This window comes from Bos taurus, chromosome 3 (genome assembly GCF_002263795.3).
Source record: "Bos taurus isolate L1 Dominette 01449 registration number 42190680 breed Hereford chromosome 3, ARS-UCD2.0, whole genome shotgun sequence".
Classification (NCBI taxonomy): Eukaryota; Metazoa; Chordata; class Mammalia; order Artiodactyla; family Bovidae; genus Bos; species Bos taurus.
The window spans coordinates 27,135,140-27,423,497 of NC_037330.1; the positions used below are offsets into that span (position 1 = coordinate 27,135,140).

Below are 288,358 nucleotides of genomic sequence, written 5' to 3' on the forward strand. Positions count from 1 at the left end.
CAGCCCTGGAAGTTTCTCTGACACCATCCCATTTCCCTTCTCTCACTTCTCTGCAGCTAGGCTGGCCTCCTAGCAGCTCCTTGAACCCATCAAGCACAGGTTTACCTAACACTTAATGTGACTCTGCCAGGGGCACCCCTCCTGCAGAAATCTCTGAATTTAGCTACTTCACGTTTCTGCTCAGATGTTTCTTGTTCAGAAAGACTTGCCCTGACATCCCTAAGTGAACTAGAACAATTCTTTCTCTCACTTACACCCCAACATTTTCTCTTTCCTAAAAGAGAAAAACTGACCCTAATTTTCTCATAGCACATATTATACCTAACATGTTATGTAGGTTATCTGCTTATATGTCTCCCCACTAAAATGAAGGCAGCATGAGGGCAGGCAATTTGAACTTATAGTGGGCACCCAGTAAAATTTTTGAATTGATTAATGGAAAAGGGAGTTCCCACAGAAAACAACGAATTAGCAACTAAGTTATACTTTGAACTCTTGTGAGTTAGGTTAGTGGTAGTCAGTCCCACAGAGCCCTATCAACTATATTTTCAGTCTGAGCTTCTGATCTGCAAGGCCCAGAAATAGATGCTGGACTACATTATCCCTTGGTAGATGCTATCATCCTCAGAGACATGGCCATCTAGCTTTCATCAGAAGAGCTCCATTTTGAAAAGGGAACACTTGTACATTGTTGAGAATGTAAATTGGTACAGCCAGTGTCAAAAACATTAATGAAAGTTTCTCAAAAAAAAAAAAATATATATATATATCAGTTCAGTTCAGTTCAGTTCAGTCACTCAGTTGTGTCTGACTCTTTGTGACCCCATGAATTGCAGCACGCCAGGCCTCCCTGTCCATCACCAACTCCTAGAATTCATTCAGACTCACGTCCATCAAGTCGGTGATGTCATCCAGCCATCTCATCCTCTGTCATCCCCTTCTCCTCCTGCCCCCAATCCCTCCCAGCATCAGAGTCTTTTCCAATGAGTCAACTCTTCGCATGAGGTGGCCAAAGTACTGGAGTTTCAGCTTTAGCATCATTCCTTCCAAAGAGATCCCAGGGCTGATCTCCTTTAGAATGAACTGGTTGGATCTTCTTGCAGTCCAAGGGACTCTCAAGATTCTTCTCCAACACCACAGTTCAAAAGCATCCATTCTTCGGCACTCAGCTTTCTTCACAGTCCAACTCTCACATCCATACATGACCACTAGAAAAACCATAGCCTTGACTAGATGGACCTTTGTTGGCAAAGCAATGTCTCTGCTTTTCAAGAACTACTATATGACCCAGTAATTCCACTCCTGGGTATATACCCATTAGAAAAGGAAACACTGGACTTCCTGGTGGTGCAGTGGATAAGAATCTGCCTGCCAGAGCAGAGGACATGGCAGGGATCCCTGGCCTGCGAAGATTCCATATGCCTCGGAGCAACTGAGTTCTTGCACCACAATTACCAAAGCCTGCAAGCCCTAGAGCCAACAAGTCTCAACTACTGAGCCCGCATGCTGCAACAACTGAAGCCCATGTGCCTAGAGCCCATGCTCTGTAACAGGAGAGACCTGCTAAACGAGAAGCCTGCACACCACAACTTTAGCGTAGCCACCGTTCTCTGCAAGTAGAGAAAGCCTGTATGTAGCAATGAAGACCCATCACAGCCAACAATTAATAAATAAAGCAGTGTGTACGTATCAAAAAGGATGTGCATATCTTTTTAAAAAAACACAGAAACACTAATTCAAAAAGATCAATGCAATCCAAGGTTCATAGCAGCATTATTTACAATAACCAGGATATGGATGCACCTAAGTGTCCATCAACAGATAAATGGGGACTTATCTGGTGGTCCAGTGGTTAAGAATCCCCCTACCAATGCAGGGGACAAGAGTTCCATCCCTGGTTTGGGAAGATTCCACATGTCATGGGATAACTAAGCCCATGCACCACAACTCCTGAAGCCTGCATGCCCTAAAGCCCGTGCTCTGAAACAAGAGAAGCCACCACAGTGAGAAGCCTGGGCACCACAGCTAGAGAAAGCCCACATGAGGCAATGAAGACAGCATAGCCAAAAGTAAATAAATACTGTTGAAAAACAGGTACATGGATAAAGATATGGCATATATGTGTGTATACATATATATTTGTGTGTATGCATATATAAATATATATATACACACATACAGTGGAATGTTACTTAGCCAGAGTAATTTTAAGAAAGAAATTTTACCATTTACAACAATATGGATGGACTTAGAAGGTATTATGCTAACTGAAATAAGTCTGACAGAGGAAGACAAATACTGCATGATATCACTTGTATGTAGAATTTAAAAAATAAGATAAACTACTGAATATAACAAAACAGAAACATACTCACAGATACAGAGAACAAACTAGTGGTTACCAGTGGGAAAATGGATCAGGGAGGGGCAAGATAGGGGTAGGGAATTAAGAGCTACAAACTACTATGTATAAAGTAAATAAGTTACAAGACTATCTTGTATAGCACAGGGAATATAGCTAGTATTTTATAACTATAAATGGAGTCTAACCTTGAAAAATTGTGAATCACTATTTTGTATACTGGAAATATACACAATATTGTAAACCAACTCTACCTCAATAAAAAAAGCAAATTCTCCAAGTCCTAGTTCCTTTAGTAGTTAATGAAACTGGCGGCAAATTCATTTTACAAGCAGATAATCAATCCCTCCCTGATTGATCAGGTTCACAACCAACTAATTCTTGTACGTTGTTTTTGCTCAAAGCTGAGCACACATGTCTGCTCCCATAAAGAAACTTACCCACCAGAGTTGACCCTCTCCTTTCCTGCCACAAGTTAATACTCAACAAAAACCACCTGATCATTTTGGTGATTCCATTCTGCACAGTATAACCACCTGTGTGAATGTGTGCTGACTCCATGGGCTATAGCCTACTAGGCTCTTCTGTCCATGGAATTTTCCAGGCAAGAACAATGGAGTGTGTTGCCATTTCCTCCTCCAGGGGATTTTTCCGACCCAGAGATTGAACCTACGCCTCTTGCATCTCCTGCATCGGCAGGTAAATTTTTTACCACTGCGCCACCTAAGAAGCTCCTATACCTTGACAAATAAACTGATTATTCTATGAGGAGCCTTTACTTTTTTATCGGCATTGATTTGATTTCTTTCACGTAAGCCAAAATTGTTCTCATCCCCAGACAATGGTGTTCTTTTGTTAGAAACATACAGCATCCTGTGAAAATGGCAAGAACGTCCATGAGGAATTGTCTGGGTTGGAGCCTTGCCAATGTGGCATTTAATACCTGTCTGCACTACAAGGAGACCTGAAATGACCTCCCCAGGTGATTTTTTTCTCTTCTATGGAAGATCGCACTAGAGATTTTGGAACAATTCAACAGACCATGAGACTGGCAAAAAGAGACAGAAGGACTCAATTGGGAATGAGACAGGGTAGCAGCCTGACCCCTCCACTGAAAGGGATTAAATTGAACTAATTGGATTAGAAGTGAAGGCAGGAGGTCTCAGATACTGAGAGGGTACTGGAGGCTTTCAGAATCCTGCCAGTGATAAAGCATAGGTGTCACTGGTTTTAGAGCAAGCCACCTGAAAACAAGGCAAATTCCAAACCCACTGGGTGAAATCTTTGCCAACTGAATCATTAACTCTCCTTGTTGTAAAAAAGGAAAAAAATTCTCCTTAGGCAGGAAACTCAGAGCTTGCTGGGGGCATATTGTTTTGAAAGCAGTATGAAGGGAGTAATCGTCACATGAATTCCAAATAGAAACTTCAGAAAAGAAAAAAATACAAAAACAAAAAAAGAAAGAAAGAAACTTCAACCAGTCTGGAACAGGGCCAAATGCTATGGAAATGGCCTGGGGTCGCCCATTGATAGGTGTGAAGAGAATGTAAAGTTGTAGGTATTCCTGATAAGTTAAGTGATTGGAGTTTGTTTCTCTTTACTTGTGGCTTCCCTAGTGGTTCAGCGTAAAGAATCTGCCTGCAATGCAGGTGATGCAGGTTTGATCCCTGGGTGGGGAAAATCCCCTGGAGGAAGGTAAGGCTACCCACTCCGGTATTCTTGCCTGGAGAATCCCTTGGACAGAGGAGCCTGGAGGCCTATGGTCCACTGGGTCACAAAGAGTCGGATACAACTGAAGTGACTGAGCATGCGCGCACTTGCGCTTGAGCGGAGTATTTCAACATTTTTTTTTGACCATGATGCATGGCATGTGGTATCTTAGTGCCCCAACAAGGGACTGAACCTATGCCCCCTGCCTTGGAATCATGGAGTCTTAACCACTGAAACTCCAGGGAAGCCCCTAAGCATTTTTCATAGATGTAGAACTAGTCATAGGTGAAAGGGCCAAACATAAACCAAAAGGGACTTCCTTGATGGTCCAAGTGTGAAGACTCTGAGCAGCCAAATTCACTGATTAATGAAAATAAACCCCAGACCTGTTGTGTTTGTTATCTAGCTGCTAGTATTCAGATTCAGAGTTTATGTATTAAAAAGCTCAGGTGAGTTTCTATGTTACCATGTCTCTTTGTGCCCATCTCCAGTGAGTCATCACAGCTAGTCTGCCTGGGGACTTCTCCTCATCTTGTAAGGCCATCAGGAGTCACATGTCCAGTAGGAATTAACACTCAGAACTGACCTCAAAAGCACAGCTTGTCAGATTGTGCTGTGCCTTCAAACCAGGTCAATTTTCTAACATACAGATTCTGATTCCCCAGGTCTAGAGTGTGGCTTGAGAGTTGGCACATCCAACAAGCTCCCAGGTGATGCCAATCTGCTGGTCCACCAATTGCACTTTGAATAGCAGGGCTTTGAGCTACATAATCTGCAACTTGGGTTCTCTTTTCAATGATAGGATGTCCAAGGAGGTAGATTCAGATGTAGCTGGTTAGGTCAAACATCTAGAGCAATGGTTCTCAAAAGTGTGGTCTAAGACAAGCAGCATGGGCATCACTTGGGAGTTTGTTCGAGATGCTAATTCTTGGGCCCCCTCCCCAGAGTTTCTAAAACAGAACCTCCTGTGCCGTGGCAGTAATCTGGGTCTTGATAAGCCCTCCATGTGGTTCTGATGCTCACTAATGTTTAAGAACCACCACTTCAGTACATTAAAATCACCTGAAAAGTTAAAAACAAAATCAAGACCTGAGTCCATTCACGAGAATCAAACTCAGTCATTCCAGGGTAGGACCCAGGCATCCATAGAGATTCTATTGTGCAGTCAGTGCTGAGGATAGCTCGGCTGGAACAGAAAGTTGATCCTTCTCATGCAGGAGCATTAAGTTTAAAGCATCTCTGTGACCCACCACAGGCGTGTTGCAGGTCAGAACATCTATCCAAGCAGTGTGCACCCTGGGTCTCCAGTGTAGCTGGGTCAGAGTGGATGATGCGGAATTAAGTCCTCACTCCTCACCCTGACACTCTGCCCTGGCTAACCCATGTCTCTCTTCTTTGCTCACAGTGTGCTCTGGCTGGAGCAGCCTCCTGCTATACCACCAGTCAACAGTCACTCGTCCTTAAAGACCCATATCAAACCCGGGTCTTCATAAATCCCCCCCTAAACTCTTGCTAGATTGGATTTACTCTTCCGTAGGGCTTCACAGCATGCTATTTGCAATTCTTATTTTCCTGTATTACCTTCATGCATTGACTCTTCCTCTCCACTGAATTGTAAACTCTTTGAGATACGAAGAACCGCATATGATTCAACTATGTTATCTCTTACTTCAGTGTAAGTGCCACACTGCAAACCTAGTAGGCATTCAATAAATATCTTCTTGAATCTGGAGTCAGAACTGCTGGGGTTGGGGTTTGTAGAATGACATAGTCATTGAGGATACGACATAAACTAGTTAGAACCAACTAGGTCCAAAATGGCAGAATATTTGACTTTCAGGGGACCTTGGGCCTCATTATATGTTCATTGTAACGTATTACCATGCTAATGACATATCCACTATTGGAGAAGGAAATGGCAACCCACTCCTGTGTTCTTGCCTGGAGAATCCCAGGGACGGCGGAGCCTGGTGGGCTGCTGTCTATGGGGTCACACAGAGTCGGACATGACTGAAGTGACTTAGCAGCAGCAGACATACCCCCTAATGCCATGACAGTTTCCAGGCTGACCATAAAAGGCCAAAAAGTGAGCAGTGGTGCAATTCCTGGAAATCTCCATCCCTTTTCCAAAATAGTTGGAATAATCCTCCCACTCATTAGCCTATGAAATTACCCAGCACAAGAAAACTAAGCGTCCCATATTTTGGGGCCTCTCCCATTCTGAGATGGCCCACATTCTGTCTGTGGACTGTGTTTCTCCAAGGGCCTCTCTCACCTTTTGAGATGGACTGTATTCTGTCTATGCAATGTGTATCCCTCTAAATAAATCCACTTCTTACCTATCATTTTGTCTCACTGAATTCTTTCTGTGATAAGACATAAAGAACTTGAGCTTCAGTAAGTCCCAATCAGAGTTTTGGCTGGGTTTGAATCCCATCTGAGTTCTGTGGTTTTGAAGGAGGAAACAGAAAGAGCCGGACTCCATCTTAGGCCAGGCTGCGAACATTAGGCTACACTCACGGTCACCCTCCCAACGGACTCTGAACTTTGTGTCCGGTGTCTATAGAAATGGCATACCAATGGAAAACCATACCCCCATTAAAAGAGCCTCAGGACTTGTACTTGGACTCTCCGTTGCCTAAAAGAATATGCTAATTACCTCTATAACAGAACAAAGTCGTAAATTCCATTATGTTTATTGGGATATGACCACAGTCCTATTGATAAATATTCACTGTTTATCTAGTCTTATGACACATGAATCATGGGTTAACTTTGATCGTATCTCTCTTTTACCTTGTCCAAACTAGTTTCAAGGAATTTGGGGAGGTAGGTTTGAGCAAGTACACTTAGGGTATATAAGGTTTTCACAAAAACTGGTCGGAGTCCTTGGCTAAGAGGAGACTCTGCCTTGGGCCCACTGGTGTAATAAACTGCACTCCACTATCTGCATTGTCCTTCTGAGTGAGTTTGTTTCCCGGAACATGTGGCTACAACAGTTTCAGCCACATGACTCAGTTTGCCAACTCTCTCTTAGTCTCCCTTACCTTATCTTTAAAATTAGGATGTTGAACAAGATAATCTTTAAGGTCATTTCCAAATCCAAGATTCTATGATTCTGCATAGTCTATTCTTATCCCTATAGACTACACACAAGCCCTACTGATACTCGGTATAGTTGGCTACTGGATTCGAGATGGACACAAATTCTTTGATATTCCTCTCATAGAGGGGCGAGTCTACTTCCCCTCCCCATTATTCTGGGCTGTACTGTAACTGGCTTTGGTCAATAATAGACTTCAATGGACATGATTGTGCCAGTTCTGGGCACAGTAAGTGGCTGTCCTGAGCAGGGTCAGGATGAAGTAGGGGGAGAGAGTGTGAGGAAGAAACTTGGAACTTTGGGACTCCAAAGACAAGCCTCTAATAGGGTATGGCAGTTTCGGCTTTATGCATCCTGGAACACTAGGTGTTAGGGATCTGAACCATAATAGGGAAGAACAAATCTGACTCCATATTGAAACCTGTTTCTTTAACTTTAACCTTTGTATTATATTGCTCTTGCTATAAGAATGCTGCCTGGAGCCTGCAATATATAAGACATTCCATTCTCAAGGCTCTGATGTTTCAAGGTATAATGTCAGAGATACATTTTCCACTCACAAAGAGATAAAAATTGCAGAACAAGAATAACATCTGTCTTGTTGGAGGTTTATAGGAATATTGTGACCAGACCTAGGTGAACAGAAGAAAGGATTCTAGCACCAAGAAGTTCACAGCAACCAACCACACTCCGTCCCCTTTTAGCGTAGGAGAAACCTGAACTCTAACTCAAGTAAGATGGTTTTCGGGGATACTAGTCCACCACCTTCTCAGTCTGCTGGCTTTCTGAATAATGCTGCTATTCCTTGCCCCAACCATTTATCTCTTGATTTACTTGCCTGTTGTGTGGGGAGCAGTATGAGTTGGGACTCAGGAACAGAATTGTTACGTGAAGTCTGGTCAACTTACTGGAGAGACAATGCAGAGAGGCTTTGAGTCTACAGGAAGAGAGAGGGTCTATGAAGTCCAGTCTTCCAGCCATCCCTGCCAAGGTGCCAGACATGTGAGTAGAACTGTTTGGAGCCCTCCAGATCAGCCCCACCACTAGCTAAAGGCCAGCCAGTGATCCGGTTGACAACACCTCGAGCAGGAGAATCACGCAGCTGAGCCCTGCCCTCCTTCCTGAGATATAAAATCACAATACATAATAAAATGGTTGCTGTTTCAGTCACCACATTCAGGGAAGTGCATTATGTAGCCACAGACAACCAGAACACTGTGTTGATGGCATTCTGTGAAATTCTTTGCAGTTTAACATGCAAATATTTGATAGCGGTTGGAGAAAACATAAATGAATACACCCATTCATAAAAGAAACCTGTAGAAGTGGATGACATTTTGCACTCTTTCCACTGACTTTGATTTCTCAAGTCAATTACATGGGCGGTGGACACATTTTTAGAGCAAACTGCACACCCACTAAAAACAAGGGCCTCCTTGAAATCTCTCTCAATGACTAAGACATAGCCCAGGAGCTCGGTGTCAGGACTTGTCCAGCGGATGTAGGAGGAGGCAGGGAATTGTAATGAAGGCTGGAGAAGGTGGGGCCCTCGCTCAAAGAGGGCTTTGTCTGCTCCTGAACACAGTGTGGCCGTTTCCTCGGGCGAAATGTTCAGTTTGGGAGAGATTTGCAATTTGAAAAGACAGATTTTATTTCCTCCTCTTCCCAGCTAATTTAAACCTCCACCGATCCCAGAGGAGATTTTTAGTGCGGTATAATAAGGATGCTTTCAGAATCACAGCCTCTTTTTTTCTGAATGTGTTTCTTATGTAAATGCTGCATCAGAGCCATTTCCCTCTTCTTTACACTTTACTTCTGCTTTTAAAACCTGCAAAATAGAAACACAGAGAAAGACACCTTGAAAATACTTTGGGTTTCATCTCTTTTCCATTTTTACCTCAGGCTCCCCACATTTTTTTAAAAAATCCTTATTCTTCAAGTCAAGCGTATTTTAAAATCATGTCCTGTTGAACTGGAGAAGCAGAAAAAAAGGTGATTCCTGTATATTTAGGTCTAAATATACCAAGAAATGCAAGGCACTTTATAATGATCTAATAATCCTCATAATACAGCAGTGAGGTCAGGTGGCCCTAAGCAAGGGAGTCAAGAGTCATTCAAAGAGGCCCACTCTGAGGCCACTCTGAGGCCCATATCAGTGTTTCTGGAGGCAACACGGGGGGAGGAGGGAAGAAAAGTGCTGGCTGCATAGGTCTCTTTCAAGAAGGTTTTCTTTTTTTCCTGACTCCCTTCCACTTTCCCACGGCCTCCCACTAAGGAGAACTGGCCACTGTGTAGTGTTTGTGGTCCACGCATGTGACTGGATATGGCAGCTATTCTACAACACCCAACTGTACTGATTTGTTCATGTCCAGTCACCTGGGCTCCCAGTCTGACTGTGGCTCAGATCATGAACTCCTTATTGCAAAATTCAGACTTAAATTGAAGAAAGTAGAGAAAACCACTAGACCATTCAGGTAGGACCTAAATCATATCCTTTATGATAATAAGTGAAAGTGACAAATAGATTCAAGGGATTAGATCTGATAGACAAGAGTGCCTGAAGAACTATGGATGGAGGTTTGTGACACTGTACAGGAGGCAGTGATCAAGACCATCTCCGATAAAAAGAAATGCAAAAAGGCAAAATGATTGTCTGAGGAGGCCTTATAAATAGCTGAGAAAAGAGAAGTGAAAGGCAAAGGACAAAAGGAAAGATATGCCTATTTGAATGCAGAGTTCCAAAGAATAGCAAGGAGAGATAAGAAAGCCTTCCTCAGTGATCAGTGCAAAGAAATAGAGGAAAATAATAGAATGGGAAAGACTAGAGACACCTTCAAGAAAATTAGAGATACCAAGGGAATATTTAATGCAAAGATGGGCACAATAAAGGGCAGAACTGGTATGGACCTAACAGAAGCAGAAGATATTAAGAAGAGGTGGCAAGAATACATGGAAGAATTATACAAAAAAGATCTTCATGATCCAGATAACCGTGATGGTGTGATCACTCACCTAGAGCCAGACATCCTGGATAGTGAAGTCAAGTGGGCCTTAGGAAGCATCACTATGAACAAAGCTAGTGGAGGTGGTGGAATTCCAGTTGAGTTATTTCAAACCTAAAAGATGATGCTGTGAAAGTGCTGCATTCAACATGCCAGCAAATTTGGAAAACTCAGCAGTGGCCACAGGACTGGAAAAGGTCACTTTTCATTCAAATCCCAAAGAAAGGCAATGCCAAAGATTGTTCAAACTACTGCACAATTGCACTCATCTCACATGATAGTAAAGTAATGCTCAAAATTCTCCAAGCCAGGTTTCAACAGTACGTGAACCAAGAACTTCCAGATGTTCAAGCTGGCTTTAGAAAAGGCAGAGGAACCAAAGATCAAAATCCAACATCCATTGGATCATGGAAAAAGCAAGAGAGTTCCAGAAAAACATCTATTTCTGCTTTATTGACTACACCAAAGCCTTTGACTGTATGGATCGCAACAAACTTGAAAACTCTTCAAGAGATGGGAATACCAGACCAACTGATCTGTCTCCTGAGAAACCTGTATGCAGGTCAAGAAGCAACAGTTAGAACTAGACATGGAACAACAGACTGGTTCCAAATCAGGAAAGGAGTACGTCAAGGCTGTATACTGTCACTCTGCTTATTTAACTTCTATGCAGAGTACATCATGTGAAATGTCAGGCTGGATGAAGCACAAGCTGGAATCGAGATTGCCAGGAGAAATATCAATAACCTAATATATGCAGATGATATCACCCTAATGGCAGAAAGTGAAGAACTAAAGAGCCTCTTGATGAAAGTGAAAGAGGAGAGTGAAAAAGTTGGCTTAAAACTCAACATTCAGAAGACTAAGAGGATGGCATCTGATCCCATCACTTCATGGGAAATAAATGGGGAAACAATGAAAACAGTGACAGACTTTCTTTTCTTGGGCTCCAAAATCACTGCAGATGGTGATTGCAGCCATGAAATTAAAAGACGGTTGCTCCTTGGAAGGAAAGCTATGACCAAACTAGACAGCATATTGAAAAGCAGAGACATTATTTGCCAACAAAAGTTCGTCTGAGTCAAAGCTATGGTTTTTCCAGTAGTCATGTATGGATGTGAGAGTTGGACTATAAAGAAAGCTGAGCACCAAAGAATTGATGCTTTTGAACTGTGGTGTTGGAGAAGACTCTTGAGAGTCCCTTGGACTGCAAGGAGATCCAACTAGTCCATCCTAAAGGAAATCAGTCCTGAATATTCATTGGAAGGACTGATGCTGAAGCTGAAGCTCTAATACTTTGGCTACCTGATGCGAAGAACTGACTCATTGGAAAAGACTCTGACACTGGGAAAGATTGAAAGCAGGAGGAGAAGGGGACAACAGAGGATGAGATGGTTGGATGGCATCACCGACTCGATGGGTATGAGTTTGAACAAGCTCTGGGAGTTGGTGATGGACAGGGAAGCCCAGCATGCTGCACTCCATGGGGTCGCAAAGAGTCGGACACGACTGAGCGACTGAACTGAACTGAAATGATTCACCTGGGCTCTCAGGTGGCTCAGTGGGTAAAGAATCCACCTGCAATGCAGGAGACCTGAGTTGGATCCCTGGGTCAAGAAGATCCCCGGACAAGGGCATGGCAACCTACTCCAGTATTCTTGCCTGGAGAATTCCATGGACAGAGGAGCCCGGTGGGATGCAGTCCATGGGGTCACAAAGCGTTGGACAGGACTGAGGCAACTGAGCACATTCACCTGCTTTGGAGCAAAGCAGTGAGGGAAAGAAGGATTATTTCCATAATCCCTGCACACAGCAAAAACAATAAAGAATAAAAATACACTTAATGAAAGAACAGATGATTGAACAAATGAGTTTCAATTCCAAATCAGGCACTCACTAGCAGCATTTCCTAGGGCAAGTTCTTCCACCTCCGAGAAGACCCTGGTTTCCTTCTGTGTGAGATGTGGAGAGTAGCAAGCCCCTCCCTCGTGGGTAGCTGTGAGGGATAAAGGAGTAACATTTGTGAAGTGTGTGGCAGAACACGCCAGGACGTGTCAGGCACACAGGAGCTTCTCAGCTAAGGTTCAGCCACTCCTCTTTTCCAGACCCACCTCCTAAAGCAGGGCCTCGGGATGGACTGGGCCTGGCTGCTCTATAAGCCTTGAGCGCTGGTGGGGTGGGGGAGGGGGTCACTGGTGGGGCTTGCTGTGCCCAAACTACTGCTCTGCCTTCCTGGCTGTCACTTATATCAGTTTCCTTAAGACCTGGTCCTTTAAACTGAGGCTTTGCTGTTGTTTAGTTGCTAAGCCATTTCTGACTCTTTTTGATCCCATGGACTGTAGTCTGCCAGGCTCCTCTGTCCATGGGGATTCTCCAGGCAAGAATACTGGAATGGGTTGCCATGCCCTCCTCCAGGGGATCTTCCTCACCCAGAGATTGAATGTGCGATCAATGGGCAGGCAGATACTTTACTACTGAGCCACCAGGGAAGCCCCAATCTGAGATTTAGATTCTTTGGAGGGAGGAGAAGGGGACACTTCAGGCCTGGAACCTCAGTGTGGATGAGATAAGGAGAGAGGGGGATGGAGGAAATTGGGAATGTTGGGATTCCAAAGATAGGTATCAGGAGGGGCTGCCTGGTGTACAGGAGAGATCAGAGATCAGATCTGAGCTTTTCCTGTTGCTGGAAGCAAGTAAATTACTTAACCTCTTCAAATTGTAACTGGTTGTTTCTCAGTCACCCAATCGTATCTGACTCTTTGCAACCCCATGGACTGCAGTACCCCAGGCCTCCCTGTCCCTCACCATCTCCCAGAGTTTGCCCAAGTTCATGTTCATTGCGTCGGTAATGCTGTCCAGCCATCTCATCCTCTGATGCCATCTTCTCCTTCTGCCCTCAATCTTTCCCAGCATTAGGGGCTTTTCCAGTGAGTCCTCTGTTCACATCAGATAACCAAAATACTGGAGCTTCAGCTTCAGCATCAGTCCTTCCAGTGAATATTCAGGGTTGATCTCCCTTAAGTTTAAGCTAAGCTAAGCTAAGTCACTTCAGTCGTGTCCGACTCTGTGCGACCCCATAGATGTCAGCCCACCAGGCTCCCCCGCCCCTGGGATTCTCCAGGCAAGAACACTGGAGTGGGTTGCCATTTCCTTCTCCAATGCATGAAAGTGAAAAGTCAAAGTGAAGTCGCTCAGTAGTGTCCGACTCTTAGCGATCCCATGGACTGCAGCCTACCAGGCTCCTCCATCCATGGGATTTTCCAGGCAAGAGTATTGGAGTGGGGTGCCATTGCCTTCTCCCAAGTTTATTGACCTATAAAAAAGGACTGTAAAAGCGAATGTACGGGGTGACTGTGGGGTTAAATGAGGCGATATAGCAAATGTTTAGTAGTTAGTATTTCTGCGCAGTGGGTGCTGGAGAGAGGCATAGGCAGCGCCTGCGGGCTCCAGTGGGTTAAATAAGGCTCACATTGGGGCTCCATTGGGCCATGGTTACTCTTTCCTTTCCATCACCTCAATTCTCAGGCTCCGCTTTTTGCCTGGGGCCAGCTGTGACCACACTGACAGCTACCTAAATTAATTATGAGAGAATGCACCTTTTCCATCCTCAAATCACAAACCAGAGACAAAAGCAAGAGTACAACAATAATATTTCATACCAGCGGAGACAGTGGGCCTCAACTTCAGCCTCAGGAAGGAAATGGTGGAAACATTCCACCACTGAATTGAAAGCCAGGAGCAAACAGTAGGTGGAAGGCAACCCAGGGGGCGGGCCGGGCGGCTGCGGGACGCGCCTCGGGGCTGAGAGGCGCTAGGGGCGCACTTGGGAGCCGGTCCGCGCCCCACCTCCTTCACCCCACCCCCTAGGGCGTCGGTAAAACCTCCCGGCCTTGGCGCCGAGCTCTCACCCCTTTGTTTTTCTCCCCTGCTCCTTCCTTCTCCCCTCTCAGTCCCGCCCGCGGCTCCTACACCTCCTCTCCAGGTGCCCCTGCGGGAATGAAGGATCCCACCGGGTGCACCGTGGGAAGTTCGAGGCGCGACTTCGTCACCGTCTCCTCGCCCCTCCCCTGGCTCCGCCTTCCCTTCCCTTCCTTTCTCTTTCCATTTACTCTTCTCTCCTCTACTCTTAAACGCTCTTTCCTCCCCACCTTCTTGCTTCTCCCCTCCCTGCCTCGAGCAACCTCCCTCTCCACACACCCCGGTCTGGAACGCCCCAGAAGGCTGATGCCCTGAGACGGATCCCAGCGCCCCGCTGAGCTTTCCTTGCTTTGCTTTGAGGAGGAGATAGCCATCTCCGAGTATGCCCTGGCTGGCTTGTCCCAGTGGGCCCACTGAGCTGCTGGACACCCAAATTTCGATCCTTCTCCTGGGCAGTCCACAACGCCTCCTCACTGTCCTGTGTGCGCACTAGGCTAGCCCCAGACCCGTTAAACCAGTCAGTCTCTGTGGTTCCCAGACACCACGTCTGAGAGCCACATGCCGAGGAAACAGTGACATGTAACAAGGTGTCTACCTGCTCCTCCCCCTGCTGGCTTCTGGTTGCGAAATGCTGCCGCAGGGCTCAGGTTGTTCAGGGAGCCTAGTTAGGAGTGGGGGGCAGGTTGTTCAGGGAGCCTAGCTAGGAGTGGGGGATGCAGGCAGGAGAGCCAGGTATACCCTGGGGTGGGGATGGAAAGGGGCGTCTGGAGGGCCTTCTGGCGAGGCTGGGCCCTAGAGTGGAGCCTTATCCAAATTCAGGATGCAGTGCCACACTCTGAAAGCCTCTGACATTTCCTCCTGGGTGGGGATGGGTTTCACCACAGGTCACATTGCTCCAGGAAAGAAAAAAGAATTGTGATCTGAATTGTCATGGAAAGTGTGTACTTGAAATCTTATGAAGGTTTATTTTTAGATCCCATGTCTGCTGCACTTATCACCAGAGATGAATTCTAGAGAGGTCTCTCTGCTTTACTGACCTTTAAGAAAAGACTTCAAAGATGAGAGAAGAGTAGGAAGAGGTCTTGTCCTGGGAGGGTGTGTTTTTGTGAAGCCTTCACCTGCCTTGACAGGGCAGTAGCCCTAGCCTGGGTCCAACAGGCCTCCTGAATGTACCCAGTAATGCCAGGACTGTGGGAATCCTTTCCTGGGGTGAAGGACATTGCCCCTCTCTTCTTCCAAGCCTTGACACCACAGAAGACAGATCTCCCTACCCACCCTACTCCCCAAGGCAGGGTCAATCAAGGCAGATTGACCTCCGGGATTGTCTTCTAGTAGCAAACAATTGTTGAATGCTTTCTATATGCCAGGTACCTTCTATACAGTAACTCACTTAATTCTCACCATCACCCTATTCCATCCTCTAGTTACAGGTTAGAAAACAGCCCTGCAGGGAGATTCAACTAGTCCATCCTAAAGGAGATCAGTCCTGAGTGTTCATTGGAAGGACTGATGTTGAAGCTGAAACTCCAATACTTGGCCACCTGATGCGAAGAGCTGACTCATTTGAAAAGACCCTGATGCTGGGAAAGATTGAGGGTAGGAGGAAAAGGGGACAACAGAGGATGAGATGGTTGGATGACATCACTGACTGGATGGACGTGAGTCTGAGTGAACTCCGGGAGTTGTGATGGACAGGGAGGCCTGGCGTGCTGTGGTTCATGGGGTCGCAGTCGGACACGACTGAGCGACTGAACTGAAACTGAAATAGAGAGCTTAGGCATTTTGTCTGACATCACAGAGCTTTCCGATCACTTTCCTCATCCTAAAAGTGTCCATACCTGCAGGTACCCTGCCTAAGTCCCACTAGCCAAAGAGCACAGTGCGGGTGGTCATTCACATCCTGCAGCCCTGAGCACAGGTGCTGAGGAGGAGGGAGCCTAGGCAATAACGCAGGAGCACTGCTGCAGACAGAGTGACTCTGCATCAATGCTCTGGCAGCCGGTGCCAAGAGCTGCCTGTCCCTGCCAGGCTGCAGAACTGTCTCCCACATCTGCCTCTTGAACTGGTACTTCTCTCCTAACGGCCCATCAGCAGCTTCGTCTCTCCCTCTCCATCAGAATCTACATAGTCATAGATTGTAACAGCCCCCCACAGTCCCCAGTTCCCCCAGCTTTGAGGGCAATGTGGAAGCACTGAATACATTCCCTAGAAACCTAGAGAGGAGCCTGGAGGCACCTTGAAGGATGAGGCTGCTCCCCACTGGAACCAATCAGAGACGCAATGACTAGAGAGGGGAGGGCTGAGGGAGAGACTCAGGTCAGAAGGGGATGGAGTGTGGGATGCAGAGGTTCATGGACATGGTCCCGCCATGCCTCTGGGCACTCTTGGCACTGTCCTTTCTTTGGCTCAAAAGCTGCCTCTGTACCACATGTTTTGCCAGCTCCCTTCTGATGAGGCTGCGGGGGTGGGAGGTGAGTGGGGAGCAGTCTACAAGAATAGGCCAGAGCAGGAGAGGAGATACCAATGTGAGTAGGGGAAAGCTGGAGTGGCTGCTCCTACAGGAACAGAATCAAGCCAGGCCACCTCCCTCTGCAAGGCAGGGCCCAGATCACCTTGGAACATTGCAGGGGGGTCTTGGGGCAGCAAAGGAGGAATGCCAAAGTGGCTGTAAGCCTCTCAGAGTGTGTTGAGAGTCAGTCCATTCCCACACACATGGACACACAGTTATATACCTCCAGCGTCCCTCTTCCACACACACAGACTTTGACACACTTTATGGGCTCCCAAGATGGTGGTAGTGGTAAAGAACCTGCCTGCCAATGCAGGAGATGAAGGAGACGAGGGTTCCATCCCTGGGTTCGGAAGGTAGGTCCCCTGGAAAAGAAAATGGCAACCCACTCCAGTATTCTTGCCTGGAGAATCCCATGGACAGAAGAGCCTGGTGAGCTACAGTCCATGGGGTCACAAAGAGTTGAGAATAACAGAGCAGATTTCTTTCTTTCTTTATGCTTAGGTTACATACTCGGGCTTCCCGGGTGGCTCAGAGGTAAAGAATCCACCTGCCAATGCAGCAGACACCAGACACATGGGCTCGATCCCTGGGTTGGGAAGATCCCCTGGAGGAGGAAATGGCAACCCACTCCAGTATTCTTGCCTGGAGAACCCCATGGACAGAGGAGCCTGGTACAGTCCATAGGGTCGCGAGAGTCGGATACAAATGAACGACTAAGCACAAGCATAGAGTACATACCCACATTTGACATAAGCGACACACACACACACACACACACACACGTGGGCAAAATAAAGACACAAAGGGACAGCCAGTGAACCACACCACTGCGAGAGACATTTTTGTCCATTTACCCACCAGCCCCAGACCCAAAGGCGCACAGTGACAGACTCAAGATGTGACCACTGGGCATTCCAGACAGCTGGTCCCGGAACCCAGGTGTCCAGCACTGAGTTGTCCAGAGCTCAGCTGCTCTAACGCAGCTTGGTTCTGGGAAGCTCTGAGAATCCCAGGAATGGCTCGGAGGTGCTGGGCTTCCCCCAAGAGTGTAAGGCACACAAACTGGGGTTACCTGAGAAGCTTGTGGAATGCCTGAGGGAGACGGGGGAGCTTTGTCCACTTTGAATGGCCTGAAGCTTCCACAGGGTTCCTCTTCTTATGTGGAGAGGCTCCTGGCCTGGATGCCACCTATGATGTGCCCCCTGATCCACAGAAAAAGCACCAAACCTGGAGGCTGAGGGTGATGTAATGTGTACGCTCAGTTGTATCCAGCTTTTTGGGACCCCATGGAGTGTAGCCCGCCAGACTCCTCTGTCCATGGGATTCTCCAGGCAAGAATATTGGAGTGGGTTGCCATTTCCTTCTCCAGGGGATCTTCCCGACCCAGGGACTGAACCAGAATCCACTGGTGCAGAAAAAGCACCAGACCTGGAGGCTGAATAGCTCGAGGCTAAAAGCACAAATTCTGGAGTCACACAGCCTGGATTTGAATCTGTGCTCTGCCGCTGACTAGCTGTGTGACCCTAGGCATGTTACTTAACCTTCTTAACCTCTCTAGGCCTCAGGTTTTTTCAACTGTGAAATGAGGACAGTAATACTTACCTTCTGGGGCTACTGTAAGAGTTCAGTGGGTACATTTGAACAAATTGCCTAGTGGTGTGCACGGGGAGCACTTTGAAGTGGTGGCTGCCTAAGTGAGGGGGCTGGGGCCCCGGGGCGGGCGACAGAGTGGCTGATAAGGAGAGGAGGGTGGGGCAGAAAGAAATCAATGGTCTGACCATGACCACAGATCTCTGTCTCTGTGCTGTCAACTTTGATATTCTGGTGGGAGAATAAATAACAGCATATTTCCTCACAGACAACAGTGTGCCACAGAAGACAGGAACATTTCCTCATTATTATATAATCATAGCAAAGATAATGCCTCCTTCTCAAAGGAGTCCAGAGCACTTAGAAACTGCATGGTCGGAGCCCAACCTGCATGGGCCCTGTGCTGGAGGATCCAGGCTGCTGGCTGCCAGCTCGGGCTGCTCCTGAGTGGGAACAGCAGATTGTTGACCACAGGCATCCTGAGGACCCCTTCACGCACAGGCGTGTGAGCGCACATGTACACACACACACCAGCAGCACCACCACCACACTCAGCATCAACACTGCATCCTCAGAACTTCCGCGACAGGTCAACTGCCATGTGGCTGACCACACGGCAAGGCCACTGACCCTGGGGGCCACAGAGCAACTTAGAAGCCTTGGAAGGGCTCTGCAGAAGGAGGGGAGCCCTCTCAGCCCACTGTCAACAGGAGAAGTGAGGTGAGGGGTACCGGCCTGACACAAATTGGCATTTCCTCCTTCCCTCTTTTGTAGGCTGAGTTTGTGTCTGAGAGGGTCCTATGAGCAGGGCAGCCAGAGGGATGCTCCACAAAGGAGTGTAGGCAGTGACTCCCCTTCTGTCCAGTGCAAGCCCTCACTGTGGTGTGGACTCCATGGGGGTAAGAAACCCAGGAGGGCACAACTCATGGATGAGGACCTCCCCTCTCTGTCCAAGCTCTGGATTGGACTACATGGAGGGGAGAGAGGTTTTCTCCTTGTACGAAGAAGCAGAGACCCATGGAAGGATTCCATGAGGCCAAAGAAATTTCAGAGTTTGCTGATTTGATAGGGCCGCTGAGGCAAAGGAAGGCTGTCCGGGATCAAGTGTGAGTCTGGTACCACGAAGACTTAACACTTCCCTCCACTATTAAGCATAGTTGGCGTTTTGCTTTTAGGAGAAAGAGGGAAGCGTGTGGCTCTGGACTTGAGAGGTTTTTAAAATTAATTTTTATTGGAGTATAGTTGCTTTACAATGTCATGTTAGTTTCTACTGTACAGCAAAGTGAATCAGATACATATATATACACCCCCACACACACACATATATCCTATTTTTTCTGGATTTCCTTCCCATTTAAGTCACCACAGAGCACTGAGTAGAGTTCCTTGTGCTCTACAGTAGGTTCTCATTAGTTATCTATTTTATATATAGTAGCAATAGTACATACATGTCAATGGCCATCTCCCAGTTCATCCCACTCTCCTCTTTCCCTGCCTTAGTGTCTGTATGTTTGTTCATGTGTACGTCACATGTATGTCCATGTGTCTATTTCTGCCTTGCAAATAAGATCATCTCTACCATTTTTCTAGATTCCACATATATGCCTTAATATACAATATTTGTTTTTTTTCTGACAGTTTCTGGTTCTATCCATGTCTCTACAAATGACCCGATTTCATTCCTTTTTATGCCTGAGTAATATTCTATTGTACATATGTGCCACATCTTATTTTTAAAATTAATTTATTTTTTAATTGGAGGATAATTGCTTTACAATATTGTGTTGGTTTCTGCCATATATCAACATGAATCAGCCATAAGTACACATATGTTCCCCCACCCTGTTGAACTTCCCTCCCACCTCCCACCTCATCCCACCCCTCTAGGTTATCACAGAGTACCAGATTTCAGCTCCCTGTGTCGTACAGTAAATTCTCATTGGCTATCTAATTTTTCATGTGATAATTCATATGATTCAATACTGCTCTCCCTATTTGTCCCGCCCTCTCCTTCCCCAACTGTATCCACAAGTGTGTTCTCTATGTCCACATCTCCATTGCTGCCTGCAGATAAGCTCATCAGTAACACACGACTGGAAAAGGTCAGTTTTCATTCCATCCCAAAGAAAGGCAATGCCAAAGAATGTTCAAACTACTGCACAATTGCACTCATCTCACACACTGGCAAAGTAATGCTCAAAATTCTCCAAGTCAGGCTTCAACAGTACATGAACCAAGAACTTCCAAATGTTCAAGCTGGACTTAGAAAAGGCAGAGGAACCAGAGATCGAATTGCCAACATTTGTTGGATCACTGAAAAAGCAAGAGAGTTCCAGAAAAACATCAACTTCTGCTTTATTGACTAAGCCAAAGCCTTTGGCGGGTAGATTACCACAAACAGTGAAAAATTCTTAAAAGGATGGGAATACCAGACCACTTTACCTGCCTCCTGAGAAATCTGTATGCAGGTCAAGAAGCAACAGTTAGAACAGGACATGGAACAATGGACTGGTTTCAAATTGGGAAAGGAATACATCAAGGCTATATATTGTCACCCTGATTATTTAACTTCTATGCAGAGTACATCATGTGAAATGTCAGGCTGGATGAAGCACAAGCTGGAATCGAGATTGCCAGGAGAAATGTCAATAACCTCAGATATGCAGATGACACCACTCTAATGGCAGAAAGTGAAGAAGAACTAAAGAGCCTCTTGATGAAAGTGAAAGAGGAAAGTGAAAAAGCTGGCTTAAAACTCAACATTCAGAAAACTAAGAGCATGGCATCGAGTCCCATTGCTTCATGGCAGATAGATGGGGCAACAGTAGAAACAGTAAGAGACTTTATTTTCTTGGGTTCCAAAATCATTGCAGATGGTGACTGCAGCCATGAAATTAAAGGATGCTTACTCCCTGGAAGAAAAACTATGACCAACCTAGACAGCATATTAAAAAACAGAGACATTACTTTGCCAACAAAGGTCCATCTAGTCAAAGCTATTGTTTTTCCAGTAGTCATGTGTGGATGTGAGAGTTGGACCATAAAGAAAGCCAAAGAATTGATGCTTTTGAACCATGGTGTTGGAGAAGATTCTTGAGAGTCCCTTGGACTGCAAGGAGATCCAACCAGTCCATCCTAAAGGAAATCAGTCCTGAATATTCATTGGAAAGACTGATACTGAAGCTGATGCTCCAATACTCTGGCCACTTGATGCAAAGAACTGACTCATTGCAAAAGACCCTGATGCTGGGAAAGATTGAAAGCAGAGGAGAAAGGGACAACAGAGGATGAGATGGTTGGATGGCATCACTAACTCGATGGACATGAGTTTGAGCAAGCTCCGGGAGTTGGTCATGGACATGAAAGCCTGGCATGCTGCAGTCCATGCCATTGCAAAGCGTCAGACATGATTGAGTGACTGAACTGAACTGAACCGCCTTTCTAGATTCCATGTATACACATTAATATACAATATTTATCTTTCTCTCTCTTACTTCACTCTGTATTATAGGCTCTAGGTTCATCCACATTATTAGAACTGAGTCAAATGTGTTCATTTTTATGGCTGAGTAATATTCCATTGTGCATATATACTGTAACTTCTTTTTCCATTCATCTGTTGATGGACGTCTAGGTTGCTTCCAATGTCCAAGCTGTAATGTATATAGAGCTGCAATGAACATTGAGGTGAACGTGTCTTTTTCAATTATGGTTTCCTCAGGGTATATGCCGGCTTCCCTGGTGGCTCAGATGGCAAAGAATATGCCTGCTATACAGGAGACCCAGGTTCAATCCCTGAGTGTGGAAGATACCTTGGAGAAGGGAATGGCTGCCCACTCCAACATTCTTACCTGGAGAGTTCCATGAACAGGAGAACTTGGTGTGCTACAGTCCATGGGGTCACAAAGAGTCGGACACAACTGAGTGAGTAACACTTTCACTTTTCAGGGTGTATGCCCAGTAGTGAGATTGTACCACATATTCTTTATCCATTCCCCAACTTGAGGGGTTCTTATTGCCCTTCTTTTGGCCCTCCTGCCTCCCTGCACTCTCAGATATACACGCTTATGCTTGCAGCTGATCCTAAGCACGTTCGTCAAAGGATGGATGGACCATCACCATTTCCTGAGCACTCTGGCACTTGGTATCAGGGAACCCCATAGTCACAGCACTTTTTGCCTAAATTTCTGTGATTTCCAGGTCTCATAGAGATGTCATAAGACAAGGAAGACCACTGTATTTCTGATGCTTCATGTAGAGGCAGACACATAGTAGGTGCCGACAGCTTTTAAAATGCCTTCCTATTATTGATCACACAGTAAGAGTGGTGACGCTGACAGCAACAGCCATCACTGCTGTGTGCCAAGGGCTCGTTATGGGCTGGCACAGTTCTGCATGCTTTGTATGTACTGTCTCATCTAATGCCCTTAGTAGCCCTATGGGACAGGTACTTTTCCCAGCTACATGTTACAGATGAGGAACTGGGGCACAAAAAAGTCAAGTACATTGCTTAAAGTCACATAGGTCCTATGGATGGGACCAGCATCTGTATCTGGAAAGAGTCCAAGCACCACCCAGTTGTGAGGTCAGACTTAAGCACCCTCTCCAGCTTCAGCTCTTGATGCTCTCTACCTTACATCCCACACACAACTTTTGCACCTCTCTGCCTCTCTGTCTATCTGTCTGGACTATTTTTCTACAGCAACCCACTCCATCCAGTTTCTCCTGGCTATTACCTTCCTGTCTTTCCAGATTCATTTTACCTGCCACCTCCTCTTGCAAGGCTCCCCTATGCATCAGCCCACAGTGCCCAGGGCTGAGCTGGGTGACTCTTGCTTTGTTTCCCTAGCATCATGTAGATGACTCCATTGCACTTGCTGTGAAGGCGCATGTATTTTCTCCCACACGGTTCAACAATGATATCCTACCTATCACAGTATCACCACCGCCTGGCAGCATGCTGGGTACTTGGTCATTGCTTGTTGAGTTGTGAACATTACCTATGAAGGATCAGAGAATAAATTAGACTTTGCAGACTACATGCAGGCTCTGTTGCTGCCTCTCCTCTTCCTCCTCCCAGTTCTTGAAAAATATGAAAACCATTCTTATCTTGAGGGCCACACAAAAACAGGCCATGGGGTCAGTTGTACCAGTGGTTCATAGCTGGCCAACTCCCCTGTCATTGGGGAAGATATTTCTAAACAAACAAACAAAAATTACTTGTCAAACTAATTCAATGGGCCATATGGGTATATCAAAATGGCAGGCAGAGGTTGGGTGGATGTCTTTGGTTGTCACGATGACTGGGGAGAGGGGTTAGCCACACTTGGTGCCCAGGCACCCAGGATGCTAAGCATCTGGCAATGCTCAGGGCAGTCCTGGACAGCATGTCAGCGACCCACTGAGGCACACAGGCTGGCTGTTTGATGCTTCTTTCTCACTGCTTCCAGTAACATGCAATCATGTTGGGAATTCACTGAAATAAAAGGCATTAGAGAACCACCAGTTCCTTCTCAGATCCAGTTGTTTAAGTGGTACAAATAGGAGAAATGAGACTGTATGCCTTGAGGCAAAGAAGGGCTCTCTTGGGCTTTCCTTGGGATCCCTGGCACAACTTTAAGACTTGCTGTAGCTTCTTGTGCCTTCTAAGGTCTGCCCCAGAGCAGGGTCGGCCCTGGAAGATCACCTGGGGAGTATGAATGGAAGCAGAGATTCATCAAACTGTCATAATCTGTCCTGAGCTGGCCAGATCCATCCTTGAGGCCCATCCCTTGTTGAACTGGGGGAGACGCAAAGCTGTGTGTGGGTGGCTTCATTGAAAGTGGACAACCAAGCAACAGGAAACATGGAGTGGAGAGGCTTGGTTAGTGGTTGATCCAGGAAGCCCAGAGCAGGCTGCAGAACAGCCACCTGACCCCTCTTTATCCCCCACTTCATCCCATCATGGCTTCCCTGGTGGCTCAGATGGTAAGGAATCAGCCTGCAATGCAGGAGACCTGAGTTTGATTCCTGGGTTGAGAAGATCTGGAGAAGGGAATGGCAACCCACTCCAGTATTCTTGCCTGGACAATCCCAGGGACAGAGGAGCCTGGCAGGTTACAGTCCACGGGGTCAAAAAGAGGTGGACATGACTGAGCGACCAACACTTTCACTTCCATCACATTATGCATCTGTGGTTTGAGCACATGTTTTGATTTAAGTAACACAGGTAAAATCTCTCATGCTGTCACCATGAAAACTAATCAAATATTAGTCTAAACTTTTACTTAGATGCTAGCAGGTACTTTAGAAAAATGCACCAATAAGTACAAAAGGGTCCGTTTTCAACTACCGTTGAAGAGCTTTAATAGTAGTTCTCTAGACCATGCTGCCAAGTCGCTTCAGTCGTGTCCGACTCTGTGCAACCCCAGGGACTGCAGCCTACCAGGCTTCTCTGTCCATGGGATTCTCCAGGCAAGAACACTGGAGTGGGTTGCCATTTCCTTCTCCATCTCTAGACCATAGAGACTTATAATTGGGCATAAGGGTCTAGGTTTGGAGACTACTTCTAGCTCTTATTAGCTCTGGGTGAGTTCTTTTTTTCTTATTTATTTTTGGTTGCTCTGGGTCTTCTTTGGTGTGCCTGAGCTTTCTCTAGTTGTGGCGCGCAAGGGCTACTCTTCCATGCAATGCGTAGGCTTCTCATTGCAGCGGCTTCTCTTGTTGAGAAGCACAGGCTCTAGTCAGGCAGTCTTCAGTAGCTGCAGCCCACGGGCTCAGTAGTTGTGGTGCACAGGCTTAGATTCATGTGGAATCTTTCCAGATCAGGGATGAACCCATGTCCCCTACAATGGCAAGCAGATTCTTATCCACTGTACCACCAGGGAAGTCCATCCGTGGGTGAGTTCTCCACTCTCTCTTGGAGTCTTCATTTCCCCATTTGTAAAGCCAAAATGATTGACCCCTTCCCAGCCTGTTCTCCAGGGGTGATTTTGGTAATGCAAACGAGATGAGGCATGTTAAAGCATTTTTATGAACTATAAAGCATCATAAAAAATAGAAAATCCCTCAGGACATCTTGTTTTTGCATAAATCAGAAACTAATTTTCTATAAAAATTCCTTTTGCCTTAGAATCACCTCTCTTTAGAACAAACTAATTTGCTCAAGAAAACAGGTCATACTGACCTTTCGTTTGGGGGCCAGACACTAAGGTATCAAGATTAGTTCCAATTTAATAGCATTATATGGAAGTTCCAAGATAGGAATTCATAAAGCACTGGGGTGATTTACTCTGTCACTGATTTATTCATGAAGTTCATATCCGTACCTCGCTTCTACACTTGCTCAGCTGTGTAAGATGCTTTTTAGATTGCTGTCTTATTGACCCTGTGTCATGGCAACCCCACGAGGTAGGTTTTATTATTTTTGTTTTACAGATAAGGAGATTGAGACTAACTAACAGAGTAACTTGCCTACAGAAATTCAGTGAGAAATTAACTCTTCTTTAAAAACCTTTTTCTTTTAATAAAATTAAATCTAGTTGTTTTTGGGGGGCTGTGCTGTGCAGTATGTGGGATCTTAGTTCCCCTTCCAGGGATCAAATCTGTGCCCCTCTGCACTGGAAGCATGGAGTCTTAATCACTGAACTTCCAGGGAAGTCCATATCTAGCTATTGTAATCTGTGCTAGAAGATATGAAACAAGTATCCCTTCCTTGTTAAATCATCAACACATGTACAATCATTCTTCAGTTAAAAAAAATATGCAAGTGAAAAAAAAATTGATGGAAAATATGCAAAGACCAAAATTTCGTAAATTCTGTTTTGGTTTTATTTTTATGGGCTGAAAGCAGAAACTTCAAATCAGTTTTTGAAAGAAAAACGGGAAAGGAAGTTGAACATAAGCCTGGAAACTTCAGGAAGAATGAAAAGGACTGCTTTATGAGGACTTTAGGCTGTCAGCTCTCACTTTGGCCAGAAGTCTTTCTTGTTGGTTGACCTCTCAGATGTCTTGAAGGAATAGGAGCTGTTTTCACCTCACATTTCTCCCTCTGCTCCTTCAGACAATGAACTGAAGCCCTCAGGCCTGAAGCAAATGTTTTCTTCCCCACTCCTTGTCATTTTGCTCTTCTGTGGCTTCTGTGGGCCAAGCTAATTTGACTCACAGTTAGAACATGGCAGCATCACTTTATTGTCTTCCTTCCCTTACCTCCACGTTCTTAGCTCAATTTCTGATAAAGCTCAGTGACCAACTCTACCTGTGAGGTTGCAGGATGTGCGGGAAGTAGAATACTCTTTTCATCTTCATTTTATTTCTATAATCCCACCTTCACCTCTGCTGGCCCAGACGCATCAATACCCATTTCTCTAAAAGCATTAGGAACTGCCTCCAAGCTTCAGAAGAGCCTCCGTCTAGTGAGTCTGATGAGTCCACTCCCCACACGTATGTGAACTGAGCAGGTCAACTGTGAGAACCGGCAGTAGGCTTGTCTGGGCACAGGGAGGAGAGGTGTCCACAGGGAAGGAGCTACTGCCACTACCAAGCAAAGTTCTGTCCAGCCAGAAACGGCCTTCACTAAGACCATCACTGGAGAAGGAAATGGCAACCTGCTCCAGTATTCTTGCCTGGGAAGTCCCATGGATAGAGGAGCCTGGTGGGCTACAGTCCATGGGATCGAAAGAGTTGGACATGACTGAGTGACTAAACCAGCACCCACCAAGACCATCACTATAGAAATCCTACCCATTTCCAAGGTCCATCTCTCACTCTTTATAGACGTGGCTTTTCTGAGTCTTCATTGCTGTGGATGGGTTTCCTCTAATTGCGAGGAGCAAGCTTCTCATTGAGGTGACTTCTCTTGTTGTGAGGCATGGCCTCTAGGGTGCACAGGCTCAGTAGTTGTGGCACACACGCTAAGTTGTCCCGACGCGTGTGGAATCTTCCCATACTAGGAATCGAACCTGTGTCCTCTGTATTGACAGGCAGATTCTTAACCACTGGACCATCAGGGAAGTCCCCACCTCACAGTCTTGACCTTGACCATCTCAGCTGGAAGAGACGTCCATCGCAGTGCTGCTCTGTAAAACACAGAAGAAGCATGTATCACTGACCACCAGTGGTGTATCGTTGACCACCACTTACTTGTCAAAGTGATTTGGTTTCCCTCCTAGACAGTCAATTCCCTGAAGGCTAGAATTAAATCTCATGCAGCCTTGGACCCAAAACAGCACCCACCCTAGTGCCTTGCACACAGGAGGTGTTCAATAAGTTATTGAGTTTTAAAACTAATGGCTTTTTTAGATTTCTGCAGTATTCTAGGTGTAATGGTCATAAAAAGCATATGTGAGAAAATCTGTACACCCTTGGAAATTAAATGAAACACTTAAAAAGAATTCATTATTCAGAGAGGATGTCTCTAGGAAAATTAGAAAATATTTTGAACCAAATGAAAATGAAAATCTAACATATCAGAATTTATGGAACTTATAACAGTGCTTAGAGGGAAACTTACAGGATTAAATACTTAGAGTAGAAAAGAAGAAAGGTATGAAATCAATTATCTAAGCTTATACCTTTGGGAAACTAAAACAAGAAGAGCAAATCAATCTAAAGCAAGCAGAAGGAAGGACATAACAAAACAAGAGTCGATATCAGCAAAGTTGAAAAAAAATAGAGAAAAACAGTGAAACCAAATGATTCTTTGAAAAGATCAATAAAATTGATAAACATCTGTCTAACTTAAAAAGGAGAAAAGACACATAATTACAAGCATCAGCGATGTGAGAGAGATATCACTATAGACCCTGTAGACATTAAGGAGATAATAAAGGAATTACTATGAACAATTCAACACACACAAATCTGACGATTTCCATGAAATGGACCAATTTCTCAGAAACCACAACTATCAATTCAGTCATGATAAAACAGATAATCTGAACAGTCATATAAAGATTAAAGACATTGAATTTGTAGTTTTAAAACCATTTGGAAAAGAAATCTTGGGACTTCCCTGTCAGTCCAGTGGTTAGGACCCTGTGCTTCCATTGCAGAAGGCACTGGTTCCATCCCCGGTCGGGGAGGAAGATCCCACATGCTGCATGGCAAGGCCAAAAAGAAAAAGAAAAAAGAAATTTCCAGACCCGGTTGGCTTCCTGGCAAATTCTAAGGGCAAAAAGAAGAGGAAGAAACACTTCCCTACTTAAATTTGATGAGGCCACCATTATTGTGATACTGAGACCAGACAAGGACATTACAAGAAAACCTGAGATCCATATCCCTCGTGAACATGTATGTAAAATTCTCAACAAAATATGAGCAACTTGAATCCAGTGATACAATACAATAAGAGCATGACTAAATGTCGTCCAGTGAGTGGATGAGGCAATGACAGTCTTCTGTATTGTCACTGTGGTGATGGGTGCACAAATCTGTACGTGTATTACAAGTCACAGAAATGTATACACACACACAGACTAGTCAATTTTACCATATGTTAATTTCTACAGTAAAGGTTTAAAACTTGTGTGACGTGTGTATGCTTTGTGATGATAACTGGCATTTGTATTATACTTTCTTATTTAATTTTTTATTGAACATTGTTGAAAATCAACAATGTTGATGGTTCTTTGAAAAGATCAATAAAATTGATAAATGTTGGGCCAATCTCTTCTGTACAGCAAAGTAGCTCAGTTATACACATATAGCCAATCTTTTTTTTTAATATTCTTTTCCACTGTCTTTTGACAAAAAGTGCTTTCAAACACGTTTCACAAAGTCCCCTCAACTACAATCATACGAGGCATGAATTACTGATCTCATTTTTAGAGACAGGGAACCTAAGTCTTAGGTGAAATGTCCTCCTGTGTATTCATCAGGAGAGTCAAGCTACAGGTCCAGACCCTCAGTGGAAGGTCCCATCAGCCCAGATTCCCACTAGCACCTCCTGGCTCTGTGCTTGTAGCCCTGGATGCGGATGGCGTGAATTCCTTGTCCTCTGGATAGAAAGTGAATCCAGGAGCAATGGCTGTGCTCAACAGCAGTGGCTGCAGGGGTTTCTCTGGAGAAGGAGTTGGGCACTCACAGTGCAGAGACGCTCTGGCCGCACTCCTCGCTACGGCAGGTAACTCCACACAACTGAGAATTCAGTTCACTGACAACAGAGGAGCTTTCCACTCTGAATGCCTGCTCTCCGTCTGGTTTCTTTGCATCTCATGATTTTCTTTTCTACAGTGAGGAAAAGGTATTCTACCATGTCCCAAGGAAGTAGTGGGAGGTGCGAGTGGAGGAGTGAGAATGAAGATTGCCAGAGTATTTCATCCTATTTTTTGTAATCCCCTGCAACTTTGTTACACTCCTTCTCTGAGAGACCCTCTACTCTCCACCCCCACCCTCCTCCAAGAAGTACCTGAGTTAAAAGCAGAGGAGACAGCAGGACCTGGGGAAGCACACCCACTGGCCTCTTGTTGATGGAGGTGGTCAAGAAGAGTGGGTGATGTACCGGGAGCACACCTATGAGAAAGGTGCTAATGAGCAACTTTATATATATATCTCCCCTTGTTCAATTCAATTAGTGTATTAGTATGTATCAAATATGGGCTTCCCAGGTGGCTCAGTGGTAAAGAATCCTCCTGCCAAGTAGGAGACATGGGTTCAATCTCTGGGTCAGAAAGTTCCCCTAGAGAAGGAAATGGCAGCCCACTCCAGTATTCTTGCCTGGAAAATTTCATGGACAGAGGAGTCTAACAGGCTACAGTCCATGGGGTCTCAAAGAGTCAGACACAACTTCACGAGGAGGCTCCTCCAAAGGATCTTCCCAAACTAGGGATCAAACCCGAGTCTCCTGTGTCTCTTACATTGCAGGCAGATTCTTTACCTGCTGAGCCATCTAGGGAGGCCCAAACAACAATAATTTATCAAATATCTAGAATATCTTGGTATCTATTTGATACCAAGCAATTGCTTATATTCCTTCTTCATCAGAGAAGTAGATCTTACTGGCCATTTTTAAAGGACTTACATTTAAAACGGAATCACAGCTCAAGGTGCTGCAAGGAACTCTTGCTAAAATGCTAGAACACCTCAGGAAACTTTGGACAAGCAAGGGGCCAGCTTATTTCCCAGCGGTTGCCCTACTGGAATTATATTTTGCTGGAGTGATATTGTGCTTCAGGCTTGATTCTGGCTGCAGCATCCCGAGGCTGACTCATTCCCTACCATTCCAACCTCACGGGAATAAGTCTGGCATAGGGGCTGTAGGGATGAGACAATTCTGCAAGGCACAGATGATGTAAAACTGCATCTGTTGGGAGGGAGCAGTGGGCTAAAGGAGAAGTTTGCAGGGTCTCCGTATCCTGTGCTCGCTGAGCAGGGAGTATAGGGAAGCCAGCTTTCACATACCAGCATGAGCAAATCATAGCAAAGGGCAAAGGATGACTTCATCTTGTTTTTTTCTGGGAGCGTGAGGTACGGGGACATGGTTTTTAGGGAGGCCAATTGTGTGGCTCCTGTGCTTAAAACACAAATCCTAATGGTTGGAAGAGGCACAGCCCTAGAAGGACATATTTTAAGGACAAGTAAGAAAGCATGTGGGCTTCCCTGGTGGCTCAGTGGTAAAGAACTCACCTGCCAATGCAGGAAACACAGGAGATGTGTGTTCAGTCCTGGGGTTGGGAAGATCCCCTGGAGGAGGAAATGACAACCCACTCCAGTATTCTTGTGGGGAAAATTCCATGGACAGAGGAACCATGCGGCAGACTACAGTCCATGAGGGCCACAAGAATCAGACATGACTCAGCAACTAAACAACAGCAACAAGAAACCTGATTGCTCCCCAGGCAGCCCGAGGTTGTCCTGTGAACCCAGGACCCTTTCTTTCTCAAGAATCAAGAACAGTAGACTTGGAAATACTATTTTAAAAATCCCTATATCCAGAAGCTTTCTTCTTTTGGGGGCAGATAGCCTGCCTTAGTGTTCCCCAAACCAAGCCAATACAAGGACCTAGAATAATTCTGAATTGATTTCAACATGGGGAGCTTTATTTTAGTTTAGGAAGCAATTTCTCACATACTGTCTTCCGTGTGAGAAGACACATTATTTGGTTTTACAATTCTGTGAGGCAGGTTTTATGACCCCCTTTAGAGGAAACCAAGACTCAGAGACATTAAGGAACTTGCTCAAAATCTCTCAACAATCCTGTGGCAAGGCAGGGATGAAATCTCAGGTTTACTCAGCACCTGGAGGAGGAAATGGCAGCCCACTCCAGGATTCTTGCCTGGGTAAATCCATGGACAGAGGAGCCTGGTGGGCTACAGTCCACGGGGTCGCAAAGTCATGTCACAAAGTCAGACATGACTGAGCAAATAAGCAGAGCACAGCATGGGAATTGTTCATGTCCCAGACATCAGAAAGAGTGTGGGGCCAAAGAACAACTGGTTGGGTAAGAGACACTGAGTTAGGCTGAAGCACAGGGGGCGTGTGGAGGGGGAATTAGGTTGGGCCTACATGAAGGGATGGACTTCCCTGGTACCTCAGACGATAAAGACCTGCCTGCAATGCAGGAGACCCAGGTTCGATCCCTAGATCAGGAAGATTCCCTGGAGAAGGGCAGCAACCCACTCCAGTATTCTCGCCTGGAGAATTCTATGGACAGAAGAACCTGGTGGATTACAGTCCATGGGGTGGCAAAGAGTCAGACACGACTGAGAGACTGACACTCACCCTACGTCAAGGGAACCCCAGGGGGCAGTGTTTGTTCACCTGGCCACAGGAAACCATTCAAGTGTCTGTAGTGGGGAGAGGCTGTTCAGAGCCAGGGCGTTAGGGCAGTGACCCAGTAGTGACACCTCCTATAGGTCGAATGGAGAGTGACAGCAGAGGGGCTGTTGAGGGTGTGAGGGGAAGGGGTGAGAGCTCCTGTGACAGACAACAAGGGCCCGAACTGGGCGGAAGTCGTGAGACTATGCCGAAACGGAGCACTTCACATAAGACCAGCCTGTTCAGGTCTCAGCAACCAAAGCAATATGGCGGCTGAAGGACAGCAAGCCTGCAAAGATGGTTTGAGGCCCCCAACTCCCAGGCCAGGAAGAGAAAAGAAGTCAGAGGAGTTGGGCTGTGAAGAAAGGCGGAGGGGAGGGGTGATGTGTCTGCCTGGGGTATCTGAAGGTTGAGAGCCCAGTGGGATGTCTAGTGAAAATGTGCAGCTAACTGTCAGAATGTTAGAGATATGGGTGTGGCCGACAAGCCCTCTAATCACTGAGCCAAAAATAGAGCTGGGACAGAACAGAGCTAGGGGAGCCTTTGACAGCAGCCTGCAGGATTATGGACTATAGAGTGCTGGCCTTGATGGGGATCTTGGAGCCTACTCTTCCTAGGTTCAGAAGGGGGATCTGAAGCCTAGAGAGGTTGGGTGACTTGCCCAAGGTCACACCGCCTATTTGCCCTCCCTAATTCTTCCAGGAGGTCAATGAACTTTTAGGTGACTGAAGTGTTCAAATTCAACAGCCCCTAGCCTGCATCTCTTAAAGTGTGAAGCTGATTAGGATACCGTGTGTCCGTGCATGCTTAGTTGCTCAGTCGTGTCCAACTCTTTGTGACCCCACGGACTGTGGCCCACGAGGTTCCTCTGTCCATGGAATTTTCCAGGCAAGAATACAGGAACAGATTGCTGTTTCCTACTCCTAGGGGATCTTCTGGATCTAGGGGGCTCCTGCATTGCAGGCAGATTCTTTACCATCTGAGCCACCAGGGAAGCCCACCTAGAGAATGAACTCTACTGGTAAACTTAGTTGCCACCCAGGTAAGAGCAAGCTCCTAAAAGAATCAGGTGCAGAATGGGTGGTGGCTTGGATTTTATTAGGCTTTTGTTTGTGGCATGCTTTGTCTCCTAAAGTCTCCTACAGCTAGCACCCCTTCCCCCAGAGCCACAGCTATAGATGATCCACTTAGTATTCTGAGTCCTGGATTCATAACCTCTCACTGAGCAAATGTTTCTGGGAGATGGAGGGCAAGGAAGAAAATCACGATTTGCCCTAGACCCCCAATTCCTTTCTCCTTTACGGAAAGGACATTGCTCCAATTACAAACTCCAGGACTTTCAAGAAAAGCAAACAAAAGCCCAACCACATGGCAAAGGTCACCTGGCCTGTGGAGAGAGTGAATGATTAACTCCTGTGAAAGCGAGTTTTGAGGATTTTTTTTTATAGTGTTCAAAGGTGCCACTTAGAAAAATTTAGCCCAGGGCAAATTCTAAGTAGGCCTCCCTCTCACGTCAAGCCCTGTGCTCCACCCATCCCCCCTCCCCGAGGACTTTGACCCTGGCCCATGTGAGGAGTGTCCTTTGTCCAGAGCAGAGGGTGTGGGTCCCTTCCTGCCAGGCTCCTTTCCCCTGGTTCCTGCAGGTTCACTCCGGGGCAGAGCCAGCAGGAGGGGTCAAGGTCTCCACGTGGAACCCAGGTCCTAGTGTGCTTTGCCCCACGTGTCTCTAGTGTCACCTGCACTGTGAGAATTCCTTAGGCCAAATGCAAAAACATATCCCTGTTCATCTCCAGTGGGGCGACCTTGGGGGAGTTCCTTTTTCTCTCTCAGCTTCCAAATGCTCATCAGCAAAATGAGTTGATGATGCCTTCCCTGGTGGCTCAGACGGTAAAGCGTCTGCCTACAATGAGGGAGACCCGGGTTCGATCCCTGGGTCGGGGAGACCCCTGGAGAAGGAAATGGCAATCCACTCCAGTACTCTTGCCTGGAAAATCCCATGGACGGAGGAGCCTGATTGGCTACTGTCCATGGGGTCGCAAAAAGTCAGACACGACTGAGCGACTTCACCTACTTCATAGGGTTGTTGAGAGGATTAAATGAGATAAAGCACTGTGTGCTGTGTTGTTGTGCTTAGTCGTGTCCAACTCTGCAACCCCATGGACTGTAGCCCACCAGGCTCCTCTGTCCATGGGGATTCTCCAGGCAAGAATACTGGAGTGGGTTGCCATGCCCTCCTCCAGGGGATCTTCCCAACCCAGGGACTGAACCCAGGTCTCCCGCATTGCAGGCAGATTCTTTACCGTCTGAGTCACCAGGGAAGCCCGATAAAGCACAAAGCACCCCCCAAACACTGCCCCACACGAAGGACGGCTCAGCACATCTTGGCTTCCTTTCCGGTCCTGGAACGTTCCTCCACCCTCTCCTCAACCCTCCTACCAGGACGCCTCCGGCTTCTACTTTTCCCCTCTCCTTTTCCTTCAGGCATTATCTAAGGAAAAGGGCTCCAGGGAGCGCGGCAGCTGTCTTCCCTCTCCCGAGGCCCCTCCAGCCTCGCGGGGAAGGCGGCTAAGCGCCCTACAGCGGCACCCGATGGGTCTGCAGGAGCTGACGTCTGTCCTGGGGTGACCATGCCTCCCCTTGTGCAGTAAACACTCCCCACTGCAAAGACGAGCCCAGGGAGGACGGTCCGCCTTGCGGATGGGAACTCAGTGCCTTCCTGGGCACTGAGTGAACTGTGGATGCGGGGCCCAGGAGCGGCAGCTGGGAGCGGGTACTGCGCGCTCCCGACAGCTGGCGAGGGCGGAGCGGCGCCGAGGCCCGCAGTGTCCTGGCCTGGCCCCCGCGGCTGGCTGGCTCCGCGCGGGCGGAATTTCCCCAGGGTCCGATCTCCTGCGGCCGGTCTGCGCGAGGAAGCCGCGGGCGCCCCCTGCTGCCCTAAACAATGCAGCGCCACGGCCACCGCACCGCAAATCCCCTCCTTTCCATCCCTCCCAGCCCAGCCTGCCGAGGACTCTACCAGGCCCGCCTTGCGCAGAGCCGGCTTCCACCCTCTTTCTTGCTCCTTCTCACTCCTTCAAGAGACCAAGTCCTGGTTACCAAGGGCACCAGTCACTAACGGTAGCCCCTGGACACAGTCAAGGACAAGGAGCGGTCTTGATGCCCCTCGCATCTCACTCAGTGGGCAAAGAACATCCTGGAAGGAATCAGGAGAGGAGAAGAAAAAGCAAGAGGAGAGCGAGGGGCCCGCTGAGCGGCTGTGATGATGGCGAGAAGCACAGAGTTCAGCTCCCTTTGACCTCCCCCCCAACCCCCAGCTCCCCCACGGCCACCACCAGCGTCCCCAGCTGTGCCTTTTGCTCCCAGGGCAGCCTGGCTTGCTTGGCTGGCTGGTCTCCCAGGCCTGAGAGGACAGGTTGGGGCACTCTCTAGTGAGCACGCACTGTGTTGGGTGCTGGACGCAATACTCTTATATCCCTCTGTGCCCTGAAGAGAGAGGTGACGTATCACGTGACCAGGAGGGTTCCGCACGAGGTTGTCCAGGAGTTTTGGTTCATGTACAACCACATTCTCTCTCACAGGAGCCCTCTCACTGGTCTTTTGTACTCGTGTTCAAGGGTGGGTCCTGACAGGAGAGTCATAGATTACAAGGTCCAAGTGCAGAAGACAGAAGTTCACAAAAGTCCCACAGCCAAAAATAAGCTGGTTGAATGAGCGGAAATGAATGACCTAGACTCCGAGACTCTCTGCCAAGCCCACTACTGTTCGTCCCCATGCTTGGCAGGAAGGGAGGGTGAGGGCCTTTCTGACATGCTTTGTTTAAACGCAAAGTGTATGTGTGTGTGTGTGGCTTACAGTTCACAAAATGCATGTGTTGAATGCCGACTGAGTAGTAGCGTCTGCAATGAATACACACCCGGATCCCCACTGGCGGTGGAGGGAGGCTGAGATGCCCTGATGTGGGCCCACCCCTCTGCAGCATGAGTGAGCATCCTGGCTTTGCTGCACCACTGCTGTGCTCTGCAGCGAGAGAGGAGCCAGGCCCTTCCTGGAAAAAAAAATAATAAGGTTTTTGGAGCCAGAGGTAATTTCTCTTTCTCTAAAGCTAACTATGTCATTCTCCAGCCCCTCAAAATGTTACTTTGTGGGGAAAAGAGCCTGATGGGAGAGTGAGAAGACTTGAGTTCAAGTCCAGGCCTTGCCAGGAAGTAGATGCCTGTCATGGAGCAAAATCAATTCATTCCTTCATTCATTTAACCAATATGCATTGAGTACTTGCTATGCACCAGCATTGTTCTGGGTGCAGGAGATACAGCAGTGGGACCACCTCTGTGTTGGTGCGGAGTTTATGCTCTAATAGGGGACCAGGCAACCCACTATGGGAGAGTGAAGCTGGGCAGGAGCAGAGGGAAAGGGTGCTATCTGTTAGACTGCACAGGGAGGAGTGGGCTGTGACCACAGGTAGGGCAAGGGATTTCTGAGCAGAGAGGCAAACCTTTATACCTGAGCAGAGGTATAAAGGCCCTGGGACAGGAATGAACTTGACAAGAGAACGGGTGCCCTGTTCCTGGCACAGAGTGAAGAAGAGCGGTAGTGGGCAGGGGCAGAGACAAGAGACGCAGATCACGTGGGTCTTGTGAGCTGTGGAAGGGAGTTCCAAGTTTTTTCTGAGTGAAAGGGAGCTGTTGGGAGGATTAGAGCAGGGGAAACACATGGTGTGATGGACACATGGAAAAGACCATTCTGGCTCGTGTGTGGAGGAGACTCTGGTGGGATAGGGTGGTGTGGCAAGAACGAATATAAGGGACAAATTAGGAAATCCCTGCAGAGTTTAGAAAGGAGAGGAGAATGAACTTGCCCAAGGGTGGGGCAGCTTCGGGGGTGTAGGGGAGTCATACTTGAACTACAGTGGAAAGTAGACTGAAAATGATCTGCTGGTGGATTGAAGGTATTGGGTGATTGAAAGAGGATCCAAGGGTGACTCCTGGATTTCTGACTGAAGCAAATATTCAAATAATGATTCTACTTACTGAGGTGAGGGTAGGGTTGAGAGGGGAACTTGAGAATTCCATTTGGGACATAATAAATAACTTTTCCTCCTCTCTTTTGACCTCCGTCTTCTCAACTGTAAAATGAAGGGGATGCCCCCTCCATCCCCAGGATCTCTCTATGGTCATTAGGGTTATTTTCCCACATTCTCATGTTTTTTAAACCCACTAGTAATGGCAACCCACTCCAGTACTCTTGCCTGGAAAATCCCATAGACGGAGGGGCCTGGTGGGCTGCAGTCCATGGGGTCACTAGGAGTCGGACACGACTGAGCGACTTCACTTTCACTTTTCACTTTCATGCATTGGAGAAGGAAATGGCAACCCACTCCAATGTTCTTGCCTGGAGAATCCCAGGGACAGGGGACCCTGGTGGGCTGCCGTCTATGGGGTCGCACAGAGTCGGACACGGCTGAAGCGACTTAGCAGCAGCAGCAGCAGCAGCAGTATATTTTTAATTCAGAGAAAAGAAGTGATAAGAAGATAGAACATATCAAGACTGGGGTGAAAAGGAGATGGAAACCGATGATACTATTTTATGTAAAGAAGTTAGGGAAGGTCTTCAGGCAGAGGATAAGATTCTAATTCTTTGGAGGGTGAGAAATAGAGACAGAGAGAGAGAGAGAGAGAACAAAAGCAAGTCCCAGAAGGGGTCCCACCCATTGCTGATGTTTTGACAACCAGGAAAGGGGAAACAGGGTGGAGGGTGAGGGAGTGAACCACCGCAGAGTGCACAGATGAGGAAGAATCACCGAAAACTCGTGACTGGCCGCAGTCTGACTTAGACTTCATTCCCTGTATTTCTTTGGTTTGCACTTGAGAAGTCTCAAGGGCTCCTGAAAGGAAACGCACTTGAGACTTTCAATTACAAACCACCTTAAAGTTTGTGATTTGAGCCAAAACAGTCATTCAACCTGTATGAAACTCAGTTTCTGTCCTGGAAATGTGAAGACCTCTACTTTCTCTATGAGCTAGAACATTCTGTGATTCTATGGCTTTTAAGGCAAGAAAAACATCCAAATGCATGTCAAAGTCCAAGAAACTTGAGAACTGAATGGTTAATTTTTTTTTTTTTTTTAAGTTTTGCATCTTCAGTCAACACAGTATTTATCGGGCACCTACTTTGTGCCCAGGGTTGTAAAGATAACAACCTTAAGAATGCAGATCAAAAGTTCCTTCCTTATGGAGTTTTCAATCTGGTGGGAGATGATAGACAGATAGGGTAGTACCCATAGAAATAAGGCAGAGAAGGAGGGTAGACTGTGTCAAGACGGGGGTGAAGAAGAGATGGAGACCACTAATACTATTTTATGTAAAGAAATTAGGGAAGGTCTTCAGGCAGAGAAAACAGCAAGGACAAAAGTCCTGAGGTGAAGTCACGATTAGAATATTCTAGGAAGAACAGGGAAGGCAGCTGTATGACTGGAGACAAATGTTACCATCCATCCTGGGATGATGGATGGTATTTGGAGCTACAGGAGTGGTCAAGTTGCCTAGGTTGAATCTGGAAAGTCTGAAGAAGAAGACGGCCCAGGACTGAGCCCTCAAGGGAGGGGTGACAACATTTACAGGTGGACAGAGAAGGGGTCAGAAAGGAGACTGGGAAGGAGCGGGGAGAGAGGAGAGACAGGGGTGTCACAGGAACCCCGAGAAGAATGGCGCAAGGAGGAGCTGGACTGTGCCGAATGCTTCCCAGAGGCTGCGCAGGATGGGAACTGAGAGGCGGTGTTCGATCTGTCACGTAGGGTCAAGCAGAAGCCATGTTTGGGTTGATGTTTTAACTTTCCGCTCCCATCAGTTCACTTCAGTTCAGTTTAGTCGCTCAGTCATGTCCGACTCTTTGCGACCCCGTGAATCCGCAGCACGCCAGGCCTCCCTGTCCTTCACCAACTCCCGGAGTTCACCCAGACTCACGTCCATTGAGTCAGTGATGCCATCCAGCCATCTCATCCTCTGTCGTCCCCTTCTCCTCCTGCCCCCAATCCCTCCCAGCATCAGAGTCTTTTCCAATGAGTCAGCTCTTCGCATGAGGTGGCCGAAGTATTGGAGTTTCAGCTTCAGCATCAGTCCTTCCAATGAACACCCAGGGCTGATCTCCTTCAGAATGGACTGGTTGGATCTCCTTGCAGTCCAAGGGACTCTCAAGAGTCTTCTCCAACACCACAGTTCAAAAGAATCAATTCTTTGGCACTCAGCTTTCTTCTCAGTCCAACTCTCACATCCATACATGACCGCAGGAAAAACCATAGCCTTGACTAGACGGACCTTTTTGGCAAAGTAATGTCTCTGCTTTTGAATATGCTATCTAGGTTGGTCATAACTTTCCTTCCAAGGAGTAAGTATATTTTAATTTCATGGATGCAGTCACCATCTGCAGTGATTTTGGAGCCCGAAAAAATAAAGTCTGCCACTGTTTCCACTGTTTCCCCATCTATTTCCCATGAAGTGATGGGACCAGATGCCATGATCTTCGTTTTCTGAATGTTGAGCTTTAAGCCAACTTTTTCACTCTCCACTTGGGTTGGGCTAAATGGCCAATAGCATAGCAGATTAGGTGTTCTGGATGACCCCTTAACTGAAGGAGCTCAAATGCTGGGTTAACCTTTATAAATGTCTCCCTGAGATAGAATGAAAGCAATAAATCCATAGACCCACAAAATGAAGTAGAACTAGGAACCCTGGCAGGTGAGTGTCAAATCTCACTTTTACCCTGAGGGTTTGCTGATCCCTAGAGATCTGGATCTTTCATTGGCAGCTGTGCAAGTGTAGGGCCTGCCCAAGATGGGAAGTCTTATAGTATTCTCCTGCATAAATCCAGAGCTCAAAAGGCTATATCCTCAGAATAAAGGTGAACAAGAAATAAATCTGCCATGAAGAAGGCAACAAGCTTGCCTTGACCTTGGCACTGGGTGGAGGGAAATGAATCCTCCCAGGATTTGCAACCGTAAGCTAGCCTCAAATATTTCTGTCTGAATTCATCCATCTGTTGGCCTTGAAAAATCTCAAGCATTTAAATTTAATTTAAATGGACTTGGGTTGGTAGTACTCTCAAATAACTGGCAGAATTAAAAAGAAATCCTTTCTGGGTACCCCAAACAACTTCAATCCAGACCTCAAACAATTCTCACAGGTAAAGTTTTAAATGCACAGTTTACCTTAAAAATTTATAAAACACACAAAGAAATAAGCTCTGTGTCTGACAATCAGTTAAAAAAAAAAAAAAAAAGCAAACAACCAAAGATTTCAGATATTTGAATTTCAGATGTGGAATATAAAACAATTACGTTTAGTACACTTAAATGAATAGAAAAGAAGCTTAAAAACATGAGCAAGAATAAGAGATTTTAAAGAATGAACAGGCAGGCTTGAGAAATAACCAAAAAGGCCTAAATGAGAACTGAAAATGAGAACTATAACACTAAAATTTAAGTGGGTAGGTTAAAATTAGATTAGATGCAGCTGAAGAAAGAATTAGTTAACCAGACAACAGACTCACAGAAATGACTGACAATGCAGTTTTGAGTGATAAGAAGACGCAATCTACAAAAGATGAAAGCACAGAGGGTAGAATGATAAACTCTCTTACGCCTTTAAACTGGGTTTCCCTTTCAAGTGCAATCTGGAGAGAATGCGAGGGAGGCAACTAGCATTTAGTATTAAATGCCAGTAATTTTTCAGAAACACTGGAAGTCATTCTTCAGATTCAGGAAGTTTAACAAGTCCAAACAAAAAGCAAGATGGGTGGTGGAACAGAAGGGAAGAGAGAGGGAGAGAGAAAAGAAGGAGGAAGAGGAAGAGGTAGAGGGGGTGGGGGAAGGGGTAGGAGAGGAGAAGAAATTCAAAGCAGCCAGAGAGAAAAAGCAAAGTAACACCGAATAGTCTAGTGATCAACTTGTAAACAGCAACACTGAGGCTAGAGAAGAGAGTGGAAAATATCTTCAATGTGCTGAGAAAAACTGTGAGATCCTAAAACATAACACTCAGAAAAACTGTCTTTCGAGAATGAAGGCAAATAAGGACAGTTTCAGACAAATAAAAACAGAAAGCTTACTCTTGTGGACTCTCGCTATAGCTCATGCCAGAGCATATCATCCAGGCAGCACGAAAGAGATCCTGAACAGGAAGTTTGAAATTCAAGGAGTAGCAAGTACAGATAGTGATAAATATGTCAGTAAAATATAAATGATAATTATTACTTATATTATTTATAAAAGATTATATTATAAAATTATAATATAATAAGATGTGGTACAATATAAATATATGAAAGTATATTATATTTATAAATAATAATAAAATATCCATTGTACATCTGTGTGTATGTGTGTGGAGGGGGGCGCCGTGGCAAACAGGCTAGAACCAAAATCCTGCCTCAGAGCAGCAGGTACCGTGGAAGGGGGACTGCAAGGAGCCAAGTCTTCTAGATTCCTTGTTAAGAGAGGAGAGGAAAGGCACTGGCCAACATTTGACTATAGAGTTTAGTCTTTAAGTATAGATTTGGTAACCCTTAAAAGGACAGAGATAGGGTATGAGCCTTTTAAACTGGTGTGGGGGGGAAGGAATGAAAAAAGCATTAATTTTTTAAAGGCAAGAAGGTGGTGTGGGAAGCAGAGCAAGAAATGGGTCAAATAGACAGACAGAAAGAAAGAAACAAGAGATAATTACATCCACATACATTATTCAACAGAAAAGATGTAAGTGGACTAAGCATTAGAGTTACAGATCTCAACTGTCAGATGGAATTTTTCAGAAAATCAGCCATTTACAGGAGATAGTTATTAACCACATCAGTAGCAAAAACATAACTAGGGAACACAATATATTTTTGAAAATATTACTTTTAAAAAAATTCTAAGCACCTCATGAGTTAAAGCAGAAATCGTGGTAGAAATTGATAAGTAAATAGAACTGAAAGAAGATGAAAATACAATATACCAAAAGAGATACAAACAGAGTGAAAGTTAAAGGATGGGAAATTGTGTACTAGGCATCAGGGAAACAAAATAAAGTGATGTCGGTATATTAGTATCAGACAGAATCAGTGTTTAGGCAAGATATTTACAACAGTTTAAAAAAGATCACTTTCCAATGACAGAATCTTGGATTAACTGAGAAGATGTAAAAATCCTAAATCTGTATGTTCCTAACAATATCATCTCGAAGTATATTAAGTACAAGTTTGACAGATGATAAGGAGAAATGGAAAAATCCAACTTATAGTGGGAGATTTTAAAACAACTGTCTCAGTAAATGTTGGAAAATGCAGCAAAAGGTAGTCTGTGATATACAGAAAATTTGAGCAGTACGTGATCTAGGTGACATTTCTTGAACATTGCCTGTCAACTTGTACCCTGAAGCAGTGCTAGGCTAAAAAAGCTGGACTTGAAGGGTATCAGAGGATTGAGGCCTTTCAGACATCCCTGACTATAATGCAATATAGTTAGAAATCAGTAACAAAAACATAACTAGGGAACACAATATATTTTTGAAAATATTACTTTTTAAAAAATTCTAAGCACCTCATGAGTCAAAGCAGAAATCATGGTAGAAATTGATAAGTAAATAGAACTGAAAGAAGATGAAAATACAACATACCAAAAGACGTAAAATTTCACTAAAATGGTATGGACAGGAAATGTACATAGTTAGAAAAGCAGAAAAGCTGGGGAGCTAAGCATTAGTTTAAGAATTTATAGAAAGAACATCAGGATAAACCTGAGGAAAGTAGAGGGAAATAAAGACATGAGCAGAAATTAATGAAACAGAAAACAAGTATATAATGGATAAGCAATCAAAACTGATTCTTCGATTAGTCTCTAACAGATTGCCAAGAAAAATGTACACAGATGCATCAGAATTCAAATAGATAATAATAAAATATTATGAACAAGTTTGCCAGTAAATTTGAAAACAAATAAAATGGGTAGGTTTCTAATAAAATACAAATTGACAATACCTGCTTAGGAAGACATAGAAAACCTGAATATCCTTTATCCCTTGAGGAAAGAAATTAATAATTTAAAATCTTCTCACCAAAAAAAAAAAACAACAACAAAAAAACAAAAACACACACACACAAGGCCCAGATAGTATCTTAGGGGAGTTTTACCAAACTTTCAATAATAATTTATGCTTGAAATAGAAAAGAATAGAAAAAATAGAGGGCACTTCCTAAATCCAGTAAAAGGAACAACTATAAAATTGTAGAGAACAATATAGGAGCATATGTCTGTGACCTTAAAAAAATGGGAACGATTTCTTAAACAAGACACAAAATGTGCCCCATTATAATGGAGAAAGTCAGTGAAAATTCACATCCGTTAAAATGAAGGATTTAGATTTGTGTTACCACCTCAGAAGATATATTGACATTACCTCATAAATTGAAACATAATTTATATTCCTTTAACCTGAAATTTCACTCTAATGTATGTATGGTTAAGAGACTTGAGAGTATCAGAAAACATGTATAAGACTGTGCATAGAAAGAGTTCTCATCACTGAAACTAGGAACAACCCAGAGGCCCAACTGACATAGATATATAAAATGGCATAATCTCACAGTGGAATATTATATGGCAGCTAAAAGGAACAACCATGCCACATGGGAGTTTCAAGGCACACTGTGGACATAGATGCAAACCACAGAAGACCTCATTCAGGATGGTTCCGTTTACATAAACCTTAAAAACTAAAAAGACAATTGGGATGTACACAGGTCACATTTTCTTGATTCTAAAATATACTTTTTCACATTTTAACCTAAAATTAGGATGCATCTTACAATTTATGGTGTTTTGTCATTACCCTTAGGAGTACATTCTCTTTCTTAGACATGAAATAATGATGCATCTCACAATTGTTGAGGACTTAGGTTCAATGAAATATGGTAAAACTAGAGAAAAGCAATAGAATGATGAATGTAGAATTTGGGAGCACGATGACCTATGTCAAGGAGGGAGGGGCCTGAGGAACAGAAGAGGAACCCAGGACAATTCTAAAGAAGTGGCAAAAAAATTTTTTTTTACCTAGATATTGAGTATATTGGTATTTGTTTTATTATAACTCTTCAAACAGTTTAGACCCTCATATATATGATATTTTTCACAATTTAAAAAGTATGAAGAAGTAAGGAAATGGAGACACATGTATAATTGAGGAAGCTGGAGAGAGAAAGGGGAGAAGAGATGCAGGTGATGATCACGGGAGGTGCAGAGGACGCCACAAGAAAGACATGGGACAATGACCCCAAGATGCTAGGAGGCTTCAGCCCATCACACATGGAGACATCAGGAGAGATCTTTCTTCCTATACTGTAGCAAGAGTAACGAAGGAAAAGATGGGCTTAGGGAACATGTGGAGTGTTATGGGTATGTTTTCCTTGTGATGATTTCTAATTTCTCAATGAAGAATTTATCTGTGGGGTGGCAGCAGTTATCAGGAATGGCAGAGGTGCACAAATAGACTTGAGGAATAGGCATCTAAAATGCTAAACGTTTATTCAATGGTTACATGCCAGCTTTAAACAAACAGCTTTTTACATCCATCGTTCTCTTTATCCCCCCATCAAAGTGGTGAGGTATATGTTCTCTTATGATGTATTAGTTTCCCAGGATCACCATAACAAGACATCACAGACTTACACAGCATAGCTTAAACAACAGAAAACTGTTTTCTCGCAGTCTGGAGGCTATAAGTACAAGATCCAGGTGCCAGCATTGCTGGTTTCTCCTGAGGCTGCTCCTCAATTTTCGGGCGGTCATTTTTTGCACCCCGTCCACTGCGTCTCTTCTTCTAAGAACATCAGTCTTATTGGATTAGGACCCCACCCTAACAGCCCCTAGCTCTAAATACAGTCGCATTCGGATGTATTGGGGGTTAGGGCTCCAACATAGGAATTTTGGGAGGACACAATCCAGCCCATAACATTGCCCATAAAGTAATGGAGATTTAGAGAGGTTGAACAGCTTGCCAAGGGCATGCAGTTAGTTTCAGAAGTGGGATATGAATGCAAGCAAATCAACTGCAATCTCTGAATGCCAACCATTCCACTAAAAAAATAGTTGGGGGACGCCTGAAGAGTGGAGATGAATGAAAAAGGGGTTTGGGAGAATTAAAAAAAAAAAAAATCTGACCTGAATAAAAGAGTAATATTGTGAGATTTCTCAGAGCTGTGTAATCTATCCAAGGAAATGGAATAGATGAACGATCCTCTCATAGAGTCCGTTGCTAAGTTTGAGCTTTAACCAGAAAGATGGTAATTTTTTGGCCAAAATGGCAGGAAAAGAACAATTCAGCATCAGCTGAAGTCCTCGCCCCTTGGTTCCCTTTTTGCAGAGGCCAGTTTAAACTATGGGCTGAGAGGAGCGACACCTGCTGGGCTCTGCGCTGTATGGGTGGGAACCTGGCTCTTTTCATATGCAGTCCCCCACTGCCCTCTGCTGGCCAGTAGTAGGAACTCCCAGGAATGTGCACATAGTTGTACTTTCTTCAAAAAAAACCACAAACTGTAGAGAAAGGTGGGAATTATCTCCTGGAATCAGGCTGTGGAGTATGTCAGTCCCATTCCTTTCCATACACATACATACACTTCAGTTCAATGGTACAATCAACTTTCACTTTTTGGAATTCTGTGACTGTTTTAAAACTTGCCATCAGCTGTTTTCATCATTAGAAAAATATATCTGCCACCTTCTCAAAAATGATGTTTCTCAAGAATATGAGAATTTGAATGCAAAATAACCAACAAAATATTGGTTTGCTCATAATTTCATGTTTTTCAAAACTATAAATTAATGGTATGCTTGTTCAATATTTTAAAACCATGATTTCCAATGTGACAATGCAAGGACCCCATGCTTGCTTACAGCATTTTTGTAAAAATAATTGTACCATTTTCAAACATGACTTTTCTTTTAAAAAAAATCAGCAGTTCATGCTTTTAGAGATTATATATCTGGGGGAAATGTTCTAAGTAATAAGGGATTCCCTTGAATTGAGAAGCATAAATGAGTTTCAGAAGAAACTGAATCCCCCAAGAACTCCTAGAATTCCTTCTCTGTGTGCTTCACAGGACGTGTGGCCTTGATGATCTCAGTGAAATTCAAATACGTGGGCTCAAGTGTCTTCAGGGTCCCCATCCTAGTGTGGGTCCCCAGACCCCCTTTATACAGTTTCTAGAATGAACATTTAAAATGCAAATCAAGTCATGATACCTTTTGCTTCTGGAGAGGTCAAATGTCACACCTCTGATTTTAGAGTAAAAAACAAATTCCTTACCAGCTTTACAAGGCCAAGTGATCTGATTTATGCCAACCCCTGGCCCCCTTTCTTCCCTTTCAGTTGTTCGCAATTTCACCCTCTATTTCATGGCTCTATTTCAGTATTCTGTTTATTTCCTTTGGGGCATTTGCAATAATCATATTTATTTCAGGTGTTCATTTCCTGTCTCTACCATTAGGTGTCATCTGCATCAGGTGAGTCCTTGTCTACCTTGCTTTCACTGCATCCCCAGTACCTAATGAACGTATATTTATCAGTGAACAAGTAAGCAAACCAAGTAAAGCAAAGGAAGAAACTGAGAGAGGGGGTGACACCAAAGTCATTCCATGCAGATCACAGCATTGAGTTCCTTCCATAAGTAGAAGTCCCACCCCTGACCCACAGCATGGGAAGCCAGCACCAGGATCACTGCACTTCCACCTTCGACTCCATTACTCATCAAAACCATGCTCCCTTTCTTAGAGAACACCAGGGGACCAGGGAGACCCACAAGCTCCAGCCAGCATAAGGAGAACTGGAGGGCACAGGGGCCACACAGGCATGCTAACCACCTAGCAGATGTAATCATTCAACCAGTTGTGCTACTGATCCTGAATGCGAACCCCAGCCACTAAAGCAACAATAAACGTTGTGTTGATCCAGCGCCTTCCCCTTGAAAGGGCAGCAGCACAGTCCCGAAGGCTCGCAGCCCTGCCCTGGGGGAGGCAAAGGGATAGTCCCATTTAACAAATGGAAAATCATGAGCCTGTGCTCAGTGGGCTGGAGAACCACTCCTGGGAAGCAGGATGATGCCTGGCCTTTCAGGGGTTCTCATTCTACATCCTCCCTGTCAGACAATCAGAGCCTGAGACAGGGAAAATAAATTCAGAACCATCATCAGTTCAGAATCTATGGCTCAGGGAAGCCCGATGAGAGCCATCCCCAGAAGAGGTAGCTAGTGGGGCAGAAAGGCTTGCTTGGTTGCAGGGAGCGTGGACCAGACATCATGGGGCAGAAGTTCCCCTGCTGAAATGCTGCTGGGTAGATGTAATTTCCACTGCCATCTGTGGCTTCTCTCCCAGACAGGATCCTGGCATTTGACTGAGGAACCATCCACGGAGAGTGAGGTCAAACTTGAATAAAATGTCCAAGAATGTCCTAGGCCAGGCAGCATCAGGGCAGGCTGATCTGGGGGTCCTTCAGGAAGAAGGCCAACGTCTGGGCCAGGGCGTCCAGCTCGCAGGAACTGGCATACTGCAGGAGGTTGCTCTTCCGCACGAAGTAATGCTTGAGGAAGCGCTGACTCACACACTTGTGCAGCTTCCTCACCAGGCGCAGGAACCCCCTGCTGAAGACTTGCCAGTCCTTGGGATAGGGGTACTTCTCACAAGTCCAGAAGAGCACGGTCTGTGGAAGCAAGAGGTGGTGTCTGACATCATCCTGGGCCACTGAGCAGGGTGTCTTCAGGAGCGTTCCTGAGCTCACGTGGCCTTGGGAGGAGGAGACAGGAGCCCCAGGGTTCTAACCGTGGATTCAGGATCCCCAGCCTCCTCCGCCTGGTTTCCCTGCCTCTTTGGTACTTTCTCCTCTGACTTCCTTACCTGGTATCACTTGGCCATCTGAAAGTCATCTCAGTCCATATGAGGATGAGATGATTAGATGGTTATCACCAACTCAATGGACATGAATTTGAGCAAACTCTGAGAGATAGTGGAAGACAGAGGAGCCTGGCATGCTACAGTCCATGGGGTTACAAAGAGCTGGATATGACTTAGCAACTGAACAAAAACAACAACAGGTCCAAACTGAACTCCTGGCCCTGCCGCACGTACCTGGTGTGCTTCCAGGGCTGTTCATTCAGGCTGTTATGCAAGATCCCTTACCACCTCCTATCAAGTCCTGCCAATCCTCCTGCCTGTGTATTTCTCAATCCACCCACTTACCTTCATCACTGATAATATCATCCCCTGACACCCTGTGAGTGTCACACCCCTCATCCCCTGTGAGTCAGCCTGCACCTCTTCTAGGCACCATCCTATCTACTGCCATCCATATCGTAGCCATCGTGATCTTTTTGAAATATCAATCTATGTTTCTTCTTGTCTAAAATACTTCAAAGTCTTCCCATTACTTGTTAATTAAAAAATACAATTGTTAGCATGGTTTGGTGGACAAAGCTTGGCCCCTCCTTTTTTTTCCGGTCTCACCCTGTGTTCTCCCTCTCTCTCTCTCCTTCTATCCACGCTGGCCTCATTTCATGCTCTCGTTTATCACAGGGCCTTGCCCAACCCACGTCTTCCGTATGGAGCATTCTTCCTTCCCGACTTGTCCAGGAAACTCATCCTTCAGCTTAGACTTCCCTATGACACTCTCTTCATCACATTTATTCATTACATTCTCATCATTTCAGCAGCAATGATGACAGTAGTGGTCATTTTCCTGTGTATTTATGTGTATTACTAGATGGCAAGGGCTTCCCAAGTGGCTCAGTGGTAAAGAATCCACCTGCCAATACAGGAGATGCAGGAGACTGCAGGCTTGACCCCAGGGTTGGGAAGAGCTCCTGGAGAAGGAAATGGCAACCCGCTCCAGTGTTCTGGCCTGGAAAATCCCATGGACAGAGGAGCCTGGTGGGCTACAGGCCATGGGGTCACAAAGTGTAGGACATGACTAGTGACTAAACAACAGCTAGACAGCAAACTCCATGTGAGTGGAGAACAAGACCTATTTGTATTCACACTCATGTTACCAGCATTCAGCAGAGGGACTGGCCCATGACAGGTAGTTAGTAAACATTTTTTGATGGAGTGAAATAATGAATTAATGTTTGGGTTTAGATACTGAGTATTTTTAAAATATAGTCTTTACTAAAAAGTAAAAGAGCAGTTTTAGGTTCACAGCAAGATCCTGAGTGTGTTTTGATTTAGAGGACATTGTTTTGAGTAAATGAGTTGGAGATAATTTCATGCTAGTCAAGATAACCTAGATACAAAAACATGTTTTAATTCCTCTTGTAGTTAAGCTTTTATCTCCCTAAGCAAACAGAAGCACTTAAGCCTATTATAAGCAAGCCTCTGTGCCTTTGAGCAGGTTTAAGCATAAATAAGCCAATGAAAGATAAGTTCTTTCTTCACATGAAATTGCTATGGGGGAGGGACTTCTCTGGTGGTCCATTGGTTAAGGCTCCATGCTTCCAATGCAGGGGGCATGTGTTTGATCCCTGGTCAGGGAATTAACATTCTACATGATGTGAGGCAAGACCAAAAAAAAAAAAAAGTTAAAAACCCAATTAAAAAAATATTGTTAGTGGGGGAAGCCTCTTTGGGAAGGATGTAACAACCTTCTACGAGGTGACCGTGACTGGCACATCCTTCCTGATGCTGTTTTGCAACCCAGTCTCTTCCACTTTCCCCGGACTAAAGCCTTGGCAAGAATCCTACACACTCAAGCCATCACCCAGGGTGGTGTTTAATAGCACATTGCCATCAGCCAAGGCCATCCCAGTGTCTGCACATGAGAGAAGTCTGCCCTTGGAGCAAGAGTGAACGACGAGAGGAAAAGGCAGTCAGTACTGTTTTGATTTCTCAACAAACAACCCCGCGCCCTTTTAAATGCCCACTCTTAAGAATGTTCGATTTTATTATGCCATGCAGGTGGGCTAAGGAAGACTAAAACGGAAGACATTTAAGGAGTTTCCCTGAAATCCTCTAGATGAGCTAGAAGTCACTGGAATACAAGTAAACCCTGGCTGGAGTACAGCTTTGAGAGCAGTCAAGGGTAGGAAGACCCGTGGTGGCCCTATTCAATCTTCCTAAAACACTCATGCTACTTAAAGCATTTCTATTCAGCCTGACTGTGGAGCAATGAAGTCAGTGGTTAGTTAAGAGTATGAGATGTGATATGAGATAGCCAAGGGTTTCCTTCTCAGCTCTGACTCTTCCTAGCGTGGTCTGTGGAAAGGTATGTAAGAAAGAAGCTAACCCCCCCAAATGAATTAGACTACCTTCAGAAAATATGCATCCTCGATCCAGGAGAATAGGTGTATGTTTTTAGGGGGACATGCTTGGGGACACTTTAAGAATGCTGAACCAGAAGAGGAAGGCCTCGCTATATGTGCAAATGAGATGTTAACAGATTCTCAGGCAGGACAGGGAGAACAGGTTATCAGAAAAGACAGAAAGCAAAGCAAAAACTAGTGATTCTGCAGGGGGAAAAGAGGGGTGAAATGTAAGGTCATTCATGACCATGATCAGCAAGTATTTACTGTGCAATTACTATGTACGAAGCATTGGGAGAGATAAAAGGGTTTGGTACTAGCTGCCCTTCAATAGCTTGTGTTAGGAGTGAAAGAGTAACATGGGACGAGAAAACAGTCATCCACTGGATGAGACGGGGCACAGACAGGAGCGTGCAGAAGGGCACAGCACACCCCAGCAACCTGCGCTTTCCCGTGCAGAAGGTCAGGGAGAAGGGCTGATGCTCTGAGATGGGTAACAGTGGGGCTGGGGCTGTGCTGTCTGTAAGAGTCAGACACCTCCACCCTCAGTGTGATGCACACGGTATTATAGGAGCGTCCAGTTCACCAAGTATGGTTGGAACTTTGAGAATGAGGAGTTGCGAGTGTGATCAAAAGACCTCTCCCCGGGGTGAGCCCCTGATCCCTGAGTCCAGGTCAGGTTCTGCTGCCCTGCATCCTCCTAGAGCAATGCTCCTCTCCTTCCCAGTATTCCCCACGTGGCACAATTCCACGTGCACCTGTCTCCCTTGCTGGACCACAAGCTACACAAGAGCAAGACCATGTCGTGTTTGCTCAGCTTGCACCTCCGTGTTTAGAGCACACAGCAGGTGCAGGGGCCAGGTGACTGGCCCACAGACATCTCAAGAAACATTTGCTGGGTGAATGAATGAGTGAGTGAATGAGTGAATGCATTCATAGTGGTCTAATGCTAAATCCTTGCCGGGGACCTTCCTGGTGGTCCAGTGGTAAAGAATCTGCCTGCCATTACAGGGGACATGGGTTTGATCCCTGATCTGGGAAGATTCCATATGCCTCACAGTAACTAAGCCCAAGCACCACAACTACTGAGCCCGTGCCCTAGAGCCTCCGCTCCTCAACAAGAGAAGCCACTGCAGTGAGAAGAATAGCTCCGGCTCACCAGAACTAGAGAAAGCCCATGTGCAGCAACAAAAACGCACGACCATCAAAAATAAATAAATAATTAAATAAAATTAAAGTTAAAAAAAAAAATGTGATTTGTAACCTGGAAGTTCAGGTTTGCTGCCATGTTCGTGGGGTAACCCCAGCATTTCCTGGTTTCCTCCTCTGCACAAAGTGTGGGTGTGTGTGTGCATGCACACCTGGGCTAGAGTGCAGACTGAATGCATGATAACATGAGGGAAAATGTGAATCCACCTGAGGTCTGAGCAGCTCACAAGATCTCACCAGACTGTAGACTTCTCCGGAGTAGAGAATGCATGCTGTAATTCATTTCTGAACCTCAGCAGGGTTGCTGGCACGCAGTGGGCACTTGGGTTGGTTTGTTGAGTGAAACAGGGAGAGAGAGAGAGAGACAGAGAAGGCAATACAGAAAGGGAGTAAGAGAAGAGGGGAACCGGAAGAAGGAAGGGAGGAGGCGGAAAGAGGAGAAGACGGGAACCCTGGGCAGGGCTGCTGTGGGCACGCATTGGGGCTGTTTCTACACACACACACACACACACACACACTGCAGAGAGACCCACCCCGCCCCAGCCCCTCTGCGCTGGGGCCGCCCACTCACCTGCAGATGGTAGGACGTGATCACAGGCCGCGTCCCCGGACACCAGACGTCCTCCTTCATCTGCCTCAGGGCCTGAAAGCACTTCCGGCGGCAGCCCCCGTCCTCATCCAGCTGCTCCAGCAGCACCTGCTCTGCCCGCAAGAAGCTCAGCTGCCAGTGATAGCTTGAACAGGCCAGCAAGCTGAACCCGAATGACTGAGGGAGAGAAACACCGCGGGAAGTGAGAAGGGTGGGGCTGGTCCGGGAGAAAGCCATCTCCGAAGCAGCCCACTAGGGTGGGGGCCCTGCCAGTGGGCAGGCAGCTCCGCCCACGTGGGGACACTGAGGGAGCCTCTAGGCCAGCCCCTTGCACGTGGGCAGTTCACGGGGAAGGCTGCGCCCACTTTCTCTCGGGCAGTGGTTCTCCGACTTGAGCCTGCCCCAGAATCACCTGGAGGCCTCCTGAGAACACAGAATTCTGGGCCCTGCCTCGCACGTCTCTTCAGCAGGCCCAGAGCCGGGCTCAGGAATCTGCATTTGTAGCAGGTTCCCAGGTGCCCCTGCAGGTTCTGGGGATCTAGTGAAATCTCAATTATTCTTCCGAAGCTGGATGGCGGCCAATGATGCCCTGGGTGGTTAAGCTGAGAGCGCCTCTAGTGAGCCGGGACCCTGCAGGATGATACCTTGATGCACTGCACTGTCTCTGGAGAAGGCCAGCGCTTCAGACACGAAGGCCACTGGGCTTTCTTGGACCAGGCGGTGGGGATGTCCACTGAGGGGGTCAGCTGTAGTTCCACCTGACCTGCAGAGGTTTCCACGACAACTCGAACTACAAGGTGGTCCATTAGCATGCGGACCCTGTCTGGTGGTAAATGACAGACAATGAGAAGACAAATAATGGTTCGATACCAGCGTTTGAAGAAGGAATTTGTGAGCTGTGGCTTGGGCCAGCCCCTTGTAATTGGTGGAGCGACTTTCAGAATTTCACTAGCACCCCCAAGGTGGCATGTTTAGGTCAAAGTGAAAGTGTTCGTCATTTAGTCGTGTCTGACTCTGCACGACCCCATGGACTGTAGCCCACCAGGCTCCTCTGGGATTCTCCAGGCAAGAATATTGCAGTGGATTGCTGTTCCCTTCTCCGGGCAATCTTCCTGACCCCGGGGTCGAACCCACATCTCCTACATTGCAGGCAGATTCTTTCCCATCTGAGCCACCAGGGAAGCCCACGTTTATGTCAACATGAGACAGTTAGCTAAGTAAATACTGATAGAATATTGCTAGAAAATCTCACTGTTGGTGGGGTTTTCTTTTCTCCTTCATCCTCTCCCCCCAAGGTTTTACTGTACCTTTTCTAAAAAAGCAGTTGACTCTTTCCAGAAGGCTCAACCGAGGCATAGTATACAAGGAAAAGAAATAGTTTTTGCTACTATAAGATGAAACCCAAGCATTTTTCTATAACCCAGGTATCCAACCACATTTAGGATAGCCTCAGACCCCTGACTTATTCATTTGCCTTTGGTGGAGTTCAGCTTAACCTGTCTCTTAACCAAGTTCCAGTCTCAGGGATGGTATTTGTTCCCACCACCCATTAACTAGCCCGCCTTTGGAGGGATTTATCACCGTAAGCCTTGTAATCATAAAATACTTGCAAGTGTGTCATGGCCACTGGCTGAAAGGGTCAAATGAGCAGAAAGAAGCCCTCATTGTCTTTTCCAACCAAGCAAAGAGAGGGAGAGAAAAGGAATGGGTCTGGGGACATTTTCCAGTTGATAGACTAGAATTCATTTCTAATCTGTTTCCCCTTTCTTTCAAAAGATACACCGTAGTTTTTTTTGTTTGTTTGTTTGCTTGCCTTCATTATTGACTCATTGGAAAAGACTCTGATACTGGGAGGGATTGGGGGCAGGAGGAGAAGGGGACGACAGAGGATGAGATGGCTGGGTGGAATCACCAACTCGATGGACGTGAGTTTGAGTGAACTCCGGGAGTTGGTGATGGACAGGGAGGCCTGGCGTGCTGCAATTCATGGGGTCGCAAAGAGTCAGACACGACTGAGCGACTTCACTTTCACTTTTCACTTACATGCATTGGAGAAGGAAATGGCAACCCACTCCAGTGTTCTTGCCTGGAGAATCCCAGGACGGAGGAGCCTGGTGGAGTCTATGGGGTCGCATAGAGTCAGACACAACTGAAGAGACTTAGCAGCAGCAGCAGCAGCAAAGAGTCGGACATGACTGAGCGACTGAACTGAGCTGAACTTGCCTTCATTATAGATAAGGATGAGCCATCCTGAATCGAAATCTATTATTTTGTTTTTCCTTGCTCAAAGAAGGAAATGAAAACTCATTCACTAATTGTGTTAGGTTGTTCAAAAGGAAAACACTCCTCTCCTTGACTGGGGTGTGATAAACAGCTTATTGTCTGTATCTCATCAGAGCCGCCCAGACAGGAACATGACAACGTCTGGCACTTCAGCATTATTTACTGAAAGCACCTCATCAACCTGGCCCAGTTTGAATCTCTTATTTGCACTTTCACTATTAACAGTGTTGAGCGCAGAACGAGGAGGTAAGCAAACCTATTAGCTCCAGCCTGCCTAGCCCACACCTGGCTTCTGCAGCTCTGCTTATTTGGTGTGTGAAATTCGGCCTATTACTTGATCTCTCTAAATCTCAGTTTCTTGTTTGTAGAACAGTTAGAAAAATGATCCTAACTCTAACAGGATTGCCAGTAGTATTAAATTAAATAATCCATGAAAGCATCCTCTACAGTGTAAAAACCATTCAACATTAACTATCTCCATTACAGAATCTTTCAGAACTATTCTGTCTAGACAAGCAAAAGTACATGCAAATCCTTTGCTTTCTACACAAATGGAGTTTCATATTGTTCAGCAGTTTGACTTTTCATTTAACTATGTTGCACAGATGGAAATCAGTCCTGAATATTCATTGGAAGGACTGTTGTTGAAGCTGAAACTCCAATACTTTGGCCACCTGATGCGAAGAGGTGACTCATTTGAAAAGACTCATGCTAGGAAAGATTGAAGGTGGGAGGAGAAGGGGATGACAGAGGATGGGATGGTTGGATGGCATGACCAACTCAATGGATATGAGTTTGGGTAAACTCCAGGAGTTGGTGATGGACAGGGAGGCCTGGTGTGCTGCAGTCCATGGGGTCGCAAAGAGTTGGACATGACTGAGCGACTGAACTGATGTTACACGGGAATTTTTCATAATTCTGTGTGTATACACACACACCACATTCTTTTTTTAATCCTAATTTCTCTCCATTAGTGAGAAATATATGCAAAACACCAAAGTCAATAAAGTATTTTAAAAGGGAAATTAAAAGGAGGGATTTCCATTAAAGTCATATATTGGATTGGAGATTTCCAAACCCATGGCCTCTAAGACATATAAAAGTTTAAAAACATTATTTGCAAGTAAGGAAAGAGACTGCTAGAAAGTAGGAGACTCATATGAAACTAGCAATGAAGCAAGAACATCTGTCTAGGAAAGTACTAAGTGGGAGAACTGCTAAAATACCCTGATGGCATTAACCCTTGATACTTACAGCTTCTGTGTATAGAAACAGCACAGAGAGGCAGAGAGGGGGTCTAATGGGCCAAGGCTAGGTGGTGAGCCTCACAAGCCTGGGGTCAGGAAAAGCTGTATCTTGAGGAAAATTAGGAACTAAGAGAAATAGATTTTTCTTGTGGGCTTTGGGTAGTTGATTCAATATAAAACGCAACAGCAACAAAAAGCAAGATTTTCCCTCCTCCCTAGAATTTCAAAGGCATTAGTCACCCTCCTGTGTTTAGGGCCTGAATGTTTCCAACCCCAAATCATCCAGGTAAGGTGGAACTTCTGGGAGTACCAGGAAAAATCAAACATAATTCTTCTTGGAGAAATATACCCCAGGATACTCATAGAGCGTGAATAATGTTGCCTAGACAGATGTGAGTCCCCAGTCTCATATTGACAAACTTTATTATTTTTAAAAGCTGCTTAAAAGTCCACTAGGCAGATGTAGCATAATTTATGTAGTCAGTGTTCCTTCGGTAGCCATCAGATGGTTTCTGATTACTTACTGTTACCAAGCCTATTTCACTGGATATCTTTGTGCCTATTTCTTTGTGTATCTGTAGGAATGTATTTTAGAACTGGAATTGTTGAATTGCCAAGTAAGCACATTACAAATATAAAAACCCTTTTAAAAAAGGGGGGACACCAATTTACACTTCCTAGAATAATGCATGGGAGAAGGCAATGGCACCCTACTCCAGTACTCTTGCCTGGAAAATCCCATGAACTATAGCTTAGAATTTGGGGGTTGTGAGAAAACTGTAATTCAAAAAGATCCATGCACACCAAAGTTCATTGCAGCATTATTTACAATAGCCAAGACATGGAAGCAACCTAAATGTCCATCAACAGATGAATGGATAATGAAGATGTATATATATGTCTATGTGTCTATATATACAATGAAATATTAGTCATCCATAAAAAAAAAGATTATCATACTAAAGTCAGAAAGGGAAAGATATGATATCACTTGTATGTGAAATCTAAAAAATTAAGTATACAAATCAACTTATTTATAATACAAAAATAAAACTATAGACATAGGAAAGAAACTTACGGTTACCAAAAATGAAAGGGTCAGACAGAGGGATAAATTAGGAGTTTGGGATTAGCATATACACACACTACTATATAAAAAATAGATAACCGGGGGGACACTCTCTGTGCCCCTTCTGATGTCTATGTCAGAAGCTTTCTATGTCCCTTTTCAGACTTTAATAAAACTCTACTACACACACTAAAAAATAAAATGGATAACCAACAAAGACCTACTGCATAGTACAGGGAACTATACTCAATATTTTGTAGTGCCCTATAAGGGAAAGAATCAGGAAGAGAAAAGACACATATGTATCTATAACTGAATCATATTGCTTACACCTGAAACTAACACAACATTGTAAATCAACTCTACTTCAATAAAAAAAGGAAAAAGCAAAGCTTCTGTGGTTGTCAAACATAATCGGCTCCTTATAGCTTCTGGCTTTTGTGTTCTGGTCTAAGTCAGCGTTCCCCAGGGTGCTGCCCCAGAACACCGGAGGGGTACGGCAGTCAGTTGGAGGGTGTTGTGGTGAAAATGTGCTAATAACAAAGATCTGAGCTTTATGAGGAATTTGCTTGTTCATGAGAATACTCAGGTTTTGAAGCTCACGTCTTGGAAAGGGTGCATAACCCCAAGACTGGTTTATCTGTGCCAGAGCAGTAATCCACTTAAGGCCACGAATGTGTGTTGTGAGTTTGAATTCCATTCTGTGTGTCACACCAGGAAAAAAAAAAAAAAAAAGAGCTAATTCATGTAATGAGGATTAGGCAGATGTAAAAAGCACACGATTTTATCCTCCATGTAGGGGCGTGAGCTTCAGGAAACACCCAAGCAGAGGACACTTTTGTTTTTAGAGCAAAACAGAAATGCTAGACACTTTCCTTGTACGCTCCCCGACTGGCTCACCTGACAGGTGACAGGTCTCAATCGCGTTTTCAACCAGTTTCCGGAACACCTGGAGGACCTTGGCGGGCACAATGTCTCCCTCGATGTTCACGTCTGCCTCGTGCCACTGCCCGGGGCTCTTCAGAAACTGCTCCACCCCCAGCCACTGCTGCAGGCCCTCTGGGTCCTGCAGGGGGCGGGGCAGACGGGTGCCCTTCAGGCTGTAGAAGCGCCAGCGCTGCTGCCGGGCCTCCCTGTACCCGGCCAGGCCTCTCATCGGGACTGTGATGAGGAACTGGGTGGGAGCCAAGACCTGGGGTCAGCAAAGGGGAGAGTGGGAGTGTCAGCCCCTAGACTCGGGAGGTGGCGGAAGCCCTGGGGGAGCCGCCCTGCTGACCCAGGCCACTCAGTGAACCACTCAACCCTCAGCAATGTGACAAGGAGGACAGAACCGCGCCCACCTGCCCGCCTGTCGGCAGAGGATTCCATCTCTGTTGTGCCACTAGCCCATTGTAACGCTTCGGGCAAAGAAATTAACTCAGTGAGGCCTGGGTTTCATGGATCTGCAAGAAAAAGAGTGAAGTGGACCCAGAACTCTAGAGGCACCTGCCGTTTGGGGTGGGGTTGGGGTAGGGGAGAAAAAGCAGGGAAGGGAGCTAGTAGTCGCTGCATTCTGCACATACCAAGCACTCCAATGCTTGTGCGTTTGCCTGTCTCGTGTCCACAGTCACACACGAGTTGGGTTTTGCTAACACTGACCAAATGAGGAGCCTGAGGCTCGGAGGGGTTCAAAGTCTCCCCAGGGACACACAGCCAGTCAGTGGTAGGTAGAGCTGGATCCTGACCTTGGATGTTCTGATTGTTCATTCAGTGGTTAATTTTCTCTCCTGAGCTGGTTCTTGGTCAAGAATGAATGACCTGGGGAGACTTCCCTGGTGGTCCTGTGGCTAAGACTCTGTGCTCCCAATGCAGGGGGCCCAGATTCAATCCCTGAACAGGGAACTAGATCCCTCGTGTTGTAACTAAGAGCTTGCCTGCTGCAACTAAAGAACCCACGTGCCACAAATAAGACCTGAGGCAGTCAAATAAAGAAATAATAATAAAAAAAGAATGAATGACCTGGGATGGATGGAAGATCTGATAATAAATTAAGGGTGGGAAGGGGTGGAGAGGAGGTGAGACCATTTTGCCAAATGTAGAATTTTTTTACTTGGACTGATGATCCAGTTTTAATGACTAATCCTTACAGAGTCACAGAAACAAAAACCTTTTTGTTGAGACAAATGTGAGTTACTGAGATGATTCTAAGTTAAATGGGAAAAAAGGTGAACACTAAGAATCTACTTAACTCTATTTTTACAAGAACCAGGTAAGCAGCTGTCACGCCAATAGTCCAAGAGGTAGAACACGATGGTAAATGGTGCGGTACCACCAAAGGGAAATGATAGTTAACCACATCACACAGCAGCCCGCTCCACCCTGTTTGTTTCCCCATCACTCAGTTATACACTGGAGGAGCTACCGCCTTTCCATGGAAAGTTCTGACAATAGAACTGGATAATTTTTGCCCAGGGACCTGTCGGTGAGAATTCAGGGGTGAACACTGAAATCAGCAGCAACCAGATCGTGCTCATTCTCAGGGAACAGTAGTTTGATTCTTGAGATGACGGGTCTGAAATGGAGCAGGAACCTATGGTCCTTGCCCCACCCCCATGTCCTCTGCCTGCCTTTTGTCTGTGGAAAACTTTAGTCAAAGAATAAGTTAATCAGAGAAGTGAGAACACGTGGAAACAAAGGAAAACAGTCAAAGGAGATGAAATAATAATAATGTAGTCATGAAGCATGGTCAAGGACCTTTAGTTCCTCCTCAGGGGCTGTCGTTAATATTCTGAGCCATATCCTTGAGATGTCTTACAGATACTGAAACCCCCACCAGCTGGAGAAGTTAACTACACAATGACCAGACTGTAGCCATGACAAGCTGCCTCAGTTCCGAGAATGGGTCTCAAAGAAACAGAAAGAAACTGACCCTGCAACTGAAGATTAACTGTACCTAAAACAGCCAAGGTGATGCTGGTCAGACCACCGAGGACCAATCTGAAGATGACTATCTGAGATGACTGTGCTGCTTTTGCAAGTAGCCCCCTCCCTGTCTATAAAAGCTCTTGCCCCCGATTGTCAGGTGGGGAGTCGGCCTTTGGACAGACGCCCTCCCTCCCCCACCAGTCACTGAACCTGAAATAAACTTTTCTTTCCACCAATGTGGCCTGTTTATTGCCTTTTGAATGGTGAGCAGCCAGACCCCACGATTCAGTAACAGGTCCACATGACTTCTGGTATCCATTGAAATGTGGTAGGATTAAAACAAGAGGGGGACCTAAACTATGACATTCAAAATCTATACATTTTTTTGAACCCACTTGCATGTGAATCCCAAAACCCAAGTATCATGTTATTAGTCACATAAATGGTGCTTAATACATACTTATTGAATTTGGTCCAAGAGAAAATAAAAGCGTATTTATATGCCCCACTGTAACTATTTTTTTCAAAACTTAATGTATTATATAGGACATGATGTATATAAATGCAAGATGTATTTTAAGTTATGACTTCTAAGTGAGACAACAGCAGGAAATTTCCCCAGATATAGTTCTAGAAAAAGTGATGTATGTTTCTATTCATAGTCACTGGCCTATATTTGTCCTGTTTAGGTTGGCAGGGTGGTAGAGGTGGGAAGATGATGTTCTGACGTCCCAAGATGCAATCTAAGTTTATAATTATCATCCTGGGGTAAATTTCCTAAAATCTGATACTGTCCCCAAATCCACAAGTCGCAGAATCTTGTGGGTGGTCCTCGTACCCACCAAACTTGAAATGTACTGGGCTGACTTCCCACATGGCGCTAGTGGTAAAGAACCCACCTGCCAATGCAGGAGACATAAGAGACTTGGGTTTGATCTATGGGCCAGGAAGATGCCCTGGAGGTGGGCATGGCAACCCACTCCAGTATTCTTGCCTGGAGAATCCCACGGACAGAGGGGCCTGGTTGGCTACAGTCCATGGAGTTGCAAAGAGTCGGACACAACTGAAGCAACTTAGCAGAGCAATGGTTTTTCGTTCAGGTAGTTATTCTTTTGCTTACTTATTCATTCAGCAGAAGCTGAGTGTCTACCATGGGCCACCCACCATGCTGGGTACTAGGAAGGGAACAAGCAAGAGACATGATCCTTATAAACAAGGAACTCACGGTCTTATGTGAGAGCTGGGGCAAGTGTACATATAAGTTTACTACTTATATTAAGGCTTCCCTCGTGGCTCAGCTGGTAAAGAATCCACCTGCAATGTGGGACCTGGGTTTGATCCCAGGGTCGGGAAGATCCCTGGAGAAGGGAATGGCTACCCACTCCAGTATTTTGGCCTGGAGAATTCCATGGACTATATAGTCCATGGGGTTGCAAAGAGTAGGACATGACTGAATGACTTTCACTTTCACTTACGTTAAAGTATAATATAATTCTTTAATTCTAATGTGTTATAAGAAAAACAAAATGTAGGAGCATGGGGGGCTTCCCTGGTGGCTTAGTAGTAAGAATCCATCTGTCAATACAGGAGACACGGGTTTGATTCCTGATCCGGGAAGATCCAAATGCTGTGGAACAACCAAGCTCATTGGCCACAACTATTGAGCCTGTGCTCTAGAGCCCACATGCAGCAACTACTGAAGCCCTCACTCCCTGGAGCCTGTGCTGCACAACAAGAGAAGCCATTGCGATGAGAAGCCCTTGCACTGCACCTAGAGAGTAGCCCCTGCTCGCCGCAAGTAGAGAAGAGCCTGAGCAGCAACAAAGACCCAGCATAGCCAGGAACACATAAAATTTTTAAAAGCGGTGCAGGGGGAGGGGGAAGCACAGGGATTCAGAATGATTCAGAGCCTTGTTTCTCTCATTTCTAAAAGGGAGCCAACCATAATGTCTCTTCTACTAGGCTGTGTGCAGGTTTGGGTGTGATCTCTGTGAGCCTAGCTCTGGGCACACTGCAATGCCTCATGAGTGCTGGTTGTCACACAGGGGGCCTAGGGCCCACAGTTCTGTGGGACTCCTCAGCAGGGACCGGGTTGCCAGGAGGCTCCTGCAATCTCTAAGGGTCACCTCTTCTACTTTCTTTCTTCTCCGACCTGTAGCCTATCGACTATCACTTTCAACTATTTTTCTCATCAATGCCCTGAGTCCTCTCTCTAGGCAGTGCCTAGTCTATTGTGTGGGGGCTTAATAAATGAATGTGTGCTTCACTGAACTTTAATTGGTACACTAGGACTTGCTTTGGGATCAGAAGCCCTGGGTGGAATTCTGGCTTTAATGTCTAAAAGCCTTGATCAAGTCCTTTGACTTCTCCAAGCTTCCATTTTCATCATCTGTTACGTAGGAATGTGGGACCTCAACTGCGGTAACATCTACGCAACGAGTGTGCAGATGGTAAATACTAGGAAGCCTTATTGGTACTCTTAGTGGTGTGAGTGCCTGACACATACTGAGACTACCCACCCATTTCCTGGCTCACCGGGTGGGCACTTGGAGCCAAGTGACCTGCTTACCTTAATGTTCTCATTGTACGTGTCACAGTAAGGGATGGCTTGAAATCGAAAGTCTTGGTAGCTTATTTCTGTGGTCAGGTGATGGACAACTTTCTGCACCTCTTCCACCATCTGGGAAATCCACTGGCGCCTCAAGTCCACCTGCATGTGAAGGGATCAGCAAAGGTGGTTATACCTGGATCAGGCCCTGGGGAAGGGAGGAGACAGGGCTTGGTGGTGGGGACCAAAGCAATCAGCTCAGAAAACCCTGCCTTCCCAAGAACTCCAGGAGACAGGAACTCACTTCTGATGATGCTCGCTGGTGCCTCAGTGTTCTCTTCTGAAATAGGAGAATTTCTCAATATTGATCTAGAACCTGCCACGTGGTAGATGCCTGTCTAGGTCCTTGGCATGACAGTAGACAAAACAACAGCAAACAAGATAGAAATGCTTGCCCTCTAGTTGAAAATACAGGATACATGTATATATGTCTCTCTCTATATATATGTATATAGACACACACAAACACACACATGTATAATGTAAGATCATGTATGATAAGTCCCAAGAAGAGCAATAAAATAGACGAAAGGACTAGAGAATAAAGGGTCTACCATTTTAGGACCCCCTGGAGAAGGAAATGGCAACTCACTCCAGTATTCTTGCCTGGGAAATTCCATGGACAGAGGAGCCTGATGGGCTATAGTCCCATAAGGTCTCAAAAGACTCAGGCAGAACTCTGCGACTGAACAACAGCAACTTTTTTTTAACTTTTTGGCCATGCTGTCTGGCATGTTGGATCTTATTCCCTGATCAGAGATCAAATCTGTGCCCCCTGCCATGGAAGTGTACAGTTTTAACCACTGAATCACAAGGGAAGTCCTGGGGTTGCTATTTTAGACTGGGAGGGCAGAGAAGGCTTCTGGAAGGAGGTGACATTGGAGTGAGCCCTGATGACAGCTTGGGAAAGCAGATTCCAAGACCCCTAAAGCAGGAGTCAGCTTAGCAAGGCTCGAGGGCCAGCAAGGAAGCTGTTGTCATGACAGGAAAAGAAGGAGGGTGAAGGAGATGAACTTGGAAGGTGGTGGGGGACAGGCTATCCCACAGGGTTTTGTGAACTGTGGTGAGACTCGAAAAAGGGATAATAATACCTGCTCTCCAGGTTGGTGAATATGAAACAGTCTAACGCATGTGAACGTGGCACAGCTTGCTTCGTGTATGTCATCAATAAATGATGGTTCCCTTCTCCCCTGTGTTCACTCCCTCCTTTGGCTCCTAGATCCATAAGAAAAGGTGTGCAATGATGTTGCTTCTGACTCTGCACAGAAGCCTCCAAGAACTGGAAGGGGCTGTTTGTTATTTTACATGGGAGGCACCTACAGGCTGGCATATGATAAGCATCTCCCTCACAGATGCTGGGTAGCACGGTTCTTGTCTGACCTTAACTATGATGATCAGGTCTGTGCGCACGTGTGCTCAGTCTTGTCTGACTCTTTGCTGTCCCGTGGACTGTAACCCGCCAGGCTCCTCCAGCCATGGAATTTCCTAGGCAAGAATACTGGAGTGGGTTGCCATTTCCTTCTCTAGGAGATCTTCTTGACTCAGGATCAAACTGGCATCTCTTGCATCTCCTGCATTAGCAGCGTGTTTCTTTACCACTGTGCCACCTAAAAAGCCCCGATCAGGCCTATACTAGCTTCTGATTTCATCTTCTTGCCACAAGCAAGAAGTTGTGTCCGACTCTTTTGCAACCCCATGGACTATAGTCTGCCAGGCTCTGCACATTCCACAACTCTCTGTATGTTCATCTCACGACATTCATCCATAGGAGAAGGGACCAAGGGTAGCTTTCTTGAGCATCTGTAAACGACCAAGATTCTGCATCTTTCAGAGTGTGTAAGTGAAAGAGAGAAGGTAGAGAGGGGAAGGTCATTGGCCATGCCAAGACTACAGGCAAATGTTTGTAGAAGCATAATGAAGGGTCCTTTCCAGTGTAGGACTTCTCTCAATTCTATTAGACCAGTTTTTGCTGAACATCCACTTTAGGCCAAGTTCTGTGCAGCCAATGTTGTCAGGAGGTTGACAGCAGACCAATAAACTGGAAATTAAAATTATAGCCATCTGGTGCTAAATACAGGCTTCCCAGATGGTATAGTGGGAAAAAATCCACCTGCCAATGCAGGAGATCCAAGAGACATTGGTTCAATCCCTGGGTCGGGAAGATCCCAGGAGTAGGAAATGGCAACCCACTCCAGGATTCTTGCCTGGAAATTCCATGGATAGAGGAACCTGGCAGACTATAGTCCACGGGGTTTCAAAAGAGCTGGACACGACAGAGTGACTGAGCACACATGCGTGCACAGTACTAACTATAGGTTTGCACAGGATGGTGTGGGTGCAAAGAAAATGGAAGCTGCCTCTAGTTTGGAGGCCTTCCTGGAAGCCTGGTGTGTCAGAGTTGTAACTTAAAAGGCTAGCAGAAGTTAGCTGGAAAGAGAAGGGCATGAAGATTGTTCTAGAAAGAGAAAACCTAACCTGAAGAGCACAAGCAGAGAGACACAATTATTTCTACTTTGTTGGAGCAGATGTTACCTTAGAGGAGGATGGTGAGGTGGGAGAACAAACAGTGAGAGGTCTTGAAAGAAAAGGAAGAAGAATGTCAAAAACAAGGTCAACAGTTAGTGGCTGAATGAGATAAGGTCCCCAGATGTCCATAGTTTGGTAACTAGAACCAGAGTGACGTGTTTGGGGAAAACAGTGGGCGTTAAGTCAGGCAGCAGTGGGTTTAAAGAGAATGGGAGATGAGCGAGTAAACTCAGACGCAAGCGAGTTCTCTGGGAAGCTTGGCTGGAGAACAAGAACAAGGACAGCAACACATTTATTTCGAAAGGACACACGGATTCAATGCTGAGAGGAAAAAAGCCAGTGGAAAAGGAGGAAGGCAGAGAGCAAAACCCCCCAGGCAAGTGCTTCCCAGCCAGGAGGAGTCGTGGAAATCCAGAAACCTGCTCAGGAGCTGGCCTTGGTGTTTCAGAAGGGACGGAAGATGGGTGCAGATGCAGATAAAGGCGCAGAGTTCCTGCCTGACGCCTGTCTTCTTTCTAGAGCAAGAGACAAGGCAGTGTACTGACGGTGAGGTGAGATGAGGAGGGCAGGGGACTTCCGGGTAACAGACCTTGGCAGAAGCTTCTCTAACAGATGAGGGGCTGTTTGGGTCTCCAGAGGTTTGTGTAAAGGTTCCGGGCTTCCTGAGTGGTGCCAGTGCTAAAGAATCTGCCTGCAAATGCAGAGGATGTAAGCGATGTGGGTTTGTTCTCTGGGTTGGGAAGATCTTCTGGAAAAGGAAATGGCAACCCACTCCAGTATTCTTGAAAATTCCATGGACAGAGGAGCCCGCCCGGTGGGCTACAGTCCATGGGGTCACAAAGAGTTGGACATGCCTGAGCACTCATGCATGCATGGTAGACAGGCAAAGTTTCCAGGCAGTATCAACACTCCACTGTGTGTCCATGAGGCTGTGGATTAACAGTGGGCTGGGTTGTAAGAGGTTGTCTAATACCCCTCAGCTCTCCAGGGGTAACAGTAGAGAGGTTAAGATTAGAGTTTGCTGGGCTTCCCTGGTGGCTCAGTGGTAAAGAATTTGCCTGCCAGTGCAGGAGACTCTAGTTCAATCAATCCCTGATCCAGGAAGATCCTACATGCCAGAGAGCAACTAAGTTCATGCACCACAACTATTGAGCCTACAGTCTAGAGCCTGGAAACCACAGCTACTGACCCCACGTGCCTCAAATACTCAAGTCCATGCACCTAGAGCCTGTGCTCCACAACAAGAGAAGCCACTGCAATGAGAAGCCCACACACCACAATGAAGAGTTGCTGCTGCCGCTAAGTCACTTCAGTCGTGTCCGACTCTGTGCGAGCCCATAGACGGCGACCCACCAGGCTCCCCCGTCCCTGGGATTCTCCAGGCAAGAACACTGGAGTGGCTTGCCATTTCCTTCTCCAATGCATGAAAGGGAAAAGTGAAAGTGAAGTCGCTCAGTCGTGTCCCACTCTTCATGACCCCATGGTCTGCAGCCTACCAGGCTCCTCTGTCCATGGGATTTTCCAGGCAAGAGTACTGGAGTGGGGTGCCATTGCCTTCTCCAATGAAGAGTAACCCCCTGCAACTAGAGAAAAGCCTGCATAGCAGTGAAGACCCAGCACAGTCAAAATAAATAAATAAAAAGAAAAATTAGAGTTTGCTGGCACCATCTGGAGAAGAGAGAGGAAGGGGTCAGTGGTGGGCCATGTTTTCAAGCCTGGGCAGAGAAAGGATGAAGTCAGTTTGGGAGATTAAAGGATATTGCACAAGTTCACCAGCCAGATGTCTGACCAGGAATAGCAGGAAAAAGTAATACAAGGGCTAACTAGATAGAAAACTGCAGTCAGAATGGTTGGGAAATAGTCATTTCAAATAGTTAAGGTCTCAGAATGTGTTAAGGACTAAGGCTAACTTCCCAGATCTTCCAACTCCATTGATGTGAGTCCACAAAACTTGAATGTCAGTGACATAATGGTGACTCAATAGGAAGGCTTCTGCAGGTGGCTCAGAGGGAAAGAATCTGCCTGCAGTGCAGGAGACACAGGAGACGTGGGTTCAATCTGTGGGTCAGAAAGATCCCCTGGAGGAGGAAATAGCTGTCTACTCCAGTATATATCTGCATACATATTTTGTTTCTCATGTTAATAAACTAATGGAAGATTTATGACAATATTGACACTGTTATATAATTTGTAATTGATAAAAACTTGAGAGAAAGTGTGTGTATGTGTGGGGGGAGGTGGTGCCTCTTGGAAACAGTTCTCCATTGGGAATCTCTTCTACAAATTATGCCACCATTTGGTGGTAGAATCTTCTCACTGGTGAGGACAAGTTCAGACACTCCTTAGAAGACACCTATAATTTCTCACTCATTATTCCTCTAAACCAGCAGTCCGCAGCATGGTTGACATGAGGGACCAGTTTCGTGGAAGACAATTTTTCCACAGACTTGGGGTGGAGAGGGGATGGTTTCAGGATAATTCAAGCACACTGCATTTATTGTCCACTTTATTTCTATTATTATTACATCAGCTCCTCCTCAGCTCATCAGGCACTCAGTCCCACAGGTGGCGGACCCCTGGTCTAAACCACAACCCAGAAACCCCAGCTGCTTCCCTTCGCTCGTCCTGACCATGGCTTAGCGAGGTATAACAAGAAGATTCTAATTCAGGGTGCAGAAAAGCAGGGAATGGGGCTGGAAGCAGCTTTACAGGGAGCAATCTTGGTGAAAGAAAGAGGCTCCACCACAAGTAGAGACCAGTCGCTAGCCCAACCTCAGAATCCCTTTGATGGCTCTCAGACTTCAGGAAGCAAGCTAAGACACCAATTGCAACCTCAAAGCAGCCTTGTCATTACATTTATTTCATGGCAAAGCTTTGAAGCAAACTGAAGATGGATCAAAGCTCATTCAGTCCAAGCTTTTTTTTTCCCCTTTGTGTACCACACAGCTTGCGGGATTTCCCTGACCAGGGATTGACCCCCAGCAGTGAAAGCGCCAAGTCCAAACTACTGAACTACCAGGGAATTCCCCCATTCCGTCCAAATTTGACCTCGGATACCTGTTTAAGTTTCATTCACTTTCTCTGCTGATCAGGTCAATGCACGAAGGTGTGTCTCTTTTTCTAAAGAGAAACATTTTGTTTCTAAAGAGATCATTGGTGGATGCGACAGAGCAAAAGCAAAAATGAAGTATAATAATTTAACCAGGCCCAGGATGCTAGGTGTCTGTGGTTGAACTAGATTATCTAGTTCAACCCCTGCATTGTACTGACTGGAAAAGTTATGCCACACTCATTAGCACGCAGATTCAATCACTGTAAGCAGCGTTTACACAGAAGCAGTCATCAGACTTGGCACTTCCAAGGTTTGGCCATCCGTTTGCTGTAGACCTCCTGCCCTCCAGGGTGTGTCTACATGCCCACATGAGTGTCCACCCCCCCAGGTGCAACGTCAGGCGTGTTGTGGGCCCACATCATTTGCTACTATTAATAGCTCAAGTCTGTGAACAGTTTACTGTTTCAAATATAAATTATTGCCAATTCAAGTGTATTCCTTAAAACAACATCAATCTGACTCACTTGTATTCCCGCATACTTTCCTGAAAGAGGCAGGGGGTGTTAGAAATAGCGTGACAGGAATGCCACACAGGGCTGGCCACACCCACGAGCAAGTGGCCCGTGCAAATGTCGTCCACAAGGAGTGCCACTGGGGGAAAAGGCTGAGAATGGCTTTCTAAACAACAGGAAGTCAGACTTTAAATTCTGGAATTGCCTTAACTCCAATAATCAGTTTTAAAAAGTGGTGGTGTGGGACTCCCCTGGTGGTCCAGTGGTTAAGAATCTGCCTTCGGATGCAGTGAATGTGGGTTCAATCCCTGGTCAGGAAACTAAGATCCCATAAGTTACAGGGCGACGAAACTCATGTGCCACAACTGGAGAAGCCTGTGTGCCACAACGAACTCTCAGAATAACCCCTCCCCCTCAAAAAAAAAAGTGGTGGTCATGGGACAGACACTGTTTCTATCTTTCAGCGGTTAACAATTTAAAGGACTGGAAACTTAAATTCAGTGATCCATACAGATAAGACATCACACTCCCTATCTTTTTAGACTAATTCTTCCATGCCCCAAATGCTTGGACCCCACAGGATATCGGCAATTCATATATATAGCAGAAGCTATAGTAACAGCAGCCCTGCAGAGGCAAGGCTGGTGAGGCACTGCAGTGTAAAAGATACTTTATAAGGCTTAGCTCCTTTGAGGCTTCCCTGGTGGCTCAGATGTAAAGAATCCGCCTGCAATGCAAGAGACCCAGGTTCGATCCCTGGGTCAGGAAGGTCCCCTGGAGGAGGAATTGGCAACCTACTCCAGTATTCTTGCCTGGGAAGTCCCACAGACAAAGGAGTCTGGTGGGCCCGAGTCCATGGAGTCACAGAGTTGGACACAACTGAGTGACTAACAAACACGCATACAGATCCCTAGAGCCTCTGGATAATCCTTTAAGGTGGATGCTCTGGTAATCCTCATTTTACAGAGGAGAAAACAAGTTCAGAAAGTGTAAGTAATTTACCCAAGGTCTGGGAGTTGGCAAGTCACAGGAATCCACACCCAGGCAGTGTCCTTGTTCACAACCACTGCACCACTCTGCCTCCCCAAAGACAAGGCGACTGGGAATGAAACCCATGCTGACTGCTTGAATGGGGTTCCCTGCGCTGGAAGTCCTCTCTGCTTGTTAAAACTCGACTCATTTAGCATGTGCTGCTAAGGCTTTGTCTTCACTCTGTGGAAGACCTCTCCCATCAGAGCTCACAGTGCTCTCTTCCCCTCCAGCACCCTGTTCAAATCTCTGTGTAGCACTTGCAATGTTAAACATTTGCCTGTCTGCATGGGGAACTTCCTCCTTTTAGCTTTGGGCTTATGTGCAAAATCTGCAGGTGAGACAGGGCCACCCTTAAAGACACCCAAACACAAAACGTCTCTCGCACTGAGCAGGCCACATCCAGATTTGTGTTTTGGGCTGTGTGTGTTTATGGTGATATAGAGGGTTTAGCAGAGGAAACGTAGTTTGGTGCATAACAGAGTAGGTTGAAACCTCAGCACCTTCATTAACTCTGTGACTTTGGACACGTTGAATTCACATGAGCCTCTGCTCCTTTCTGTGCATGGATCATACGGTTGTTGCTTACATGACACACAGTAGGGCCTCAACCTGCCAGCACCTTTAACACTCATCTCGCATTATCTTCAATGAGGCCTGAAGATACTTCTAACCACATACATGCAATGATCCTATGTGAATGTCAAGAGGGAATAAAGATATCCAAGGCACTGTTCTTCCTTCTGGAAACTTCTACAGAATACAATGATATAGTTAAGTCACGACCAAGATAACAAAAGGAAAGGTGTCAGAAGCTAAGATACAATTGATGGCCAAATAAATATTATCAGTGATGATTATGATGGGAAGTCATAGAAAGGCACAAATGTTTTGTGTTGTAATCTTTCATGAGAAGGTGGACTCAGAGCTGAGTTTGAAGGATGAGTATGAGCCAGAAAAATGAAGAAGAGGGGGATGTCTCCCTGAGTGGTGGAGGGAGAGCTTCAGCCCAAGACCTTTTGGGGCCACAGTTCTTCTAGGACAGGACTGTCAGACCCAACCACCCGTAGGGGCAGAATAGTGGACACACCCGGGAGAGGGAGGGCTGGGGAGGGGGACTGTCAGGCTCAGCAGCGCCACAGCCTCCAGCAGGACAGACGCTCAACTCCAGGCCATGGCTGCCAGGCAAAAAACCAGGACCTGGTTTCAACACCTGCATTGCACTGACTGGAAAAGTGATGCCACAGATAGTTTGATTTATTGTTATTAGTATTCCAGAGAGAAAGGAAGTCTGACTTTGTATGCAAAATCTCACTATTTGGAAATGCTCGTAACAAAATTGAAAAATCTGAAAAATTCTCTGTGGGCCAAAGAAAACGCATGCACATGCTGGAGTCAACATAGAGAGCTTTTGTTTAGAATTTCTGTGATTGAAGATGCAGGGAAGCAGGTAGAAAGATAAGTATTATTTGAATGCCAGGCTAAAATATTTGAACTTTTTTCTTTCAGAACACACAGGACCATGGAGAAATGCCAGGTTACACACTTTCTCCAAAGGGAGAAATCACTTTGTTTGCTATAATTTTTATTATCATAAGTTTTTTCCCTATTTATCTCTCTTAATGGATTTGGCTAAGAAATCAACTTGATTTATCACTATAATAATGAATTCTACTTTGTTAACTTATAAAGGCATGAAAACACTAGACTAATCTCTAACTCTTAATGTTTTAGTTTCAAGGGTGGTGCTGTCTTAGCAGCTTCATCTGTAAACAGAAAGGCTTAAATTAGATAATATTTATGGTTCCTTCAAGTTCTAATATCCTAAGAGCCTATGACCCTACAAAGAAGAAATTAATTGGTTCTTAATCCATGTGTACTAAAAATATAGTCAATTAGTTCAGTCACTCAGTTGTGTCTGACTTTGCGACCCCATGGACTGTAGCATACCAGGTTTCCCTCTCTATCACCTTTATATTTTAATTTAGCAGTTTTACAGTTTTCAAAAAGCTGTCTTATTCACTCTTTTTCAAAGACCCCCACTAAGATCCTGTGATCACTCCCATTTTACAGAGAAAAAACTGAGGCTTAGACAGGTTAAGTGCTTTGCTCATGACCACCCAGACATCAGGCTTCCCAGGTGGCGCTAGTGGTAAAGAACCTGCCTGCCAATACAGGAGACTAAGAGACAAGGGTTCCATCCCTGGATTCGGAAGATCCCCTGGAGGAGGGCTCGGCAACCCACTCCAGTATTCTTGCCTAGAGAATCCCATGGACAGAGGAACCTGGAGGGCTATAGTCCATGGGGTCGCAGAGACCCCACTGAAGTGATTTAGCATACCTGTATGCACCCAGGCATCAGTGGGGAGCCAGAGTTCCAGCCAAGTTGTAACTCTTTGTTCCACATTATATACCCAAGGTACCTCTTGCACTGGAATCTCAAAGACAGGACTGAAATATGGTAAATCCCTGAATACTCTTATGGGTGATGGTCTTGGGGCATTTTCTATGTCTTTGGAATCAGCCTGAAATCCTTTCTGCATCCAGGTTGGTGGGGTAGGAGGAGTGGGAGAGAGCACGTGGAAGAGACTGGTATTTGTCCTTACCTTATTCAGCAGGCAATTTTCTAAGTCTCCTTCCATCCGGGATTTCACGGCTTCCTGGTCAATCCTGAGCAGAACAGCAGCGTCTCAGTTTGTCTGTCATTGGAGACCGTGCTTGTTGTGTGGCTTTCCCAGAGATGTTAATATCTGGGGGCTGAGTTTCTCTGGAAATGTGTGTGTGGACCAGAGACTTACCCTCTCAATTCTTCATTCAAGTTCTTATTTCCAAATTGTGAGCATCCGTCTTTTATCTTTGGGAAATAAAAATCAGAAAAGAATTGAAGACGGAGAGTTGATGAAATTGAACTCGAGTCCAACCTAATTTTACTCTATTCAGCTCTACTGACAGACGCTTTGACCGAAGGGCAATTTTCCAAGTTGTATTTTCCACTCAAATACTCAAAGGTTCCATTCAAGATAGAAATGCCTGTAGGTGGCTTCTTCCCACCTGTTTATGCTCTTATCCTGACACTAGATGCCTCTGTGAGCTCGGTATCTTATATCTCCTTGTTCTAATCCTGTTGACAGTAAATAGTTTCCTTGCTCTCCCACCCAGAAAATCCTGCAAATGAATCTACCTTCCTTACAATAAACAAATAGGAAACTGCCAAACAACCAGCGGCACCATTATTATGTCTAAGACAAGTGATCAGGACACAACAATTCGCACGTGGAAACACACACACACAGGTGTGGACACACGCAGACACAAGCACAGAGACACACACACGCACAAGCATACCCAGGAACGGCAGGACAAGAATCCTCCTGCTCACCTGCTGGCCTTCCCCCCAGAAAGCTAGCAGTAAAAATAAAGTCAGTGCAAACAGGCCCCTCAGGAGTTGAGGAAACACTCACATCTGGTTTTGCCAGCAAATCCGTGTTGGAAAACAGCTCAAGCAGCAAATTCCCAACCTGGCTGGCTGAGGCTAGTTTTATTACAGAAAAAAAAAAAAAAAAGGCTTGATCTCTGAACTTGGTAAACACCAGAGTCAGCTATTGGATGATCTAAAGAAAATACAGTGCTTCGGGGAGCTCAGCTCTATTCGGAGCAATGTTCCAAAGGCGAGTGTCTGCCCAAACCCACCTCTGAGCGCTGTCTCTAAGTGCTCAGCAGCCATGCTGGACGCCTGGGCCACTCTATGTTCTGTAACCACAGCATTTGCATATATTTCCTGAACTTGGCATCATCTGAAAGCCACATCAGAGCTCAGGCTGCTCGCCAGGTGCTCCACCCACCTCACTAATCCCAGTGTTCTGTCCAGCTTCTACAGCTCACCTCTGGGAATCTGTGTGTGTGTGCGTGCATGCTAAGTCAATTCAGTAGGGTCCAACTCTTTGAGACCCCATGGACTGTAGCCCACCAGATTCCTCTGTCCATGGGATTCTCCAGGCATGAATACTGGAGTGGGTTGCCATGCCCTCCTCCAGGGGATCTTCCCAACCCAGGGATGGAACGGTTGTCTCTTAGTCTCCTGTATTGGCAGGTAGGTTCTTTACCATAGGGCCACCTGGGAAGCCCTGAGCAGGAACCTGTACACCGATATATTAATATTAATACATCTGGTAAAGCCAGCACTCCTCAATACTCCCTCGATTTTTCATTTTCTTCTATTTGTAATTTTAAATCTCCTGCTTTTGATAGCAAATGCTCCCAAATATTTCTGAATCTTCTTCCTTTACCTTCTCTTACTGCTGGCTAGTTGTTCCAAACTATCGGTTTTTCATAGGAGGAACAAGAGCCTCTCCCTCTGAGCTGCTTGCGATTCTGAGTTCTCTTTCCAATTCATTTTCAACTTCACCAAGGTTGTCCTGCTTTTCCTGGGTGTTTTTGCTCTTTTCCTTTCTGCTGCTTCACTGTAAGCATTAACATGGGCGTCCCTTTCCTCTGGTGGGGCCTTTCCTTCTAGTCTAAGGTTCCTCCAGATGCCCGTCATCAGATGCACAAACTTTCATTCTTTTGTGCTTGAGGTGGTCCTACCTACTGCGATTGCTCAGTCCTACAGCTGATCAGACAGCTGAAAGTAGCATTCTTCTCTCATGCTAGGGTCCAGTGACACTGGCCTGGAGTGAGCAGTGAAAGCAATGAACAGGGCCAAGTGAGAAGCTAGGAAGTGCCGGGAGCCGGCGTATTGCATATTGAGTGCATATTGCATATTGAGTGCAGCACTTTCACAGCATAATCTTTCAGGATCTGGAATAGCTCAACTGGAATTCTATCACTGCCGGGAGCCAGCGTGAGGAACTCCTCCCGTGGCAAAGGTCATGAGGAAGGAGGCTTGGCATACGCAAAGGCGGGATCAAGCTTCAGGAGTCTCCCTGGAAATTCTCGAGCATCTACCCCCAAAACCAGAGTCTGCCTACTTTCTGCTTTGTGCTTTCACCTACACCTCAGACTTTACAGGGGGCTGTCCCCCACTACCTCTCTCTGAAAAAAGAGTTAGCTTACAGCTCCAGTTAATAATTCCTGCGTGTGACAGTGTTTCAACCTACAAACTCCTTTGGAAATCCTCTAGCCTGCCTGAATAGGTTTTTCCGGCCACATGTGATTGTTCAGAGCCTCCCAACTGTGAGAGGCAGGAGATGTTCTAAACTGTCTAAACACAGATTCCTTTGAGTAGTTAAAAGATTGATTAGAAATTGTATTGGTGAAGGGATTTTCACTTGTCGGGCCAATGTTTGCTGCTAAGTTTCCATATCCCTTACCTGCTGTGTCCCTGGCAGTGTATTGATTAATATAATTGGTGTAAGTAGTAGCTTTAATGTTTGTAACCTGGGACCCTTGAGTTAATTCTTTTTCTTGTTATAGCCCACCACACCTTTGCTCTGTAGGAATGCAACTTTATCTAATGCTTTTGGAGGGTGGCTCCTGACCAATCACCTTTAGAGAAAAATAAGTTTTCTGAAGAAAGGGTCTTAAAATATTAACAGGCCTCCAGGCCAGAAGATGATGCAAATCACCTAAGCTTTTGCATATGATAAGTTTGCAGGAAGAAAGCCTGGCTTGCTGCATGACTCTACCCCTTCCCCCATTATCCTCTATGCATAACTTAAGGTATAAAAACTACTTTGGAAAATAAAGTGCGGGCCTTGTTCACCGAAACTTGGTCTCTCCACGTCGTTCTTTCTCTCACCTTCTGGCTGAATTATTCAGCCTCTTTTCTCCACTGAATTTCCTCACTGAGCTCTCCTTATTTCAGCTTCTTTTCTTCACTGAATTTTCCTACTGAGCTATCCTTATTCTATTACTCTTTATATCCTTAATTAACGTTTAATTAAGCAGTTGTTTCCTGATCCTCGCCGACGCCGTCCCCGTTTCGAATTCCCTGGATCCACTGGGGCTGGACGCCGGCAAGGAAGAAGGAACACGTACAGGGTGACTTATTAGACTGGATGCTGTACCCAGGAAATAGGGCGTTATATAAACACAGCCAGTTCCCTGCTTTGTGATATGGTTCCTTACGGGCAAAGGTTCTGAAATACAGGGCAGATCCCCAAACACAGACACTGAGAGGTTGACAAAGGCAAGCTTTTTTTCGTTGATAGAGATCTCTGGCTAATTGGATATGGGATCAGCAAATATTTATTGAACAACAGACTACCTGAGGCATTGTGCTGTGTCACTGAGAGGGATTCACTGCAGACTCATATTCTCCTCCTTCTTCAGGAAACAAATATCCTCGTTTCCTATGACTCACATCAAATGCAAGAATGAACATGTAGACCAGTGTTGGCTCAATTTCGGGTGTGAGGACCAAGAAGTCATCCTTTACAGGCAGTTTAACAAGGTATTCAAACTCTAAACCATCGATATGAGAAGCCCTGGGAGGATCATGTCACCTGGTTCACCAGCAAAGCTGTTTGCTTACAGATTTAGCCTTAGTGGCCAGAATTTTCATACCCAAAAGTGAAAGGGTTGGCTTGATCCAAATCAATGTTAAATATACAAATTTGTTAAAGTTCACCAAGGTTACAAATTCTGACTTATTCTTTCAAAGAGTTCTTTTAATCCTGGGGTGACTCAAACATGACAGTTCAGAGGACCAAATAGAGATAATTGTTTAAGCTGTTAGGAAGCTCGCAATAATGAACAGCAAGGCAGGGACTCTGTTCTGTGTCATATGGGTAGCCTGGTACCTAAGACATAACTGACCCTTAATACCTAGTGGTGAATATTTTGTTGCATTAAATGCTAAAGTGACCATTCTAATAAATAAAATAACTTTGAGATGCATAAAACAGCAATGATGACCTGTTACAAAATAGTGTATACTCAGTGATCCCAGATTGGGCTAGAGGAAAGAAAAGGAAACTGTCTAGGCCTATGGATGTCATTCTGAATCTTTCTCATTCAAAAGGCCCAGTGTTGAAAGGCAATCCAGAAACTTATTTTGAACAGAGATCAGCTGTCGACATAATAAAACTCTCACTATGACTTGGATGATATTTTATTTTCAAGTTAAATAGTAAGGTATTTCCATGTTCATATTTCTCTACCTGGTAAACAGAGTTATATTTTCACCTGAAACTTTCCCTTAAGTCAGGGAAAGTAATAGTACTTAAGTACTACTCTATTGCCTCTGCTCAAAGTCATACGACGCTGGCTTATTTTTCAGTTGACATGACCGGAAAAACACTGGGAGTGAAGAAAACCTTTCAGGAAGAAGACATTTGGTTTCATCAGTTTGCTATCCCATGAGACTAGCTGGTTGACCTCAGTTTCTGTGATACCTAAGTGAGGAAGTGGCAGGAAATAGACGACGGGAGGAATTAATTATTCACAGTTCTTGGGTACACAGGGAACTGCTTTTCCTCCTACCCTCTTTGCTCATGACACGTGACAAATTTGTCTGTTTTTAGTTAAAGGAAACCCAAACAGAAGATCAAGACATAGAGATCAATAGAACAAAATAGAAAGTCCAGAAACTGACTCACACAAACATAGTCATTTGATCTTTGATAAAAATGTAAACACAGTTCAGTGGAGGGAAGATATTTCCACTAACGTGTGTTGGACCGGTTGGTCATCGACAGGAAAAGAAATAAACCTTGATATAAAGTTCATACCTTACATAAAGATTAACTCAAAATGGATCATAGGTCTAAATGAAAAGCATAAGCTAAATCCTTGTGATCTGGGGTTAGGCCAAGAGTTCTTAGGAATGGCACCAAATAGATGATCTATGTAAAAAAATTGATAAATTAGACTTCATAAATTTAAAACCTTTTGTTCTTCCAAAGATACTGTCATGAGAATGAAGAGACAAGATATGGACTAGGGGGATATATTTGAAAACTACACACCCAACAAATGACTTGTATCCAGAATATGTAAAGCACTCTCAAATTCAATGATAAGAGAACAACACAACTTAAAAAAAAGTAAAGGACTTGAATAGACATTTCACAAAGAGGGTATAAGGATGGCAAATAAAAATGTGAAAAGACAGTATCATAAAACATTAGAGAAATGCAAATTAAAAACACGAATAGATACAATTATTTACATACTTTTTTGAACAATTAAAATGAAAAAGTTCTGTCAATGCCTAGTGCTGACAAGTATTTGAAGCAACTGAAACTCTCATACATTTCTGATGGGAATGGAAAATGGTTTGGTAATTGCTTATGAAGTTACAAATACATATTTGAGCCCCAGCAATTCCACTCCTAGGTACATAGCCTAAAGAAATAAAAACTTGGTTTACACAAAAACATGTACATGAATGTTCACAGCATTTTTACTTGTGATAGTCAAAATTTGGACCCCACTCCAAAGCTTATCAAGGGGTGAATTGATCCATACCATAGAATAATATACAACGATTAAAAGGAACAAACTATTGGTACCCACAACTTGGATCAATCTTAAATACACTGTGCTGAGTGAGAAAACCCAATTTCAAAAGTTACATATTGTATAATTCCATTAATTTAGCTTCTTGCAATGCAGGAGACCCGGGTTCAATCCCTAGGAAGATTCCTTGGAAGATCCCCTGGAGAAGGGAATGGCTACCCACTCCAGTGTTGTTTCCTGGAGAATCCCCATGGACAGAGGAGCCTGGCAGGCTACAGTCCATGGGGTTGCAAAGAGTCAGACACGACTGAGCTACTAATGCTTTCACTTTTCATTAATTTGGAAAAAATTCTTGAAAAGTTTCTTGAAAAAATTCTTGAAAAAAGATCAGGTTATACGGGTAGAAAACAAATTAGTGTTTGCCAGGGGTTTGAGGTGAGGTGAGGGCATGACTATCAACGGATGGTATGAGGGAGCTTTTAGGGATGGTCTGTTTTGTGTTCTGATTTTGGTGGGGTTTTCATATATCTGTATACACATTAAAATCCTAGAACTTTTCAGTAGAAAAAAAGTGTTACTACAGATTATTTTTAAAGTAAAGAAACCCAAGGACATTGATTATAATGAAAACATAATAGAGTTACTAGGTCCTCATAGGTAATATTTTCTGTTATTTTATTGGAAAATATAAGTACTGTGAAATCAAGTAGTGCCCTTAAAAAAATCTTTTTAGAGAAATTTTAGGTTCACAAAAAAACTGAGAGAAAGGTAAAGATTTCCCACATATTCCCTCCCCCGACATATACATAGCCTCCCCCATTATCAACATCTGCCACCAGAGTAGGACATTTGTCACAGCTGATGAACACACACTATCATGTCATTGTCACCCAACTCCTAGTTTACATTATGGTTGACATTGTTGTACATTTATGGGTTTGGACGAATGTATACATCATTGCAATATTGTACAAAGTATTTTCACTATTTTAAAAATAGTCTGTATTCTGTCTCTTCATCCCTCCTCCATCACCCTTACCCCAACTCCTGGCAACTACTCTTCTTTTTTGCTGTCTCCATAGTTTTGCCCGTTCCAGAATGTCCTATCAGTTCAATTCAGTCGCTCAGTTGTGTCTGGCTCTTTGCAACCCCATTGACTGCAGCACGCCAGTCTTCCCTGTCCATCACCAGCTCACGGAGCTTACTCAAACTCATGTCCATCGAGTCAGTGATGCCATCCAACCATCTCATTCTCTGTCGACCCTGCTCCTCCTGCCTTCAATCTTGCCCAGCATTAGGGTTTTTTCTAGCGAGTCAGTTCTCTGCATCAGGTAGCCAAAGTATTGCAGCTTCAGCTTCAGCATCAGTCCTTCCAATGAATATTCAGGACTGATTTCCTTTAGGATAGACTGATTGGATCTCCTTGCAGTCCAAGGGCCTCTCAAGAGTCTTCTCCAACACCACAGTTCAAAAGCATCAGTTCTTCAGTGCTCAGCTTTCTTTATAGTCCAACTCTCACATCTGCACATGACTACTGGAAAAACCGTATCTTTGAATAGATGAACCTTTGTTGGCAAAGTAGTGTCTGCTTTTTAATATGCTGTCTACGTTGATCATAGCTTTTCTTCCAAAGAGCAAGCATCTTTTAATGTCATGGTTGCAGTCACCATCTGCAGCGATTTTGGAGCCCCACCCCCCCAAATAAAGTCTCTTACTGTTTTCATTGTTTCCGCATCTATTTGCCATGAAGTGATGGGACTGGATACCATGATCTTGGTTTTCTGAATGCTGAGTTTTAAGCCAACTTTTTCACTCTCCTCTTTCACTTTCATCAAGAGGCTCCTTAGTTCTCCTTCGCTTTCTGCCATAAGGGTGGTGTCATCTGCATATCTGAGGTTATTGATATTTCTCCCAGCAACCCTGATTCCAGCTTGTGCTTCTTCCAGCCTGGCATTTTGCATGATGCACTCTGCATATAAATTAAATAAGCAAGGTGACAATATACAGCCTTGACAATATGCAAATCTCCTTTCCCAATTTGGAACCAGTCTGTTGTTCCATGTCCACTTCTAACTGTTGCTTCTTGACCTGCATACAGATTTCTCAGGAGGCAGGTCAGGTGGTCTGGTATTCCCATCTCTTGAAGAATTTTCCACAGTTTGTTGTGATCCACACAGTCAAAGGCTTTGGCGTAGTCAATAAAGTAGAAGTAGATGTTTTTCTGGAACTCTCTTGCTTTTTCAATGATCCAACAGATGTTGGCAATTTGATCTCTGGTTCCTCTGCCTTTTCTAAATCCAGCTTGAACATCTTGAAATTCATGGTTCACGTACTGTTGAAGCCTGGCTTGGAGAATTTTGAGCATTATTTTGCTAGCGTGTGACGTGAGAACAATTATGCGGTAGTTTGAACATTCTGAAGACTAGAGATCTCTTCGAAAATGTCATGTAGTTGGAATCGCACAGTGTATAGCCTTTTTAGATTGGCTTCTTCACCTAGTAATTTGCATTTAAGTTCGTTTTCTTGGCTTGATAGCTCATTTCTTTATGCTGCTAAATAATATTCCAGTGTCTATATATGCCACAGTTTATTTATCTGTCACATACTGAAAGATATCTTGGTTGCTTCCGAACTTTGGAAATTATGAATAGAGCTGCCACAAGCATCCAGTTACAGGTTTTTATGTGTATAACTTTTCAACCCCTTTGGGTAAATACCAAGGACAATTGCTAGAGCTGACTCATTGAAAAAGACCCTGATGCTGGGAAAGATTGAATGCTGGAGAAGGGGACGACAGGATGAGATGGTTGGATGGCATCACCGACTCAGTGGACATGAGTTTGAGCAAGCTCTGGGAGACCATGAAGGACAAGGAAGCCTGGCATACCGCAGTTCATTGGGTCGCAAAGAGTTGGACACAACTGGGCGACTAAACAAAACCAACAAATGACAAGGATATATTTAGTTTTGTAAGAGCCCATCAAACTGGCTTCCAAAGTGGTTTTACCATTTTGTATTTCCAGCAGCAATGATTGTGAGTTTGTGCTGGCCAATCCTCTCTAGCATTCTGGGCTGTCAATGTTTCAGATTTTACCCATTCTCATAGCTGTGTAGTGGCATTTCACTGTTTGTTTTTTTCTTCTGCAAATCACATATTTCACTTAATATATTGTGTATGGACAATACTCCATAGGCGCATACATAGAATTTCATCTCTTTCTACTAACTGGACAATACTGTATTGAATAATCACAATTTCATCAATTTGTGTCATAATTAAAACAACTTTGCAATAAACATTATTTATCCTTATATATTGATTCAAGTGGGATGAAACTCCTAGATCTAGAATTGGAACACACGTTTATAGAGTGGACAGGTCATCCCACATTGTCACCTCAAACCAGAGGAGACGCATCTATACATGTAATGATCAACAGCCTCCTGTTTTCCACAGGTATGGCATATTAACCAGGTTAGATTTTAATCCATCTGAGAGTCAAGATGTGTTATAAATTTGTAAATTTTCTGGCTAATGGGGTTAAGAACTTAATATGTTTTCCTTATTCGAGTTCTTTGAGCATGACACACCTGTTGGTATGCACTACCTATTCCCCCAACTGCTTCGTATGTGTCATAGCATTCTGTTCTTAAATGACATATTTATTCATAGGCATAGTGATTTTCTGCCAGTTGTCTATTACATCTTTTTGGCACCTTCTGCCATGCCATAGGTGATTTAAATCTTTGTATGTGCTGGCTTACTGTCTTCATGTCTTCCAGGGCTCCATGTCCTACTCAGTAAAGCCTTTCTCCTTTCTGTGTTTGCCTCTCATATATTTCATAATTAGAGCTGCTAAATACCATTGTCTCATATTTCTTTGTAACGTCTAGGTATGCTTTTTTTTTTTTTTTTTTTTGAGAGAAGATAACTGATTGTTAAAACATCATTTCCCCAATGATGAAAACCTCATCTTACTATATGTCGTTGTTTAGTCACTAAGTCATGTCTGACTCTTTGGGACCCCATGAACTGTAGCAGTTAGGCTCCTCTGTCCATGGAATTCTGCAGGCAAGGATACTGGAGTAGGTTCCCATTTCCTTTTCCAGGCATCATTGTTTTAATTTGCATTTCCCTGATGACTTATAAGGTGGAGCATCTTCTCATATGCTTGTTTGCCATGTGTATGGCAGTGGTGAGGTTAATTGTTAAGGTCTTTGGCACATTTTCTAATTGTGGGTTTTGTTTTCTTTTTCTTAAGTTTTAAGAGTTCTTTGTATATTTTGGGTAATAGTCTTTTATCAGATATGTCTTTGGCAAATATTTTCTCCCAGTCTGTGGACTGTTTTTGTATTCACTTGACATTGTTTATAATAGTACAGAAGTTTTTACTTTTACATGAAGTCCAACTTATTCTTTAATTCTTTCATAAATGGTGCCTTTGGTATTGTATGTAAAAAGTCATTACCACACCCAAAGTTACCCAGGTTTTCTCTTGTTATGTTTTAGGATTTTATAGTGTGTTTATATGTAGGTCTATTATCCATTTTGAGGTAGTTTTTGTATGTTCTAGATTTTTTTTTTTTCCCATGTGCATGCCCAGTTGTCCCAGCATTATTTGTTGAAGAGATTGTATTTCATTGTATTGCCTTTGCTCTTTTGTTAAAGATCAATGACTATATTTATAGGGGTCTATTTCTGGATTCTCCATCATGTTCCACCCACCTATTTGTCTATTCTTTTGCCAATACTACACTGTCTTGATTACTGTCACTCTATAGGAAGTTATGAAGTCAAGTTTTGTCAGTCCTCCAACTTTTCTCTCCTTCAACATTATTAATATGTTCTGCTCACAGAGGTGATTAAATTTGTGGTCATAGAGTTGTTCATAATACTTCTTTATTATCCTTCTAATGTTCATAGGAACTAGAGTGATATACCCTCTTTCATGCTTTTCTTCTCCTCTTTCATTCTGATATTATTAATTTCCATCCTCTCTCTTTTTTTCATAGTCTGGCAAGGAGTTTATCAATTTGTCTTTTCAAAGAATCACTTTTATTTTTGCCAATTTTCTCTACTGATTTCCACTTTTCAATTTTATTTATTTCTGCTCTAATTCTTTTTTTCATTTATTTTTTTATTGAAGGATAATTGCTTTATAGAATTTTGCTGTTTTCTGTCAAACTTCAACATGAATCAGTCATAGGCATACATATATCCCCTCCCTTTAGAACCTCTGTTCCATCTCCCTCCCCACCCCACCCCTCTAGGTTGATACAGAGCCCCTGTTTGAGTTTCCTGAGCCATACAGCAAATTCCCGTTGGCTATCTATTTTACATATGGTAATGTAAGTTTCCATGTCACTCTTTCCATACATCTCACCCTCTCCTCCCCTCTCCCCAAGTCCATGAGTCTATTCTCTTTGTCTATTTCTCCACTGCTGCCCCATAAATAAGTTCTTCAGTACCATTCTTCTAGATTCCATATATATGTGTTAGAATACGATATTTATCTTTCTCTTTCTGACTCACTTCACTCTGTACAATAGGTTCTAGGTTCATCCACCTCATCAGAACTGACTCAAATGTGTTCCTTTTTATGGCTGAGTAATATTCTATTGTGTATATGTACAACTGTATCCATCTGTCTGTTGATGGACATCTAGGTTGCTTCTATGCTCTAGCTACTGTAAATAGTGCTGCAGTGAACAATGGGATACTTGTGTCTGTTTCTATTTTGGTTCCCTCAGGGTATATGCTTTGGAGTGGGATTGCTGGGTCATATGGTGGTTTTATTCCTAGTTTTTAAAGGACTCTGCATACCGTTTTCCATAGTGGCTGTATCAGTTTACATTCCCATCAACAGTGCAACAGTGTTCCCTTTTCTCCACACCCTCTCCAGCATTTACTGCTTGTAGACTTTTTGATGACAGCCATTCTGACTGGTGTGAGATGATCTCTCATTGTAGTTTTGATTTGCATTTCTCTAATAATGAGCAATGTTGAGCATCTTTTCATGTGTTTGTTAGCCATCTATATGTCTTCTTTGAAGAAATGTCTATTTCAGTCTTTTTCCCACTTTTTAATTGGATTGTTTTTCTGCCATTGAGTTGTATGAGCTGCTTGTATATTTTGGAAATTAATCCTTTGTCAGTTGTTTCGTTTGCTATTATTTTCTCCCATTCTGAGGGTTGTCTTTTCACCTTGCTTATAGTTTCCTTTGCTGTGCAAAAGCTTTTAAACTTAATCAGGTCCCATTGTTTACTTTTTTTTTTTTTTAATTTCCATTGCTCTAAGAGGTGGATCATAAAGGATCTTGCTTTAATTTATGTCATCGAGTGTTCTGCCTATGTTTTCCTCTAGGTTTTATAGTTTCTGGTCTTAAATTAAGTTTATCTTTGTGTATGGTATTAGTAACTGTTCTAATTTCATTCTTGTACATGTAGCTGTTCAGTTTTCCCAGCACCATTTACTGAAGAGGCTGTCTTTGCCCCATTGTATATTCTTGCCTCCTTTGTCAAAAATAAGGTACCTATAGGTGCATGGATTTATTTCTGGGCTTTCTCTCTTGTTCCATCAGTCTATATTTCTGTTTTTGTGTCAGTACCATACTGTCTTGATGACTGTAGCTTTGTAGTATAACCTGAAGTCCAGAAGGGTGATTCCTCCAGCTCCATCTTTCTTTCTCAAGGCTGCTTTGGCTGTTTGGGGTTTTTTGGGTTTCCATATGAATTGTGAAATATTTTCTTCTATTTCTGTGGAAAATGCCATTGGTAATTTGATAGGGATCACATTGAATTTGTAGATTGTGTTTGGTAGTATAGTGATTTTCACAATATTGATTCTTCCTACCCAGGAACATGGAATATCTCTCCATTTCTTTCATTAGTTTCTTATAATTTTCTGTGTACAGTTCCTTTGTCTCCTTAGGTAAGTTTATTCCTAGATATTTAATTCGTTTTGTTGCAATGGTGAATGGGATTGATTCCTTAATTTCTCTTTCTGATTTTTCATTGTTGGTATATAGAAATGCAAGTGATTTCTGTGTATTGATTTTGTATCTTGCAACTTTGCTAGATTCACTGATTAGTTCTAGTAATTTTCTGATACTATATTTAGGGTTTTCTATGTACAGTATCATGTCATCTGCAAACAGTGAGAGCTTTACTTCTTTTCCTATCTAGATTCCTTTTATTTCCTTTTCTTCTCTGATTGCTGTAGCTAGGACTTCCAAAACTATGTTGAATAATAGTGGTGAAAGTGGACACCCTTGTCTTGTTCCTGATCTTAGGGGGAATGCTTTCAGTTTTTCACCATTGAGAATAATGTTTTCTGTAGGCTTATGATATATGGCCTTCACTGTGTTGAGGTAGCTGTTGGGAAGCCCAGTACAAAATAGCCAGTTGGAAGAAGTCCTTGGGAAAATGGCGAAGGGCCAGAAATACCCCGGCTTGGTGTGCTCGGGCAGAAAAACATCTCCTGCCTTTGGTTATGCCCGGCGCCAAGATTTAATAATAAATATTAAGGATGTTGCTTGAGAAAATGGGTTATGGGATAAGCACATGGGTCACTTAGAGCGCGCTGTCCTTGAAATATTTTTACTGATTAGGTGTTAACCCCGTACGCGCTCTGCTGGCTGTATACTCTAAGCTTTTTGTTCCTACTTCTATAAAAAGGCTTGACTGCAGAAATAAACTTGTCAGTCCTTGCAAGAGATTGTCCCAGTGTCCTTCTTTCAGGTTCGTCACTTCCAAGTCCCAGGGAGGAAATCCCCAACAAGTGGCGCCTGAACAGGGACTTGAAAGGAAGGCTGAACAAAGCGATGAGCCCCTACAGAAAGAGGTAAGCAGGATGGGACAACATAGCAGTGAAATTCCTTTCATTTCTATAATGCATCATTTTTTGAAACAAAACAGTGTTAATGTTTCAAGAGATCAGTTGAACGACTGCTATCATATTTTACTGGAACAATTCATGGTTCCCAGAAGAGGGGACACTCAATTTAGACATATAGAAAAGGGTTAAAAATAATGTTTTGCAAGCATGTCGGCAAGGGTTACATGGTCACTCAAACGGGCTATCATAGAACAAATTGAAGGGCATAACGTTAATTTGGAAGTAAAAAACTATTCAATCTTTACATGAATATGAGCATAAGGAACAAGACATGCAAGGTGCTTTGAAATATAAGAATGTTATGCTCAATCAGACACAATCCTTAGAAAAACAACTCAGAGACATATATACAGGATGTGTCAAAACTGAAGCCACTTAGAACGGAGGTCATTTCATTCAACGGACAGCCCAAATCTGAAGTTTTTCCTTCTGCTCTGCCTGTAACAGCAATTGCTAACTTTGCTCATACGAATCATTTCACTCCTCCTCGGGAGATGTCTGCTTGCGCTCTCGCTTTCCCAATGCAATTTAATCAACCTGCCCAAGACCTAGATTGGGCTGATCTAGATTTTGGCATGTTGTCTAGCTTTAAGAAAGCATGCACTCTGTATGGACCTACTTCTCCTTACTGTATAGAATTTCTCGGAGGATGGGCTGACCATTGGATGCCATATGATTTTTTTCAAATAGCAAAGATAATTCAAAATCCTCAACAATTACTTCAACGGCAAATATGGGTTAATGATGAGGCCCAACAAATGCTGATTGACCAGCAATCTCATGGTAACCCTGCCAATTTAACCTATGATATACTCACTGGAACAAGAGCCATGGCCGATATGATTGTGCTATTAGCTAATATTACCCCTCAGATGTTACATTTCATTAAAGAAACTGCCTGCAGGGCATAAGCAAAGGTTGATAGCACTAACTCTGATGGTTCATTTGTTAAGATTATTCAAGGACATGAAGAGGAATATTCTCAATTTATAGGAAAATTAAAGGATGCAATTGAGAAATCTATTAAGGATGTGACTTTACAAAATATTATTTTAAAACAACTTGCTTTTGAAAATGCTAATGAGGAATGTCAATCCATTCTTAGACCAATTCAAGAGACTAGCTCTCTTATGGAATATTTGAAAGCTTATAAGGATATCAGATCTAATTCCCATAGAACAAAATTGGCAACATTAGAAACCTTTAATGTACAGAAAGCTACTAATGCCAAATGTTTTAACTGTGGGAAGCCCGGCCATATGAAAAAACAATGTCACATGCCAACACAGGCCAGAAAAAATAATACTACTTCTAATAAGAAGAGACCCCCAGGAGTATGTCCAAGATGTAAAAAGGGGTTCCATTGGCTGAATGAATGTCATTCTAAATTTGATAAGGATGGAAACACTTTGAACCCCAGTGCACAACAAAAACAACAGGGAAACTAATAAAGGGGCTGTCCTCCAGCCCCACTACAAAAGGAGGACCCAGTGTTATGACGCTACAAGCAGCTACATCTAAGAGTGCTTGCATTGATATACCTAGTCCTTATGATATGGAACTAATAGAATTATACAACCCCCGCAAAATTCCCACTGGATATTATGGCCCGATTCCACCTGGGACAGTGGGACTGATTTTGGGATGTAGTAGCTGCACAATGAGAGGTTTAGTGGTATTGACTGGTGTTGTGGATGAAGATTATGAAGGGGAAATACATGTTATGGTAAATGTTTTGAAAATGGGAAATATATACTTATAAATAAGGGAACATTTTGCACAATTATTACTTTTGCCATATGTCAAACCAGTGAAAGCATCTGATAAAGTTCGGCAGGGAGGCTTTGGCAGTACCAACCTTACTGCTGCACTATCCTCCTTATTAAAGGAACATCAGAAACCCATACTTACTTTACGCATATGGGGAAGAAATTTCACAGGCATGTTAGATACTGGAGCTAACATTTCAATCATTAGAGCTGCAGAATGGCCCCTTGATTTGGGTAAGATTATGGCTCCTTCTAGACTATTAAGAGTGAATAAAACTGATGCCACACAAACTTTTGTCAATGTGAAAGGTTGTTGTTGAATCATGCGAATACACCGGGATTCTTGGCCCCCGGAGGAGAAGAATTCAATCCAGGGCCAGAGACAAGGCTTGATCGCTCAGAGCTTTTGTGTAATAAAGTTTTATTAAAGTATAAAGGAGATAGAGAAAGCTTCTGACATAGGCATCAGAAGGGGGTAGAAAGAGTACCCGCCTGCTAGTCTTCAGCTGGATGTTATATAGTCACTAGCAATCTGTTAATGAAAGAAAGGAATGTCTTAAAATTCAGAATGGCACCAGGCCCCTCACCCATAAGATGCATTTTGGGATAGTCTTGGAGCCAAATGGTTTATCCTGGGCCATAAAATGATTAACTTGAATCTTGAAGAAGGGCAGATCACCATACAAATAGTTTCATTTACATAGATTAGGAGAACAATATCCATACTGGTTTGTCAAGTAGGTTCTGGGCCAAGAGGCAGAACCAACTTGGAGACAGAGTTTGGGGTAAAGGCATAGTATATTAGCATATCTTAAGACAAACATTTCCATAAGAAAAAGGCATTGGTTATCTCTAGGCTCAAGAATAGCTAACTTCAGGCGAAACCAGGTGTCATTATGGCAACACAGTATTTTAAGAGAAACCTCCCTTTAAATTTGTATAGAGAGGGAAAAAAATATAGCTAGTTTGTTTCTTCCTGCCGCTTAAGAGAGATAAAAATGTCTGACACTTGCAGGCTATTTCCTCCATTTGGAGACCCCTGGCCTTCCTGCCTGTTAACCCTCTCAAATGCATCCTATTTACAAGTATATGGCCCTGATCAAATTGTAGCTTATCTTAAACCATATATTACTAATATCCCTATCAATTTATGGGGACGGGATTTTCTTGAACAAACGAAAGCCACAATTTCTTTAAATGAACTTAATGGGGGCCATTGAGTTAACACCACTGCCTTTCGACTGGGAATCTGGTACCCCAATATGGACACCTCAATGGCCCCTAACTAAAGAAAAATTGGCAACTCTTACACAATTAGTAAATGAACAATTACAAAAAGCTCTATAGAACCTTCATTTTCCCCGTGGAATTCCCCTGTTTTTGTAATAAAAAAGAAATCAGGAAAATGGCGAATGTTGATAGATTTAAGAAATGTTAATAATACCATGTTACCTATGGGGCCCTTACAACCCGGATTGCCCTCCCCTTCTATGGTACCAAAAGGATGGTCTGTAGTTATTATTGACTTACAAGACTGCTTTTTTACTATACCTTTGCACCCTAAAGATAGAAAACATTTTGCCTTTTCAGTTCCTTCTATAAATCACATGGCTTCTGTTAAAAGATTTCAATGGAAGGTGCTACCTCAGGGAATGATGAACTCTCCTACCATTTGCCAATATCTCATATCTGTTTTATTACAACCCATTAAAGATAAGTATCCTACTGAGTTTATAATTCATTACATGGATGATATACTTCTTTCTATGGAATCTGAACTCTGTTTGCAACAGTTATACAATGAAGTTACTACTACTCTTCAAAATCATGGCCTGCGTGTTGCGCCAGATAAAATTCAGTGGAAAGCACCCTTTAATTATTTAGGACATGTTATGGAAAAATCTAAAATCAAACCTCAAAAAACTCAAATTTCTGTGCAGTCTCTACGCACGCTGAATGATTTTCAAAAATTGCTAGGAGATATTAATTGGCTGTGGCCATCTGTTGGCATCCCCACCTATGCCTTACAAATTCTATTTAAAATTTTAGAGGGATCCCCTGACCCTAATAGCCCTAGGCAGCTAACAAAAGAGGCCAAAGAAGAACTGGCCTTAATGGAGAAATGCATTCAACAATCTTTTTCAACTCGGCTAGATTAGGATCAACCAGTTTCTTTATATATATTCCCCACTGAGCATTCGCCCACTGCAGTTATAGCTCAGCATAGCCCAATAGAATGGGTATATTTACACACTAAACAGTCTAAAAAAAATTGTATCATATATTGAGAAAATAGGGCACTTAATTGTGTCAGGAAGAAGCCGTATACAAACTTCGACTGGATTTGATCCATATGCAATACACGTTCCCTTGATGCCTTACAGTATAACTTGACCATGCAAATGGCATTATGTGATTTTCAAAATGTTATCTCATTTCATTTGCCGAAAGGAAAATTATGGGACTTTCTACAATGTACTAAATTCATTGTAACTAATATCATTGCATCCCAGCTTATTTCCAATGCACCCACCTATTTCATTGATGGCAACAAGAAAGGCATAGCAGGGATTGTTGGCCCTGATATCAAAGAGAAATTACCCACTACCTATTCTTCAGTACAAAGAGTTGAGTTGTATGCTTTATATGCTCTTTTGTCACTTCAACCATTATCCTTCAACGTATATACTGATTCCAAATACCTTGCTTCCCTTTTTCCTGATTTTGTTACCACCTTTTTATACAACCTAGATGAAGAATTATATACTCTCTTTTCACAGACTCAAGCTTTAATTCGCTCACGTACGGAACCTTTCTTTATTGCACATATATGTGCTCATTCAGGTTTACCTGGCCCTCTGGTTGCAGGAAATGTTGCTGTTGACAGGCTCATAGCTCCCATTTTTACGTCTGCCTGTGACGAACATGCTAATCTTCATACCAATGCTAACAGATTGCACTCTAAATACCATATTCCTCTCACTGAAGCACGGCATATTATTGAAACCGGTGATGTCTGTGCCCCTCTGTGCTTACGAACTACGATTTCAGGAGTTAATCCCTGGGAGCAGCAGCCTAACTCCCTTTGGCAATCTGATTTCACTCACTGCTCCTTAGGAAAGTTTTCTTTGCTTTTTGTCTCAGTTGATACATTTTCAGGCTTTATCTGGGCAGTACCTGTCTCTTCAGAATCCAGTAAACATGCCAATTCCGCACTCTTACTCACCTTCCCCATTATGGGGATTCCTTCTGTCTTGAAAACAGACAATGGACCTGCATTCACCTCGCATTCATTTCATTCATTTTTATCAGAATGGAACATAACACACATTACAGGAATACCCTATAATCCTCAGGGTCAAGCCATTATTGAAAGAGCCCACCACACCCTAAAAACTCATTTATTAAAACAGAAAAGGGGAATATGGAAGAGAAGATACACTTCTTATCCCATGAACCCTCAATTACTATTATCTTTAACTCTTTATTCCCTGAATTTTTTAACCTTAACAAAAAATAATCCTGATACTTGTGCAGATAGACATTTTGCAGAAGACAAAAACAGCAAATTAGAAATCAATACACCAATATGGTATAAGCAATTTAATCAGTGGCTGCCAGGAATCTTACGACTCCTAGGCAAGGGTTATGGTCTTATCATTGCAGATGGAGAGGAAATCTGGATTCCCCTTTGCCATGTCCATTACTGAGAGGGACCCCAAGACTGGACTCCCTCGGGAAGTGACGAAGTTGACGCGAAGGGTCTCGTCAATGACCCTGGAGGAGCCAATGAGGAAATGCCATCGTCTGAATCCTTACCCAATATGGGCTCAAGTGAAAAACATGACTCATCAGGCTGAGCAGACACTGAAGAGTACTGGAACTCCTATGACTCCAGATAAGCTGTTTCTGGCAATGTTAGCTGTTCTTTCCTGTTCCTCTGGGGTAAGTGCAGAATATGTTTATTGGGCATACATACCCAACCCACCACTTCTCTCCATAGTGGATTGGGTAGATAAAGCCCCTATGATCTTTATTAATGACAGCATGCATTTTCCAAGTCCCTGGTCCACAAAGCGACCAATTCATGAAGAAGATGAGGGAAAGCCAATCAACATTTCCATGGGATTCAAAACCTTGCCTATCTGTTTCGGATCTCATCCCCTTTGCATGACTATCTTCCCACAGTAGGGCATACTCTGCCAACAATGGGACTGCTTTGTGTCTGGGAATGTTTGCTACGGCATCTTTCTTACTTAATGCCTCCGAGCGACATTATCCAGGCCAGATAGCCAACTATTCCAACTCACTTTTTCAACCAGAGGAACCTTCATGTCATACTGTATCTTGGAGAAGAAAACAGGAGATACAACCATTACATTGGTCTGATTGTCGAGGCCAATTTGAGAAAGTTTCTATAATTCAGCAAAATCATACTAATCATACATTTAAATTTGTTGACTGGGGACCTCACGGGTTGTTTGTAAACTGTTCTGAAGAGCAGGAAGAACATCATAACTGCTCCTGGTTTAATAGATCAAGCACTGGAGGCTTTCATAAGTCTAAGACAAGTTTCTGGACTGATAAGGACATATTGCTGAATTGGTATAATGGGGGCTTATCACCCCCATGACCCAGGATTGTCGTCCCCATTGTGGGGCCAAAGCAATGGCACATTTGGAAAATTCCAGCAGCCTTAGAGCACTTCGCTAGTGTTTATGGGACTGTGGGTGTGTTTTGTCCTTCTAATGATACCTTCCTATACAATAGTACTGGCTATATTCAATCATGTGTTCACCTTCCATATTTGTTTATTATAGGGCATTTTGACTTATTGATATTGACTTATCGACCAAGATTGTCAATTGTACTGCATGTGCATTGTATACCTGCCTTAATCACACCATTTCATATCACAATGCTAGCATTGAGCTAGTTAAACAAAGATCTGAGTTATGGCTTCCCATAAACTTAACTGAGCCTTGGACTGATTCTGTATTTCTTTCTGTATTGTTGAAAACTGGACTTAGGCGATCTAAGTGCATCATTGGGTGGATTATTGCAGGCATCTTAAGCCTTATCTCTATTGTGACTGTAGGAACTTTGTCCAGTATAGCTTTACATAATTCTATACAAAATCATGATTTTATCACTGCTTGGCACAAAGACTCTCATGATCTTTGGAGCTGACAAGCTCAAATAGATCAGCAATTACAAACACGAATTAATGAATTACAAACTGTGGTTATCCACTTAGGAGGTCAAGTGCAGCAACTGACTTTCCAAACACGTATAAGTTGTCACTGGAATTTTACTTCTTTTTGTCTGACTAACATGCCCTATAATAGCACTGAATATCCTTGGGATAAAGTTAAAGCGCATTTGCAGGATCTCACAGATAACTCAAGTTTAGACATCAATTTGTTGAAACAACAAGTTGCTAATTTTCAAGTTAAGGTACCTAAGGAATTGTACAGCACTCAGTTTTATGATACTTTAACCAAAACCCTATTGTCTCTAGACCCTAGAGCTTGGTTTTCAGGAAGAAACACTTTTATATATGTATTAATCACCCTGCTTTTTCTGTCATTGCTTATAAGATATAGATGTCTCTACTCAAGACTCCATGCCTCCCACAATGGAGTCCAACTAGCAGCTGCCGTGCTTAAATTAAAAACAAAAGGAGGATATACTTGGGAAGCCTAGTACAAAATAGCCGGTTGGAGGAAGTCCTCTGGAAAATGGTGAAGGGCCAGAAATACCCCGGCTTGGTGTGCTCGGGCAGAAAAACATCTCCTGCCTTTGGTTATGCCCGGCGCCAAGATTTAATAATAAATATTAAGGATGTTGCCTGAGAAAACGGATTGTGGGATAAGCACATGGGTCACTTAGAGCGCGCTGTCCTTGAAATATTTTTACTGATTAGGTGTTAACCCTGTATGCACTCTGCTGGCTGTATACTCTAAGCTCTTTGTTCCTACTTCTATAAAAAGGCTTGACTGCAGAAATAAACTTGTCAGTCCTTGCAAGAGACTGTCCGAGTGTCCTTCTTTCAGGTTCGTCACTTCCAAGTCCCGGGGAGAAAATCCCCAACAGTAGGTTCCTTCTGTGCCCAAAGTTTGAAGAGTTGTAATCATAAATGGGAGCTGAATTTTGTCAAATGCTTTTTCTACATTTATTGAGATTATCATGTAACTTTTATCTTTCAGTTTGTTAATATGGTGTATCACATTGATTGATTTGTGTAGACTGAAGAATCCGTACATTCCTGGAATAAGCCCAACTAGATCATGGTGTATGAGCTTTTTGATGTGTTGCTGAATTCTGTTTGCTAAAATTTCGTTGAGGATTTTGGATCTATGTTCATCAGTGATATTGGCCTATAGTTTTCTTTTTTTGTGTTGTCTCTAATTCTTATTTCTTTCTTCAGTGGACTTTGGATTTTTTCCCCCTAGCTTCTTAAGATGAAAACTTAGATTACTGATTTTAGATCTTTCTTATTTTTTAATATATCCATTCAATTGCTTTCACTGCATCTCACAAATTTTGATAGATTGTGTTTTTATTTTCGTTTAGTTCAAAATATTTTAAAATTTCTCCTGACATTTCTTTGACCAATGTATTACTTAATCCAATGTGCTATTTAATCTCCATGCATTTGGGGATTTTCCAGTTATCCTTCTGTTATTGATTTTGAGTTTAATTCCATTATGGTTTGACAGCAGATACTGTACAATTTCTGTTCTTTTAAAGTTGCTTTATGATGCAGAATGTGGTCTAGGTGAATGTTCCATCTGAGTTTAAAAATAATGTGTATTCTGCTGCTGTTGTCTATAGATATCAATTATATTAATTAAATAGTTGTTTTTATTGAAATAGTTGATATATAATATTGTTAGTTTCAGGTTTACTATATAATGATTGAACATTTGCACACTTTGTGAAATGATCATCATGAAAAGTCTAGCAACCATCTATCCCCATATAATATAACGTTCACCATATTCTTGATGTTGAATAGTACATCCCTGTTCAGCTCAGTTCGGTTCAGTTGCTCAGTCGTGTCCAACTCTTTGTGATCCCATGGATTGCAGCACGCCAGGCTTCCCTGTCCATCACCAACTCCCAGAGCCTACTCAAACTCATGTCCATTGTGTTGGTGATGCTGTCCAACCATCTCATCCTCTGTTGCTCCCTTCTCCTCCCGCCTTCAATCTTTCCCAGCATCAGGGTCTTTTCTAAGTGAGTCAGTTCTCCGCATCAAGTGGCCAAAGTATTGGAGTTTCAGTTTCAGCATCAGTCCTTCCAAAGAATATTCAGGTCTGATTTCCTTTAGGATGGACTGGTTGGATCTCCTTGCAGTCCAAGGGACTCTCAAGAGTCTTCTCCAACACCACAGTTCAAAAGCATCAATTCTTCGGTGCTCAGCTTTCTTTATAGTCCAACTCTCACATCCACACACGACTACTAGAAAAACCACAGCCTTGACTAGACGGACCTTTGTTGGCAAAGTAATGTCTCTGCTTTTTAATATGCTGTCTAGGTTGGTCATAGCTTTTTTTCCAAGGAGCAAGCATCCTTTAATTTCATGGCTGAAGTCACCATCTGCAGTGATTCGGGAGCCCCCAAAAATAAAGTCTCTCACTGTTTCCATTGTCTCCTCATCTATTTGCCATGAAGTGTTGGGACCGGATGCCATGATCTTAGTTTTCTTAATGTTGAGTTTTAAGCCAACTTTATCACTCTCCTCTTTCACTGTCATCAAGATGTTGTTTAGTTCTTTGCTTTCTGCCATAAGGCTGGTGTCATCTGCGTATCTGAGGTTATTGATATTTCCCTGTAACTTATTATATAACTGGAGGTTTGTAACTCTTAATTCCCTTCATCTATTTTACCCCCTTTGCTTCCCTCTTTTCTGGTAATTATATCTCATATTGATGGTGCGGTTGAGTTTAACTATGTCTTTACTGATGGGTTTGCTGGGTCTGTTCATTTCTGATAGAGGGTTATTGATGTCTTCAACTATGATAATGGTGTCATCTATTTCTCCTTGCAATTCTATTGGTTTTTGCCTCATGTAATTTGATACTATGTTGTTAGGTGCATACATGTTAAAAATTGCTCTGCTTTCTTGGAGTATTGACTCCTTTTCATGATGTTATGTCCTTCTTTATCCTTGATAACTTTCCTTGCTTTGAAGTCTGCCCTGTCTGAAATTTATATAATTACCTCTGCTTTCTTTCTATGAGTTAGCATGGCTTCCCAGTTGATAAAGAATCTGCCTGCAATGCGGGAGACCTGGGTTCAATCTCTGGGTCGGGAAGATCCCCTGGAGAAGGGAAAGGCTACCCACTCCAGTATTCTGGCCTGGAGAAGTCCATGGACTGTATAGTCCATGGGGTCACAAAGAGCCAGACACGACTGAGCAAATTTCACTTTTGCTTTTCATGGAGTATTTTCTCCACTTATTTACCTTTTATTTTTATACTGAAAGTATTTTTCTTATAAATAACATATAGCTGGGCCTTGGGCCTTGGTTTTTGAATCACTCTGACAATCTGTGGCTTTTAATTGGTGAATTTAGACAATTGACATTCAAAATGATTATTGATATAGTTGGATTATATCTATCATGTTTGTGACAGTTTTCTATTTGTTGCTCTCATTCTTTGTGGCTGTTTTGTCTTCCACTCTTCTTTCTGCCTTTGGGGGTTTTAACTGAGCTTTTTATATGATATAATTTTCTATCCTTTCTTAGAGTGTCAGTTAATTAATTAACTTATTATTTTTTTTTAATTTTAGTGGTTGATCTAGAGTTTGCAATATATCACTAACTCGAGTCTATTCTCAAAGAACACTATAGCACTTCACAGATGGTGTGAATACCTTATAATAACAGAATAATCCTAATTCCTTCCTCTTACTCCTTCCATCCCTTGTATCACTGTTATCATTAATTTTATTTATATATAAGCAAACATAAGTGTGTGTGTATATATAAATTTATTATAATTAGATGCACATATATAATATACAGAAATATACATAATCAAATTCATTCTTGCCATTATTATTTTGAACAGTTTTGTTTGATCAATTAATTTAAAAATAATTTTTTATTTTACTTCATATATTCCTTCTACAATGCTCTTCTTTATATAGGTGCAAGTTTCTGACTTATTTTCCTACTCTAGAGAACTTCAACATTTCTTACAAGGCAAATCCAATGGCAACATATTCTCTCAATTTTTATCTGTCCAAGAAAGTCTTTCTCTTTCATTTGTGAAGAATAATTGCATAGGGTACAGAATACTATGTTGGTGGTTTTTATTCTCGCAACACTTTAAATATTTCGCACCACCCTTTTATTATTTGCATCATTTCTAAGAAATCAGCCATAATTCTTTTCTCTTGTTTCCTTATGCACACTTGGTCACTCAGTTGTGTCCGACTCTTTGCAACCCATGAACTGTAGCCCGCCAGGCTCCTCTGTCCATGGGGATTCTCCAGGCAAGAATACTGAAGTGGGTTGCCATGCCCTCCTCCATGTTTCCTTATAGGTAGGTGTATTTTCTTTAGCTATTTTTTCCTTTTCCTTGATTTTCCATAACTTGAATATGATATGCCTCAGTGTGGTTTTTATGGCACTTATTATGCTTGGTATTCTCTGAGCTTCCTGATCTGTGGTGTGGTATCTACAATTTATTGAGGGGTAATTCCCAGTCATTATTGTTTCAAATATTTATTGTTTCTCTCTTTTCCTTCTGATATATTCATTATGTGTACTTTACACCTTTTGTAGTTTTCCCACAGTCCTTAAGTGTTTCTTTTTTACAGCCTTTGTTGTCTTTATTTTTCAGTTTTGGAGGTTTCTATTGAAATAGCCTCTAGCTCAGAGATTTTTTCCCTCAGTCATGTCCAGTCTACTAATAAGTCCATTAAAGGCATTTTCATTCCTGTTTCTGTGTTTTTTTTTTCATCTCTAGCACTTTCTTTTTTAAGGATTTCCATCTTTCTGCTTATATTACCTATCTGTTATTAGATGCTATTTTATCCAATAGAACCTTAGCATATTTTAAAAATATTTATTTATATATTTGGCTGTGTCAGTCTTAGTCGCAGCAAATGGGATCTAGTTCCCTGACCAGCAATCAAGTCCAGGTCCCCTGCATTGGGATCCTGGTGTCTTAGTCACTAGACCACCAGGGAACTCCCTTAGAATATTAATCACTGTTGCTTTAAATTCCCTATCTGAAAATTCCAACACCTCTGCCATGTCTGATTCAAATTGTTTCTTGTCTTTTCTTATGCTTTTTCATATGTCATTTTTTCTTGTCATTCATAATGTACTGGGTGTAAGGAACTGATGTAAACTGAACCCCTGTCTCTTGCCTCTCCTGCATTGGCAGGTGGCTTCTTCACCACTGCACCACGTAATGTGGTGGTGGTGGTGGGGTGGCAATTCTATAGTCCTATGATCGTGCTGTGCTATGCTAAGTCACTTCAGTCATGTCTGACTCTTTGCAACCCTATGGACTGCCAGGTAGTCCGCCAGGCTCCTCTACCCATGGAAATCTCCAGGCAACAATACTGGAGTGGGTTGCCATGCTCTCCTCCAAGAGATCTTCCCAACTCAGGGATGGAACCTGAGTCTCCTACATTGGCAGGTGGGTTCTTAACCACTAGTTCCACCTGAGAAGCCCAGTCCTATGACTAAAAGGTCAATCTTTTAGCAAGCCTGTGCTTTTGGACCATGGACTTCACTAGTGCTTCTCAGCCTTCCTTTTTTTCTCTCTCCTGAATTGGGACAGGATGGCTGAGTGGGCTGGAGTTGGCTATTCTCCTTCTCCCTTGTAGAAGGTTAGAGGTTACTACTAACTAGAGTTGGGTACTTCCTTCTCCGAGGCCTGACAATATAGCAGCAGACTAGGTTTTGGTTGACCAGTTTCTGCTGAGGATAGGCCTTGCTAAGAAGAATACATTGATCTGGTGTATTTAAAAATGGTTCCTTTCTTCTCCCTTGCAGGAAGCACCCAGGCTTTTTTCTCCCTCCTGATATTTACTGTGAGGATCTGGTGGAGAACCTAGAGGTAAATCTCACAAAACTGTGGCGGCCCCCCATCAGCAAGTCCCTGGAGTTTTCTACACTGAGCTTCCAGCAATCCATCAGTTGCAGTGCAGGCTTGTCTACCTTGGTACTGGTTCCCTGGTGGTTTCTACATCCAGATCTCTGCTCTATGTCTCCCTGTACTTGCTTGTCTGTCTCTTCAATTTTGGAGACAGTGGCTACCTTGTGTTACCTCCTCTCTTACAAATCCAAGAAGAGTTGTTGACTTTTCAGTCTGTTCAGCCTTTTGTGTTGTTGTGAGGATCAAATGGCAACTTCCAAGCTCTACATGTGGAACCAGAGACCAGACATCCAGTGGTGTTATTTCGAACTCTCATTATTAGAGCTCAAATACTGCTAATTATTAAAATACTAATAATAACTTAAATTTTAAAAAAAGATGGCTAACAAGTCAGATTTAAATAATTAAATCTAATATTATGAGTGAAAGATCAGGCAGGTCATTCTGGATATGTAAATGTGCTATTACCGCTTTGGATGGTGGTCTTTCTAAAAATATATTTTAGTAAACAGATAACATTTTTAAGAATTTAAAGGAGATCAAACCAGTCAATCCTAAAAAAAATCAACCCTGAATATTCATTGGAAGGACTGATGCTGAAGCTGAAGCTCCAACACTTTGGCCACCTGATGCAAAGAGCCGACCCATTGGAAAAGACCCTGATGCTAAGAAAGATTGAAGGCAAAAGGAGAAGAGGGGAACAGAGATGAGATGGTTAGCTAGCATCAACAACTCAATGGACATGAGTATGAGCAAACTCTGGGAGATAATGGAGGACAGAGGAGCCTGGCCTGCTGCAATCCATGGGGTTGCCAAGAATCGGACACAACTTAGCGACTAAATAGCAACAACAAATTTTTAAGAACATGTCAAAGAAAGAGAAAGTGGAGAAAATATGCAATAAAATTAATGGTTGTCATTTTGGGATGGTGGAACAATTACAAGCTTATTTCTTTTGGTGAATCGGTTTGTATACATTTACTACAATGAGCATATGCTATTTATAATCAGAAAAAAGGTAAAAATAATACAAATGGTATTTAAAAACAAAATGAACTCACTTCTTGGTGCTTCTTTTTATATTTGCTTTCCAGTTTTGCTAACATTGTTTTGCATAATTAGAAAACATCAATCTTATAAATGTTAAAAAGTAGGAAAATACTATCACTAGTATAAAGTATATACTTCTATGTTGGCTTTCTCTATCAGTTGTATCATGCTGAGGCAGGAAATAAATAATCAAAAAAAGAAACAAAAATATATGTAGGTCAGAGGCAGTGAGAGAACTGCCATAATGATCCATAAATCATTTCACAGTACACATCTAACTTTTCAAGGTAGCTACACAATTTCAAGGGCAAACTTATAATATTTGCCAAGTACACTGGGCAATTTTAAAAGAATCTTCGGACGATACGCCCAAACTCAATGCCCTCTTGCTTTGTATAAGTCCTATGCTGGCTGCCCCAAATGCAAAGATCCCATAGATGCCATAGGTTTCTCTCTTAGGTAAAGTTAGAGAATGGAGGCCATAGTATAAAGAGTGGTATCACCAGCCCTGTACTGAAGGGTCAAATCCCAGCTGGCCCAGACAGGAATTGCTGTAGGGAAGCATGGGAAGGAAGGCTTAGTGTACACCGAGGAGGTGAGGGATGAGAGGTAGATGGGAGGGGGCATCCTAAGCCAGGGATAACAGCTGGGAACAGGCATAAAGAAGTAGCCAGAACTGTGGTCAAAGCAGCACACCTGACAGATGCCTGATTAGTTTGAAGAGATTACACAAGATGCTGAATTCAAGCCTAAGGTATTTTGGTTTTTCTTTGTAGGCAATGGAGAGCTTTTGAAGGATTTTGAACATGCACTGATAAGATAGAAACTGTTCTTTAGAGTGATTTATTTTGCACTATAGGGTTATCCATCTCTATCCATCTGTAGCTTTGCAGGCATAGATCGTGTCTGATTCACTGATGTCAACACACTCAGGGCTGATTCTAGCTGCTTCACCACCACTGTGCAAAGCAGAAAGGGTGGCCCCTCTGGGTAGACTCAGTCCTCCAAGCCCAGTGCTTGGTGAGCTGACCATACCTGTGTGAAAAAGTCTTCTGGGAAGAAGCACCCCTCACAAAGTTCCATGGCTTGATGAGTAAATAAGATAATATTATATACACTTCTTCTGCATCTCATTCTCTAACAATACAGAGTGGATATTCCCATTCCCTTACCCTGCCATGTTTACTGTTAAAGACAGAATTAAACAGTTAGACAATCGTGTCATAATTTATTCCACTTCTGTTGGGCATTCCCTTTGTTTTGAGGTTTCTACCTGGAAACAAACAATGTTGAAATTCATTTATATTTTTTTGAGAGTATGGTATGGCTTAAATAATGTAAGAAATGTCTTTTCTTCAAAGCTTAGATACAACTCAGCTGCCAAAGCATTTTGGCTTGATCCTTTTCAAAGTGAGAAATCTATTTTTTAACATCTCCCAAGGCTATTGATATGCTTAATTTTTTTTTACCTCTTCTAGAGTCAATGTTAACAGTTTATGTTTGAGTCAAAAATCATCCATTTCCTCTAAATTTTCAAGTTTATTGCCATGGACTTTTATATAATCATATTTCTTTATGATTATTTTCATTTTTTCACACTAAATTCTTGATATTTCTCCCAAATCTGCTCTTTGTCCAGTTTTATGGAGATCAGAAAAAGAAGCCACCATCATCCTAAATTTAAAGTCATCTTTAAACTTCTGTCCTTCACCTCCCACATTCAATCTTCCATTCAGTCCCGTCTGCCTCTAAAATAACTCTTCAGTCCATCCACCCATTCCTCCTGACTGCCATTTCCATTTCTTCACTACCTTAACCTTGGGAATCTAATCCAAAGAAATAAGTAATCACATATAAGGATGCCAGATACAAGTAATACTAACAATACCATCAATAATAATAGCCAACATATACTAAACACATTTTATATGCCAGATACTGTTTAAAATGTTTTACAAATATTAAGCCATTTTATCAACATGGCAACCCAATAAGGTAAATACTATTACTTTCCTCATTTTACAAGTGTACTAGAAAATATAAAGATGTTTATCACAATATCATTTATAATAAGGACAAAGAGATTGCCTATCATTGCTGGAATAGTTGAATAAAATGTGACCATCCAATGGAAGAAAACTGATTGTCCATTAACAGATGAATGGATAAAGACGATGTGGTGAATATATAAACAGAATACTGCTTAGCCATTAGAAAGAAAAAAATTCGCCATTTGCAACAACATGGATGGATGTGGAGGTATGATGCTAAGTGAAACAAGCCAGAGAAATACAAATGGTGTATAATATTACTTATATGTGGAATATAAAAAATACAACAAATATAACAAAAAGGAAGCAGATTCACAAACACAGCAAACAAACCAGTGGTTACCAGTGGGGAGAGGGTTAGGGGAGTAAGAGATACAAACTATTAGGTATAAACTAAGCTACAAGGATATATTGTACAACATGGAAAAATGGCCAATATTTTATAATAACTGTAAATGGAGTATGACTTTCAAAAATTGTGAATTACTATATTGTATACCTGTAACATATAATATTGTACAGCAACTATACTTCAATAAAAATATTTTAAAAACTAGACCATACATATCATATAATAGTGTGTAACTAAAAGAATGATTTGGATTAGTTCTCAACCCTGGTTACACACGGGATTATCTGAGTAGCTTTTGAAAAATAGCTGCTGGGGTCCCACCCCAAACCAACTAAATCAGTCTCTGGGTGTCGGTTAGGGTGAGAGTCACTGAGTTCTATTTGGTAGTTACCTTGGAGGGATGTCCATAACAAATCACCAAAGACGCCAAGAAGCATACATAACGTAATGCCATTTTTTAAAAACAAGGACAAAGAGCCTCAATATGAGTGTGTGTATCTATATCTTTATACTATATTTATGTTTAGGGTCTATAGATACACTATATAGATATAATATACTTATGTGTCATATATTACATACAGTATATGTAACATAATTTCCCCAGTGGCTCAGCAGTAAAGAATCTGCCTGCAATGCAGGAGACCCAGGTTTGGCTCCTGGGTTGGGAAGATCCCCTGGAGAAGGGCATGGCAGCCCACTCCAGTATTCTTGCTGGGAGAATCCCATGGACAAAGGAGCCTGGTGGGCTACAGTCCATGGGGTCACAAAAAGCACAACATGAATGAGCACACACTGAACGTATATAACATACAGTAACACATGGAAAAGGTGCATATATGTTAACATGAAAAAAATACAGAAATATACACACATTAGCTAAGAAATGGGGTACAAATGGTTCGTAAGTGGGAGACAGAAAGAAGAAGCAGAGGGAAGATAGGAAGAAGATAAAAAAAGGAAAAGAAGCTTATAGCTGCTCTTCACCATATAAAATAGCATATATTCGCATAGCAATTACCTCAAGGAAGTGAAATTTCTGATAAGTTTTTATAAATCCCTGGGTAAAAAAAAAAAAGGCATTTTCTAAAGTAAAAAAACCATTTTCTAAACGTAAAAAACATTTTCATGGGATTTCCCCGGTGGTACAGTGGCTAGAAATCTGCCTGTTAATCAGAGGACACGGGTTGGATCCCTGGTCTGGGAAGCAACCAAGCCCCTATGCCACAACTACTGAGCCTGCACTCTAGAACCCACAAGCCACAAGTGAAGCCCACGTGCACCTAGAGAAGCCACCACAATGAGAAGCCTGCACACCCCAAGGGAGAGTAGCCCCCATTCTCTGCAACGAGAGAAAGCCCATGTACAGCTTGCATTGTACCAGTGCAACCAAAAATAATAAATGGATGAATAAATAAATTATGAAAAATTGTCATTGTTTATATAATCAGAAAAAAACTTTTACATTATCTTTTTTTTTTTTCCAAGCTGTCTTCAGTGTTTCCTGTTCGAAGAATGATCCTCTGATCCTCTGCCTGGCTAACTCTTCCTTATCTTTAAGAGCTCAACTTACATTTCAGTTCCTCAGGACTCCTTCCAGTTGGATCAGAATGCGTTCCCTCTGTCACATTCAATCCTATCCCACTGTCCTTTGCTTTCAGAGCACTTATCAGAGTTTGAGATGAAATGTGTATGTAGAGCACGTACATATGTGGACATAGAGCACGTCTGTTCCCTGCTCTAGAATGGGAGCCACAAGCAGTTGGGAACCAGCTCTGCTTGGCTCTCAGTGAATCCCTAGTTCCTTGCCCAGGGTTGGACACACAGAGATCTCACAAAAACACAAACAAAAACCTTGGTAAGTGCTTGGATCATTTCTCTGAATTTAGGAACTTTCCACATGGCCCTACTTGTACCTTAATGAGATTTTATGCTCTCTGATGTCTGAGACTGTGTCTTCTACCTCTCAGCTGTCTCTTGAGTGCTCTACAGATCTCTGGCTGATTGGATAAGTTGCTAACCCTGGTATCTCCAGGAGAATTAGCATTTTTCCTACCAGGACCACTGTTGCTGTCGCCTTCTCCTGCTGCTCCGGGAGAAAGATAAGTGGGGATAAAGTTCCCAACTACCCCCAGAGGTCTCAGCTCTTTTGACTATACTTGGATGTTTTTTAGTTGCCAAGACAATTACAAGTCTTTTTTTTTTTTTGTAGGCTTTCCCCTTCTTCACTGCCCCCCCAAATGGTAGAGTTTACTGTCTCCTCTTACTATGGACTTCATTACATCCTCCCAAAACTCCTATGCTGAATTCCTAATCCCTAGTATCTCAGAATGTGACTATATTTTGAATGAGGGCCTTTAAAGAGGTAATAAGATTAAAATGAAGCCATTTGAGTGGGTCTTAATCCAATCTGACTAGTGCCCTTATGAAAAGAGGGAGAAACACCAAGGATACACTTGAACAAAGGAAAGGCCATGTGAGGACAGAGTGAGAAAGTGGCCACCTGCAAACCAAGGACAGCCCTCAAGAGAAACCAAACCTGCTGATGCCTTGATCTTGGCCTTCTAACCTCTAGGACCATGAGAAGATAAATTTCATTGTTAAGCGCCCCAGTCTGCAGTATTTTGTCCCAGCAGCCATGGCACAGAAGTATATCTCTGCTGAAGAGCTCAGTGAGTTCCCCAGCGCTATCCAGGCCGCCTAGAGGCACCGCCCTTTGCTCCCTCCATGATGTCAGTCAACTATTTGCTCCAGGAAGGGCAACAACCTTTCAGCCAGTGTCTTCTGAAGGGTGAGTTTCTTACTTTTCTGGGTCATGTTTCTGCCACTCTCTCCACCTCTACTAGAAGCTGGGGACAGCTTTATCTTTTCTCTGTCCTTAGGACTTCTCAATCCTAAGACCACAGAAAGCTCACTCTTTGAGAAAGGTAAAACCTTTCAGAGTGCCTGCCAGAGGTTTTGTCACCAAAAGGAACACTCAGACCCCACTTCTCTGCTTCACTAGTCAGAAACCACAATATTTGTTCTTGAAACATGATTAAGGAAACAAAATGACAAGGAAAACACAGCTTTTTACCATATGTTTATGGCTGTTTATAATCTACAATCAATGTTGAGAAAATAAAAATTGGCCTTTTGGGCATATGTTTCTTCAATAAAAGTGATCAAGGTCAACCCAGTCAGAGAAAACAGTAATAAGAATAGAAAAGAATGAATGAAGTTTGATACCTCAACATCAAGGAGTCTTTATTATTAAACATTTTATTTCAAAAAATGGTAGAACAAAGTGCCAAATGACTGGCACCTCCTGAAATAACTCTTTTACATTTTGCTCTATCATATAAACAGTAACATTTTTCTTACTACCAAGTCTCTGTCTCAGGATATAAACCTCCTTGGGGTCATGGGATAATGGAGTGAATACAGAAACAAGTCTGATTTGCAGAACCACAGGATTCTTTTACTGTCCTCATTTCACACTCCAGCATCAGGAGAGGCAACATGATATTAAAAGCCCTCTTCAGAGGAAGGCTATAACAAAGACCTATTAACAAAGGATATGTAGGTTAAGCCCCCTTCTCCCACACTGCAATGTCTATCCCAGCCACCACCCAGTTCATTCTCTCTCATCACCATGACAACCCCCATCAGTCATAAGCAGCCAGAATACTATCAACCAAGAAGTAAAGCGTAAGCCTTTATCCTCAGCTCATGTGGGTATATTTCAAATAATGATCTTGTTTCTCAGTATAAATTCTTGCCTTATTACAACATCAAGTAGCCAGTCATCAACATTGGAGAGATACAAGGGCTTCTGGGCTCTTGGTGCCAAAAATTGCTTAGATTCTTATTTCCTTTTCAATATCCAATTAAGGGTAAAATTACATAAATCGTCAGCTTCCCAGCTAAATCCAACTATAGCTCAATCATTAAATGAGACTAAAATGATCCCAAATAAAAAGCAATGCTGAATGATACTAGGCAGCAAATTAATCACACACAAGACTTACAAAAAGAAAATGAGAGTAATATCATAGACACCAACTATGTCTGCAGTTGTTTTAACCTCAGCTTGGGTGCCCAGGACAGTACAACTCCTTTTGATGAACTATTTCTAGAAGCTTTCTAAACCAAAATATCTGTTAAAAATATTTCAGTTTATTTGAGATGACTCAGTTAAAGATAGAACAATCCATGGCTGTAATTACGAGGGAATTATAATAGCTTTTCTCCACAAGCTGAGGGCAGAGTAATTATTCGTCATATAGTTTGCAACCCTGAACTGAGTAAAAGCCAACCCTGCTATGTAAAGTGTAGAGAAGAACACATAATTGACAAATATGTCTGCCATTTGGAGGTCTACTGATAAGTTGGTTTTCATCTCTTAATAAGTGAATTTTGTATTGTCTACTTTAAAGGCTTAAGTACAATCTTTGAGGGTAGCTGTGTGCATTTACATTAAACTATAGGACACTGAGGACACTTTTCTTTACACTGAATATGACACCACACTGAAGAGTTCCACTCATGGAAGGGAAACAAAAGGGCCTGTCTTAATGATGAGGGAAACACAGACACTTAATTGTAATACAGGACAGTAGCATGTACAACAGTGATAAGTACGAGCAAGCCCATTAACTGTGCTAAAGTAAATAACATCAATATTGCCTGGCAGGTTAAGGAAAAATTCAATGAAGAAGGAATATTTAGACTGAGACTTGAAAGGTGAAAAAGATTCTATGAGGGAGTTTAAGTAAAATAATCTCTATTTGAAGATGACATAAAAAATTCATGTGGAATCCATACACACACAAATCTGTTGGTGCTAATAAACACGTTCAGCAAAGTTGATGGATGTAAGATCAAAATCAGTTTACTAAACAGGTGGTCAGTTTTATTAACATACACTTGGAAATGAACAATCTGAAAATAAAATTAAGAAAATAATTCAACTTATAATAGCATAAAAAAGAATAAAATATGAACAAATTTAACAAAAAAGCCTAAGACTTGTACACTTAAAATTTAAAAGAAAAACACTGACAGAAATTAAATAATACTTAGGTAGGCAGAAAAATATTTCATGTTCATTAAATGGAAGACTTACTATTCTTAAGATGGAAATACTCCCCAAACCAGTCTAAAAATTTAGTACAGTCCATACAAAAATTCCAGCTACCTTTTGGGGCAGAACTGACAAGCTGATTCTGAAATATATATATGCAAATATAAGGGACAAAGAATAGCCAAAGAAGTCTTGAAAAATAAGAACAAAGTAGGACTTATGTTTTCTGATCTACTTTGAAATAGCAATTATTTCTTGGGCATGATACCTAAAGCACAAGCAATTAAGCAATTGAATATAAATTAGACTTCATAAAAATTACAAACTACTGTGCTTTAAAGATCACTATCTTTAAAAGTGAAAAGATAACTTGCAGAATGGGAGAATATATTTGCAAATTTATATTTCTGATTGTTTGTTATCCAGAATCTACAAAAAGTCTTAAAACCAACAATAAAAAGACAGTTAATTAAGAACTGGGCAAAGGATCTGAATACACATTTCAACAAAACAGACACACAAATAAGTCAATAAGCACACAAAATGATATTCAATACCGTTAGTCATTAGGAAAATGCAAATTAAAACCACAACAATTTATCTACTTAAAACAGACAACTGTAATATATAGTGGAACTATATGCATTTTTGTTCTATATTTTCCAAGCCTCCTGTAAATGTGTTATATTTTCATAATTAGAAGAAAAGACAAAAAGAAAAAAAAAACACAAAGAGATGCCACTTCACTTTCAGTAGGATAGGCTATAATCAAACGATAGACAATAACAAATGTTGGGAGGATGTGGGAAGTCAGAATCTTCAAAACTGCTGGTAGGAATGTAACATGGAGCAGCCACATCGGGAAACAATTTTTCAGGACCTCGAAAAGTTAATTAGAGAGTTATCTTATGACCCAGCACTCCTAGGTATATACCCAAGACAAATGAAAACAAATGTCCATACACAAATCTGTACCTGAATGTTCACAGCAGCATTATTAATAGCTCCAAAGTAGAAACAACCTAATTGTCCACTGACTGATGAATGAATAAATAAAATGTAGTATATGTATACCATGGAATATTATTTGGTAATAAAAAAGGAATGAAATACTAATACATATGTGCTACAACGTGAATAAAGGTTGAAAACATGCTAAATGAAATAAATTGGATGCAAAGAGCCACAAATTATATGAAGTCATTATTGAATATGTGATAAGTAAGTCCATGAAGATAGAAAAGAGATTAGTAATTGCCAGTGGCTGGGGACAAGTAGGAATGAGGAACAACTGCCAATGGGGATAAGATTTCTTTTGGAGTGATAAAAAAATTTTCTGGAATTTGATCGTGGCAATAGTTACATAACCTTGTGAATATGCTTTAAAAAAAGTGAATCATACATTTTAAAAGAGTGGATTTTATGGTATGTGAATTACATCTTAATAAAAAAACATGGAGTCATAACAACTTCCCTAAAGCATTCTCTATATGCTTCCTGCAAACCTGCACAAAAGGAATTCTCAAAACTGGATTGATAATAAAACTGATATAATCTTCTGTCTCCTCATCCAGTCTTATAAGATCCTTAAAATTAGAATTTATTAGAAAGACTTTGTTTTCGCAGAGTCTAGCATAACACTTAGCAGAAAGTAGGCTTAAGGTATTTAAGCAATTGGAATGAATTTGTTGTTGCTAGAGTAAGGTGAAGAAGAGTGGTCTGATCTGAAACCTTAGAGGTCGTCAGTGTCCAGAGAATGGCTGGGCCTAACACCAGGAGACGTCTGAACTTTGTCCTGTAGGTACTGGGGAACCCTTTAGAGTTTGTAAACTGGGGAATAAAATGATAACATTTGCATCTATAAATAAATCCCTCTGATGGCAGAAAGATGGCAACAAAATAGGGATATTAAGTTAGGAGGCTCTAAATGACCATAGATGTACAGTGAAATGCAAAATAAGCCCCTGTATCAAAAATCTTCCCCTACTCTCAGCCTCAAGACAACTGAATTGACCAATGAAAAAGAAAAATATGTTTGTCTTCTAATTCACACTGGAACTAAGGGGTGATATTATCCATTTGTCACAACCTGCAGAGGGATACAAATTGGAAGGCACCAGGAGCTAATTGCTTTTAATAATAGTAAGGATGGGATATATGTTATAGTAGGTAGGTATAAAGAACTTCTGCAACTCAGAAACAACAAAAAAACTCAACTAAAAATGGGCAAAGGACTTGAATTGTCATTTCTCTAAAGAAGATCTACAAATAGCCAAAAGCACATGAAAAGATGTTCAGCATCATTAATCATTAGGAAAATACAAGTCAAAACTATGATAAAGCACCACTTCACACCCTTTAGGACAACAATAATTTAAAAAATCAGAAAATAATAAAAGTTGGTGAGGATGTAGGGAAATTGCTGCTGGACATGTAAAATTGGGCATTGGCTATGAGAAATGGTATCACAAATTTAATTTTAAATTAACTTCTAAATTTTAATTTTAATTTAATTTCCTCCCAAATTAAACTTATAGTAACTACCTGATCCAGTGATTTCACTTGTGGGTACTGTACTCAAAAGAATCAGAGCAGGGACTTGGACAGGTACTGCATGCCCATGTTCACAGCAGTATTATTCACAACAGCCAAAAGGTAGAAACAATCCAAATGTCCATCAACAGATGAATGGATAAACAAAATATAGTCTACATAAACTGTGGAATAGCACACAGCCTTAGAAAGGAAGGAAATTCTGACAACATGCAACAACGTGTGTGAGGCTTGAAGACATTATGAGTGAAGTAAGCCAGTCACAAAAGGACAAATGTTGTGCAAGTCCACTTGTATGCAGTACCTACAGTAGTCAGAGTCACAGAGTCGGGAAATAGAAAAGCGGTTCCCAGGAGCTGAGAACAGAAAGAATGGAGGTTTAGTGTTTATTAAATAGAGTTTCAGTTTTGGAAGATGAAAAATTTCTCAAGATGGATGGAGGTGATGGTTGTACAACAATGTGAATGTACTTATTGCCACAGAACTGTACACTTAGAAGTGATTAAAATGGTAAATTTTGTTATGTATATTTCATCACAATGAAAAATACAACATATAGAAAAAGATAGAAAATTTATAATATAGCAAGAAAACATACAAGCGAGAAAAGATGACAGAAGTCCAAAGTAGCAATTATGACAATAAATATCAGTGGGTTAAACTCCCTATAGACTCTCATATGGAACACATTTATTTCAATTTTCTGCTGTTTTCAATAGGCACTGTGAATATGTAGTAGTCAAGCAAGAATCTTCACGAACCATTGCTAATATTAAGAATAATCACATAAAGCATAAACTACTAGAAGTACAAAAAGAATTTGGCATAAACACAGCTGGGATAGGAAGCTTTAACACACCTCTTTCAGTCCTTGGCAGATCAAGTAGGTAAAAATCAAAGTAGAAACATGAACAGTCTTATCAAATGCTCACAAAAAATATGGGAAAATCATGACAAAGAGAATTTTCAATATTCTAAAAAGAAACTGTACTGACTACATCTTTTGACCAGTGCAAAACAACAACGAAAAATAATGATTATATACAAAATAATTCCAACTACTCAGAAATTTTTTTAAATAACTTAAAACAACAGAAACACAAAGACACTTCAGTTAATCTCATCAAATAAAAAGACAATTACAGTATGAAAAATTGAAATCAGAAAGATACAGTCACAGGTATAAAGAGATTATTCTTCTAAACCATATTCTAATTAATTCAACATCTGAAATAAAGTGGGTGAAGTCCTAGAAGAAAATTAATGAGGAAAATCAACTCAAAAGAAGTAAGAACATTCTAAGGGCAACCACTATAGAAGAAATAATAAAATTGTTAAGAAGATGCCAGGCTCCATTTACTGGGGACTCCAGGATATATACAGTTCCCATAAATTTTTTCAGAGTGCCAGAAAAACATAGAAAATACTTCTAGGTCCAAATATCCAGACTTTACAAATGAAAACATTTGTCACTTTTACTACTGATCTTTTTTTTTAAAAAAGTATAATTGATACAATAATTCTCATAAAATTGAAGTCTCCTCACTGACTGCCTTTCTCAAGCCCCATTTCCTCCCACCCATCTCCCTTCTTCTGCTTTAACAATCCTGACCATGCATGAGTTCTGGATCCTTACAGGCTGTTTTCTTTTTAAAGGTGAAGCTTTTAATCTGTGAGGATAATAGGAACCCCTGAGATGAAAGAAAAATGCTCAGCTATTTAGAAAAAAAAAAAAATAATAAAGCCAGTTCCCTGTATCCCTTCACTGGTGTTTAGTCTCTAAGTCTATCTGACTCTTTGCAACCCCACAGACCATAGACCTCCAGGCTCCTCCCCATGGGATACCCCATGGGGATATCCAGCAAGAATACTGGAGTGGGTTGCCATTTCCTTCTCCAGAAGATCTTCCTCACCTAGGGATCAAATCTGCATTCCTGAGTTGCAGGCAGATTCTTTACCACTGAGCCACTGGTGAAGCCCATATTCCTCATACACCAAAATAAATTCCAAGTAAATGAAAGAGTTACATACAAAAACAAATCACAAAAGGAATCAGAGGGAAAAGGAGGTAGGCGGTCAACATTTACCTAAACTTGTGTATATAAAGAACATATGCTGAAGGTCCTGAAAATGTCAAATAAAAATTCAAAACTTCAAAATTAGAAAACATAATTTCACAATGTAGGAAAAAGCATAGAATCTGAGACGACAATCCATAGAAGAAGAAATACAGACAATTAATAAACAAAAAATTCCCAAACCGTTATTATATCTCTAGTTACAGAAACAGGCAAATTAGATTCTAACAATGAGACAGTCTTTCATCTGGTCCCTCCCCTAATTTGATAGTTTGGCAAAAATTAGAGAAAGATAATAATGCTTAGAAGCCAGTGGGGAATATGGCCCTGATATATTAACAGCGGCAATGTAAACTGACAGGAAAATTTTTATCAAAATTTTAAAAATCATGCCCACTAACTCGATGACTGCATCTTAAAATTTATATGAAAGAAGCTTGAAAGGTATGCCACCTCTCTGTATGCCTCATTTTTAACAGGAAACAAAGGATACAAACTAAATAAAAATTGGACACTGGCTAATAAGTTATAATACATTTATATGATGGAAGACTTTGCAGCCTTTAAAAATTATACAGTAAAGAATATTTAATAACAAGAAAATGCTAATGACATTATTGACAGAAAAAAGTAGGTCACAAAACATTACCCATGAAATAAAAGTGGTCTTCTCTGGGTGGTGGGAGTGCGTCGAATTTTTACTTTCCATATTAGATTTTTTTCCCATTGATTTTTTTTTTTTTACAATTAACATACTGACATTTTTATAATCAGAGAAAAGATATAAATAAAATTCAGTATTTAGAGTAGAGATTGCTCAGGGAGAGTATACAAAGTGAAAAGGGAAAAGGGCAAGGAATAGAACTCATGTGAACAACTGGATACAAATGACTGGAAATATTTGCTTATTCTCAAAACAGTAAGACCTGTTCATCAACCTTAAGTGTGGTCCACATATTGTAACTGAATTTGCTTCCTGTTTGTTCACCTAAGGCTCCCTTGAGTTTCAATGATTTAATCACGGGTGACACTCTGACCAGATCACACTCTTTATGAGTGCACCTATGGACGGAAAGAATCCTCAAGAATCACTCTCCCTATGACCCAGGGAAGGTGCAAGCAGAGTTCCTCTCCCCGGCTCCCTTGTGGAGCTCTAGGTGGGAAACACACAACTGCCTGATTACTTTACTTCCCCAATTACTTTTCTCCCACACTTACCCTTCCAAGCTGCTTCCAAAAGGGAAAGAGAGAAGATCTGGGGTCCAACGTTAGAAGAAATGGATTTTATAGTCCTTCCTCTCCTCCCACAGGGAGGCTACTGCCTCCTCCCCAAACCCGGATTCCTCAGGAAAGTGGGAGGGGAAAAGGGGAAAGGAGCTTCCAGATCTTCAAGGAAGATAGAGAAAAAGGAAGTGGTCTTACAAAAGCCTTATTTCCTCATTTACATGATTAGGTGGCAAATGAACTGGGCCAGATTGAAAATATGTTTTCTTGAAACATTCAATATAAATTTCATTTTGGAAAAAAAAATATATATATGTCATCATGAGAGTTAACTTTCTTTAAAACATTTTTTGGGAATTTGGGGGCAGTCCAGAAGTTCGTTAGGACCTTGTGCTTCTTCTCCAGAGGGTGCAGTTTCCATCCCTGGTCAGGAACTAAGATCCCACAAGCCTCACAGCGTGGCCAAAAAAATAAAATAAAGCATGTTTTAAAAGGTGTGTGTTAAATCCTTGTTTAAAAATCTTTGGCAGTTTCTAGGTAGTAGAACTTACTGAAGCTCTCCTGTTTGGCAGCTGTTTTATATACACATCACTTAATAATCAGCACAGGGACATATGATGTCTTAATATTACATGTTAAAGAAGAGGAAAAGAAAATTTAAAAATCTGATTCTAAAACTGTATTCTTGCAATACTGAGAAGATTTCAGAGGGTCTTTAAAATATCTTTTGGGAGCATGTTGAACTACTCCAAAGTTAAAAGTTATTAAGTTATCAAATAAAGAATTTTAATGAAGAATATGAAAAAAAAAAAAATGATGGCAGTCCTGGTCTTTGCACAGGACTTTGAAATGTGGCTAATCTGATAAAGGGAAAGAGTATTTACAAGAGGAAATGTTTAGGTGTCCCTTTGCTGATAGCAGCAAGCTCACTCTCCTCAGATAACAGGCTTTAGTTAGCCTGTTAGTTGTTGGCATAATTAACCACTATCAAATGAAACCACTATCAAAAGTCCCAGGCTGAGACCTCCCCTCTCAAGAACTTCCTCATTGAAAAAGAAATCCATTTCAGGCACCAGCCAGTTTCCCAAACTTGGATCCCAGAAGGTCTCTCAGTTCCACTAAGTCCTTTTCAACTTGTTGGACTTAAATCCCACCAATTAGACCAAAGACCCTGGGACAGCTCACAGCTTAAAAAACCCACCTCAATGATCTCTGACAGCTCCAAGCTTATGGAAATGCCTGGTACACAGTAGGTACTCAGTGAATTTTTCTTGAATATATTTGATGGAAAGGTAGCTTAATAGCTGCCCTAAAGTGAATAATGAAAGTAACCCCAACAACTACTCAGAAATGGAGAATTCTTCCATCTTCTCTATGAGATCATAACTGCATTTGATCCATTAATGAGCCATATGAATCTTAATGAGCTTCTCAATCCATATTTTTGACTGACAATTATATTCATTTATTGATTTAATTCTGGAAAGGAAAAAAAAAAAAAAAACCTTAATGGTTCTAAAATACAGGGAGAATCATTAACTAATTAGAATCCTTTAAATATTCTGCCTCCTCAAAGAGCCTAATCAAAACGTCTGGGCCTTGCAGAATGCGATGTAGACCTAACACTGCCTCTTACCAGCTGTGATCCTGAGAAAGTTACATAACGCCCCTAAACTTTGTTGCTGTCATCAGCAGAACCAGACATATACACCTACCTAATAGAATTGTTGTGAGAATTTTAAGACATAATCATAGACTGCGTAGACGTGGTGACATGATGACATGATGCATGGCAGTCAATGCATAGTAGTTATAAACACCATTGTCATCAAACAGTACCTGGAAAATACAAGGCCTGCTAACATTTAAGAACCCCGGAAGATCCCTTGGAGAAGGAAATGGCAACCCACTCCAGTACTCTTGCCTGGAAAAGCCCATGGACAGAAGAGCCTGGTGGGCTACAGTCCATGGGGTCGCAAAGAGGTGGACACGACTGAGCGACGTCACTTTGACTTTCGTCACTTTAGAATTGTAGCAGTATAGCTTAGTCACTTAAGAAGTGACTTCTGAAGTCAGATAATCCAGGTTTTGCCAACAATTAGTTGTCTGACCTGGGGGTCCTTAACTAGGGCCTCAGTTTCCTCACCTATGAAATGGGATCTATGGTATACATTTCATAGTTTTCTTCTGAAGATTGTATATACCAAGAAACATAAACTGTTTAGAATAATGCTCAATACATGTTCTCTCCTAACCCAGCACCAAGAATAGGACACAGCACACAGTAGGCACTCTAAATATTTTAGGAATAATTTATTTTCCCCTGTTACTTTTCCTCTTGAATATAAGAAACTAGTTAAGGAAATTTTTTGATATTTTGTGCACATCTTCCTAGGATAATCTTGAAGCTATCTGGGGTGGTTTGAACGCAAACATGCAAAGCCTAGATGTCACTCTTTTCACTGGATGTCATTTTATGACACCTTTGTCAACAAAACTTGTTAATGATTCTATACCTCTGCTTCACTTGGACATTTTGTTCCACAAGACAAAACAACATTACCTTTGTTCTGTTTTTTTTTCCCCCCACATTCTCCAGGTCTTCAACTTTTTACCTAGTCATTCTTAATCAGTTAAATCCTTATCAAGCCTCATCTCTCTCCTGATGGACTGGATTGGGAAGATAATAAATTCTTCTACTGTTGGAAATGCATTTGTTATGTTCTGACTCTGCTTTGATATTGACAAATCAATCATTATAGAATTCTATAACCCAACAACATCTGATTCCATTTTCTGGCCTTGAATTCAAGATAGTTTGGAACCTACTTACCAATAATAAATAGTTTCTGCACATGACAGAATGGAGAAGTAAATACAACTAGCCTACCTATCCCCTTAGGCTTTACTCTGAGATGTTTTCAGGTATTTTTGCATTCCTCTGATAAATTAAGGGAAACATAGTCAACACCTGCGAGCCAGCCTCTGAATCACCTAGCAAACAGGAAAATCAAGACATTGATCCAATTCCTAATAACTTTTTTGTTAATGGGCTGAGCCCTCAAATGCCTGGAATCGAATTGACAGCATTTCTGAAACATTAAATGTTGTTTCCACTAGATGAATTATATTAGGAGAGCTGATTATTATACCATTGATGGTTATACCAAAAACTTCCCCAAAGAATATCCTTTGGGAGAGGCCTCAGTGAGAAGAAAAGAATCACTAGATTGATTTATTCTACAACTCAGTAGGATGAATGGTGTTTTAGTAATAGGTATATAAATACATGGACAGGGGTGGGAGGGAGGCTCAAGAGGGAGAGGGTTATGTATACTTATACAGGATTCATGTTGTAAAGCAGAAACTAATACAATATGGTAAAGCAATTGTATTCCAATAAATACATGGATAAGATCATTATTTAATAATTAATCCTTCTTTGCTTATTTCTATTTTCAGGGTAGACATTTTAGACCTTGTTAAAAGGGATCATTTCTCTCTTGAACATACTCTAATCCCAACTTTAACTTTGCTCACTATGGTGATTTAGGTAATAGGAAGGTTAATGTGGAATGAAGGTTGTTTTTTTTTTTTTAAGTAACCTATAAGTAGCTTTCTCAGAGCTAAACACTCCACAGACCTTCTTTTCAAACTGATCTTGGGGAAGAATATCCTGTTTAAGAATACTAGCTGATAGGTCAGTTAAGCCAATCTTGAATCCCTTGTGTCTGGGTATTCACTCATTTAAAAATTTAATGAATGCCTACCATGTCCCCAATACTGTGCTAGTTCTTAGAGGTACTAAGATGAGTAAGATACAGCCTCTTTGGTAGCTTTTGAGTTCAATGTAGTGACAGAGCTCATAGGAAAGAGTGGTGAGGAATCCATGTATTTCTTCAAAAATGCCTGAATGTTTGGGATGGACATGTACAAATTGCTATTATCAAAATGGATAACCAACAAGGACTTCCTGTATAGCACATGAACTCTGTCCAATGTTATGTGGCAGACCGGTTGGGAGGGGAGTTTGGGGGAGAATGGATACACGTATATATAAGGCTGAGTCCCTCGCTGTTTACCCGACACTATCACAACACTGTTAATCAGCTATGTGTGCTAAGTCGCTTCAGCCATATCCAACTTTGCGACCCTACGGACCATAACCCACCAGCTCCTCTGTCCATGGAATTCTCCAGGCAAGAATACTGGAGAGGGTTGCCATGCCCTCCTCCAGGAGATCTTCCCGACCCAGGGATCAAACCCACATCTCTCATATCTCCTGTGCTGGCAGGCAGGTTCTTTACCACTATGCCACCTGGGCTATAATTGGCTATACTCCAATATAAAAAAAAGTACCTGAATGCCTAATAACACACTGGGTCCAGTGCTATGGGTGGGCATTCAGTAGGAAAAAAGATGGACATGTACCCTGTTTTCATACAGCTCATGGCTTAATAGGGAAGACATAATCATTTATTAGAGTACACAATAAATACTATAATTACGGAAAAGTACAAAATGCTTAAGAATATACAACAAAGGTAGAGAGAACAATTGCTTTTGATAAGAAAACTACTGGAAGTTAAGACACGGCAACAAATAAAACTCAGAGACAAAGTCTTAGTAGGTTTAAATTCTTTTGTAAGCACTTTATTCTTTCAAACAATAACTGGGAGACTTCAGGTTTAGCCAAGTGTGTCTATAAACTCATTAATAAAAGTAGATTTTTGGCTGTTACCCATGGTCTGAGTACAGCTTATCTTGATAATGACTAGGTTTTCCCATAAAACTTCCAAGTATACACTGATGATGTCAGCAGGTCCTGTCCACTTAGAAAACTTCAGTGACACACACTTAAGACACCTGTAATAAGCTGACTGCTGGGCCCCAAAGATATTCACATGCTAATCACCAGAACCTGTGAATGTTACCTTTTACAGCAAAAGGGACTTTGCAGATAAGGATCTTGAAAAGGAGAGATGAGTTGGAATTATCTGGGAGGGCCTGATGTAGCCACAGAGGTACTAATAAGAAGGAGGCAGAAGACTGGCGCAAGTAGAAGGCCATGTCAGACAACAGGAGCAGAGGCTGGGGTGCTGTGGCCAGGCCTGAGGAACGCTGCACTGTCTAGAAGTTGCAGGAGACAAAGGAACGGATTTCCCCTGGAAAACTCAGGGGGGGAAAACAGCCCTGCTGACATCTTCATTTTAACCCCTTAAAATTCACTTTGTTGCCTGACTTCCAAATATGTAATAGAATAAATCCGTGTTGTCTAAAGCTTATGATATTTTGTTACAGCAGAAATAGGAAACGAATACAGCATCCAGTTACTTATGTAAACTAAAAAGGGTCTTGGAGGCTTCCCTGCCGGCTCAGTGGTAAAGAATCTGCTGGCCGATGCAGGAGATATCGGTTCCATCCCTGATTTGGGAAGATTCCACATGCCATGGAGCAGCTAGCCCATGGGCCACAACTACTGAGCCTGTGCTCTAGAGCTGTGTGTGTTAGTTGCTCAGTCGTGTCCGACTCTTTGTGACCCCATGGACTGTACAGCCTGCCAGGCTCTTCTGTCCGTGGGATTTTCCAGGCAAGGATACTGGAGTGGGTTGCCATTTCCTTCTCCAGGGGATCTTCCCAACCCAGGGATCGAACCCAGGTCTCCTGCATTGCAGTCAGATGCTTTACCATCTGAGCTACTAGGGAAGCCCTGGGGAACCATAATTACTGAGCCTATGTGTTGCCACTGCTGAAGCCTGTGTGCCCTAGACCCTCCACTCCCCAACAAGAGAAGCCACTACAGTGAGAGGCTTGGGCATTGCAAATTGAATGTAGCACCTCCTCACCACAACCAGAGAAAAGTCCACGCAGTGACAAAGACCCAATATAGACAAATAAATAAATAAATATTTTTTTTAAAAGAGTCTTGGGAATCTTTATGGAAAAGTTAGTTTGATTGACATTTCTAACCACCAGTGTATTCTGCTGCTATTCTACCTGTAGAAGCAAAATACTCTTTGTCTTCTCTCTTGGTTATAGTACACATTCAGAGAAAACTACAATATAATGTATTAATGATAATACATAGTATGGGAAGAATTTTATTTGAAAGTGAATCGCTGTTGTTACAGTCCCTCTTCTGTTACATTCACACACATATAACTGGATCCTGCTACATAACTGGATGGATGCATGCCACCTGCTATAGCAAATAGGAAAGCAAACACCCTATACATGGTGAAATGTACCTATAGGAAGCAAATGAATTTATTGTATCATCACCAGCAAGCATATTTTGGCTTCTACCATTTAAAAACCCTAATCTGATGTGACAACTATTTACCAACTCTCAAATGCTTCCCCGTGCTGAACAGTTTACCTCTGTGGTTCCCGTCCTCAATTTGTGCTGGGGCTAGGAGGCTGACCTGTGCAGACTGTATCAATGGGCTTCCTTCTGCATACTGCCTTCTCTTCTGTGGTTTCTGGAAGCTCTGCCCACATACTGGTAAATCATTCATTTATTATTAAATTCACCTCCAAGTTGAGTGTGCATCTTTACCTATCTTACACAATCATTTCACCCAGTTATATTTTGAAGCAAAGCAATTCCATCAGAATCTAGTCTATTCAAAATCAATTGTTCTGCAAGGTTCAGACTGAAGTTATTTTATTTTTTTTCTAAATTTTCTGGAGCAAATGTGTCCAGAAGAGGGTCATCTTCATGGTGCTGTCCTATGGGTCCATCCAAGGCCACATGTTCTGTGTAGCCAATGCATTTAAGGAGCGTGGAGAAGAACTGGCTCCCATCTTCTCTACTTTAATTCCCCAAATAATGTCTGTGAATATAGCATCTTCACAACCTCACTTCCTGGCTCTGCCACGCTCCATGCTTCTGCTGATGCACAGCGCCTCTGAAGTTATTTTAATACTCATTTGGCTACATCTGCCCCTGATGTTTTTCAATAAATGACTAATCTCTTCTAAGATTTATATTACAGAGCTCTAGGGTCTCGGTTAAGAAGTGGTCTAAATGTTTTCACAGATGCAAACTCTTTTCCAAGAGAAATTCAGACGTAGAGGGAAGGGGGATAACTCTTCATTTGGGTAGGAAAAATGGTGAGACTTGTATTTCTGCAACAGAATATCAACAGTCTTGACTGTAAAGTATGGCCTAAATAACTGGCAAATATTCCTGTCACTCACTAAAGAAGTTAACCATGAAATAACTTTGATCTAGAAAAGATTAGCTAACATTTGGTTCAACATTGAACATCCATCTACCTGAGTGCATAGAAGTCCCAGATTTAATTCCATTTGCTGAATATAAAATGGTATCTATACATTTCCCTACTGAAGGTATTTCATTGTTTCATTACAACTATAATGGACATCTCTGTACATATCTACTTGCAGACAAGCACACTAGGCAAGTACTAAGGTAAATATGAAAGGTATTATGCCTTACTTCTTGCAACTGCATGCTTTTATTTGCCTATAAATTGTAAAATCACTTTTGTGTGTCTTCACCAATATTCTTTCCATTTTAAAGTAAAATACAATGGCATAGGAAACACAGTGCAATGCATTTAGTGATGGTATTATTTAATGGAAAGTTATTGGTGGCATATATGTACATATGGACGTGTATATGTAGGTTTGTGCACTATGTGTGGCACGGCGTGAAATGGTTTCCTTCAAAATATCTGAAAACTCTTCCATGACATATTAATAGATACAGAAGTAGAATCTCTGTGTCACAGAATGTTTACATTTTTCAACCTCACTGGCTATTGACAATCTAGTTGATAAGTAAATTTATACTTCTATCAGAATGTAGAGAAATGCCTTCTTCTTCGTATTTTCAAAACGTTGTTTTAGAACTCTTCTTTTCTTCCAATCTAATAGATTTTGAATAACTTAACATTGTTTCAATTTGCATTTCTCTGATCCTCTAGTGAGGCTGTAAATTACCTAAAAATATATTTTATAAGCTTCCTCCTTATTTTTCTTTTTAATCAGCACTAATTCTTTCTACATTCTGGATACTGATCTTTGTCTTTTACAGAAGTTGCCAATATTCTTTTCCTAATCTATTGCTTTGCTTTTAATTTTGTGGTGTGTCTAGTCATATAGAAAGAAGTTTTACATTTAGACGTAGTGAAACATATCAACCTATCTTCTTAAAAATGATTTGTGATTTTTACTTTCTGTCTGAAAAATCCATCTATCCCTCAAGGTCATAAGAACATTCTCCTATATCATTTTATAATTTTTTTTTAAGTTTTGCCTTTTTCCATTAAGTTCTTCAATTCATTTGGACTTTTTGTTATGGTGTGTAGAAAGGGTGTAATTTTATTTTATTTTTTGATATGGAAACCCAACAGTTGCTCAACAATAACTGAATAGTTCAGTTTTTTTCCCCACTGAGTTGTCATACCATCTTCAGAAAATGCCAAACTGTTATATATCCTTTGTCTTGTTCTGAGATTTCTATTATGTTTTACTGATCTGCTTATCTATTGCTACACTCATACCATAGCTTTGTTTTAATATCTGGGAAGTCAAGTCTCTTGCTTGTCTTATATTTTTGGGATTGTTGAGTATTTTTGAATCTTTACTTTTCCTTAACTAGAGTTATTTTTCCAGGTTCTGTGTAAAAAAAAAAAAAATCTTATTAAGGTTTTAATATGTATTGCCCCTGACTGTCAACATTTCTGCTGAAACTGCCTCAGCAAAACCAAATGCCTCCATCTTTGTAGACCCCAGTAGGAAAAAATGATCCACCACAAGGACGGCCTCCACCTCACTCCCACATTCTCAATTCCATCTGAATCTGAGTGACGGAAACTTAATTGCACCTAGAAGCCTAGCTGCAAAGGGTGTTTGGGAAATGTACATCTTAGCTTTAAAGCCTCTGCAGTACAACAAGAAGTACAAGAGAAGAACCATGGATTTTCATGTTATAGTAGGTCATGAAATTGGTTTGCTGCTGCTGCTGCTGCTAAGTCGCTTCAGTCGTGTCCGACTCTGTGTGACCCCAGAGACGGCAGCCCACCAGGCTCCCCCGTCCCTGGGATTCTCCAGGCAAGAACACTGGAGTGGGTTGCCATTTCCTTCTCCAATGCATGAAAGTGAAAAGTGAAAGTGAAGTCGCTCAGTCGTGTCCGACTCTTTGCAACCCCATGGACGGCAGCCTACCAGGCTCCTCTGTCCATGGGATTTTCCAGGCAAGAGCACTAGAGTGGGAATTGGTTTAGGGGATCACAAATGGCATTTTAAAAAACAAAGTGGGACAGAATATATGCTATCTTAAGAATAAACATGTTTCATGAAAGTTTTATATACATATTTTAATGCATTTTAAATATTTTCATCTAGTAGGCATTTGTAAGGCAAGAAGAAAGAGCAAAACAGAGACAGAGATTAGAAAGAGGTGGAAGAAGAGGGAAGAGAAAGAATCCATTTGTTATTGTGGTCATTATCAGTAAAGTCTGAAGGCCAAAGTTCTGGGAAGGTGATGAGATCTTATGTCCCAATTAACCTTATGTACTACGATATCCCTTATCCTGAGAAGGAAGTTTCTTTTTATTCCTTATCTGCTAGTAGCTTTTATTTTAAATAGGTGTTGAATTTTGCCAAATAATCTTCATGTATCTATTGAGTTGGGCTTCCTTGGTGGCTCAGATGGTAAAGAATCTGCCTGCAATGTGGGAGACCTGGGTTCAGTCCCTGGGATGGGAAGATTCCCTGGAGGAGGGCATGGCAACCCACTCCAGAATTCTTACCTGGAGAATCCCCATGGACAGAGGAGTCTGGTGGGCTACAGTCCATGGAGTCGCAAAGAGTCGGACACAACTGAGCAACTAAGAACATCTATTGAGATGACTATAAGGTCTAATATACTACACAGATAAATTTTCTAACCATGCCCTATCTTTGCATTTTTCTCCTAGATATATTTTTACAGTTATCTTCTGTTTCCACCAACTCCTTAAACTTGCTATAGCCCCTGTCCCACAAACCACCCATAGTTTCTAGCATATTCTATATTTGTTCCATTTGTCAAAGATGCTACTATATACATCCTGACATATTCTGTAAGAACAAAAGAAAAGCCTATGTTTTACAATTCTCTATCAAATTCACAAGCCAAAAAAACTGCATTTTATTTACTGAAAAAAATCCTTTATAGATGTCCAATTTAAGAATTATCTAATAAAAAATATAGATGTCCAATTTAAGAACTAATGAGCTAATAAAAAATTGTAATGGAGGAGTCAGTTCTATTAGAAAGCTACATTTTAATTCTGGTTTAGTAGAGAGAATTATTGCAATGTTTTGTTAAGAATATAAATCTATTAGAAGTATCTTTATCAATTTGACCTCTATAAAAATACTTGTCTGGATCAAATTTATTTGGGCAGTGTCCCAGGAACATTTATTTGCTTCTTACTTACCGTATTTGTGTTTTTTTCTTTATTTTTAGATACTAAAGAATGTCTGTTATCACTTGAAATCAGCCAAATGACAAATACTGCATTTTCAATGGGCAGTGGTTTTTAACCCACTGATCAGAAAACTATAGTACAGTTTCTTTCAAGACATCTGTGTGGTGCCTAAGTTCTGGACAAGCTGTTGATAAGACCTTAGATGCTGGAAGCCCTGGGATTTCTCATGTGTCTTACATTTTTCTTGTTGCTTTTCTGGAGAAAAGAAATTTAATTTTGAATACAATACAGACATTTGAAAGGAAACCTTTTACAAATCATCTGCACAAACAACATATGTTATCTATAAATTAAGAGTTTTCCAATAATTTAATCAACACAAATGTACTCATGTGCAAAATCTCCACAATCACTATTTTTCAACAGTTAACACCAAAAGGAAAAAAAAATCTGTTTTTATAAAAGGCAAATTATTAAACTTTGCCAAAAGACCATCAAGAAAGAAACACTAAAGAAATTTAGTGGCACATCTGACACGAGCAGCTGGTAGTCCAGCCTTAGCAACATGTGTTCAAACTGTGTTTCCTTCCCTCCCTTCTTCTATCCTAGAGTTGGAAAAAGAGAATACTTAGGGACAGAACTAATGGAATCCTTATTTATCTAGTCAGAGGCAGAGGGAACCCCAGTACCAACAAAAAAGATGGGTTACCAGTTGGTCTTCAAAGAGAACAAAGCCACAACACTGGCTGACTCTGGGTGTTGAGTCTATGAGTAGTACATTTTTTTAACTTCTAGTTTCCACATTTTTTGATAATGGGGTCATTACTCTTATAATGCAAAGAGGCTGACAACCAGCCAAGAACGACCAAATGTTAGCTTGTTGTTTTCCATTTAACGTCACAACAAAGAGCTTCTAAGTGTCCTTTTAAGTTCTTCCTTTCTTCTTCTCTTGATGGTGGGCAGGGTCTCCATCTCCCAGAGAAAGATGCCAAGATTCCACTGTCTGGGGGTTTGGGGCAGATTTGCCTGTGATGGACAAAAGCGATACTGGCAGGAGTTCTACAACTTACTTGATGGCTAGAAACAGCAATACATAGTGTGTTCTGGGCACAGCGGAGAGAAATAAACAGTAGTAAAGATGCTTCCTATTTATAAAGAGCCCAATACATTAAGGGCATGAAGGATATAAAACACTTTAGCAAATACAAAGGTACAGGCTAGTATAGTACAAACCAAGAAGTAAATGGAAGAAGACAGGAGAGGGTTGGAGCCAATTCGAGGTGAGTCCTCCAAGATTTCCAGACACAGACACAGTGATGACTTCTATTTCTAATGAAATTTCTTTTTCTCCAAGAGATTAGCAGAAACGGAAATTCTGAAAACACAGAAACAGTCCCAGTTGGGAAACTGACCTAAAGCAATGCGGTCCAAGCTTGTTGACTCCAAGATAACACTTCTTTTTGAGATAACACTGGAGTTTCACAGGAAACACTTCCAGCACATGATTTGAGGAAACAGAGTATGACTGATTTTATTTGAAAGCCAGTGGTTCTTAACGAAAACCAACATTTCCTAGGAAACTCCTGTGCCTTCCATTCTAGCTAAACTAAACAGGCTGGGGCTGACCTAGGACTAAATGAGTTCCAGTCCTTAAAGGTTGCCCAAGTTCCTCCTTGCACAACACTGAAGACAAAACAAACAGAAAATTGTGAAAGGTAACTTTCTTTTCTTCCTTATTAAAAATGGCATCTTTTTTCTCCCCTTCAAACATCCAAGGGCTCAACAAAAGGGCTCAACATGTCACTTTTTAACTGCCCTTCCCCTCTATAAAACGTCATCATTTACTGGGCATGTTTGGAAGTTTCGCTGGTACTAGAATCTGAGATGGAAATTTGAGTATCAAAGGGAGCTGCTGGGGGTGGGGGGCGGGGGTGCAGCCACACCTTGGACTCTCAACATTACTTTGGTGCAGCTGGATTTTTTCTAGAGGGTCATCTGTCGGATTAACACGAGGAGCTGGAACCAGTCACTGAACCAGGGGCCAAGCTGAGGGCCCAGATTTCATCTCTTGGGGTACAGCTGGAGGGCCTCAGGTCATACAAACGATCTCTCAATGCTTTTCTTCTGGCACAAAAATGAATGGAATGCTAACATCAACTTGCCTCCAAAGATTCCTGATGAGAAGCAATCGAGACAGGCAGATGTCAAAGCTGATACACAGATTCCATCTTAATGGTGAGAAGAAATTTTACATATTTGCCTTTAGGTCACAATGAAGTTGAACGGCAACATAATCAAACTTCTAGAAACAACTGAGTTTATCACTCTGGCATGCAGAATTGAGCAATCTGGCCAAAGGTCATGATTCTGCACTATATCTCAACTGTAGGCAAGTTAATAGCTTTTCACTCAGTGATGTCCTGTTCATGGAAATCTCTTCTCCAACTTCCTTGGTGCCTATAAAACATCAGGCCACACTGAGTACCTTCAGTTTGTTCAAGCCTTTCTTTCCACAGCTCTCTGCAATTTCCCAGGAGCACCTGCCCTTGACAGAGGCACGGAAGATGACCCTCTGCTTCTGAGGAGGAACCTGGGACTCCTCATTTGATCATCTGAGTCTCCTCATCAGCATCGTAAAACTCTTCCTCTTCATCACTCTCGCTCCCTAAAGGGCTCTCCTTGTCCACAGACTAAAGCAGGAGAGAAGAAACGGGTAGGGAAATGGTGTCATGACATCTCTAAAATTAAATTACTGTCTAGCATTCAACTGACAAAGGTACTCTGATGATATTTATTCCCCTAAGGATTAGTCCCTTAAGTGTTCTAAGAAAGCTAAGGAATCATCTTTATTTCCCTGAAAATTAGCTGCAATTGGATCCCACCTTTGTTTTCCAGCATTTTTGCTCAGTTCTATTACTCTAACCAGGTGGCTTTCCAGGTGGCCCAGTGGTAAAGAATTTGCCTGCCAATGTAGGAGATGCAGGTTGGATCCCTGGGTTGGGAAAATCCCCTGGAGAAGGAAATGGCAACCCACTCCAGTATTGTTGCCTGAGAAATCCCAGTATTCTTGCCTGAGAAACAGAGGAGCCTGGCAGGTTACAGCCTGTGGGGCTGCAAAGCCCATGTGACTGAGCACACACACATTACTCTAACCAGACATTCTTTCTTTTTATTACCCCCAAAACTGTCATCATGTAGTAAAGCAGAATGATAAGAACAATTGTGTCATACCTGAGGGGGATCCAAGGTCTGTAAAGATAATGCTTCCTCCCCTAGCCTCCGATATGAGTATACTTGAAGGTCAGAAAATGTCTCCAGCAATGGGCTGTTAAGGGTTTCTGGCAATAATAAACTCAGGAGGCCTGAGGTCAGCCCTGTGGCTCCGAAGACAATGAAGGGTAAAGACCACTGCACATACTTCTGTGGGGACAGGGAGCGGAATGAAAACAAACAGAAGCTCAGCGTTAGTTTCCTGGCAGGTGACATCAGCACTCATGACTAAGGACCTGCCACGCTTACTGTCCAGGTCCTGCTTTCCCACTAGAATACACCACGCAGCCTTCCTTCTCTTCCCATAGAGAATTACCGGGGGAAACCAGAGCCAGTCCTCAGGCACAGTGATGCAACTGAGCAGATAAAAAGGACTGCTGGCTGTGGAGCAGAAGCAGCAGACTGTTTCATGCTCGGGTGGGGGCTGTGGTAGGGGCAGCGTAGACACATGGCCAGGGTGAGCCAGACACTCAGCTCCCACTTGAGGCAAGTGGCCTGGGACACGGTGATCTCCACATGCAGGCAACACTGCAAATGACTTCTAAAGTTCCCAACCCTGCAACTGGCCAAACAGTCTCATACACGTGTGCTGATTCCCTAAGCACCAGAACTGAGAGGCTTGGGGGTTAAAGGTGTAAACACCCTTAAATATTCAGGACTGATTTCCTTTAGGATGGACTGGTTGGATCTCCTTGCTGTTCAATGGACAGGAGTTTGAGTAAACTCCGGGAGTTGGTGATGGACAGGGAAGCCCGGCGTGCTGCAGTCCATGGAGTCGCAAAGAGTCGGACACGACTGAGCATCTGAACTGAACTGAACACCCTGAAAAGGAAGAGAAAAGCCTAGAGAAACCTACACATGTGGTTTTGATATGCTAGCAGGCTGATCCAAAAGACATTCTCAGGAAAATTTAAATACAAACATATCATTTCAAAGATAATACTATGGTCCTTGCAGGACTGGGCTCCAGGAGATTCCTGAACTGATTATCATTCCTAAATTCCTGCATGGGAACCACCTAGTTTTGTCATCTCTGGTTTGGGCTTCTAAATTCTGTGGCTAGTTAGAATGTCTGCTTTGGTCATCTTTTCCTGATTTTTCAAAGGTGATGACATGATGGGGGAGGAGAGGGAGGTGAGGGGAGGAGGAGAGGGGGACTCCGGCCCTCTGCATGCAAACACGTGACCACACTGCAGGTGTGTGATTGAACCAAGGGGAACACTCACCTCTTCTCAACTTAGCCGGACTCAGGGGGAAACACCATGTTGGGTTTTATAACGTTCTAGGACAGCCATCCAAAACAGGGTATCTTTAATGATAAACACCTAATGTTGGACACATTTTGCAGACTGGAACTAGTAAGACCTATACAAAGGGTCTTGTAATCTAAAATTGAGTGTGAAACATGGAGAGATGTCTCAGGGAAGAGTCAATTCTTACTTCATGTTGGATCTGTTTCTTTGACTTGCTTTTCATTGCTTTTGTCATTATAATCATACATAATGGCCTGCCTCAGAGAACCTTGGGCTTCTCAGGCGGCACTAGTGGTAAGGAACCTGCCTGCCAATGCAGGAGACATAAGAGACACAGGTTCGATCCCTGAGTCGGGAAGATCCCCTGGAGAAGGGGATGGCTACTCACTCCAGTGTTCTTGCCTGGAGAAATCCAAGGACAGAGAAGCCTGGTGGGCTATGGTCCATAGGGTGGCAAAGAGTCAGACACGACTGAAGCAACTTAGCACGCACATAGCACACAAAGAACCATGCTTGAGGGTTAAAGTGCCATTCTTCAACTCACAGAAAGATAATCTGACCCTGGCCACCTGTGAACTGCTGCAAGAAAGAAGAGATTATCACATCCCCTCTCCAGGCTGGCCATTCTGGGAGATATTTGCAAGATTAATGGCCTTTTTATTTTATTTCTTCACCTCCTCCGACTCTGTGTTCTATGAAAGAACCTAGCATTCAGACTCTGACAAGATGGTTCTGTTGAGACATTAGTGGTTGACTGGCCTGTCACTCAGCAAACAGAGAAAGCTTGGACTCAGTATCAGAGATACTCAGAAAAAGGAAGTATATCCTGCTTCCTCAAGAAAAGAAAAGGCTACAATGGCACTTCAGAAATATCCTATACTAGGGTGTGGTGAGTCGTAGCCTGAGTGATGAGTGGTTGTCTATAGAACAGGCTCACAGCCTCACATCAAACCTAGTCACGTTTCAATAAGTCTTGGCTGGGAAAGTCCTAGAGAAGACCAACAGAGACGTGCCTGGGGGGCTCCATGGGATCTTTCGCAGAACATGGACACTTGAAGATGGGATGGAATTTACACTATTCATATCTCCCTTTCACACATTTCTCTTGTAACTTTCTTTTCCAAGTGGTGTGCTTTGTTCTCCTCATTATTAATACAGGGTACCAACGCATAGCACATAAGGTTATGGTGAAGACTGCATGAGACGATATATGTAAGAGGCTTAGCACAGAGCCCAGCACACAACAGAAACTTCAGAAATGCTCACTAATCTGCTAACTTACAAATAGGGACAGGAGGGTTCAGGCTGGCATCAGCTGACTGCAGTGAACACAGTCAACCCCTGGGAAGTGTCCATCTGCACTGACAGATCCTTAATCTAAAAGGCACAAGGTTCTCATTTGCATCGGCTCATCTTCAATGGCAGCTGCTTGCTGCCTCTTTCTACTCAAGAGCACAAACATTTACAAAGCAGAGAATCAAGAAAGACAAAACTAGGAGGTACAAACCAACCAGTGAGGGGATGAAGGGAGCAATGATCCCACCAACTCGGGAGAACATGGAGCAAGTTCCAAGCCCAACATTCCTGTAAGGTATGAGAAAAAGCAAAAAACAAACAAAAAAAACCAGTAAGTTCTAGGGGGACAATTTTAAGGCTCTAAGGGATAGTGGGCTCGGAATAACAAATCCCAAAGTGGAAGTACAGGATACTATAAGCAGTACTGCCCATTAGAACTTTCTATGATGCTGAAAATGTTCTGTAAGTTCCCTGTCCAGCATGGAAGCCCCCAGACACATGCAGCTACTCAATGCTCAATGTGAGTAAGAATGAGGAACTGCACTTTTAATTAATTTAAACTTACATAGCTACATGCAAGGTTGGACAGTGCAGCTATAGAGGCTGGTGAAAAAACAAGCATGTGAATATTTCTTGTTAAATGTTCTCATGTTTTAGGTCTCCTATTAGTTCAAATAGTCAAAGAAAAGCCAAGGCTTTATGGTCTGAAAAGTCTGTCCATTCTTTTAAACTCAACTAATTAGCTACAGAAGGATCAGGCATATAAATAGGAACTGGCTGAACATATTTTCTCAGGAAACCAAGAACATTACCTTTCTGGGAGTGTGGGTATTAAGGAGCAGGGAGGAAATGAAAATGATAATGATTATAAGTAGTGTGATCATACAGCACTCTGTTATCCCAGCTGAATTGTTAACAAGTCCACTTTCACTCTGAAAAGTGTCCCAGTTTGGAACCAAATGGCCATCCTAGTTTTATAGGGAATAGCCAGAGAAAGCAGTTTCTGGGAATAACCAGGGAATGATAAGCCAATTGTGGGCAATCTGATCTCTTACTGGGAAAAAGGTAGACAGAACCATTAGTCTTCTTGTATGGAGTCCACTTGGAATGATCCTCAAAAAAGATTGGGAAAATGCTAAATAGGGAACCAAGACCCAGCACACAGAGCCAGTTCTGCAAAGACTAAGCTGCATCTCTGCCCTTCAAATTAGGTTTGGTTTCTTGTTTTCAAATTTATTTTATGAGGGGAAACTTGGAAAGAAATATGTTGAGGCTTTTCTTGGTTTGTTTTTGAATATGTTATTTTTGATATAAGCATGTCCTTGTCATTAAAAACTACTTTTAACATGTAAATATAATATTCACTTATAACTATAAAGGATTATCTCTTTTGAAATATGTGTATTTTGTGCTAAAATACAGATTCTATGATAACAGGGACCTTGTTCTCTGGTCCACTGCGTGCCTGGCACAGGAGGGAGGGGTGTCTGAGTCACTCAAGTGACTGAAATAAAAACAACATACGAGCGCTATTCGGGTGATGGGATACACTTAGTGTAGAGTAATTCTCTCACAAGACGGACAGGGAATTCAGCCAAAGATAAAGCAACATTTTCCTCAGCTAGTAGGGCAAGACTGAGCCTCCACAGGCCCTGGGTTCATGACTGCTTACTGCGTTGCTTCTGGCCCCCACCGGCTGTGCTCTAGAAGTGAGGACCGCACCTCTGTCAATGCAAAAATCTACAGCAAAATGCAGGAAATGTGAAGGCGGAGGCTGAGGGCAAGGCGTACCTGATGACTGTGGGGTAGAGCTCCGAGGTGTAGATGTACACAATGTTGAAGGCAGCGCTGATGGTCAGCTTTCCCAGCAGGGACAAGGAATGGCTGTTCACCACTGCAAACACACCTGTGTCTGAGGAAGACAAGTTGCATACCTGTGAGGTCTTCGGTGGAGAAAAATCCCTCTGAATGACACACTTAATTCTGAAGGAGTAAGAGACATTCATGGTGATCTCAAGTAGCAGAGCGGTCGTATAACTAGACACACATGCAAAAGGTTTAGTCATCTCAAACGGCACAAAAAAATATTTCTCAGCATTTTGGCCAGCCCCAGGAAATCTTTCACAGTGGCTATCATGATGGGTGATTAAACCTACACAACCTAAATGTCCATTGACAGATGAGTGGATAAAGAAGATATATATGTGTGTGTGTGTGTTTACATATACAATGGAATATTACTTTGTCATAAAAAATGCCATTTGCAGCAATAGGGTGGACCTGGAGACGATCATACTAAGTCAGACAAAGACGAATACCCTATGATGTCACTTACATGCGGAATCTAAAATATGACATAAATGAACATACCTACAAAACAGAACCAGGCTCACATAGAGAGAACAGACTTGTGGTTTCCCGGGATGGGGGTGGGGGAGGGAGAACCTGGGAGTTCGGGACTGTGTGTGTGCTCAGTCTTCCAGCGTGTTAGGGATTAGCAGATGCAGACAATTACACAGAGGATGGATACACAACAAGGTCCTACTCTACAGCACAGGACGCTGTATCCAATATCCTGTGATATACCACAACGGAAAAGAATGTGAAGAAGAATATATACGTATAACTGAGTCACTTTGCTATACAGCAGAAATGAACACAACATTGTAAATGAACTATATGTCAATTAGATTAAAAAAAAAAAAAAAAAAAAACCTGCACTCACTCCTGAACGACAGAGCTCCCTGAAAACGTCTGTACTGGAGTCGAGTGAGTGGCACAGAAGTCGTGAGTTCTACCTATACGGGTATTACCTGCCTCTCCTTTCTTCCCAACCTCATTCAACAATCAATGATCAGCACGAGAAGCCCTGATACATGAGAGGAGTAAATTTCCCCAAACTCCAATCTTCAGTTTGTATTCCTTGGCATTCCATTGCAAAGATAAGTAATAACCCCACTAAACTATTACCAGAAGGTATACATTAATGTTCCTTAAAGAACAAGATTCTAAATATGGAACTACTTTTCATCCTTCCTCCTCCCCAACTTCTTACTTGGATTACTAATCAATAATGATACTTGAGTTTCCTAATGTAACCTTTTTCTTTAAACACACAATGCAAAAATACAGTTTATGCCAGTTCATTTCCCTATCTAAAATGCTATCAATTGTCCAGTGGTTCTTTCTTTTTATTAATAACTATCTTCTCTGGGATCTTACAATGTAATTATTCCTCAAAAATATTTAACTTCTTCCCTTCAGCAATCCACTAGCCTCCACCTTCAAAATAACACATTTCTCCTTCTACAAAAATACCCAAAATTCTCATTGGCTCTATTGCACTTTTCCTCACTTCACAATCAAACATCTGCAATGAGTGACTGACCTGAGTGACTGACCCTCCCTTTCCTCAAATGCATCTGCCTTGTGACTCACTACAATGTGGCTTCCAATACCATCCTCTCCTGAAACTCCTATTCTTGAAGGTCAACAGCAATGTCCTGATCACCAAAGTAATTGCTTCTCATTCTCCTTGACATTTCTGTGTAATAGAACATGCCTGTCCCTTCCTTGGGACTGCATACGTGGTTCATCAAAACCACTCTTCCCTTAAATAACTCAAATGCAATATCCTCTCCTGCCCTTGACTTTCATGGCCCCTATTCCCCAGTCCGCGCCACTGGCATGTTTCAGACACTCTCTTGTAGTTGCTTACTTTTCCAGTTTGTCTGCCCCAAATATATTTTGACTTCTCTGAGGCCAAGGCTTTGTTTGTGTCTGTTTCCCTCATGGCACCTCCCATAGTCTGAGGCACAGAGGTGCTCACTAAATATTTAATGAATGGATAAGTGTAAAGACTAGGACCGGGATTAATTTAAGTGAAGACATCTGAAGAGGGAGGCACATAATACACCCCATTCCAAAATACAAGTTTCACATTCCCAGCTTGACTATGAAATAAATCTTCATCTACTTTAAAGATGGCATTCTAAAGATGATGTTCTGAATGCAGTGGCCCAGCACTGCCAAACTCGACCATCTGGGGCCTGCTTCTCTTCTGCCAGGCCATTTGGAAGACTATGTCAGCGATTTTAAGTACTGAATATATTATTTCAAGCCATGAGGTGCTTGCTTCTGGAAAAACAATCATGTTCAAGGTATAGGACTGGGACTTTGATATATAAAAAATTCAAGTAAACCAATAATGAGGGCAAATTAAATTCATCAGTGATTTTTCAGGAAACCGGGGGAGTCAGGAAGTGTCTTGAGTGGCACTGAAGCAAACAGAAATGTGCACATTTGCTTGATTGCAAATGATCTTTGGGACTGTTTTCAACCCACACAGGACGGCATCTTTCAGAACAGAGCTGGAGACACTCTACATCTTTAAACAGGTTAGGGGATTGTCATCCTGAAAATTAAATTCATATAATATGTCACAGAAGGTGACATCTAAACACCCACAAGACCCCAAGCTGAAAGATGTCTCCCTGGCAAGGTTCAGGACACTTCCAGCCACGGTTCATCTGGGGAGCCCGGCTCCAGCCACATACCCACAGAGTGCTCCCATCAGCCCGACACCTCATCTGCTGCTTGAAACTTCCCCTCTATGTTCCTGCCAATGGAGTCTGCAGTGGCCACTTGAACGTGGGGAAGCTCACTTTCCCCAGAGTAGCTCATGTCAATTTGAGACAGCTCTGATTACCACAAAATGATTTCTTAGCCTTTCCCCTGTGGAGCTGCTGGGCTGTTGGTCATCATGAGCCAATGATGAGGCAGGCTTTGCAGCCACTGGGCTGGTTCCCTGGATTTCTGACCTTGGTTCTTTATCCAAAAATGAAATCATATATTATTGGCTATTTATAAATGTTCAAAGTGACTGTTGAGAAAAAAGAGTGTTTTAAAAGGAAAACTTAAGCTCAATTATCTTTGTGAGGGAAAAAACAGAATTTTCAAAACACTTATATCCTTCAAAGTAATGAACTTAAAAGGCTTTAAGTTAATTCCAATGATGTAGCTACTAAGGATGTCATTTTCAGAACTAGTTATCTGAAGTTTTCTCAGAGTCCGTTGGGGTCACCAGAATACATATCTCAGTATATTATAGTCACATTGCACTGACCCAAAGAGTAAAAGTTCAACTTTATCATCCACTTAATTCACTGGGCGATTACAGTAAATTTCTACTATTTGTGAATATGCTAAAAATCTATTTTGTGAATATGTTAAAAATTTATCAGAGAGCTCTAATGCTTCTGAAATTCATCCACGACCCTGTATGTATCAGAAGGTTTTAATGTCTTCCTTTGTTGTTGGTGAGTAATTCTTTGTATGGATATATCACAATTTGTTTATCCATTCCTCAGCTGGGGCGCATTTGGGAACTATTATATACTATGAACATTTTTATCAAAGTCCTTTCGTGGATCTATGCTTCTGCTTCCACTGGGTATTTAGGAAGTCCTATACATTCACTCTTATGCCAATACCATACTTACTGTTTTTTTTTTTTTCTTTTCTTTTTCTTGTTTTTAGGCCACACTCCGTAGTTTGTGGGATCTTAGTTCCCCAATTAGGGGTTGAACCCTGGCTACTGAAGAGAAAGGACTAAAGCTTAACCACTGGACCACCAGGGAACCCCCCCATGTTGTCTTGATTAATACAAATTTATAATAAGTTTCAAAATCAGGTAGGATAAAATCCTCCAACTTAATTTTTCTTGATAAAAAATTGTTTTGGATATAATTTGCATTTCCATAGAAATTTTAGTATTAACTTGTCACTGCTGCTGCTAGTCACTTCAGTCGTGTCTGACTCTGTGCAACCCCATAGACAGCAGGCTCCCCTGTCCCTGGGACTCTCCAGGCAAGAACACTGGAGTGGGTTGCCATTTCCTTCTCCAACACATGAAAGTGAAAAGTGAAAGTAAAGTCGCTCAGTCGTGTCCGACCCTCAGCGACCCAATGGACTGCAGCCCACCAGGTTCCTCCATCCATGGGATTTTCCAGGCAAGGGCACTGGAGTGGGGTGCCATAGCCTTCTCTGAACTTGTTACTATGTATCAACAAAAAGAAGCCTGATAAATATTTCACTGGGATTGTGCTGAAGATAAATTGACGTGGGGAGAACTTGACATCTTACATAGTATTTCCTGATCCTTGAGTATGGTAAACTCTTCATTTATTTTATTATTACCATTACCACCAATTCATTTATTTAGTCTTCTTCAATTTCTCCCAATGTTTTATATTTTATAGTTTTATATAGGTTTTATACATATTTTAAAAATTCTATTCCTAGATATTTAATATTTTTATTTTTTTTTAAATAGCCTTGTTTTGTTTCAATTTTTTGTTTATTGCTGCTGCTGCTGCTAAGTCGCATCAGTCGTGTCCGACTCTATGCAACCCCATAGATGGCAGCCCACCAGGCTCTCCCGTCCCTGGGATTCTCCAGGCAAGAGTTCTGGAGTGGGTTGCCAGTGCCTTCTCTGTGTTTATTGCGAACATACACAAATAAAACCGCACCAAAGACCGCTAAATTCATTTATTTATTCTAAAAGATTTTTTTTTTAGTATTTTCTATGGAGACAATCATGTAGTCTTACGAATAAAGACAATTTTACTTCTTTGTTTTCAGTTTGGATCCCCCTAATTTCTTTTTAATTGCCTCACTGTATTCGCTAGCTATTTCCGTAATTTCAGTAAAATGCTCCAAAGAAGTGGCAATCCTTGCCTTTTCCCCTGATCTTAGGGAACGATAATTTAGCTTTTCACCATTAAATGTGATGTTAGCTATAGGTTTTCTTTTATCAGGCTAAGGAAACTTCTAGTTGCTGTGAGTTTTTTTCCGCTTGCATTTGCACCATACTATTGTCTTTTTATTCATTTTTAAAAATCTTTAATTGGAGGATAGCTGCTTTACAATGCTGTGGTGGTTTCTGTCTTACGTCAACATAAATCAGCCATAGTACACACATGTCCCTTCCCTCCTGAGCCTCTCTCCCACCCCCCACCCCACCCCACCCCACCCTTCTAGGTTGATCGTCACAGAGCACCATGTTGAGCTTCCTGCCTCATATGGCAAATTACCACTCCAGTATTCTTGCCTGGAGAATTCCCAAGGACAGTGGAGCCTGGCAGGCTGCAATCCATGGGGTGGCAAAGAGTCGGACACGACTGAGCAACTGGGCAGAGCACAGCATCTGTTTCACACGTGGAAACGCATGCATTTCAGCGCTACTCTCTGTGTCTCCCTCTTTCCCCGCTGTGTCCACAAGTCTGTTCTCTGTTTGTGTCTCTATTGCTGCCCTCAAATAGGTTCATCAGCACCACTTTTTCCAGATTCCATATATAAGCATTAATATATGATTTTTTTTTTTGTCTTTTTGACTTACTTCATTCTGTATCACAGGATCTAGGTACATCCGTCTCACTAGAGCTGACTCAAATTTGTCCCGTCTTATGGCTGGGTAATATTCTATTGTATATATGTACCACAACTTCTTTATCCATTCATTTGTTGATGGACATCTAGGTTGCTTTCATGTCCTGGCTATTGTAAATAATGCTGTAGTGAACACTGGGGTACATGTGTCTTTTAGAATTGTGGTTTTCTCAGGGTAAATGTCCAGCAGTGGGATTGCTGGGTCATACGGAAGCTTTATTTCTAGTTTTTTAAAGAAATCTCCATACTGTTCTCCATTGTGGGTATATCAATTAACATTCCCATAACTGGTCAAGAGGGTTTCCATTTGTCCACATCCTCTCCAGTATTTATTGTTTATAGATTTTTTTGATGACGGCCATTTTGACCAGTGTGAGGTGGCACCTCATTGTAGTTCTGATTTGCATTTCTCTAATAATAAGTGATATTGAGCATTTTTTTCATGTATTCATGAGCCATCTGTATGACTTCTTTGGAGAAATGTCTGTTTAGGTCTTCTGCCCATTTTTTGGGTTGTTTGTTTTTCTGATATTAAGCTGAATGAGCTATTTGTATCTTTTGAAGATTAATCCTTTGTCAGTTGCTTCATTTGCAATTATTTTTCCCCATTCTGAGTGCTGTCTTTTCATCTTGTTTATGTTTTCCTTTGTTGTGCAAAAGCTTTTATGTTTAAGTAGGTCCCATTTGTTTATTTTTGTTTTTATTTCCATATTGTAAAGAATGGGTGTTGAAGTCTGACAAGTGCTTTTCCTACTTGTATTGAAAGGATCATATGGTTTGTTTTTCCTTTTGGTCTTTTAATATGGTGAATAACACTGATTAGCTTTTGAATGTTAAGCCAACATTGCACTTGTGGGATAAATCCTGCTTGATCATAATGCATTACCCTTTTTATTTATTGCTGAATTGAATTTGCTAATATTTAGGTAATGATTCTTGTATCTATATTAATGAGAGATACTGACCTGTAGTTTTCTTACGTCTTTTTTTGGTTTTAGTATTACGGTAATTGCTGGTCTCACACACTGGGTTGGAAGAGTATTCTTTTTCTTATTTTCTGAAAGAATGTGTAGAATTATATTATCTCTTCCTTATGTGTTTCATAGTTTACCAGTGTTTCTAATTATGTGTTTCATAATTCCAGCCATCTGGGCCAGGAATTCTCTTTGTGGAAATGTTTTAAACTACCAATTAGATATCTTTACTGGATAAAGTGGCTATTCAGCTTATCTTTGTTTCTATACAATTTGGTAGTTTGTATCTTTCAAGGAATTTTTCCATTTTGCCTGTCGAACTTATTGGCATAAAAATGTTTATGCCAATTTATGCCAAAACTATCTCCTTATAAAAGCCTAAAATTTCTATAGTGATGTCCCTCTTTCATTCCTGATATTGGTAATTTGTGTCCTCTTTCTTTTTCCTTTATTAGTTTCAGTTCAGTTCAGTCACTCAGTAGTGTCCAACTCTTTGAGATCCCATGAACCACAGCACGCCAGGCCTCCCTGTCCATCATCAACTCCCAAAGTCCACCCAAACCCATGTCCATTGAGTCAGTGATGCCATCCAACCATCTCATCCTCTGTCGTCCCCTTCTCCTCCTGCCCTCAATCTTTCCCAGCAACAGGGTCTTTTCAAATGAGTCAGCTCTTCGCATCAGGTGGCCAAGGTATTAGAGTTACAGCTTCAGCATCAGTCCCTCCAATGAACACCCAGGACTGATGTCCTTTAGGATGGACTGGTTGGATCTCCTTGCAGTCCAAGGGACTCTCAAGAGTCTTCTCCAATACCACAGTTCAAAAGCACCAATTCTACAGTGCTCAGCTTTCTTCACAGTCCAACTCTCACATCCATACATGAGCACTGGAAAAACCATAGCCTTGACTAGACAGACCTTTGTTGACAAAGCAATGTCTCTGCTTTTTATATGCTGTCTAGGTTGGTCATAACTTTCCTTCCAAGGAGTAAGCATCTTTTAATTTCATGGCTGCAGTCACCATCTGCAGTGATTTTCAGTTCAGTTCAGTTGCTCAATCATGTCTGACTCTTTGTGACCCCATGAACCAGAGCACACCAGGCCTCCCTGTCCATCACCAACTCCTGGAGTCCACACAAACCCATGTCCATCGAGTCGATGACGCCATCCAACCATCTCATCCTCTGTCGTCCCCTTCTCCTCCTGCCCTCAATCTTTCCCAGCATAAGGGCCTTTTCAAATAAGTCAGCTCTTTGCATCAGGTGGCCAAAGTATTGGAGCTTCAGCCTCAACATCAGTCCTTCCAATGAACACCCAGGACTGATCTTTAGGATGGTCTGGTTGGATCTCCTTGCAGTCCAAGGGACTCTCAAGAGTCTTCTCCAACACCACAGTTCAAAAGCATCAATTCTTCGGCACTCAGCTTTCTTTATAGTCCAACTCTCACATCCATATATGACCACTGGAAAAACCATAGCCTTGACGAGGTGGACCTTTGTTGGCAAAGTAATGTCTCTGCTTTTTAATATAATGTGTAGGTTGGTCAAAACTTTCCTTCCAAGGAGTAAGCGTCTTTTAATTTCATGGCTGCAGTCACCATCTGCAGTGATTTTGGAGCCCAGAAAAATAAAGTTAGCCACTGTTTCCACTGTTTCCCCGTCTATCTGCCATGAAGTGATGGGACCGATGCCATGATCTTCGTTTTCTGAATGTTGAGCTTTAAACCAACTTTTTCCACTCTCCTCTTTCACTTTCATCAAGAGGCTCTTTAGTTCTTCACTTTCTGCCATAAAAGGGTGGTGTCATCTGCATATCTGAGGTTATTGATATTTCTCCCAGCAATCTTGATTCCAGCTTGTGCTTCTTCCAGCCCAGCATTTCTCATGATGTATTCTGCATATAAGTTAAATAAGCAGGGTGACAATATACAGCCTTGACGTACTCCTTTTCCTATTTGGAACCAGTCTGTTGTCCCATGTCCAGTTCTAACTCTTGCTTCCTGACCTGCATATAGGTTTCTCAAGAGGCAGGTCAGGTGGTCTGGTATGCCCATCTCTTTCAGAATTTTCCACAGTTTATTGTGATCCACACAGTCAAAGGCTTTGGCATAGTCAACAAAGCAGAAATAAGATGTTTAGCTAGAGGTTTATTGATTTTATTGATCTCAAAAAAACCAGCTTTTGGTTTCATTGGTTTTTCTCTATTATTCTCCTGTTTATATTTTATTGATTTTTACTTTTATACTTATTATTTCTTTCCTTTTGCTTTCTTTGTGTTTAATTTGTCAGTCTTTTTTTTTCTTTTAATTTGCCTTCTAATTTCTTAAGGGGGATGCTTAGATAACTGATTTGAAAACTTCCTTTTAAAAAATGTCTTACTTTTGGCTGTGCTGGGTCTTCGTTGCTGCACATGTGCTTTCCCTAGTTGCGGTAAGCCGGGATAACTCTTGGCTGGAGCATGGGCCCTAGGCACGCCAGGCTTTAGTTAGTTGTGGCACACGGGCTTAGTAGCCCCGTGGCACATGGGATCCTCTCGAACCAGGGATTGATCCCATGACTTCTGCATTGGCAGGCAGATTCTTAACCACTGGACCATGAGGGAAGTCCCCTCTGATGCTTTTTTTAACTACACTAATTTCCCTCCAAACCCTGCTTTACTGTGTCCCACAAACTTGATACATTGTACTTTGTTTATTTTAAAACATTTTCTAATTTCCTTTGTGATTTCTTCTTTGACCCATGTTTTTTTCCGAAGAACGGTTTTTAAAATCCAGGATCTGAGGATTTCCTGATATCTTTCTACTACAGACTTCTAGTTTAATTCACCTTTGGTCAAAGAACTCATTTTTGTAAGAGTTCAATCCTTTTAAATTTATTGAAACTTGTTTCATGGCCCAGAACATAGTCTCTCTTGGTACTTGTTCTGGGCGCACTTTCCAGACAGAATGCATATTCTGCTGTTTTAGGGATGTGTGTTTGATAAATGTCAGTTAGTTCATGTTGGCTGTTTAAGTCTCCATATCCTAATTCTTTTCTGTCTACTTTTTCTATCAGTCATTGAGTCATTATAAATATCTAATTATAATGGTGGATTTGTCTATTTCTCCTCCCACTTCTGTCCATTTTGCTTTCTGAACTTTGATTCTGTTATCAGATGCACACACAATCAGGATGCACACACAATCAGGACTGTAATATCCTTCTGATGAACTGACCACTTTTTCATTAAGCATTTATAGTTATCATCAAATCTGGAAAGTAGTCGCCCATAATTTTTGCAAGTATCTTTTTTTTTTTTAACTTTCTCCTTCTTAGGTTCCAATTGCATACATGTTGGGTTTGGTGTTGTCCTATAACTTTTGTTTGTTTCATTCTGGAGTGTGTTTTGCTATGTCTTCCTCACTGATTTTTAAAAAAAATTTAATTTATTTTTGGCTGCACTGGGTCTTCATTGCTATAGTTGGGCTTTCTCTAGTTGTGGTGAGCAGGCTTCTCACTGTGGTGGCTTCTCTTGCTGCAGAGCACAGGCTCTAGGTGTGCGGGCTTCAGCAGCTGCAGCTCACGGGCTCAGTGGTTGTGGTGCATAGGCTTAGTTGTTCTGCAGCATGTGGGAACTTCCCAGACCAGGGACTGAACCTGTGTCCCCCACACTAGCAGGCGGACTCCTGACTGCTGGACCACCAGGGAAGTCCCCTCCTCATTCGTCTTTTTTTCTGTTTTTCATCTCAGTCACTGCTTTTATTTTCATATACTGTATGTTTCATCCCTAGATGTAACGTGTGCCTCTTTTTCTATCTTCTATTTCTCTGCCCATATAATGCTTCTATCTTCTATTTCTCTGCCCATTATGATCATGCTTTCTTCTGTCTTTGTAAACATATGGCATACACTTAAAATGGCTGTTTTAAGGTTCCTGCCTCCTCATTCTATTATCTGTGTCATTTTTGGTTCTGTTTCTATTGACATTTCCCCTTGTTGTGGGAGATACTTTCCTGCTTATTTGCACACCTGGCAACACTGACTGATGCCATAGGTTATGAATGTTACACTGTTAAGTGCTAGATTATGTCATATTCCTTTACATATTGATGTTCTTCTTCCTAGAATGCAGTTAAGTGACTTGGAATCACCGTATCCTCTGAGTGTTTGAAGCGCTTTTCGAGCAGGCTCTGCTATAGCAGAACAGCCTATCATGTTGGGTTACTTTGGCCCAGGAAGTCTCACCCAACACTCCACATTTGGCTAAAGAGAACACAAACCAGGCGTGGCCCCACGTTCTAAGATTTGTTCTACTTGTTCTTTCTGTTCCAGCCTCAGGAGCTTCCTCAGACACATGCCAGATCCGAAAACAGCCAAGGGCTCAGCGATCTTCTGCAGATCTCTGGGGTTCTCCCTAAATAGATCTTACTCCTCTCCAGGATTTTGTCCCAGAAAATTCCAGCTATATTGGCCTTCCCAAGCTTTACTATCCATCTTCTCAATTAGGCTCCTGCTTGGCAGGCAGATTCTTTACTGTCTGAGCCACCAGGGAAGCCCTTAATCAAGGATAGCGATCAGGTAAAATGTATGACGACCAATCTGTGGAATAAATTAGTGACTACTTTGTAACACTGCCCCCGGGGAGAACATCTACTTAGAGGCCAACCAGGGTGCAAATAGGTACTGAACAGACACACAGGCTAAGGAACGCCAAGCAATCTATTTTCTAGCTTACTGGCTGTCTCTTGTAGAGGCACACCTATGTCTGTGCCTCAGACACTGAGCACCACAATCATACGCAAATGCTAAAAAAGAGCTGGGAGGTAGAGGGCCACTTAAGTTGGCAGAAAGGAAAGAGTGAATGTATGCTTGATAAGGAAAAGTGAGGGCAAATGAGCAGAAAAGCAGTAAGAAAGTGAGTGGTCACCAAACTCACGTACAAGATGTTAACAGAAGTTTTTGAATGGCCAGGACTCTTTCTTCATATACATTTACTGGAATTTTCATAACAGGTAGCCTAAACCTCGGGCCTTTGAAAAAAACTGAGCTTTAAAAGAAAGCCATCAGAATATTTTAAAGAGTAAATATGAAAGGTTCAAAGAAAGTTTAAAGAACAAATATTTTTAGCTCAAAGTAGAGAAGACTCAGGAATAGCTTAGATGACTCCCTGCAAAGACAGAAAGGATTATGCAAAAAAGGGGTGACCATATGTTCACTATCTCTAGTGATGAATAAAATGAAAGGAAATGGGCTCCGTTGTAGTGGAAGAGGCTCATTCTAACACTGTAATGGCTATTAAAAATAGAGACAATTTGCGAAGGAACATTACGGAATGTCTTTCTCTGGAAATCTTCAAAAATAGACAACATCCACTTTTCTAAGTGTGTCAGAGGAATCCTATTCCCAGGGCACATCTGAGACTCTGCTGTGCTGTTTGTTACTCAGCGTCCACCAAGGGCATGATCCATGAGGGGCTCAGCTGCTCTCTTAGGATAGATAGGAAGTGAGCAGACAGTGATGACCAGTCTAGTCCAGAGACCACAAATCTGCATTCCCTTTGGTTCTGTGTAGAAACGGCTGTGTGTCAAAAATAAACTCAAAATGGATTAAAGATCTAAACATAAGACCAGAAACTATAAAACTCCTAGAGGAGAACATAGGCAAAACACTCTCCGACATACATCACAGCAGGATCCTCTATGACCCACCTCCCAGAATATTGGAAATAAAAGCAAAAATAAACAAATGGGACCTAATTAGACTTAAAAGCTTCTGCACAACAAAGGAAACTATAAGTAAGGTGAAAAGACAGCCTTCAGAATGGGAGAAAATAATAGCAAATGAAGCAACTGACAAACAACTAATCTCAAAAATATACAAGCAACTCCTACAGCTCAATTCCAGAAAAATAAATGACCCAATCAAAAAATGGGCCAAAGAACTAAATAGACATTTCTCCAAAGAAGACATACAGATGGCTAACAAACACATGAAAAGATGCTCAACATCACTCATTATCAGAGAAATGCAAATCAAAACCACTATGAGGTACCATTTCACGCCAGTCAGAACGGCTGCGATCCAAAAGTCTACAAGCAATAAATGCTGGAGAGGGTGTGGAGAAAAGGGAACCCTCTTACACTGTTGGTGGGAATGCAAACTAGTACAGCCACTATGGAGAACAGTGTGGAGATTCCTTAAAAAACTGGAAATAGAACTGCCTTATGATCCAGCAATCCCACTGATGGGCATACACACTGAGGAAACCAGAAGGGAAAGAGACACGTGTACCCCAATGTTCATCGCAGCACTGTTTATAATAGCCAGGACATGGAAGCAACCTAGATGTCCGTCAGCAGATGAATGGATAAGAAAGCTGTGGTACATATACACAATGGAGTATTACTCAGCCATTAAAAAGAATACATTTGAATCAGTTCTAATGAGGTGGATGAAACTGGAGCCTATTATACAGAGTGAAGTAAGCCAGAAGGAAAAACACCAATACAGTATACTAATGCATATATATGGAATTTAGAAAGATGGTAACAATAACCCTGTATATGAGACAGCAAAAGAGACACTGATGTATAGAACAGTCTTTTGGACTCTGTGGGAGAGGGAGAGGGTGGGATGATTTGGGAGAATGGCATTGAAATACGTATAATATCATATATGGAACGAGTCGCCAGTCCAGGTTCGATGCATGATACTGGATGCTTGGGGCTGGTGCACTGGGACGACCCGGAGGGATGGTATGGGGAGCGAGGAGGGAGGAGGGTTCAGGATGGGGAACACATGTATACCTGCGGCAGATTCATTTCAATGTTTGGCAAAACCAATACAATATTGTAAAGTTTAAAAATAAAATAAAATTAAAAAAAAAAAGAAAGAAACGGCTGTGTGTAGAGTCCCACCGTGTGGGTTACCTGGAATTCAGATATGTGGGAGAGAGGAAAGACATGAAGAGGCCAGGCTTGCCTAAGGTGTGACAGCTTATAGATGCACTTAGAATGAAAAGGAAAAGTTTCTCTCTGTAAGAGATGATTACAGGTAGAAAACACCTGAATTTCCAGGTTGTCTATGAAAAACAGAATCTGTTGAACTGAAAACTGCAATGATTTGAAGACCATCAGTGCCTCATTGCAGACAAACAGAACAGGGCATGTAGTTCTCCCAGCTCAAGGCAGGGCCACAGTAGAGAAGCTTCTCCTTTTGCTAGCGGAAGCACAGGTGACAACTTTCTTAGAGGTGAGAGAAGCAGGCAAACCTATTGAATTCTCTAGTTTCCAGGATTCCATGAAAATCACTGTAGGGCTGCGCTAAATACTGAGTAAAATCCTAACTAGAACCAACAGCGCTCTGGTCTTAAGGCACAGAGCCTCAGGCAGCAGCCAACAGCACAGCAGGTGTAGGTGGGGCTGCAGAACTAGGGCACGTGGCCTTGGCGTCTTCAGTGACCCCTGAAGAGAAGCCATCACCAAGGCAGCACTTAACACATGATATGCTCCGACAGGAAACGAATTCTTCAGCTGCATTTCTAGCAGTTATCAAAACTTTATGTTAGGGTGAGCCTGGATGGGAGGGGAGTTTGGGGAGAATGGATACATGTATACGTGTGGCTGAGTCCCTTTGCTGTCCACCTGAAACTATCATAACTTTGTTAATTAGTTATACTCCAATATAAAATAGTTAAAAAGAAATAGAATTACTTCCAAGCAACAACCACACAAAAAAGTTTGTTAGAGAGTTCCCTGGCAGTCCAGTGGTTAGGACTCAGAGCTTTCACTGTTGGTGCTTGTATACTAAGTCGCTTTGGTCGTGTCCAACTCTTTGCAACCCTATGGACTGTAGCCCTCCGGGCTCTTCTGTCCATAGGATTCTCCAGGAAAGAATACTGGAGTGGGATGCCATGCCCTTCCTCAGTGGATCTTCCTGACCCAGGGATTGAACCCGTGTCTCCTGTGGCTCCTGCATTGCAGGCAGATTCTTTACTGCTGAACCACCGGGGAGGCCCAACCTGCTGGGCCTGAGTTCAATTCTTGGTTGGGGAACTCAGACCCTATAAGCTGCCCAGCTTAGCACTCCCTTAAAAATATTTGTGTTAAACCATTTCACAATGATTCTCACCTAAAGAACAAGCGCCATGATGGAGCCCTAACAAAATCCAAAAGCCTCTAAAACAGGGTTTGCATTGTACCCTAAGCCCCAGAAGCAGAGAGTTCATTATGACCCATTTCTTATCTTTGAAAATCACTGCTAAAACCACAGTTCTTGATGCAATAGAGGGCATGCCTCAGGTGTGCTACAGCAGAAAAGAAATTGAGAAACAGCATTATCTACAGAATTTCTACAGATGGGCAGGAATCATATTAGAAATGAATGCCAAAGGGACTTTTCTTTAAAGCTGTGTTTACATAGCAACGCGACAAATATAAAAATAGCGGCATTTCCTAAGGATGTTTTATTCACACTTTACAAAAGACTGAGAGAAGGTCAATCATCACCAATATTATTCTTCTTCTGCTCTTGCTATTATCAGGGTGCCTTGGAAGTACTGATGGGGATGCTGAGGGGTGCCAAAACCACCGTGGAGGCCCAGTGCCCCTCATCTCCGGTCTCGTGATTGGCTGGACCAAGGAGGGCAATCTGCAGCCTTGGACAGAGTTTCCTTCTGTGCAGAACTAAATGGCCCTCATCATCATCAAATAAACAACTCTAACAACACCAGTACTGCAGTCCAGACACCCCAGATGGTAGCTTAATCGCCTGAAAGAATTAATAGTGCACCTCTAAGCACATTATTCACCCAGAGAATAGTTTAGGCAATGGAAAGAATCTGGCCCATTATACCCCACACAATTGCTAAATAATATGCAATCACAGAAATGAAGCATGGCATATGGTAATCTCTCCACTATATTGAGATTCATTGTAATAAAAGTGCTGTTCAAAACCCCCATGTAGAAACTGGAAAGGCATACCTTTCTTTTCTGGGAGAAACATGACAATAAGACAAGCCAGTCCTCCGAGGCACAGAAATGCTGCCAACGTCCGCTTCCGACCAAACCTAAATAAAACAGAGAAGTTCACGTCTCTCTAGAGAAACTTACACATTCATTTCCTCCATCCTCCAACCTTCCTTTTTAAATGTCCCCACGTTTATTACATGTTCATCTTTTCTTAAGGAGTGGGTAGCAAATGTGACTGACCAAGACATGACTTAAGTAACCATCACAAAGCAAAGGAAAACCACCTGGATGGCAGGATTAAATGATGTGTGTGGGACAAGAACAGAGAACCATTCCATCTACTTTTGTGAGTGCTTACTATGTTCTAGGCACTATCGGAAATGTTTTCTGTCTCTATCATCTTTCTTAATGCTAATAATCAACCTTTAAGACATGTGCTTAAGGGTTCTCCATCTTCTAGAGAAGAAAAGTGAAACATGGAGAATTTTAGCTCATTTATTCATTTTCTGGTTATTTGTATCTTAAGCAGTTAAAATTTTATACACCTCTTTCTTAAAAAGACAAACAGAAGGAAATTTCTTGTTAGTGTACCAGAATTAAATGAAATTCATTGCACACTTTCTTGGGAGAAATAATTTTCAAATAAGAGCTCTAGACTTGAAAGAAAGATAAGAACAATTACAAGCCTTCCTTTACTAGGCAATATGCTAGGTCCTCTGTGAGGCGCTTCAATGTTATTCGGTACTTTTATGATAATTTTTCCAGGGGACTTTCATAATCCCTGGTTTAAGGATAAATACATCAAGGAACGTAACTTCTCAAAGTCATTAAATTAACACATGGCTAAGATAGGTCTGCCTGACCCCCAATGTGGCGCTCCTTCCCTCTGCCTCAGGTTTTAATCCTGACTCCAGTGGTGGTGGCTGGGGGACAGGGAAGGATGCTAGTCTCCAGGTTATTGTGCTTAATTTAACAGTCAGTATCCAATGTTTTTCAAATGATAGGCATCATTCAAGGCAGGCATTAGGGATTCAAAGACATACAGGACACCCCATGGACTATGTCCTCGTGACACTGTATGTGGTCATCAGAGGGGGGCACAGGAAGCTACAACAGGAAGAACACCTGAGGGGTGTCTGGCCCCCCGAGGATGCTGGGACAGATTTCTGAATAAGTCCCCTGACTCAGCCCTTGGACCATGATGTGAGTACACTCAGGCATGAAGAGAGGGGTCAGCAGAGGCAACTGGGCCCAATCCCCAAAGAAAAGCCCTTCAATTGAATGGAATCTAAAACTGCCCTTTAAAATAAGCTGACCTCAATACCCACAATGACAGCATCCAGTGCATGCTAAAGGAATGCTGTTTGTTTTTTTTTTTTAATAAAAATGATGACTTCTAGAAAATGATAAATGGTATAAGCCAATTGATTTCTAGCTCACAATTTCCAACTGCCCTGGTCAGCGGTTTAGTAATAGAAGGAATCGGAGAAAGCCAAGGAATGAGTGCTCTATAAAAGAACTTTTAAAAAATATTTCAAAACTGTGCTCACTGATTATGATTGGCAAAAGCAGGATCTACTCTTCCCATCAACAAAGTCCGGTGGGACTTAAAAGGAAAGAAAAGTCTTTCTCATTCCTCTAGTTCTTTGTCTTATGTGAGAGCTTCTAAATGACCATGAGTGGGTCATGAAATTCTAATTGGGTCATGGAGTTCTATGTATGTCGAGCTGATATTCCCATTTGGGATGAACGAATTACACACAGCCTGCTCAAAAACAGTCAGGTGGTAACGTCTTTTAATATTGGGTTAAAAATCTATGAAGACCTAAATAGATATTTCTCCAAAGAAGATGTGCGGATGGCCAATCAGCATAGGAAAAGATGCTCAACATTGCTAATTATTAGAGAAATGCAAATAAAAACTACCAGATGTCACCTCCCACCAGCCAGAATGTTCATCATTTAAATTCAACAGATAATAAATGCTGAAGAGGATGTGGAAAAAAGGGAAACTTTTTCTCCATAGCGGCTATACTAATTTACATTCCCACCAGTAGTGTGGAGGGAATGTAAATTGGTATAGCCTCTATGGAGAACAATATAGAGGTTCCTTAAAAAGGTAAAAATAGAGATACCGTATGATCCAGCAATCCCATTCCTGGGCATAAATCCAGAGAAAAACAGAAGATACCCTGCACTCCAATGTTCACAGAAGCACCATTTACAATAGGTAAGACATGGAAGGAACCTAAATGTCCACCAACAGATGAATGGATAAAGATGTGGTACATAAATAAAATGGAATGCTACTCAGGCATAAAAAGGAGTGCAACAATGCCATTTGCAGCAACATGGATGAACCTAGAGATTATCATACTAAGTGAAGTAAAGTCGCTTAGAGAAAGACAAATAGCATGATATCACTTATATGTGCAATCCAAAATATGACACAAATGAACTTATTTATAAAACGTGAACCTAGATATTATCATACTAAGGGAAGCCAGTTACTTCGAGAAAGACAAATATGATACTACTTACATGTGGAATTCAAAAGGTGACACAAATGAACTTATCCACAAAACACAGACATAGAGAACAAACTTACGGTTACCAGAGGGGAAGGGCGGGGAGAGAGACATTAGAGGAGTTTGAGATTGCCAGACACAAACTACTGTATATAAAATAGATCAACAACAAGGTCCTACTGAGAGGGTAACAGGCACGAAAGCTAGGGGTCTCCAATTGGAGGAAATAGGCTGCAAGTGTCAGACGTGTTTTATCGCTCTCTTAAGCGGCAGGAGGAAATAAACTGCAAGTCTCAGATTTTTCCCTTCTCTATACAAAATTAAAAGGAGGTTTCTCTTAAAATTCTGTGTTGCCATGATGACACCTGGTTCCACCTGAACTTAACTTTTCTCAAACCTTGAGCTAACCTGTGCGTTTTTCTTATGTAAATGTTTTTCTTAAGCTATGTTAATGAACTATGAATTTACCCTAGAGTCTGTCTTTCTTCAAGTCCTGCATAAGACTCAGAACCAATAAGGGCTCAACAAACCAGTATGTTTTACTCATACAATTATTCTCCTAATCTATGTTAATGACACTATATATTTGCTTGGAAACCTGCCTTTCTTCAAGATTCATATCAATCATTTTCTGGCACGGGATGATTCACCTTGGCGTAGTCAATAAAGCAGAAGTAGATGTTTTTCTGGAACTCTCTTGCTTTTTCAATGATCCAATGGATGTTGGCAATTGGATCTCTGGTTCCTCTCCCTTTTCTAAATCCAGCTTGAAGTTCATGGTTCACATACTGTTGAAGCCTGGCTTGGAGAATTTTAAACATTACTTTGCTAGCATGTGAGATGAGTACAACTGTGAGGTAGCTTAAACATTCTTTGGCATTGCCCTTCTTTGGAACTGGGATGAAACTGACCTTTTCCAGTTCTGTGACCACTGCTGAGTTTTCCAAATTTCCTGGCATATTGAGTACAGCACTTTCACAGCATCATGTTTTAGGATTTGAAATAGTTTAACTGGAATTTCATCACCTCCACTAGCTTTGTTCATAGTGATGCTTCCTAAGGCCCACTTGACTTCGCATTCCAGGATGTCTGGCTCTAGGTGAGTGATCACACCATCGTGGTTATCTGATTCATGAAGACGTTTTTGGGTAGTTCTTCTGTGTATTGTTGCCACCTCTTCTTAATATCTTCTGCTTCTGTTAGGTCCATACCATTTCTGTCCTTTATTGTGCCCATCTTTGCATGAAATGTTCCCCTGGTATCTCTAATTTTCTTGAAGAGATCTCTAGTCTTTCCCATTCTATTGTTTTCCTCTATTTCTTTGTACTGATCACTGAGGAAAGCTTTCTTATCTTTCCTTGATATTCTTTGGAATTCTGTGTTCAAATGGGTATATCTTTCCTTTTCTCTTTTGCCTTTTGCTTCTCTTCTTTTCTCAGCTATTTGTAAGGCCTCCTCAGACAACCATGTTGCCTTTTGCGTTTCTTTTTCTTGGGGATGGTCTTGATCACTGCCTCCTCTACAATGTCATGAACTTCCATCCATAGTTCTTCAGGCACTCTATCAGATCTAATCCCTTGAATCTATTTGTCACTTTCACTGTATAATCATAAGGGATTTGATTTAGGTCATACCTGAATGGTCTAGTGGTTTTCCCTACTCTCTTCAATTTAAATCTGAATTTGGCAATAAGGAGTTCATGATCTCAGCCACAGTCAGCTCCCAGTATTGCTTTTGCTGACTGTATAGAGCTTCTCCATCTTTGGCTGCAAAGAATATACTCAATCTGATTTCAGTGTCGATCATCTGGTGATGTCCATGTGTAGAGTCTTCTCTTGTGTTGTTGGAAGAGGGTGTTTGCTATGACCAGTGTGTTCTCTTGGCAAAACTCTGTTACCTTTGACCTGCTTTGTTTTGTACTCCAAGGCCAAATTTGCCTGTTACTCCAGGTGTTTCTTGACTTCCTATTTTTGCATTCCAGTCCCCTATAATGAAAAGGACATCTTTTTCGGGTGTTAGTTCTAAAAGGTCTTGTAGGTCTTCATAGAACTGTTCAACTTCAGCTTTTTCAGCGTTACTGGTTGGGGCATAGACTTGGATTACTGTGATATTGAATGGTTTGCCTTGGAAACGAACAGAGATCATTCTGTCATTTTTGAGACTGCATCCAAGTACTGCATTTTGGACTCTTTTGTTGACTATGATGGCTACTCCATTTCTTCCAAGGGATTCTTGCTCACAGTAGTAGATATAACGGTCATCTGAGTTAAATTCTCCCATTCCAGTCCATTTTAGTTCACCAATTCCTAAAATGTCGATGTCCACTCTGCCATCTCCTGTTTGATCACTTAAAATTTGCCTTGATTCATGGACCTAAGATTCCAGGTTCCTATGCAATATTGCTGTTTATAGCATCAGACTTTACTTCCATCACCAGTCACATCCATAACTAGGTATTGTTTTTGCTTTGGCTCTGTCTCTTCTTTCTGGAGTTATTTCTCCACTGATCTCCAGTAGCATACTGGGCATGTACCGACCTGAGGAGTTCATCTTTCAGTGTATCAGAAAAATATCTAAGTGTAAGTAAGTAAGTGTTAGTCGCTCAGTCGTGCCCGACTCTTTGCGACCCCATGGACTGCAGCCCACCAGGCTCCTCTGTACATGAGATTTTCCAGGCAAGGATACTGAAGTGTGTTGCCATTTCCTTCTCCAGGGGATCTTCTCAACCCAGGGATCGAACCAGGGGGTCTCCTGCACTGAAGGCAGATTCTTTACCAACTGAGCTATACTTTATTGACTACTACAATCACAACAAACTGTGGAAAATTCTTGAAGATATGGGAACACCAGACCACCTGACCTGCCTCCTGAGAAATCTGTATGCAGGTCAAGAAGCAACAGTTAGAACTGGACATGGAACAGACTGATTCCAAACCAGGAAAGGAGTACATCAAGGCTGTATATTGTCACCCTACTTATTTAACTCATATGCAGAATACATCATGTGAAATGCCGGGCTAGATGAAGCACAAGCTGGGATCAAGATTTCTCAGATATGCAGATGGCCCCACCCTTATGGCAGAAAGTGAAGAAGAACTAAAGAGCCTCTTGATGAAAGTTAAAGAGGAGAGTGAAAATGCTGGCTTAAAACTCAACATTCAGAAAACTAAGAGCATGGCATCTGGTCCCATTACTTCATGGCTGATAGATGGGGAAACAATGGAAACAGTGACAGACTTTATTTTTCTAGGCTCCAAAACCACTGCAGATGGTGACTGCAGCCATGAAATTAAAAGACACTTGCTCCTTGGAAGAAAAGTTATGACCAACCTAGGCAGCATATTAAAAAGCAGAGACATTACTTTGCCAACAAAGGTCCATCTAGTCAAAGATATGGTTTTTCAATAGTCATGTATGGATGTGAAAGTTGGAGTATAAAGTAAGCTGAGTGCCAAAGAATTGATGCTTTTGAACTGTGGTGTTGGAGAAAACTCTTGAGAGTTCCTTGGACTACAAGGAGATCAAACCAATCAATCCCAAAGTAAATCAGTCCTGAATAGTCATTGGAAGGACTGATGCTGAAGCTGAAACTCCAATACTTTGATCACCTGATGTGAAGAACTGACTCACTGGAAAAGACCCTGACGCTGGGCAAGATTGAAGGCAGGAGAAGGGGACAACAGAGGAAGAGATGGTTGGATGGCATCACCGACTCAATGGACATGAGTGTGAGTAAGCTTTGGACATTGGTGATGGACAGGGAAGCCTGGTGTGCTGCAGTCCATGGGGTCACAAAGAGTTGGACACGACTGAGGGACTGAAGTGAACTGTCTCACCTTGTGCCAATGTTATCTCAAAATGCATGTTGTGGGTGAGGGACCTGGCACCACTCTGAGTTTTGAGACATTTCCTTTCTCTAATTAGCAGCCTGCTGATATAACATACTGCTAAAGGCTAGCAGGTGGGGAACTCTTTCTGCCCTCTTCTGATGTCTATGTCAGAAGCTTTGTCTTATCTCTTTTATACTTTAATAAAACTTTATCACACAAAAGTTCTGAGCGATCAAGCCTCGTCACTGGCCCCAGACTGAATTCCTCTCCTCCAGAGGCCAAGAATCCTGGTGTCTTTCATGGCTCAGCAACAACTTTTCACTATTGTATGGCACATGGAACTATATTCAATATCTTGTAATAAACTATAACGGAAAAAGTTATGAAAAAGAATATATATATATAACTGAGCTGCTTTGCTATACACCAAAAACTAACACAACACTGTAAATCAACTATACTTCAATTGAAAAAAAAATCTACACAATAACTCATAAACTTGAAACCCAAGGAATAACGCACTAAATAATGAATTCTCAATGTGTCTGGTCTGAAAAGAATTCTGATCATCATGGAATACTTAGCAGATACTGCATATGGACAACGACAGGAACATTTGGGTGTTTATGCATGTTAGTGTATGTGTCCTCTACACGGTACATTTCATATCCACCCATACTCACCATCTTTGGTTAATCAAGTAGATGCAGACAGGGTAAGATGGAATCTCTATGAGGCCGGACAGGGCTAAGTTGGCATAAATGTTTCCACCTAGATCACCTGCACTCAGAGTGAGGCCATAATACACCAAGCTGCACACGAACCTGCAATTGGGGGTGAAAGACAAGAAAGACAATGGGAAAGTCCATAAGCATTTGTCAGAAAAAATTAAAACACTGGTTCAAATAATGCCCTCTGTCTCAAAGAGTAAGTTTGACTCCCTCATTAGGCTTTCTATCCTAATATAATTTCTATACTAGGACAAAATAAAAATAAAATAAAGGGGCCTTGGAAATGTTGTGAGCTACATCTAGATGCTCTATAAAGCAAACGAGTGGCCAGGCCCTGACAGAGAAGATGTCATTAGTGCCCTCATTACACACTTCTGCATTTATTAGGAGACAATGACTCTATTTTAAATTTATTTAATTCAACTATTTATAAACACTTGCCCTAAGCAGTCACTGTGATATTATGAAAATGACTCTACAAAAGAACTCCTAAGGACAGGCCAACAGGGGATGGTATTGAGAACACATGCTAATAAGTGCCTGAGTCACCAGTGGGTGGCCTGCTGGCCAGAGTGACAGGGACTCTAACACCTGGCCATAGTCTCAACCCCTCCTGGCATTCAGCAGGTGCATATGCTGCAGACAGCCACAACAGGTAAGAGAAGACGAGGCCATGGCAGAGGCAAGCTCCTCTAGGACTATCAAAGCCCGGCACTGATTTCTGCGCAGCTTTGCCGAAACATCGAGGCAGCACCCCTTGCGTGGCAGATATTGTGCCAGGCATGGAGCCTATGTCTTACAGCCCAGAAGCTACACTGGAGAAAAGGCCATCCTGAAACTCCAAACTGGGGAGTAACAGGAACTTCTTCCAGAGTGAAGGGAATACAGCACTCTCTGCTTATCCACAGGGGATACGTTCTAAGATTCCTGGTGGATGCCTGAAACCATCGATAGGATCAAATCCGTTATGTACTATTTTTTGCCCTAGACAGCCATCCCTATAATAAGGTTTAACTTCTATATTAGGCCTCGTAATAGAACATATGAATTGCTGGCATCGCTACTCTTATGCTTTGGGGTCATTACTAAGTAAAATAAGGGTGATGTGAACACAAGCCCTGGGATACGGATAGTCGATCTGATAAGTAAGACAATGTAAGTGACTAATAAGCAGGATATGCTGGACAAGGAGATGATTCATGTCTTAGGTGGGATGGAGTGGGAGGGAACGAGATTTCATCATACACTTAGAATGCCATGCAATTTAAAAACTTATGAGTTGTTACTTTCTGGAATTTTTCATTTAATATTTTCAGACTGCAGCTGACCTCAGGTAATTGAAAACCACAGAGAGCAAAACCTTTTGTGCCTAGGAAACTGCATTATTAAAAATAAAACAAACTAGAACAGAACGTAAATAAACCCTGAAACTAGGCTTTGTTAAACATGAATGCATTTTGTAAACCAAAAATTTCTATACAACAGTAAAACACTTGGGTTTTGGAAATTCATTAGTTTTTATGTTTATACAGTTCATTTTGACAAGTGTTAATTACGAGGAAACTCCCAGTTGCATCTCTTTTCCTTAGAAAAAGTCCAATAAGCTACAACTATGAAGAGATCAACAGGAAAGGGAAAGCATTCTTTCCATCTCTGCCAAAAAAGCAGAGTGGGCCAAGCGCCCCAGGTTATTATTACGAATGGGCCACAGGAACCAGGGAGAGGGAAGGTTACAAATGGGCCACAGGAACCAGGGAGAGGGAAGGCAGGGAGAGCGGTCCCCGGAGACGGCCTGCTTAGTGACTCATCCCTCTCTGGCAAATGAGCTCCGGCAGCAGCTACTTCCCATTACTTCGTCCTAGGTGGAGCTGTCATTCATAAACTATGGATGACGAGCAGAGTCACAGCTGGGGCATCACGGGTAAGGATGCAAGGCAACAGGGAATTGTCTGGTTTCCCTGCCTGCTAGTACTTTGCTGTGAGCAGCAAGCTGAGCAAACTGAAATATTTTCCTAATTTTTTTTTTCTTCACTCCCCACAGCCTGTGGGATCTCAGTTCCCCAACCAGGGAATGAACCTGTGTCCCCTGCATCGGAAGCACAGGGTTTTAACCACTGGACTGCCAGGGGAATCCCCTTCCTAAAGTATTTTTTAAATCCTTTCCATCTGCAGTAGAGACGAGACCCTCCTCTTACTTAGTGCTATTCCTAATGTATTGTATGTGTTGGTATGTATTTATTCTACATTTAAAACAGAAGTCCTAGTGAAGAATTCCAGACATAGAAATACACATACATATTTAATTCAGGCTGTGAAGGTAGTAAGAAGGGCACAAACAAACAAAGCCAGTTCGAGACACTAGAGGAGCCTAGCTGGTGGTAAGAGAAAATAGGGAGAACATGCAAGGAAGGCCTCTGGTCCCGAGATGGGGACCCTGCCTACAAATTTCCTTGATGGCAGAGTTGGTCGTTTGGATGCATAATTACAGCTATTAAAATCATTTCAATCCTGTTTATGGGACCCAAACAAAAATTTTAAATGCTTGCATAATATTTAACAGTATACTTAGGGCATCATGAAATTATTATCCCACACTACTGTGGGAAACAGCAAAGGAACAGATGTTAAACACAGAGGCATAATTTCACTCCCCAGTTAAGGCTTTCTTCAGTGACAGATCCACAGAAAAGATTTTAGAATTTTATAGCATCTTCAAAAAGAACGGCTCTATGTGGAATGACACTGTCTCTGTTATCATGTGTTTTAACATTCTGAGCCCTGGGGGCAGAAGTTTATTTGAGAAGAGCTCATTTGGCTGTGTAAGACACAAAATAAACAGGAATATTCTCCCTGACTCTGGGTCTAGTTTGTCTATTTTATTTTTTTATCCCCTGAAGTCTAGAACCCAAAAGTTAATATTCCTGGGGAAAAACCTTAAAAACTGTAAGTAACCCCTAAGAAAGCAGATGCTTCCTTCAAGGCAGAGGGTTTGATTGACTGTCTACATGACATGCAAATGCAGTTTTATGGAGCCTTAAAGTACCTGAACATACTTTGTAAGTATTTCCTTTACAATTGATAGAACCTCAAATTAGTAGCTCCCATGGAAGGACATAGAAATTGGCATACTGAGTGAAGTGAGTCAGACAGAGAAAGATAAATATCATGTGATGTTGCTTATATGTGGAATCAAAAAAAAAGGGTACAAATAAACTTATCTACAGAACAGAGAGTTACAGATGTAGAAAACAAACTTATGGTTATCAGGGGTAAGGGGGAGAGACAAACTGAGAGACTGGGATTGGCAGATACACAGTGTGTGTGTGTAGGTGGGGGGCTGCTGTGTGTGCTTGAACTCATTTGCTAAGGCATGTCTGACTCTTTGTGACCCTGTGTACTGCAGCCCTCCAGGCTCCTCTGTCCACAGGATTTTCCAGGCAAGAACACTGGAGTGGGTTGCCATGCCCTCCTTCAGGGGATCTTCCCAACCCAGGGATCGAACTTACGTCTCCTGCATTGGCAGGCAGGTTCTATACCACTACCACCACCTGGAAGCCCCCATACATACCCTACTACATATAAAATAGATAACTAACAGTCCTGCCCTGTGCTACTGTATAGCACAGGGAACTCTGCTCAAAACCCTATAATGGCCTATATGGGAGAAGAATCTTAAAAAAATGGATATACGTATATGCACGACTGATTCACTTTGCTGCACACCTGAGGCTAACACAACAGTGTAGATCAACTGTATGCCAATAAATATTTTAAATTAATTAATCAATTGATTATTTTAAAAACAGGTTCCCTTACTCCCTGAATCCCCATGCCTCCAAGCTTGTGTCCTTCATTCAACATTTCTTATGTATCCATGATATTCCAGCAGCAAGCTGGCTCAGAGAGCTGGTATGACCTGACCCCTAACCATATAGGTGGTAGCCAGGGTTTGATTGGGTGGGAAAAGAGAATCATGCTATAGAAAACTATCTTTGCAGCTTCTTCTTCTCAATCTACTGTTCTTTTTAGCTTTATATATATATGATTAACTTCAAATAAAATGACTTCCCATGTGAAAAATACAAGTTTCTATGTAGCCTTCTTGCCAAATACATGCAAACCACAGCACATCCATCCTTTAGGCCAGTAAATATGATGTTCGTGTCCAATCCTGGACCAAATTACACTTATGGCACTTTAATGGAATGGATAATATTAAAACACATGGGTACTCTACAAATTCTACATATGGATTATCCATTTTTCCCTTTTCCACAATTTTATTCTTTCAATGGAACCATTTGAACCATTCAGTGCAATCTACATTAATGCTAAGAACATTCTGACGGCAGGTCAGAATTAGCCAAACTAGAAAATCAGGTTTGGAGAGTGCTAACCCATTCATTCACTGACTGGCACCGGGGCTTTGAGGCTTTTTTGAGGCTGTCATGTGGCACTCCTAGGACACTCCTAGGATCTCATTGATAGGAGGGATAACAGCTCACTTGTTGAGTCAGTGAGTGGGAATGTTCAATTAGAATGTGCTACCTGCCTGAGGCCAAAACCAAGGGGAGGTGCTTCAAAGTCCTCCTTAGAAACTCTTCTGTCCCTGGTCTGTCTGCTGCTTTCCTTTTTTTTAAGGAGGAGGGTTGGGGGATTTAGATCCAGCTAGTCAAGGCTATGGTTTTTCCAGTAGTCATGTATGGATGTGAGAGTTGGACTGTGAAGAAAGCTGAGGACTGAGAATTGATCCTTTTGAACTGTGGTGTTGGAGAAGACTCTTGAGAGTCCCTTGGACTGCAAGGAGATCCAACCAGTCCATCCTAAAGGAGATCAGTCCTGGGTGTTCATTGGAAGGATTGATGTTGAAGCTGAAACTCCAATACTTTGGCCACCTGATGCAAAGAGCGGACTCATTTGAAAAGACCCTGATGCTGGGAAAGATTGAGGGCAGGAGGAGAAGGGGATGACAGAGGATGAGACGGTTGGATGGCATCACCGACTCGATGGACATGAGTTTGGGTGAACTCCGGGAGTTGGTGATGGACAGGGAAGCCTGGTGTGCTGTCGCAAAGAGTCAGACACGACTGAGCGACTGAACTGAACTGAACTGGGGGATTTAAAATTTACATTAGATACTTCATAAGCAAAGATGTGTTTCTGACATCTATAAGTTCAGTAAACCTCCTGGCAGGCACCATTATTTCCTCCTTGAAAGGGAGGATGCTGAGAAAGCTCAGGTGAGTACAATGCCTAAGGGAGGCAGGGAGGGTTGTTTTTTCTGAAAACAATCTCATGCTGAACGCAAGAGTGAAATTTTCTGTAACCCTGAAGAAAGAAGAGACTATCAGTAACCTGGGTTGCGGACCACAGCAGAGCCCTTAGAGAGAATTACCAGATGAACATCAGGGTCAGCGTGTGCCCCAGGAGCACCCGGCGACGGAAGAGGTCCAGGACGCTGCCGGCCTCCTCGCAGCTCCCGCCTGCTGGGCGCGCCAGCGAGAAGCTGCACCTGAGCTGCCGGTTCCTCTTGGCGATGAGGCGCAGAGCGGCTTCAGCCTCAAGCAGCCGACCCTGGGAGTATAACCAACGAGGGGATTCAGGAATGGATCTGAAAGAGACGTCATCAGAGGCTGTATATTCGTACAGGTACATACGCACCGGAAGGAGACAGATCCCCCACGTAGGACATGGTCCCCAGACCACAAGTCGATTCCATGTTAGGGTTAAAGCTTGACTCTCCCAATGACAAGTGGAAGGGAGAGGGCTACAGAGGGCAGCTGTCAACAGCTGCCAACATTAATAATGGCCTCTTTTATGAATGGAAACCAAAAACATGCTTCCAAAGCTGCAGTGAAAAAAGCAGACTATGTGTTTACTTTTTTTTACTTATTTTTAATTGAAGGAAAATTGCTTTACAGTATTGTGTTGGTTTCTACTAAGCATCAACATGATGCATTTACTTTTCAGCAAATTTTAATATATAAATAGCAATTTATAATTTATAAATCATATAAATAATATATAAACAGTAATACAATACTGAGTAATTCTTCATAAAACATGCATCAGAGATGAGACTCCAAATCATGGTCAAGTGTTGTTAGAATAATATTAATAAACATAATACAGAGTTTTTAAAGTTCTGAAAAAGCCTCACAAAGATTAAAATCTCTATTATACATCAGAAAAGAATTTTTAAAGTGTTTTTAACATAGTGATGCTATTTAAAAGGTAGAGATTATTTGAAGACTACATATAAAAATGAAAAAGAAGTGATCACATTTTAGCAGCTTTAGAGCTTTTAAAGCTTTAATATTTTCCAGTCAGCTGACACACTCACTTTAATATGTCCTGAGGATATTTCCTGATCTCCCAAGTCCTTCAAGAAACAAAGCTTATTTTCTGGTTAACTTTCATTTCCAAAAAATAACAGTTGTTTCTCACTATAGCAATAAAGTATCGAACATTTCTGTTGCCACAGCTCTCTTTCATCAGTTTCAAGACAGGTATTATGCATCTTTTCTCCTCTTCACGGTTCTGCATATTTTTAGGGGACCTTTCAAAACTAACTGGTGGCAGGAACATGGACACCTTGTTTATAAAACACAGCATCAAACCTTTTGATCTAGTTTGATATTATTTGAGTAAAATGAAACCTGTATGCATTTACTTTTCTTTGATGTACTTGTTTTTAATTGAAGGATATTTAAAGTGCCTTTTAGAACTCTCCCTGCCTTTCAGTAAGGAGAGTGAAGGGCAGCAAACACCACACAGTTTGTGACTTCATGGAGAGCCAGTTCCTCAATAACCATGTGAGCGCTTTCATTTTGCATGAGCGATGTAATAGGCGCTGAGAGGAGAGACAATGGAAACAAAAAAAGGCAGGCATTTTCCCAGGAGTTCTGCTAGGGAGAGAGACTATTCAGGCACAACATTTGGTTATCAACAAAAGCAGGAAGAAAGGCTTCTATAACCTCCTGAAAAAATTCCTTTATTCACCTTTTCACTGCTATCTGATTATTGTTACTAATACACAAGTAAATAATCAAGTAAAATGCCATTTGATTGGAAGTTAGGCCAGCCGATGATTATCATCTGATCAACTGGTCCTATCCACAGGGCCATATATGAGGTACAGTGTAAAACTATCTGATCAAGCCTACCACTACTACTACTACTAAGTCGCTTCAGTCGTGTCCGACTCTGTGCGACCCCACAGACAGCAGCCCACCAGGCTCCGCTGTCCCTAGGATTCTCCAGGCAAGAACACTGGAGTGGGTTGCCATTTCCTTCTCCAATGCATGAAAGTGAAAAGTGAAAGTGAAGTCGCTCAGTCGTGTCCGACTCTTCGCAACCCCATGGACGGCAGCCTACCAGGCTCCTCTGTCCATGGGATTTTCCAGGCAAGAGTACTGGAGTGGGTTGCCATTGCCTTCTGGTGATCAAGCCTAAATACAAATAAAAAGAACATAAGACTGGTGGGGTGATATGGAGAGTATACGTGGGATAGAATTATAACTGAAATAACAGAAAATCTATTATAGTAAAAATTAAAACTGAGGAGGACTAGAGGAGTGGAAAAGGACCAACAAGGAGATAGTCAACACATTAGCAGTCACTATTATTATATCTTTGACTAATTTATTTCCCCCCTTCCTATTAAGGTTCTCTGTGTTTTCAGAATTGTTTATAAGCAATAAAGTCACTTTTAAAACTTTGTAAATCATGTTTAAAGATGGTATTTGAGAGATACTCAGGTTTTAGAAATTTGACTCTGTGTTAATAAAATTATTTCTACTTGGATTTATCTGGATGATTTAAACATAGGACCTGATATTTCTCCACATTTTGAGAAGCCGATAAGCTTCTCAATAACAAAGCCCCACCCAGTTGCCAATGGACAGTTTTAGGAATATGAGTTCTAATGTGAGCTCATTATTTCCACAAAACAGCAGGGCATGTTTCTAAAAGGAAAAGGAGGCCCTTGAATATGCTGCCCTCTACACAGTGTCCTGATCACTTTTAGAAGCTATATTGCTAATTTAACACTGAGGCCTCTGCTTGAAAATGTCCTGTGTATTTCTTTCAAGGTGCCCTTTTTAAATTAAGGGGGCACTGATTTCTAAAATAAAACTGTTCTAATTCAAGTATTGTAAAAACGAGGAATTTTCGAGCTAAGTAACAAGGTCTCTAGTAAAACAAAAAAGGTATGTCTCTAAAATGACATGACTGTTTCTGATGTTGCTGATGGTTAATGAAGGCTAATTCTAAAGGTTTTTGTGCCAACATCTGTCCAATGGACAGGAGGCATCTGGTCTATGGAAGGACCCCGGGCTTTGGTGCTGGGAAATGCAGCTGAGCAAAGAGCTGGGGCTGTTCAGAGCTCGTTTTATAGAGGTTAGGCTCCGTGTGAGGCAGAAGTAAGGGACCACTGGAAGGGCGCCAAGTAAGTACTGCAGAATTCAGACAAGAAAGTGAATGATTGGTATCTGACCAGGAAAAGCTTGGAGCGGGTGGCTTTTAAGCAAACTGGGAAGGCTACTAATAAATAAGAGAAATAGCGAGAAGGGCACTGAAGGTGCTGGCCATAGCACTGAGTGGGAGGCACCAGGGCAGACCAGCCTAAGGGGTAAACCGGAACAGTGAGCAGCCTAGTATGCTGATGGGAACACAAGATGGGGTAGGGGATAAACTGGAGGCTGACTGCAGCAAACCTTACTTTCCAGGCTTGATGGTATAGAGTGATTTTACGTCCTTTCTTCCGTTTCCCATTTTTCACGACCAGAATTAATCTCTCATCAAGTCAAAGTCCCCACCGACTACTAAGCGGTAACAAACAGAATATACATTCTGAAAACTCAAAGAATGCCTCGGATCAAGCAGTGAAGTCACTCTACTATTGAAGGAGGGATGAGAACCAGCCTGGATTAAAAAGTATGCCTGCATGCTCAATCACTCAGTCGTGCTTGACTCTTTGAGACCCCATGGTGTTTGCGTCTCCTGCATTGGCAGGCAGATTCTTTACCAACTGTGCCACCTGGAAAGCTCTATGAAGTAGGCAGTTTATTAAATGTTTAAAAATAAATTCATTTATTTACTAATATGAACAAGAATGCTTATTAATTCAAGGAATACATTTTTTCCCCAAAATTTACAATATACAGTGTAATAAAATAAGGCTAGTTGTCCTTTCTAATAAAATTATCTCACTCTAGTTCACATAACTGAATGCATTTCATAAATTTTACCTTTCTAATATAGGTTGGGGGCTTCCCTGGAGGCTCAGTGGTAAAGAATCTGCCTGCTAAGCAGGAGACATGGGTTCGATCCCTGGGTAGGGAAGATTCCCTGGAGAAGGAAATGGCAACCCACTCCAGCATTCTTGCCTGAGAAATCCCATGGACAGAGAAGCCTGCTGGGCTACAGTCCATGAGGTTGCAAAAGAATCAGATATGACTTAGAGACTAAAGAACAACATCAATAAATATAGGTTAACTATTTCTATTATATTCGTTTTTGCACTTAACAATTCTCTTGATTTCAAAGAGAGAATGAAAACAGATTTCAGCTCAATCCCCACCAAATCTCAATTAGTAGAACTTATATAAAGAATTACTAAATCGAATTGCTGCCTCAATGAAAATTCTATTACAGGTATCTCACTTTACAGCACAGAAGAAAGCTGGTGCCGCTGGCTGAAAGTTTTATTTATCCAAAAGATTTTGATGTTTTGGATTAAAGGTCTGATATCTAAAGGGAGAAAACCTTTCATAAGCACAGTCAAACTTCTGGAGAAACAGGCCTAAGTTGGTGGCTCATCTTACAGCCTTAAGAGGAGCATGGTGTGGTATCTTGCCTTGACCAGGGCATCATCCTTGTACTGCTTTGAATCCATGCACTCTAAGGATTTCTCCCATATCTGAGCATCTTCCCATGTCCACCTGTAGAGGCCCTGAGATGACAGTCATCTGTGGAATGAGGAGGTATCACTATACATTCAATATGCATAGACTGGTCTATAATATCATACTTCGGTCACACCCCTAGCACAGGATCTGATCCAGCCTGAAGATTTTTAAGCTTAAGGCATTAGGTTAAAAAAGAAACTAGTACCCTCCCTTGAGAATTTGAAGGTTAAAATGCAGAGGTTGAGAGGTTACTTTAAACAAGGGATACCTGCATTCTGAATTAATTAAGCATCTCTCTTCCCAGGAGCTGCCAAGCATTGGAGCGCTTGCGGAATTTAGTTCTTCACCAAAGTCAGTTCAGGCAAACTCCTGAAAGGGAATAACGCTGCTCATTGACCCGCATCCTCTTAAGACATTCCTTCTGCTTATTAAATTAAAAGTCTAAGAGGAAAAACTACTTACAAAGATAAGAGAAAGACCACGGTTCCCTGCAGGTTAACCAGTATGGCTAGGGTCCTCCAGGAACGGATGAAGTATCCCAACAGGGCATATTGGGCGATGCCAACTGCGAAGAAGAGGCCACCAATTGACCCTAATTCAGGAAAAGAGACTTGTTACTGGAGAAAGAACCATCTGCAACCCCATTCCAACCCAGGTCAAGGAACCAATCCTTTCTTTCTGAGACGTCAGCAGAAAGAAAAACCTACACAGATATCATCAAGGATCAGATGATAAAACCAGAAGAGAGGCCAGGAGATCAGTGGGAAAGAAGGAAGGACAGATGAAAAATACAAACCGCATGTGGTCAAGATAAATTTTAAGGGCTGCCCAAGTGCTTTCTCATTGATGTTGCACTGACATCTGCCTGAACTTGTGGCTGAGGCCTGGAAATACTGCTTGCTGTGTGGTGGGAGGTTTTTAGGTCACGAGACTATGGCAGTGGTGGGCCTGCATCTCCTTCACAGTGGCTGTCCCTGAAATCCTTGAGTCACAGCCTACTCCCCAGTTCTCATATGGTCCTTCCCCATTTATCACCACCAGACACATGACATTTTACATTTGTTTCTTGTCTTTCTCTTCCAAGTAGAATGTAAGTTCCACAAAGCATGAATTTTTGTCAGCACACTGACAGTAAAAACATCAACCACGGGTTGTTAAGATCTTATGATTTTTAAATAAATAACAAATGAGTACAAACCCACCGTGCTGCCCAGTATACTTGCAAACTCTGCGCCTCTGACATGCTTTCTGTAACTGCTACTATTAGTAGTAGAGAGCATCCATCACTATTTATTTATATAACAGCTACTATTGGTTGAGATTTAGACTTTATAAACATTGTCCCATAAAGCCGGTACCACTATCAGCTATCTAGAGACGGAGGAAATAGCTCAGAGAAAGTTAGGTGCTGCGGTCTAAGACATGGGGCTGTAGGGGCCCCACCAGGAGGTGCTGTCCCCCGGTCTGACTGGACAGCCTGCACTCGGTACCGCTCCTGTCCCCTGTCACCCTTCTAGGGAAAGGCCGGCTCCTGTGGGCACCCCACAGCAACACGACTTTGTTACAGGAATTTTCTACAACAATCCTGCAAGACAAACATTTCTCTTATTCTTGTCCACAGATTATCAGCCTACAACAAAACACAATGACTTGTTTGCTGTCTGCCCTAGTGAGGAAAAGGGGATGCAGAAGGGAAGGCTAATGTGACAGTAAGTTCAGCATGAACAGAAAACCAGTCAGGGCATGCGGTCTGCTAAGTAAGGGAATGGGATTTCCATTCCCTGTGATTTCCCTAGAAACTTAGATAATCAATAGCTATTACAGATTCATTACAGGGCACCAAATAGCACCTGGTTTCCAAGAACAAGGCTTTCTGTCACTGCTCAGAACAGTTCCGAGTACTCGGTATCCACTGACAACGTAGCAAAAAGACAAAGGACCACAGGATGAGGCCATTTCAGCGGAACCAAGTTCAGACCCCAGTTCTTCTCTACACTGCCATATGACTTTGGGAAAATCCCTAAATATCTGAGTCTCTGTTTTCTCATAAATGAAAGAGAAATAATAATACAAACCTCAAAAAGTAGAGTCATTAGTTTCAAATGAAATAATGCATGCTGTACAAATGTTAGCTATACGGTCCTACTGTAAAAAGGGCATAGCCCTTTATATCAATTAACGTCCCCAAAAATGCGATCTGGAAGCCTCCTCTGGTGAGTGTCTGTTATAAAGCGTTGCCTACTTAGCACTCCTTTCTAACTCCGAGAATCCTTTCCTTTTTTTTGGAAAGATGACCTCCCTATATTTCATCCCTGTGGTTCAAGGGGGAGACGTCAATCGTGGTTCCACCGTGGTGACCCCAGCTGGGACAATCAGAGTTCCTACCACTATTTCAGGATTTTCAAATACTGAACTTGGCAGTGAAACCAATGACCTGCTGGGCCTCATCCCTGACTGAGCAGGGGAAGTTTCTCAGAGACAACGGAAAACAGAAATGAGATGCACCTAACTTCCTGGTTCTACGCATTGCCAAGGCCTGGCTCTTCTTGGTTTGGGTGTGTTAACCGAAAGATTTCCCTTTGCATCTAAGCTCATCACAGTTGAATCTCTGTCACAGAAAGACCTGGTATCAGCTGGATATGGTATACAGGAGGAAAAGGATTCAAAGGTTCTAGTTTCATGACTTAAATACCATGATGACATGGCTATAGATAGAAGTCCCAGAAAAGGATGTAGATTTTAGGTGAAAGAAAGCAATACCTTTAATTTGAGGGGTCAACAGACATCTGCATGTGATACCCAGCCAGAAGTTGCACACATATGCCCGGAAATGACAACAGGAATAAGGCGAGGAGATAAAGATGTGGTAAGGCTCTAGGCTATTTGAAAAATTTAATTAAAAAAAAATGAACATTTCAAATCACCACTTCTGCATTTTGTAACTCTGGAATGCCATAGGTGGTTTTGTAGCTGTTTATGGGCCTATCCAGGTGGCACAGTGGTAAAGAATCTGCCTGCCAATGCAAGAGACTCAGGAGACTCGGGTTCCATCCCTGTGTCGGGATGGAACCTACTCCTGTTTTCTTGCCTGGGAAATCCCATGGACAGAGAAGCCTGGCAGAGTCCACGGCATCACAAAGAGTCAGACACAACTGAGCACACACACACGCGCCCATGGTCTTTGGTTATTTACATCTATTTTTCAGATTTCTTTTCTGCTTACTTTTAATTAATTTCAAGTCTGCAACCCCTGGTCAGTTTGCACTAGCAAAAGTCAAATTTCAGCAGGTGAGAAGATAATGTACAGTGATGACTTTATTTTTTTAAGCAGCACCAATGATCCATCCAGCTTTCAAGCAGAAGGCCGTGAAGCCCCCTTGGTCCCTTTTTCTCTTGCCTTCTCTGCTGATTCTTTAGCAGGTCACCATGTATGCACTTTCCTCCTCTTTCACTACTCCCACCTGGTACAAAACATCTGCGGATTCCACAGGGGTAACCACACCAGCCTCCTGAATGGCCCCTCAAATTCTACTCTTGCTTCTCTAAGATCCAGCCTGCATACACCTACCAGAGTAATCTTTCTCTATGTAAAATTCTATGGCTCCTCTCTTTAATTCAGTCACTGGCTACTCATTGCATTTTGAGTTAAAAAAAAAAAAAATCCCTAATTTGGCCCATTACGCTACATCACTCAGCCCCTCCAGCCTGATCTCAGCCCAGCCTCCTCCTGCCTTTCCACACTGCATCTTTTCAGGTGCTCTGAGAAGCTCATTCCTGCCCTCAGGGGCCTGGTTCTTGCCACTCCATCTGACTGGAATGTTTGCTCAGAAAATCATACCCCCTAGGTCTTTTGCTTCATTCACATCTTTGATTAAATACCTACATCAAAGTTTCCTCTAACTATCCTATTTAATGTAACTGTCCCCTGCACTTACTGCCTACTCTATTATCCTGTTTAATTTTCTTCACTGCACTTAAAGTTTTCAGAAATTACTTCACATTGATTATGCCTCTCCTGACTAAAACATAAGTTCTGTAAGAGCAAGGACCTTCCCCCACCCAGGCCTGGCGTGTTCACTCTTTTATCCCAAGTGTCTGTCTATAAAAGTAGTATCTGGATAGCATTAACATATATACCTACCACGTGTAAAATAGACAGCTAGTGGGAAGCTGCTGTATAGCACAGGGAGCTCTACTGGGTGCTCTGTGATGACCTAGAGAGCCGGGATGGGGAGCAGTGGGAGGGAGGGGACATATGTATACATACAGCTGACTCAGTTGTATAACAGAAACTAACACAACATCGTAAAGCAATTATATTCCAATAAGAAAATAATAAACGGAAAAGGCCAACTTAAGAGATTGGGATTGACATATACATACTACAATATACAAAACAGATGACCAACAAGGACCTACTGAACAGCACCGGGAACTTTACTCCGTACTCTGTAATGGCCTATATGGGAAAAGAACCTAAAAAAAGAGTGGCCTCATGAGTATATATAACTGCTTGACTTGCTGTCCACCTAAAACTAACACAACGTTGTAAATCAACTATATTCCCATGAAAAGTTTTTTAAAAATCGGTGTGTCTGGTACATGACCAGGTCTGTTTAATAAATGCATGTTGCAGAACAGATATGCAAAGGAGAAGCTCTGGAAGGACACACAGCAATCTGTTTACAATTGTGGTCTTTGGGTGAGCAGGACTATATGTGTTCTTTATGTTTCACTTCTATATGTTTCTTGATTTTTTTTTTTTACAATGAACATCAATAACTTTTGATATAAGGTATTTATATAAGAAAATTAAAAACAAATATACTAATATGACATTTTTCATAGCTTTAGTATTTTACCTTTTCTACTCTCAAAAATTTTCAATCAATTTTACTTATTCTTGTTAAGCACTACACTGCAACTGGTTAAAAGTGGATGTTTTCAGTTTGCACTTATACTTTGTTATATGTACTTTATATAGTATTTTATACATACTGCAAATATTATTTGTAATCATGCACAATTCTTCAAAACAAATTTTTTTTTTTACTGCTAAACAATCAGGGTGCCGAGCCGTGCTAAGACGCTTTAGTAATGTCCGACTCTTTGCAACCCATGGACTGTATAGCCTGCCATGCTCCTCTGTCCATTGGATTCCTCCAATGAATCCCCTATTGCAAATCATTTAGGTTTTTCCCCTCAATTTCTTTCAGTTCTGAGCATATCTGACATTATAGGAGTACATAAAATCATGCTGGAGAGCAGCATGGATGGACCTAGAGAGTGTCATACTGACTGGAGTCAGATAGAGGAGAAATATCACATGACATCCCTTATATGTGGAATCTAAAAAGAAACGATACAAATGTATTTACTTACAAAACATAGACTCATAGACTTACAGAACAAATGTGTGACTGCTGTGGGGGAAGGGATAGTTAGGGAGTTTGGGATGGACAAGTACACACTGCTACATTTAAAACAGAAAACCAACAAGGATGTACTGTATAGCATACGGAAAGCTGCTCAATGCTATGTGGCAGCCTAGATGGGAGGGGAGTTTGGGGGAGAACGGACACATGTATATGTATGGCTGAGACTCTTCCCTGTTCACTTGAAATTATCACAACGTTGTTCATCAGCTATACCTCAAAACAAAATAAAAAGGTGTTTTTTTTTTTAATTGTGCTGGAGAGAACAGCCTGGAAAGAAAGGTGAAGGACAAAACTTTGGGGGAAGACTGCTCATGGGAGAGAGAAGGAGGAAACTCCTCGCAAAAGAGTTTTAGGGGCAGCAGAAACTTATTTCTGTCCTGGGTGCAGGTCAAGTGCACTGGCCTTCTGGGAACTCTCTCAAGCTCCTTCTGAATTTCACATTGAATTTGGCAACCATCTGGTACCACTGTTGCAGTTTTTTCCCCTTTCTTCCTTTTCCCTTTGCTATAAAAATTTTAATAGTCTTACTTTAACTCAGCCTCAAGGACAAGAACGGAAGGTGAAAGCACTTTAACAGAAATCTTTTCACTGGCTTCCGGCAACTGGAAAGGGAGCAAGAGACCAAGAGGTCTTTCTTTTTGCTGAAGGTAGGCAACGGGACAGGAATCATCCTAGAGAACTTGGTAGGGTGGGGGAAGTATACATGTTTTGTAAGAAAGCATCTTCTTCATGGAACAACTAGAGGCAAATGTGAATATTTTAATAGACCAATGTGCCAGGAAGATGAAGAACACGTACTCATGATGCTTTGTATGAGCAAGATTTTGGACTCAGGGAAACGAAAACCCCAGGAGAGGGTGCTTTTGTGTCTTCCCCTGGATAATGTGAGTGGTCATGAACACCATCATCACTCATTTCTGGCAAAGTCCCAGCAAGTCTGAACCCACTACTTGCAAAAATGACTTTAACAGTCTCAATGCAAACTGAAGACTCAAAGGATGTTTTCTCACTGATCCTAACTTAGGACTTGAGCTAGGGGAAAAAAAAAAAAAGCCCACCTCTAATGGCTTTGCTGAAAGCTAATATAGACAAAGTGAATTATGAAGCATGATGTGTAAGAAGCAGGTAAGAAGCCTGTCCTGCGAGGATGGAGCTGGTGTCTCCTCCTCCCCAGTCTAGTTCTAACTTGTTCAACCCTCTGTGTCCTTCAGCTTGGACAGCAGTTCGGTGGACATAATACAGCAGAGCTTATTTTGCCTCTGTCTTCCAATTCAATACATTAGCCTTTACTAACTCCAAAGACACGACCAGTGACAAAAAAGGGCCAAGCCATCAGTATTCATATGAGGTGACCCATGACAACACCCTCATGGCAGAAAGCAAAGAAGAACTAAAGCACCGCTTGATGAAGGTGAAAGAGGAGAGTGGAAAAGCTGGCCTAAAACTAAACATTCAAAAAACTAAGATCCCATCACTTCATGGCAGATAAATGGGGAAACAATGGAAACAGTGACAGCTTTTATTTTTGGGGCTCCAAAATCATTGAGAACGGTGACTGCAGCCATGAAATTAAAAGATGCTTGCTTCTTGGAAGAAAGGCTATGACAAACCAGACAGCATATTAAAAGGCAGAGACATTACTTTGCTGACAAAGATCTATAAAGTCAAAGCTATGATTTTTCTAGTAGTCATGTACGGATGTGAGAGCTGGATCATAAAGAAGGCTGAGTGCTGAAGAACTGATGCTTTTGAACTGTGGTGTTGGAGAAGACTCCTGAGAGTCCCTTGGACTGCAAGGAAATCAAACCAGTCAGTGCTGAAGGAAATCCACCCTGAATATTAATTGGAAGGATTAATGGTGAAGCTAAAGCTCTAATACTTTGGCCACCTGATGTGAAAAGCCAACTCATTAGAAAAGATCCTGATACTGGGAAAGACTGAAGGCAGGAGGAGAAGGCGGTGACAGATGATGAGATGCTTGGATGGCATCACAGACTCAAGGGACACGAGTTTGAGCAAACTCTGGGAGATGGTGAAGGACAGGGAAGCCTGGCATGCTGCATCCATGGGATTGCAAGAGTCGGACGTGACTGAGTGACTGAACAACAATAAATGGAAGATACAAGAGGGGAGTCCTCAGGGAAAAGTGGGATGACATGGGCCTGGCATCATCCTCGCCCTGACAGTCATGAGCTGTGTGAAAACAGGCACACAACCTCTCCTTTTGTTATGTGGAACATATTGACTGAAACCACCCACTCCAGCCAGGCACCAGTAACCATTTGCAGTATTTTATGACAGGAGGTCCTAGTAAGGAACCCGGAACTAACAAGCCACCACCAACCAAAAGAGTTTGGGAAAGGTCAAAAGGAGACACCTTGTGTCCGACGACCTCCCAGAATTCTTCTCACTGGCATCCATCTTGGCTAAGCAACACTTATGCCACTAGGAAGCACCCTGAGTCAGAATGACTGGCCAAAGACTACCCAGAAACTAATCCTATCACCATAAAACCACGTGGTAGAGCCACGTGGTAGAGCAGCTCTCCTGGGTTCCCTTACGTTGCTGCTCTACACCCAGGCGCTCCTTCCCAATAAAGTCTCTTGCTTTGTCAGCATGGGTGTCTCCTCTGACAATTCACTTCTGAGTGTTAGACAAGAGCCCATTCTCAGGTTCTAGAAGGGCTCCCCTTCCTGCAACATTTTCAGCAGTGAAGTGTCCTCATTTGTAAAATGAAGGTAGAAATTCTTAACTTGTAGGTTCTGGGAATATTAGAGGCATTGGCCAGATGCAGAGCTTGGTTCCTGGTATATAACAGATGCTCAGCAAATGACAGCTGGCATTCTATCACCTACATCCTCATGTAGACTCATTTCTACAGTTGCACAATCAACTTGTTCCCATATTAGTATAAGAACATCTATAGTACTCAATAACATTTAAATGAATGGAAAGCAAAACAAAGTTCTCACTGCAAACCTATAGTCCACAAAGTAGAATCTTAGTGCAATCACCCTCCCAAGACATTAAGTCAAGGATGCTTTTAAAATCATTGATAGTTCTTGAGAAGATGATGGGATGGTTAAAAGTAATACAGAACATGGCCTCCATTTGGAAACTTAAACATCACTAAAGAAATACTACAAGAGTACTACCTGCTGATTTGAAGAGAACAGTAAAAAGGCCTATGAGACAAAGATTTAATAAAATACAATACCAAGGCACTGAAACAGGAGTTTCTAGTATTTCCTCTGCACTAGTTTTCACTTTATGGTAAAAAGCAGTTAACAAATATCTTCAGGCAATCTGTGAGTATAGGGAAAAGGTCACCATCTGTAGGCCCCAGGGGAGACTATCAATAGGGGAATAAAATAAAATACTAATGACTCATTCAAGGCCACACAGAACTCAGGAAAGGAAATCTAGGGATTTCCCTGGCAGTCCCATGATGACAACTATGCTTCCAAGGCAGGGAATGCAGGTTGGATCCCTGCTCAGGGAACTAAGAGCCCATATGGTCAAAAAATTAAAAAAAAAAAAAATCCAGAAAGAAAGCAAATCTAGTATCTGGATCAGATCAGATCAGATCAGTCGCTCAGTCGTGTCCGACTCTTTGCGACCCCATGAATCGCAGCACGCCAGGCCTCCCTGTCCATCACCAACTCCTGGAGTTCATTGAGACTCACGTCCATCGAGTCAGTATTTGGATAGAGCACCCCAAATCTAGATGCATTTTTAGACACGAGGGCTAAGCTGGTTCCTACATAGTTCTCTGGAGCCCCTCCCCATCTCCAAGTCGGCCTGGATTGAAGCAGTACCTGCGAGTGCCCAGTAGGCGGTGCCCACACATTCATTCAGCAGGACAAAGGCCACTAGCGACATCCCTCCATTCATCATGCCCACCAGGAAGCGAGTTACTGCAAAGAACTCATATGAGGGGGAAAAGCCATTTGCGATAGCAAACAAGATGTCAAGAGCAAAACCTAGAAAGAGAAGAACAGTATGCAATAATCCAGAGGCAAAACACACTTGATGAATGCAATATATATGTTAATTTGTAAAGATAAATCTTTGTGAATTTAAATTTTCTAAGCTATGGTTTGTATTTAAATCAGTTCCTCTTAAAGATTATCAAGAAAAACTGAGGTTTTCTTTGTTACAAGTTGATTTCTGTCCTCATGTGCAGTTTTCAACTATTCCCAATAATGCTGAAAATTGAAAATTCCTAGCTCATACTCAGCTTGTCAAGTGAACTATGCTGAGTCCTGTGGAGCTCATCTGCATGAATCAACATACAAGATATAAGGAAATGGATATAAGGAAATGGACTAGCAAATCGCCTCAATCTTTGTTCTCTGTAGAAGCATGGCATGAATTGGGACCCACAGCTTGCAGAAGGCACCACTAGGAAATGCTTATAATGCAGATACCTGGCCTTTCTCAGGTGTGCTTTAAAATGCTTGGCCAGAAGCACCTGGCTTCTCACCAGTGAAATAAAAATCAGTTCTGGGTCCACACAGCAATTCCCTGAGAAACTTAAGAAAATGGTCTCCTTACTATTTCTCTGGGAACCTTAGGAAAATAACTTCTCTTATTCAGTTCATGAACACTAACAGATTACCTGTGAGATAGACTTTTTTCCTTCCGAAGCGATCAGAGAGTTGACCAAAAGTGATAACTCCCACAAACACACCACTGAAGAAAAAAGAGCTTGCTGCACTCACTTTGTAAGATCTGTTGGCAATTAAAAACCACTAGAGGAAGAAAAAAAACAAAGGGGAGACGTTTAAGTCACAGAAAAGACAGATGGATGGAGTTAGCTATTTTAAAAAAGCAAATGTACAACAAAAACTTGTATACTAGAATTTCTCCACTGCATTACCACTATTCACCAGAATTCAACAGAACATCCATCCAGGACAACACCCAAGGAGATTCTGTCTTCAGAAACCCCAGAAATTGTCATTGTAATCTGCTCCCACAGTAGTCTATAAACGTGCTGTTACAGCACTGAACACAGTACAGTATGTAATAGCTAATTACTTACCCGTCTGTTGACTATGTCCTCACTCCAAGTCCCTGTATTTTTAGTCCCTGAATACAGGAAGAGCTGTATGCCATTAGTTTCCATTTCTCTGACACCTAACATACTATATGACATATATGAGGCCAAAAACGAAAGGTCCTTTTCTCCAATAAATTAACGGGCTTTAAATCCCTTGAGTATTTTCCTTGAAAAATGATCTATACAATAACAATATGATTGGGCTTCCCAGGTGGCTCACTGCTAAAGAATCCTGCAATGCAGAAGACTTGAGTTTGATCCCTAGGTCAGAAAGATTCCCCAGAGGAGGAACCGGTAACACACTCTAGTATTCTTACCTGGGAAATCCCATGGGCAGAGGAGACTGGTGGAGTCCACAGAGTCGCAAAGAGTTGGACATGACTTGGCAATTAAATAAAAACAAACCATATGATACAGTGATTCCACTTCTGAGTATACAATACAAAAGAACTGAAAGCAGGGATTCAAACAGGTATTTGTGTGCTAAGGTTCATAGCAGCATTAGTTACAACACCCAAAAGGTGGAATGAACCCTAATGTTCATTCACAGATGAACGGATAAACAAAATGTGGTATATACATCCAATGGAATATTATACAGCCTTAAAAAGGAATGAAATTCTAGCAAGCTACAACATGGATGAACTCTGACTTTATGCTAAGTGAAACAAACAGAGAAAAAGAAAAAATATTGTGTGATTACATTTATGAGTGTGACACTGCAATTTATAATAAGAAATATATATTTGGTTTTTAACCATTGTTCCTATAACATAGCTCTTGAAGCCCTTGTAATTTCCTATGTAAGAATTACAGGGCTATCTTTTTTTTTTTTTTTTAAGGAGTCAGTAATTCTTTTTTTACTTCAAACAACTTCAGACAATATTTTAAAGATTTTTATACATAAGCTAACATACAGCTTATTTTTCTTTTATGAGAGAAATGTACGAACAGTACCCTTAATTATACCTCTGCAAATAGGGCATTTTCTTAGAGAAGGGGCACATTCCTGGCATACTACCAGATGACCACAAGGAATGAATACAATAGAAACTTCTTTGTCCATACACACTTTACAAGTTCTTTCTTCTTGCAGCCTTCTCAACTGCTCTTCCAGGGACAGACCTGAAACATCTGTTGGAATATACTTCATATTCTTTTCCACAAACAAGTTCTTATATAATGTAGGGTCAATTTCCTTAAGACAGTTTTTGAAGATGTTGGCAGCACTATTTCCTTTAACTAAAACGGTATCAATCAGTTCTCTTGCTTGTAAAGGTATCTGTGTTTTTTGCTTAATAATATCATGCTCCTGTTTATTAATTACATTGGCCTTTAAAAGATTATCCAGGATAGGAAGCACACACGTCAACTGTTGAAAGAGAGCCATTCTATTCCTCCGAAGTAATGACAAATTATCTGATGCTGTTTCTTCAGTTTGTCTTTCCTTCTCTTCCTCCTTTTCTTCTTCTCTTTTCTCATCTTCAGCATTAAGAAGTGCTGACACAATATCATTAACTGTTTTGTAATTCTCTCCAGTTGTTAGGATTTTACTCTGAACTGTCCGCTTTACCAGGCTTCTACTAAAGCCCATTTCCAAGGCAGCTTTAACCACAGGTGTATTCATCATGACTGCATCATCTGAAGAACTTTCTCCAGGTCCAAAATGAACAATTGGTGGATCAGCATTTTCATCTCCAGAAGTATTTGCAGTTGACAAGAGCTGTTCAAGAAGATGAGGATATCTGGCTTGAACCTCACTAACAAACTCCTGCCCTTTCATTCGTATCAAGAACTCACACCTTGGAAACCATTTGGCGTGTTCTACCCATGGGTCATCTCCAGATTCCCAACACCTTAAGCCACCATCACAACAAAAGCACTTGACATCGTCGTTGCGACCTACATAATAGAAACCAGCACTTGCAAGCTGCTCGGGCTGAACTGATACAGTAGATGGCCAGTACATAAATGTTCTCAGGCGAGCTGCATGTGTCTGCATACTCAAATTTGAAATGCTGAACCTCAGCGTTTCCAGAGAATTTTCCAAAAATGGACAGCTGGGAAAATGTTTCTGGTGTTCTAACATGGCATCATCCTTTGGTTCCCAGTTATTTAGCGTCCCACCACAGGCAAAGCAGGCTACCCTGTCTCCAGGTCCTATATAATAAAAGCCAGCTCTTGCCAATTCTGATGGTGACAGAAAGGTTAATGGCCACATTTGATAAGTAAGAAATCTCGCTTCTTCAGTACTCATGGCATAACTGTAGGGGTTAGTCCTCAATGGGGAAAAGTCTTCGACTGCTCAAGAATTAATAGGGTTTGGTGAAAGGTTGGAATAAGAACCACTGAATGATCTACCATGTTCCAAAGTGGGTGATAATGAGTGCGTAAAACTGTTTCTCATTGGAGAAGAAGCATTCTTAGAAGTAGATTCCAGACTAGTAACAGAAACTAGATTCTGAATAAAGCTACAGCTCGGATACAGTTGTTTATGCTTCTCAATAGGATTGTCTCCTTGTTTCCAGTTATCCAGCATCAGGCCACAACAGAAGCATTTGACCTTGTCATTCACACCAGTGTAATAAAAACCAGCACGAGCAAGACTCCTTTCTGAGACAGGAACACCGGCGGGGAAAGTTGAATATGTAGACATTCGGTAGAGCTCACATGAAAAGTCGTATGTCATTTTTTGTTTGTTGCCAATCGTCCAATTTGACAAGACTGTGCTGTCTTCCATCACACTCTTGATTTTTACTTTTTGACAGCAAAAATCCTTTACATGAAATTTTTCTTCTCTTCACATTAGTTTTTTTTTTTTTTCACCATTAAAAAAGAATCAAATGATAGGCTCCTACTTACATAAAATTCACTACACCTTCTTTACTGGATTTACATCTGAATTTACACTCAGGCAGGATGACTCTATCTCCTATATTATCAAAATACTATTTAATACTCTTTAGGACTATATTAACTCAAGTACTATCTCTGTTCACTATTTGGTATAATACTAAGCAGACTGAAAGAAGTTGAGACACTTTTGAAAATATGTTTAACACTCCTTGATTTTTCAAGGAAGTTTATATTCCCAAAATTCTAAACAAAGACACAATACTTATGCCTTTAATTTGCTTTTGGTTACAAATCACATAGCCTGGATATCAAGCCAATTAATGGCCATCCTATAAGAGAAAAAAAACTATATGCAGACTTTTTTCCCTCCAAGCACTCTTAATATATTTTTTATAAAAAAAATCTTTTATTCTAGTAAACAATAAGTCTTCATATGGTCACATTATCTAAAGGCTAATTTCACATAGCTTATCATCATAGTATTTACTTAAGAAAGTTAAAGTAGCTTCAGTTAACAATTTTGGAGGATGTCAACACCTACAAGCATTGTTGAACCTGTATCTGTTATACTGTGTATGATGTTAAAACTCACAAGCCACTAACTCATCTTTGTTAATACTGTCTATATTTGTTTTCATTTCCTGCAGCATCATTATGTTGTCTTTCTTCCTAACTTTGCATACCACTTTATAATATTTGGTCAACTGAAGGTATTGCCTCCATAAACTAGTTAACCATAAAGTTTCTACAGCAGAACCTTTTTACATAACTTGTCTTTCATTTAAGAATCATGCATCTACAATATCACCCATTTTGTATTTAAAGGTAAATCAAGTTTATCAAGATACAGCTTGACTGTTCTAGTATTATCACAAATGCCTAACAAGATCTTATCACCAACACTGCTTATGCATAATATGCCAGTAATTAAGTCTACTAGCCTTGTTTCTGAAAACCCTTCATATTTTAAAAGTATAAGTCATACACAAAATTACACTCCGCAGAATTCAAACGATATCCCTTTATAAAGTTTCTGGGTGTCCATAATGGGATTTATTACTGCAGGGGAAAAAATGAGGGGAAAAAAGTAGATTCTTCAGGGCTGTAAATCGCGGGGCCGGCGCAGCAGACGCGGAAACTGCTCAGCCGCCCGGAGCCTCCTCAGACCCTTGAACGCGACGCCGGCAGAAGGGGGCGGCCGGGTGGCTGGGCTCCAGCGCGCCACAGGCTCCCCGCCCGCGCGAGGCCCACGCCGACAGGGCTATCTTTAAAAAAAAAAAACTTTTTATATGATTTTGGGGTAGAGCCAATTAACAATGTTGTGTCAATTTCAAGTGAACAGCAAAGGGACTCAGTCACACATGTACACATACCTATTCTCCCCTCCCCTCCAGGCTGTCACGTAACACTGAACAGAGCTCCACATGCTGTACAGTAGGTTCCTGTTGGTTACCCGTTTTAAATATAGCAGTGTGTACACGTCCATTCCAAACTCCCTAACTCTCCCCTCAGGGGGTATATTTTTTTATAAGATTTATTTTTCCAGTTCCTGAAAAAGCTTCAGAGCAATAAAGCTAAAACAGGTGTCTTTTATCATTTGTAACAAGCCCCTTTCAATCACACCGAGCTTATTATGTTAATGAGGTGGCTTTTGGAAAGCCTCATAGATAGGGGCTGGTTGTCAGGGGAGCCAACCATGTAAAGAGGGTTGGAACTTTCAGCCCCTCCCTCCAGGCCTCTGGGCAGGGGAGAGCGATTGGAGGTTGAATCAACTGCCAATGGCCAAAGGCTTAATCAATCATGCCTTCATAATGAAGCTGCCAAAAAATCCAAAAAGATGTGGTTTGGAGAGCTTCCAGGTCACTGAACTTGTGCTGGTACTGGGAGGGCAGTTGAGCTCTGAGGGTGTGGAAGCTCTGTTCTCTTCCATCCGTCTACACCTTGCCCTGTGCACCTCTTCTACCTGGCTGTTCTGGAGTTACAGCTTTTTATAATAAATCAGTAGTCTAGTAAATAAAATGTTTGAGTTCTGGGAAATTCCCTAGCAAATTAATCCAACCAAAGGAGGAGGTAAGAGGACCCTCTGATTTACAATCAGCTTATCAGAAGCACAGGAAATAGCCTGAACTTGTGACTGGTGTCTGAAGGGGGCAGAGGGGGCAGTCCTGTGGGATGGAACCCTGACCTGTGAGACCTGATGTTAACTCAGGTAGATGGTATCAGACCTGAACCAAACTGTAGTACACCCTGCTGGTATGGCAGAACAGCCTGATGTGGGAACCCCACCCTGCCCCCTAACTCCCACCCACACGTATCTGTTGGCAGAAGTGTCTGAAGGGAAGTAGCTGCCAGTAGAGGAGATACTGGAGGAGTGTTTTTCCTTCACCTGGACTAATCAAATCCCCAGAGACAAAGCAGCATAGTGGTTACCAGGGGCTGGGAGAGTGAGGATTACCTGTTAGTTTGGGATAATGACAGAGTTGTTGAGGTGGATAGTGGTGATGTTTGCACAAAGATGTGAATATATTTAATGTCCCTGGACTGTACACTTTAAAATGACATGCTTTATGCTATGTATGTTTTACCACAATAAAAAAGAATCCCTGGAGTACTGTGTGTCTTAGTTGTTCAGTCGTGTCTGACTCTTTGTGACCTATGGACTGTAGCCCCCCAGGCTCCTCTGTCCATGGGATTTCCCAGGCAAGAATACTGGAGTGGGTTGCCATTTCCTTCTCCAAGGGATCTTCCCAACCCAGGGACTGAACCTGGGTCTCCTGCATTGCAGGCAGATTCTTTACCATTAGGGAAACTTACAAGCTCAAAGAGAAAGCAATCACCTTCTACTTAAAATGCCATTATCTTTAGACCTAGCTAGTGACGTGTTACGGTGACCTTTGCTAACAGAGATGAAAGCCAACCTGTGTCTCAGATGTGACCTCAGAGAACCAAGAGACTGCTCATCTCTCCCCTCCACAGCCCCTTTCCTGGGCTCAGCAAAGACAAGTTTAACAAAGCCCCTTCTCAAAAACTTGCATGGAGACACCTCTTACTTGTCCCTTTTCTATCCTTCAAACTGCTCCTGTCCCACGCTTTGACAATCAGTTGTTATGGCCCAAAGCACATCTAACTCCTCTCCTTCTCTTGTATTTCCTGCAGGACCAGATGGATAAAGATCTTGACAAGACATCTTTAGGCAACAACAACACACACAAACATTTAGGCACTGGAAAATAAACAAGGATGAAGCCCCTCACTAATTCTGTGCTTTACTACTTCTGAGTTCTTCTGTCCTTCACATGCAGTTCTTAACAAGATTAATTAACTATTTTCCTAGCCCTTCATGGATTAGAAATAATAATCTAGGCTGCTACTGCCCTTAAAAATAGTAATCAGGCAGTTACTGCTCTTGGTGGCAGTCGTAATTTAAATAAGAGAGTGATGGAAGATCTATGACCAAAAACTGAACTATACTCCAGGTTTTTTTTCATCCCAGTATTTAATAAGTATTTGATTAGTTTTTACTAGAGGTTAATAATGGAGAAGGCAATGGCACCCCACTACAGTACTCTTGCCTGGAAAATCCCATGGACAGAGGAGCCTGATAGACTGAAGTCCATGGGGTTGCTAAGAGTCGGACACGACTGAGCGAATCCACTTTCACTTTTCACTTTCATGCATTGGAGAGGAAATGGCAACCCACTCCAGTGTTCTTGCTTGGAGAATCCCAGGGACAGGGAGCCTGGTGGGCTGCCGTCTATGGGGTCACACAGAGTCGGACACGACTGAAGTGACTTAGCATAGCATAGAGGTTAATAAAACTATACTAAACACTGGGAATACAGATGCAAATGAGCTAGACTTGGTCCCTGCCCTCATGGAGTGCAAGTTCTAGTAGAGTGAGACATTAAACAAGTAAACATATAGGGATAGGCTGGAAGAAAATCTCTTTAAATAAGGTATCCAGGAAGGCTTCTCTGGGGAGGTGACATTTGTGACCTGGATGATGAGGAAGTGATCAACACCAAAAAGCTGTTTGGGGAACATGAGGATAAGTGTAATGGACATAAGGTCCTTGAAGACTTGTCAGAGTGCCTTTTGCAGGGTGGGATGTAATGAGACCAGAGAGCTGTGCAGGCATCAGGTCATGCAGGCCCTTGAGTCACAGTAAAGAGCTGGGATTTTAGTCCAGGGCACAGGGAAGACGTTGCACTCCTGGACTTACATTTCTAAAGCTCAGCATTCACACTTAGAGAATATAATACGACAGGAAAAGTGGGAGCAGGGAACCTCCTACAATAGTCCAGGAGATGATGTGGCTTGGATGAAAGCAAGAATGATGGAATTACATGAATCACGTGAACATGGAGGGATCTTGAAGGCAGAACTAGCAGGACTTGTTGATGAGTGAGATGTGGAGCGGGGAGGAGAGAAAGGGAGAGTGAAGGATTTAACCCAAGTTTTTAACTTTAGCCATGCAGGAGATGGTGGTGACATTTTTTTCATTTTTATTTTTTTATATTGAGGATATATATTTTTTAAATTGGAGGACAACTGCTTTACAATGCTGGGTTAGTTTCTACTGTACAACAATGTGAATCAGCTGTAAGTATGCATATATCCCCTCTCTCTCGAGCCTCCCTCCACTCCCATCCCACCCCTCTAGGTGGTCACGGAGCACGGAGCTGAGCTCCCTGTGTTACACAGAGCTTCTCACTAGATGTGTGTTGCACACCTGGCAGTGGATGCACGTAGGCACTACCCCCTCAGTTCGTCCCACCCTCCCTCCCCGACTATGCCCACAAGTCCGTTGTCTACATCTGTGTCTCTTTCCTGTCCCACAGAGGTTCATCAGTACCAATGTATGTGTTAATATACAATATTTGTTTTTCTCTGACCTACTTCACTCTGTATAACAGGGTCTAGGTTCATCCACATCACTAATAAATGACCCAACTCATTTCTTTTATGGCTGAGTAATATTCCATTGTATGTACGTGGTGGTGACATTTTGAGGTAGAGGAAGCTGCAAAAGGGTTATCAGGTACATAGTGGGAAAGTAAGAGTTCTGTTTAGACACATTTTGAGGATGAGATGGAGACTGAGATGCCTATAAAAACATTCATACTGAAATGCTCATCAAGCATTTGGATGTGTCTTGAGCTCAAGGGAGAGGAAATGAGAGCTTATGAAAATAGAGATGAAGGAGGAGGCTCAGGAGCCCAGTACACATCCACATTTGGTGGCTGAGTAGAAGAGAACTAAAACTCACTACTAGTAGGGGTCAGTGGAGAAGGCAATGGCACCCCACTCCAGTACTCTTGCCTGGAAAATCCCACGGATGGAGGAGCCTGGTCGGCTGCAGTCCATGGGGTCGCTAAGAGTCGGACACGACTGAGCGAATTCACTTTCATTCTTCACTTTCATGCATTGGAGAAGGAAATGGAAACACACTCCAGTATTCTTGCCTGGAGAATCACAGGGACGGGGGAGCGTGGTGGGCTGCCGTCTATGGGGTCACACAGAGTTGGACACGACTGAAGTGACGCAGCAGCAGCAGCAGCAGCAGCAGTAGGGGGTCAGAGAGAGCAAGAAACAGAGGGGACGGTGGTGTCACAATCACTACAAGAAGAGATGTGACTGAAGGAGGAAGGGGGTAATCAAGTATATCCAATGTTGCTTTAGAGGTCAAGTTAAGACGAGGACAGGGGTGTGCAGTTATATTTGGAAACAAAATGGACACTTCAAAAACAGCAATTTCAGTAGAGTGCTAAGGGCAGCTGGGTTGGAGAAGGTTGAAGAACTAGACAAGTTTAAGGAACTGCAGGCAGCAGATGTACACAGAATGGGTTCCATGAGTTTTGCTGTGAAGAAGAGTAAGGAAACAGGACAGTATTTGGACAGGAAGGTGGGGGTCAGAGATAACTGGTGTATTTTTTGACATGTATATGCATTAATGAGAGACAGTAGCGAAGATATCCTTGTAGGAGAAAAGTACTTGGAAAAGCAAGAAAGAAAGGGCTTGAAGGTACAAAGTAGAGAGGGTATGCTCAGTCACATCTGACTCTTTGTGACCGCATGGACTATAGCCCACTAGTCTCCTCTGTCCGTGGGATTCTCCAGGCATGAATACTGGAGTGGGTTGCCATGCCCTCCTCCAGGGATCTTCCAGACTCAGGGACGGAACCCACATCTCTTCATGTCTCCTGCACTGGCAGACAGGTTCTTTACCACTGGCGCCACCTTCAGGAGAAACAAACCAGGAAAAGCAAGAAGGAAGGGTCTTGATGGCACAAAGTAGAGAAGGGAGCCTTTCACAGACGGGAGGAACTTCCAATGCAAATGGGAGGAAGACAGAACGTGGATTCAGAAGCAGGCAGTAAAGGGACCTTGCTGGATTGCTTCAGTTCTTTTTCACTGAAATATCAAGTGAGGTTGACGGCTGAAGGGAGTGTGAGCGGAGGGGGAGCTTAAAGTTTAAGGAGGAAGAAGACAGGCCCTTCTCAGAAGGGGACATGGCCCATTCAAAGGAAATGTCACAGGGCACGGTGAATGCACACTCGAGTTCTAGGCGGGGAGGAGTCAAGGGGTTTCCCAGAAGTATTACACAGGGAACGAGGCACCAGGAAGTTGTGGGGATTTGCAAAGGACTGTTTACTATAATAACAAAATCTATGCTGAGAAAAGGAGAAAAGGAAGACATAGCAGGATGGTGGGTGGTGAAATAATGTCCCACCTTCAGGAAATCCCCTACTTCTTTAATTCCTCTGTACTTTCCATTCTTGCTCTTACTGAACTTTGATTGTCCACAGAGGAAATTCACCCACTGAACCAGGTCCCTCTCAACTGGAGGCTGCTTTTCCTTTTTACCCAAGGACCTGAGAACCTGAGGTGTGAGCAGATAACCAAACTCCAAAATTATCAGCTTGTCTGAAGACCACATCATTAGACTGTGTAACCTACTAGCTTTTTGGGGCACAGAATCTAGCCTGTTTTGAAACAGCCATTCTTCTTTTCTTTCACAGGAAGAGAATGCTTAGCTGGGCATATGGCTCCCCAGAAGAAAGGCTAAATTTCCCAATCTCCCTGACAATCAGGATGGCCACACTATCAAGTTCTGCACAATAAACATAATTGGAAGCATCATGTCGCTGTGTCCAGGAAATGGTCTCAAGAGATGGCTGATCTATCCTCTGTCTCTTCTTTATTTCCACTAATCTACTTAGAATGTCTATTTGAAAGCTAGATCTCTTAAAAAAAAAAAAAAAGGAGAGTTACCATATTATCCCCAGAGAAGGCAATGGCACCCCACTCCAGTACTCTTGCCTGGAATATCCCATGGACGGAGGAGCCTGGTAGGCTGCAGTCCATGCTAAGGGTCGGACACGACTGAGCGACTTCACTTTTCACTTCCATGCATTGGAGAAGGAAATGGCAACCCACTCCAGTGTTCTTGCCTGGAGAATCACAGGGACGGGGGAGCCTGGTGGGCTGCCGTCTATGGGGTCGCACAGAGTCGGACATGACTAAAGTGACTTAGCAGCAGCAGCAACCATATTATCCCACAATCCCACTCGTGGGTATATATCTGGAGAAAACCATAATTTGAAGACACATGTACCCCAGTGTTCACTGCAGCACTATTTACAATAACCAAGACGTGGAAGTAACCTAAATGTCCATTGACAGATGAATAGATAAAGGAGATGTGTTATACAAATACAATGGAATATTACTCAACCATAAGAAAGAATGAAATAATGTCATTTGCAGCAACATGGATGGACCCAGAGATGATCATACCAAGTGAAGTCAAACGGAGAAAGACAAATGCCATATGATGTCACTTATATGTGGAATCTGAAAAAAAAAAAGATACAAATGAACTTATTTACAGAACAGAAATAGATCCACATACATAGAAAACAAACTTATGGTTACCAAAGGGGAAGAAGAAGTGTTAGTCACTCAATCGTATACAACTCTTTGCGACTCCATGGATTGTAGCCCGCCAGGCTCCTCTGTCCATGGGATTTTCCAGGCAAAAATACTGGAGTAGGTTGCCATGACCTTTTCCAGGGGATCTTTCTGACCCAGGGATAAAACCCGGGTCTCCTATATTGCAGGCAGATTCTTTACTGTTTGAGCTGCCAGGGAAGGGGGAGGGATAAATTAGGAAGATGGGATTAACATATATACGCTACTGTATATGAAACAGATAACCAACAAGGACCCACTGTATAACACAGGGAATGCTACTCAACATTTTGTTATAAGGGAAAATAATCTAAAAAAGATCTTCCCAACCTGGAGATCAAACCCATGTCTCTTATGCCTCCTACACTGGCAGGGGGTTCTTTACCACTAGCACCACCTAGAAAGCCCATATATATGTGTGTATATATAAAACTGAATCACTGTGTGGTATTCCTGAAACTAACACAACAGTGTAAATCAACTACAATTAAAAAATTAAAAATTAAAAAGGTAACGTGTGTATGCAAAAAAGAAGAAAAAGAAAAGAAAGCGGGCGCTCTACCTGAGTCCATGATGAAGAGGGTCACATGTTAGTGATGGTGAGGTCAAAAGCTGAACCCTGACAACACTGTGGTAGAGCTGAGGCACTGCATGTTTTTAAGCTTTCCAGATGATTCTCACAGGCAATTGGGTTAAGAATCCCCAACCCACTCATCTGGACCATGTCATCCGCAACAACAGCATCACCTCTATAAACTCTTGGTTATGCACATTCCAGTCTCAGACCACCTTTCCCCAGACTTCCACCCACTTCCTCCAGTGCCCCTACTCCAAGCATTCTTCAACCTCTTCAAGACCTCCAGTTAACCAAGTACTTCAGGAAGCACGGCCTGAGTGATCAAAAAAAATGAAGTGATGTTAAGAAACTCTGATTTAAGGATCTGTAAGGAATGAGTAAATACATTTTAAAGCTTCACACAAAATGACTACAAGTTTTGGAATTTGAAGGAGAAATTCTGTTTTGTGAAAAATTAATTTATTTTGGATGTATGGACAATCGTTCTGTGATAGAATTCTCAACTTACAAGGAATGCATAGGGGGACAATTTTCAGGTTGAAAAATGAATCAAATATTAAATATTAGCTTGGTTTATTAGAGAAGAAAGGGCTGTATGTGTCACAGGCTATATCCCTTCTCTTACAACAGCCAATAAAAAACAAGTGCAACCAGGTCTTGTTAACACCCTGGTGTTCAAACACGTGCTTTTATGTCTTTCAGATGCTTGGTGTTTGTTTTGGTGCTTTCATGCCTTTAAAATCTGGCCTGCAAGTTTAGCTTTGATTATCCTGCACTTCAATTCTGCTGTTCTGTTTATATGGCCAAGAGGTTCAGACTTGCATTGATCAGTTTTGCACTAAATCAATAAGGAAAGACCAACATGACTGCTCCATCACCAACTATTCTGTGAACCATATTTGCAGAACTTCTCAAACTCATCAAAAAGGCTGTAATACTAACCTTCCAGCCACCAGACAGCTATCAGATTGGATGGCAGTTTTAGGAAGACATGGCCCAAGGGATGTTTCACCAGGAAATTTCAAATTCTAATTCTCAGCCTGCTAGTTCTAAGTGTCAAAGTAATTTCTAGTAATTTTTCTTCAGGTTAATGCCAGCTGGACTAATGCATCTTCCTACATCTCTGGAAAACAGTTAGGAACCTATAGAAAAATTGAAAAGCACTGCCCGATTTTTAAAAAGCAAATTAGAGAATGTGACGACTGGAACCTGGAAGACCCACTGACAAATCTAGGTGAACTAGGGATGGCCGACTCGGGAATGCCAAGGCACGTACTTAGGATAGTGTGTTTACAAGTCAGTTTCCCACACTCCCTGTCCCCTGAACTTACGCAATTTTGGTTTGAATGTTTTGTCCTGTTTTCAATATTAAAACCTTTCCAAATATAGTTTACATGCTTATCACATACCTACTATATAATCTAAAGAGTTTTATTTTGTCAAAGCGCAGACAAAATACACTGGGAGAGTGATCCTCACAGCATTTGAGAAAATTTATCAGGAGATGACCTATTTTTCCAGTTTTATTTATTTGTTTATTTATTTTCAGCTGTGCTGGGTCTGTGTTGCTGAGCAGTCTTTCTCTAGCTGTGGAGAGCAGGGGCACCTTTTAGCTGTGATGCTTGCTTTCTCGTTGCACTGGCTTCTCTTGCGGAGCACAGGCTCTGGCATGCTCGGGCTTCAGTAGTTGCAGTAGCGGGCCCAGCAGTTGCTCCTGGGCTCTAGAGCACAGGCTCCGTGGTTGCGGCTCCCGGGCTCTAGAGCACAGGCTCAGTGGTTGCGGCACACGGGCTTACCTGCTCTATGGCAGGCAGGATCTTCCCAGATCAGGGCTTGAACCCATGTTTCCTACACTGGCAGGCAGATTCTTTACCACCGACCAAAGAGGTCACCCACCAAGTTAGACTAAATTACTAGGTTATTTTCTTGCCCTTTGGTCAATACTTAGTACCAAGGCAAAACCCAAACCAGGGTATCAGAAACTAAACTATAAGAAACCTAAATATGATGACTGTGACATTCTTGAAAAATGTGTTCTTTATGAGGCTTTAAATTTTAAAAATCATAAATTTATAAGTCACTCAAACCCTTAATTGGCTAGAGATTATAAGTGATGACTCTCCTCTCATTTTTAATGACAAGCCAAATTCTAAAGCTACAGAATATTCCTTTCTATACTAATTCATTTCAAATTGAAAAATCACTTGCAAATTGAAAAGGCAGGAAATCTACTTTTCTTTTATCATACAGAAAAGGAAGAATGTAAAATTAAGGTATTTTCAGTTCATCAGTTTGACCTATCTATTTTTATTTCATAACCAACATCTGTATTTCTGTTCATATGCTTACCACCATCACTGTATTGAGTTCTTAAGTTAATAACACTGTATTTTCAAAAAGGATTTAAGGGGCCTGGCATTAACAGCACTGGTACAATCATTCACTCATCTAAAGAAAGCAGACCTGAGAGAAAATTGGGCACAATTGGGAATAGGCACCAACAGCAGGTGCCTTGAAAGGAACAAAAATATGGTAAATATGGGTTTGAGTATGGGGCCAGGTGGCATGCAAGGCCTTCCAGCTCTCAAAGAGGGTAAAAAGGCAGGAAAACAGAAGTGAAGAGTTGAGACAGTAACCACTGACTGGGTATTAAGGAAGCATCTGGGAGGTTTTTTGTTTAATATTAGGATTCTTACTGATTAGAGACTGAGAATGGCACCTTTCAAAAAGGGATAAAGTATTAGTGTATGTCAAGAAAAGTTGAACTAATATTTACATACAGAGTGGATAAATGGTGAGGTCCTACTGTATACGGCACAGGGAACTATATTCAATATCCTGTGAAAAACCATAATGGCAAAGAATGTAAAGGAGAATATGTATATTCTCCTTCATATTGAATCACTTTGCTGTACAGCTGAAATTAACACAACTTTGTAAATCAACTATATTTCAAGAAAATAATTTTTTTTAATTGATTTAGCTGCACTTCAAAGAATGGAAGAATGATAGTAAGCACAGGTATGGAAAGACCTGTCAAGGTCATTGCAGTGGTCTAGGCCAGTCTGGACAAGGTGGAGACCTCAGAGAAGAGAACAGATTCAAGCTGGAAATACTTAGGCTGACTCATCCATGAACAAGTATTATCTGATACCATTAGCATGGATGAGATCAACCTCAAATTGAATGGAACTAGAGATAAGTTTTAAAGGTGGTAACAAAATATGTTTTAAGAAATTCCCTTGAAATCATCAAACCTTATGCCTTAAGGGACCATCACAAAGCAAATCAATCGTGTTTTTTTGACATGGCAGAAATATAATTGCAAAAACTAAATTATTGCTTTAAAATGGATTGCATGCTTACATAATTCTAAAAACAAAATTAATATCTGAGTAATAAAAATATATATCAAAGACATGTCACAGACATACAGATAAATGGAACAGAATGACACCCCAGAAATAAATCCACATGTATATGGTCAGGTAATTTACAAAAAAGGAACCAAGAATGTTTTATGGGGAAAGGACAGTCTCTTCCATAAATGATGTTGAGAAAACCAGATACAAAAGAATGAAACTGGACCTCTATCTTACAACATATACAAAGATTAAAAAAAAAATCAAAACAGATTAAAGACTTGAACACAAGACCTGAAACCATAGAACTCTTAGAAGAAAACAGGGTTAATAAGCTCCTGGACATTGATCTTGGTGATGATTTTTTGGATTTGACACCAAAAGCAAAAGTAACCAAAGTAAAAATAAACAAGTTGGACTATATCAAACCAAAAAACTTCTGCATAGCAAAGGAAACAATCAACAAAATGAAAAGCAACGTACTGGACAGGAGAAATTATTTGCAAAGCATATATCTGATAAAGGGTTAATATCCAGAATATATAATAACTCATACAACCTAATAGCAAAACCCCCAAACAATCCAATTAAAAACTGGGCAGACAATCTGCCAAATTTCCAAAGAAGACAGATAGACGGCCAATGGGTATATTAAAAGGTGCTCAGCATCACTAATCATCAGAGAAACGCAAATCAAACCACAATGAGCTATCATCTCATACCTGTTGGAAAGGCTGTTATCAAAAGGACAAGAAACAAGTGCTGGTGAGGATGTGAAGAAAAGGGAGCCCTTATGCACTGTTGGTGGGAATGTAAACTGGTACAGTCACTGTGGAGAACAGTATGGTGGTTCTTCAAAAAATTAAAATCAGAACTGCCATATGACCCAGTAATTCTACTTCTAAGTATTTTTCTGAAGAAAGTGAAAACACTAGCTAGAAATCCCACGGAGAGAGGAGCCTGGCAGGCTACGGTCCACGGGGTCACAAGAGTCAGACACGACTTAGTGACTAAACCACCACCAACTAGAAATGACACAGGCACCCTCATATTCACTGTAGCATTATTATAATAGCTAAGGTATGGAAACAACCTAATATTCATCAATAAAGAAAATCTGAGATATATATATGTGTGTGTGTGTGTGTGTGAATATTATTTAGTTACGAGAAAGAAGGAAATTCTGCTATTTGCAACAACAGGATGGGACCTGAAGGTGTTATGCTAAGTGAAGTAAGTCAGACAGAAAAAGACAGATAGACAAATACTGTATGATCTAATTTATATGAAGACTCTAAAACAGAAAAAAAGCTCATAGGTACAGAGATCAAATTAGTGGTTGCAGAGAGGGCAGAGGAGGGGGGTACAAAATGCGTGAAGGGAGTCAAAAAGCTCAAACTTCCAGTTATAAAATAGGTAAGTCATGGGACTTACTAATATAATATAATCATGTAATATACAGCATGATGTCTATAGTTAATGCTAGACAGCATATTTGAAAGTTGCTGAGAACAGATCTTAAAAATTCTCATCACAAGAAACAAATTTTTTTATAACTATATATGGTGAGGAATGCAAGCTAGACTTATTGTGGTTGTCTTTTCACAATATTATTGCACAAATATTGAATCATTACATTGTACACTTGAAACTACTATAATGTTGAAGGTCAATTATACCTCAATTAAAAAAAGATGTATCAAATAGGGGTATGCTGCTTACAACTAGATAATGAGTAACCATTCAACTTCTATATAATATTCTCCTCTAATCTCAAATAACCACCTTTTAAAATAGGTGTTTGCTATTTCCATTTTATAGATGACCCAACTGCAGCTCAGACACAATCTTATTAGAGAGGGCAATGGATTATGGTCCTAATGCCAAGACATCTGCCTCAAAATCTTCCTTGAGCATTATATGCTCAAATTACTTACAAGTTTTAGAATTCTGGAGCTAACTAGTGATAAAATGGTGTATTTGAGCGTGTTAAACGACAAGCACAGAGATTACAACATGCTGGGTGAAAGCTATTTTTTAGCATGTGTTCCACTCAGGAAACTATGGAAAAAATGAACTGATCATTAGAAGGAATACTAGAAATAAGCAGGTCATTGTGGCTTAGGGTAACAGCACCAGGGGCTGGCAGAAAGGAGAGGGAAAAGGTAGAAGGAAGATGGCATGTCAAATTTGGAGTGGAGGTTCTGTGGCCTGGCTACTTGGGAAATGATAAGAAGGCTGGGAGTGAGGAGATAGGAATAACTCGTTTTAAAATCAACTTCCAAGTTGGTTTTGTTTATTCATTTATTTTTTTAAGAGTAGATTTAGCTCGTTCTATAGTGCATGTTTTAAATACAGATCCTTAATAAAATTTCTAACTTTTAACTGAACTTTTATCCTTTACACACTGTCTGACATCCTGGTATAGCCTCAGGGATACAAACAAACCATCCCCAGGTTGCTTTCTTGTCTTCCCTCCTCTGAATAGTGCTGTGCTGCCTTAACCTTCCTCACTGGCCTAGAATGCGATTATAAGAGAGATTTCTTAAATTGGTTACACACATTAGGAAGACTTTAGAGCAAGAAGGATCTTTAGACACACAACCAGCCTCTGCTCGGAGCGACTTCTCGTTGGCTGTCACTGTCACGAGTTTGTCCGCCTCTGCAGCAGTTTCCTCCTGTGACCTGAGCTGCCCCTTTCCCCCACTAATGTCTGGTGACATTTCATGAAACAAGGGTTGAGAAACGTGCTGTAACCACAGACCACTCTAATGGAAGGGGCGGCGCATGGTAAACAAAAGCCCTTTCTCCTAAGCTTTCTGGAGCGTGGGTCATGTACCTCCCCGAGGAGGCTGTGACCTTCCGGTCCTCCTTGCTTTGGCCATCGGTGGATGAATGACTCTGCATTAGCCACACATGAATAATGCAGGACTGAGAATTGCAGGTGCCCAGGGAGGGCACAGCTCCCCAAAGAAAACAAACATTACTCACTCCACTGTTGCCGAGAAGCCTGCCACCTTAGAGAAACTGACTACCCTTAGAATGGGCTGTGCCCCTGCCTCGTGTACCCACCCCCAACCCCACCTGGTCTCCTGGTGGGCTCCTATTCATCTTTCCTCCTCTCCTGGGAAGTCCTGCCTGACTTGTAGGAACAGGGCTGACCACTCTAGCCCTTCTGCCATCTCCTTCCTATTTTTGCTTCTGTTCCATAGGGTCGCAAAGAGTCAGACATGACTGAAGCAACTCAGCACGTGATGGATGTATGGTGAGTTACCGGTTTACTTGTCTTTCTCCTATGATGCTGTGAGTCTCCTAAGTGCATAGTTATATCATCCCAAGTGCTTAACTGACAGTACCAGCACAAATTAAGTATCTGATGCATTATCTATATAATAGGAGTTTGTATACACTATTTCATAAATGTTATAGTCTTATAGGCATCTTCATATACACTATCTCAAAGTCATGACTTCAAGCATCAAGTTGTAAGTTGATGGACAAGTGGGGAACCACCTAGCTTGTCATCATTTCCTTGGAGCCACTGAATGAATGGCTTTCTTGTACGAGAAAAGATTTGGTGTATGGGACAGATTTGGGATTTGAGGGGTTTTCTTTTCTCCTAGCACCAATCTGACACATGGAACATTCTGGTTTCAGCTTAGCCCTACATCAATGAGAAAGAAAGCTAAGGAGAAATGTAAGTATGGCAGTGTAATGGAAACCTGGCTGAAAAAGCTGTCAAGGCAAAATCTGCCACTGAAACATCTACTTCCCAATGCCCGAGGGACTGAAGCAGTACGGCCCTGAACGCACTTTCCCTGGTCCACAGATACCCCTCTGAGAGGAGCACAAGGATCACACAGGCGTAAGAACAGTGCCATATGTAATACACAGAACATCAACGAGCCAACAAGCCAGGCAGGGGCCTAAGCAGGACAGAGAGAGGGACTCAAGCCCCTCTCCCCACCACCTGGCTGCTGTGTCCCTTTCAAAAGGCACACTCACTCACTAGCCCAGAGGAGATCACTAGTCCAATGTAGCCTTTCCCAGAAAGGAAAATGAACCCATGGCTACTTGGGGACACAGCCTGCCTGACCATAAAGAAAAACTAAGACTAAAGCAGCTTCCATGGGCTGACTGGGTGGCCAAACAAGACTGGGCGGCCAAACAAGACTGGGCACATGTTACTGATTGAGCTCCTGTCACCCAAAGTCCTGCTTTGGTGAAACCAAGTCAGACATCGTATTAAAAAGCAGAGACATCACTTTGCTGACAAAGGTCCATAGAGTCAAAGCTATGTTTTTTCCAGTAATGTATGGATGTGAGAGCTGGACCATAAAGAAGAGCACCGAGGAACTGAGGCTGTGAACTGTGGTGCTGGAGAAGACTCTTGAGAGTCCCTTGGACTGCAAGGAGATCAAACCAGTCAATTCTAAAGGGAATCAACCCTGAATATTCACTGGAAGGACTGATGCTGAAGCTCCAATACTTTGGCCACCTAATGCGAAGAGCTGACTCACTGGAAAAGACTGATGCTCGTAAAGACTGAAGGCAGGAGGAGAAGGGGGCAAAGGATGAGATGATTGGATGGCATTGCTGACTCAATGGACATGAGTTTGAGCAAACTCTGGGAGATAGTGAAGGACAGGGAAGCCTGGTGTGGTGCAGTCCATGGGGTCACAAAGAGTTGGACACAACCTAGCAACTGAACAACAAAGAAGTCAGATTACCAGCACCACAGCCCCACCCAGACTGGCTCCTCACTTGTCAGTATTTCCAGGCTGTGGGGCTGAATCAGACAGTGGCTTCCCCTGCACCACTATAGCACATCCCCCAGGGCTCAGCTGAGAAAAATTCTGAACTGTTCTGGTAACAATTTTAACCAAACTTCAGCACTCCGCTGTCCTGTATATCCCACAAAAATATAATATTTACGGCTCTGTACACAGGAAAATCTCCCTTCAGTAGAAAGTCAGGTCCTCGGGGGCCTCCTGTGATTAGGGAGTGCTTGGACAGGGTAGTTCAGGAACAGTTTCATGGTGATTAACTAACTTGCTTCATTTCAATGTAGTTGTCACTCTGAATTACCACTTAATGGGTGAAGTGTGTAGCCGATAACAATCAGTAGTACAGGCGTAAGGAAGCAAGACATTAAAAAAAAATTAGCCCCTAAAGCAATTATTGCAGTGAATTTTTCCAATAGTTTTAACACTCTGTCTTTTGACCCCAGGGTATGGCTTGGGGAAAATATATTAATCTCCAGATAATAATCAGTCAATTTCAGTTCTTCAATATCTACAATGATATTAAAGATTCCAACCTTACTCTTTTTGGTGGCAAACATTAATTAAGCATGATAATTGTGTGTCTCCGTGATATTTGGTGCTTTCTGAATGAGTCAGAGCTCGGGGAATAATTTGAATACAGCAGACAGCAATTTGCTACATAAATTCACCCCAATGGCTATTAGCTCATTTTAAAGTAGTCAAGACTCCTAGATTAGAGGGGGGTTTTTTTGCATTAATACCAAGTTAATCACATCTACATAACCTTTTATTCACCCTTCCTCAAAATCCTCCATGAATAACTTCTGCAAAGCCTGACCTGAATGTAATAAGGGTAGGAGTCTTCAAGTGCGTGTTTATAAGACAATCTCCTTAAACTCGAGTTCTGCAGACTCTACCTTGGTATTTATTTTCAAGTATTTTATATGAAAAGACAAAAAGACTTTATACTTTTTCACATTTTGATTTACTTATTTATTTGGCTGAGCTATAGGTATCAGTTGAGGCACACGGGATGTTTGTTCTTTGTTGCAGCATGCAGGATCTTTAGTTGCAGCATGTGGGGTCTAGTTCCCTGACCAGGGATTCAACCGCGGGGGACTGCATTGGAAGCCCAGAGTCTTAGCTACTGGACTTAGCCACCAGAGAAGTCCATCTACTTGCTTTTTAAACTCTCATTTTATACCAAATAATTTCAATATGTACTACATATTGTCTACAAACACAGATTGTATACCAAGGATATTTACCAACTTACTGGCAAAGTTTGGGTGCTGCTTTTAATATTATCACTTTGGAGTTTGGGAAGAATAACTGAAAAACTAGAGTAGTAATCAAAACTAAAGTAGTGCTAAAGAGGGAAACTAAGATCCCACATGCCAAGCGGCAGTCAAGGAAAAAAAAGTAATTTTAAGCCTTTATGTGGAGTGCTTGGCTGGGGTTGCACTCCGCCACTGTAACTGTGGATGAACCTCGCGTGAGTGCAGAGAGCAGCAGTTTCTAAAGGATACTGGCTGAAGAGCGGCCGCCACCACCATCCCTCCTGGCATCGCTGCCTCCTGATCATCATCTCATCATCCTGCCCCTGCTGCTGTTGCTCCGCTAACTCTCGTCATGCTGGTAGAGGAGGCAAGAACACTGGACACCACCCATACCACCTGCTCCTGTTCCAAAATTTGTAACACCACCTGACTAGGGCTGCGGTGCCCAAGGCAAAAGTGGAGCATGTGAACCCACAGGGAACTCACACACTCTGAGGGCTGGAGATGAGGGTGCATGGGGGACACTGTCTTTGGACCTCAAAATAAATGACTTCAGGGAAAACAGGAGATTCTGCACTAAAAATATACAGCAGACATGCCTCATCTTGGTACTGCGTGGACACATGCAAAGAGACGGGGTGACCCTATGAACCCCAGGGCAGCAGGCACTGAGTTCTGAGCATCCGGGTGAATGGCAGAGCGGCACAGGAGTTGTTGCTCATTTTATTTGATTCTTCATGATTTTTTGTTAGATCAGGACACCTGTACGTTTACTGGGGCTTGACAATTATGAAAGCTGAATGGAGTCATCACTACTTCTGTAGTGCTTGTGCGATGTTTGTGTGGGACCACTCGCCAGGCTCCTCATGAACTAGATATAAATATCTTGATAGCCACATCACTTTAGAGAAGACCAGACCATGGCAGATTCCTAAGTGGGTGACTCCCTGCCTCTGTCACATGCCACTGGAGAAAGACCACAGAAATCAGTGGCCACACACCTCCACTCACCACTGGACACTAAGTCGTCCTGCTACTCTGAACCTGTGCACTCTTATATTTTTAATTTGCCAGCCACAATACAAACATTACAATTGTTTGCTCTCTCCCCTAGAATTTACTCTGTCAGAGGCAGCTGGGGGAGATGAGAATCTACTTTGCTTTCAGCCCAACCCGTGTGCACCATGTGCGGTCCCCCACGGTCCCCCCGCGAGTCTTCTCTCTCAGCGCCCCACACACCACACTCCTGCCCCTCCTCCCAGACAGAGCCAAGCACTTGCCCTGCTCACCACTGCCTGTGGCACTGGCAGGGCTGGCTGGTGGCGGCTAAGCACTGGGCCCTGGACTCTGCTTCCCTTCAATGCAACAGCACAGCACCCAGCTCTTTCCAATATTGAGATGTCAACTGAGATGCCATTCAAAAACGAAAGGCTTCTGTTTTGTAAGGAAAAAAAAAAAGGAGTCTGAAGATCACTGGTACAATGGGAAGAATATGTGCTGGCTCACTGAGTCCCCAGATGAGTGGCTTATTAAAAAGGGCTAATTTAAAAAACTGTCTTCATGTCAGTTGTTGAATCCACAGGGTGGGGCTGTTGGCAGGAGTAAACAAGCAGCACACAGGGAAGGCTCCTGGGAGAGAGCCTCTCCCACGACACGGCCCTGGAAGGTAGTCAGGGTTATCTGCCTCTTGACTCCCCTCTACCTACTAAACCCTGTAAGACGCATCATCTCACCCACAAACTCCCTGCGAAGTATGAACAGTCTTGCTGCAGCTGAGGAGCCTTGGGGACAGTGGACTTCTGTCTCACTGTGCAGCCAGAGACGCCACCTGTGCTCCATCACCACGGCGGGCAGGCCACAGCCACCCTTGGAAGCATCACAAACTCACACAGGCTGGGAGCATAGGTTGAGCATCTGAGATGCTCTCAGAGAATTCCTCCTAAACCATGACCCCACCGTCTCCACGGAACATCCCCTGGGAATCACACAGAGAGGTATATTCGTACCAACAAGCTATGCAGCTGGCTAGATCTCTGCCTCCCCCCCTCCCCCAATAGTTCTGGAACACCAGGTGGAGACTGAAGGTCACTTTCTGCACAGGGGATGTTTGTGCCTTGAGACACATTTCTGAGGTAGAGAACTGTTCTGACCTTCTGACAGCTTGGCAACAGCATGGGCACAAATATATGCTTCGGTTGGGAAGATCCCCTGGAGAAGGAAATGGCAACCCACTCCAGTACTCTTGCCTGGAAAATTCCGTGGACTGAGGAGCCTGGCAGGCTACAGTCTATGGGGTCGCAAAGAGTCAGACACGATTGAGCAACTTTACTTCACTTCACTTCATACCATGGGGGAAAGTATTGTGTATCTATAAATCTACAATGATATACGTATAAGCAGGATGGATAATGATATATGCTAGTATGTACATCTCCGTGGAGTTACATAGGTGGGAATGGGAAAGAGGGCAGGTGAGTAACCAGGGAGAGGGAGAGAGGGCAGGGAAGAAAGAATGAAAAAGGGAAAGACACATGGAGATACACACAGAAAGACACAGAGACATCAGAGAAAGAGACTGAAAGACAAGTTAGAGACAGCCAGTGAGACAGAGACACAGACAAAGGCAGAGATGAAGAAATGGTATAAATACAGAGAGACAGAAACTGGGATGGGAAAGGTGGGGATAGACAGGGGCTCAGAAAGACAAAATGACAGAGACAGAGGGATACAGGGAACAGGAGAGAGAAAAGGAGAAGGGAGGGAAGGAAAGCAGGAAGCAGACAGAGTTACAGTATGACAAAGACAGATGGCAGGAGAGAGAACGACTCACAGACACAAGCGGTGATAAGAGGGACCTGAGGCTGCTATCACGGGAAGGTAAGGTAAAGGGCCATCCCAGTCAGCTCTTTATCTCCTTTCTCCAAGCTGCTCTAAAGACCTTCAGCACTTTGCTAGGGAAGATATTTAATTCCATTTCTCCTGCATCTACCAACTTTCTGTCTTGGGAATAGTAGCCCTCTGGGGTGCCTTCCCTTCTTATTCAGTCTCTAGTCAAGTTGTGCTATAGGTGAGCTTCCCAAGAGCCAAGGTGCCAGCACAGGAGGCCAGCTGTTGACTAAGTGCCCACTGCTGCTGTCTTAGAGGATACGGTCTAACAGTACTCTCCTTCTTCACATCAAGGCTTCCTCTGGCATCAGGCATGCAGTAGTTGCTCAATGACATTTGCTAAGAATGGTGTCCCTCAAGTGATATCTAAAAGGACTCCTAATTACAGGTTTCCTAGGTATTAATTTAATTTAATTCCACTGAAATTTGTTGCATGTCTACGATGCTGAAGCATGGCGTCACTGTGTCATCTAATTTACTTTAAAGTATTAAGCACATTCAGCGGGATGTTATGCATCAGTATTACTTAGGTCAAGCTTTCACCCTGGTACCACGAGCATTCTCATCAAGGTTGCATTGTCCAGTGGTGGTCAGCTGGCCTTCTCTTCAGAAAGCCCATTCTCCATCATTGTCTCTATCAACAAAGGGTGCTTTGCTTATTCTTGATTAAAATAGTGGCCTGTTGACTAGCAATGATGAGTATAAAAAATGGGCCATCCCTAGTGAAATTAGACAGTGAAGATACACAGATTAGCTCAACATATTTGAAAGATACTCACTAACTTTCCATGAATTTTTCAGATAACCCAGTATGTTTTGTACTCTATAGAGGTGATGCCTAGGTTAAAACCCCTGCTTGGTCCTGAGCCAATATGAGCTCTGGAAAGTTCTCTGTGTTTGAAGCTGTGGGAAGGTGGGTATCTGCACCCTGACTACGGAAAATTGGGGTTTGCCTGTAGTGACCTGCCATGTAAGCAAAGTACAGAACACCTATAAAACCAGAGTTGAGACTTTTAAAGCCTGAAAGAAAGATTATTTTGAACTTCTCTGAGAATAAGAATTGAGTTAATAAGTTAATAAGTACATTTATACCTGTGGTGGAATGTGGTTTGAGATCTACTTTCACTATAATGTGGTTAATGGATTTGTTGGAGAGCAGACTTATGGCTTTCACCCTTTGCAAAATCCTATGGGGGCAATAAATAGAACCAGAGCTTTTTGGAGAAATGCCTAGTCCCACAGTTAGAGTAGGAAGATGCAAGATAAACCCAGACTATCTTGTTATGCCAAAAAATTTTAAAGTGCTCATAAAAGAAAAAAAGTGGGCACATCAAAAGACACAGAATTTTCAGCTCCAGGAAGATGGAGTAAACATAAAGTGATTTTGTAATTTATAGGAAAATATATATATTTGGTCATTCAGATGACCAAATGCAGATATATCTGTCACATATATTCGGTCTTCATTCATAGTTCCTGGTTCACAGCTCCCAACCCCTTGGAATTCCTGAGCTTAGCATAAGAGTACCTCAGATATGCACATGACACCACCCTTATGGCAGAAAGTGAAGAGGAACTAAAAAGCCTCTTGATGAAGGTGAAAGAGGAGCGTGAAAAAGTTGCCTTAAAACTCAACATTCAGAAAACGAAGATCATGGTATCTGGTCCCATCACTTCATGGGAAATAGATGGGGAAACAGTGGAAACAGTGTCAGAATTTATATTTTTGGGCTCCAAAATCACTGCAGATGGTGACTGCAGCCATGAAATTAAAAGACGCTTACTCCTTGGAAGAAAAGTTATAACCAACCTAGATAGCATATTGAAAAGCAGAGACATTACTTTGCCAACAAAGGTCCGTCTAGTCAAGGCTATGGTTTTTCCAGTGGTCATGTATGGATGTGAGAGTTGGACTGTGAAGAAAGCTGAGAGCCGAAGAATTGATGCTTTTAAACTGTGGTGTTGGAGAAGACTCTTGAGAGTCCAAGTGACTGCAAGGATATCCAACCCGTCCATTCTGAAGGAGATCAGCCCTGGGATTTCTTTGGAAGGAATGATGCTAAAGCTGAAACTCCAGTACTTTGGCCACCTCATGTGGAGAGTTGACTCATTGGAAAAGACTCTGATGCTGGGAGGGATTGGGGGCAGGAGGAAAAGGAGACGACAGAGGATGAGATGCCTGGATGGCATCTCTGACTCGATGGACGTGAGTCTGAGTGAACTCCGGGAGTTGGTGATGAACAGGGAGGCCTGGCGTGCTGCGATTCATGGGGTCGCAAAGAGTCGGACTGAGCGACTGAACTGAACTGAATGGAGTAATTGTCTCTTGTCCTTTGTTCCTGAAAAATGCTTCAGGGAAGGTGACTTTTGGGTCCCACCCTGGAGGAGGAAATGGCAACCCACTCCAGTATTCTTGCCTTGGAGATCCCATGGACAGAGGAACCTGGCAGGCTACAGTCCATCGGGTTGCAAAGAGTTGTCCACTTACATGGACATATGAGTGACTAATGCACACAAAAGGGTGGAGGCTGGTTGCTGAGAGAACAAACCCTGTGATTAGAGGGTTAGATCTTTTAGTCTCAACCCCCATCCCTCCCCCTAAACTCCAGGGACAGGAGAGGGGATGAAATTTAAATTAATCACCAATAGCCAATGATTTAATTGATCATGGTAATGAAGCCTCCAAAAATCCAAACTAAACTAGAAGATACAATGAATGGATTCAACAGCAGACTAGAGGAATAGAGGAGATAGAAGAAAGAATCAGTAAACTTGAAAACAGACAGAACAATAGGAAACACTCAATCTGAAAACAAAACAGACTAAAAAAATGAACAAAAATTCAGGGATCTCTAGGGCTAAAACAAAAGAATTAATATTTCTGTCATTGGAGTTCTAGAAGGAAAGGAGAAAGAAGGAAATATTAAAAAAAAGGAAAGAAAGAAAAAGTACATGAATAAATAACAGCAGAAAATGTTCCAAGCTGTCAAGAGATAAAAATCTAAAGATCCAAGAAGCTCAGTAAATCCCAAGTAAGGTAAGTCTGAAGAAATCAATGTCAGGAAACATCACAGTCTAACTTCTACATATTGACTTTCGTGGTGGCTCAGTTGGTAAGGCTCCAAAAATAAACAACCTTAAAAGTATCAAGAGATACTTGCCAACAAAGGTCCATCTAGTCAAGACTATGGTTTTTCTAGTAGTCATGTATGGATGTGAGAGTTGGACTATAAAGAAGGCTGAGTGCTGAAGAATTGATGCTTTTGACCTGTGATGTCGGAGAAGACTCTTGAGAGTCCCTTGGACTGCAAAGAGATCCAACCGGTCCATCCTAAAGGAGATCAGTCCTTGGTGTTCATTGGAAGGACTGATGTTGAAGCTGAAACTCCAATACTTGGGCCACTTGATGCAAAGAGTTGACTCATTTGAAAAGACCCTGATGCTGGGAAAGATTGAGGGCAGGCGGAGAAGGGGATGATAGGGGATGAGATGGTTGGATGGCATCACCGACTCAATGGACATGAGTTTCTGTAAACTCTGGGAGTTGGTGATGGACAGGGAGGCCTGGTGTGCTGTGGTCCATGGAGTTGCAGAGTCAGACATGACTGAACGACTGAACTGAACTGAATACAGGAGGGAAAAAAGACAATTCAAATAATACCATATTTTCCATCACAAACCATAAAGGCTAGAAGGAAATGGCACAGGAAATTTTAAATGCCGAAGAAAAAGATTCTAAACCAAGAGTTTTCTAACCAGTGAAAATAAGAGATGAAGAAGAAATCAAGAAAATCTTGGATAAGAGTAGCATGGAAACATATACAGTAACATACATAAAATACCCAGTAGGAATTTGCTATATGACTCAGGGAACTCAAACCAGGGGTCTGTGACAACACAGAAGGGTAGGATTGGGTGGGAGGGGGGAAGGAGGTTCAAGAGGGGGGTACATATGTATACCCATCGCTGACTCATGCTGATGTGTGGCAGAAACCAACACAATATTGTAAAGCAATTATCCTTCAATTAAAAATAATTTTTTTAAAAGATAGTATTGGATAAAGAAAAAAAAAATCTGTCACCATCAGAACTACACTAAAACAACAGCTAATGGAAATTTTCTAGAAAGTAAAAAAAAACACAAAAGAAGGGATTCTGAAACATCAGGAAGAAAGAAAAATGTAACAAAAAATGAGAATAAATATAATAGACTTTTCTTTTCATCATGAGTTTTCTAAATTATGTTTAATGGTTGAATCAAAAATTATAACACTATAATATGGTTCTACAAGTATATAGAAAAACATTTAAGACAATTATAAACGTGAGGGCAAAGGGATATAAGATGAGGTAAAGTTTCTGTTTGTCACTCATACTGGTGATCTGACATTAGTAGACTGTGGTAAGTTATATATATATATATATATATGTGTGTGTGTGTGTGTGTGTATCCGTCCGACACAACTGAGCGACTGAACTGAACTGATATATACACACATACACACACACACATACACACACACACTATAATGCAAACAGCAATCACTAAAATCGCTGGCCAAAGAGATACAGTCAAAAACACTATAGATAAGTCACCAGAATTCTAAAAAATGTTCACGTAATCTACCAGAAGGCAAGGAAAATAAAAGAGAAAAATAAAAACTCAGAGAACAAAATAATAATAAAGTGAAAGAGGTAAGCCCTAACATACAAAGAATTGCATTAAATGTAAATTATTTAAATACACAAATAAAGACAGAGATTGACAGTCTGGATTTTAAAACTTGATCCAGTTATATGTTATCTATAAGAAACTAATTTTATATATCACAATATAGGCAAACTGAAAGTAAAAGGAGGAAAAAATATATATCATACCAAAATTAATTAAAGAAAGCAGGAGTGGCTATAATAATATCAAATAAACCACATTTCAGAACAAGAAAATGATCAGGGAAATTATAAAATGATAAAAAGGTTAATCTTTCAGGTCAGGATTCAAGAAGACATAGCAATCATAAATCCACATACGTACAACAAACAACAGAACTATAAAATACATGAGGCAAAAGCCGAGAGTAGTGAAAGGAGAACTTGGCATGTCCATAATTATAAGTGAAGACATAAACACTCCTCTCTTGACAGTTTATAGAGAAACAAAACAGAAAATCAGTGGGGATATACAAGAACTCAACAATACCATCAGCCAACAGGATCTCAATAACATTTATAAAGTACTCCATCCCAAAGCAGCAGAATATACATTTGGTTCATGTGCTAATAGAACATACACCCAAGAGAGACCAAATCCCAGGCCATAAAAGAAACCTCAACAAATTTAAAAGAATTGAAATTATCCCGAGAGTGTCCTCTGACTATAAAAGAATCAAACTAGAAATCAAAAAAAGAAAGCTAACAAAAAAATCTCCAAACATTTAGGAAACTAAGGAGCATACTTCTAAATAACATTGGGTCAAACCTCAAGGAGGAAAAAAACCACATTGATCTAAATGAAAATGAAAATACAATATCAAAATTTGTGGGGCATAGCTAAAGCAGTCCTGAGAGGGAAATTTCCATTACTAATTGCCTTTTTTGCAAAGAGAAAGACTCTCATCAACAGACTACCACCTCTAGAACTGAAAAAAGAAAAAAGAGAAAGAAACTCAAAGCGAACACAAGAACATAAATCAATAAAAGTGAAAACAGAAAAAAATATCTATAAAACAAAATGTTAGTTCTTTAAAAAGATCAATAAAATTGACAAAATCCCATCATGACAAGTAATTAAGAAAGGACAGAAATCACCAATACTGATATTTTGTTACCAATACTATAACAAAAGAGGATATCATTTCAGACTCTGCAGACATCAAAAGGATAATAAAGTAATACAATGAACAGCTCTGCATACATAAATTTGAAAACTTAGATGAAATGAATCCATTCTGTGAAAATCACAGACTGCCCCAACTCACAATATGATGCAGATTATTTAATTAGTCTTACATCTTTTGAGGAAACTGAATTCGTAATTTTAAAACTCCCCAAAAAGAAAACTAAAGACTCAGATAATTTCACTGAAGAATTCTTCCAAATGCTTTAAGGACTAACACCAATTCTACACACTCCCTTCCAGAAAACAAAAAAGGAGAGAACGTGTTTCAATTCATTTTATGAAGCTTGTTATCATCCTGATACCAACACCAGACAAAGACAGTACAAAACAAAAGAAAGCTAGAGACCAATCTCCCTAATGAATACAGAAGCAAAAATCCTTAACAAATTACTAGCAGTTAAAATCCAGCAATACACAAAAAGAAGTATCTACCACGCAGAGATATAAGGCTAGTTCAGTATTTGAAAATCAAACAGTGCAACCCACCACATTACAAGGTGAAGAAGGAAAACCACATACATGATCACCGCAACTTATGTAGAAAATTACAAAGCGGTATATTTGACAAAATTCAATACGTGCTCACGATAAAAAATAATATTGGAATGAAGGGGTTTCCTCAACATAATAAAAAATACCTACAAACACCAACGGCTAACATTAAACTTAACGGTAAAAGACTACAGCCTCCCCATAAGACTGGGAATAATGCATGGATGCCATATATACAACAGAGTGCTAGAAATTCTGGCAGAGCAATAAAGCAACAAAACAAAACACAAAAGCCATGCGGTCTGCAAAGGGAAAAATAAAACTGTCCTTATTTTTTATAAAATTATCTAGAAATCTCCAAAGAATCTTCAAAATATTCCTAGAATTAATGAGTTCATAACTACATAGATTAAACATACAAAAATCAACCGTATTTCTACAAACCAGCAATGAACATACGAACACCAAAATTTTAAATACAATACCACTTACAATCGCTCAACAACAACAACAAAAAAAGAAGCATTTAGGATAAATCTAACAAAACGTGTACAGGATTTATAAGCTAAGTCTACGAAACACTAAAATCAAAGAATCCCTAAATAATACATACAGTGTTCATGTACTGGAAGTTTTAACAGAGTGAAGATGCCATTTCTCCTCAAACTGATATACAGGTTTAATGCAGCTCCTATCAAAATTGCAAGATTTTCTGCAGATACAGAAAAAAAGTTATCCTACAATTTACATGGAAAGCCAAAGGAACTAAAATAGCTAAAGCAATCTTTGAAAAAGAATAAAGTGAGAGAAACCAATCTATCTGCATAAAAGACTTATCATATAACTAAAGTAATATAACTAAACCTAGATGAGTCTTCGGAGAAGTAAGCTGAGTGAAAAACAGCCAATCCTAAAAGGCTATCTGCATGATTGCATTTTTATAATATTCTTGAAATGAGAACATTAAAGTATAAGAGAACAGATCAGTGGTTACCAGGGAAACTGGATAGCGTTTGGGGAGGGCGGAAAGTGGGTATGTCTATATATAAATATACATGGCAACAGACCCTTGTGGTGATAGACATGCTCTGTGTCTTAGCCATATCAACATCATTATCCTGGTTGTGATATTATATTATGATTTTAAAAGATGCTACCATTGGGAAAAACTGGGTAAAGCGTTCATGGAATTTCTCCGTATTATTTACTGCAACTTCATGTAAATCTACAATTATCTCAAAACAAAAATTTTAATTACTAAAGAGCCACCTCAAAGAGGTTCCTACTGGTAAACTGGGAATAATTTGAGCAGCAAAATAACTAAAAAGTGAAAGTGAAGTCGCTCAGTCATGTCCGACTCTTTGAGACCCCATGGACAGTAGCCTGCATCAGGCTCCTCCGTCCATGGGATTTTCTAGGCAAGAGTACTGGAGTGGGTTGCCATTTCCTTCTCCAGGGAATCTTCCCGACCCAGGGATTGAACCCAGGTCTCCCGCATTGTAGACAGACGCTTTACTATCTGAGCCACCAGGGAAGTGCTGACGGCTATAATAAATTATAAATAGTTGAAAAGACTTCATGGGGTTGCAAAGAGTTAGACACGACTGAGTGACTAAGACTTTCACTTTCTTTCAGGAAGCCATTAGTACACACTAATGACAGAGAGATAGAAATGGAGATGGACAAGGAAGAAGAAAACGGCTCTTATTTACAGTAGAATCCAAAAAGATGAAAAACAAAAAACAAACCCAAGCTCCTAGATACAGAGAAGAGACTGGTGGTTGCCAGAGGTGGGAGGGGAGGGGAAACATGAAATGAGAGAAGGGGTCAAAAGGTATAAACTTCTGATTATAAAATAACTAAGTCACAATGATGTTACAGATAGCATGGTGATCACAGTTAATACCCTATTGTGCATTTGAAAGTTCCAAAGAGAACAGATCTTAAAAGTTCTCATCACAAGAAAAAAAATTTTTTCTGCAACCATGTATGGTAAGGAATGTTAACTAGATTTATGGTGATCTTCTCACAATAATAGAAATAGTGAATCATTATGTCGTACACCTGAAATTAATATAATGTTAAATATCAACTGTACCTCAATTAAAAAAAAAAAAAAACCCAACTGGCAAAGATGGAAGAAGCATTAGAGTTAAGAATTTATCATTTTGTAACCATCATAGTCTAGCTTGGCTTATGAAGCTAGATCAATAGATGCTAAACTGGAGGGAGGGGGTTCTGATACAGAATAGCAAATTAGCATAATCTTAGTGACTCAACTCCCCATAGATTCCTTACTTCTTGAAATGAAAAAAAAAAAAAAAACAAAAAAACAGTAACTGTACAGGCGAGAAATCAGGTAATATCTGGCATGGATGGTCAAACTTCACATCACCCCAAAAGGGCAGATGAATACTGTGTATCTCTATATGTGATCCCCTGTGGACACAACATTACTTATGTGTTTTTCTAACTGTGGATGAGCACCCTGAATGAGGAATCATCAGAAAGTTTGAAAATGAAGAACACCCTAACTACTTAACAGGGAGGTATCATGTATTCTTCAAAAGTATCGATATCATAAAAATGAAAGGGCTGAAGATACTGAACAGCTATGACAACTAAATGTAGTATGTGATCCTAAACTGAACTCAATGGAAGAGGGGAAATCAGCACTATCAAGGATATCACTGGCTCAAGTGGGAAAGCTGGGCACAGAGAGCAGATTTGATAAAACATCAGCATTTCTTGAAGTTGGTAAGTGTACTATGGCTTTCGAAGAGAATGTCCTTATTTTTAGGAAATACACACTGAAGTTGTCCTTGTTTAGTTGCTAAGTTATATCCAATATCCGACTCCTTTACGACCCCATGGACTGCAGCCCACCAGGCTCCTCTGTCCACAGGATTTTCCAGGCAAGAATACTGGAGAGGGTTGTTATTTCCTTCTCCAGGGATTGAACCTGTGTCTCCTGCACTGGCTGGCAGATTCTTTACCACTGAGCCACCTGGGAAGCCCACATACTGAAGCATTTGGTTGTAAAAAAACACCAATACTTATAGCTTTCAAGTGGCTTTTAAAAATTAAGAAAAACAGGTAGTACCAATGAGGTAAAATGCTAACAACAGATGAAACTAAAGGATATAAGGGTAATCTTTAAACTATTCTTGAAATTTCTGTCAGTTTGAAATTATTTCCAAATAAAATAATTTTAAAGTCCTTCAGCTCTTGTTAACCAATCAAAAAGAAGGAAGATGTGGATACTAATTTAGATTGGATCAGTCAGTTTAGTCGCTCAGTCGTGTCTCGCTCTTTGTGACCCCATGGACTGCAGCATGCCAGGCTTCCCTGTCCATCACCAACTCCCAGAGCTTGCTCAAACCCATGTCCATCGAATCGGTGATGCCATCCAACCATCTCATCCTCTGTCATCCCCTTCTCCTCCCACCTTCAATCTTGCCCAGCATCAGGGTCTTTTCAGATGAGTCAGTTCGTAGCATCAGGTGGCCAAAGTATTGGATTTTCAGCTTCAGTATCAGTCCTTCCAATGAACACCCAGGACTGAGCTCCTTTAGGATGGACTGGTTGGATCTCCTTGCAGTTCAAGGGACTCTCAAGAGTCTTCTCCAACGCCACAGTTCAGAAGCATCAATTCTTCAGTGTTCAGCTTTCTTTATAGTCCAACTCTCACATCCATACTGGAAAAACCATAGCTTTGACTAGATGGACTTTTGTTGGTAAAGTAATGTCTCTGCTTTTAAATACGCTATCTAGGTTGGTGATAACTTTTCTTCCAAGGAGCAAGCGTCTTTTAATTTCATGGCTGCAGTCACCATCTGCAGTGATTTAAATTGGATAGGCCCCTAAAAAGTACAATATTAAGAGCATAGGCTTCTGGGTTAAGAGAAATTTGGGTTGAAATCCTAGCTCTGCCCTTATTAGCTGACCTCAAGATGTCTCAATTTCTTCATCTATAAAATGGGGGAAATAATGCTTACTTCATAACTTATCTTGAGAGTTAAACGAAACAAGGACTGTAAAATATTACAATGCCTGGCTCACTGTTGTCACTAAGTAGCACAAGGCTACTTATTATTGTTATAGGTGAGTAGTGGTGATACGCGTGGTGAGGGTAGTTATTGTGGTGATGGCGAGGAAGCCATGGAGACACAAAGATGACCAAAATAAGGTTTCTGAGCTCAAGGGATTTAAAAATATAGAGTTGAACCATAAACTACAGTGTGTCATGTGAGTGCAAACAAAATGTTACTGGAGCAGAAACAAAAGTGTATTTACTTCTGGGCAGCTGGTAAGAAAAGACTTACCAGGGAAGGCGATGGTCATGTGAGTGGGAGAGGGTAAGTCAAGATGTCACCGGGCAGAGGAGTGGGTGAATGGTGGGGCTGTCCTAACTGAGGTAAGAGGTGCAGTCTGAGAGCTTGTGGCATGTATGTGAAGCAGGGGAGGCGGAGGGAAATACAGAACGTGGCTGGAAAGTATACCAGCACCAAGCTGGGGAGGGTAAGGGCCCTGAATGTAACATACAGGGTTTCACTGTGTGTGATGGGAGAACCACTGGAGGTTTTTGGGTAAGGGGTGCTGGACTGTTGTCATGAAAACCCCACTGGGCCAGGGTGTCAGCAGGCAAATGGATAGCTTGTGGGGACCAGGCAAAGGACACTGAGGATTTCTACTTTTTAACAACCAGCTGTGTCCGGGCCCTGCGGCTCTTATTCCAGAGTTTCTCTGCACCAGACTGTGGGCTCAGTCACTCAGTCATGTCCGACTCTTTGCGCTTCATGGACTGTAGCTCACCAGGCTCCTCTCTCCGTATCTCCTGCATCTCCTGCATTGGCTGGGTGATTCTTTACCACTTAGCGCCACCAGGGGAGCCCTCACCCATCTATGTAGACTCTGCTTATTTACCTCAGGCTGGCCCAGAAGGCGCTTTCCTTATCAGAACCTTCTGGCTACCAAAATCCCCTTGAAGATAAGGCTTCCTGCCCACACTGGGTGGTACCATATGTATTTGATGTTGTACAGTCAAGGAGCCCCCAGGCGGTCCACATGCAGGACTATACTTAAGCATGAACTGTGGATGTTAAAGGTGAGTCATTATACTTCTCTCTTTACTCTGTTGATTTTTGTGGATATAAGAAAAAGACATGAAAGTTTTAATTCATTTTTTTTAAAGGACACACTAGTCAAAATGGGGTTCTTCTAGAGTTCGTGTGTGCGTGTTCAGTCGCTTCAGTCATATCCTACTCTTTGTGACCCTATGGACTGTAGCCTGCCAGGCTCCTCTGTCCACGGGGATTCTCCAGGCAAGCATACTGGGATGGGTTGCCATGCCCTCCTCCAGGGGATCAAACCCACATCTCTTATGTCTCCTGCATTGGCAGGTGGGCTCTTTACCACCAGTAAGTGCCACCTGGGAGGCCCCTTCTGTTCATGTCTTACTTAATCTAACCAGTTTGGTTAGGACTCACGCTTCTCCCATTTGTAGTAAGAAGGAAGAAGAAAGTGTTTTCCAAGGATGTTCTTTAACTCTCAAATTTACTAGAAAACGATCTGAAGATGGGCTGAAATTTAAATCAACCAGACCACACGGTGGCTCCCGGTGGGTCACTCAGTGGTCACGAGGGCCCTCCCACCCCCCGCAGTCACCTCAGAGGCGATGGAGGTGAAGCTGCTACTGAAGTGCACATGCTTGTGCATCTCGCTGCCGTTGGCCGTCAGGAGCCAGGCCCCGAGGGCCTGGTCTTCGCCAGCCGACTGGTTGCTGTGGCTCTGGTTGGGCAGGAGCTCGGCCAGGTCCCAGTGGTACGACGGTGTGGCCCCGACCAGCGCAATGAGGATGGCTTCCGTGGCCACGTAGAGCTGAAAGAGGAAACACACAGAGCCATCGAGGCTGGAAATGCAATTAGCAAGCTTACAAACCTTCAATGAGCAGTCTTGCTTTTGTGTCTGTGCTGCTGCTGTGCTGCTGCTACATCGCGTCAGTCGTGCCCGACTCTGTGCGACAGGAGCTACAGAAATGAGACACTTCAGAAACAAAGGAGAAAATGGAAGGAAGCTTCCTGATCTACTACAAACGGAACCATCAGCTATCGCATCTGTAAAGCACCCTGTAGTTCCTTCAAGGGTTTTTTCTGTATTTGAGATACATCAGATTTGAGGACACAGCATAGAATGGTTCCACACTCGCAGGGAGTAGGGGAGGAGGGATATTACCTGCCCTGACTTAGACTAACATTCTAGTTATTTTCTCCTCAACACCACACATTAGTTCAGATAAGCAGTTACCAGGGCACAGGAGTGTCCTGGTCTTGGACTCATGATCTAAACAAGAAAACATGTTGTGGCATAGTTAATGTTTCCAAAAACAGTATATGTGTGTGTACATATACATAAATCAACAAGACCACACAGTGACTCCAGGCAGATTGTATATACATATATATGAGAGTTAACTCAGGCAGGTTGATAAGAAGTCCAAGCCTAAGGCCCTTTAAGGAGGACATAAACATTAGACAAGTAGGCCTCATGGGCAGCAGTATCTCTTGTTCAAGGACATGCCTTTTTTTGAACTTTGGATGTACACTATGGGAGAAGTGAAATGAAGTCGCTCAGTAGTGTCCGACTCTTTGCAACCCCATGGACTGTAGCCTACCAGGCTTCTCAGTCCATGGCATTTTCTAGGCAAGAGTACTGGAGTGGGGTGCCATTTCCTTCTCCAGGGGATCTTCCCAACCCAGGGATCGAACCCGGGTCTCCCACGTTGTAGGCAGACGCTTTACCCTCTGAGCCACCAGGGAAGCCCACGCTATGGGAGAAGGTCTGGGCAACATTTTCACAGCCTTGAGGTATTTTCTTTTCTATTCTCAGCAGCTAGCAGAAAAGAATAGAAGGCTCTGCTTAAACTAGCGAGGCGGGTGCTCTCCTGCCCACTTCCAGTGCCTCTATCCCTGTTACTTTAATAAAATCTACACAAAGCTCTGAGTGATTGAGACTGCCTTTGGTCCCAGAGTTAAATCTTCTCCTTGGGAGACCACGAATCCGGCAGCACTGATCACCATAAGCTGTTGTCTATGTGTGTGTGTATATACACATACACACACGTCAGGGAGGAAGGACGCATGCTCTGTTAAAGCAGGGAAGCATTATATGCACTTGAGTAGGTACTAAGGTATCCTATACAACCTGCAAGATGTGAACAACTCAAAATCCTAGGTGCTCACCCAGGCTTTTAGCTGTAATTGTTGTTTAATCTAAACGGAACTTCCCTCTAAAGAAAAAATATCTCATTCGTTCAATCAGTGATTATTTATTGAGCATATATGACATTTGTCACTGAATGTTTTGGGCTTTATGGCTATTCACAAAGCCATACTGGGTTTGTAAGCTGTTGAGCCCTGTGCAACCTTTTTATGCTATAGATCCATTTTAATTTTTTTTTTCCATTTAACAACTTTTTATTTTATATTGGAGTATAACTGATTAACAGTGTTGTAATAGTTTCAGGTGGACAGGGATGGGACTCAGTCACACACATTCATCTATCCATTCTCCCCGAAACTTCCCCCCTATCCAGGAGGCCACATAACATGGAGCAGAGTTCCTGTGCCCCACAGTAGGACCTTGTCAGTTACCCATTTTAAATATAACAGCGTGTACATGTCCATCCCGAAGTCCCTAACTATTCCTTCCCCCAATCCTTCCCCCCGCCACCGTAAGTTCATTCTCTCTGTTTCTGTTTTGTAAATAAGCTCATTTGTATCATTTCTTTTCAGATTCTGCTTATAAAGATTGTCTTGTATTTCTCCTTCTCTACCTGACTTACTATAGATCCATTTTATGTTACTCTCATGATGATTGTTTCAAGTTTAAATTTTATTAGGAAAATACAGGAAGTTTGTTCCATTGTGAAACAATCTTACTCTAAGAAATTAACAGTACTTATAAAAAATTTAAGCTAAAAAATTATCACTATTAACTTAGAACTTAAAGTCTAAAAATACCTTTAAACAGATTAAGTGTTTAAAAAACACAAAGTATATGATTTCTGTATAGTACCTAGTAACACCTAACTGGATGGATGAGTTGACCGAGGCATAAAAAGGTGGAGAGACTTGCTCACAGATTTATCTCCACTGCCAGGGAACTCCCAGCTCCTTCCACACCATTCTGGAGGGGCATATTCAGCTGTTAAGTGGATAAGCTGAAGTGCCAAAGGCAGAGTAATTTATCACAAGTAGATGATGAAATTACTGTCAAGGAAAGAGAAAAGAAATCATGACATTGTGTATGTCATAACAGAAAGCTAAAACCCAAGATGTGATTTTTCCCCTGTCTGCCAAGGCTGCAAGGATGTAAGCAGTCCCAACCTATGTGAGTCCAATGACTATGGGCCTCTGGAGATGCACAAAGTCGCCACAGGTCAGTCTGTGTGTGTGATTTACTGTAAAATGCAAAGGAAAACATGTTTCTAGACTTATATTGCTTCTTGGCCCCTATTTGCATATTATTAAGGAAGTTTTCAGAACAGGAGGCAATCAGCTTACAAAAATGAAAACCTTAATAATTGCAAGAGCAGCATTTAGCAGCAGCTATAATTACAAAGCCACTTGCACCCATTTTAGTAACTGCCCTTCCTGATTACAACCTGCTGAAACTTAATTCATGGGTAAAGAAATGAAAAAAATACAGCAAAGGGAACTCAGGAGATGAGGCAGAACACATGTTCTGGTAAATGCACAGCCTGCAATCCAGCAAAGCTAACTAATGGTATTTTCTCTCTAAATATGCTCTTTTCTGCTTTGGTTTGTACCACTGACTTTTCCTGGAAAGCCCTTTCTCCTGCTGTCAATGTCTGACTCTTTCCCCACCTCTGAGATGTAACTCAGATACCCCTCCTTCACCCCACCTACCACCACCTTCCCTCCAACCCCCCAGAAGCCTTCCCCTGCTTCCACTCACTCTGAAAACTCGACTGAGACCTTTCTTAGAACCCATATCATTTTCTTCACTGCACTATACATTTATGTATTTGCTTGCTTTAGTTTTTTCTATTGAAATATACTCTCTGAGGGCAGGATCTACATCAGATTCACCTTTAGGCTCCTGACGCAAAAAAATAAGGGCCCAAATAGATGATATCACATATTCAACAAGTCAATGGATGAATGAATGACCAGAATGGGAATACCAATAATAGCAGCAAGCACTTCTCTAACTATATAAAAGGCGCCATTCTAAGTGCTTATTGAAAATATATTAATGCATCTTATTTTTATCTGGATTATTCTAGGATAAGTAATGTTCTAGGTAAAGGAGGAAATCCTCCAAAGGATCCTCTAATCTGAGGCATATTTCACTGTGGAGGCTATCATTCCTGGAAGAAACTACAATGTGTAGAAAAAGAGTTAAAATACAAAAGAGGTGGAGCTGATACATAACACAGGAATATAACACAGGGAGCAGTAAAACCTAGCTAATTGGTATTATCTGTATCATTCTTATCATTCTGCAGGTTGATTAAATCTTCCTCCTTTCTCACTTTCTCTGCCCTCCTTCCACCACTCCGCAATGTTCTCATTACCCCCATGCGCACACATACACCTCAGGGAACACACAGGGCCATGGCTTTGTCACCAGAGGGGTTGAAGCCTGCAGCTCTTCCCTCAGTGCCACCTCCTGCACCCCACCTCCTTGTCTTCCCTCCAGTTCCTCCGGAAGCCCCTCCTGCTTCTGCTCACCCCCTGAAGATCCATCTAGACCCTTCTTGGAACCCACATCATTTGCTTCACTGCACTATACTTACATATAACACGGTATCAGCCTTTCTGTCTTTGACACAGATGGCCACCTGGCTTTGCTAGAGATAAAAGAGACCGAGTAGCCTGGTAACTATGATACTGCATGACGCATGCTAACTACGAAAGGTGATAGGGATACAGGGATTAGGTAAAAGTGGAGATGCTTAAACTTTGCATACAGATTACTGTTAGGTCCTTCACACCAGAGCCACAGACATGGCACACATGGTGCTAGAAGTCAAAGATGGTTTAGCCCTTAGCTAGTCAGAGGGATGTGCCACCTACACAAGAACACAGAGTGGTTTTCCTCGGTTTGCCTTCTTCAGCTGTGACAGCGTCCCAGAGCACTCATCCTGCTTCTTCCACCAAGGACAAACACTTTCCTGTCTTCCCTCTGCCGTGACACTGTGCACATTCACCATATAGCCTTGTCTAGAGAATCACACCCATCTGCAGATGGGCCTTAAAGCCACGATGAAAAACCACCATCCACTCTCCTTCGGAGTGGGACTAACAACATCTCAAATAAATCATTATCCTCACTCGTGCTACCTCCAGGGAAGGAAAACAAGTGCCACAGATGGCGGGATTGTTGTTTCCCTCTCAGTATAATTATAATTAGAAAGTGACTAAGATGCACTGGGGGATTGAAATTTTAAAAGTTTCAAAAAGTGAACGTTTTAGAAGTAATTTTATACTAACAGCATAAGCTTTTATCATGCTCAGGAAATGAAAAATGTCTCCCATAAACTATCTCATCACAATATCTTGTGCTGTGATGTCATGGTAAATGTGATGTTTATGTTGTAAGTAGGAAAGATGAGCCACAGGGCAATTATGTAACACACTAATGGCAAAACCAGGATGCGACTGGGAGCCACCTAACTTTGGGGCCAGAACTTTTTTCAGAGAAAAGGTTGGGAGAGGGGAGACAAGGTGACTTCATGATGGTCATCACTGTTAATATTTTACGCACTTAGTACTCAGTTATCTAATTGACTCAACCAAAAGCATTATTTGAGCATGACCACATCATGAAGGCAGCACTAAATGCCCATGGCCCAGCACAAAGTAGGTGTTCAATAAATATCTGTGGGGTGATTACTGATATTTTTTTTGGTCACACCACACAGCTTTGTGGGATCTTAGTTCCCCAACCAAGGATCAAAACGGAAGCACAGAGTCATAAACAATGGACCACCAGGGAATTTCCTGATACTATTTTTTTATTATTTTTATTTATTTTACTTTTTGGCAGCACTGGGTCTTCATTGTTGCATGTGCACTTCTCATTACCGGGGCTTCTCTTGTTGCAGAGTATGGGCTCTAGAGCATGGGCTCAGTAGTTGTGGTGGGCCAGTTTACCCTGAGGAATATGGGGTCCTCCCAGGCCAGGGGTTGAACCTGTGTCCCCTACATTAGCAGGCAGATTCTCAACCACTACACCACTAGGGAAGTCCCATTGACACTATTTTTTGTGTTTAAAATTTTTAATTATGCTCTAAATAACTGGTGTCTCTAAGTCCCATTTCCTCCCTGACTCTTATCTACATAATGCCACCAGAGCAGTCTCCTCGATGCAGTCCTCATGAAACTCTTCTGGTTAAATCATATTAATGGATAAATACTAGATGTCCTAGCATCCAAATCTCCACCACTTGGCACAATTGCTACCTTATCCACATTCAAGCTTTCTGAACTAGCCTGTTGAATTCCCCAAACAGGACTTTTCACGGTGTGCTGTGAAAAGCATATGCAATCTGTACACCTGAGTCTGAACTGCAGCTCTAGTAAATTTCCAGCAAATCAAAACTTTTCTAAACTTCATGTTTCCTTCTAGTAAGACTGGACACTGGCAGTACATCTTTATCTAATTCATTCATATCTAGCTAGCCTATTCTGAAGGTCAAAGGGGATATTTCTTTAGCCAACAATGTAGAGTAAATCTTACAGCTCCATCCAAATAGCACCTATCAGAGCCTCCCAAACTCTACCTTGCAGAGACTGATTCTGTAGGCTGGGATGGGACCTGAGATTCTGTTTTTCTAACAAGCTCTGGTGGTGTCAGTGTTGATGGCTTGGGCCACACCTTGTGTAGCAAGGGTCTAGGGTATGCCCTCTTCTATACTTTCTCCAATGCTATGTCTTCCCACCTGAAATGACCTTCCCGCTTCTCTCTAAACCCAACCTTCAAAGTTTAGCTTGAGCTCAGTTCTTCTTCTGAAGTTTCAACAAATCACTCTGGACCACGGTGATGTCTCTTTTTTAATTAATTTATTTTTTAATTGAAGGATAATTGTTTTACAGAATTGTGTTGTTTTCTGCCAAACATCAACATGAATTAGCCACAGGTATATATATGCCTCCTCCTTTTTTAATGTCTAAAGCATTCAATGGTTCTATTACTTACTGCTGCTGCTAAGTCACTTCAGTCGTGTCTGACTCTGTGTGACCCCATAGACAGCAGCCCACCACGCTCCCCCGTCCCTGGGATTCTCCAGGCAAGAACACTAGAGTGGGTTGCCATTTTCTTCTCCAAGGCATTAAAGTGAAAAGTGAAAGTGAAGTCACTCAGTCGTGTCCGACTCTGTGCGACCCCATGGACTGCAGCCTACCAGGCTCCTCTGTCCATGGGATTTTCCAGTCAAGAGTACTGGAGTGGGTTGCCATTGCCTTCTCCATTATTTACTGGGAAAATATTATTTTGCATCATTATTTAACAGTATAGATAGAATTACATTTTCCTTTGCTAATGATTGATCATCTTCTGAAGAGAAGAAACCCTGACTTGTATTTCTATATCCTTTTAAGAAAACCAACACACTACTGTGTGTCTAACAGTCTAAGATACATTTTGTTAATGAATTCCTTGCATAATGTGGCACAGAAAATGACAATGGCTTAAAAACAAGTAATTTTGGGACCAGCCAGTAATTAAGATTTTGGACACATATTTGATATGCATCTGCTTCACTCTCAATCTCCCAAATTAAATGGAAATGCCACCACCTGACCACCTGCCTTCTGTTACTGTAGTTTACTTTTAAAAAAAATTTTAGTGAGCACCAACACTTCACAACACAGTGTATCGTGAGCCTCGGGTGATCACAACGATGAATAAGAAACAGTTGTTTTCTTCTGAGCACATACATTCAGGTAAGGGCAACAAATATGCCCAAAAATATAAATACAAGGCACATTTAACAAATGCTCTATTAGCCAGAGTAGAAATGAAATTAATGAGAGCATAAAAAAAGCAGATGTGAATTCTAACTCAGGGAATAAGAGAAAGGTTGCAACTGTGACATCTGGGCTAGGCAGGGAAAGACTGGGAGGGGTTTAGTCAAAACAAAACTCAAGGAAAGGGGATTCCCTGGTGGCTCAGGGGCAGAGAATCCACCTGCCAATGCAGGAGACATAGGTTCTATCCTTGATCCCAGAAGATCCACATGCCTCAGAGCAGCTAAGACCAAGTGCCCCAACTACTGAGCCTGTGCTCTAGAGCCGGGGAGCCACAACTAATGAGCCCACGTGCCGAAACCAGAGAAGAGCCCGAGCAGCAGTGAAGACCCAGCACAGCCAAAATTAAAATTAAAATTATTTTTTAAAAATCAGGGAAAGAATTCTTAAGCCAAAGAAGTCCAGTCACAGCCAGGAAAATAAAGAACACATTCTTAGTGTTCTTTGAAGAAGTAGTACAGGGCAGGCTCAGCTTTTGCCAAACTCAGTCACCTGAGTAACCCCAGCTGCAAGAGTGCTGCATGCCCATTTCTGTTTTTTATTATTTACTTAATGGTCTGCTTTTAAACTGACTCAAATTTTTTTAACTTAAGTGAACTTACAGAGAAATAAAATTGTATATCAATACAAATATAATCATCCAGATGTAACTATAAACACCCTGTTACAATGTAAGTGTTAGCTGGAGTATTTTTATTTAAGGTAGGACACAAGAGATATTTTGGGGCAAGTTTTGGCCGGGAGGGGTGAAAGCAAGGGAGCATGCTCAGAAGGTTGGGGTCAGTGCTTTTGCTCCTCACAGCCACTGCCTCGTTTGGACCTGCTTCTGATCTATACTCCCCTGGACCCTCCTTCAGCTGCTCTGATTCCTGGGCCAGACGTGTGTTTAGCTCCATGATACCATTTGCTTCATCAAGGTTGCAGGCGGTGAGAATGACACTGATTCCAATCAATTCTGATGGGCTCCAGGCTGCCTTCCCTGCAGACGTCAAGCTCCAGCTTCAAACACCGAGACAACAGCCTTACAGAGACTGCCAAATCAGCTCCCACAATGGTATAAGGTCAAATCCTCAGAACAAATTATTCACTGACACATATATAATCGTATACATATATACAACACAGATACACACACATATACAAACATATATCTCTATCTAGGAGTTCTGTTTCCTCTTTCTCTGGTTGAACTATGACCAACACAACCTTAGACAAACATGGCATAATACAGGCATTTATTAAACCTGGAAGTAAGTATACGTGTGTTTGTGATATTATTCTCTGTATTCCATTTGAAATGTTTCATAATTTTTGAAAGTTTTTTTTTAAAAAATGAGTAATAGGGGAGTTCCCAGGTTGCCTAGTGGCTAAGATCCTAGGCTTTTACTGCTGTGGCCTGGGTTCAATATTCGATGGGAGACTGAGATCCTGCAAGCCACGTGGTATGGCCAAAAAAAAAAAAAAAAGAAATAATAATTGCAATGATAAATGAATGATAAATAATAAATGAATAATAAATGCAATAAAAACAGAATAATATTGTTCAGTCCTAACTAGGTAATGTTTTTATACAAAGTCTGAACCTTCCTTAATTCTGGTTCAGTCCCTTTGTTAAAAGAGGTATTTGCTAATGTTTTGAGAAGTGCTAGCACTTTTTTCTTAAATAAACAAAAGGATTCAAGGATTCAAAAGGGAGTACCCCTCTTATTTTATGCGTTAATGCTATTTAATAACATTTCCATATACCACCTAAATCTACCACGCAGTCCATTCCTTGGGATGTCAGAGAATGCGGAAAGCTGGAAGATCAGAAATAAATGATGTGGTGGTTGCCAGGGCTTAGGAAGGAGAAATGGAAGGCAGAGTGCAAAGGATTTTTAAGGCAGTAGAAAGACTAAATATGATACTATAATAGTAGATACTTGTCATTATAAATTTGTCCAAGCTCATAGAATGTACAACACCAAGAGGGAACCCTAATGTAAACTGGAGACACTGGGTGACGATGTGTCAGCTTAGTTTCATCAGTTGTAACAAATGTACCATTCTGATGGGGGATGTTGACAATGGAGAAGGCTGTATATGTTCAGGTCTTCCCCTGTGGCTCAGACTGTAAAGAATCTGCCCGCAGTGCAAGAGACCTGAGTTCAAACCCTGGGTTGGGAAGGCCCCTAGAGAAGGCAATAGCTATGGCAACTCACTCCAGTATTCTTGCCTGGAGATACAGGGGAAACCTTCGTACCTTCTGCTCAACTTCGCTGTGAACCTAACACTTCTCATTACTTTGCCAACAAAGGTCCATCTAGTCAAGGCTATGGTTTTTCCAGTGGTCATGTACGGATGTGAGAGTTGGACTGTGAAGAAAGCTGAGTGCCGAAGAATTGATGCTTTTGAACTGTGGTGTTGGAGAAGACTCTTGAGAGTCCCTTGGACTGCAAGGAGATCCAACCAGTCTATCCTAAAGGAGATCAGTCCTGGGTGTTCTTTGGAAGGAATGATGCTAAAGCTGAAACTCCAGTACTTTGGCCACCTCATGTGGAGAGTTGACTCATTGGAAAAGACTCTGATGCTGGGAGGGATTGGGGGCAGGAGGAGCAGGGGACGACAGAGGATGAGATGGCTGGATGGCATCACTGACTTGATGGACGTGAGTCTGAGTGAACTCCGGGAGTTGGTGATGGACAGGGAGGCCTGGCGTGCTGCGATTCATGGGGTCGCAAAGAGTCGGACATGACTGAGCGACTGAACTGAACTGAACGCTTCTCTAAAAAATAAAGTCTACATAATACTATGCTAAAAAAAAAAAGAAAAGAAAAGAAAGAGCTGATGTAGAATAATATAGAATCAAGAACAAAAGTGAGAGGATATCCCTGAAAAGAAGGCAGAGGTATGTTTTCCTCTTGGACACTGTGGAGAAACATAGACAAGAATAAAAAATTAATTCTGAAGTTAAAGGAAAGGATGCTTATGAAGTTTACATTCGTAACCTCCATCTCATCCATCAAGCTGAGACAAAGAAGATCTGGGGGAAATGAGAGGAACCAAAACATCAGAAATTTGGGCTTAAAAAGAGTGATAAAACTGACTGGAAGAAGTGAAGGCCTGAGTCAAAGGATGACCAAAAAGTCATGAGTTCCAGAATACGGAAAAAGAGGAACCAACCAATCTACATTTGCAACAAAAGAGAACTGAATAAGCAAATTATGATATGGCCACACATTGGGACACCATGCTGCAGCCATTAAAAAATACGGAGTTGTTAATCTGTGAGTGCAGCAAGATATTTGCAATATTATTGACAGACAAAATCAGGTCAAAATAAAAACTTTTGCACAAAAGACAAATGTACATATTTATATAATACAAAGTTGGGAAGCTCATCTGTATGCCAAAGGGTGAGCATATTTTACTTCTGGGTGGCAGAAGTTCTGATAATTTTTATCCTATATTTTCTCTTTTTTCTACAGCCACCATATACTATTTGTTGAGCCCCATACAATTCCCATTAGTGCAGACGTTAGTTTCTGTTTAAGTGTTTGGTCAAGGAAATGAGAAAGGAGATTTCTGAGCTGTGTGTGTCTTTGGATTTGACGGCTCCTTCTTCTAAGGCAGCCGCCTCTAGCTGCGGGGATGAATCAAGCCAGTATTCTGACAATCCCAAAGTCAACACTAACACAATGCCAACTAATTGATAGGCACAGGGCAACTTCAAGAGATTCTGACCTTGCAAAACAAATGAATTCAACTTTCATGATCCAGTCATTTCCAAGAGCACAAAGAAAACTGAGGGGTCGACGGCATGAGTTGACTCAGCCACCTCTCAGCGGTGTCACAGCCTTCAAGTCTAGTGTTTATACTGTCATAGTCACATTGCCTGGCTTCATATTTTAAATGCTTTTCTGTGCTGTCTTAGAGTGTAACACCTTCTCTCATGGCGTGTATCAATCAGCTGCGAGTAGCCCTGGCCAGCATGCTGCTGGGGGCTTGGGTGCTACAATGATGTCAGTTGCTTCCCAAGGCGCATCCTAGCTCTTGAGACCCTCCAGGCTCTAAGGAGCTCCCTTGGGAAGTTCCCCTGGAGAAGGGACAGGCTACCCACTCCAGTATTCTTGGGCTTCACTTGTGTCTCAGCTGGTAAAGAACCTTCCTGTAATGCAGGAGACCTGGGTTCAATCCATGGATTGAGAAGATACCCTGGAGAAGGGAAAGGCTGCCCACTCCAGTATTCTGGCCTGGAGAATGCCATGGACTGTATAGTCCATGGAGTAGCAAAGAGTCGGACACACGATTGAGCGACTTTCACTTTCACACCTTTTGGAGGCCTCCCGGTATCTCCATATCCTCCCCAAATGGAAACAGGCGAGTCTGATAATCTGCAGCTTCCTCTGCTTTACACCAGGGGGCAGTGTCTGTTTGTAGACAACAGTTTTCCTGAGATCATACTGGGGACAAGAGTAACTATGGTCTCCTTGACCTACCGGCACCCATTCACCTAAACTGATGGAAGGAACACCAGGCAAAGCTCCCCAGATTATCATCCAAGCTCTCAGCCATTGTCTCAAGGCAGACAGAACTAAATTTGAGGGTAAGTGTGGCATAAAACTGGCTCAGACAAGCAGAGATCTCTGGTAGATGGTCCCACGTCTTAGGAGTCCTGACAAAAGCTCTAATGCCACAGGTTCTCATCATGGCTGAACGCCAGGTGGTGGTGAGAATTCCTTGGGGCCTAAGGGACGGTCTTAGTGATTGCAGTCCAATAAGGTCTTCACTAAGGCTTATGATGTGGACTGTATCACTCACTTATGGTTGAGAGGTTAGAACCATAAGCTATCCACCTCCGTGACACCTCATGGAAAGGCAGTCTTCCTATGAATCTCCTGGGGAGAAGGGACATAAAGATAAATACTAGCAGGTAGGAGCCATGAGATGGGATAATGTTCTACACAAAGTTCAATAAAGCATCCCGAACAAAACCCACTCTTCCTCCTGAGTATTTACTTTTTGCTCAGTTGCTTTAGTCACATCAGACTATGTTGTGACCCTATGGACTGTAACCCACCAGGCTCCTCTGTCCATGGGATTCTCTAGGTAAGAATACCGGAGTGGGTTGCCATGCCCTCCCCCAAAGGTTCTTCCTGACTCAGGGATCGAACTCGGGTCTCCTGCACTGCACGCAGACTCTTTTACCACTGAGCCACAGGGGAAGCCCCACTCCTGAGTAGTAAATGACCACAACTCACAGTCATAATGGGTTAAAGGAAGAGCAATAAAAGTGAATTGTTATTCTCATATTGTAGCATCCTCTCTAAGGTATGCAGATCTTCTTTTACCATTTTAATTTTTAAAAAAAATTTTTAACACAGAAAAGTGGAACAAATAAAAATGATTCATGAACCCACCACCACAACAAACTAGTGGCAGTTTATCATATTTGTCTTAGATTCTAATAACACAATATTACAGATACAGAGGAAATCTCCTTTGTATCCATCCCTTCTCACATCCCCTCCCTTCCTTCCCAAGAGGGAAGGAATTGTGTGTCAATCTACTTCATGTTTATGCTTCTACATTGTTCATATACGTTCATAAGCCATATAAGTATTGTTTCCTAATTTTTAAAAATTTGTTATGAGAGTATGTTTCACATTGTATATATCACACTGTTTTTTTTTCATTTCACATTGTGTTTTAATAGATTCATCCATGTGGCCGTGTGTAGACCTAGTGTGTTCATGTTAACTGTTTTATTCTATCAAATTTATATTACATTTTAATTATCCAGTTCCTTTTGGGGAATCATTTAGAAAGAAAAGAAAGAAAGTGAAGTCGTTCAGTCGTGTCCAATTCTTTGCAACCCCTGTAGCCTACCAGGCTCCTCCGTCCATGGGATTCTTCAGGCAAGAATACTGGACTGGGTTGCCATTTCCTTCTCCAGGGGATCTTCCCAACCAAGGGATTGAACCTGGGTCTCATGCATTGCAGGCAGATGCTCTACCCTCTGAGCCACCAATCATTTAGGTGGTTACTAGTTTTTATCATGACAAATAGTGCTGTAATAAACATCCTACACGTATCTGCTTATGTAGAAGCTCAAGAGATATTATCACACACACACCAAGGAGTCCAATGCTGGTTGTAATTTTACTAGACAGTGCCAAATTGTTCTCTAAGTGGGATACTTTCTACTTCTCATTTTCATCACGCTTGTATTGTTAGATTATTAAATGTTTGCTAACCTAATAAGTGTGAAATCATATTTCATAGTTATTTTAATATGCCTGTCCCAGATGACCACTGAAGGTAGACATCTTTTTATGTGTTGACTATTATAGTTTCCTCTTCTGCAAAATATCTGTTCTATCATTCCACTTTCTAAAGCACCATGAAAAGATATTTATTGCATGAACAATATGAAAATACTGGCAGTTTTAGGAGCTGAAAAGTATTGTTGAGGTTATTAAGAGTTTATATAAAAATAATGCACTCCGAAACACCAGAGTACTATATCTCAAGCTGAGGTTCACAGCAGCATCTCAATTCTGCAGGTGAAATGAAGGCTTATTACAGGTTACATGTTCCTGTTAATTAATGGGTGTTTTAAATTCTGTGCAAATTATACCACAACCTATGATTCATAATCCTGAGCAAAATGAGGGAGCTGAAATCTCTGACTCGGAACAAAGGAGTAGGGTCCTTTTCCACTTTATGTCCAAAGGGATCGAGAAGCAAAGATCTGTATTCCAACTTTCCTCCAAACGGTCTGGCAAATAAGCGCACACAAACACAAACACAAAACAGTGATGACAGCATCAATTTTGAATCACGACTAGAAAATAGAAATGGTAATAAATAGAATTATTCATATATTAATATTACAAATATTTACCTCCTGCCCAAAGGAGGGCAAGGCTTCCTACATGGCACAGTGGTAAAGAATCCAGCTGCCAATACAGGAGATGTAAGAGACGCAGCTTGGGGTGGGAAGATCTCCTGGAGTAGGAAACGGCAACCCACTCAAGTACTCTTGCCGGGAAAATCCCGTGCACAGAGGAGCCTGGCGGGTTACAGTCTATGGGGTCACAAGGAGTTGGACACGACTGAGCGTACACAAAGGAGGGTATGTATATTTCGGGGGTGGGTAAGAATTTTTCTAACTAAAAAATTAGAAATCTTATTGCTTGTTTATAACATGACTAGTTTCACAGAAGGCAATTTTTCTCCTCTAGATTTCTGCTAATGAAAATGTGGGCTTCCCCGATGGTTCAGAGGGTAAAGATTCCATCTGCAAGGCAGGAGACACTAAAACCAAGCATCCTTATTATCAGGGCATGTGATCCCATCATGATGATAAGAACTCTACAAAACCTGCATTTATTCTCTATGTATCAGATAGTTGACCACTATGGGGATTCCAAAGATTGTGTTTGCAAAGCAAGGGAAGGTAGGTCTCCTAGTCAAAGGAAATTGGATATTGAGAAAATGTTTGAGGAATTACATGATGGTATCTACAATCTAAGAAAACAGTTAACCTAAAGACCTTTAGATGTGGCTTATAATTTGGTTTTGTCCTCTCAGTTGTAACTTGGATGTGTTTGAAGTACAGGGAGTTGTTTTTTTTTTTAATGATCCTAGAAAGAAGAAAATGCAAAAGGGTCTGTAAGGTTTCCATCTTTGTCCCTCTAGCTTGGTGTTTCTTGGATGAAGCTGGTCATCACCAAACCACAGACACAGAAAAGGCTCCTGCTGAGGCAGTCCCCACCCCGCTCCGCCACAGTCCCTCTCCCTGGCAGTCCACAATGTGCAGTCTTAATGTGCAGGACTCCCCGTCTCGGGCAGGGCTGCTAAACCATTGGTCTGTACCCTCGCTGAGCACTGGGAAGACAAGGGCTTCAGTTTTAAAAGCAGACAAGCCATCAACCTCCTTCCATTAAAGCCAATCAACTCTAAAAATGGCTTTTTCCTTTGGTAGAGAAAGCGACCCCCACATGAATGATGAAAGCATCACATTACAACTGTGTTATGGGGCTCTCCAGTTCTCACACTCTGCAGGCCAGCTCCCCTAGCCCAAATCATGAAGTCTACCAAGTAGACTTGGTAGAATGGGCTCTGGGGAGCTCCACTCTCATATCCAGGATAGCTGTGAGTGACCCTAGGACCATTTGGATGATATAGCTCTATGGGGTAGTTAAGTCCTCACAAACAGGTAACAGCTGTGAATAATTCACTTCTGCTTGGATGGGCATCTAATATCTTTTGGGATCAGCACAGCTACAGGGTACCTTCCCAGCCCATACCCACAAGATAAACAGTTACTCATGCCTAATGCTCTAAGAGCTAGTTCTTCTATGATGAATGCTGACCACATGACAAGTAGGGTTCAATGAACGGTCATGGGCTTAGATCACTCTGGTACTAAACTCTAACCACCTGGGTCAACCATTAAAAAAAGGTTAAAGTGAAGTTGCTCAGTTGTGTCTGACTCTGCAACCCCCATGGACTGTGGCCTGCAAGGCTCCTCTGTCTATGGGTTTTTCCAGGCAAGAATACTGGAGTGGGTTGCTATTTCCTTCTCCAGGCGATCTTCTCGACCCAGGGATCGAATCCAGGTCTCCTGCATTGCAGGCAGACTCTTTACCATCTGAGCCACCAGGGAATCCCCCCAAAAAAGGTAAGTGGTGGAAATTTAACAGGTCCTGAACACAGGAATAGTGGCCTTTTTAGTGCCACACTCCACTCAAGACAAAGTTATTCAAGGTCACTGAATACCTGGCCAGTCAGGTGAGAAGATAATGTCATAGGAGGTAGAGTGCAGGGATGGGGAGGTAAGGTTACTCAGAGAGGGACTCATGTTCCTGAAATTCTTGGTTAGAATAAGAAAAGAATTTTCTCAAAGAGAAAATATACTGGGTTTTCCCGTAAGATGTTATGAAAAACCTGAACAAGCTTTTTGGCCAACCCAATAAGCACCCATCAGGCATCATGCTTACAATTCTGTTTTTGGCATTAAATACTCTTTTATGATTTAGCACAAACACTTTTTCTCCACAGTAAACTGCATTTAAAGCTAAAACAACACACTTAAAGGAACTTCAGAAAATTGCATATTTGTGAACTGAGAACTTGTTTTGCTAGAGAAAGAACTGACTTAATCTATGAGTGCATCATTTAGATGGTTCTACTGCCAGATGATGAAATCAACTGAACTTTCAAACTTTTTAGTGGAAAAGAGAATCACTTAGTCAATCCTCACCTCTAACCCTCCCAATCTTCCTGCTGAGCAGTTGACTTATGCAAGGTTTAAGCAACTGGTGGACTGGTACTTATATCCATGACCACCCTGTCCCTTACCTCAGAATAACTAATTCAATTAACCATCACAGGTTAATTGTAATTATTTAACTTCCTGCCTTCTGTGGGAGACATGAAAGAAGAGGGTTCAATCTCTGGGTAGGGAAGATGCCCTGGAGGAGGCATGGGAACCCACTCCAGTATTCTTGCCAGGAAAATCTCATGGACAGAGGTGTCTGGCGGGCTACAGTTCATGGGGGTCGCAAAGACTGGGACGCGACTGAAGCAACTTAGCACACACTGCTTCACCCCAAGGCCACAAGAATGCAAACTTCACAGGAAAGAGATTTCGGTTTATAAACATTGCAGCCCCTGCTAAGCATACAGTAGGCACTCACTATATGCTGAATAAAGGAAAAACTAAAATGGCCAACTCATAGTAGATACTAAAAAGGATCTATGAATAAAATGCCACTAGAATAAAAGTAGTAATTAATGTCAAAAGGGCCATTTAAAAAAGAAAAGGAAGAGTAACTTTTGCATGGCAAAGTGTATTTGTAGTGACCTTGAGCATACAGAACTCACATTTCTAGGATGGGGTGTGCAGGCAGTTTGGGAGAATTCTGTACCACGAAGAACTGATTCCCTTTTACACCACCCATTGTAGATGGTACTATGGACTTAAAATAGTGTCAAGCCCAAAGTGGCTCTGGGCAGAATGACCCAGCAGAACTTAAACCAGAAAGAAACCCGAAGCATTGAAAGCCCCTGGAACAGGAGTGAGTGAAGTCGCTCAGTCGCGTCCGACTCTTTGTGACCCCATGGACAGTAGCCTACCAGGCTCTACCGTCCATGGGATTTTCCAGGCAGGAACACTGGAGTGGGTTAGCCATTTCCTTTTCCAGGGAATCTTCCCAACCCAGGGATCGAACCCGGGTCTCCTGCATTGCAGACAGACGCTTTACCATCTGAGCCACCAGGGAAGCCGCCTCAAGTCAAGGAAAAGATAGTAAGTCGACACCAGAGCGGATGGGCCCTTTGGTCAGTGGGTGACCAGGGCCCTCTCTGTTTAAGATTTCAAGGGGACAGCGCCACAGGTTAGAGATTCCCTTTCCGTAGTCACAGAGTATTCCAGCTAACAAGGGGATTTTGCATCTCTTACTAACCAGCTCGCCAGATTAAGTATTCATTCTCCACACATTCCTTCCCTGCTCCAGGTGAGGGGACCAGGGCGCCTATGGGGCGAGGATCCGAGGCTTGGGCGGGGACAAAGCTTGACAGGCCGGCCAGCGACCTTGGCTCTCCCTGGCGCAGGCCAAAGCGTGGCGCCTAGCCCAGCGCCGTCCTCGCGCGAGGTGGAGGTGGAGGCGGGGGAGGCTCGCCACACCTGGGGGTTTGCAGAGCCTTGGCATCTGGGCCGGGCTTTGGGAAATCGCGGGGCGGGGGCGGTATGCCTCACCCCAAGCTGGGTGGCCAGGAAGAGGCAGCGGTGGTAGCTGCGGGAGACTCACCTGCAGCAGCACGGCCAGCAGGAAGCACAGGTACATCTGGTAGATGCCCATCTCGCCCACCGCCTGGAACGCCTCCTCCACCTCCATGGCGGGCCGAGCGTTCGGCCCCGGCCCCGCACCCAGCTGGAGCCCGGCCGCGGCCCCGGCCCGCCCTCCGCTACCCCCGCTCCGGCGTGGCCCGGCGTGGCCCTCCCCGGCCGGCCCGGTGCGCCAGGCATCCGCCTGGCCCAGCCAGGGAGGAACGGCGAGAGAGCGCGGGCAGGGCGGGGCGCGCGGGCGGCGCGCTGGCGCGGGCGGGGCCGAGGGCCGCGTGAGCCGGCGAGATGCCGGGTTCCCCGGGCCTCTAGGCTTTCTGTTAAAGATTTCCTTCTGAGAGGGTGGGTTAAAACGGAGCTTAAAGCGGCTTAAAATGAGAGAAAAGAGGAAGTGGGTTCCGGTGTAGGCATCCTCTCTGATGGAGAAATAAGGCGAAGGGCAGCCTCCTCGTCTAAGCCACGGCCTGCCCGCCCCCCGCTTCAGGGGCTGTGGGGCGCAATGACGGTTGGGAGACCCGGTGCCCGCTGGTAAAATTTGTCCTTTTGTACAAATCGTTTAAATACAGGAAGTGGAAATGGGTTCTAGATCCTTCGGAGAAGAGTGCTGTTTAACATTTCTTTCCTCCTGCTCCCTGCTTGCTATGTGGTCAGGCCGCAGGTAACCAAATTCTTGCAAAAGCCTGAGATACATTTGGTTATGTAAATAGGCACGAAGTAAAAAATATGAAAGGTTAATTTGTGGGACAGGAGGTGATGGCTGCTAAAATGTTTGAAGGATAAACAGCAGTTTGAAAGGCTGGCAATGGAGAAAAATGCAGCAGGACCTAGAGACACCGGTCACCTGGTTTAAGTCCCCTCATTTCTCCACCTCCCTAGGTTGGTTTTAACAACTGCATAGCATTCCACTCTGCAGGCCATGCCACCCAATACGATATTGAACAGAAAAGGTGACTAGCAATGCTTTACCTAGAATTTTACACATAAAGAGAGTGACATAGGCCTATAATTTTCTTGTTACTGTTCTTGTCTAGGTTTGGCTGGAAGATTATCGTAGCCTAATAAAATGAGTTGCAGGTGTTTGGTAAAACTTCAAGCCATCTAGGCTTGGCTTGTTTTGCAGGGGGAGCCTCTTTATTACAGAGATGGATAAAGATACATAGAGATTTTTGTCACATATGTTTTGGACTTTTGTTTTTGAATCACTTTTAGTTTATTCTAGAAGTGTTACTGTTTTATCCACTTTTTCTATTGTTTTTGGAATAAACTTGTTCATCTTGTTTTCATAGGGTTTTTAATTATGCTCTAGCTGTTTTTATGCCTTGTTTTTTTATTACTCTTTTTTATTGTCCTTTTCTTATGGGTCTTGCTAGAAGTTTGTCTACTGTATTATTTTCTGAAGAACCAGTTTTTATTTTGTGATTTTTAAAAAATTTGTCTTTGTTTTCTGTTTTATGGGTTATATGAATTATTTTTGTTTCTTATTTTTGCTAGTCTATAATTCTTTTACTACCTATGTGACTTGAAAGTTTAGCTTTTTGCTTTCAATTTTCCTTTTATAGGAATAATTATACATAAGACTTATGCATTTCTCTCTCGGTGCTACTTTGCTCTATCCCATAACTTTGTCGGGTGGTGCTTACATTGTCTTTAGTTTTAAATATTCCATGACATTGTAATGTCCTCTCTAACCAATGAGCTATTTGTTAGTTCATATTTCTTTAGTTTCCAATTAAAGGTTGTTGCTCTTTTTTAACTATCTTTTTATTGTTGATTACTAATTTAAGTGCTTTGTGTATGAAGATGATCTGAAATCTTGGAAATCATTTGAATTTTCTTGTGACCTAGAGATTATCATTTTTGAGTTTTTATCAAGTTGTCTTTTTATTTGTGAAAGTTTGTAAAAGTACCAATGGAATCATTCCTCTTAAATCATGATAAAATACCTCTTTTTACTTTTAATGCTTTTTGTCTTAAGTTTTGTTTTGTTTAGTGTTAATATTGCTGTGTCAGGTTTTTGTTGTTGTTATTTTCCTTGTAATCCTTTTATTTATCTCATATTTTCAGTTTTGTTATATTCTAGACATGTTTATTAAAGGAAAGCTTTTTAAATTTGTTTGTTTATACAATTTTGTAATCTTGGTCTTTTAACAGGTAAATTAAATCAATGTATATTTATTGTGAATGATATATTTGGAGTCATTTCTACTATTTCCTGTTTTATGTTTACCATCTTCTTTCTTTTTACTTCCTGGCCATCTATTGGAGTCTTAAAGACGTTTTTATATGATCCTTCTCTCTTTCTGCTACTTTTGGGAGCTACAGATTGCACAGTTATTATTTTAGTAGTTACTCAACATTTTAACATCTACAGAACTGAAATACTGTTCTACCATGTTGATAGTTACTTAATATATCTATTCTCTTTTTAAACTACCCGAGATTCCAAGAATGCTTTATCTGAGAAAACATAGGAGACATAAAATGTTATATTTTGGAAAACTTTGTTAGGTGACTCAATAAGTGACTATTGTGGTGCCAAAACACTGATAAAGAAGACTAATGTGAAGTGTTTGTGTTTTAATTAAAATTAAAAAAAAAAACAACCCTTCTATTGTTAAGGAAAATTATCCTGCATTTAGAAATAATAAGAAAGCAAGAAAGAGGACTATATGTCCTTTCAATGTAGTAATGAAGCAGTATTCAACAAGTCCACCCCCAGAATTATTTAATTATTTAATTCAGTAGGAAAATTTAACTGTATTTGACCTGGCTATTTGCTATGAATTTGACTCTATGTAACCCCATGGACTGTAGCCCACCAGGCTCCTCTGTCCATGGGATTTACCAGGCAAGAATACTGGAGTGGGTTGCCATTTCCTTCTCCAAGATACTGTGCATTTACATTTAAATTTGTAGATTTTTGTTTGGTAGAGATGTAAATAATTATGTCTAATAGGAAAGATAATAATTATTATTTCATTGCCCTGTAAAACATTCAGTCCAGTTCAGTTCAGTTCAGTCGCTCAGTCGTGTCCAACTCTTTGCGACCCCGTGAATCGCAGCACGCCAGGCCTCCCTGTCCATCACCAACTCCCAGAGTTCACTTAGACTCACGTCCATCGAGTCAGTGATGCCATCCAGCCATCTCATCCTCTGTCGTCCCCTTCTCCTCCTGCCCCCAATCCCTCCCAGCATCAGAGTCTTTTCCAATGAGTCAACTCTCCACATGAGGTGGCCAAAGTATTGGAGTTACAGCTTTAGCATCATTCCCTCCAAAGAAATCCCCAGGGTGATCTCCTTCAGAATGGACTGGTTGGATCTCCTTGCAGTCCAAGGGACTCTCAAGAATCTTCTCCAACACCATAGTTCAAAAGCATAAATTCTTCAGTGCTCAGCTTTCTTCACAGTCCAACTCTCACATCCATACATGATCACTGGAAAAACCATAGCCTTGACTAAACAGACCTTTGTTGGCAAACTAATGTCTCTGCTTTTCAATATGCTATCTAAGTTGGTCATAACTTTTCTTCCAAGGAATAAAACATTAACTTGTTTTATATCTAACCTAGCAATCTTTTTTCCCCCTAGAAATAACCAGTTTTTCAAATGCTCTTGGAACCAGCTTTACCATCCTACCTGTTCTTTCATCAATTAAAATAAAATCATTGACAAGGGTTCATTCTATGTAGGTACAAGAGTCATATTTTTAACTTTTGAAATTTTCCTTTGAGATTATGATGTGTGGGAATGAAAAATTATAAATCAATATTTATGATACATAGCTAAATTAAATTGTTAACTAAAAATTGGGTTATTTCATCTTAATTAAATTTTATATATTTTAAATGAGTCAGAAACTTTTCTATATATTCAGTGTTAATTCACATTATATTGGAACATATATGCTAAAAGCAATTGGTTATTGTGAGGACAGAAGATACAATCTAGGGAGTGTCAGAAATGAGGTCTGTGGGTTGATAGAGACCAGGTATGCAGTACTAAAGAGCTTTATTTAACCTTTTCCTATGGGTAATGGGCACCACTGAAGTGTTTTTTAAGGTTGAGTGGTGTGATTTTTAAAAGATGATTTGGCAGCAGTGGAAAATGCACAGAACACCAGTGGAGACACTGTAGTAATGGCCCAGGGACTTCCCTGGTGGCTCAGCGGTAAAGAATCTTCCTGCAATGCAGGAGACACAGGAGATGTGGGATCGATTCCTGGACTGGGAAGATCTCCTGGAGGAGGGCATGGCAACCCACTCCAGTAGTCTTGCCTGGAGAATCACACGGACAGAGGAGCCTTGTGGGCTACCGTCCGTGGGGTCACAATCAGTCAGACACGACTGAAGCCATTTAACACACATGCAGTAAAGCCCAGGCAGGACCCAGTGATAATAGTGATTGAGAAATGAAGTCAACTTATGGTAAAATCTGCAAAAATTGATAGTCATTCATTTTGCAGACTCGTAAGAGAGGAATCAGCAATGATTCTTATGTTTTTGAAGTCAATAACTGGGGAAATGGAGGTAGTAGTATTAACTGAGGTAGGGAAAACAGAAGGTGGAGTAGGACGGAGGTGATAGGTCTAGAGGCCTCAGACAAATGGTGGGGCCAAGAGGCATTGCTCGTTTAAATGGCCATTGCCCCTTTAAGATCCTGCCCTTCCCCCGCATTAACCCACCAAGGCCCCTGCTGGATTTCCTTGCCCTAATTTACAGTCTGTGCCAGAGCTTCTGAGCATGCGCTGAAGGAAGAGCTGGCCTAATTAAGGCTCTCCTGAGGCTCAAGGTATTGCATCTGTGGCTCTTAGCAAAGAGTTCCATTTTGAGAGCATATTTTCCCCATCTGACCATTCTTTACTCATTTTTCTTTTTCTCAAGTTCTTTTCTACCATAATTTAATATAGTACCTGTATTTCCTTTTATAACTCAGAAGTAATGAACATCTGGGGTTTCTTGAATAATAAAAAATTAAAATAATATTTAAAATACTGTGTGTATCAAATATACACTTGTTGGGATGTGAGGAAGAAAGGTAACTTATCTGGTAAATTACAGAAAGCCTTGAAGCAAATATATCCAGATATTATTATCTTCTTTCTTTTGTTACACTTCACCACTGTGTCATGCCTTTTGCTTCTTTGGTAATTTGATGTCCCAGAAGACTACTAAAATTTGCTTTGCAAGCTAGTAGACTTCAGGTGTGTTAAGTGTTGCTTCAAATCCTTGGAATCAGTGTTGCCAGCCTAATGTTTACCAGCCTAAATGTACCCAAAATGAGTCTTTTTTTTTTAATCTGAAGAACATTTTTCCTTTTACATAAGCCTTCATGCTGGATAACTACTGTTAGTATTGCACAGCAACATTCCTTAATAAAGATAGCCAAAAGGCAAATACCTCTGTCAACATTAAGTTGGTATAAACACAGCGAATGTGATGGGAGTGACCAGATCACAAGGAATCCAGATTTTGAGGGCAGCTGTCTGGGAGGAAGGAGCAAGAAGACAAAGGGAGGAAAAGCAAAAAGAAAACGGAATTAGCAGTGAGATGGACGTATCTCTGTCATCTGGCCTCCCAAACCAACAGCTATCATTCAAAAACCATCTGTAAGTGGATGAAAGCGTATACTAAAATAGATCTAAATTTAATATGGAGGAGTTGGCCATTTCCATGTCTCAAACCTTAGCAATAAAAGAATATGAATAGAGTTAGGACTAAAATTCAGGAGGTTACAGCAGAGAAAGATGAAATATGAGGGAAATTAGTCATTAATTATGTTTGAATTTAGATCGTAGAGTGTTTTGCTTGCTAAGAGTCCAATTTTACATGCTGTCCCAAGAGGCACTGAGCTTAGATAATAGGACATTCATTTAATTCAACAGATTCATTCCTGAGTGCCCAACTCTAATGAAAATGTCAGGGTTGTTGTTGCTGTTATTGTCGCTGTGCTACTTACATAGGAGAGTTCTACAACAACGCAATACAGACTGAAATGATGAATTTGCCGTACTCATGGGGATCGATCAGTTGAGGCTATGATTCAGTAGGAGTGATAAAAATTTGCCAGTTGCCCCAAACTTCCCCAGGCTTGAAATCTGGATGCTATTGGAATTGCCTAAAACACTGCTATGCTAAGTCACTTCAGTCGTGTCCGACTCTGTGCGACCCCATAGACGACAGCCCACCAGGCTCCCCCGACCCTGGGATTCTCCAGGCAAGAACACTGGAGTGGGCTGCCATTTCCTTCTCCAATGCATGAAAGTGAAAAGTGAAAGTGAAGTCGCTCAGTCGTGTCTGACTCTTAGCGACCCCATGGATTGCAGCCTACCAGGCTCCTCCATCCATGGGATTTTCCAAGCAAGAGTACTGGAGTGGGGTCCCATTGCCTTCTCCGGCCTAAAACACTAGAGTTGATTGAATATCAGAAAAACATGATGATAACCTGCAGATTAACAGTCTGAACCTCCAACTGGGCTTTCTAAATTAAAACCAGAAATTTACATTGTTTTCAAAAAGTAGGAAGCCAAAGTAAATTTCAGCGAATCAAGTTTGATCCACTGGGTCTACTCAGTCTCAGAAAGAAGTCACCAATCCTGAAACCATTCTGAAAATTGTTAAGCGTGAGAATTCATTCAACAAATGTGTTCTGAACAACCACTCTGTATTGGGCACATTGTTCAAGGTGTGAGGAATACAGTGTTAAACCAGCAAAACCTCTCCCTCTCCCTAGTGGCCCTTGCCTTCCAGTGAAGACTTTACTCTTGGCTGCCGTACTGGATGGGATGGGTGGGCTGAGAGCAAGGAGGAGGAATTGTAGTCTATGGAAATTGATCCTTGCTTTACTATCTGATCATGAGATGGACTCCAAATCAAAAGATAACAATGTGAACCAAATAGATTATATGAATGATGGCATTCATTATGTTTTCTTCAGTCTAAAGGCTCTTCTCCGTATCTTTATCTGCCTTAGGAAGAATTAGCCAAATCTTATTATCTCCCTACAGTAGTGAAAGTCACTTAGAAAGTTACATTAGTGAATAAATTCACATGATTTTCAGAACCAAGTGAATCCTTAAATTACTGGCATCTAGCTATTTAAGCCAGAAGATCATATTGCATCTTAAATTGTATAAACAACTCTTCATCAGTTTTCATTTGAATGAGATGAGTATATTATTCTCAGCCAAACAGAGCAAATCAAATCCTCCTGTTAATTATCTGTTCCGGCACAAGATTCTGAGTATTGTCAGTTTTATTTGCCCCTCTCACTAGCCCTGGGATTCTTCCTTCACCTTAAAAAAAAAAAAAAAATTATTTATTTGTTTGGCTGAGCTGGGTCTTTGTTGCTGCACGGGCTTTACCTAGTTGTGGAGAGAAGGGGCTACTCTAGTTACAGCGCATGAGTTTCTCATTGCACTGGCTTCTCGTTGCAGAGCACAGTCTCTAGGCACACAGGCTTCGGGGTTGTGGCACATGGGCTGCAGAGCACAGGCTCAGTAGTTGTGGCGAATGGGCTTAGTTGCTCTGCAGCATATGGGATCTTCCTGGATCAGGGATCAAACCTGTGTCTTCTGCATTGGCAGGTGGATTCTTCAACTAAGGAAACCCCTTTCACCTTTCTTTTTTTAATAAAGAAATTTTAAAATTGAATTATAATTTATTTACAACTTTATGTTCGTTTCAGGTGTACAGCAAAATGACTCATATATATATATATATTCTTTTTCAGATTATTTTCCATTATAGGTTATTATATTTTATATTAAATATAGTTCCCTGCTGCTGCTGCTGCTAAGTCGCTTCAGTTGTGTCTGACTCTGTGCAACCCCATAGATGGCAGCCCACCAGGCTCCCCCGTCCCTGGGATTCTCCAGGCAAGAACGCTGGAGTGGGTTGCCATTTCCTTCTGCAATGCATGAAAGTGAAAAGTGAAAGGGAAGTCGCTCAGTCGTGTCCGACTCTTCGCGACCCCATGGACTGCAGCCCACCAGGCTCCTCTGTCCATGGGGTTTTCCAGGCAGGAGTCCTGGAGTGGGTGCCATCGCCTTCTCTGGTAGTTCCCTGTGCTATACAGTAGTCTTTGTTGTGTATCTGTTTTCTATTTAGTGGTATGTAGCTATTAATCTCAAATTCCTAATTGATCTCTCCCCAGCACCTTTTCCACTTTGGTAACCGTATATTTGTTTTCTATGTCTGTGAGTCTGTTTCTGTTCTGTAAATACTTTCATTTATGTCATATTTTTGATTCCACATATAAGCAATATTGCACAGTATTTGTCTTTTTCTGTCTGACTGACTTAGTATGATAATCTCTGAGTCAGTCCACGTTGCTGCAAATAGCATTATTTTATTCTTTTCCCTTTACCTTTTTTTTAGTCACAGCACCTTGTGCAAATCCAATGAAATTAATGGTTTTTCTCAGGAAAATGAGAGTACTGGAGAAGGTACACTCATACACACATTTTGAATGTCATTTTAGAAATCACTGAGCCCACTCCCCACATTATAAAAATGTTAAATTAAGGCTATGGGAGGTTAGATAATAGGTTTAAGATGGTTCAGGGACATACTGAAAGTCACATAGTTGGCACAGCAGGACATGAAGCAAAGTTCTCCAAAGTTAGTGGGTTATTTTTTTGGTTTTGTTTTTTGTTTGTTTTTATTCACAGAAACCGTTCTCTGGTACAGGTCCCATCTCAGAACCACTTTTTTCTTACCTGGAAATGTTAATACAGAACAATATTATCTTTGTTAACACATTTGCACTCTGATTCCTTTGTAAACAGAGTAAATGTGTCCCTGGATCCATGATTTTAAGGTTGGGGCTTTAACTGAATAGGGCCCTCCCTCCCTGTCTCTGAGGCCAGACACTCTAGTTGGGCATAGATAATAACTCAGCAACGTGACTGCAATCTCTAACACATGCAAAAGGAGTTCTCATCTGTTGTGTTTGAAGCCAGAGGATGGAATAGTGCTATAACTTTCCTTGGTGGATTATTCCTTACTCAACAGCCACTTTGCTTTTGACCTGAAAAACTGGGCCACAGAGATCTTACACCATCAGGCGTCTCTCTTATTGGGCTGTGAAAGTCTAGCATATGGCTAATTACAATTTACACCTCCTTAAGTGCTCTAACAATCCGCTAAAGGATGTTTTGTCTCTTTGGTTTACTGTTCGGAGCACTTTTTGCAGACAAAGCAGTAAACAGTTCCTTCGGAGGTACTTTTTAATTTCACTTGACTGTGAAAGATGATGATCTTCTGTCTGGGTTCTTAATGATGTATTCTCGGCCTGGTCTGTTACATGACTGTGTTCCTAATGACGTGGCATTGCCATTTACAGCATCCCAGTGACCAGCTTGCCTTTTCCTCACTATCTTCTTCCCAGGGTAGAGACATGAGTTATGTCCGTTGAAGATAAAATGATGAACTAAAGTAAGTGAAAGAAGAGATTTTAGGAACAAAATGTCTATGGTATAAAATAATGTAATGGACAATAAAGATATTTGATAAAAGATACCTAAGTTGTTTTGTGTTTATGTTTTTGGGGTTTTTTTTGGGGGGGTGTTGTTTTGCTTTTTAATTTTTTGGCTGTGTTGTGCAGCATATGGGATCTTAGTTCCCTGACCACAGATCAAACCTGTGCCTCCTGAATTAGAAGTGCAGAGTCTTAACCACTGACCGCCAGGGAAGTCCCTAAGTTTTTATTTCTTATCATTGCTCTTTTCAGCTGTGTGTGTGTTTGTGATATAAAAACACACTCTGTTGCAAGGAGATGGGTGTCTCTTGAAATAACATATAATGGAAAGTTATTGCACCAGACTGAAAACTTTAGTTTTTAGTTTGTTGGATACCAAAATACAAGCTGATAATGAGACATCACTTAAGCAGAGAAGTTTTCTGTTCAATGAAGTGATTTGCACATAGAGAAGATGAGCTGATGGATATGTTTTATTTGAAGCTGGATATAGAAGGTAAGGATGGATTTAGTCCTGGAGCTTTCTTCTGGCCGTGCCAGCAAGTGACCAGCTGGCTCAGTCACTCAGTCATATCCAACTCTTTGCGACCCCACAGACTGTAGCCCAACAGGCTTCTCTGTCCATGGGATTCTCCAGGCAAGAATACTGGAGTGAATTGCCATTCCCTTCTTCAGGGCATCTTCCTGACCCAGGGATCGAACCTGGGTCTCCTGCATTGGCAGGTGGATTCTTTACCACTGAGTCAATTGTGTATTTTCTCAACCCCAGAATTTTTTCAAGCTCCAGACTCCCCACTACCAATTACTGCTTATCTTGAACATTTCAAACATCATGTTCTAAAGTGACCGTGTGATTCCAGCCCACTGCTCTGCACCTGCTTCTCTTCCAAGGTTCCCGCCTAATTGAAAGGCACCATCTGGTTTCTCATGCAAAAAAAAAAAAAAAATCTAGGAGTCATTCTTGAAGCCTCTTTCTCAACGTATATAAATCATAAAGTACAAACATTTTTCCTTCTAAATATCTTTTGACTCTGTCCCCAATATCTAATAAGAAACTATCGGTCCTGGATACTAAGCATGACTCTAGAGCAGAAGAGAGATACGTGGCATGTTGATGTAGCAGGGCCGAGAGGCCTCCAAGTGTTTTCCACAGCCAGATTGAGAAGAAGCAGAATATTTTCCTTTGGAGAACAGTTTAGACACGGTGTAAGAATCAGTGGATATAAGGAGGTATCAGTATGGGACAAAGATGGGAGGGAGGCCCAAGAGGGAGGGAAATATATATACTTATGGCTAATTCATGTTGTACAGCAGAAACCAACACAACATTGTAAAGTAATATGGACATGGGGGTGCAGCAGAAGCCTGGGTGAACCTCTGACCATAGGTCAGATAAGACCAAGGATATGTCGGTGGATCTCAGGGTAGAACACCATCAAGGGGACAAGATTGTTCACCTGTGCAAGATCTTGTGCAAGATCTCAGCATACCACCCCCCCCCACCACGTTCAGATCCATTCCAAAGAGATGGCAAGACCCCCTAAAGCGACTGAAGTAAAATTTACGAATTCTATAACAATGCAGCTTGAAACTGAAATTCACTTGTATAAAAATATTATGTTACTTCTTTGCAAAGGAATAAAAGTTATACTCAGTATCTGGCTAACTTCATTGATAAAGACTTGATATTTAATGTAAATTATAAATAAGTGTAAATGCAAAGATTAAGTAGGCTCTGCAATTAGGAAATTTTCATCCTCATCCAAGCCACTATCATTTCTTGCCTAAAGGCAAATAATCACCTACTGAATGTTCTGTCATTTTCACTTATTTACTTCCAATCCCACTGTCTACACCAAAACGTGGATGATCTTTTTGAAATGCAAACTTGAGCCTATGATTCCTCTGCTTATGACCCATTAACAGCTTCTCTTTCTTTTTAGGGTAGAGTCCAAATTCATTTACCAGGGCCTCCAAGATTACTACCCTTGTGGTCCTCTCTTCTTTAGCCTCACTTTAAAAAAAATGTGTATATAAGCCTTTGACTGTGTGGATCACAATAAACTGTGGAAAATTCTGAAACAGATGAGAATACCAGACCACCTGATCTGCCTCTTGAGAAATTTGTATGCAGGTCAGGAAGCAACAGTTAGAACTGGACATGGAACAACAGACTGGTTCCAAATAGGAAAAGGAGTACGTCAAGGCTGTATATTGTCACCCTGCTTATTTAACTTATATGCAGAGTACATCATGAGAAACGCTGGACTGGAAGAAACACAAGCTGGAATCAAGATTGCCGGGAGAAATATCAATCACCTCAGATATGCAGATGACATCACCCTTATGGCAGAAAGTGAAGAGGAACTAAAAAGCCTCTTGATGAAAGTGAAAGTGGAGAGTGAAAAAGTTGGCTTAAAGCTCAACATTTAGAAAACAAAGATCATGGCATCCGGTCCCATCACTTCATGGGAAATAGATGGGGAAACAGTGGAAACAGTGTCAGACTTTATTTTTCTGGGCTCCAAAATCACTGCAGATGGTAACTGCAGCCATGAAATTAAAAGACGCTTACTCCTTGGAAGGAAAGTTATGACCAACCTAGATAGCATATTCAAAAGCAGAGACATTACTTTGCCAACAAAGGTTCATCTAGTCAAGGCTATGGTTTTTCCAGTGGTCATGTATGGATGTGAGAGTTGGACTGTGAAGAAAGCTGAGCACTGAAGAATTGATGCTTTTGAATTGTGTTGGAGAAGACTCTTGAGAGTCCCTTGGACTGCAAGGAGATCCAACCAGTCCATTCTGAAGGAGATCAGCCCTGGGATTTCCTTGGAAGGAATGATGCTAAAGCTGAAACTCCAGTACTTTGGCCACCTCATGCGAAGAGTAGACTCATTGGAAAAGACTCTGATGCTGGGAGGGATTGGGGGCAGGAGGAGAAGGGGACGACAGAGGATGAGATGGCTGGATGGCATCACTGACTCAATGGATGTGAGTTTGGGTGAAGTCCAGGAGTTGGTGATGGACAGGGAGGCCTGGCATGCTGCAATTCATGGGGTCGCAAAAGTCGGACATAACTGAGCGACTGATCTGATCTGATCTGATCTGGTGTATATATATATATATATATATATAGCTGCTCCCAGGTCTTAGTTGCAGCATACAGGATCTTTAGTTGCACCTATGAACCCTTTGTTATAACACTATGGGATCTAGTTCCCTGACCAGGGATCAAACCTGAGCCCCCTCCATTCAGAGCTCAGAGTCTTAGCCACTGGACTACCAGGGAAGTTCCCAATTTTCGTTTTCAACCTCTGTGCACTGAACTTCTCTCAGTTCCTCTAGCATGCTAATTCCATAGGACTCTAGGCAGACCTGGAATACACCTTTTCAGTTCCTCCCTATATACACACTAACTGGCCAACTCCTATTGATCCTTCAGTTTCCTGCCTAAGTGCCACCTCCTCCCTAAAGCCTTCTTCTTTTGCCCAGATCATTCTGGGGAATCCTATGAACCACTCTTGTTTGCTCCCTGTGATTTTCTCTCACAGCACTTTATCACTACTGTGCTCCAAGACAGCAGGGAGAGGCTCTCTCCCTTCCTCCACACACGTGTAGCACACTAAGCAGAGCTGTCTGGCACAAGAAGGCATGCAGCAAATGTTGAATGAAAGATACAGGTCCAGAAAACTTATTCCCACTACCAACTCAATGGACATGAATTTGAGTAAACTCTGGGAGAGAGTGAAGGACAGGGAAGCCTGGCATGATGCAGTCTATGGGGTCACAAAGACTCAGACACAACTTAGCGACTGAACAACAACAAAACAACAACTGAAGTATCAATTGATAGTGGTTTAAAAATGCTTCCTGGAGGATGGAAGATATTCAGATAAAATTTCCAAACCGAAAGGAAGGTATCTCTACTGGTAAGGCTTCAATTACTGGCATATTTCTTAGCTAGAAGCTTTCTACCTCCTGATACTTCCTGGCTGTTCACCAGGAGAAAAGGGACCAGTTATGTCTGCCATTACCTTTGAATTCCTAGGTCATCTATCCCCTGCTGACATCACTCTGGTCTCTGCTTCTGCGGTCACATTACTTTCTCTTTTGTGATCAAATCTCCCTCTGTTTTTCTCTTGTAAGGACACTTGAGACTACATTAAGTGCTGTCTGAATAATCCAGAATAATCTCCCTAGCTCAGGAACCTTACTCACTCACACCTGCAAAGTCCCTTTTGCAATAAAAGGCCACGTTTCCAGCTTCCAGGGAATAGGAAGTTTGTGTCTCTGAGGGCCGTTACTCAGTCTACCATGCGTGCTTGTGCTCAGTCGCTTCAGTCGTGTCCAGCTCTTTGTGACCCTGTGGACTGTAGCCTGCCAGGCTCCTCTGTCCATGGGATTCTCCAGGCAAGAATCCTGGAGTGGGCTGTCATGCCCTCTTCCTGGGAATCTTCCTAACCCAGGGATCAAACTCGCGTCTCTCACATCTGCATTGGCAGGCAGGTTGTCTACTACCAGTGCCTCCTGGGAAGCCCAGTCTCTCATGGGTCCACTTCAAATTTGAATTTTTTATCATGTTATCTCTTTAAAAAAAACAAGTGCTTTGTTTGTTTGAGTTGCTTTATTGTTATAACTCTAACAGGCTCTTCATTATTATTCTTTTCTTCATTTCTCATAGACCAAAATTTTGTTTTTCTAAGAAAGAGGAAGTATATCCGAAACCAACAAAACACTTCAGCTTTGTTTTCTGTCAGGCATTTCTTTTGAAAGGCACCTTCAGTGAAACTACACTTAAATAAATATTTATCTGATTAGAGGTTTGTTTTAGATAGGACAAAAAAGAAAACTTCCAGAGATTTCTGTGAGGCAAAGTCCTGAGCAACATAGGTTTTAATGTTTCTGCTCTTAACAGATCTAGGCCCACCTATTTAGAATGGAGACATTTATGGTAGGGAGATTTTTGCTATTCTGTTTTGAAACTTCACAGTTGTGGTGCTTAAAAAGCAACTTAAGTGGAATTTGCCCTTGAGGCTGCTCTCTCATAACCCTGAATACCTGTTCAACCGCATATCCCCCGGTTAAGTTTCTGACGGAAATAGTTTTAATTATAGCTCCCTGAAGGCCATAATTTGAGAGCCTGCGTGCAGAGCCTGGAGCTGCTCTCTGATGGAGACCGTTAGTTTCAGACCTAGATCAGGTAAGGAGGAAGCTATTCCTAGAAAGAACCCCAGACTTCTCAGCTCAGTTGCCATGGACATGAATTAGTTACTTCTAGCCCAGTGCTGTCCAAATAGAAATATAACACAAACATTCTATTTAAATATGTAGTTGACATTTTTCTAGAAGCTATGTTAAAAACAGCACAAAGAATAAGTGAAATTAATTTTAATGATACAGTTTACTTAACCCAATATACCATTGGGTATATCATTTCAATACCAATCAATCAATAATTATTAGAAAATTTTACATTCTTTGAACATTTTTTTTTAAATATTAGGCCTTGATTCTGGTGTATATTTCATACCTCTGGAGCATCACAGTTTGAACCAGCCCCATTTCAAGTGTTCAGTAGTCAATATGCTCAGCAGCTACTTGTGGGTTGGTTAGTCTTTCTGGATAACTAACAAAACTTTGGGTTTCCCAGGTGGCTCATTGCTAAGAATCCACCTACCAATGCAGGTGGCTCCCCTGGTGGCTCAGATGCTAAAGCGTCTGCCTACAATGCGGGAGACCCAGGTTCAATCCCCGGCTGGGGAAAATCCTCTGGAGAAGGAAATGGCAACCCACTGCAGTATTCTTGCCTGGAAAATCCCATGGGAGGAACCTGGTAGGCTACAGTCCATGGGGTCACAAAGAGTTGGACACGACTGAGCGACTTGACTTCACTTCACTTCACCAATCCAGGAGACATGAGCTTGATCCCTGGGTCTGGAAGATCCCCTGGAGAAGGAAATGGCTACCCACTCCAGTATTCTTGCCTGAAAAATCCCATGGACAGAGGAGCTTGGCAGGTTACAGTCCATGCAGTTGCAAAGAGCCAGACACAACTTAGCAAGTAAACAACAAAACTAGTCAATAGTGGCTCTTTGCCATCAAAGACACACTCTTTTACTCCTTTATATATGTCTCTGATTTTGTTGTAGTTTTGCTTATCGGTTTTCTTATTAGCTGTAAATCTTTGTTTTTAAAAAACAAATCTTTGTTTCTAGAGATTACAAAAAAATTTTTTTTTTCCAGTGGGAATCAAGAACTTCTTCTTAATGAAAGTCAGAGGAAAACCCATAGGATAGCCCCTGTGTTGCTCAGGACTTTGCCTAACAGAAATCTCTGGAAGTTTTCTTTTTTTGTCCTGTCTAAAACAAACCTTTAATCAGATAAATATTTATTTAAGTTTGGTTTCACTGGAGGTGCCTTTCAAAAGTAGTAAAAATGAGATAAGATGATTTTTATTTCCCTGGTTAGCTTCACAGATGCTTTCTGAGCCCTTCAAAATATCTCCTCCAAGACTCAGAATGTGACCTTGGTCTGAAAGACGCACATGGAAAATGGTGATGGAGCCATATCACAGCTGCTCTAGCAAAGCCTACATGCTTCCCAGGATGGCAGTAACACCTTCTCAGCACAAGGTCAGAACCAGACTGTGAAATAAACTTGTTATATCTGGGATTCCTCTATCAACTTAAAAAATAGTTGCAACCTGAAAGTTGAAAGTTAAGGTTTTTTCAGTGGAAATTTTCAGGACTTAGCCTGGGAGACAGCATCTCAAGTAGCCTTTAGAGAACTGCTCCAAGGAGCCGAGGGAAGGAGCTAGGTTATATAGCAGTCTTACAACAAAGGGCAAGTAGTCTGAACGTCAAAAGATTATTGTCAGTTAAAGAAAACCAGATATCTCAAGTTAAGGAATTTAGCACTTTTCTATGAGTCCAGTTCAGTCGCTCAGTCAAGTCTGACGCAAGGGCGTCCCCATGGACTGCAGCACTCCAGGGCTCCCTGTCCATCACCAACTCCCGGAGCTTGCTCAGACTCATGTCCATGGAGTCGGTGATGCCGTCCAACCATCTTGTATTCTGTTGTCCCTTCTCCTCCTGCCTTCAATCTTTCCCAGCATCCGGGTCTTTTCCAATGAGTCTGTTCTTTGCATCAGGTGGCCAAAGTATTGGAGTTTCAGCTGCTGAGTTTCTTTGTATGGGAAGATGCAAGAGTCTGGGCTCACTGTAATCATTCCTTTCATATGCATCTCAGCTGCCTGGGGCCAGTATCTCATATTTTTTTCACATTGTAAGTTCCTCTGTTTACCATAGGGAGTGGCTGCAGCCTTGTGGCTGCCAGATGGCAGGTATTGTCCTCTATCCCAGGTGCCCTCAGTGCTCAGAAATTCACATTTGGAGGGCTGGAATCACTGATGACTATGGCATCCTTGTTTACTGATATGGCAGGAAATAACTCCATTTCTCACCTCAATCTCCGCTTAAAGAAAAAGCCCTGAATTGAGGTTGGACATTTCTCTTTCTTAGCTATTGGGAGACCTTGGAAAACTTACTTAAATTCTCTGAGCCACGGGGCACTCATTTGTAAAATGGGGGAGTCAGAATAGATCAGTGGTTTTCTAACACTAAGCAGCGAACTCATTTTCCAAACAAAACTTTGCAAATCCTGATACACTGAACAGATCCAAGTGGAGCTGCTCTGATAGCAGTCAGGGCAGGGAGTTGTAGGAGATGGAGGTTCAAAAACAGGGTGAACCAGAGCCCTACTCTCTCAGCCTTTCTTATGCATCTAAGGCACAGTTTGAAAATCTGAATAGATATTCCCTGGTGGCTCAGATGGTAAAGCATCTGTCTACAATGCAGGAGACCTGGGTTAGATCCCTGGGTTGGGAGGATTCCCTGGAGAAGGAAATGGCAACCCACTCCAGTACTCTTGCCTAGAAAATCCCAGGGATGGAGGAGCCTGGTGCAGGCTACTGTCCATCGGGTGGCAAAGAATCGGACACGACTGAGCGACTTCACTTTCACTTTCTGTAGTTTTCAGCATTAAATATTCTAATTCTCTGTTATTCTCCATTGTGCTCTATCAGCCAGTGGTCTCAATCAACAAGCTGTAAACTAAAACCAAAGTAGGTGGAAGTCCATTTCCAAGAGGTTCAAGACTGACTTAAGACTTGCATGTGTTCTAAGTACTTTTCCTTTGGAGCCCCATTACCCTACTTCACAGCATATCAAGCACACAATTTTCTTTTGGTATTTGAGAGACAATTTTTTTTCAGGTCTCAAACACTTCTGAAAGTCCATAAAAAACTCAGAAGCTGAAGGTAGAATGCCTTCAGTGCTTGATGGATAAGTAGCCCAGAGGAAGGCATCTCAATGTCCTGTCTCCACAGGTCCAGTTTTCTTTATTTCCAATGATGGAATGTGATGGAGCAAAACTGGTTGATGTGCAAAACTTTCAGAAAAAAACTCTTTTTAACCCCAAGTCATCCCTATCGTGGCCTTTCTCAGTAGTAAAGACTCAGTGGTAAAGACTTCACCTGCAAAGCAGAAGATGCAAGAGAGGAGGATTCCTGGGCCAGGAAAATCTCCTGGAAGAGGAAATGGTAACCATTCCAGTATTCTTGCCAGGAAGATCCCAAGGAGAGAGGAGCCTGGTTGGCTACAGTCTATAGGATACAAAGAGTCAGACATGACTGAGTGACTGAACACATACACAATCTGTACCTTGTGGCTAGGATATTAAAACAGCTAGTCTAATGAATGAAGGGAAATGGGAGCTATGGAAAAATTGCAGTAAAACTGAAGCTCAGTACATATTAAAATACCTGATCTGAATCTGAGTATTTCAGGGTAGTGACCATTGACATAATAAATAATGTCTGACTTTGATATTACTAAGAGGAAAAAAGACTTAATAATTTGGTGAAACAACTAGGAGAATAAAAATAGAACGTGTAATTTTTGACTCATTATTATGGTCTCTGATTCAGAGATTCAGAATCTCTGCTGAAATTCTCTCATGCTTCTTGTCCTCTTTTTTTTTTTCCATTAGATTCTTTAGCATGTGAATCATGGTTATTTAAAGTCCCTTTCTGATCATTTGAATATCTGGATCAGATTCTTTGATTGCTTGTGTCTTGACACTGTTTTTTTCCCCTTAATTTTTGTATGCCCTATAATTTTTCCTTTTTAGTTCTATGACTTAAAGTTCTTTAATATAACTTTTTAAAGTTACTTTCCATTTACAGTTATTACAAAATGGAATAACTGTATTCCATTTACAGTTATTTCAAAATATTACCAAACATATATTCTCCATGTTGAACAATACCTCCCTGAGCCTACCGTATATTCAATAGTCTGTCTCTCGAACCCCGCTTCCCCCAGTTCCCTCTCACCCCAATCGTTGGTTCGTTCTCTATGAGTCTGCTTTGTTTATGCTGTTTTCACTAGTTTGTTAGACTTCACATATCAGTGATATCATACAGTATTTGTCTTTCTCTGATGTATATCCTATAATTTTTATCGGATGCTAGACATTGTGTGTAGAAAAACAGTTGAGACTGGAATAGATAGTATTTATGTCAATAGGCCAATAGATATGGAGGGTTAATCAGTCAGGAAGCGGGCTGGGTGTACCACAGGATTTCTGTTCAATAAAGAAAATCTAAACATAGATGATAAAAAGGTGATGAATTGAGGGAAGATAGTTCCAATAACCAACATTAATAAATGCTACATCTCTAAAATATATAAGAAACAACTTCAAATCAACCACAAGAAGATAGGATGCCCAATAGAAAAAGAGTCAAAATGTACCTATAGACAATTCTCAGAAAAGATATGGATTAGCTAATAAGTATGTGCTCAGTCTCACTCTCTTCAGAATTGAAAATTAAAATACCATTTTTGCCAATCAGATTGGTAAAAATTTTCAAAGTCTGATGACACTGGATGTTGACAAAGAAAGCACAAGAGCCCTCATGTGCTGGCAGCAAACGTGTGAACTTGTGAGCAGGTGACCAACGTTCAGTGAATTTAGGTAAGTAACTCATTCCCGGCTATAAGAAGAGTTAGTTTCCCAGAGTTTAGTTTGCATAGGACTGAAGAAAAGCATTGCCTATCATACCTTAGGCACTCAATAAATGTATATTGAGCAGACTTCTGAAGGTGTTCATCACAAGACTGTTTTTGATAAGAGGAGCTGAGGCAACCCAATCATTCATTGTTAGAAGTACGGAAAAGTAAAACATATACCAAAGTTACATTTGACAGGAACCAACACTGGCTAAGTTATTGCAGGTTACCAGGTAGTCTGTCAAGTGCTTTCACATAGTTGTTCTCACAACAGTGCTGTCAGATATTTATTTCACAAAGAACAGCTTAAGTCAGATTAAGCAGGAGGTCATGCAAGCAATAAGAGGGTGACCTGGGTTGGAACCCAGACACCTGGCTCCAGCAGCCAAGCACGGAGCCACCTGTGACCAGGGTCTGCCTGCCTTCAGTCCTGGGCATCTCTACTGGAGACCTGCCCGGGGGCGGGACCATTCCCACCTTCCCAGACAGCCCTTTCTGTCAAGGGTCTTCTTTCCCTCTTTGACTGTTTCCTGTACAGGAGACGGGAGCATATCTTAACTAAGCTCAGAATGATTCTTCCCTTATGTAGTTAGTGAAAGGGTTTCCTCCCAGGATTTTCAAATCTTTTAAGGTCCTGTCATGAGGAGCTGGAACCTCAGGCAGCCTCTTCCCTAGTCTTGTGATTCATTTTCAAATTATCTGAGACAATACAGTGATTCCCTCCTCCATGTCCCTTTCCCCTGGGGTTCAGGCACGTGCAGTCCTAACAGGATATTTCAGAGATATTCTTTGTGTATCTGTGTGTTGCCAAGGGGCTTTAGACATGTCAGTGTTAATCATTGCACGAGACTATGAGACAGTGAATCCGTCAGAGGCAACTTAGGTCTGGAGGGCTATTTTTATGTACAGTAAAAGACCTCAGGCTACTAAACTTCGGCATTTTGTCTTATTTTTGTAAAATGTTTTATTTTGTCCTTCTTTATGTATTTATCATCTCTTTCAGCCCTGTCTCCCTTCTCACTTGTCAGTGAGCTTCCTCCTTTGTAGGTCTGGTGTCCTGGTTTGAATTTTTTCCAAAGAAGAGGTCATTAAGTCCTGAGCCCAGCAGTGAAGGGCTGTGTGTCTGAGCTCAGTGGAAACTATTTTCAAGTTCAAGCGCTGCTTCAGTCAGTATGTGCCACACACTATATCCTGCACTGGGCTGTGTTTCTTACTTCATCCTCACGACCATGCTGTCAGCTGGGGATGAGTATCCCCATTATGTAGACACTGAAGTTAAGCAAGGGGGAGGGTCTTGCCAAGGGTCAAACAGTTAAAAGCTTGCAGCCCAGGTCTTTTGGCAGAACCACCTCAAAGTCCTCCGTTCTTTTTCCCTGTTGCCAACTTCCATGCTCTAAATTGCCAGTTAATTAACCTCTATTTAAATGGTGCATTTCTGTGTTTAATTTCCTTTTTTTTCCCCTAAAAACAAGTTGCCTGTAATTTGAAACACTGTCTTACTTTAAAAATATTCAGTCGTCTAATAGAGATGAATTAGCAAATGGAAATTTCCTGCGAGGAAAAAAAGATCACTTTATAACCTGAAACACAATTCAGTTCTTCTCAACCCAAGCTCTGTTTTCACTAGCCTGGCTGTTGTGTCAGGGAGGAGTCGTCTCCTTTCCTTGGAGCATGTCTGTTTAATGATTTAACAAGCACATGGTGCATCATGTATCAGGGACTATCCTGAACCTTTTATGGATGTTAACTCCCTTAGTCCCACAATGGAAACAAATATCATCATCCACATCTCGCGGATGAGGAGACTGAGGTTCAGAGAGTGCTATCTATTTTTAAGTGGCACAAGCAAGATTGGAGGCCTGGTAGTTCGCGTCTAGAGTCCAGGAGAATAAGCACTGCACCTCAGTCCTTTGCTAACTCCTGCTCTGCCAAGCAAAGCAGAGCAACAGCACGTAGGAGGTGAAAGAACTCGGGGGAGCCTGGGAGACCTTCTCTGTGGATTGCATGACAGCCTAACATGAAACTATCCTTAGTGCCTCTATCAGCTGGGCTGTTCCAGCAGACTATTACTGTGGGGAAGAGGGGGCCCTCAGGCATTGTTAACTGACACGGCTTTGGTCTGAAGCAAATTAGTGTGAAGGAGAAACGTGGTAGTCTTTTATACAACGTAAAGCGAAGTGACTGCCCACTGTGGCTTTTCGTACTAGAACCACCTGCCTGGCAGGGTGGCAGGGTTTTAGAAGGGTCCAGGTGTTTAGAATACCTTAGACATAGTAGAGCAAGTTGTTAAATCAGAAAGAAAGAAAAAAAAAGATATTTTGTAACGAAGTGGATTGATGTGTTTGGTTCATAGTCCTGAAATGGAAGGAGGAAAAAAAGAATGCATTTTGCTTCTGCTTTTACAATTTATAGGATGAAAAATACTCTCAATTCTGCCTTTATCCACAGAGGGGAGCAGAGTGGTTCTAAAAACCCAAGTCTCCGCACAATGTAATCAGGTTCCACCACTCAGAGTCTGAGTCTTCTATGAAATACGCTGACTTCTTGCTTCCCATTTCACTTTCCTCTTGGTTCCAGACTTTGGATTAGTTAGGTCACAAAAAGAAGAACGGGATAAGTGACCCATGGACTATACAGTCCATGGATTTCTCCAAGCTGGGATACTGGAGTGGGTAGCCATTCCCTTCTCCAGGGGATCTTCCCAACCCAGGGACTGAACCCAGGTCTCCTGCATTGCAGGCAGATTCTTTACCAGCTGAGCTACCAAGGAAGCCCCTAAAACCAAAAAGATGAAGGACCAATTCGCTCACAAATTTCCTTTTTTAAAAAAAAAGTATTTATTTTTGGCTGTGTTGGGTCTTCATTGCTGCGCGGGTTTTTCTCCAGTTGCAGTGAGTGGAGGCTTTTCTTAGTTGCAGTGCATGGGCTTCTCATTGCGTTGGCTTCTCTTGTGGAGCATGGGCTCTAGGGCATGCAGGCCTCAGTCGTTGCAGCTTGCTGACTTTAGAGCACAGGCTCAGTATTCGTGGCCCACGGCCTTAGTTGCTCTGTGGCATGTGGGATCCTCCCAGATCAGGGATCAAACCTGTGTCAGTGCCCTGGCAGGCAAATTCTTTGTCACTCAGCCACCAGGGAAGCCCCCCAAAGTTTCCTATTTAAAGACTGATGAGAAAGAGCTTTTCAAACAGGACCTTGTAGTCGTATGGAATAGAGACTCACCAAAGTTTCCTGGGAAATTCAGAAAACCCAGGAAGTCCCAAGCCTGGGTCTCTCTTAGCGTCTCTGCTTCCCTCCCCTCCATCGCTCAGCCCTTCCACTTTCTTTTTCTCTGTCTCTGAGCATCTCTATGTCTTTCTGTCCACTTCTCTCCACCAGCCAGTTCCCATGTCCTCTGTTTTACAGAGCACAGACTTTACCTCCTTTTAACATTAGCTTTATGTGATTTTTAAAATCAGTTTGATATCAGAGCCTCCCTTTCCCTTCAGCTCCGTGACTGCATTGCTCAGTCTCTCAGTTTCCCAGTTTCTGGTTCCCATGAGAGCTGTTTGCATGGCCCATCTTTTTTTTTGGTAGAAAATTCCTTTATTATAGTGCAAATAACTTTCAGCAGTGACATCATAATGAAAGAAAACATTTAGCAACATTTGACATGCAGTAAATAAGGAAGTGTTTCTTTGAAAATATGTCATCATAGAAATATTATTTCTACATTAATAATGTAGCTGGAAAATACCAAGGCTGTTTCTCTCGAGGCAAAAAGGCTCCCTCCCTCTTTTTGGATATTTTCTTTTTAATACAAATGAAAGGATTTGCCATTTTAGCAAATTACCAATTCTAAGAGTGCTGTCTTTGGAGGTTTTGAACTAAGGTTGGCATGATTTGAAATGGGATTTCAAATTAAAAGAAAAAAATTTTAAGACAATTCTGGGATAGCCCAGAAAGTAGAGGTCACTTCTATTAACTTTTAAGTAGAATACATACATTCACTCTGATTTTGATGCAGAAATGAACAGATTGTCTAAAGCCTGCCTATTATTCCCCCAGAGCCTGATTGTTATTTATGTTCCTTGGTTTTGGTCATATTGCAGAATTAGGGCTCTGGTCAGAAATAACACCTTACACATCCAGATGCTTTCCTGTGAAGCTTAGAATTGTACTTTTCATCCTGAATTCCCACCTTAGACCTCCCATGCTGATGAGAGGATGTGAACAGTTTCCGGTTTACAGCTAATAATTAGGACAGCTGGACTAACCACTCCCCCCCCTAACTTAATTATACCTAAATCAGACCATCACATCATTCAGATTAATTTCAATAGGCTTAACCAAGAGGTTCTCACTGACCCCACAGAACAATGAAGGGTTTACAGTGTATCTTTACACAAAGCTGCCTAAGGGCTTGGCTGCCAACCCGTCCCTGATAGGTAGAGAGAACAGTGTCAGTTCCAACAGTTATACTCCCAACTCTAGTTTCTGCTGAATTATGCAGTGGGTGGGAATGGATGCCCCCTCAAAGAAAACATCCTGTTGGGGCTGGGGGTGTCTTCTACCACAAGGAGAATCAAAACCCCTACCAATATATTTCAGGGTGCCCTCTAGGTCTCTCCACAAACACAACAAAATCTAGTGGCTGCACAAGGTTGGTCATGGGCTCCAAATACCCAGAGCCAGAGCACAGACCTTCTGGCTGAACATGGCTGGTTAAGTCAGCTGGGACATAAAGCTTTTCAATGCTCAGCCAGTCTTGTTGGATAAAGCATCTCCTTACATAACACAATGGAACTGTGCTGAACAGTTTCAAAGTTGAGGAGAATCCAAATATATCACCTATTTAAAAAATTCACAATTTTAGTGTGCTTTTTCTTAAACTTTGGTTCTGAAACACTGTCTACATTCTTGACACGTGAAATGACGTGGCCACTTCAGTGCCTCTGCATGTTGTGTAAAAAAACTCAAAAAGTAAAGCAGGACAAGGATGTGTCATAACAGGACGCAGTATGCTGTACAAACAAAACCTAAATTATATATAAATACACACCCACCCCTGGTGGCTCAGATGGTAAAGCATCGGCCTACAATACGGTAGACCTGGGTTCGATCCCTGGGTCAGGAAGATCCCCTAGAGAAGGAAATGGCAACCCACTCCAGTACTCTTGCCTGGAAAACCCCATGGACAGAGGAGCCTGGTAGGCTATAGTCCAGGGGGTTGCAAACAGTCGGACAAGACTGAGTGACTTCACACCCCCACCCCAGCACCCCTTTCCCCTGCCGCCACTAGCTGACCAGAGCAATGCCAAGGGTCCTTCTCTCCAAGGCCAATGCAGTTTATGAAATCCAGCACCTAGGACTCCAGCCATCCCTTGCCTTGCAGTGACATATGTATCACTGCAGGCTTTTCCTGGAGACTCCCTGCAGTCTAATCAGTTCCACAAGTACAGGGAAAATCCCAGAGCTTCACTGGAGCATTCACACTATTGGCTGGACTCAAAGACCTAGAGTCCTGGGAGTTAACTTTTCAGATAAACTAAGTGGATCATTTCCTAGGTTGGATCCTATCTTATCATACTATCTCAGCAGAGCCCACGCAGTAGGAAGCATCTTCTACTCTGAAGCTCCAAAGTCATTGCTTAGGGATGGGTGAGGGTCACATAATAAAAGTCATACAAAGAGCTAACAGCTTAAGTTGATATAAATTCTTTCCAAGTAAGTTCTTTGGGCCCATTTGCTTCTGCTTTCCATTGCATTCCCAAATCATTTTCATACTATACCTTTAAAAATGTATATTAACAGTCCATTTTAAAAACTGTCAATGCAATTACCTGTTACTGTGTTTTCAATTAGATTAATAACAACTCCATGAGCTATTATGTAGATCTAGGGAAAAGTATTTAGTCTTAAGGAAGCCATACTGTGCTAATTCACAGTAAAGATAAAAAGCAATAGAATTTTACATAATCATCAAAAACTTTGAAAAGCAGTCTTACTGAACTGTTGCAAAGTTTTCCCAAAAGCACTTAACAGCAATTTATATCAAGAGATCCTAAGTTTAGGGGTAAGAGGATAAGACTCGACTCTTTAAGGTAGAAAATCACCTTTCTTATGACGGTAATAGGTAATTTCCCTACCCAGACCTAAGATAAGTGTACATTCAAAAGTTCATAACTAACTGTTTCTGAGACATTAATCATTCTCTAACACATACACTTAGTAGAAATAACTACAAGAAAGCTTAAAAAAATCTGAGTTAACATTATGCTGTGCAAAAAGGAAAAAAAAAAAAAAAACCTTGAACAACCTACACTCTATGCTAAATACCCCGACTAAAATGTTGGTTGTGCTACACAATTCCACTTGAGTGCAGAAATGCGGTGATTCCTATGTGCCATCTTTGTTAAGTCTTTGGTACTTTTGTTCTAAATATCACCTTGCTTTGAAAAGATGAATAACTTGTTACCAAATCACAAATCCATTTCAGTTAAGTCTGAATAAAATCCAGCATAAATGTATTACTTTGTTCTGGGAATGATGGCTCCGTGTCTTAGTTCTGACAGCTTCCTAAGGGCAAACCACCACTGAAGTCATTTGGGTTTAAACTGCACAGATAGAAGAAACAGTGAAGTCTGCCTTTTTGTTTTCTTTTTAAGTCTTCAGACCTTGCTAGGACACTTCTTTCAGACCAACAGTCAGACAGTTGTGGCACCTGATGCTCTGAAACAGATGTGGTTTAAACAACATCAGCCAAGCTTAGTGATCTGGAGGTCTCCATTGATCTTTATGGTGTCCATTGCAGATAACGTTTGAATGCGGTGGTAAAAATCAAAAAGTGTTTGTCCATCCACAAACACTCTGAAACCCGGATGCTAACAAAGGATTTCCATCCTGAATGGCTGGTCTGGGATGAATGGGAAGTAAGGGATCGCTGACTGTTCTTCACCTCTTTCCCCAAATATACAAGAATTTCTGAGTCGCTGCCGATCTGTGAACACCGCTTTGAGTTCAATTGCCACCTCTGCGGGAGGATCTTCCAAATCACCACAGGTCAATCTGATGGCAAAGCTCTCTGGGTTGAGGTTTACAATGCCCATCACTAACACTTTCTTGCCTGGTCTCATGCCACCTCTAATGTGCCCACAAAATAGCACTCTCAGTCATGGCAAGTATATGTCGGCTTGAACTGGAGAGCCCAAGGAGTTGTTTAAATGCGCATCATCTAGTTCACCACTGCATCGCTGTCGGCCACAGACCCCACCGTCTTCTTGCACAGCACGATGGGGTGGCAACTGGCGGGGTGGCGGGGCTGCCATGGCCCATCTTTTTAAGACACGTTGCAAAAGCCATAGGCTAGTCTCTAAACCTGTGGCCTTCGAGCAAATCGTCCAAGGCTCATCGGCAGTGGCAATTAATATAACAAGTGTCTGTTTCAGTTACAGGGACTGGATGGAGGTGGGTCTTTCTCTTCAAGGGCTTGTGGGTGGACCAGTTTCATAAATGAGTACATTGCAACACAGGTGAAGCTCAGTTAAAATGAGTACATTGCCTACTTTAAAGGTCATCTCAGCATTTGTACCACTGACCGTACTCTACATTAAAAAGTGATCAATATCTTTATGGTCCGTCCAGAACAAAATCCTTTGGATGAATTCCAAGATGCTTTTGATATTAATGTCAAGTATGGCTGAGTTGTATTATGGAGATTTGGTAGGGTCAAATCTATCACTTTAATTTCTGATAGCATAAGTAGGTGAAAATAATGACCTTGTACACTGAAAAGATATGGTCAGACCTGGGTTATCAGACAAAGAACTGGGTTATTTGTCATTTGTCATGTGTGACCAGTCTTCAAACCAGCTTCCTTATCTGCAAAACATTGGTTCAGAAAATAAACTTTACTTCCTAGAACCACACTGCAATCTCACCTGCTTTTGTTTCTAGTGAGGCTCCATGCTGAGCTTTTGATGGACTGTTCTCCTCTGTCATAGGCAGTGTGCAATGGTGGTTACCAGGACAGTACAGTTTAAGGGTTAAACAAGCTGGCATATGCGCTGTTCTTAGAGTGTGTGTGTGTGTGTGTGTGTGTGTGTGTGTCTGTTAGTCGCTCAGTCATGTCCGACTCTTTGCAACTCCGTGGACTGTAGCTCTCCAGTCTCCTCTGTCCAATACTAGAGTGGATTGCCATTCCCTTCTCCAGGGTATCTTCCTGACCCAGGGGTTGAATCTGGGCCTCCCGCATTGCAGGCAGATTCTTTACCAGCTGAGCATACACACTCATTCATACAAACACTGAATCTGATCTCATAATTTTCATGTCATAAAATCTTCTCAACCATTTAAAAATGTAAAAATCAGCCATAGCTTGCGAGCCATACAGAACAAGCAGAGGGATGTATGGATTTGGCTTGTAAACCAGAGTTTGCCCACCACCAGCATAGAGTATTATGTTTTACAAAACGCTTTTGTACATCCAAATGTGCCTCATTTGTTTCTGAGATCAACTCACTGAAGCAGGTAGGGAAGAAATTACTAGCCCCATTTTACAGAGAAGGAGGAAGTCTCAGAAGGATTAAGTGAGGTACTAAGGATCATAGTCAATAAGAAATAGACATGAGATCTGACCCTAGTCCCCAGGATTCAACTGCTCTTTTACTCTACCATCTTTATGATAAATTTTAGGAAAAGCTATCAGCTCCTGGCTATGTATACCCAAAGAAAGGACTGCTCCCACAGGTGAAGCAAGAGCTCTCATAACCAGGATTTGCTAGTACTTTCTAAAATTTGCTAGTACCGCACTTTGCTAGTTAAGGAATGGTTTGTATGCACTGTGAGGAGGACAGAGAGAGAGAGAAAGAAATATGTCTGCTGACACTCTGCAACCCCAGAAACTTGACCTCAGGAAGAAGGCCCTGAGGGATTTGAGTCTCCTCTGAAATCTCTTATTATGGCAGTTATCATGTATCCAGCATACCCTGTCTCAAAGCCCCATGGCCTCTGTTTGCTTTTCTATCTGTTATGTGTCCCAAAGGTCCAATACAAGGAAGAAAGAAAGAGAGGAAAAAGAAGAGAAAGTGACTGCAAAGTGAGTTTATGTCTTAGCTGTAGTGTAGAAACTAGAATTTCTTCTTTGGTATGCTGCCTACATGTTGGTATTATGCCACCACATTGACTGTAGGGCTCTAGAATTGTTCCTATGATCTGAGTACCAATTTCTTCTTGGACATGGACTTCTGAGTCATAGAAAATACTATGATTCTCATTCAACTGGCAAGTTATTTCACATTCAAATTAACTACTTAATTAAAAAATCATTAAAATGATCAATCTATACATACACATATATATGTGTGTATGTATGTGTGTGTATATATATATACACACACACACACACTATTGTATAACTATACAAGTTACAAGGTGGCTCAGACAGTAAAGAATTTGCTTCTATGCAAGAGACGTGGGTTCAATCCCTGGGTCGGGAAGATCCCTTGGAGAAGTGAATTCCCATTCACTTCTACCCATTCCAGTATTCTTGACTGGAGAATTCCATGGACAGAGGAACCTGGCAGGCTATAGTCCATGGGGTCACAAAGAGTCAAACATGACTGAATGACTAAAACTTCAAGTAGAGTAATATTTAAAGATATATAAGGACTTAGTCTGTTCAGGTTGCCATAACAAATACTACAGACATTTATTTTTAACAGTCTGGAGGCTGAGAAGTCCCAAATCAAGGTGCCAGGCTCTTTGTTTCCTGGGAAGGACTCTTTTCCTGGCTTACAGATGGCTCCCTTCTTCTTGCATTCTCACATAACCTCTTCTTTGTGCAGTGGGGGAGAGAGAGAAGGCCAAACTCTCCAGTGTCTCTTTTTATAAGGGCACTAATCCCATCAGACCAAGGCCCCACACCTATGCTGTTATCTAACCCTAATTACCTCCCAAATGCCAATTCCACCTCTCAATTCCATCATGTTGATGGTGGGTAGAACTTCAACATATGAATTGGAGAGGGACATAAACATTCAATCCATCACAAGTATTCTTTTCAATAATATTTATTAAATTTCCTCTTTTCTGAAACATAGGGGGGAAAGTTATCCATCCATTCATTGATTTGCTAGTTATTTTAATAATTTTTGAGCACCTATTATGTGCTAGATCTCTCTTTCAGGGATTGAAAGCCTCAGAACTCACAAACCTCCCTGCAACTCAGAGTAAACATCCCCCATCTGCCTTTCTCCCTGGCTTTCATTACCATCTATTCCTTTTCATGTAGACTTATTGAATAAATTTCCCAAGGGGTTTGAAATACATTTTTGTTGGATCTTCACCTTTCTTTTCATGTGGCTCAGCCAACAGAAGACGATAACTGCTAAGTGCACCCCATGCTTCACAGTGTGACTGCTCAACAGCTCTGTGTTTGCAATTAGTTTTTACCTCCTCAAAGGAAAGGGCCTCTCTGCCCAGAGGTACTATACTTGGCTTTTAAATATTTAATAATTAATTGCTTGGATTTGCAACTTGTCTCCTTCTTAAATTCTTAGCTGGCATCTAGGTCACTTATAAGATTCAGATTTTTAAATGGTCATACTCTCCCCTCCTGCCTGCAAAAATGTACATTTTAAACACATGTCTACGTAACATTAAAAATAATGTTTAAAACAGAAATAGAAAGTGATCTCCCATAATTACCATCACCTTGATAGAAACAGAGTCAGAAACTCTATAGCTCTGGAAGGATAGTTAAAAGGGTTGTTGACGTCGTCATACACCAGTTTGAGAAGCAGGATGCATGTCCATGGCATAGCACTTCTTGCATGCATAGACCACTTGATCCATTCTTTCTGTGCTCACAAGTCTGTAGGGGTCACCAGTCCTGGTGGTGTCAGAGCACACAGATGAACAGAATCAGTTGTGGGGAGTGCCATGGGTACTTGTTACTTATATGACTTTCAAGTATGCAAACAATTTACATCTTCCATAAATTAAGGCAAAGTCAATATTTTTCCTTCAACCCCATCGATACAGGAAACAGAAGGCCATAAGCTACCAGAGGCCATAAGGCACTGGTTTCACATTGCCTAAGCTCACAGCCCAGCTCCACAAATGATTAGCTGAACCTTTGGTCAAGGCGCTTAAAACCAATAAGATTCCATTTCTTCATCTATAAAATGGAGGTTATAATAGGTTTTAGGTTGTAAATTATGAGAATGAATTGAGAATATGAATAAAAGAGCAGAGTATTTGGCATTTAGGGTAAGTACTCAGTGGGGTTCCCAGGTGGTGCTGGTGGTAAAGAACCTGCCTGCCAATGCAGGAGATGGAAGAGATGGGGGTTCTATCCCTGTCTCGGGAAGATCCCCTGGAGGAGGGCATGGCAACCCACTCCAGTCTTCTTGTCTGGAGAATCCCATGGACAGAGGAGCCTGGTGGGCTACAGTCCATGGGATCACAAAGAGTTGGACACAACTGAAGTGACAGCACACACACACTCAATAAAGGTATTAAATGCTCAATAAAGATAATAAATAAAATATCAGTATTTTCAAAGCTACTACTACTAATTATTATTATTATTATCATGATCACTATTATTATTGAGAGGTCATCTATTGTAGTAGTTAAGAAAGAGACCTTAGGTTCAAATAAACCTAGCCAAGATTTAGCTCTGCCACTTACTAGTTCTATGATCTTGGGCAACTTGCTTTACTTCTCTCAGCCTTAGTTTCATCATATCAAAAAAGTATATAGAGCATTGTAGATGTTAAATGGGCACTAGGTCATGGGCATAAGAAAATACAAAGTACATAATAAATAGTAATTGTTTAATACATGTTACCAATGATGATGACATTGCTTTCTTAAATGTTAAAGGGAGGAAAGAATTATGCTTAAGAGTGTTAGATCCATGATTCACTGGGTCACGACAATGTATTATTATTGATAAGGGGGAGGTGGTCCTAGCTGATTTGAGAAATAACAAGTACTTAAAAACAAATGTTCAACCCTTCTCATGTAATTCCAAACCATTATAGAAACCTGCAACCCTGAGACAAACTGAGATTGCATATGCATAGATCAAATTGAGAGTTAATTTTTTAGTGATATAAAGAACACACAATTTTGAAGCAAAGAAGACAGAAAACTTAGAAATGATATAGTTCAACATTTTCATTTTTTTAAATGAGAAAACTGAGACTCAGGGAGAGAAAATTATTTGTCCAAGTTCAGGATCAGGCGCTTGATCTTAAAATGTAGTCAATAAGGTTTTGCTAAAAGAATGAATAAAACAAGGATGTATTTTGCCTCTCTATATTTCTATGTTTGTGTGTTGGTGTGAATCCAAGTTTTTGATTGAAGATTGTGTCTATAGGTCAACTGAAAACAAAGAGACAGTCATCAGAATCTCAAAACACCTGTTTCATCTGTGATTTTATATATACAAATTATGAGAGAAGAAAATTCTTACTAAATACTCACTAAGAGCCAGTCACTTTTACATAAAATGTTTCATGGAAACTCCATAATAGTCCTGGGAAGAAATCTACCCATCAGGGTTCAGTATAGAAAACAGAAACTATGCTGGTTGTTTTAAAAAGAAAAGGAATTTGATGCCTACAAAACTCCTGAAAGGGCTAGATGGCCAAGGCTTAGACAAGATCTTCAGGAAAAATGGCTCCAAACCTCACCTTGGAAACTGCCTGCCAAGGGAAATGCTCCCTCTGCTACAGTTTACATGCTAAGCGTCTAGAAAATGCCACATCCACTGCAGACTCTGAGATCATACCTTCAAAGCCATGCATCCGGGACATAACTCCACCCAAGACTGCTGTCCCCAGAGCTATGCCACAGCTGCTATTATCCACACCAGCAAAAGTTCAAGCTACTGCCTTTTCCCCCACTTGATCTAGTTTTAAAGTCAGTTTTCACAGTATTCATCTGACTGGTTAAAGCTAAGTCATCAAGAACCTTATGAGGCTTCCCTGATGGCTCAATGGTAAAGAATCTGCCTGCAATGCTGGAGACTGCCTGCCAATGCAGGAGGCACGAGTTCGATCCCTGGGTCGGGAAGATCCCCTGGAGGAGGGCATGGAGACCCACTCTAGTGTTCTTGCCTGGAGAATCCCACGGACAGAGGAGCCTGGCGGGCTACAGTCCATAGGGTCACAGAGAGTCAGACACAACTGAAGCAACTTAGCACATGCACAGTTATCACTGGGATAAGCATTGGACAATATAACAATGAAAAAGACAGAGGCCTTGCTATGGAGAGTTTTCCAGTAAAAAGCATAAATAAATAAATAAGCCTATGATTACAAAACTACAGGATGTGGTCTATTAGAACAGCAAACACTGAAGAACCTAGCAGCGGCACCTAGCTCAGTTTGGGGACAGAGTAGACACTCATTGCACATTTATTTTTGGTTCTTATAGATGAGTGAAATGTTCAGCAATTTGGCCAATGTCACTTGATTGTTGGGACTAATACAATTTCTCATGAATCTCATTTGAGGGCACTGTAATAAAAGGTGTTTCATTTTCACAGGTATTTTTGTTTGTCTCATTGGTTTTGTTTTGTGTACAGTGAAAATAGCAATGTATTCTCAACAATGAGAGCTAGGGATCTGTGACCAAGTCACTAGGCTTTCTGCAAGCATAATTTTCTGAAACAGATTAGCCTACTTCCCCACCCAGTAATTCTTTATTAGAATTCTTAAAAAGTAGTAAAAAGTAGAATAAATTGTAGAGTAGCTAAGGTTCAATATCAAAAAATACTATACTGGAAAGATACATTTATAGAGTAAGACTTTAGGGGCTTCCCTGGTGGCTCAGATGGTAAAGCGTCTGCCTGCAATGCTGGAGACCTGGGTTTGATCCCTAGGTCGGGAAGATCCCCTGGAGCAGGAAATGGCAACCCACTCCAGTACTCTTGCCTGGAAAATCCCATGGATGGAGGAGCCTGGTAGGCTACAGTCCATGGGGTCGCAAAGAGTCAGACACAAATGAACGACTTCACTTTCTTTTTCTTCAGGAAAACAAATATTGAGATACAATGGGACGACTTTCTTACTTATTTTCGATTATTTCAATCATGAATAATCCAACAATTTTCTTCCCATCAAAACCTCAAGGAGCACACAAATCCCAGAACAAAAGTGACCTTTGGGCCAATGAAATGGCTGCTTCGAAATAGTTCTATGACCTCTCAAGGAGTCCTAAGTGTCACAGGTGGGAACGGTACATCAGAAAAGTTCAGACATGATTACTAACCCTTATTTTCATTAAAATACATGCTTGTACATGGAAACAAGACCAGCAGTCTAGAAGTCCTCAAACAGGCAGTGCAGTTTTAATTAGTTGAGTATGGAGACTCATTAATATGCAAATGAGGAGCTTACCAATATTAATCATCTGTTTTACTAGGCAGCTTTTACTAAAGAGTTTCTAACGAGTTTGCAAATTAAGTTTCTTTGACATTAAAAATCAGCTAAACGCCTGTCTGAGAATAATCTCTTTTAACTCCAGGGCAGGAAGAGGGGATTTTTTTTTTTTTGGATGAGAAACAGCCATGTTTAAAACCAGTTCCCATGTTGGCAAGCACTGAGCAAGAGTTCTGCATCAACCCTTTCCAGGCTCTAATTGAAACCATTTCTGCAAGAGAGAACCAGAAAAATAGTTGGAACAAGAGACAAATATGAGTCACGATGATTTAAAGATGCATGACCTAGAAAGCTTCATCACAATATGTGTTTACATAGGTGACTGGCATTGTTAAAACACAAAAGAGGTTATTATATTTTTAAAAGGCCCTGTTATGGCCTTTAGCATATACCTATGGTTCTGTTTTCTTGGAAATGTTGAAGATCGGGTTGGATTCTGATTTATCAAGGATGATTAGAAATATGGGGATGGAATTCAAGGTTCTCCTGCAATCACTTTAATTTCTGAATTTGTTTTCATTACGTTTACAAAAAAGTTTATGGGCTTGGGCTCAATCATGTAAATCATTTTCAATGTCAGCTAACTCCATTATTGTGTCATTCAGGCATCAATACAAAACAATACAAAACACAGTCAGACATTCCTTTAGATTCCCTACTTCCAGAAAGAATGTCAGAAAGGAAATTCTGTAAAGGAGAGAATAGGCTAGATGCATATCACCAAACTTCTTCTGCATCAATTGAAAAACAGTTGACCTTCAAAAATTTTCTCTCTCCTTATAATCCTACGGAAAGTCAAAGGAAGCTTTGAAGTGATACACTTTCAAAAAGCTCTCGATCTGTGTTTCTTCTCAAAATTGGAAACTCTTCCCCATGCCCTCCAACTTCCTACAGCTATTAGCTAAAAGTTACCAGGCAAGACAAATTTGTCACCCATAATCTTCTTATTCATTCATTAGTTTGTTCAGTAAATGAAAACGAATGAATTTTTTTGCCAACGCAATATCTGTTAATGGAATTGAAGCAAGGTTCTGAGAAACTCCTACTGTATCAGGTACTTGTGGGATACAAATATGTATTAGCAGTTTCAAGGGGCTTAGAGTCTACTAAGAATATAAAATATGTTCCCAATAAGCCCACTTTGAAGAAGTGTGTGATTAAAACAATGAGAATTGTCTATCTCATGTGTTTTTTGCAAATGACTGAAAATCTTATAAAAGACATCCCGTCTCAATCTCATTCTTGATATAGTAAAGATAGTCCTCGTATGATACATCAGAGAAAAGGATATGATTGGTGATGTAGTACTTTTAAGTTTTATAAGTTTATACAAGGTTAAGTGGCTAATGCAGCAAACACTGGGGATTATTCCCATTTTGCCATCTTAGAGGAAGAACTTCAGTCTGTGCATAGGTTTACTTGCTGCAATGATGCAGAGTCAGTGAATGGCATTCACTTAACGATGTTAGCCCAGGAACACCAGACTGTACTGTTCAGTCTCTTATAATCCTAGCTTGTCCAAAGCCTTCTTTCTGTTGGACAATGCCTATGTTAAATATCATGACTGGTGGAAAACACTGTTAGGTTTAGACTCATTTAAATTCATGGCAAAAAGAAAGAAAATCCTTAATCAAAGGCACAAGATAGATTTTGCAAAGAAGTAACGGCCAGAAAATTAATCCAAAATGCTCTTTGGTTTGGGCTTCTGTGTGAGCACAACTTGGCGGCCGGTCTTGACTGGAGGTTCTGGGAGTTGCAGGAGTGGAAAATGGAAATGGCTCATCTGCACCTGCCCTTTCTCTAGAGATTAGGCTCATCCTCTCTCATGACACTCACGGCCAGGTCTCACTCTGAGAAAGAAGGCTGCAGGCCACCTCCTCACTGATGCCCAGGCCCTAGCAGCCTGGTCCTACAAGTCACTCTCAGTGGATCTATGCGTGTGTGTGTGCTCAGTCACTTCAATCGTGTCCAACTCTTTGCAACTCTTTGGACTGTAGCCCACCACACTCCTCTGTCCATGGGGTTCTCCAGGCAAAAAGACTGGAGTGGGTCCCATGCCCTCCGCCAGGGGATCTTCTCAACCCAGGGATCAAACTCACTTTTGTTTTGTTCCTGCATTGGCAGGCAGGTTCTTTACCACTAACATCACTTGGGAAGACCCATTGAAACTATATTGTTCTATAAATAGATGTTTGGGTATGGGATGTATTTCTGTAGCCTGTGTGGGTTTCAATCTTTTGATGTAGAACAACTTTGTCCAATAGAACTTTCCATGGTGACAAAACTGTTCTATAAATCTGCACTGTTCAATATAGTAGCCACCAATCACAGGTAGCTACTGAGCACTTAGAATATAAAACTTAATTCTTAATTTTTAATCTTAATTAATTTTAATTTAAACAGCCACATTTGACTAGTAGCTACCCATAATGGACAGTACAGACTTGTAAAATGACTTCATCCATTTGGATTTCCATGAATGGAAAAGAATGATCAAAATGATCACTGTATGATAATGACACAATTCTGGTTTAGAAGTATGAATTAATTCTTTTAATTTTGACATAAATAGAATGAATAAAAGCCTGAAAGTCTCACTCCCCTCCAGGATTTGGGTGACATCTCAGAGTGTGTGTTTTCAATATCCAAATGACAAAATGAAAGGAAAATAATTTATAAAAACCAGGTATTTTACTAGATGATTACCTATGTGTTTTGAATATCAGTAGATGCTTATATTAATAGCATCAAACTCTTTCACATTCTCAGTCAACATTTTTAGGCAAATAATTAATTAATTAATAACTTACTGTTAAATAATAACATCTAGATAATTAATTCAAACTGATGTTTGGATCAGACTCCTGAACAACTGGGTGGTATGTCTACACTGGAGCAAAATTTGCTTGAAGATTATGGGTTCAATATTATAGATGAAGTGTTCTTGTATGAAGTCAATCATTTTTGAGTGGTAATATAGATATGAAACTAAGAACAACTAATACAAACCAACACAGAATCCAAAATTTTTTATTTGAAGAATTTTGTGATATCCTTAAATTTAATGTACAGGTAATATCCAAAAAGAAATGCCCTCAATATTTTCAACAGAGATAGAAGCTACCAGAGACTCACTGGGTCTGATTCTGATGACTGGAATGTAGCTCTCCTAAGATGCTGCCTGCACTTCCGAGCTTCTTCTTCTGATTGACCCATGTTGATCAGCCTGGACACACAACAGACTAGAATTTTGTCACTTTTAAATCTGCCACTTTCTATGAATATGGTTGACTCAGGCTAGAATGAAAACTACAGTTGTTCGGCCAAATTCTAGGCAAGGGTTTCAGAGCACCTGCTTCTCTGGTTGCATTAATATGGCTGCTGGCAAATCGGCTCCCTTGTTTATACAGCCTACCTTACTTCACAGGATTCTTCTGAGAATCAAAGGAGATCCCAAGAGAGTGAGATTCCCGCAGTAGAAAGAGCAGTCAGATGATCGAAAATACCTGAATTCTAATCCCAGGACTTGACTTAGTTTCTCTAGGTTTTTGTTTTCTTATTTGCAGGACAAGGGTAGGAATATCTCCTATATTTGTCTCCTGGAGTAGCGTGCACTACATGAGATCCTCTATGTGAACACATTTTCCAGTTCTGTTTCCATTTTAGACTGAGATTTCTGGTCACTGTCATCTAGATGAGATTCATTTACTTTTATCTAGTCCCCGAGTCACCAGTTGCAAACATACACAGAATGACCGACTGGGATTAGTGGTGTGGTTTGTGAGGGTGAAATTGAGTGAGAAGAACCATAAAAGGCCCTAAATCTGTGGCCTCAACTTCATTAACAGGCGCAATATTCATCAATGTGATCCATCCTCAGTCAAATGCAGCTTTCTGCCCTTTTGCAGCTTAGCCCTGCTGTCAGCAGCTGGGGGCCCTGCCAAAGGGCAGAGGGAGGGAGCCCCAGGTTGCCCACACTGCTGATGATATCTGGAATATTCAAGGACTGCAAAACAAACCCCCAGTCATCATTTTACTTTAAAAAGCAAAAAATCTCCCAGATAATGAGCATTTTGCTCTAATAAGAACTGTAGGATTGATTAGGTTCAAACTGTTAACAGACATCCTTATGGTTAATGAAGCAGCATTGAACATGCCTCTTGATTCTTTGGAAACTTAAATCATACAAAGGCAGCGAGGAAGGAGAACAGAATTGGAGGTGGGGTACAGTTAAACTGTCTGCTAGTTAATGTACTTAAGATAATGAACAAAAAATGTTTGTTCTTTGAGAAGTTAATATTTGTGGAGAGTCATCTCTGCAATGGGCAAACAATACACTTTGATGATTATCGTTAAAGCATTCTTTGGGGTCACATGTTTTCCTGTGAATCTTGAGTGGAGGAGGAAGCCGCTGCCATTTTAATTTCTTTGTTAATGTCTTTATGAATGCAATTAACACTTCATTCACGCTTCTTTGTTTCTGGATCCCATTAGGATGTGGTTTATGCCAGTTTCTCTCTCCCAGGAGACAGCCCACATCACACAACATTTCACTCAGCTGTGTGGCTTAGCACTGACAAACTCAATTTACCAAAGGCAGGAGTGAGTTGACACCATGCTGCGGCAGTCGTCCTGATGGGAAGAAACGACTCATTTCATTCCAAGGGGGAACACACCTCTGAGCAGCACGTTTGTATGCAAGAGTCTGGGAGGCCAGGAAGCAAGTGAAATCTCTGCAGATCAAGAATGCTAAGATCCAAGGCCTTAAAACGGAAAGCCAACTATGGTAGATAAAACAGGTTGCCATCATCTTCATCAAGCCTTCATGAGGGCTAACCAGGTAGAAAGTAAGGGAAGAGCCAGAAGCAAGGGCCCCTTTGGAGCTTAAGAGACCAGAGATATCCATAACAAACACATCAGCAAGACCATAAGGCACCACTGGTCTCTGAGCCATGGGGCCTGGGGGGAGGGCTTTTCTGAGGATGTGGGACTTAAAGTAAAAGCAGTTCCCCTGGCTATCCTACAGAAGTCACCAGGAAAGAGGGGGAGGGTGGGAAGAATTGCAGAGCGGGAAGAGAAGCAGGCATTAGCAAAGACGGGCAGAAGTGTGAAGTGAGTAAGAGGGGTTGTGTTCACAAGAAATTACTTCCCCTTTATATTAAAGTCTCTCCTCCAATTGATGGCATCATTTCTATTTCAAATATCAGTGTGATATTTGCTTAACAGCCAAAGGCACTGCAGATGAATATATCTGAATCTTACTAAGATACTGTACAGAGGAGATGGAGGAGGTCTGAAGTGACATCAGAGACAAAGGGAAGAAACAGGCACTGCCCGTCATTCGAGGTGATATTTTTACTTTAAATGAAGAATAATTACTTATAGGCCTTGGACCTATGTCATAATTTTAAGTTTAGTTTTCTCTGACAAAGATGAAAAAAGAGCAGAATTTCCAATAAGTGTTATGAAGCATAAAATATTACCAGGAGAGGAAGTAAAACAGCCAATAGCCCCAGGTCATCTGTGTCTAGCATTAAAGGTGTGTGAATAAATCAAAGACCGCATTCCAGTTGCAGTTTTAACATTATTTAATGATATGAAGATTGGTTGTTTTCTTCTCTCCCAGATTCTCCAAAAATCTAGCCTTTGTTCAATTAGTTATACATCCTTATTACCCAGACCTTTCTCACATCTCTTTCAACCACACCTGGGCCGTCAATGCCAGCATATTCTATTATAATAAGGCCCGGGTTGGCCAGCCCCTGTGCATTAAAGCGTTACCGACCAGTTATGCCCCGGCACCTTTTTGCATTAAGAAGGGTTATTTCGCCTACATTTCATCATATGTGACAGCTGTTCTTGGGAAGAATGGCTTCCTGCACTACAAATAATTCTTGGCCAAAGAACAAGTCACAACTAATGTCATCACTGATTTTAATCAAAGGTTAGAGTGATGCTGATTTTATAAGTGGCTCTTCCTTTTTCTGAAGCAAATAATTGTCAATTGTCAGTTTTAGAACTACTCTGTGATTTATTGGAAGGGTAACACCTCATTAGAATTAAGAAATTAATGCCCAGACATTACAAAGCAAAAGGAAAAAAGGTGATAATCTGTGTGTGGGGAGTTGGGATGGGGGTATTCTGAGATTCAAAAAAAAATCTTTACTTTCGTCCTTGTGCTTTTTTTTTTTTTTTTTGGATAGAAAAAAGTCACTCTGAATTCCCTGGCCTCAAGCCCCTAGGTAGCTATGTAAAACATAAACAGGGCCTGTGCCCTGCTGCATTTGAGAAAGATGTAAATGTGTAAATATGATGGAAGAGGTTTTATTTTCTTTCTCCCTCTCAGGAATGGTCTGACAGCCCCAGGCTGGAGAATGTGTCTCTCCCAAGTGCTCTGTCACCCTGGTAACCATGGAGACCATGACGATCGATTAGATGCCATCTGATCTCAACCTCATAAAAAAAAAAAAAAAGGGCAGCAGATGGCAACCAGGCCACTAGACCTGTCTCAAGAGAGACACGAAGGAAGAGAGAAAGGGGAGAAAGGAGATACTGTGGTAGACTGATGCCCAGAGAAGAAAGCACAGAAGCAGTTCTGGAAATGAACATCTTGGAAAAGAGTGGAAATAGAAACAGAAAGCAAGGCAGGCAGGAATCAGGGAAAGAGGGGAGACAATGCAAAAAAGAAGCTGCATCCAATTGTGCAATATATCTCCATAGTGAGTGAAGGAGGGAAAGCAAACCACCTCTTTCCCCACTTTTTCCTTGGGTCTGTAGGTCCCAGAACGCTCTGGAATCCGGGCCATAAGGTCTCTGAGGGGCATTCACAAGGCTGTCCTTACGGCTCTCGTATCAGTTGGAATTGGATGCATCCGTAGAAGAACCCTGAGACCTGGCTTTCAGGAGGAATTCCCAATCAGACGGGGTTTTCCAACTGCCTTCAGATGACTGGATGTGTTGATACCTGATCATCTTGCCACCCAATCTCCAGTAGTGTTCTAGTTACTCTTAAAGGGACAAGTCATAATCAGGTCAGCAGACACCCAAGGTGAAAAGAAGAACAGTTAAGCTAGTGCTGATAACAGGAGACTTAGCCATCATCCTAGAGTAACATAATGGTATTTATAAAGTGCTTATGTGCCAGACACTGCTAAACACTGTGTACAGATTTTTTATGTATTTAATTTAATCCAGACAATGATGCTGTAAGATAGGTGCTGTTATTATCCCCATTTTACAGTCAGAAACTGAGTTTAGAGAGCACATCAATAATGTATACATAAAATATACATACTCTATTTGGTTAAAATACATGTGTTTATCTATCTACACACACACATATTTCTACAGAATACAGTAATAATCTTTTGGTTAACTCTCCTGTTTTCAACAATGTTATAAACACCCTTCCATGTTTTGAGCGTACCCCTCCACTCACACCCTTACCAATAGCAGGCAGGCATTCTTATCCTTCATCTTTGCCAACCTGAGAGATGCTGCTGCTGCTGCTGCTGCTAAGTCACTTCAGTCGTGTCCGACTCTGTGTGACCACATAGACGGCAGCCCACCAGGCTCCCCCGTCCCTGTGATTCTCCAGGCAAGAACACTGGAGTGGGTTGCCATTTCCATCTCCAATGCATGAAAGTGAAAAGTGAAAGTGAAGTAGATCAGTCCTGTTGGACTCTTAGCGACCCCATGGACTGCAGCCTACCAGGCTCCTCCATCCATGGGATTCTCCAGGCAAGAGTACTGGAGTGGGTTGCCATTGCCTTCTCCACCTGAGAGATGAAATGGTATCTAATTGTTTACATCATGTTTGATGAGTGGGTATGTTAAACAATTCTTTCTATGTTACCAGACATTCTTATTTCTTTTTTTTTTTAACTGCCCACACATGTCATTGTCCTATTTGGTATTAACTTCAGGATAAGGCAAAAAGGTGAAATATCCATGTAGTCTCTACAAATTCAATGGCACTGTCAGAAAGTGCATTGACATTTATGACCAGAGCAAATTTACATTCTTTGCATAAGTTGACATCCTGCTCTATATATTTAAGAAGAAAGCTAACATTTACAGAACACCTATTACTGAGTGCATTTACTCTTTAGAACAGCCCTATTCATTTAATCCTTATAGCTTCATTTAATTTCAGTAGTAGCATTTAATTTTCACAAAAGCTCTAAAAGGCACTTAATATTCTGCCTGTTTTCACAAATGTAGAAATCAAGGCTCACAGTCACATAACTATTTAAGCAGTAGGACTGGGATTTAAACCCAAGACACTCCAAGTCCAAAGTAAATTTTCTTTCTCTGTTCTCTACATACAATTGCCTAGGGCAATGATCCTCTTTTTTTTTCCCTTCCCTTTATAAACCCTAAGAGGATTCCTGAATTCCAGAACCCTATTAATTTTCTTGCATTCCCAACACACATATACCATCCTACCACTCAAATCCGAAGGAGTGTCAGGATGGTTGTGCTGTTAGGAAAGATTGATATTACGGAAAAATTCATTTTAGTTCATATCATCCATTTTATAAATTTTTCTTTGTGTGTGTGTGTGTGTGTGTGTGTGTGTTGTGTGCCTTAAAATCTGAGTAATGGTTTAATCAATCCAGAGTTGAAATGAATAGAAGCATAGGCGGATCAAGAACTGCTTCCCCTCAACAGATTATTGCTTTGGAGATCTGAAGCTTCTATAATTTAAAAGACCTATTTTTTTTTCCCTTCAAATATTTTTTTTTTTAATGTGTACCATTTTTTAAGGTTTTTATTGAATTTTGTTACAACGTTGTTTCCGTTTTCTGTTTTGGTTTTTTGGTCGAGAGGCCCATGGGATCTTAGCTCTCCAACCAAGGATCCAACCTGCACTCCCTACATTGGACAGAGAAGTCTTAACCACTGGACCACCAGGAAATCCCTAACAGGTCTTTTAAAAGAAAAAGATTTCTAATACAAAATTAAGCTCAAGGCTGAGTATTTATTAAAGTAATAAGAGAAATCACCATAAATTACACATTTTAAAAATATTTAAATGACACAATCATCACACGATTTAAAAAAACACACGATATTTTTGTTCCTTAATGATTTTTTCTTCATTTTGGGGGCTCCATACTCTACTTCTTTATATGATAAAGACCTTATAATATTTTGTCCAGAGAGTATAATGATAAATCATTCTTTCCTATAGCATTGTTGATGATATTTGTTTAGTAATGTTGTAGAAAAGTTTCGGTGTGCATCAGAGCTTATTTTTGGTATCATCACACAGATGTTTAGAATTAGAGTCAAATTTTGGAAACTTCAAGCAAATTTTTGTCATCTATATGATTCCAGAGCATTCCCAGTTTTTTGTTGTTGTTCAGAGCCTAATCTGAGAGGTTTTGAACTGATGGTGCTCACTGTTAACTCTTTTATTGTCTATGTCCTCATTGTACCAGTATATTGTGAACTATATCATCCTTGTCCATATTCCTGTCAAATCATAAAGAAATACAAATACTTTTTTCAAATATGTTCATATAGCTCACTCTTCTTCATTCATCAGACCATTAAATAATTCAAGAAACTACTTACTATTTCTATTAGCAATTGATCTCTTCCTCAATGATGTACTACTTTTAGCGGACTCTTTTTTCATTACAAGTCTCTTTAGATGTCAGAGTAATTTCCGTTGACTTCATATACAGATAGATGAAAAATAACTTTATGTGGTACAAAACCCACAAAAGTAGACATTACATGTTCATATATAGTCCTAATAGGAAAAAACTTCTATTTGAGTAGATGTCAATGAATTCTGAATCCTTTGTTTAAAATTGATTGGAAAGAATTTTCTGGAAAGAATTTCCAGACTGCCCTCTGGCTCCATTTCAAACCTTTATTTTCCTCCACTAAGGTCATAGCACACATTCATATTGTGATACAACATTTAATCTGCCACTTTATGAGAGGACAACCAGATGAGTTTCCACAGTGGGTTGTGGGAATGTTCCTGAAAGGCATTCCTACAACAGAATGGCTAGAAATAATTATACATACAAGAGACTAGGAATCACATAAATATATCCCATTAAACACAAATAAATATATTTCCAACTGAACTTGCCTTATCTGGCCCCCCAAAATGCCTGCCACTACCCTGATGCCACTGGATAACAGGGCAAGTTGGAGAAGAAAGAGATGGCAGTCTGAGCTATTGTGACTAAAATATCTGACTTTAACACATTTTGCAAAAACATATGACAGGTGAATACATTGCTAGGGTTCTTCCTAGAAAATGAGGGGCACCACAGCTTAACCTTCATCAGTTTCATGATAAATCCACCCATGGACTTTGGAAGGGGATTGGAGGGCGTTGATGTTTGGAGAATGGGGACAGGCCTGTGGAAAGTGCAGGGGCAACATGGTTCTGCTACTTGGTTCAGATGCTGTCTCTGATTCCCTAGCCTAAAGGATGTTGGGTTTCCCCACTCCCTGACGTGGGTCTAGCGTGAGAATCTAATCAGGAGTTGTCCTTGACTAAATGAAGCAAGAAAAGATTGCCTTTTCTAGCTTTTGCCCGTTTATTTTTGGCCCTTTTGGTTCTGTATGCTTCATTTTTCCTTTATCTCATTCAGCTATATGCTGCTGCTGCTAAGTCGCTTCAGTCGTGTCTGACTCTGTGCGACCCCATAGATGGCAGCCCGCCAGGCTCCGCCGTCCCGGGGATTCTCCAGGCAAGAACACTGGAGTGGGTTGCCATTTCCTTCTCCAATGCATGAGAGTAAAAACTGAAAATGAAGTCGCTCAGTCGTGTCCGACTCTTCGCGATCCCATGGACTGCAGCCCACCAGGCTCCTCCATCCATGCAACTTTCCAAGCAAGAGTACTGGAGTGGGGTGCCATTGCCTTCTCCGATTCAGCTATATAGCGGCCTCTAAAGATTTCTTCTGTTCTATAAAGATTTGTTCTTGGCAAGGATTCAGCTGTCTCATTTGTTCACTCACAAATGTTTATTCTGCATGTACAATGGGGCTTCCCTGGTGGCTCAGATGGTAAAGCATCTGCCTGCAATGCAGGAGACCCAGGTTCAATCCTGGGTTGGGAAGATCCCCTGGAGAAGGGAATGGCAACCCACTCCAGTATTCTTGCCTTGAGAATTCCATGGACAGAGGAGCCTGGCAGGCTACAGTCCATGGAGTCACAAAGAGCTGGACACAACTGAGGGACTAACACTGTGAATTAGGCACCATTTTAGTTATGAGGGACAAAGCAATGAGCAAGACAAAGATATCCCTGGCCTCACAAAGCTTATATGCTAGAGCTAGTAGGACAGAAAGTAATGTCCACTTTAGAACAGTGAGTTTTTAGTACTATATTCGTGCTCTCATGGAAATTTCCATCTGATGCCTTCTATCTCTTGTTGTTAAGAGACAGTCTTTATTCCTGAATTAACATAATTTCAAACATCAGGGATTTCAGGGAAATATTTCAGATGGGAAGGGAACACTTCAATTCCTTGAAGACTTCCCTTTTATTTATGCACAAAATGGGCCTTGACTTCCATAAATTTGATTGACCCTTCTCTAGCCATTGCCTCATCCACTAGAAACTGTATTCTTGTTTTCCGAGCCTCTAGAATAGTCTCTGGCCTATCGACCAGGGCATTTTGAGGGCTGTTTTAAACTGTACAGTAGGATGTATTCCTTTGTCCTCTTCAACAACTTCTATGCTCAGGTTGAGTATGGCCGTAGTAGATTCCTGTTTCTAAGACTTTGGATCCTTTTATCTGGTCATATTTAAACTGTCGTGAGTGATGACAAGGCTTTAGGTTCAGCGTTAAATTCTTTCATAACAATCCAATCATTTTCACTGTAGAGAAAGCCATCTTGTTATATTACAATGCATGGTCTCTTCTTTGTTAGTCAATATTACACTCTTTATGTAGGCAATTGTTTTGTCTTTTGTCATTAGTTCTACTTGGAAGATATAGTTTGTGATAACTTGTCTTAGTCAAGATTAACTTATAAATCTTGAGAAAATTCAAGCCAGGTTATAAAACAAGTACAGCTCACACAGTTGGTGTCCAGAGGTATCTAAGGGTTTATGGTCTTCGGGCTGATGGGGTCTTATGGCTCTGGCTGATTTCCCTGCAATTTTCTTATCTCTGTTCTCTTCCCACTTGTCACTATCATCCTCAGCCTGGTAGCAAGATAGCTACCAGGTAGCAGTTTGCCTCACATCCAGGAAGAGCGATGTTCTGAGAGACTTCCTATGGCAGTTTCTGAAGTATTGGGTGGGCCAAAAAGTTCGTTTGGGTTTTTCCTTACCATCTTTTGGAAAAATCTGAATGAACTTTTTGGCCTGCCCAGTACAAAGATATTTTCCCCAGAGGCTCTCATAAAGCTTCTCCTTTTGCCTTGTGGGCTTAATCATATGATCATTTCTGAACCAACCCCTGGCAAGGAATTGAGATTAGGCCCTGCCCAGGAGGAAGTGGAAGTGAGAAACTGGGTTTGAATTAACCTCCCCTGAGGCCGGTGGGCTTCCTGGAGAAGGGGAAGTGCCGGACAGAACCTGAGTTCTGACAGGCAGGAGGAGATAGGAACAGTTGCTGGGTAGGCAAAAGGCAATTTCACCCTTTTACTTGGGTATCATTCTAGTTGCCTCAGTGATATTTTGATTTCTGAACTTATTTCTCCAGTTTCTAGGTTATAAGACCAGGCTTATACATGACAGGTGATGTCTGTTTAAAAAGTTAAGATTATGTCCAGTATCTTTTATTAAAAAACAAGGATCTAGAAAACAAGCTTACGGTAAACAAAGGGGAAAGCGGAGTTTGGGATTAACATATAAACACTACTTTATATGGACTTCCCAGGTAGCACTAGTGGTAAAGAACCTGCCTGCCATTTCAGAAGATGTAAGAGATGTGAGTTCAGTCCCTGGGTTGGGGAAAGTTTGGAGAGATTTTACTGGGAAGTCTTGCCACACAGAAAGAAACTCCCCAAATCACACCCTAATGTATACATCGTGGGGTCACTGGCTTCACCCTCACCTTGGCATGTCTTGAGCTACTGAAGGGCTTGGTCATACTCTCTGGTCTCTGCTTTCCTCCTTCAGGGGCATTTTCCTTTTGAATCAAACCTCAGCTGGCTCCTAAAATTTCAAGGAGAGTTCCTGTTCTCCCTCTGTTTTCTTTAAGAGGTAGGACAGAAATGGAATCTGCAGAAATCCTTAATTTTATGTAAATGACTCACCTTTCCTTCTTTCCTTGGGGTGTTATAAAAATTAGTGTTCTAAAAACATTTTTACAAAGAGCTCCCTTGAGATGTGAAGAAAATACTATCGGCCCAGCAGGTTCTCTACAAAAGCTTTTAAGTGGAATGAGGGAGGAAGGAAAAATCATACATGTGCCTCTGGCATTTTTTCATATTTGGGGGAGTTAAAAAATAGACGTCATTATAGAAATTATTTTGGGTTTTCATCGCGAACTAGTTCACAGACCAGACTGTATTCCCTTTTCCCACTTGGCTGGCTGTTGACTTAAATAGGGCACCTCATTGGAAAAGGTTAGGACATCAGAGTGGTGTTTGTTGAAAGTGACAAAGTGATAAACTAGGTTTGTGTTTACTCTATTATTACCAAGGATACTGTTAACATCCTTTTGATGTGCTAATAGTCCTTCCTGAGGAGAATTATGCAAACAAACAAACTATTAATTAAATCAAGAGCAGCCGTCCCACAGACCGACACTATGCAGATTTGCTAATCTGGATGGACTCCGCACAGGCGGTGGCCTTTGCTACAAGGGATGCTTCCAGGGACTAGTGTTCAGTACATGTGTGCACTTCCAGAAAGGACGACAGGGGCCTGGTATCCACTTGGCCCTCAGGGACCTCAGAGTTCCCTCCCCCGGGGACTTTGGACACATTGCTCCAACTCAACTGTGATCAACCGCAGATCCAAGTGACTAAATACGGGGATTCAGGAAGGCAAGGTAGAATCTTCCAGAGAACCCATGAATTCCAAAATTGTTAGAGTTCCTGTATGGCTTACCACTCTGTACAGAGGTGGAAGAAGTTTTATTGCATTAAAATCCAAAAGGCATGTATACGTGGAATCTAAAAAATATGAGACAGGTGAATATAGCATAAAAGAAGCAGACTCACAGAAACAAAAAACGAACTAGCTGTTACTAGTGGGGTGGGGAGGTGTAATATAGGGGTGGGGGTTATGCTGTAAGATAGGCTCAAAGATGTATTACAGAACACAGGAAGCATAGCTAATAATTTGTAATAATTGTAAATGGAAAGCAAACTTTAAACATTGTATAAAAGTAAATTTTAAATGTAGTTTATTTTTTAAAAAAAGGAAAAAAACAACACACAGCAAAAGCCTAAAGGATGATGTACTGTCCTGTACCGTGAGTCTTGGTTGGCTGATGCTTTTCACTTACTGACCATTTGTGGTCATAGGATCTACCGTCTATAAATATTGCATGACTGCTGCTGCTGCTGCTAAGTCACTTCAGTCGTGTCCGACTCTGTGCGACCCCATAGACGGCAGCCCACCAGGCTCCACCGTCCCTGGATTCTCCAGGCAAGAACACTGGAGTGGGTTGCCATTTCCTTCTCCAATGCATGAAAGTGAAAAGTGAAAGTGAAGTCGCTCAGTCCTGTCCAACTCTTCGTGACTCCATGGGCAATTAATGCTAATTCTGACCCACGTTGGTCCTCACAACACGTGTGCCGCAGCCGGGCAACTGCAGAGAGGTGCCCTGCCCTGTCTTGATCCCAGATGTGCTCCAGCTTCATCCACGGCCCAAACCAGCCCTGGTGTTCCTTGATGCATCATTGCCCTGGCAGTTTCCATCTCGCTGGCTGCCTGCTCTTCCTGTTGGGTGACTTTCAGTGGCACAGCTGCTGACAGACAGTGTGTCGCACATGACTTTTCTTTCTCTCTAGCCCTAGGTTTTTGTCTCCCAAGAGTAATCTCAGTTTGCCTTTTTTTCCGCCCAAGCTTTCAGTTGTTTAGGTCGGTCTTTTCCTCCCGTTCCTCCCTAGAATGTCACTCTGTGTTGCAGTTTACCCTTTGCAATGTGCTTTTGGCAAAGTGCTTTTCTGTGCAAAACCTCATGACTCCCACGTCTTAAGCTGGACCCCTGTGAGGTTCCGTGCCCTTGACCCTGCTCCATCCCTGCCACCATCCAGCCCTGAGTAGATGGGAGCACCGAGGGTAATAAGGAGGGAGACATGCAGCCACCCTCCTGAGCCCCAGCTGTCTTATTAGCTTGGGGAGGCCCAAGATGCCACTTGGGCATGAGTGCTCAGTTGTTTTGGTCATGTCTGACTGTTTATGACTGTGTGGACTGTGGCCCACCAGGCGCCTCTGTCCATGGAATCCTCCAGGCAAGAATAATGGAGTGGGTTGCCATGCCCTCCTCCAGGGAATCTTCTCCACCCAGGGACGGAACCCACATCTCCTGCATTGCAAGCGGGTTCTTTACTGCTGCCACTACTGGAGATGTACTCCTTTGGCCTAATGAAGGCATTTTTCCTGGTTAAAATAAATCTTTCTAAGAGGGGTCACTCAGTGTAAGTGAGACGCCTGGGCCTCCTCAGCAAAGGGTCCTGAAGAGGTAAAGGATGTGGGGGGGAACGGTGCGGTTGAAGTGCTGGAGTGGGACTGGTGGGAAAGGGGCTGAGGGAGCCACACGGCATAGGTAGGAAGTAGATGCGCCTCATCTGCCTCCCCACTTCAGTCAAGACCAGTCCAACCTCCGTGCACCAGCTGCCAGGATGAGCAGGGTCTCAAGACTCAGTGCAGGGTGAGCGAGCCCTGGGCCCTGATTGACCTCAACACTGGGCCTCCATAAGATTCCTGGATTCTGCAGAAGAGCCAGTTAACCCAATCAAAGAAAGTGGGTCTCTGGTTTGGGGGCTTGATTTTATTTCCGTTCTCTTTATTGAACCAATCCGTGGTTCTTGGAACTCATTACGTGTGTCACTGAGCAGCCTGGCTGCTTTGCTGAAAAATCACAAATGAATGACATGACTGGTTCTTTTGTTCCTGTGTAACCTCAGGCTTTAAAAACCAATCTCTCTTCATGCACAAGCAAGGCCTCTGGAAACATGGCCTAGGAGCTAAAAATGTAGGTGCTGGGGTCACAGAGGCCTGGTTTCAATTCCTAAAGCCATCTTCCATTAGCTATGGGGCCGCTCCATGCTCCATCTTTTCATCTGCAAATATGGATAATAGTCCCACTGATCTTGTGGGTTTCTTTAAGGACGAATGATACTGTACACCAAGGACTGTCACAGCTAATACTAAGCACTCTATAGACACAAGCCACTAGTTTTTTTCCAGAGTTTTAGACATCTTTTTTCATATACTATGCAGATTTACCACCCAGACTAAATCATCTCTTTTTTTTCTCACCTTCCCCCCGAATATTCCAACTCGAATCACTTCTATTTGTTTCTGGAACACCTCCAACTTGCCCAGGCTCACTTTACGGTAAATACCCAGCTGCAGTTTTTAATAGTATAGGGCCAGCAGAACAGTTACTTAATAACTAATATCTTGGCAATCAGGAAGACTTACAGCAGCTTCCCAAAGAACCTAATTTATCCCCAGAGAGTAGTATCCAGGGAAGAAGACACATTTGCAGCCTTCCTTACCCAGCTATGCAGAAGAGAAAGGACAGGAGGAAAAAGGCGTCTCTCCTCCAACGCCTGCAAAGCTCCACTGCACATGGAGAAACCAGCACCCGCATTAGGTGTGGCCTTCTGGAGGAAGGAGCAAGGCTTGGGGAATTTGGAGAAATCTGAACCTGACGGATTTCCAATTCATTACCCTCAGGAAAATGATTTCTGTCCACAATGCACATATAGGAATGGCCTCAGTGCATCTACACACCCCTACTCCAGGTTAGAGCACCAGCACACAGGATGTATTTTTTTTCTCATCTCCTGCATCCTTTGCAGTCCATTCAGGCATAATTATTATTGCTTTGCTGGCTCGGTTCTGCAGCTCTCTAGAGTGGAGCAGATGTCAACAGCTCCGAAAGATCCCATGCTATTACACAGCAGAACAAATGAGGATGTCAAAAAAGGCTCTTCAGTCTAACAAGAAAACAGAGGAAAGAGACAAAAAGAATAAAGCCTTCGGAGACCAGCAGACTCGCTCTGATTAGATCTTATACTATCATGATGCCCACTCTTCATACTAACTGTGATTTAATATGTTTAAATGATACAGGGGAAATACAGAAATATGTCTCGGGGGGGACAAAAAGAGAAAAGAGAATTTCTTCCCTGGCAGACATGATTGTGTGGGCATCCTAGGAAAATATGACTGTAGCATAAGACTAGTGAAAGCCCCAATATATTTACCTACAATGCCTGATGTCATCTCATTATATGGGGCAGTGGCTGCTTTCTCTACCATCAGGTGAGCGATAGGAGCTGCTCTGACGGATTAGCTGGCTAGGAGCTTGACGGAATGTCAGGCTCACTGCTGGGCCATTGTTTCTTCTCTTAATAAGGGAGGCTATACTTTTAAAATATTTTCTATATGGGGCCAGGGGTCCACCAATCCTAATTATCCAGGACTGAGATAAAAAATACTCTAGATTTTTGGACATCTGGGAGAGGGAAATCTCTCGGCAATCAAAGGGATGCTCCAAAGTCCATGAATTATAAATCATATGAAGTAATTTGAATATATCTTCAGTTCCTTGCTCTGAACCTATTTACTCATCTTTGATTTATAATTATAACCATTAATGTAATAGTTCTGTTTCACCAGACCACAGTAGGATAGGGAACATCGCTGGAGCAGTCCCGTAGACCTATCTGAGAGGCTGTCTTCTGGGCTTAAGTCTTCAGTTTTGTCCACCAAATAAAATATAATTCTTAAAAACAAACAAACAAACATATTTACCAAGGCTGACTTTGGGATAGAGATGAGGTAGTGAAAGGCTGTTAGGTATAAATAAAATCCTGACAGTATCAAAATGTATCTGATAAGTTGACCCTAGTAAAAAAGCACAGATATTCCAATGAAGTAGAGAGAATACAGAGTATCATATGTTTTTTTTTTTCTTTTTGCCTCATTTGTTGTTTTTATTTTCTTTATTCGTTCTTATACCTTCCACAATGGATCTCAGACAGTTGTCTAGGGACTTTTGCTATCTAGGTAAGGAGCAGCACATACTTCAAAAATCCTTGAGGAATAATAGTTTTAAAACAACAATGTAGCTCCCTGAAGGGAAGTCAATTTATCAGTGTTCATTGTTGAAATGCAAGAAATTGAAAACCCTAAGATCTTCCCCTGTGCCTGAAAATGCCCAGGTTCTTTAGTAAGGATGTCAGGACTCCCTTGGAAGCACAGAACCCCTCAGTGGGATGAGAATTCGAAAGTTACCTGGTCCCGTGATGATTCCTGACAAGTGATCAATTGGCATCTAGAGAAACTCCCTTGTGAGATGCCAGTCCATTGTCAGAGTGCTGTCATTATTAGAAAGTTCATGCCTGCCTGAACCTGAATAAGCCCCTTTGTATCTGTACTCCCTTGGCCATGGCTCTGCCCTCTAGGACGACAGGGAGAACAATCTAAACCCATTACACATGTGAGGACAGGGGGCATGGTGCAGCCCCAAGTCATTCCCCAGTTCGTATGTGATATGATTTCAAGGCCTCAACTCCTTCAGCTTATAAATGTTCACTTTCATAAGGTGAAGTGATATACCAAAACCTAGCATCAACCTCTGGGTATGAGTTAAAGGGACCAAAGGCAGACTGGAATGGTGACTTAGCACTTTGTGTGGATCATAACACCCACGTCCATATCCTTGCTCTTGTATGCAACTTTGGACACATTAAACTCAGCTTCAGTTTTCTTATCTATAAAATGGGGTTATAATCATCCCTCAAAGGCCAGTAGTGAGAATAAATGAGAGAATGCATGTAAAGATGCTTACCATACAACGAGCACTCCGCAAAGATGAGCCGTCATTTTGGAGTAAGAAAGGCTATTGCCTCCCTTAGATTCTACCCACGCTTTCATTACAGTCTAAGCATACAGTGCACCACTGATTCATTCTGAGCTTACAATCAATTAAAACATCTCTATCATTTTCACAAGGGCTACTATCAAAGCACATCTCTCCCATCTGCTGCTTATTCCATCTTATTTGCTTGTTTCTTTTAACCAAGTGTGGGACTTTACATTTATCCCCATTAAGCATAATCTTATTAGATTTGGTCCATTGTTTCAGTCTGTCAAATCTTTTTTGCATTGCAGCTCTGCCATCCAGTATATTAGCTATCTCTTCCAGCTTTGTGTCATCCACAAATTTTATCATCAGGCCATCAATGTCTTTATCCAAGTCATTAATAAAAATACTTAACCAGGCAAGATGGAGGCCAGAAATCTGTAGCGTGAAAGATCCATTCTGCAGATCAACATCAAGCCATTAATTAGTACTTTACATACAATCAGTTACTCATATACTCAACCTGGCCACCATCAGCCCTTGCCCAGAGGTACACACCATCTTTAAGGACAGAAACCTTATCTGTCAAATGCAATGCTACAACCCAAATGCAGTCTGCACAACACCTGCAAAACCCGTCTGGCAACTCTCTCAGAAAGAAACTGGCAAGTCTGGAGAAATGCAGACTCTTTACCTCTCATCTGGTAACAGCATTCAGCTCACCAGATAAAAGACCATCCAAACTCCCTGCCCTTTATTTAAAGGATGAACATTTTCTCAAGGCTGAGTTTCTAACACCTTTCTGCAAAGCCTCAGCCCCTTGAAGGAGACAGCAAGTCTCCCAAAATAAAAATTTTCTGGCCAGGCCCCTAGACCCAAAAGGCTCCTTTAGAACCTTCTCTCTTGCCTTGGGATTCCACTGTCTGTCACTGACATCTGTGGGAACCTTACCTTTTCTAACTTGAAGTTATTTTCCTAGATAGGAAAAATGGAAGGAACATAAATGTTAAGAGGCTGCATTTTATTTTCATTATCTGTTCCTATTATGCCAATAACAATACTGATCTCAAGCATATTTTTGTCCTTTGCTAAACATAATTAAAATTTTTTCTTATTTTCTTTGTCTTAAAAGTCTGGATGCCTCTTAGAAGCCCCAGGAGCAGCATCAATGGAAAGCAAGCTCTGCCGCTACAAGCCAGCTTGCAGTGGTGCTGGCTAAACAAAGGGAATCTGTTCCCATCTATGATGAGTCCCAGTGAATAAGGGATAACAGCCCTCAGGATTTTTTCACAAATCTCAAAAGCCATGGTGTTTGAGATCCAGTCCGGTCTTCTTCATGTTTAACTGTGTGGTCTTGGGCAAGCAGATAACCTAAGTCTCAATGTCTGCAAGGTGGGCATAATGATATGGGGTTTGGGGAGCATAAATTGCTTAGCATTACCCTTCCACAGCGTAACTACTCAATAAATTTTAGCTGTTATGATCAGTATCACTGCCATCATCCTTCCCTACCTTCCATTTCCTGAATAGTATTTGTTTTCTGTTTTTTTTTTAAACGTTAAGTTTTTTGTTTTGTATCAGGTTGTAGCTGATTAACAATGTTGTGGTAGTTTCAAGTGAACAGGGAGGAGACTCAGCCATATGTATACATGTACCCATCCTCCCCCAAACATGCTCCCACCCAGGCTGGCACATAACACTGAGCAGAGCTTCATGTGCTATACAATAAGAGGACCTGTTTACTTAATAGATTACTATACCTGCTCTTTGAGATGCATGCCTCTTTCCTTCTTCTGTTCATGTCCATTAAGTTTCTGAACTTAACAAATCTTTAGCATTCATTAAATACATTAATTCTTATGTTTCTCAAACTTCTGTCATGTGACAAATACTGCCATGACAGAAACAGTAAGCTATGATTCCTGCCTTCAGGTTAATTGGGGGAGAGTTCTGTTTCTGCTTAGCATGTGAAAGATTGTAGTAGAACTTCATTACCACAATACACCAAGAAAAATTTGGTTAACATAAAAATACAAAATTTATCCAAATTTTGGCCACATCTTAAGTTAATCATAAACCAGAAGGTCTATAGAAAATACTAAAATATTGGAAAATTAACTAGTACACTTCTAAGGAGAAAATCTTAGGGAAAATTAGATAATATTAGAAAATAAATGACAAAGCACACAATATCTAAAATTCTGGGATTCAACTAAAGTAATACTAAGAATAAAATTTAGAGTTTCAACTATGTCAAGGCTGTATATTGTCATCCTGCTTATTTAACTTATATGCAGAGTAGATCATGCAAAATGCTGGGCTGGATGAAGCACAAGCTGAAATCAAGATTGCCGGGAGACATATCAATAATCTCAGATACGCAGATGACACCACACTTATGGCAGAAAGTAAAGAGGAACTAAAGAGCCTCTTGATGAAGGTGAAAGAGGAGAGTGAAAAAGTTGGCTTAACACTCAACATTCAGAAAATGAAGATCATGGCATCCAGTCCCATCATTTCATGGCAAATAGATGGGGAAACAATGGAAACAGAGACAGACTTTATTTTCTTGGGCTCCAAAATCACTGCAGATGGTCACTGCAGCCATGAAATTAAAAGACTCTTGCTCCTTGGAAGAAAAGCTATGATCAAACTAGACAGTATATTAAAAAGCAGAGACCTTACTTTGACAACAAATGTCCTTCTAGTCAAAGCTATGGTTTTTCCAGTAGTCATGTGTGGATGTAAGAGTTGGACCATAAAGGCTGAGCACCGAAGAATTGATGCTTTTAAACTGTGGTGTTGGAGAAGACTCTTAAGAGTCCCTTGGACTATAAGGAGATCAAACCAGTCAATCCTAAAGGAAATCAATCCTGAATATTCATTGGAAGCATCGATGCTAAAGCTCCAATACTTTGGCTACCTGATGCAAAGAACTGACTCACTGGAAAAGACCCTGATGCTGGGAAAGATTGAAGGCAGGAGGCAAGGGGGATAACAGAGGCCAAGATGGTTGGATGGCATCACCAACTTAATAAATGTTGAGTTTTAAGCCAGCTTTTTCATTCTCCTCTTTCACTTTCATCAATAGGCTCCTTATTTCCTCTCAGCTTTCTGCCTTAAGTGTGGTGTCATCTGCATATCTGAGGTTATTGATATTTCACCCAGCAATCTTGATCCCAGCTTATGCTTCATCCAGCCAGGCATTTCGCTTGATGTTCTCTCAATTCAGTTCAGTCCAGTCACTCAGTTGTGTCTGATTCTTTGTGACTCCATGGACTGCAGCACGCCAGGCCTCCCTGTCCATCACCAACTCCTGGAGTCTACTCAAACTCACGTCCATTGCATCGGTGATGCCATCCAAAGAGTTGCAAAGAGTCAGACTGAGTGACTGAACAACAGCAACAATATTAAAAATTGAGAAAGGCCTAAAATCAATGATCCTAGCCTTCATTCTAAGAAGTTAGTGAAAGAAAACTCAAGATAAATAGAAGGAACAATAAAGAGTGGAAATGAATAAAACAGAAAAACAATAGAGAGAACACAAGCCCATAAATGATTTTTTGAAAAGACTAGTAAGATTGATAAGCCCTTTGTTAGATTGAACAAGGAAAAAAATAAAGAGAAAACGCAAATGACCAATAAAAAGAATGAAAGGAAGAATATTCCCACAAATCCCACACATATTAAAGGGATAATAGGGGATACTTTAGACAACTTTATGCCAAAAGGTTGGCAATGTAAATGAAATGGATAAACCCCTTGAAAAACAGAATTTTTAAAAAATGACACCAGAAGAAATAAATGACCTGAGCATCTATTAAAGAAATTGAATTCATAATTAATTTCTTTTCACAAGGAACACTTCTGGCCCAGATAGTGCTAGTGGTGAACTCTGTCAAACACATAAGAAATTATGGTTTCTTAATCATAAGCAAACTGTCCCTTACAGAAACAGACAAGGAAGGGCCGTGTCTCAATGCATTTTAGGAAGTCAACAGACCCATAATACTAAAACTTGACAAACACACTACAGGAATATTACAAACTAATATTCCTCATGATAGAGATGCAAAAATCCTTAATGTTAGCAAATCAAAGCCATCAGTATGTAAAAAGAATATCAGGATCAAATAAATGTAAGCTTGATTAAAATATAAGAAAAAAATCAATGTAATCCATCTCATTAAAAGAATAAAGGAAAACAGTCATAATAACATCACAGTAAATCCAGGAAAATAACTGACAAACTATGGCATCATTTTCTGATAAACCTGTGGTAAACTAGGAATAAAATAGAAGCTTCTCAATCTGATAAAGGGCATCAATAAAAAAAAACAAAACACCTAACACCATAATCAATGATGGACACCTTCTAAGGTCAGAAACAAGGTTAGGATACCTACTCTCCTTGCTTCTATTCAACATTTTATGTGAGGGCTTTCCACTAGGCAGAAAAAGAAACAAAAGTTGTAAAGACTAGGAAAGAAGTAAATTTATCTTTATTTATAATGGCATAATTTACACACAAAAAATTCAAAGGAAACTGCCCTCCAAATCCTACCAAGTCTAAGAAGTAAATTTAGCAAGTTTCAAGGATATAAAGTCAATATGAAAAAAATATATGTCTGTATACTATCAACAAACAATTAGAAAAGGAAATTAAAAGTCAATAGGATTTATAACAGATTCAGTGTTATAAAATACCTACAAAATTTTTTAAGAGATATAGAAGACCTCTACACTTAAAAAATATAAGATCTTGCTGAGAAAAATTAAGAAAGATCAAATAAATGGAGAGAAATATAGCCATACTTATGGGGTGGTGGAATAAAAAATTGTAAAGATGATTCTCACAAAATGGATCAATAGATTCAATGCAAGTCCAACCAAATTACCAGCCAGTTTTACATAGAAATTGATGAACTATTAAAATAGTTGAGAATGTACATAACTTGATTTTAAGTTTCCCTATAAAATCTTTAATATTTTTCAAATAATTGCTTTGGTCTTTTTTATTTCCATGTAAATGTTAGTGGTAACTTGTCAATTTCTAAGATAGACAAATCAATAGAACAGGGAAAAAAAAAAAACAACAACCATGATTACAATCTAATGATCTTTCCCAAAGGTGCTAAGGCAAATCAATGGGGAAAGGATAGGCTCTTCAACAAATGGTGTTGGAATCTAGTCAGCAACAAAAAGAAATAGAAAGGGATGACAGAGGATGAGACGGTTGAATGGCATCACCAACTCAATGGACATGAGTTTGAGCAAGCTCTGGGAGTTGGTGAAGGACAGGGAAACCTGGTGTGCTGCAGTCCATGGGGTTGCAAAGAGTCAGACACGACTGAGCAATTGAACTGAACCGAAAACATAGTTGATCCAACCTGGATGAATCTCTGAAATGTTATGTAATAGAATGAAAGGAGCCAGACACACAGGAATACATACTGAAAAATTCAGTTACTATGGAACCCAAGAATAGGCACAACTAGTCCATAGGGACAGAAATCAGAAGAGTGGTTGCTTCAGGATGGAGGCGGGTGATAACCAGGAAGGGGTATAGAGGAACTTTCTAGTATAATGGCAATGTTTTATGTTGGGGTGTTAAGTGGTTTTTTTATGTTTATCATATATGTTTATCATTGAGCAATCTACTAATATGTACTTTACTGAGAATTATTTTACTTCCATAAGCAAATATCACACCCACAACCTAAGAGCAGGATAAGAGGGAAGGAAAAAAACACATGAAGATAAATAATATGATATTGTAAGTGTAATGCTAGAACCATGCAGAACTGAATGGGAGAACACAGAAGGAGCACAAACAGCTTGATTGTTGATAAGTGTTCAGTCTAGATCTGCGTGTGAGAAGTACACTTCCCTACCCCTTCTGGCATTCCTCATCAACTGTCAACATGCTTTCAGGAACATCTCCTTTTCCAGAGGCTGATGGAGGTCTTAACATCATGGAAGAATCCTAGTCTTCCCCAACTCTTGGTTACGTAAGACAGTTCGCAGTGGTAAAGGGAGATCCCTCACTTGTGGAGGAAGAGAAAGAGGGACAACTCAGGACCCGCTCTGCCGCTGCTACTGCTGCTGCTGCTAAGTCACTTCAGTGTCCAACTCTGTGTGAGCCCATAGACGGCAGCCCATCAGGCTCCACCATCCCTGGGATTCTCCAGGCAAGAACACTGGAGTGGGTTGCCATTTCCTTCTCCAATGCATGAAAGTGAAAAGTGAAAGTGAAGTCACTCAGTCATGTCCGACTCTTCATGACCCCGTGGACTACAGCCTACCAGGCTTCTCTGTCCATGAGATTTTCCAGGCAAGAGTACTGGAGTGGGTTGCCATTGCCGGTTGCTGACAAATACTTGTTTTATCTAACAATTTTCTTAGTGCTTATTGAACAATCCATAAGGGTTTGGAACACCCCAGCTTTATGAATCCCTCCAGCACTAAATCCTCTCATTGACCTTTTGTTTTGTTGTATACGTGTGTGTGTGTGTCTTTGGTTCAATTTAATATCAAGATTCAGTCCAAGTTGAATCTGTTAAAATCTGTCAAAAAAATATGGCTATTTGAAAACAAAGAAAAAATGTATTGCCTCACACACCATTGATATAAAAATAAATCCAGATGGATAAAAGAGAAAATTTTAAGTGAAATCAAAATTTGAAGATATTGAGATGGATATTTGTCAGGGCTCTGGGTAGGAAAGGATTCTCTATAAAGATAACTGACAGATGGAGTCAGAAAAGAGCGACAGATTTCTCAATGACAATATAAAAGTTAAGTATGTCAAGTCATTACAGTATTGAACAACAATCTGGCAAAGCATTTGCTACAGATATTTCTGAAAAAGGATTTATATCCTTAATAACTAAAGAAATAAAAAGGAATACTATGATTTCAATTTTTTTAACTAAGCAAAGGATAGTAAAAATGACTAACAAAATTGAAAAATGTTAACATCAGAAGTATTCAAACAAATAACCTTGAGATGCCATTTTAAAACTTATCAAAGTAACAAGAATTTGAAAAGTGACAACACCCATAATCTGGTAAGGTCAGCATTTTTCATCTCCATTGTGGAAAGAGTGTAGATTGGTGCAGTCTTTCTGGAAAGCAGTTAGGCAATTTTGTATCAAAAATCTTAAAAATATTCCTAACTTTTCATTAGGGCTTCCAGAGTGGTAAAGGACCTGCCTGCCCATGCAGGAGATGTCAGAGACATGGGTTTGATCCCTGGGTTGGGAAGGTCCCCTTGAGGAGGGCATGGGAACCTACTCCAGTATCCTTGCCTGGAGAATCCCATGGACAGAGGAGCCTGGCAGGCTACAGTCCGTAGGGTTGCATAGAATCAGACACAACTAAAGCATTTTAGCATGCATACATGCAGGCAACCTTTCATTAAGAATTC

General features: G+C 41.9%; 4 protein-coding genes and 1 pseudogene across 10 annotated transcripts; all 5 read right to left on the reverse strand.

Moving 5' to 3' along the window:
* Window positions 1-6,762: 6,762 nt before the first annotated feature.
* LOC101904899 (5E5 antigen) lies at window positions 6,763-30,653 on the reverse strand. Its single transcript, XM_059885314.1, has 4 exons — window positions 30,576-30,653; window positions 13,837-14,584; window positions 12,075-12,173; window positions 6,763-9,003 (listed from the first exon to the last, which is right to left on the reverse strand). Exons 1-4 carry the CDS (start codon window positions 30,651-30,653, stop codon window positions 8,978-8,980), a joined length of 951 nt encoding a protein of 316 aa, XP_059741297.1. The 3' UTR covers window positions 6,763-8,977.
* Window positions 30,654-44,458: 13,805 nt separating this feature from the next.
* MAB21L3 (mab-21 like 3) lies at window positions 44,459-73,096 on the reverse strand. Of its 3 annotated transcripts, XM_015463482.3 has the most exons (8): window positions 72,724-73,096; window positions 72,061-72,116; window positions 71,869-71,932; window positions 62,105-62,245; window positions 57,532-57,823; window positions 52,677-52,855; window positions 52,015-52,209; window positions 44,459-47,644 (listed from the first exon to the last, which is right to left on the reverse strand). In XM_015463482.3, exons 3-8 carry the CDS (start codon window positions 71,902-71,904, stop codon window positions 47,411-47,413), a joined length of 1,077 nt encoding a protein of 358 aa, XP_015318968.2. In that variant the 5' UTR covers window positions 71,905-71,932; window positions 72,061-72,116; window positions 72,724-73,096; the 3' UTR covers window positions 44,459-47,410. The 3 variants fall into 3 exon arrangements, with proteins under 3 accessions (XP_015318968.2, XP_015318959.2, XP_059741008.1); XM_015463473.3 differs by having other exon boundaries at window positions 71,869-72,116; window positions 72,953-73,096; XM_059885025.1 differs by having other exon boundaries at window positions 71,869-72,116.
* Window positions 73,097-105,125: 32,029 nt separating this feature from the next.
* On the reverse strand, window positions 105,126-228,834 carry SLC22A15 (solute carrier family 22 member 15). 5 transcript variants are annotated; one of them, XR_001496419.3, is made up of 13 exons: window positions 227,922-228,830; window positions 209,732-209,944; window positions 173,529-173,661; window positions 172,726-172,890; window positions 163,932-164,061; window positions 158,954-159,169; window positions 153,511-153,651; window positions 146,482-146,567; window positions 130,889-131,009; window positions 129,313-129,385; window positions 126,510-126,698; window positions 124,691-125,968; window positions 105,126-124,304 (listed from the first exon to the last, which is right to left on the reverse strand). XR_001496419.3 is itself a non-coding variant. In NM_001193093.1 (12 exons), exons 1-12 carry the CDS (start codon window positions 228,006-228,008, stop codon window positions 125,879-125,881), a joined length of 1,644 nt encoding a protein of 547 aa, NP_001180022.1. The 5 variants fall into 5 exon arrangements, 4 of the variants coding, with proteins under 4 accessions (NP_001180022.1, XP_059739534.1, XP_059739532.1 ...); NM_001193093.1 differs by lacking the exon at window positions 105,126-124,304 and having other exon boundaries at window positions 125,879-125,968; window positions 227,922-228,008; XM_059883551.1 differs by lacking the exons at window positions 105,126-124,304; window positions 124,691-125,968 and having other exon boundaries at window positions 126,520-126,698; window positions 129,309-129,385; window positions 227,922-228,833.
* On the reverse strand, window positions 174,796-178,085 carry LOC101905053 (baculoviral IAP repeat-containing protein 2-like). Its single transcript, XM_059885026.1, is given in 1 exon segment — window positions 174,796-178,085. A coding segment is annotated over 1 exon segment (1,809 nt). The 5' UTR covers window positions 176,713-178,085; the 3' UTR covers window positions 174,796-174,903.
* Window positions 228,835-253,955: 25,121 nt separating the features above from the next.
* LOC100139890 (galectin-related protein-like) lies at window positions 253,956-260,312 on the reverse strand (annotated as a pseudogene).
* Between the last annotated feature and the right edge of the window lie 28,046 nt (window positions 260,313-288,358).

Excerpts from the sequence above, each read along its gene's own strand:
- LOC101904899 (XM_059885314.1), bottom strand. The coding sequence starts at position 30,653 with ATGTCCCCGTACCTCACGCTCCCAGAAAAAAACAAGATGAAGTCATCC. Across the intron at positions 14,585-30,575 it reads GCTATGATTTGCTCATGCTG|TGCGCACACAGGACAGTGAG; the intron begins GTATGTGAAAGC and ends GGGCTAGCCTAG. Across the intron at positions 12,174-13,836 it reads GAGGCCCACTGTCTCCGCTG|CTACCCACGAGGGAGGGGCT; the intron begins GTATGAAATATT and ends TATCCCTCACAG.
- MAB21L3 (XM_015463473.3), bottom strand. The coding sequence starts at position 71,904 with ATGGAAGGAGACTTAGAAAATTGCCTGCTGAATAAG. Across the intron at positions 62,246-71,868 it reads AAAATTGCCTGCTGAATAAG|GTGGACTTGAGGCGCCAGTG; the intron begins GTAAGGACAAAT and ends CTTCACATGCAG. Across the intron at positions 47,645-52,014 it reads TCACGTCCTACCATCTGCAG|ACCGTGCTCTTCTGGACTTG; the intron begins GTGAGTGGGCGG and ends TTGCTTCCACAG.
- SLC22A15 (NM_001193093.1), bottom strand. The coding sequence starts at position 228,008 with ATGGAGGTGGAGGAGGCGTTCCAGGCGGTGGGCGAGATGGGCATCTAC. Across the intron at positions 153,652-158,953 it reads CTGACCCTGATGTTCATCTG|GTTCGTGTGCAGCTTGGTGT; the intron begins GTAATTCTCTCT and ends CCCCAATTGCAG. Across the intron at positions 131,010-146,481 it reads GTTTCTCCCAGAAAAGAAAG|ACACAGGTGTGTTTGCAGTG; the intron begins GTATGCCTTTCC and ends TGTCTTCCTCAG.